This window comes from Girardinichthys multiradiatus, chromosome 4 (genome assembly GCF_021462225.1).
Source record: "Girardinichthys multiradiatus isolate DD_20200921_A chromosome 4, DD_fGirMul_XY1, whole genome shotgun sequence".
NCBI classification, from domain to species: Eukaryota; Metazoa; Chordata; class Actinopteri; order Cyprinodontiformes; family Goodeidae; genus Girardinichthys; species Girardinichthys multiradiatus.
This window is the reverse complement of record NC_061797.1, coordinates 18,695,465-18,983,822: the sequence shown is the minus strand read 5'-3', so window position 1 is coordinate 18,983,822 and position 288,358 is coordinate 18,695,465. Positions and strand designations below refer to the sequence as shown.

Below are 288,358 nucleotides of genomic sequence, written 5' to 3'. Positions count from 1 at the left end.
TGTCGGTGTTGAGAGGGTGATAGTTTAATGTTACCTTTTAGGATATTCAGTGCAATCTCGCACAGAGCCTGAATAAAGTCGGGAGAGCAGTGTGCGAGAATATCTTTACGTTTCTGTGTACAGGCCTGGTACAAAGCTCTGAATAATGGTAAATTCCTTTTTATACGCGCAGACATGATGACTTACTTTGTTCTGGGCACGTACACAGCAGGCCACTGCTGAAGAAGTATCCCCGTTCTCAGTCTGAAATGTTCTGGGCAGGTAGGCGTAAAATCGATGATTAAATATCCATGAGCTTCTCTCGTTGCGTCTTCAAAACTCTCCAAGAAGAGACCCTTTTGAGATGGAAACATTTGGCGGGCCAGTATATTCAGCTGGAGTTTATCTCTCAGGTTCTTAAACAACACCATATAATTACAGTTCAAACTAATAGTGCGACTGAACTTCCCCTGATGAAAAACATTCTGAGTCAACATCATAACACTCATATTACGATGGTGACGAAACTGGGTAAAGACCTTCATCACGTTTTCATCATCTGAGGCTTGAGTTATAACATCGTCTAGAATAATCAGATGATTCTGATCAGGAGGAAACAGGTTTTCATCTTCAAAAGAATGAGGCAATCCTTCCACAAAGGTAATATTTTTATTCATCTTCTGCAATTCAGCATACATGGGTTGAAAAAATGTGTAAATCCATACAATATTTTCTGGAACAATATCCATGACATGATTACAGTTTTGTAAAATACTTTTTACAAAGAAAGTTTTCCCGCAGCCGCTGGGTCCAACTATCATACATTGCTAGTCAATTTGTAACTTGGAAACAGTATACTGAAGTTCTTTTTTTTTTTCTTTCTGTTAATCTCATTTCGTCTTACCTCTTTCAGCTGCTTTTCCAGTTCAAAGGTGATATGGTTATCTAAGGAACAGACCTAACTGCCCTTCCTGACATCGCCCTAACTGTAAACCGCCCCCCCCCCCCCCCCCCCCCCGAATAACCTTTTACTCTAAGATGAAAAAGTAAATGTTTTAGAAAAGCTACAGGTAACTAAAATTATCATTCCTTTTTCCTAAAATGGAGTCTCTCATGATTCAAGAAGCTGAAGGTTTTTCTCGTTCCATCGATGTAGTGAAGCACAATCTTTTAATTTACTTTTTAGGTCTTTTCTATTTTGAACTGATTTAGACTGGCTCATATATTCAACAAATAGGTCCTGCTGTAAAGCAAAATGAACTTACAATTCTGTCAGGTTACACAGTTCATATATTAGGATTTCATGTGATAGGTCAACATTAAGTTGATTATACCTTTAAAATATAAAAGGATGCATGTCTTATTTGTTTTTTAGATGTATTAACGCCTGAAAAAACATACAGATTATTAATAACACCCTTAAACACACCCCTGTGTTTTAACTGACTCATTTAAGGTATCGCCCCTAATGACGACAAGCAATCAGCATCCACGGTTACGCCCCCTTGGACACACCCCGGCTTGACCACGTGACCTCCTGCCCACATGGCACCCACACGGCGCCAACCGGAAGTCCCGCCCTCACCGGAAGTCCCACCACCTGTCAAAAAGTTTGATGAAAGGGTGTACTTAAATTCTCTCTCATCCATGCACCCGATGGAGATGTTTCTTCGAGTTTTTGCACCTGTTTCTGCTACAATTTTTCCTTACCCCTCAACATTTCCTATACATTTCATAATGCTTTTTCACACAATGAGGATGAGAAGCTGCTTTCAAAGCTATAGAGTAAAAAAAAAGCCTCAAAATTTAAAGAGAATAGGTAAAATAACCCAACATTGACTTAAGACTTAATGACTAAATCCAGATCTGTTTTTTGTAACATAATTTATTAACATGTTCATTCATGTAAAATCGACAATTTGTGGTTTTATCTTCACATGCCCTTTGACTGTTTTTTTTCTTGCACTTTTGTTTCCATTTCCTGATTAACTGGCAGTGACATCAGCACTTGAAATTTTTACAGAAGCTGATAGTCTGTTATCTTTTTTTTTTAGTAGGCCTATTCTTCGTAATGGGAAACAGAACCGTCTTGTTTAACTCTCTGTAAGAACCTCAGGACCTCAGCTGTATTTTAATGTGACAGATACATCTCAACTAATCAGAATATCATCAAACAATTCTCAATAATTCAGTTAAAAAATTTATAGATAAAATAGATTAATTGCACAAAAAGTAGTATTATTTAAGTTTTCATTTCTGATCAATTTTATGTTTTCATATAATTTTCAAAATACGGTTTCCCAGAACATTTAAACATTACATCAGACCAATAAAAATGTATTTCAATACAAAAATGTGTGGGCTGCACGGTGGCGCAGTTCCTGGGTTTGATTCCCAGCCAGGGATCTTTCTGCATGGAGTTTGCATATTCTCCCAGTGCATGCGTGGGTTCTCACTGGGTACTCCGGCTTCGTCCCACAGTCCAAAGACATGCCTGTTAAGTTAATTGGTCTCTCTAAATTGCCCTTAGGTGTGTGAATGAGTGTGTGCATGGTTGTTCGTGTTTTGCCCTGCGATGGACTGGCGACCTGTCCAGGGTGTATCCCGCCTCTCGCCCATAGACTGCTGGAGATAGGCACCAGCTCCCCCGTGACCCACTATGGAATAAGCGGTAGAAAATGACTGACTGACTGACGCATGTAAAGTAATTAGAACCAGAATGACCTTTAGCCCTTTTGTAGGCAAAAACATTTGCAGCTGAAGATCATGTGAGCTCTGCGAGAGAAGTGAAACACTATGGATTTACACCTAAACGACCACTTGTTGATCATGTGATCGGTGGTGTACACTCACACTATGGAAGAAGTGGTATAGAAAATGACTGACTGACTGACAAAAATGTCTATTAAAAAGTATGTTACTGTACTGTAAAATATGCACTCTGTACTTGATCAGGGCCATAAGGTACTGCATATCAGTTGCATAAAGGTGATCTGTCTGCCTCACTACTCATGTGTTAAGGAAGTACAGGTTGGTTTGATAGCGGCCTTCATCTCTATTGTTGAGTTTGGTGTCACTCATCCTCGTCTTAATATTACTCCATAGATTCTCTGTGGCATTTAGGTCAGTGGAGTTTCTACAGTATTTGTACTTTTCACAGTGTGGGGAGGTGCCAAATCCTATTGGCAATCAAAATCGGTATCCCATAGAACCTGTCAATGGAAGGAAACATAAGGTGCTAAAATTTCTTGGTAGATGGCTGTGCTGATTTTGGATTTAATAAAACACAGTTGCTCCCCAAATCACCAAAAGTGGTTAGAACTTTTAACCAGTGGTTAAACAGGAAGTTTGCGATCCGGAGGGGTCACAAGGGGCCTGGTTCGTATCCCACAGATTGCCACTCTCGGTCCCTAAGCAAGACCCTTAGCCCCAGAATGCTGATCCGGTGCCGCACAATGGCAGCCCACTGTTCCCTATAAGGGATGGGTTAAATGCAGAGGACAAATTTCGTTGTAATGTACATGTGTAATGACCAATAAAGATGGTTTAATTAATTTAATTTAAAAACTTCACTCTGGACCTTAAGCAACCTATATTCTGTACCTCTTCTCTCTTCTTTAAAAATTGGGACTTTGATTTCCAAATGCAATGCAAAATTTATTTTTATCAGAAACAACAATGTTGGACAGTTGAACAGTCCAGTCCAGTAAAGTTATTTTCTCATAGAGAAATGAATAGGTCTAGTCAATATTTAAAATACTAAGATGTTTTAGAGCTTATTGACCCAAGGCAGCTTTAGGTTGGCTTCTTTTTTAATTAAAAACAAACTGATTAGAAACTGAGATGCACTGAAAACAAATAACATGTTAATTTAGAATGGCATAGATAATAACAGCCTTCATCATGAAGCTGAGGTAGCAGAATCTTAAGGCAGAATCTACTCAGAGGATTGTTTATCACTGCAGAGGTTCCCCAACAGAGAGTCTAAACCTAATCAGTCACTGCAGATGAAAGCTGATGGCCTGACTGAGGAACTGAATCCAATCCCCCCTGTGGAGGCAACAAGCAGGTAGTCAACACACACAGATAGAAACACACAGAGACTTCATGGTGGGTCAGTTTTCAGTGCACTAAGCAGGCGAGTTAATCAGAGAGAGCTGAGAGCTCAGTGGGGGTCTCACATTATTGTCACTGCCTTTTTAACAGCTTTAAAGTCTGTCAATGATGTAGAATGGACAGATTCTCCTCTGTCCCCACCTACTTCAATCTTCCACTCAAACCAACACACATCTGTGTATTATGTAAATGGTTCTACACAGCAGTTGTTTTATAAATGTCAGCACAAGAGCAGTGAATTCATAAGTTTGGTTAAAAATACCCTGGAAATTCTCTGAGTCATTCTGAGTCAGTGTCCAATTTAAAAGTCACGTATTAGTATAAGCAACCATTGAGGATGTGACACCTCTCCACTGGTTATCTGACAAAACTGGAAACAGTTTCAAATACAGTCTTCTACACTTACTGACATGCCCCAATAGAGTTTTGTGTAAAAAGCCTTAAAATAAATTATTCTTCTGTTGCAATAGCAATTTCTCACTGAAGAATACAAACATAATAGTTGATATTTGACAGCATTTTCTTTTTTTACTGGTGCCACAGTTATACAACCCACTTTGACAACGGGGCATCACTTGTCTTCTATAACATTTCCAACCTTTGGAACATACAAGGGTTGGGATTTTTGAACATTCCTCACTGCATAATCTCTGTATTTCATTAAGAGTCCAGGGTCTTTTCTTATGCTCTCTTTTCTTCATCTTACCCCACAGGCTTTCTAACAGATTTGTCTCTGGGTATTCAAAGGGCCATGGGAGAATGTGGATTTTGTGTCTTGTGAACCATTTCTGTGTTGATTGGTTATATGTTTTTTTTTTCATGTTGAAGGACCCAAAGATGACAATTTTTTTTGTTTTCTGGAAGAGACTTTTATTTTAGAGTATTTTAAAGAGTGTATCATGCTGTACATAGATTCTAAGTCTTTTGTAATCGAAACAGATCCACAATATTGATTTGGAGGATCCACCTAGTGGCTACCTCAGTCAAAGTGAGTATAGGGTGCTTCTCGACATATTAATTCCTTAATTAATATTAATTAATTAATATTAATTAATTCCTTGTTTTTCACCAAACTCACCCATAGTCTATGAAAGTCTTAGTCTTATTTGTCCAAAGAATATGACTTCATTTAGGGTGTTCCACAGGAACGTTTTTCCAGGAATCTGGGTATTTTTCAGTGACTCTAAATCAACTTACCAGGATAGAAATTTACCCAGGAAAATGGCCCTGGTAGAAATGTGACACTTTGTGGGGGCAAGGTGTAAACAATTCTTACTGGTTTATTATTTACTTCAATCAGTTTCCAGCTTAAACTCCTCTACAGTTAATTTTTCTGTTGATACTTGATATTAGACAAGAAGACTAATTATCATCAATGTTTTTTAGCAAATAGTCAAACCCAGGCACCCAAATTGAATATTATGGACACAGTGTTCAATATGTATACATTGGTAAAATGTATTAGTAATAATCACATGAAATAAATAGACATCTACTTTCAGTGTCATATTAAATGTTGGGATTCTTTGGATTTTGGTGATGATGTATTTGGAGTTGTGTTCTGAATAATGGTCCCCCATGATCGGCTCTGAGGAGAACACGTTGTCTGTTTCGTTATTTTATTTAAGACTATTTTGGGCCCCTGGCCTTCTTCAAGACTACAAAAGTGAATAAATGTGAATATCTGCTTCGGCGAAACCCATTTGCTATTTGTTAAAGTCACACTTTCCTTTATGTTTTGAGTGATTGTCCATAACTCTTTAGGTTTTATCACTGTGACAAAACAATTATTTACAGTTCATTGCTGAAAATTCCAGACTTTTCAATTTCTCAATTGGAATTCCAATTTCCAATCTGCCAGACGCTTCGACCGATAAAGAGATCCTGAGTGACACAGTAAAAAAAAAAAAAAATCATTACAGTTAGAAATTTACACCATGTGTGGTGGGGGGGAGGATGCAGCTGGGGTGCTTGGAACGGGGCTGTGTGTGGAGCTTGCGCTGAGTGGGTCTATATTCGTCTGCTTTTCAAAGATGGAGCTCATCTGTGGGGATGTGCGCCTGTGAGGAGGGAAATCAATGGCTTTTTGATTACGGGGCATGTGTTTGATATGTGTGTCTTGGTTGGGGTTGGCCCTGTGGGGAGATTCATGTTGGGGTTCAATGGGGTGGGGGGCCCATGGTGTTGAGATCGGAATTCATTGGGGGGATTGGGACTGTTTCATCCTGTGGTGGCCCTGGTTGGCGGGCTTGTTTGGACCATATAGATCCCTCTTTTGTACACGGCCCCCTCTCCAGATGGGGATAGGGGTAGTTGGGGACTGTGGTCGGGGCGGGAGTCAGGGCCGCGGTTGCTCAGTTTCGGCTGGTGCCGACACTAGTCTGGGCTGGTGCTGGGGCGGTCTGCCTGTCACCTCCCAGGAGGGAAGGGGACCCTTTGTAATAAAAATATATATAATTATATTATAGCTTCAGTGTTTCTTTAAAGTATAAAGGTTTTTGGCATTTTGCAAATTTGATGAGAACCAGCCAAATACTTCATAATACAAAATATCTAAGAAGATTTACCTAGCAATACGTAATGTTAACAGTCGAAATTTGTAGATGTTGAACAACAATTTTTCCTTTAAGACAGCATTATAAAATAAAGCAATTAAGTCACTCCTTCTGATGTGGAGCAACTCCCAAACTGGACCACTATCTCAAATATCCCAGCTGCCCTGGTCAGAGCCATGCTGGACGGATGAGTTTGTGCAGTTCTTTCTGCATTACCATTGATCAATCATTGATACCATTGATTAATCCAATGATTTAATTGGTAATTGAGCACTACATACTCATTATTTAAGTATCCATGTTACCATTTTTAAAATGTACAAGTGTGAGTGTACACCACCGATCACATGATCAACAAGTGGTCGTTTAGGTGTAAATCCATAGTGTTTTACTTCTCTCACAGAGCTCACATGATCTTCAGCTGCAAATGTTTTTGCCTACAAAAGGGCTAAAGGTCATTCTGGTTCTAATTACTTTACATGCGTCAGTCAGTCAGTCATTTTCTACCGCTTATTCCATGGTGGGTCACGGGGGAGCTGGTGCCTATCTCCAGCAGTCTATGGGCGAGAGGCGGGGTACACCCTGGACAGGTCGCCAGTCCATCGCAGGGCAACACACAAACAACCATACACACACTCATTCATACACCTAAGGGCAATTTAGAGAGACCAATTAACCTAACAGGCATGTCTTTGGACTGTGGGAGGAAGCCGGAGTACCCGGTGAGAACCCACGCATGCACGGGGAGAACATGCAAACTCCATGCAGAAAGACCCCTGGCCGGGAATTGAACCCAGGACCTTCTTGCTGCAAGACAACAGTGCTACCAACTGCACCACCGTGCAGCCACTTTACATGCGTTTTATTTATAATTTAATGAAGTTCAGTTCAGATTATAATTCTCCTTGGTGAGAAGCAAATATTTAAGAGAGATCATAGACAATGATTTGAATTGATTTATGGAAAAATGAAAGGCAACAGTTATTAACACTGCAGCTAAAATAATACAACATATCAAGCATTACAATTATTTAGTAATTTATGCCTTATATTCTTAAAGTCTTAAAATCATGCCTAATGCAAAGCAAAAATCTTTGGTTTTGAGAATGAACCAATGGTCTGTGGTCATTCAGAGTGACATGTACACCCACCACCAATTTAGCACTGTTACAGCTAAAGAAGATCTATGCAAAATCAAGCAGTGTCTAAAACCATGCACTGCTGCTGCAACTTTCGTCTGATTATTGTCCTCTTTTTCTAAGTTATGAACTGTCCAATAATACCAAGAGCAATGACATGTGTAACTTACTTTTTATTTGTTGTCAGACCGATAACGTTGTTAGAACATTCTGACAAGATTCTGCTGCAGCAACAAACTGTTCACACTGGTATTTTCCATTATTGCACAGTTTGATAGTATAAGTTACAGTCGGTATCATGTATGCTGATTGTGAGAGATTCAAGTCATGTTGGGTTTTTTGAAACCACACTGTGTTTGCCAGGCTACGAATAGAGCTAATGTTACCCTGTGCTTCCCAGAAATATAACATTCCAAATCTCTCTGTAGAAGCTTTGCTACTTGTGCATGCAGCGGTCTCTGAGGAATGTTACAGACTACCAAAGGAAACAACAGGTGGCAGAGGAGAAAGCTCAAGGATGTACAATGTATTTTGAGTTTATTTGTGAAAGAAAGGCTTACATGTGAGGACAAATATGTGCTCTGCAAGTCTTAAAAAAGTAAAAGTGACTCTACATTTTCTAAATTTTCTTGCTTTAAATGGTTACTGGAACACAAGTGGGCCATTACTGTCATACTTATCATCCATCTTGATAACCACATTCTTTGTTCTGTTTTTGAATTGTTGGGACCTCAGCCATGGGGACAACATAAGAACTTTTCTGGAACTTTCAAAATAAATCGCATTAACCTACTTCCAGCACAGACAGAAACGGGGTAACAGCAGACTTCCAGTGACGTATTGTCCAAATAAAAACCTCGCTTTTGCAACAAATTGACCTCTTCCACGCAGGTCCCCAGCGGAACTGGACGGAGGGACATACCGCGCTGATGTCTCTTTGTTGGCAAATAGACATAACTCTTCAAACTGGATCCAAGAGTGTCATATGATTCCGCGATCATATGCACTAAATTAAATAGGAATGAATTGCTGATTGTGGATCCGGTATTCATTCTTGAACGGGGGTAATTAAGGTACAAGCGTTGCTTGACTTTCTCTCTGAGGTCTACAGAATCAAACTGTGTTCCAGAGAGTTCCCAGCAGAGACCCTGTCTCTACGACGCCGAGTGCAGCACTTTTCCCGGTCTGAAGGAAGGACAACGGGACCCCATCACTGTGGCTACAGCAGTAACGTGCAGCTGTAGTTAACCCTTTGTTCACGGTGGATGCTTTCTTCAACTTCTTCCCCGGACAACCTTTCCTCAGCAAGTTTCACGTAAGAGGTTGTGTTTTGGGCAGAGAGAAGTAGTTTAGAATGAAATAATCAAAACATTTTCCGTTTTATGACGTTTGGTTTTGTTTATGTTGAAAACTCAGCCATCTTAGTGCTAGCAGATTATCTGCTCAGCACATGTGCTCAGTTTGTGTTCTGTGTTTGTGTTTTTACAAACTTTATTTAAAGGGTGATTTTAAACACAGAAGATCGGCCATAACGCGCCGTCCACGCTTATGCATTTTAACCCTTTTATTAATGGTATGTGTTTGATTCTGATGATAAGTTATAAACTTCTTTTGATAGCTTCTACCACTAACAGCTAAGAACAGGTGCTTGCCTGCTAAAGATTTACCCAAAAAGGTTGTTAGTTTTCAATCTAGTAAAATAATATTTTTAAGGATTTTGTTGAAAATTCCTTTCCACAAACCATGGAGACTTTTTCCAAGGAGGAGCCAACTATAGGGACAATGTTAGGTTTTTCCTGTTTGATGACGGCAGTTCTTAGACAATAAGCAGAGTCAATAAACAGAAAAGAAATGAACGGGAAACAGATATCTGGTTTGTTTGGAAAGAACACAGGGAACAGGAAACTGCTGGTTCCTGTGGTGGCGACTGATCAGAAAATGTTCCTGCAAAGTGAAACTTTCTGAATGCGCACCTCAAATAATTCCCAAGAAAGAACTTCAACTTGCAAATGTCAAAGAGGGAGAAGAGTGCCTGTTCTGACTGACCTGTGAGTAGAAGTGAACATAAAACCAGTAACCTTTACAGATCCTTTCCTTTGTTCAGTTTGATGACAAATGTAGTTACTGCGGTAGCAACACATAGCTGAGTGGTTTGCATGAGTGTGCAGGTTTGTGAGAATTCCAAAGGAAGTTGCTTGCTATTTGCAATACAAGATAGGATCATTGTGGCTGCTCCTGGTCACATACAGTACACACAGCTTCATATTTCCCACGAGTTGTTAACCATAGAAAGCTGATTTGTTTCACCAGAAACAGCATATTTGGTTTACTTTAACAGGAATTTTGTACACTTCTGAAAGGACTGTTGGAAAATGGTCAGAAACCATGACATTAGTTTGCAGATTTTCTCTTTAAGCCTATAGTTCTTAAAAATCCAAAGAGCTTTTAATGTTTCTGGTTCAAGTCACATTTGTCTGAGTGATTAATTCTCTTCACATGGGATAGTTTTGGAGTTCCTCATGGTTCTGTGCTTGAAACAATGCTGTTTACTATGTACGTGCTTCCTCTAGAGATGTTGACAAGTCAAATTTAGGTCAAACATAAAGTCTAGAAGGGATCAGCCCAAGTCAAGTCTCGAGTCATTTTTGTACAACTGAAGTGCACCTCAAGTGCAAGTCTCAGCCTGTCCCAGACTGCTTGGCAAAATTTCTAGTAACATTATTTGACAGCATGGGATGAATTTCTATGGTTATGCTGTATTTAGTACGGTGGCCGGGGGGTGCAAAACACTTTTACAAGTACCAAAACAAATTTACATTTCAGAAAACAAATTTACATTTCAGAAAACACTTTTACATTTCAGAAAACAAATTTACATTTCAGAAAACACTTTTACATTTCAGAAAATCAACCGGAAAGGGAATGTACCAACGCCGAGACTGACCCGGAAGTCAGCCTCAGGGCTGCATCCTTCGAAGGCCGTATTCGTAGGCCGATTACGTTACAGCGCGGCGACGAAGGCTGTCCCAATTCATGAATCATTCCGAGCAAATGCTGCCGACAAATGTGTCCTTATTTTGCCCGATTTGAAGGATGGGTCGTGAGTATCCTTCGCGGCCCATCATTTCCCATCATTCATTGCGGGTCGAAGCGGATTGGTCAAGCAGGGGAAGCCATGGCGGACCATAGCAACAAAAGCTGTGAGTAAATTGTGGAAAATTACACTTTCTGTGACACAAATTAACTTCTACAATGTTTTTAGTGCAGGAATATAACTATGTAGACGTAAAATATCTGCTTGATTTATCTAGACATCGCTTAATTTCAAACGTGATCCGACGTGTTCGGAGTTTTCCGTTCCCGGCGTAGTAACCGGCTCGCCTCGCCAGCCCTACCGGCGGTGAGGCGAGCTAGCCCGGTAGAGATCTGACCGGACTATCGGCACTAAGCTCCCACTGGCAGTCATCACAGTGAACGTTTAACACAAGTGATTTCTTACAGTTTATGTTATTATTTTAATTGTTACTGAAAATCGATTTAATATTTTAGGTGATATTAAGGTTAACCAGAATAAATGGACAGTTTTATGTAATCCAACTGTATCGCTGGAGAGTGTGATTGAGAATAAATAAGCTTTTCAATATTAAATTTTAATGAAGAAATGTGCTATATGTTTTAAAAGTTTATTTATAATTCAGTTAGCATTATAATTTCTGATTCCAGGTAAACCCGACGAGGAATACACCTCCAAATGTAAGTGAATCTCAGTAAAGAAGTGAAAAGTTTGAAAGAGCTTGTTTTAGACATTTGCTTAGAAATATTTTCTTCAAATTAAGACAAATGTGAAATTAAAAAAGGCTTTATTTTTGCTCTGATATTAAGCAAGATGGGTTTTTTTATTGTTTAGGGTCAAAGGAGCAGACGGGCCAGTTTATTAAGCTCAGGGGTGAGAACCACCACCTTTTTACTGGAGCTAAAAACTCAGCCACCGTGGCTTGGAGGTACAATAACAACATTCTTTGCAGTCGGTTTCTGTCCAGTTTCAATAACTCCTATCTTTCTAACTTTCATAAATATCCATCCAGTGATTAACATACTTCTTTTGGTTTAGGACAATTCTGGAGAAGATGGACCAACAGGGGAAGGTCACCCCCTTTGCAGGAAAAAAACAATGTGGGACAATTTGAAAAAAAAAAAAAGAATTTAGAGTTTGTTCAGAAGTTCTCATGTCACACACAAATAAAAAAATATTTCTAAAAGTCTTATTGGTTTCTCTGTTTAGTCAACTCTTCTTTTATTCCATCTAACTTTAGGATTGTAAGTATTCAGGGTCAGGAGAGGGAGTCAGTGAAAAGCCCAATGCTGCTACTTGGCCCTGGTTTGTCTTTATGGATGAGGTGTTGGGACAGAGGCCTTCCACAAACCTCCTGTCCTGATTGCCTCCATCCCTGAGGAAACTCCAGGGCCAAGCTGAGCGGTGGGCAACCAGACGGAGAAGGAAGACAGTGAGCCAGCAGGAAGGGGTCAGAAAAGAAAGAGGGACAGAGATGATGGATTTGATCAGGGAGGACATGAGGACACAGAGAATGGACAGACTGTTTTCCAAAGAATGGCACCAAAATAAGGTGCTACATAAGAAATATTAAGTTTTGTTCAGATTGTTTCTTAAAGTTTTAAGGTGTTCTAATACATTTCAAAATTGTTTTGTCACTAATGTTATTTACATTTGATCTAACAATACATCAACTTCATTTAAAGTTATAAACAGAATTTATTATGAAAAATACAAACAGCATTTTAAACATAATGGGGGAAGAAAACATTCAAACAGATCAAGATTACAAGACAAAAGGCATAAAATAAAACTATACAAGTATTTACAATAGCGACAGCAGGATCAACCTGAGTGACTGATTCCTGGAAAAACCTCTTCAACAGAACAAAGAGGCAGATGTCTTTCTGAACAGAAAGTCTGGTGGTGTGGCTAAATCTTTCACAAGGTCAGAGACTTGGATGGGAAGCTGCAACTGAGATCTGTGGTTTGTCTTTCTGGATGGTGAGCGAAGCATCACAGGTGGTCTGCAGATGTTTGTGATGCCTCTCTCCACTGTCCACGTCATCGTCCATCAAGTGGGTTTAAAGGGCTGGCTGAATTGACGGCTGCCACATCACTAAGAGGTAATCGGAAAAATGCAGAATTAGAAGATGGTGCTCACAAAATATTACAATTAGTTATACCCCTCAAACATTAATCACATCTATAATATTATACTTGCCTGCATACAGTAGTCATGTTCTGGTGGTACCTCCTCCAGGGCAGACACCTCAGCTGAAAGCTGGTCCTGCCAGAGAGCAACGCTGACTGCCTCAGTCCAAACCTCACCCTCATCCTCTTTTACAGCATCCTCTGGGTCATCCTCTGGGGCCATGACATCCCCAGCACCAAGGCAGATGTTGTGGAGGATGGCGCATGCTGTTATGACCTGAAAACAATTTAAAAGAGGGTGCATATATGTGTATGTGTATATATTATGTATAATGTATATATAAAATGTATCTAGGTCAAAACTTAGGTGAGGTACAAAGGTGTCGTGCACCTCCAGCGCTTGCAGGAAGATGGCCCTGAATCTGGATTTCATCATTCCAAAAACATGCTCTATTATAGAGCGTGTTTTTGGAATGATGGCTGTTAAAGCGCTGGGCTCCCACACCTTGTCTTGTCCTCTTGTAGGGAGTGATGAAGGGGAGTGGATATTGGAGGCATGGGCACCCTCCATCAGCAAGGATAAAATGCCCTGGAGGAGGATAAACTGTACAGTGGGCTGTGGCGGAGCACCGTAGAGTCATGCACTGACCCAGGCCAGCCCACATACGTGTCAATAAAATGGCTCTCAGAAACTGCTTGCAGGATTATGGAAGGGAAGAGTTTCCTGTTCCTGTAGCACTGACCATCAGGGCTGCTTGGACACCTGATGCGGATATGGCAGCCGTCAATTGCACCCACAGCTTTAAGAAAAGCTCTGTGGCGTGCCAGCCCTGCAAACTCACGGGACACTGCCTTAAGTCCTCAGGGGTCTTTAGAAGGTAGATGACCTGGTGACGAATAGCCACCATCTCCTCTGTAACTCTGTGGACGATGCGATGGACAGTAGAGCGACGCATCCCAAACACTCTGCAGACCACTCTGTAGGATGTGCCACTTGCCAGCCAGAAAAGAAAAACCAAGGTCTCAATAGTAGCACCCATCCATGTCGCCTATCCTGGTGCAAAAGATTAAGTAGCACTGCCAGAGACTCCCTGCTCAGCCGAAAATCAGGCCTGGTGTCCTCCTGGTTGAAGAAGCGTTTCAGGACTGGGACACTCAGGTTGATCCTGCAGTAAAGGGGTCTGGTCTAGAAAAGGGAAGAATGGAGATGGAAAAACACATTATTTTTAAGGCATGCTTCTGGATATTTTAAGTGATCAAAGCAAGTAGATACTAATACACCAAAAACACTGCATTATTATATAATTATCTAAGAACAACCAGAGGGGATCAAATACTTTATAATTCCCATCTATCTTAAAATTTAAAGTTGTTGTTTATATATATATATATATATATATAAAAATAAAATATGTCGACATACATTAGCCATAAAGTTGCTATCTCTTTGTTTATTGGCTAGTTAAATCAAACATCTTTTTTACCTGAACATGATTGTCTCTGGATTGTACCTGGAATCAGAAATTATAATGCTAGCTGAATTATAAATACACTTTTAAAACATATAGCACATTTCTTCATTAAAATTTAATATTGAAAAGCTTATTTATTCTCAATCACACTCTCCAGCGATACAGTTGGATTACATAAAACTGTCCATTTATTCTGGTTAACCTTAATATCACCTGAAATATTAAATCGATTTTCAGTAACAATTAAAATAATAACATAAACTGTTAGAAATCACTTGTGTTAAACATTCACTGTGATGACTGCCAGCGGGAGCTTAGTGCCGATAGTCCGGTCAGATCTCTACCGGGCTAGCTCACCTCACCGCCGGTAGGGCTGGCGAGGCGAGCCAGTTACTACGCCGGGAACGGAAAACTCCGAACACGTCGGATCACGTTTGAAATTAAGCGATGTCTAGATAAATCAAGGAGATATTTTACGTCTACATAGTTATATTCCTGCACTAAAAACATTGTAGAAGTTAATTTGTGTCACAGAAAGTGTAATTTTCCACAATTTACTCACAGCTTTTGTTGCTTTGGTCCGCCATGGCTTCCCCTGCTTGACCAATCCGCTTCGACCCGCAATGAATGATGGGAAATGATGGGCCGCGAAGGATACTCACGACCCATCCTTCAAATCGGGCAAAATAAGGACACATTTGTCGGCAGCATTTGCTCGGAATGATTCATGAATTGGGACAGCCTTCGTCGCCGCGCTGTAACGTAATCGGCCTACAAATACGGCCTTCGAAGGATGCAGCCCCTGAGGCTGACTTCCGGGTCAGTCTCGGCGTTGGTACATTCCCTTTTCGGTTGATTTTCTGAAATGTAAAAGTCAGTCATTTTCTACCGCTTATTCCATAGTGGGTCACAGGGGAGCTGGTGCCTATCTCCAGCAGTCTATGGGCGAGAGGCGGGATACACCCTGGACAGGTTGCCAGTCCATCGCAGGGCAACACACTAACAACCATGAACACATTCATTCACACACCTAAGGGCAATTTAGAGTCACCAGTTAACCTAACAGGCATGTCTTTGGGAGGAAGCTGGAGTACCCGGTGAGAACCCACACATGCACGGGGAGAACATGCAAACTCCATGCAGAAAGACCCCTGGCTGGGAATTGAACCCAGGACCTTCTTACTGCAAGGCAACAGTGCTACCAACTGCGCCAAAGCTGGGGAACAATCGTCTGTATAAGATGGGGAAGATGTGAGGGGGAGGGGGAGAAGGGGGGGGGGAGAGAGCCGGGTTCGATCCCACCAAAAGGACATGCGTTCTAAAGCACCTTTTTTTTGTTAACTTTTCTGGCCACAAATAAAGCATAATATGGTTGCTTATTGTGCATTGTAGACCGTTTTAAAGTATTTTAAGCTACAATTTAGTGCTTCATAAGTGCTATCATAGAGCTGTAAACTGCTAAAACAATGTAATCTAAATGTGATTTCTATTTTACACTCAATTAGTTAACCTGGCAGGAGACAGATTGTTCTGTAAATAACATTAACTCTTGCGTGTATATCAAAAAGAGTAACTAAAGCCCACTTGGGCACAATGATCTTGGCTTTATAAAAAATTCTGCATTGAGGACCCAGTATTATCAAATGGGAAATTTGAGCATAAAGCACAATAAATCTTATGCCAGGTTAATTTAAGTTGTCAAAGTAGTTTTGACACCAGAACAGCAGGTGCATGACCTTCAGATAAACCCTTTGTTCTAAGTTTTATGACCAGTCCACTTAAGGTTGTTGACACTTCATTACTGTTTGAAGTACAAGACTTTCAAGGTGTAATGGGCCCCAATGAATGTGCATTTATTGCACATGGATATCTCAATTTATTCATGATGTAGAGTATACTGCAACCTATTAGCATGTATGGACCTACTGAATATATAGTTGTTTTCCCTTTAATATGGTTACCTTCACATAAGCATGCTAGAGCACATTACAGTCACTATCAGCAAATATCTAAACAAAGAGGTCAATAAGCTGAGTAATTTTCATTTGTTATTATTTATTTAAAAACGTGTTATGTATACACACACACACATCCTTTATATAAATGAACATATATACACACACTAACATCATATATTTAAATGAACATATATACACACACTAACATCATATATTTAAATGAACATATATACACACACTAACATCATATATTTAAATGAACATATATACACACATTAACATCGTATATATAAATGAACATATATACACACACTAACATCATATATTTAAATGAACATATATACACACACTAACATCATATATATAAATTAACATATACACACACACAATAAAATTAGTGTGAAAAAGTACCCAATTGTACTCCCTTATTTTCTCATTCTTCTGAGCCACTGCTCTTTGGTCAGTGTCTCCCTGTTTGGGCAGTAAATCCTGCCTTTGTATTGGCTATGGCCAGTTTCTGTGGTGCGTGGCTCACCGCATTTAGTGCATCTGTTGGATGTGACTGTCCTTGTGTATTTGCGCTTTTCTTTTTGGGTTGTCTCTTGGGTTTGGGTAAGGCCTGTAGGTGTTGTTTTAGAATATGGTGGGCATATGATGTTTGGTGTAGTGGGGGGTGGCAGCAGAAGCCGTGGCAAATTGTTGCCTGCTGCAGTGGTAGATGGCATGTGGAGTGGCATATAAAAAACTGTTGGCTGAGATGCAGGGGGTTTTGGCTGAATGGTTTTCAGCTCAGCTCTGTCTCTGACAGTGAGTTTTGTTTTTTGCCTGGCCAGTGGTGTCAGGTGGCAGGTTGTAAGTGTGTTCATGTTTGTGTGGTGTGAGTTGAGTGGGCCTAGCATTTACTGGGAGCAGTGGTTCACTGGCAATGGGCCGTTCCTGAGGCAGTACCAGCCCTTGCATCAGAATGGCAACATCTTGTGCTTTAAATCTTTTGTTATGCCACTGTATTAAGGTGGTCTGGTTTACAGTGACAAGTTGCAGGGTTGTGTCTTTCATAATAATGCCATTGTTCAAAATTAGCTGTCGAATGTTTTTGTAATCATTTAGAATTTGTGACCACCTAGAAAAAGTTTGGTGTCCAATTTTTTTGGGGCTACTATGAATGTTGCACAACCTGATAAAGATCATTTCAATAAGTCGGCTGCAATCTGGCCATTGAGCAGCAGAACCAGAAGAACCAAGTACACACCTTTTTGTGCTTTCAACTCCTGCATAAACAGCCTTCTTTTTGGGTGACCTAAATCGACCAGTGAGCAGTCGTTCCTGATGTCGTGCAGCATACCAAATCCGGTCTTTATCATTTTGCTCCAATTTATGCCAAAGACCCACAATGGTGTTGGCCTGCTGGTTGGTAAGAGTTAGGCCTTTTTCCTTTCGTAGTTCCACCAAGTACTCCGCAAGCACATCAACACGATCCATTCCTGCCCTACTGTGTTCATCCACGGCCTATGGAGAAATATTGCATTAAGTTTTAAATATCTCAAAAAGCTGAAACATCCTTAATTTTTAAAGCACACTGATATTTAACTTACAACTTGCTCTGAAGATGTAGTTTGCCCAGGTAACCCCGACGAAACAGTGGACTGGACCACAGCAGAGGACGCAGGCTGGAGCCCCGGCAGGTGAGGGGACTGGACCACAGCAGTGTTCTCAGGCTGGAATGGGTTCTTCAGACAGAGAAAAGGCCAAATCAAATGTAGAATAAAATTATGATTCAAACATAGAGACAATATTAAAGAAAAATGTTTAACTGCATTTACTCCTGAACTCTGCTCTTCCACTGGCCGTTGTCGTTTGGGAGCCGGTAATGGAGGAGCAAGAAAAAAGGTATCTGCACTTTGAGGCTGTGGTGGAGAGATGTTGTGAAGCGAACCACCTGCTGGCACTGGATCCGCACAAGAATGGGCTGCTGTACTTGTACAAGCACGTGTTGCATTCGTCTGAAAATACAAGGTCAAAAGAACACTTTGATAAAATTGGAATTTCTTAGGATTTAGAATAGTAATAATAATGATAATAATAATAAATATATTTCAGTACTCACATGAGTTTTTCGTGCAACATTTATATTTGGCTTTGCATTCTCCACATGCCTGCCACCAAATCTGGACCTTTCAAACTTTAGAAAGGTATAAATATAACAATTGTGACTCACCGCCACCGTGCAGCCGAAATGTTAAAGTGTTTTCTGAAATGTAAAAGTGTTTCCTGAAATGTAAATTTGTTTTCTGAAATGTAAATTTGTTTCGGAACTTGTAAAAGTGTTTTGCACCCCCCGGCCACCGTAATTTAGGCATATGAACTGAAGGTAGTCCAAAAGCCTACTGAAATTTAAGCGTTTATTGTTATTCCACGTCTTCTGCTTTTAATATCAAGTTAATTACCTTTTTTGAGGCCTCAACATTTGCCCACAACAAAATCACCACCATCGATTCTTGCCTCATAATCATTGATAATAATCCAAAAGCCTACTGAAATTTAAGCATTTATTGTTATTCGGGGGGGGGGGGGGGGGGGGGGCAGGAGACACTCAGTCAAGAAAACACTCAACTACTTCTTACAGTTATTATTTTTCAGATACTCATCTTTGTGTACCGCCTCTTTTTTGGATTTTTCATTCAGTGATGATGACAAATAAAATATGTTTAGTGTTGATATTAAGTCACCCTAATGGTGTTCTACTTGGTCGTCTCCCATTACGTCCACTTTGCCTCAAACAACATCAGATGGTACGATCTGACACTGATGTTCTTTGAGCTTGAAGTTCACCTTTAATCTTTAGAAGTTTTTCTGGGCTCTTTTGTTACCGTTCGTATTATCCGTCTCTTTGTTTTGTCATCAATTTTCCTCCTGCGGCCACATCCAGGGAGGTTGGCTACAGTCCCATGGATCTTAAATTTCTGAATAATATCTGCAACTGTAGTCACAGGAACATGAAGCTGCTTGGAGATGGTCTTACAACCTTTACCTTTATCATGGTTGTTTATCATTTTCTTTCTAACCTCCTGAGACAACTCTTTCCTTCGCTTCCTCTGGTCCATGTTGAGTGTGGTACACTCCATGTCACCAAACAGCACAGTGACTACCTGTAGCCCTATAAATAGGCCAGTGGCGGATGCTGGTCTTTCAAGGAGGGGAAGCTCAATTTCAAGATCGCTGATTCGCTCATTTTGTTGTCAATCAAAAAGGAATTCAGCCTCAGACAGATCATCCAATCATCATGCAGAAGCTGAGCGTCCGGGCCAGTTGAGGCCAGCCCATTGCCCCATATACCCCTAGAGACTCTGAGTGTCCGATTGGCGGGACAAAGCCCAGCATTTATGCTTTGCTATTAAACTCACTGTTTAAAGCACTGTGAAGCTGTGGGAATGAGTGAGAGGAAAGCTGCGTCGTTACTAGTGATAAGAAGCTGACTTTGAACAAAAGTTGAGCGTGTGGTAGCGCATATTTAGTCAATTACATGTACACACAACACTATATATTTGATTACTTATTTTTTGACATTTTAGGGAAAGCTGAGCTTCCCTTGCAGTCTTAGGGTGTATTCACACCAGGAAAGTCCTTTGGTCCGCTTGTTTGATCCGGACCAAAAGTGAACTTTATTTTTTTTTCATTTGTTGCGATTTATTTTCACATTGTACTTTTTGCAAGTGAACTATTACTTGTAAACAAAGCCACGCGGATGACGATCATTGTTCCCATTGGACAGAAATGAAGGGGGCGGGACAGAGCACAGACCCGGAAATTGAGGAAAACATCTGTAGACGTGCTGCGTGCAGCACCTCTGTTCTGCAATATTAGTATGAGGGTGAAGAGCAGCTCATTCAACACAGACTTTGAGATGTTCCATTTATAATGTTGGAACCCGTCGGAGAATGCGTGCTGAACGGCGACGTTTTCTACGTGCAACAAGCCAGTAGCGTTGCTAAGCAACACACAGCTTATCAGGTATGATTACCTTACAACACACACCTTTGCTACCGGCTACGGTGGCTTTTATGTCCAAAGAGACGTACGCTTTTTGTAGTTGGTTCAGATCGGGGCCGGTTTGTATTCAGACCATAAGCGAACCGCACCAGAGTCCGTTTGGAAGCGGACCGAGACCACCTCAAAAAATGGGTCTCGGTCCGGTCGTTTGGTCCGGACCAGGGTTCGCTTGAGTGTATTCACACCTGCACAAAAGGTCCGGATCAAGGGGGGAAACGAACTCTGGTCCATTTAAAGCGGACCAAAAGTGGAAAGTGTGAATACACCCTTAGACCAATCGCCCCTGATATAGGTCAGTTTCGGTGTGGTGTTCAGAATGAGGAAGGGTGTAGACCAGAAGAAGAGTGAAGTGTGAAACTGCCACCTTTCTGGTCTTTACAGGACAGGCAGAATGCCTAGACAAATGCCTGTTTTCAGTTGTTCTAATATGGTGAGCTGTGGATATGAATCTGGTATCCTCATTTCCTATCTTTTTATTGAAATTTGTGGAAATAAAACAATGAACATGATTGATTTTGAACAGAACACAGGACAGATGCATTTCACTGGGTTTTCACAAGCAATGCTGTTTTCCACATGTGGACAGGTGATTCCTAACCTTAGATCTCACATGTTTTCCCTGTAAAGATTGCGAATCACCTTTCCACTACTTTTCAAAATCACTCCTGTAATAATTCATTTCCAAACATCTTCCCTTGCTCTGTCATTCATGCCTCTTTGATTACAGATCTGCATGGTGTCTGCTGGTAGATAGGGTTGAAAAGTGCAGGCACTGCTGCCGCTGTAAAAGAAGAACCACCATCTGCCTTACCTGATCTTGATCGCTCATTCACAGTAAGAATGACCTACTTTTGTTCTGTGATTTTTCATTAGGTTTTACACTTTTGTCAGAAATGTAGATCATACTAAGTGTTGATGCAGAATAGCTTTGAAATAGGATTTGATGATTGTGAGGTTCATTTTAGTGCAGTGCATTTATAGTTTTAAAGTTTAATAAGTAAATCTGGGATAATGTCAAAATATTTCTTAGAATCTGTTAAAAATGTGGAAATTTTGCCTAGAAGAAAGTTAAACTGGTAGGCAAAAACCCCTTACGTACACTGCAGAGTTTAACGGAAACTTAATTAGTACTTAGAGCCTCCCAGGGTTGAAAGAAAATATCTCTCACACCTTTGTTTAACCTGCTGCAGCCTGAATGGTTGAATTAGGCTTTTACTGTAAATGTGTGCAAAACTCCTTGCTTTTCAGTAATACCTGCTTTCAACAGGACTACTTTATGCTACTTGAAAGTGTTCCAGAAAAATGCCCTTAAATGTTATGTGACCACCTTTGAGTCTCAGAAACTACAACAAAGATAAGCCTCCAGAAACCCTATGCTGAAGATCACTTTACATCTTACAAAGCATGGGAACTGTTTGAATTATAAAGGGCGACCAAAAAAAGAAACAGCTGCTTTGCACTTATCCCCCTTGTACACGACAGTGAATAACCTGTGATAAAATATCAGACATCAGCAATAACAGCAGCAAACAAGACATTTTTTTTTTTCAAATAAAGGTTCCTTTATTATTTGACAGCCTTTATTGTAATTCTGTTAAATTTATTAATGTGCAGTAAATGTATTTCATCCCCACAGAATACTCATATTATTATTATTTTTTATGAACAGATACAAACATTACTCTGCGGGACATGTAGAAACTGTATAAGAAAAACAGATTTAGGAGAGGCTAATCTCAGTAAGTTGGTAACACGCTCTAGTTGCCTTGAAATTAAATGTTGAGTTCATACCAGTTGAATATTTTTCATCTGTAAAGTGTACCTAACTTTAAAAAAAGAAGAAATTCTGATTACATCAAAAACTAAAAAGATAAGCATGAAAGAAAAAACTGTTTGTCTTTGTCATGAGAGGATGGGTTTATACAGCCGGGAGGTCCGTGGTAAATGTGGCGTTGCAGGATTAGGACATTCTTCTGGGTCTAATACCAGTTCTCTATAAATCAGAACTTCCTTAATGGATGCATTGTGAGTTTGAACAAATTAGATAAACTCAAAACCTACTAAGACTTCTGTCTATTAAACAAGACCCACATATTTAATGTTTCGAAAACTGCTGTACACATTTATTCTTCCCAAAGAGATAGCCCTCTGCAACGAAATGGGTAAAATTCTTGCTGTTGTAATTTTGCTTCCTCTCTTTTTATGTATTTTTTGGGTTCGCATTATGTCAGAGGCCCATACACTACTCTGAATATTTTTGGGGAACCCTTTTTGCAAACAATCTACATAGTCCCTGGGATTACAATTCAAAACTCAGAAATATCCAGAGCCTAACCATGCCGCTCAAAGTTGAACCTTCACTACCTTACTAACGACAGAAAACCCAATACCAGCCCTTTATTCCACAACATATTCTGTAATCAGTGTGGAGCAGACCAGTTGAAAAGTCGTGAACTGAGAAGTCAACACAAAAACAGTTTCAAGTCAAGCTTTGAGGAGGAGAACTTGGTTCAACAAGACAGACTGTACATGCTGGTAAAATTGCTGCAACGAAATCAATTTTTGAAATTTGCCTTTCTCCAGGTCCACATGTGTTTTGTGGACCTGGAAAAAGCATTTAACTGTGTCCCTCGTGATGCCCTGTGGGGGGTGCTCCAGGAGTATGGAGTCGGGGGCCCTTTACTAGGGGCCATCTGGTCTCTGTACAAGCGGAGCAGGAGTTTGGTTCGCATTGCCGGCACTAAGTCGGACCTGTTCCCGGTGCACGTTGGACTCCAGCAGGGCAGCCCTTTGTCACTGGTCCTGTTCATAACTTTTATGGACAGGATTTCTAGGCGCAGCCAAGGTCCGGAGGGGTTCTGGTTTGGGGACCAGTGGATTTCGTCTCTTCTTTTTGCAGATGACGTGGTCCGGCTGGCCCCCTCTAGCCAAGACCTACAGCATGCGCTGGGGCAGTTCGCAGCCGTGTGTGAAGCAGCTGGGATGAGGATCAGCTCCTCCAAGTCTGAGGCCATGGTTCTCGACCGGAAAAGGGTGGCTTGTCCTCTTCAGGTTGGAGGGGAGTTCCTGCCTCAAGTGGAGGAGTTTAAGTATCTCGGGGTCTTGTTCACGAGTGAAGGAAGAATGGAGCGGGAGATCGACAGACGGATCGGTGCGGCTGCCGCAGTAATGGGGGCGCTGTGCCGGTTCGTTGTGGTGAAGAGAGAGCTGAGCCGAAAAGCGAAGCTCTCGATTTACAGGTCGGTCTACGTTCCTACCCTCACCTATGGCCATGAACTTTGGGTCATGACCGAAAGAACGAGATCCCGGATAAAAGCGGCTGAAATGAGTTTCCTCCGTAGGGTGGCCGGGCGCTCCCTTAGAGATAGGGTGAGGAGCTCGGCCATCCGGGAGGGTCTCGGAGTAGAGCCGCTGCTCCTCCACATCGAGAGGAGCCAGTTGAGGTGGCTCGGGCATCTATACCGGATGCCTCCTGGACGCCTTCCTCGGGAGGTGTTCCAGGCACGTCCCACCGGGAGGAGGCCCGGGGGACGACCCAGGACACGCTGGAGGGACTATGTCGCTTGGTTGGCCTGGGAACGCCTTGGGAGCTGGAGGAGGTGTCTGGGGAGAGGGACATCTGGGCGTCTCTGCTGAGTCTGCTGCCTCTGCGACCCGGTCCCGGATAAAGCAGAAGACGACAAGTACGAAATCAATTTTGCTAACCATAGATTCTCTGTTGTACTTTGTACATTTAGTTGAATCGGTCAATAATATACAGTTATACTTATGTATTAATGTATTAACTTATAGTTCCAAAAATGTCATTATGATCATTAACTAAAGACAACCTCCTGTATTTTAGCGTTTGGTGCAGGTTTAATTTAAGACATTTCCAGCTGTCCACATATTTCTTCCAGCACCAGAAACTTCTGATCTAAATTTTATGTAAATCTGTGAGAAGAATTGTTGTTTCCTAGCTGATAACCCGGAAATAGCTAACAAATCCAGAGCTCAGAAATAATTTATAATATGCAAACGTTTTTTAGCAATGCACATCTTAAAACAGATCTTGGCCAGTAAACCCAAAGTCAAGCTAATTTTACATTGTTATATTACAAAGAATCACAACTCTGATTGTGTTTTCTTTAACAATGTGGTATCTTTCCAGTGGAAAAACCCATAAAAGTTGTATTCAGTTTCATTTTGTTAGCCCCAAATTACAACAAATGTTATCTCAAAACAAAACACGTTCATTTTTATACCTGCTTGGTGCTTGCAGAGATGCAGAGGGTGATGGTTCCTGTGCATGTTTATGTAATCTAGCATGTATGTTTCAGACTATGCAAGGAGGCTTTTCTAACCAGTTAGAACATTAAAATCAGTGCGGAAAACCTAAATACCCTGTTGCAAGGCAACATTGCTAACAAATGTTCCACCACTTCACAACACAGATGGATCAAATCATATGTTGCAAAGGTTCGGTGCAAATTCGGTTCAAATTAAACCAGGTAATTCCAATTCAATAATTCGCTCGTTCATATTCAAGTAAGTTGTTGTGGTCTCTAGCACAGAAAGCACAAGTAAGTAAGATAACTTTGTTTATATAGCTCCTTTCAAGATTTAAAATCAAAAAGTGCTTCACAAGAGCCAACAATGCATTCAAAAGAGAGATTATTAAAAAGCAGATTTAAAAATGTTTTTAAGTTGCCTTTTAAAAGAGACCATAGAGTCCACCGCTGTCCAGAAGTCCAAAGAAAGAGGGTTCCAGAGTCTCGGGGGCCACAGAACAAAAAGTCATCAGCAGGCCCTGGTCATGGGATCTCAGGGACCTGCCATGGACATATGGGTGCAGAAGCCCTCTGATATAACCTGGTACCTGCCTGTGAAGAGCTCTCCAAATCAGTAAAATATTCTTAAATCGCACTTTAAAGTAAACTGGAAGTCAGTGTACAGGTATAAAGGGTGCCTCTACATAGTTTCCAGTAACAACAATATATCCAGTCCACATTGTTACGCTACAATTAGACTTTTTAAAAACATCTCCACTGTGGAAAGCATGTGTATTTTTGCTTTTACCCTTATTGAGTTTGCATGTGGACAGATTGCTAAGATTTTCCAGCAGAAATAGTGTCTTTTGCAAAATATAGAATGGGCCTTAAATTTACGTTGCTGAGTATCACCTCTGCATAAATTCTCTGTGCCCTCTCAACATTGTTTGTTTCTTTGTGCAGACCCACCATGAAGGATGGGTGATTGGGAGGGACCAGACCAACATTTTCTAGATTTAATAGATTCATATCATTGATTACACAACTGGGTGAAAACACATTTTTCTTTGTTTGTAGCTACATATGTATTTTCATTTGCTTTTCAACGCTGATATGTAAGGATTAATTATGTTTTGCGAGCCAGGTATCTGTCTAGGTGAGCTTGCAACTTAGATTCTGAATGTTTTTCATGTTTGTTCAGGGGAGACTATGTGGATGAATGTACTTTTCTTATAATGCTGAAGGTTAGGTGTGTTATAAGGATAGGTTGAAGATGGAAAAATGCTTTTTTCTTACTTGAGAATTCACTGTAAAATGAAGAAGAAATAAAAGTCCACATCAAGAAATTGAAAATGTATGCTAAAGCTGCATACCCTTAATCTTTCTCAGCACCTATGCTACATTACTCCTCTCCCACTGATTACATCTGAAAACTATAGCATAACTAATTGTTTTCTATAAGGAGACGTCCAAAAATGAATCACATCTGACTACTACATATGAACGAATATATGCAGGGTACGTTTCACAAAACACATGTTCAACCTCAGGGTGTCGAAAATGTAATTTCCTGAAAAACATACACATCCTCTGTTCTCCTGTAGCCTTTTCTTATCTTGAATTTGATTAATATCCTTGACAATCTGAGTTTTCCTCCACCAAGTCTCTATAGATTTGTGCTCCCTTAATTGTTTTTTGCCTAAATGCAGTCCTTTGTTCAAGCATGAAAACGAATTAAAACACAGTTGCCTGAACGAGGCTCAACTGGCAGCAAACACTGGGTGGACTAGATGGATATGTCAAAGCGTGTGTACTTTTTTAGTTTGTGACAATATAAGTTTTATTTTCAAAGCAGAATTTGTTTCTCAAGCTGATAGTTGCTCAACAGCAGCTCAACAGTAAATTCAAACTAACTGAGCAGTTCACATCTAAAGTGAAATTGTAAATATTTGTGTAAAGTTGTGTGTTGCTCCTAACTCTGCATTCTTTCTCTCTCTCATGCCTGGTTTTGGTCAAAATATGCTTGCATGTTCTCCCACAACACAGCCAGTGGGCAATAGAAGTAAAGGAGGACTGAGTGACTGAAGAAAAGGGCACAAAGAAAAACGTCCCCGAAGACATCTGTCACATAACTTATTTGATTTGTTGATATTTCACCATATGTGTTGCAAACCACCCAACACTATCCTGTGGTGATTCAATTACTTTTTGGAATTTAAATTACTATAAATTTAAAGAAAAGGCATTCACCATTCTACAAAATACAGCACAAAACATTTGCTGTAAATGCTTTGCTTATTTGAAATGGTTGAACCTGACTTTAAGGACAAAGTAAAATATATGGACTGCTTTTTACTGCCTACACTGTGCCTTTGGTTTTACATTGTGCTTATATTGTAGTAATAAGGAAGTTAAACAGTCTAGAATGTGCAATTAAACATGAGGCATGAGGCATGCTGCCTCATGCCTCATGTTTAAATTCCATTCGAGCCTACCAAGAGCTTATCCACCCCTAAGAGGATCCACCTACCTCCTGGCACTGACTCTGTGGTGACTGTCAGGTCGTCCATGAAGGCTCTGATAGGTAGTTGGCTGACACCGTATCTGCTCCAGGGCCCTCGACACTCTGGCTCTGCTGATTTGACAATCATGTTCATTGCCAGTGCAAACAAACACACAGATAAGGTGCAGCCTGTAATTATTCCCACCTCCAGTTTGTGCTATTCTGACATTACACCTCCTGCTGACACCGGCATCTTAAAGTGGTCGTAGTAGTCCAAAATCAGATCCGCAACATGGTTTGGCACATGGTACTTTGTAATGGTGGTCTGGACTAGCTTGTGGGGCATGGAACCATAAGCATTGGCCAGGTCCAACCATAGCACAGTGAGGTCCCCCTTGTGTTTGCGTGCTTCCTGGATGAGCTAAGTCACCACTCTGGTGCGCTTTAAATACCCCGGGACAGCAGCTATCCCTCTCTTCTGCACAGACGTGTCTATGTAGTTGTTACTCAGAAGGAAGTCGGTCAGACGCCTTGCCACTATACTGAAGAATATCTTCTTCGCCATATGACTAAGCATCTTGCAGAGTCTCTTAAGTATCAAAGGGCAGTTCTTATAGACGTTGTAAGGGACTTTGCTTGGCCCAGTGGCACAGCTAGATTGAGCCTTGCGAACAACCTCCTGGACTTCCTTAAGCAGAGGCTCACAAGTGTCAAACACATTGTTGGGGAAGGTTGATTCTAGCTGCAATGGCCCAGTTCTTCCTGTTGCGAATCGCTGTACGTATTGAGTAGATGCTGATCTATCTCCTCCTTCAAGCAAGCCAACTTCCCTTCCCACTTCTGCCCTAGCAACTGTTTGACAAAGTCAAATGGTTGGCTATGGGTTGGCTATGAAGCTTGCTGCCTGAATCTCTCTTTCCTTTGCCTTTTGCGCCATTATGCTCTGCACAAGGTTTTCAACCTTTTCCTCAAGACAGCCCTCAACTCTGCAAAAGCAGGACATTGCTTCTCATTGGCTTCCTTGTGTTGCTTTTTAAGGGACTTCAACTCCTGCTGGATTCTGTGAATTGTTGCTACTCTGCTATTCATGGTGTAGGTGGTTTGAACTGGTTTCTCCTCCTCTGCACCGAACCTGTCCTGGGCCCGGCCAGTGATGATAGTTGTCATTGCATGTATTATTCAATCCACAGCACCCTTGGCTGTTGCTTCAAGCACCTTATCAGCGCCCTCGTCAGACTGCTTCCACACTGTCATTTCACAGACCTGTGGCCACTTGATTGGCACTTTTGCCACGGGCAGATATGGGGAAACGGTCAGTGGCACATAGAGGCTCTGAGCACTATGGGGTGCTTCCTGGCTCAGCTCCTCCAGCTCCTTCTCCAAACACTTCATCCAGGCTTGGTGGATCTTGAGGCTATGGCTGTTTTTGCAGGTTTTCCCACACCTATACACTACGGTCATTGTCGTTACTTCATAGTCGTTACCTTTGGGTCGGTCAGATTGGGGCTCTCATTCTCCCCCTCTCTTGGGCTGCCAACCCTTCCCACCCCTGGTGCTGTCTTCCCAAGCTGCCAACTATCCCTACAGTAGTCACCAGCCTCTTCCTGGCTGTCAATCAGTCTGTTCCTGGGAGTCACTGGTCTCACCAGAGATGGTAGTTTATATATATATATTTATATATATATATATATATACACACATATATATATTAACATCTTCCGATGCACCTGAACGCATCAGTGATGTAACCTGGGATCATCGGTTATTTTGGGTTAGAGCTAACCTTTCCCTTTGTCAACTTCAACCCCCCCATTCCGTGTAAGGTTTCTTCTGTTCAAATAGACTGAGTTTATCAAGAGGAGTAAAGAACACTTATATCATAGAATGGATGGATGTTCTGTGGTGAAGGAAAATTCGATAATATTTACTTACTAGTTATTGTAAGTGACTTGCCAAATTCAATCAGGCTTTTTAATCACTTGAGTCACAGTGACCCTGAGTGTCACACAAATTTCACACATTGTCTGTCTCTCTTATTAATACTGCTAAAACTGTTATGATACTCTTGTGTTAGGTGTTAGGAGTTTCCTGCTTATGATCTTTACTTTCTGTTATTGTAGTTCATACAGTGTTAAATTATTTCTAAGTCATTCTAGTGTCTTGTTACATTTAGATATTTGGCTACATTTCCTCCCTGTGTTTTCCTCTGTCTGCTGTCAGGGGACTCACGCTGCCATGCTTCTTGTGCCAGAGCTCCAAGTCCTTCGCTGCCACCTGTCTTAGTTCTTCCACCTCCTTCCCTACTCGCGACAGGGGACGCTGTTAGCCGCCTCGGCTCCTGATTCCGAGGGTCTGGCCATTGCATCAATTCCTGCTACTGACGTTCTGGCTGGTTCCGTCTCGGCCGTCCTCCTGAACTCTGTGCCTCCTCAAGATGACCTTCCAGTGGCCTTTCTGAACTGTGCCTACTTGGGATGATCCCCTGGTGGCCCGCCTGAACTCTGTACCTCCTTGGAAAGACCTCATGGTCACTCGCCTAGACTCTGTTTTGTGTTTTGTTTTTGTTTCTTGCCCTCCTTCCGAGGCTCCCTCCTCCTGCCCTTTTTGGGTTGTTTTGTATTATCTCTTGTCTCCTTCACACTGTTCGCACCAGCTCCATGCCTGTTATTATGCCCATGTTCAATGTTCCATGTCTTTCATTGTCAGTTACCAGTTCAGTCTTCTAATCATTTTAGTTTTCTACTCACCATGCCACTTCCAAGCTTCCATTGGCATTTTGGTCCAACAAACAATCCACTCAATGTGGCAGAAACCACTGATTTAAAACAGGAGATATTTTTTTTGTGAAGAAAGTTATCAGCATCTCCTAAAGTGAAAACCTTTAGTTTTTTTTCTTTCTGAATGACACAAAAAATAAAATTTGTGAAAACATTAGTGCATATCTCTAGTAATAAAGTTTTTCATACATCTGGCAAAAAACAAATAATATGGTTAATAAGGCAAATGAAAGGGCAAAACGCAGATGGGATTAGTAAGGACACTGCAGCAGCAGGAAGAATAATTCTTTTATTAACAGCTCGTTGGAAGGAGGCAATGATGAGTTGTTTTGCAAAGAGGGCTAATACAGCGGTTAAGTTGAAATATCGTATAAATACACTTACAAAAGCAGTTGTGTAGTGACATATTGTGTAAGTTCTCTTGTTTGTAGTTGGCTAGCTAGTAATAGCAGAAAAGAGTCAGGGAATGAGTTAATAGAGATGATGAATTATGATTCCTGAGTCAGTCATTTAAATCACGAGTTTTGAATGATTTATTTGTTCAGGACTCGCAGATCACTTGAACGGGACTGCTCACTGCAGTCAGCTGGGATTCCTTAGATTACTTTTTTCACCAATTGGCATAAAATCTAATGTTACATCAAGTTAGCCTTAGATCTGCTGAATGTGACTGTTTTGCATTATTATTTTCATTGAATTAAGATGTATGTAGTTCAATCTGAATCTGACTGTATGACTGAATTATTTTGGAATCAAATTAGACTAAGGTGTATTGTTTTTCCTGAAATGAATTGGACCGGTGTGTTTTGTGAAGGGCCTTAAAATGGCAACCGGTATAAATCGCACAAATTACTTGACTTGACTTGAATGTTCCACTGTGGCACAGTTGCTAGTGTTGTTATCTCAGAACCAGGGCCTTTGTATATTGGATGTTTACCCTATGTATGCGTGTGTTCTTTGTTGTGAAATAGGTATTTGACATTTAGTTTAAAGGTTGTGTTTACCTGAAACCTGACTCATTTCAAACTAATTACTTTAGTCATACTTTTATGTAACATGAGTAAAATGTTTATTCTCCTCCCCTGAGTCAAGGTACAGTACACCCACTATACAACACTCAGCAGTACTTAGTTTTTGTAGTTTAGTTGTTTTTTTTAAAGAGCATGCAGTTCAGACTTGTCTGCTGCTTAGAACAGACATGTGTTTTGCTACATAGTGAAATCTAAAAAGGAGCTTGACCGTCATTGCCTGAAGGTATTTTAACAAACTAATCTTTTACAGTGTAGTATTAGTTATTTACACAAATAAAGAATGAATATGAATAATTTATTCTGGACAAAGTAAAATAACCTTTTCTAATCCTTACATTTTGTTGTAGTATTTCAAATATTTGCAGTATATCAGCTGATCCAGGCTTTTAGTGGATGCATTTAATACTCAACTGAGACCTTTCAGATTTCCAACAATGAATAAACCATTATTTTTATCATAAATGTGTGCCACTACATTATAGCTGAGACTACAGCACACAGCACTTTGGGTTACAGATACATTGGCATGTACAAACATCCTGCAGGCTATAATTTAGGATTTTACTTTTAGTTTTGACTTAATTTTGGTCTGAGGTTTTGCAGCTCTATTACTACACCTAGTGGTCTCTTGAGGATGTGTGCACAAATTTAATAGTCCTTTGGGTTCAAACAAAGACTTTACTTATCACCCCCTACTGGTAAGATAAGACAATGTAAAATAGCAAGATGGTGTAAGCTGTTATCCTTCACATTTCTTATCACAGCAGAAAATATTCACTTAACAGTACTTTTTGCAAAACAATGGGAACAATTTCACTGTGCCTAATCTCCCCTTCACACTAACTTACACAGCTCCATTTCAGGTCACACCCCATGTCATCACCTGTTAATCAAATGCAGTGCATGTTCTCCGATCTCTCTGCATGTGTTATGTATGCTTTGATAGCTGACTGTTTGCTATATTGTGAAAGAATAGATTAAAGTCAGTCTGGTAGATAATGCTAAGAGGAGTCTTACAGGATTTCAGCAAATTCGCTGTAAACATATTGCAGCAACATTACTAATTTCGTTTGATGCCAGTTTGTGTATGATTCCAATAGTGATTAGTAAAAAATGTGACCCTGTTAATTGTCAGCTGTTAATGAGTGCTGAACTGATGGATATGAGCAGCTGGGAACAGATAAAAGAAAAACAGACAGATAAAACCCTGAGAACCTTCCAAAACCAGGAGGTGCTGGGATACTTTCCAGAACTTAGACTTAAAACCCAGATGAAAACACTTAGATTTCTGGGAACAATTTTCACAGCATGAAAAAGCTACATTTGGATTAAATGAATAAGATCATTTGGCTGAGTATAAGAGATGATAAGGCCTCTATGATGTAAGCCATCAGTTTTAAAATCATCATGTTAAAACTTTGAATTGAGACCCATCTGAGCACCCATCAGCAATATTTATGTGCATTTTAACCAAAGAAATCATTGCAACAATTCAAAATGTTTACATATTCATAGAAATGTGTTTGGTTTGCTAAATTTTCTTTAACACGAAGCACAGTTTATGTTCATTCATGCTGTGAAGTGGCACATTTAAAGATAAAGATCTTTGATATGTTGGGACAGTCTATTATTAAGATATCGTACTTCAGTCTGTGCTTATGATTTGCACATATTGTTACACTCTGAGCTATGCACAGGTTTGTGTGGTGTTTCTTTGTTGTCTTCCGACTATTCTCCAGCAGCTTTTTACCTCCTTGCTCCCAGGATCCTGTCCCAATGGCCAACGTCGGGTTCCTACCTTGGTGGCTAGTGCTCCTCCAGTTTGAGGACTTCCTACAAGACACTTCCTCAGGCCGATGCTCCTAGTCTCCTCAACGCACCTGTCCTCTAGCTACACTGTGGCTCAGCAACCCATCGCTCACCTGCCTGTCCACCCTCAGCCTGATGTAGTGCTCCCATCAGTCTCACGCTGGAGAAAGGCAAAACAGATGCTCAGCCAGCACAAGCCTCTCAAATGCCCCAAACCTGTCAACCTCAGACTCAGAGAGTTACTCACCTTCCCCGGACTTTCACCTTCATCCACAAACAGTAAGCGGCACCTCAAATCCTTTATCATTTTCCACTTTCAACAATAAATTACCACCTATTAATACTCTCCTTCTCCCTTCAGTGTTCGTCCTGATCAGGTGCAGAAATCTTGAAGTCCTCCACTTGTTTTTCTTAATAAACCATTCTAACTGCAGGCTATGGAAGACCAGGAGAGTCACTGGAAAATAAAAACAACCATTTCAAATTTAACATTTAAATGATACAATTAGAAATCCAATTTGAAAAGTTTTTTGTAATTGCACATATTAAATTAAATTACTAAAGAGGAATTGTAAATTGTATTTATTAATCCATAATTAAATACTGCAATGTTTTTCAAATCCTGTTTCTTAATGGAGATTTAAAAAACACAGTTCAAAAATCTGATAATAAATAGCTTTCCTTATCAAACATTTAAAAAGGTAATTTCTTTTCACCTTACATTTTCAAATCCTTTTTGTAATTGTATTTTCTTTTTACTTTACCATTTCTACTTAGCATTTCTGTGACCTTTCTGGTCCTGAGGACACTGAAAACCAAATTAAACCAATCACAGTTGCTCCTCAGATGTAACCAGCTCTCTCATTGGTTAGATAGCTAACAGTGTTGCAATCCAAGTGTAACCCGTATAGTTCTTTAATATGTTCTAGGTTTTAACTGGTTAGACCTTATTTGTTTCAGAACTTAGTTAACAGCTTCAGAGAATCATATTCATGGAAAACTACCAGGTATACTTAGAAACCTTGCTTCTCATCTACAGGCTATCAATCACTTGGTTCTGGTAAGGAGATTGGTAGTAGCTGCTCTTGGCAAGAGCTTAGAAACCTCCAACCCACAAGAAACACACCTTACACCTTTTAGGAAAAAAACATTAATGTATTAAAAATATTTGCAAAGGTACTTCAATATACTGACAAATTACAAGAAAAATAAGACATTCTCTGTAAAGACAAATTGCATTTCAGCCTTCACAGTTTAGATTTAGTTTTTACAGTATTCATTGAAAAGGGGTTAAACAAACGAACTTGCACTCTTCAGTTTTTTTTTCTTCCCAGTTCCATGAGTGGTGGAGTTTCTCCACAAAAAAAAAAAAAAATATGCAAAAGATAAAAAATAAGGCAGTTCTCAAAACCTGGAAAACTAAGGTCCTTATAACGATCGTAATTCCTTGAATCTGTTCCTACCACATCCCTTGGTAGAACACATCTCGTAGAACCCGTATCCAGATATGGAAGAACCAATCTATGGTGTCAGTCCAGGGCATGGTAGGTCCCAGATGTCCATGGATGAAAACACTTCTATGGAGCAATAACCCAAAAGGAAAAAGCCTGCACACAAATGTGTGGTACAGTTACACTCATTTTTCTTTAGCAATTACGTTCTCTAACATCCCTTTTTCATATATTTATAAAATAAACGGTACACTGACTGCAAATCATTTTAAAATAACATGGCTATTCTCTAAACTAAAACATGAAAATACAATTACATGGCCCATTTTGTTCAAACTAACTCAATCCAATGTAAGATTTGAATGTAAGGTGAAAAAGGAATTACCTTTTTAAATGTTTGATAAAAAAAAAGGCATTTAAAATCAGATTTATAAATTTTGTTTTTAAAACTCCATTTAGAAATAGGATTTGAAAATACATTTTCAAATTGCAGTATTTAATAATGGATTAATAAATACAATTTACAATTCCGCTTTAATAATTGCATTTAAAATGTGCAATTACAAAACGCTTCTCAAAATGGATTTCTAATTGAATCATTTAAATGTTAAATTTGAAATGGTTGTATTTCTTTTTCAGTGACTCCTGGTCCTCCATACCAAACAAGCGCATGTAAATGCCTGCATCAGAGCCGTAAAACAAAGTAACAATGACACATTTCCCCTAATAAGCAGTATGCAAGTAAAGTATTGTAAAACTTGTGCATCTGTAGAAAATTTGCGCAATGTTCAAGCATGATTTCAGAACAAATAATCTCTAAATATAAGTAACCAAAGATATAGATATATATGTGCCTTTTACCTAAGTAGGAACTACTGCAATAATGCTGTCTTAATTTAGACACTTACTCTTATACACGTCAAATTAATCTGACTACATTTGTTAATTTGCAGATAAAATCATCGCACGAAAAGAAATTCTGATTGAGGGATTTCTGTGTCCAAGCAGTAAGTCCCAACAAGGAATCACCCGACAAATAGTCCGTTTTTTAACATTTGGAGTAGGCTACACAACTAAAGCTTACAGTTAAAACATGTAAATACAACCTTGGATGAACAATAGCTTATTGTATGCTTCATCGTGTTAGTATTAATTTACCATAAACTGAGCCAGAATCCTACACCATGAGTAAAAACTAAAAACATGAGAATATTTGCCCTCTGTAAAAGAATAATTTTCTCATCTATGCAGTGCTGCTCTAGTTTCTGAAAGTTTCAGACATTTATTCAGCCACTGCTCTGAGGGTCCTACATCAACCTTCCACTAAGGTTTAGTTCTGGATTTTATCTGGATGATTGTAACACGAGTCGTTTTTGTTTTTCAGCCTTTCAGTGTTGTGTTACGTTTTAACCGACTTTAAGCCCAAGTCTTGATAAACATCTACAATGCAAACCGAAGCCTGTAGAGCATAGGGCTACTTTGCCATGTTTCTAAGCATTAAGGTCCCTGAACTCAGAATGGACTTAATAGTTCCTCCATTACTTGAAAGGCTGGCCGTATCTTGACTTCTTTCCACCTGTGAATAATCTTTCCCACAGTAGAGATATGGACCCCAAACAGTTTGGAAATATCTCTTCATGTTGAGAACAATTGAGAGGCAGCAACAATTGCTTCGTGAGGAATCATTTCTCACCACTTTCCTTCTTGGCATTGTGGTAACACTGATAAGACCATTGCCAGAACATAAGTCCACCAACCTGCTGATAATAGGCTGTCCATTTGCATTTGATCAGCAGTACCTATCTGTCACCTACATTCCATAATCTACAAAAATAGTAATAATAGTAAGAACTTTGGATTTGCCCTTCTTTTCTTGTCTTTTGGAGACATAAAGGCTTTTTATGCAAGGTCACATGAGTCCACCTATGAATTGATAAGGTTGTCATGACCTATGAGGTGCTTCTCACAGCTCACAGGATAGAGGGATGTGTCAGTCATTTATATGACTTTAACGACCCCATCAACATAATGTTCTTGTAATAATACTGAAACTCCTAATCCATGATCAGAACTGTAGAAGCTTTTCAGATGAGGGAAAAGACACCTCTAGTTGCTCTAAATGAAAACATTTAGGAACACCAGTCCTTGCTTACAAAAAACCTTTCTGAAATTAATAAATGTGCTTCAAAATTGTGTTGAAATGAAACATATTTAACCAGGCCATAAGACAGGGAGCAGATTCAATCATTTGTCCTCACAACTATAGCGCAAACAGTCTGCATAAGTGTGTTTATATGTGTACTTGGGGACTGAAGTCCAAAATCAACACATAACAACAAAATTACTCACAGACCTGAAGCGGAGCCAAGCTGGACCCAGGCCATTTCCTGCCACAGCCCCTTGGTTCAAGCTGCATGAACTGAATGTTACAACATTCCAAACTCTGTTTGACGGACTGCGGTGGGAAGCAGCCTAAACTACAACCAGCGTGCTTTCAGAAACAATTTACCTATCTAATTCAGGGGCAAGAATTGTCTGAATGTACCCCACTGAGAAACTAAATGTATTACATGTTTAGATAAAAACCCCTGCCCTTAGATTTTGTTTTTAAAATAACTATTATGAATATGAGAAGAGAGGAAAAGGTTTAGCTGTAAAAGACTGTGAAATATACTAGGATGATGATATGGACCCTAAGCAGCCTAGAATATACAGGAGTTGGACAATTAAACTGAAACACCTGTCATTTAATGTGGGAGGTTTCATGGCTAAATTGGACCAGCCTGGTAGCCAGTCTTCATTGATTGCACATTGCACCAGTAAGAGCAGAGTGTGAAGGTTCAATTAGCAGGGTAAGAGCACAGTTTTGATCAAAATATTGAAATGCACACAACATTATGGGTGACATACCAGAGTTCAAGAGGACAAATCGTTGGTGCACGTTTTGCTGCCGCATTTGTGACCAAGACAGCAAGTCTTTGTGATGTATCAAGAGCCACGGTATCCAGGGTAATGTCAGCATACCACCAAGAAGGACGAACCACATCCAACAGGATTAACTGTGGACGCAAGAGGAAGCTGTCTGAAAGGGATGTTCAGTGCTAACCTGGATTGTATCCAAAAAACATAAAACCACGGCTGCCCAAATCACGGCAGAATTAAATATGCACCTCAACTCTCTTGTTTCCACCAGAACTGTCCGTCAGGAGCTCCACAGGGTCAATATACACGGCCGGGCTGCTATAGCCAAACCTTTGGTCACTCATGCCAATGCCAAACGTCGGTTTCAATGGTACAAGAAGCGCAAATCTTGGGCTGTGGACAATGTGAAACATGTATTGTTCTCTGATGAGTCCACCTTTACTATTTTCCCCACATCCAGGAGAGTTACGGTGTGGAGAAGCCCCAAAGAAGCGTACCACCCAGACTGTTGCATGCCCAGAGTGAAGCATGGGGGTGGATCAGTGATGGTTTGGGCTGCCATATCATGGCATTCCCTTGGCCCAATACTTGTGCTAGATGGGCGCGTCACTGCCAAGGACTACCGAACCATACTTGAGGACCGTGTGCATCCAATGGTTCAAACATTGTATCCTGAAGGCGGTGCCGTGTATCAGGATGACAATGCACCAATACACACAGCAAGACTGTTGAAAGATTGGTTTGATGAACATGAAAGTGAAGTTGAACATCTCCCATGGCCTGCACAGTCACCAGATCTAAATATTATTGAGTCACTTTGGGGTGTTTTGGAGGAGCGAGTCATGAAACATTTTCCTCCACCAGTATCACGTAGTGACCTGGCCACTATCCTGCAAGAAGAATGACTTAAAATCCCTCTTACCACTGTGCAGGACTTGTATATGTCATTCCCAAGACGAATTGATGCTGTATTGGCCACAAAAGGAGGCCCTACACCATACTAATAAATTATTGTGGTCTAAAACCAGGTGTTTCAGTTTCATTGTCCAACCCCTGTATGATTCAATTCTATAATCTTTGGAAACATATTCTAAGTTAATTACCGTGTTTAAGCAATCAGGGTGGGGCAGAAATAGTTTACACCTATTGTACACAATAGTCAGAATCCATGTATAGGACCCCTGAGAGGAAAAATAAAAATACCTTGAACAAAAGCTGTCTGGGTGGCATGATGTTACTTAAACTATCCCAATGCAAGGATGCTTTGAAACACAATTCCCACATAAAAACATGGAAAAACTCTTTGTCTGTATGATGCAGAGGTCTGCCTCCTGCTGTGGACGCACTCCTTCCCACAGGGAAGCTCTCATTAACCCAAAACCCTCTACTTCTCCTGCTGGTCAGTCACCATGGCCTGGTTATGGTGTTACAATGGGAACTGTGGTTTTGTGGGAGTTTGAAGGAGGGGTCAGATAAATGGGTACACAAACATCCACTAGGAGGAAGATGCACACCATGCAGTCAGAGGTGTGGAGTTTATTATCTTGTGCAAAATTGCAGTGGATTTAATGAAGACTAAAACTTTTGCATGAAAAGCTACACACAATTGTAAAATTAGTTCGGCATACTCACACTCAGACACATAACAGGAAATTCTGTCTGAACAAAAGCTGCTTTCCTGAGGTGTTATTGGGTTATCTGACTCATGTAGGTAATTCCCTAAAAAAAACAGATCCTGCCTTTGTTATGGTAAACCATCAGTATCCTCGTGTCAGCTTGGCGTGTCCACCTGACATGTTCTGATTCATAAGATAAACATCTTCCCCCTTCAGCATTATTTTCTGGACGCAATACAGCACATCTGCTTCTTCTCACCACGGATTACTCTAAACAGACCATTAAAATAAAATGCCGTGACTATGAGCAGCCTAAAACACTGGACTGTTATATGCCTGCTTGAATAAGAAATGTAAGAATCCAGCCACAGGAACAGTCCCATCTCGTGGCTCATTGTAAAGTGAGCAGAAAAAGAGAAATATTTTATTTAAACAGATGGAAGCAGAGGTCAAAACACTCTATTTAAGCTAGAGGGTCTTATCTTGCATTTCATCACAGTTGTGGTTTTTGCCAATCGTGTGGAAATTGATGGGATGTCAGCATTAGAATCTGTCTGTTTAAAGTCTGTTAAAAGCAAATATGGAGTTTTGACCAAAATTCAAACTGAAAGACTCAGACTAAGATGCATTTTATCCCCCACAGCCTATGGCCCCCATGTGGGGGCCATGATCTGGAGCTTCTTGCAGGATCTTGCCTTGTACCAAGATCATAATTAGAAAGAATCAGCCCCCAAGTGAAGGCAGTTGGAACACCTCTGGTAAAACACTACAGTGCAACAGACTGAAATCTTGGTGCTCTGCTGTAGAAAGCACATGTACAGGCCTGTCTTAGGTTTGCAAGTTACCATCTAAACTATTAAGAAAAGGCTTGGGAGTGATTGCTGTGGTTAGACGAGACCAAACCTAAGCTCTTTGGCATTTGCTTGTCTGGTTTAAGGAAAGAGAAATGCTAAGAATAGCCCAAAAAACACACTCCCTTCTTTTAAGCACAGAGGTGGTAACATTATTCTTTGGGCCTGTATAGCCTGATCTATGTTGTATTATTATTGTGGGTTAGTAAATGTATGTTGCCACATGGATAATTCTTCCTTTTTTAATCTGATTTGGTAAAGGAAAATTTGTGTGACAAGTTCTTTAGAAGTAAAGATACTAAATTTGATATCAACAGGATGTCTGTAACAATGATAAAGGCCTCACAAGTCCAAAGTCCATTATGAAGACACCCCTGCACCTCCTACAGACACAGACACGCACACACACACACACACACACACACACAGAGGCTCCTAAAACACCCAGCAGAACAATGCCGCCAATCAACTGAACTTGGTTGAAAGAAATGGTTATTATGACATCACCTAAAGTCCTCAGAGATGTAATTATGTTCTGCTGTCTTTTATGGTCAGAGATGATCTGACTGCTCTAGTGATAGACTCTAAGCTTGTGTCACGTTGACAGTCCGTTTCTGCATGGCGAAAAGATTTTAAGCTTAAAGCTTTAAACTGGGATGAGACCAAAATAGGACATTTTTACCCGCAGAAACTGTTTTTGGATATCTGAATCTCAACGTAAATCCGTTGTTTCTGCAAAAGTAATTTCCTGCATTGCAGATTCTCTTCTCTCTCCTCACATTTTTAATACATATTGTATCTCTTGTTCCCCCTTCAGAAAGCCAAATGCGGGCTCACGCACTTAGATAGCTGTGGGATAAACTTTCTTAACTGTTCTAACTGTGAGACCCAGTGTCTCATTTCCATACTGCTGGTGCAGATGAAAGAACAACTGTCTTTATATCCGAGAATGAGTCTCTGGATGGCAGCCCTGGAAAAGCATTAGAAAATAGTCAGAAGGTCTGAGATAAATTGGATTCAGAAGGATTTCTGGGATTTGTGGCTTATCAGTGGCTGACGGCTGCATGTTCTGCAGTTTGGAGTTGCTCTCTCAGGGATGGGTGGACACACTGAGACACAACTTGGATCAGACAGCAAGCAACCAAAATCACATGAGGTCTGAGTCCCTATCTCTTTAAGTTAGCTGATGGTTTGATTTATAAAAGCATGTTGCTGATATATTATGAGGAGTCATGTGAATGGTATGATGACAAATTGGACTATAAAATTTATCGTGTTTTGTTGGGATTCATGTTGGGGTTGTGTTTGGTAGTGTTTTCATCTGATAAACAGGTATTTAGATGACTTATTTTCAAGAAACAGATGGAGTTTGGAATCAGATTCATGTTGCTGTGATAAAGCAGTAACTTCTGGAGCCAGAGCAAGACGGTAAACTGCAAGTGGGCTTATCTGAATTTTGCTTTTAAGCAAAACAGGTTTATGTCACAGATTCAATTTTGAGATATACTGTATAAAAAAATGTGTAACATTATATTAACAGAAGGAAAGTAACTGACCTTTTATATCTGTTACAAGATAACAGAGTAGACAACTGTTTGAGATGAGGTATTATAAATAGAACCTGAAAGCAACAGTGGAAGATGGTTACAGAATAGTTAAAGTTGCTATTGCTGGCAACGGTGGGTCTTCTTTGGTAATATAGTGTATATTGATGCTTTTGTTAAGGTAATGTCTTGTGTTCATTTTCATTTAAGAAATAAATAACACTTTGCTCAAATCTTTTACTTTTTCTAGCTCTATTAGAGTTTTAAATCCAGAGAACCATGGCCATGCTTAGGGTACTTTTACGCTGGATAAAGATAAAACACTTGCCAGAACAAAGTTGGTCTTTGCTGGGGTCTTCTGCAGCATATTAGGAATACAGGGAGCTCCACTTTATGGAGAACACTGCAAAAGGTAGTGGTGATGTTGTTATGGTCCCAGGATATTGGTGTCCTCAATGGGGCATTGATGGGCATGGTGGCAGCGTATCAGTGACACAGTTCCTGCATGCACTGATATGACTGGGTCATTGGAATCTATAGCAGGGTGGGCCATGCTGGCCTCATGCCTACCCTGCAGTCACGACATGACTGGGGCATCATGCTGGGACTGATTCATCCCAGATTGCTCCAAAACAGTTGAACCAGGTTGTGGCCAGGAGCATGGTAAGGCCCCAGGAGAGCATCTCAGTAATGCAGAAAATAGCTGGGAATAACATGTCTGCTGAATCCTAAAAGCATAGAGGCATGATTTTTGCTTTTGCACGAAATAAGAGTTTTCCAACTTTACCTCAAGCAAGCACAGCTCTAATAGGTTGTGTAAATTGTCGGGGTCTTTATCCAGTGTGAACCCTCAGATACAGAAAAGTCAGTAGAGTGCCTTTGTATAATGTCATGTTCAGGTACACAGATCAAGTGGATCAGATTATGCGGGAGACCGTTAGTGGAGATAGTTAAGTTTTTTAATAAGTTTCAGGCCTACCAAAACTGTGGGGCCTTCTGTTTGCTCTATTATCCTGGATAGTGTGTCCTGTTACTACGAATTACCAAGCTGAAATGCTGGAGTGGCTGCTCTTAGTATTCATTCAGCAGCTTCTGTCTCTAGTTCAAAAAAGAAAACCTAAACTGAGCAAAAGGCACATTGTCAAAATTCCATTACCCTTTTGTATTTCTACTTTTATTTTTGCAGCTGAAAAGAGGAAGTCATCTCAGTCTTCAATCATACAACTGTACAATGTCAACTGTTGACAACAGCCATCGTTGCCCATGTGGAACAAAGGAGACAATGGCTTTGCCATTGAGGGAGGGCAAATCATTGTGGTATGAAACAACTCCAATACTATACTAGGGAGTTAGACATTGTTTTTTAAAAAGGTGTACACCATAAGACAATTTTCCAGGCAAAATAAAGTCATCAGACCAAATGGGGAAAGATGAAACGCAAAGAAGTGTATAGGAGACGGCTGAGACAGGGTCTCAATGTCAGTGTTCAACCAACTTTAATAGAAAAAGACACCTTTAGATCAGGTTTAAATGTAAGAACAAAGCAAATAGTATTCAAATAGATATGGCTACCTCTAACGTTCAACCGTTTTTTCAGTTTTTACCATGCAACATGAGACACACTATCGTGCATATCAGGTGTGCTTGAGACTCACTACTCAAGGTTGTGGTGTCCAATTGGAATGCTCAATGAAAACTCCAGGAGCTAACTGTTAACATCAATTCCCGATTCAATAGTTTTTGCTGTAATTCATATTCAGTTCTTTTGTATTTAGTTGCACTAGATTAGACCCTGATCAAAAGATCAAAATATTTAAGCAATGTCGGATTGTTTGATCATGCTGACATAAAGCAGACACTGCATCTGTAGACTTGTGAGCTTAAGGGTGGAGGACAAAATGTCAGGCCCATTTATGTTATTCAACCCAGTCTCACAGACTGGGCTGAATGCTGTTAAATAGACCAGCCAAGTTCAAGCTTCAAGCAACAATTGATTTAACAGCTTTGTTTTATTTCTGCTGCATCAGTTCTGTCAGATAACATCCTGTGGCTTACGATTAATTATCACAGAACCTTGCATTACAAATGACTCAGGGTTACACTATATTATGTTTTGATCTAATTACAAGCTCCGGCCTTGTGAGAGAAGAATGACCTCAGAGAAGAGCCAAGTTTGGAAACATCCTACCTGCCAATAAAACAAAATTTGTTTTTTGGGGACATCAAGTTACATCAAACAAAAAAAATTGAGAAAAGAAAACCATAAATCCCATAGGATGCCATTAATGCTTTGCCATGACCTTCACAAGACCATGAGTCATTTCTCCAATTTTGAACAGAACGTCATGCCAAGCTAGTACATTACCCTGGTCATGGTGCAAATCTCCTTCCTACAGGAGAAAATCCAATAATTCACTTCATTAAAGTTAGAGGACACAGAGGAAGAGAAGAAATGCTGTAAATGGAAAACAGTAAACCAGCTGATTATATGTGTGTGTGTGTGCCGGTTTACGTGTTATCCCTATGTAGAGGGGCATTCAGGAGCGGCGCGAGGCGGTGCAAAGGAGACGAAGGACGCGGTGCGAAACGCGCGCCAATCAAACCGGAAGCGAAGCGAGAGCAGTGGACGAGTTGAAAAATCTGAACTTTTTTCTAAATTTGCATCGCGTCAACCAATCAGGGACTGGATGTGGCTGTGACGTAGGGTGAAGGACCGCAACGGAGAAGAAGCGGTTGTCAGTGGTGATGGAGGACCAAATCATAGTGGCGGTGTGCGGCAAGCCAGAGATGTATGACTCAACTAATTATTTTTACCGAGACAAGTACAGAAAGGACCTGACCTGGAGAAGAGTCAGTGAGGAGACTGGAGTAGCAGGTAAAACTTTAAAATAGCACCATTGTACTACTGTCTTTGGCTAATTTATATCGGCACGTCACTTGCTATATATATCTTATATTCAGGAGATGTGGACATTAAAAATTGGCGGTTTTTGTTTTTTTATTGAGTTGAGATTTATTTACTCACCGAAGACAGATGGACAGGCGTTCAGCAGCAGGGATACAGCGCCGGTAGTTGGTGTCCCGGAGGCCAATTCGTCTCCCAACACGGGACAGCAGATCTTCGAACTGGGTCCTGGATAGATGGTAGTACCGCTGAAATCGACCATCATCCAGACGCAGCTCCTGGAGTAAGTGGTGGTACTCTCCGAACTGTTCCCGTCCCTGAAGAATCTCGTGAACCCAGGGACGTCGGTGGCATTTTTCGGCTCTCCACTGGTAAAACACCGTAATTAGGTCCGTGAAATCCATGTCCGCCATGTTCAGTTGAAACCAGCAAGCAGCAGATGGAAGTTCCTATTTGATGACGCGGCGAAGCGTTGCCGCTTGTTGCCATTTGGCAACGCGGAGTTCACGCGGAATGTCAAGCGAGCAAAAGAACACAAATGACGCGAAATATTCGCAGAATCCACGTTCAGTGTGAACGCACCATTAGTCTCTCTCTCTCTCGGAATCATTCTCCACTTTCAGAAGACCATAACGGAACTGCACAAACTGTACTCTGGCTGTTCTCGCTGCATCTCCTGACTGAGCCCGCCTGCCTGTCCGCTCTCCAACGATTCCTCCCACGGACAAGTGGTCTCAGCCGCCCCACTCGCTTACCATTTTCCCACGGAGTTTTGTCTCGGATCCTCGGAGAACCTCCACCGGAGCACGCCCCCACATCGCTGACATTCCCCGAGTGTACCTTCCAGCTCTGAACAGTAAGCCACCCTCTAATTCACTCTGCACTTTTGGCTGTTCAGTGCGGCGCACCACCTTCCAGTACTAACCTCGTCTGTCCTCCGCAGAATCCCAGACCCGGCCCTGGCTTACCGGCCTCTCTGTTCCTGAGCTGAATAAAACTTGTTACAAATGTTTTTGGTCTCCGCTTGTGGTTCTTCTGCATGTGGGTCAAGAAATTACAACCTAACATGTCATTTACATAGTGTACCTACAGTGGACTAAAAAAACATACCACTATTAAAATACCAAGATAAATCATTTAAAAAATGTTTCCCACCTTTTAAATAAAAAAGTTTAATATGTTTTTGTCAGACATTTCAAATAGTGAAGTTCATATTATATAGATTTATTACACATGGAGTGAAATATTTTAAGCATTTATTTCTTGTAATTTTGATGATTAAGATTTACAGATAATGAAACCTCAAAATTTAGTGTCTCAAAAAATTTGAATATTACAGAAAATAAAAAATTATATTTTAAACAGAAATGTCTATGAACTCAATACTTGGTTTGGGCTCCTTTTGCATTAATTACCCTATCAATGTGGCATAGGATTGAGGCGATCAGCCCTTAGTTCTGCTGAGGAGTAATGGAAGCCCAGGTTACTTTGATGGTTGCCTTCAGGTCTTCTGCGTTGTTGGGTCTGGTGTCTCTCATCTTCCTCTTGACAACAGCCCATAGATTTTCTATGGAGTTCAGGTTAGGAGAGTTTGCTGGCCAGTCAAGCACGGTCACACCATGGTCATTGAAGCAGCTTTGGTACCTTTGGCAGTCTGGGCAGGTTCCAAGTCCTGCTGGAAAATAAAATCAGCATCTCCACACAGCTCGTCAGCAGAGGGAAGCATGAAGTGCACAAAAATTTCCTGGTGGATTCTGCATTGACTGTGGACTTCAGAAAACACAGTAGACCAACACCAGCAGATGACATGGAACCCCAAACAATCACTGACTGTGGAAACTTCACACTGGACTTCATGCAAAGAGGGTTCTCTCCACCCTTCCTCCAGACTTTGGGACCTTGATATCTAAATGGAATACAAACTTTACTTTCATTTGAATGAGGACTTTTGGACCAACAGTCCAGTTCTCTTTCTCCTTAGCCCACATAAGACTGTTTTGATGTAGCCTCTGATTCAGAAGTGGCTTAATACATATGTAGTCCATATGGAGGATTCATCTGTGTGTAGTAGCTCTTGATGTGCTGACTCCAGGCTTTGCTCCAAGCTTCACAAGGAGCCCACATCAGTAATTTTAGAAAATATGGAACCACTGGGACATTATTAAAACTGAATATGTTCACAAACTGGAAAAACATTGAACAGAAAATGTTCAGAGAGGCTGACAGCACTGGGGAAGCTGTAGGATTCCTTGTTTAGTACTGGTTCTTTGCAGAACCTTTGCTTAGCAGAGTGGACAAATATGACCAAGTCAACCTGTGGGCCAGGCTCCTACCAAAGGGGACTAAATGCTGGAACTGAATTAAATGGTAGGTCAGCAAGTTTTGGTTCAAAAGTGTGAACAACGATACATGTTCAATGTTCTACAGGATAGGCATCACATTAAAGGTGTAAACATTTTTTAACTGATTCACTGTGATTCAATTTGTTTTTAATGGACGGTGGGCTTATTTCAACTGTATGTTCATTAATACACATTATCCCATTTTAATCAAGAAAGTTGAAACCTGTGGGGTGTTATGAAATTAGACATCACATAGGAAATATGCATAAAGCAAACTAACAAATGTTTGACTTTCAATGATTAACCCAAACCATGATCCAACAGGGCCATATTATCTCATCTCTCAGTGGAGAGTTAATTGTTACCATTCTGTTCTATGGAAACGTTGCATTGTCTGCATTCATTGTGTGGAGTGTTCGGCTTGAAGTGCAAATAGGGCTGCAACCAATTTAACTGCAACATTTCTCTATAGCTGTTGCTGTGCAGTCATCACTATCATAGTGGGAAATCAACAGTGCTTTCATGGCAACACAAGGATTGGCAAAATGACACAATGTACAGTACAACAGGATGGTGGCATACAAAAACTTAAAATGCATGAAAGGGCTAATTTCTTCATGCTTGTGATATCTTTACAACTGAATAGGAGAGTGTTTACAGCCTTTATAAGAGGAAATAAAAGTTAGACCTTGAAGAGCCTGCCAGCATTTTACTCTTTCTTTTGCCTTGCAGTGAGCGCTGAACTTGGCTAAAGTTCATCCTAAGATTTCACAGCGAATAATTTCTCTAAAGACCTCCTCGGTTATTTCATTTTGCCAAACAGCTGTTCTGCGACCTCAAGGGATGGGTGAGAGAAGAGTTCCAGGATGGGAGAGATTAATCAACCACGAGAGGCACAGAAACAAGATAACATAAAGACTGAAAGAGAACAGACAGAGGAGCACTAAGTGAGACAATTCAGACATGTGAATTTGTCCACACTCACTTGATTGTGTCTGTGACCAGCAGCAAGAGGAGGGTGGTGGGAGGAAGAAAACAATTAACATGAACAGCACTCTAGGGAATGTTGGTTACCTTGACAACAGTGGGCAAGGCCAAACAAACGGATCCTTTCAGAACATTTCACAGCCAACAGACAAGTCTCTCCTACTAGCACTCTGGCTTTTGGAAAAATAATTTCTTCCCTTATATATCATTTAGCTCCAATACTTCCTATTTCAAACACTTCTTTAATGTGTTTATATCTTAAAAATGGATCACATCAACTTGTCTAAAGTGATTGCGGAGTTGATTAGACACAGAAGAATAATTAAAAAGGTTAAAAAAGGTAATTTTATTCAGCCCACTCCTCAGAGAAGGTTGAAGTGTGTATATGAATGCATGCCAATTTGTAGATTTGTGCAGTAGGATGGGTGTGGATCTTTCTTTTTATTTATTCTCAGCAGTGTTTGATGAGCCAGCAGGTCCGCCCTGCGTCCTGGCAAAGGTACTGATCCATAATCAGTTACAGAAGTTGCAGAACAATAGTTTTCAATTTCATGTGCTTACTTGCCAAAAAGCCATAAAGGGGTAACAAAACTTTATTTTCTGCACAGTTATAATAAGAGCAGCATTACTTTTGGCTTGTTCAAAGTCCACAATATATGTATATCACTGTCCCCAAATTAAACAAAATCTACCTGAAAAAAAATCCAAGATTTGATATCTTAAGTAAAAGGTAGAGAACAAGAAATGTATATCCAATATCGTACTAAAAGGATTCTGTAAAGAAATCTCATCATAAAAAGCACAAGGCAAAAAAGTGAAGAACTACATTTTCCTTACTCTCTGGCAGTGCTGCATAAAAAACAGATGAGTTTCTGTAGCTGAAATCACTCCAAGCAGCTTAAAAGCTCCTCTAAACATTGTTCACAGAGTTTGTTGCTGCATCCCAAATAAAACTCCACCATGCAAAGAAAGAAATATGCAAACAGGATCCAGAATGCCTTGCTCTTGTTCGGACATAAGCTTTGTTACAGTGGATTAAAGTGACTTTGAAAACAAGTGGACTGATGATTAAAGACATCAGCATTCCCCTGCTTTGTTGCAGTGCACACGAAGATTTGTGGATTCATTAGAACACATTTTATGGCTAACATGTAAAACTTTAAAGGCACCATGGAGCTAAACGGCATACAGCTCTCTCCACAATTATTGACAATCCTTATTTAGATGCAGAGAAAGATTTAAAATAAATTTATTTCTTGCATTGCAATAGCATTATCTCACACTGGAAAAGTTTGAACAATCTAACTTTTAATTTGTTTTCCAAAATCATGACAGCCAAGAAATAAATGTGACTATAACCTTTTTAAATTAATTATTTTTTTCAATTAATCAAAAAACTTTAAATTATTAACTTACAGCTTCCTGTTTTGTGGACCTGGAGAAAGCATTCGACTGTGTCCCTCGTGATGCCCGGTGGGGGGTGGTCCAGGAGTATGGAATAGGGGGCCCTTTACTAGGGGCCATCCGATCTCTGTACAAGCGGAGCAGGAGTTTGGTTCGCATTGCCGGCACTAAGTCGGACCTGTTCTCGGTGCATGTTGGACTCCGGCAGGGCTGCCCTTTGTCACCGGTCCTGTTCACAACTTTTATGGACAGGATTTCTAGACGCAGCCAAGGGCCGGAGGGGGTCTGGTTTGGGGACCAGTGGATTTCGTCTCTTCTTTTTGCAGATGACGTGGTCCTGCTGGCCCCCTCTAGCCAAGACCTACAGCATGCACTGGGGTGGTTCGCAGCCGAGTGTGAAGCGGCTGGGATGAAGATCAGCTCCTCCAAGTCCGAGGCCATGGTTCTCGACCGGAAAAGGGTGGCTTGTCCTCTTCAGGTTGGAGGGGAGTTCCTGCCTCAAGTGGAGGAGTTTAAGTATCTCAGGGTCTTGTTCATGAGTGAGGGAAGAATGGAGCGGGAGATCGACAGACGGATCGGTGTGGCTGCCCCAGTAATAGGGGCACTGTGCAGGTCCGTTGTGGTGAAGAGAGAGCTGAGCCGAAAAGCGAAGCTCTCGATTTACCGGTCGGTTTACGGTCCTACCCTCACCTATGGCCATGAACTTTGGGTCATGACCGAAAGAATGAGATCCTGGATACAAGCAGCTGAAATGAGCTTCCTCCGTAGGGTGGCCGGGCACTCCCTTAGAGATAGGGTGAGGAGCTCGGCCATCCGGGAGGGGCTCGGAGTAGAGCCGCTGCTCCTCCACATCGATAGGAGCCAGTTGAGGTGGCTCGGGCATCTATACCGGATGCCTCTTGGAGAAGTGCTCCAGGCATGTCCCACCGGAAGGAGGCCCAGGGAACGGCCCAGGACACGCTGGAGGGACTATGTCTCTTGGCTGGCCTGGGAGCACCTTGGGCTCCCCCCGGAGGAGCTGGAGGAGGTGTCTGGGGAGAGGGACGTCTGGGTGTCTCTGCTGAGTCTGCTGCCCCCGGGACCCGGTCCCCGATAAGCGGAAGACGACGAGTACGAGTACGAGCTTCCTGTTTCCCTGGTGTGTAACTATGACATGACCCATAGGCCAGGTTCTTTTAGCCAGCGTTTAAATAGGAAAGACAAGAGAACATAATATTCAATCAATGTATGTTGACCTTCATTCATCAGAAAATGGCCACTCACCTAAAATTGTTCACATTTGCAGTCAGAGAAATACCTGAAAAGTTTAAAACAGCTGTGAAGAACAAGGCAGAATAAGCATGACGCGAATTACAAAAGGCGTGGGGCATAATTTAACCCCCCCCCCCCCCCCCCCCCCCCCTACAATTAAGGCTTGGACGCCCCTAAAAGAAGTTACAATAACAGGTTGCAGGCTATAAACATTCCATGATAGTTGTATTTATACATTCACATTAAGTGTATAAAATATAAGTGTGGAAGAATGTTATGTGAAAATTTCAGACCCTGCCTAAATTAGACTGTACTCACTCTGAACCTGCTGATCCTTTCAGCTACCACTGCTGTCAATCTTGAGCCTTCCTACTGATGTCCGTCCATCAGTTGATCCAAGGGAAATGTTTGAACCGATTCTTGCTTGGTGTTTTCTTCAGTTACTCAATTATATTCTGCCTGAGGTTAAATGTTTATTTCCTTTATGTAGAAGCCAAGGAGGACACCTGCCAAGCAAAAAAATGATTTTCAAAAAGGTCATAACCATCTTTTTACTCCAGACCACACCCTTTACTGTCTGTATTGTGTGGCCACCAGGTGTCAAAAAAATCAAAAGATGCTAATGTTTGTATTTGTAAATTTCTACATAGTTTTTTTTATGTCAATTAGTGTTACTTCCCGTCATTTGCTCCTTTTATAGAGAAAAACATTAGTTATTAATACACTGCTATTGGAAAATTAAAAGGATTTTACCCAGAATAAGTTATTATTTTATTTATTGTTATTACTTAAACAGACATTGGTCTGTTGGTGACTTTAGACAACAAACAGTGTGGTGAATATGATGGACTATATAATTCCTTGTGCTTTAAATAGGTGACAAACATAATGTTAAAACAAGGAAACGTTTGGAAGATTATAGGACTTAAGTAAACTAAACTACATGCCTGCATTATATGGATCTGCTTTCACATATGTAAAAACCAATCTAAAAAATAATGCTCGTCCCCCATTGTCACAGTATTTGTACCCTCATGGGAAGGAAGGTTACACTGAACAAATGCTATTTCCTGTAAAAAACAAATTTATCTTTGCTTTACACAATTAAATCATGTTTAATCAATGTTTTCTACTTTCTAGAAGAATGCAAAACCAAATTTTCAAACCTATCTTTAAACACCATGCTGCAGTGTTAGGATGGGTGGAGGCTCGGCCATCCATAAGTGTCTGGCTCACTTCCAGCAACCCTCTTGTTATTTCCTCCACTCTGCCTGTCTTTCCGCTGGCAGTTGTTCTTAATGAAATCATTAGATAGAATAATATCCCCTGATGGCTTGCATATCTTCAGCATGGGTGGTTCACGTGGAAATACTTCCAACGCTGGAATATGAATCCCTCTCTGCCCACATCCAGCATTCCCAACAGCAAAGAGGCTGCTGTGACATTTATGATACAATTTATATCACTTACTATTCAGGACATTTGGAGAAATCTATACTTGCAAGACACATGCTAGTTTAAATGAGGTGAAACCTTAATTATGCATTAAGCAAAATGATAAACACCAGGATATATGATTGACCAGTGATTAACAACATGAAAGTCTGTTTGCAAACTGCTCATGTTTTTGCATTGCTTTTAGAGAATGTTACCAACTGCTGATGTATTTGTGACATGGAGTTAGAGTTTGCATGATGACTCACTTACAGATAATGTGCAGCATCTCAAATTTTCCTTCAAACACTAAAAAATAAACGTAGTTTCACAAGCTTGGATTTCCTTTTCCATAATCCTCTGTGCACTCTTACAGTTCCTCCCTTCCTTTTTAGCTCTGGCAGAGGACTTGGTCCAGCTGTTAGGTTAGTGGCTCTCAAATTTAACAGAAATGCCTTTTAATCCACAACTTGAAAACCAGTGCAGAGACCCTGATAAAAAGGAATTTATCAGCATTACTAAAATAATATTAAAAAGAGATGTACTGATCAATCAGCCAGAGAATGGATAATTTTTTTCTTGATTGGCTCTGATCAGGGGTCAGCAGGTCAAATACTGAAAACTCAGATATTTCTTACTATCCATTAAATGCATCAAAACCAGTAACTTGCCACTAACTGGGAAACAGTGGAAACATAAGTTGAGACCTGAAAGTTGATTTTACTCATAGTTTAAAGGCAGCTTTTGAACTTTCATTTTTAAGTGAAGAGACAAAATGTATTACAGTGTAGACAAAAGTGAAGATATGGCCAACATGGTTGCTTCCCTAATAATTGTGCACATAATGTATAAATAAATCCAGCTAAGAGCTATTTCTTCAGGAAAAGAAAATAGCTTAATATTTGGTAAAGGAAATTGTCTTTGCTAGTAAGACTAGATGTTAAACTATTAAAAGTGTATCTCAGTACATTAATATAATACAAATGTTAATTTTTTCAGTAATTCCTTCAAAAAGAAAAAAATCACGTTATACAGATTCATTAATTTTGATGAACATGGCTTACAGCTAAAAGAAAAACCTCAAAATTGTGTCTAGAATTTTTTTTTTATATTACACAGGACCAACAAAACAGGATTTTGGTACAAAAATGTTATGCATGTTATGAATCATGGAGAAGACTGCTGAAAGTTGTGCAGCAAACAGCCACTGACACTGTCCACAAGGAGAGTGAATTACAAAAGACAATTTTTCAGACTGCTGTACCAAAGCTTATTAATGGAAAGTTGAGTGGAAAGAAAAAGTGTGATTGGAAAAAAAAATGTGCAAGCAACAGAAATGGCTCCAGCCTTCAGAGGATTGTGGCGCAAGGTGTGGACTGCAGCTGGAGTTTACACAGTAAGTGATAATTTGGGGAACCATGTCATCTGCTTCTTTTCGTCCACTTTAATGTATTGCAAAGTCACTGCAGCCATATAACAAGAAATTGCAGAGCACTTTATGCTAACCCCTGTCAGGTCAATTACATGTTGTCCCTGACCTATAAACCTACAAAAAATCTGTGGGGGTTTGTCAACAGGAAGATAAGAGACAGCAGAGCCAAACAAGCAGAACAGCTATTTTATTGGTCGTATGTAATATTAAAATTTTCTGCAAGACAAAACTTACTGTTTTATGGGCTGTAAGCGATAATCATCAAATAGCAGAACTAAAAATGTGAAATATATCCCTTTCTATGTAATAAATTAATTTCACGTTTTGAAATGATGTAGTAAAATAAAATGAAAATGACGATTAGGTATTCTAATTTATTAAATATGTACTTGTATACTATTTGCAGGGCGTGTATTGTCCAAATCAATAAAAAGAGCAAAGCGCTGGATTTGATCTGGGATCAAACCAGGAAGCCTCGCCTGCGCCCTGCAGCAATCAGCTGCGGTGATGTGATATCACATGACTGCGCTGGGCTTGGTGCTCTGCGTCCTCGTTGGCGGATGTGACACTGGAGATCAAGCAGACGGCAGATCCTTCTCCAGAAGCGCACAATGATCCAGCTCATTCGTCCTGGACGGAGTTGCAGGTTGTGGACCGGACCAAACCGTCTCGGCTCGACGTAAAGCCTTAAGTTTCCAGACATACAAGGCAACTGGTACCTTTTTAAAGTCGGAGACACAGCCGGTTCTTTTGGTGGGTGTCTCTGCGGCGGATTGAGGGGTTTTCCCTCAGCGTTCAGCCATAGGCTCACCTGCAGAGGCAGGACCATGCGCTCCAGAGCTGCGCTTCCCCGGTGAGTTACATGGAGATACTGTATGTGCGTCAAGGAAGGGTGGAATTAAACTCGTCTGTTGAGAGAAAATATGTACACGAATGGTTTGTTTACTAAAACATTATTGTAAGCTATATTCCTTAAGTTTTTTCCTTAAGGAGAAGAACAGAAGGAGAAGATGAGTTTGAGTTTGAAACAAAGAACCATGAGTTGTATCACACTAATCCATTTACAAAAACCCACCCTGTTCTGTTCTCACTGCAACATGCTTTTCAGCTGCTCCATAAAGTTCGGGGTCAGTCCCTCAGGCCTCTTCAAACATTTTCCATCAGAGGCCTGATCTTGTCCTTGTTTGTCATTTTTAAAGCATTAAAACAGTGGAAAGTTACAGCAGCAAATTTTCATCTGAGATCGAAATTCCTCAGGATAGAAATTCTCCCTCAGCTCTAATGCATATAATAAAAAATGCATGATGCAGGCATCAGGAATGAGGATGTATGATTAGGGGGTCCTGGCAATTACTTGTGTTTTGCGGAAATATTTGGTGTGATATTGCACATTTAATCTTTTTTTTTTACAGAGTGGTTCTCATGCTCTTTACTTCTCATCCACAGGTTTGCCTCCCTTTTGTGTCTCCTTTTCCTCCCTTCTGTTTTGTCCTCCCCTCCTCAGCGTCAATGGATTCTCCAGCGTATCCCTGTGGTCCTGCCCCAGCAGACAAAGGCTCGACCAACCCCACAGTTTCTGAATGAGGCACGCCTGGATGTTGCCTCCCCCTGTGACCCAGAATGCCACAAGAAAGCCCCTCTTCCCAGCTACTGGGATTTGCGCAGCCTTCTGGCCTACGAGACTCTCCACTCCGATGGTCAACTCACTGAGACTGCCATTGGGATTTATGGCTACAACCCCTACTCCAGTACCAGTCCAGCTTACTCCTCTGGGTCTTTTGGTAAGGCTGAGAGGTCACATGTCAGAAACAAACGACAGATATTTGGACACGATGGGCGTTTTAGTATTGCTGGGCAGAGCTTCCTTCTTAAGTACCCATTCTCGGTGGCTGTGAAACTGTCCACTGGATGTTCTGGTACACTGGTGGGAGACCGTCATGTTCTCACAGCTGCTCATTGTGTTCACGATGGCAAAAACTATGTGAAAGGAGCCCAGAGGCTTCGAGTTGGCTTTTTAAAACTAAAGCAACGAGATGCACAACATTCATCAATGTACCTTCCCTCTAACTTTTCCAACCACATAGAGGGAGGCCCTGCTCAATACTCCCCACCTGCCAATGACAAAATGAAGTTCCAGTGGATCAGAGCCAAGCGCACCCACGTTCCCAAAGGTTGGATTAAAGGGAATGCCAATGACATCGGGATGGACTATGACTATGCATTGCTAGAACTGAAAAAACCTCACAAACGCCGCCACATGAAGTTGGGTGTCAGCCCCCCAGCTCAGAGACTTCCCAGTCGTCGTGTCCACTTTTCAGGATTTGACAATGACCGCCTTGGACAGCTAGTGTATCGGTTCTGTCGGGCCGGTGAGGAGACGTCAGACTTGTTGTACCAGCACTGTGATGCTCAGCCTGGGGCCAGCGGCTCTGGAGTCTATGCCCGGATGTGGGATGGGAGGCGCCGGCGTTGGGAGCGCAAGGTGATAGGTGTTTTTTCCGGGCACCAGTGGGTGGAGAAGAAAGAGACATCTCAGGAATTTAATGTGGCAGTCAGAATCACACCTCTTAAATATGCACAGATCTGCTACTGGATTAAAGGAAACTTTGTGGATTGCAGAGAGGGGTAAAGAAGACTACTCAGAGGTGTAGCAACAAAAATAACTGTCGTGCTCCAGGAACTGTTTCACATTTTGTCACAACTTTCAACATTTTTTAAGATAGTAGACAACTGAATCTTTACCTGCTTTGCGCATCTAGACACCAAAATCGTTGCCTCCTTTTCTTTTCTAAAATGGCTCAAGCTCAGTCATGTTGGAGCTGAACTTTGACTGGATCTAACACATTACATTGTAGCTCGGGCTGTATGTTTATTCTCATCCTCTAGTGTGTTTTGATATCAGCTCTGTGGCTCTCTGAACAAGGCGGCATGCCATGGGGATGTCTTTAGCATTCAAAAAAATGTCAGTTACAAAGTTGCACCCCAAAAAGTTTTGTTTCCATAATTGCATGTCCAGTCAATGTGGAGCTACTTTGGCCAGTCCCAACTCTAGGGGTTTTGCCTTTTTTAAGCACTCATAAGAAAATATGTTTATGCACCAGTGGCTGGCTAAAGATTCTGAAGTTGGTTAAGAAATTAAAAATTCACAACTTTTTTAAAAGAGCATGGGTATGATTACAAAATACCTAGTTAAAAATCCAAAGTACTTACAGGTATAGATGAGTCATCTATAAAATTATTTTAGTAAAGAACAATACTAGAACCGAACTGACCAAGATTTTTTTATTTCTTGGTGTTTTTGATGAGTTACATCATAAAAAGTTTTTTTTTTTTTTTCAAAATGGTGTTTATCTAGGGAGTGGGTACGTGTTTTTTTCTGTGGAAGGGGGCCTGGGTACAGAAGGAATGTGTAGCCCAGGAAGGTATTTATGCAAGAATCACCACTGGTTGTCCCTCTTGCAGGTGAAACTCCTTCCCAGTCTCAACACTTTTTGTAATTTTGCCTGGCATTTAGCTCCTTCTATTTTGCCAACAACTCTGTCCACCTTCCCTGTCCTGCAAAAAAGAGCATCCCCGTAGCATGATGCTGCCACCTCCATGTTTCACCATGGGGTTCTGTTTTCAGGGTGATTTACAGAGATAGTTTACAACCACCGATTTTGCATATTTGACAGAAAGTTACATTTTGGTCTTATCTAACAAACGTTTGATTTAACTTTTGAATCAACTTTAGAGAAAGCTTGGTATATGGTTTTATAAGGTAACCCTGTTTTAAACACCTGGATAACTTTTTCACTGCATTAATCACTGATGTGGCCTTTACTGAACAGCTGTATGTATTCTAAGCTTATATTTCACACAGCTTGACTTTATTTTGAAATTATGTGATTTCTAAGGACAATTTTTTTTGCAGTTTATTGTCTTTTGGGGTATCAAAGTACAGGGGACTATACCCCACTTTACTGATTTTTTTTGTTTTAAAAACTATGCATGTTTTTCCTTACACATCACAATTATGTGCTACTTTGTGTAGGAAATCCCAGTAAAATACATTTAATTTGGGACTAATGTGACAAGGGGAACAATTCAAGGCCCATGAACACTTTTGTGAGGCATTGATTGCATCTTCCTCTGGAATGCTGGAAGCCAGAAGGTTCCACATTTATCATCCCTTTGTTTAGCACTGGTATATTAAAACAAAGTGGGTCAGAAAAACTCTCGTTAATGACATATTGATTGAAACTGCTATGCTCATCATTGCACCTTTATTCAAATATCTAAAAATATATATATTTTAAAGAAGAGATCTGCTTTTTAAAAGATTATTGTGAACAGTTGAAGTCTGTTAGCTTTTATTATGTGGAACACAAACTGATGGAGTGGATACGATTCCTTTTATTACAATTATCTTTGTCAATACTTTACCTAAAAATGCACTGTCAAGACTTCCTTTGACTGAAAATACCTGTGGATGAATGTACACATCAGCAAAGCCAAAGTTGCAATCTGTGTGTTTTTCAAACTATCTTGCACTTCTTCTTGTAGACATAAAAGTTATCAACAAGCATACTGAATTTTTTATGTTGATGGAGTCTAATAGATCTTTATTATGCAGGACGGGGTATGAGTTGTTGGATTTTGTTGTATGGCGCCATCTGGAGGCGTGATAAAGCACGGCATGTGTCCACAAACTACCACCCCAACTTGGCTTAGATTCAGATGAGCCTGAGTGCAGAAAATGTAATAAAATATATTCTTTCAAATAAGGAGATTTTTTTTTTTTACTTTCTTACAGAAAAAAACTCAACTGGACTGGACACCATTTACTTTATTTTTAGGTGTCAGAATATCCAGAGAATTGGTGGAAGGTGAATACTGCCGAGATACGAGGATCAGGTCCTATTAACTTCACCTGCGGTGACAAGCTGAATAACCCACGGTCTTAACCTGGATCCTGGGATTTAGCAAAATGAAACCAAAAAAACAACAAATCTCTTTTCAATTAGAAACAATTGGGCCACATAATCATTTCATAAAATTTTATGTAAACTCAAATAAGATCAAATACATTTCACAGCAGTGGGATCAAAAGGCGAACACGAGATCTTTCTGTCAACATATAGACTGATTGTGTCTTTTTAGGACCTATTTTGAAGTCACCAATTGAAGAGGGAGAAAAAAAATACATTTAAGTAACAGATCCAGCTTCTGAAACCTTGAAGCAATTTTACTCAGTTAAGGGCGAGTGAAAGACAGGAGAACCACAACATTCAAAACTTATATTTTTATCGCCATGCTCTTAAGGCTGGTTGGAATCAGCCAAACAAACATGCAACCTCAACAGAATTATTAAGTTGCTGATATTTACTATATTTGTGTGAAAAATGAGAAACATCAGCACCAAAAAGCAAACTGGTGCTTTTATTTTGCATCGAGGTTCATTGAAGATTCAGTATTTTCTTTTCTCTTAACTAAAGTAGGTGGTAGTGACAAAGCTCAAATGGAAAAGCAATGACAGAGTTCGAGAGACAAGAAAGAAAGTGAGCTCTGTTTGGTAACTGCACATAGGAACTGGAAATGTTACGAGTGTTTCCTGCCAGATTTCACTTTGGCATTCGTCCCTTTAAAACAGTAACTCCTAGTAAATTTAAATCAGAGTGTGATAAAGACAGCTTTTCTTTTTCTTTTTTAGAGTGGAAAAAGACAACTGGAATATCCAATAAGACCTCTTTTTATCCACCACATTCCCTTTTTTCTGCATCCTAACCCAACAAAAGCTAAACTGGACATGTTACAGTGATAGGTTGCATTGTCCTCCCGTTCAGAAGTTAAAGCATCACAGAATTAACCTATAAAACAGAAACCTACAGCGTAACAGAAAGTTGAATTTAGCATGTCAAATTGAGGTCAAACATCTGTCATTATGAACTGCATAAAACACCTGTTGACGGTACCGTATTCTCAAACATATGGAGTTGTGAGAACAAAGTCAAGAATAAGTGTTTATTCTTGTTTTTAATGTGCTCTGGGTTTAGAAACGCCAACAGTTTCTTGAGCACCTCCACATCTTGCAGACATATTTACGTTTGGTAACAGCCACAGTTATAACTGATGTAAAGCAAGGCGAAACAAACATTCAGCGCAGTTCAATCAAGTCAAACTTTACAACCGACTCCTTTTGGATCAGTTTGCCTCAACTTTTCCTCTTTTTGATGGTATTGACAACATAAAACCAAAAAAACCTTGTAAGATTCTGTTTTTGAAAATAGCTTGTCATTTTGTTTTGTGGTTTAGTCAGATAAGAAGACAACCATGGTCCTATAGCTAGAATCACCAGTGCTCCGAAATCAACTGAGTCAATAAACATAAAACACGAAAACACCAATATGGCCCACATTACATCCATATACTAATTAAAAAAAACAAAAAGGACAAATTTGTCATATTTTGTTTGTCTACTTCAGTTTTATTTTGAATAAACTAAGGAAATTAGTTATTGTCCAGAAAAGAAATGTGGCCTTGCCCATCTAACTCTGTCATTGAGAACATTTGGGCAAAATGACAAACTTCTTTAAGAGCAGAATCTAAGAGTTGGCATAAATTGCTGAAATGATCAAACCCATCGCCTTCCAAAACAATGGCTGCTTGCAGAGAAAACATTCTAGGATGACGCAGATAAAAAAACTAAAAAAACAATCTGGATCTCAGGCACAAATCCTTCCCCTCGTCTCGAGTTACTCATTTTATTAACTGACAATTTAGGGCCACGTCCCATCTGCGATTGGCTGCTTGCACTTAAAGTATCTTTGGTGAAAGTCACCCCAAGGCATTCCCTGACGTCTTGCAACAACATGCTAATGTCATCAGAGCTGTAATGCCCGGTGTAACACGAAATAGTATACAAAATAAAAATATTCTTTTAAATAGGCATATACAAACATCGCATTAAAAATAGAACCGTATCAAAAACACAGTTATGAGTTCACAGTCTGTACCCCTCGCTCCACATCCAGAGTTTGTAGGTGAGGTCCCGTTGTCCTTTACTGCGACTTGAGCCCCGAACTGCTGGAGGAAAGAGGGTAGGAATAGGCTTTGCCCAACACAATACGATCTCGGAGAAGTTTAAAAAGCACATAGTAGTTGCAGAGGAGGATAAGGCCCAGGGACAAGGTGTGGTTCCAGCGCTCAGAGCGCAGCAGGGAGTATAGCTGGTATAAAACCACACTGGACTCGATCCCAATCAGCAGGTTCAAGATCCGCAATGGCTTATGAAACAGGAACTGCAAGAACAAGGAGGAGAATTGAAAATAAAAATTACTTAGGTTAACTGGGTCAGAGTTACTGAAGCTTTCAGTACATTTTCCATTTAAAATTCCCTCGTTTTGCAGTCAGGCCGGTTGAACATTAAGGGTATCTGACAGAACTGACGTTTTGTGCTGCCTCTGCACCTCTCGTCTTTTAACAAAACAAGTAAGTGGTAAGAAAAAAAAACCCTCATTTTTTAAAAAGGCTTTCTATAGTAGAAATTTGTATAAACTGGAGTATTCATGCAGACCGGGCAAAGACTCTTAAAAGCAATAAGTGGTGTAAGGATTATGATTATTGATTAATTAATATTCATAAAGAATTATAATTTAAAATCATAATTTGAAAAAAAAAAAATGTCTTAACCAAAAATCATTACTTACGAATAGAAATCAGAAATGTCCTCTGGAGTTGTGATTATGGGCTCAAAGCTCTTTAATAATTATTAACCAAACCACAAACTGTCACTGTTTATTCAACTACTTCACCGAAGGTGAGGGAACTTCGACCTTGTTTTGACAGATAAATCATGTTTGCACGAAATAAACACAAACGCTTCTCTTAATTATATACATGAAGATTTATTGAAGCCAAATAATCCTGATATACCATTATTCTGGTCCAAAAACCTTCACCTAACTAACAAGCACTATTCTACACAAAGTGAATAAAAATGACTACCTAACAATAATAATAAAAGAAATATATATATGCGCATTTAGTGTCTATGAAGATCAAACTAGTAGTTTTATCGACAAAATGTGTGATTTGGGTTAAATGGAAAGAGAAGTCCTCCTGGTGTTGATGTCTCGATTGCAGCGATTAGCTGATAAAACGGTGAGGCCACGCCCCTTTAGCCACTATCAGCTGACCGCCCCAAATCTTGATAAAGGGTCATAAACTCTGAGGCGGGAACTTGGTGAAAAAACTCCAGTAATAAAACTGGAACAAACAGTGGTCTGGCGAGGCCCAGACCGTAGTTGCTTTGAATTAAAAACTTTTAAAAGTCCAACTTCTAACTCCTGACTGATTTGGGATCCGCCGGTCAAACATCAAAACACAGCTGAGCATAAAACCCTTCAATCAGTATTGCATGCAACACGTTAATACCTGAGATTAACTACTGGTGATTCTAAATCACCTTAACTGCCTCATCCTGCCCAGACCCCTAAATGCACCTATCCGGTTTAATATGAAAAGAACGAAATTACTTTGAAGTTGATTTCTTCTCTCCACAGGTTGAGGATGGATCAGGTCTGGAGAAAAATGGGGGGGGAGACCACGCTTTGGTGATAAAATAAAAAACAACAACAAAAAAAACCCCGGTAATTTCTCATCTGTCCAGGAGGGTTAAAAGATGAAGAACCATTTAGTCGACTGAATCAACAAGGAGGAATCTTGTCTCCTTGGAAATAAAACCTCTGTAGGTTTTCACCTGCGCCGTGTGTCGGTGTGGTCTTCGATCGGCGAATAAATCTGCTGATCTTCTTGTATCAGACAGACTTCCAGCTTTCAAGCTCTTCCGGGAATGGCCTTGTGGAGCAAAAGTTTGCCTGCGAGCTTTTGTCTCTCCGGATATGCGCCTCCGATGCGCTGTCCTGTGAGACACGCAGGAAATGGCCACGAATCTCTCCATCTCAGCCGGTTTATACTCCCAGTGACGTCAGAGCTGCGACGTCTGTTGAGCTGCGCATGTCAAAAGGTGCGACCAAAATGGATGACCCCCAACAGTGGCGACATGCTTCATGTATGCTAGCTAGCTCTTTCTGCCCTAAAACTACAAGATCAGAGAGCTGAGTGTTTCCATATCTGTCTTGGTTTGTCCCAACTATGATGAAACTGAACTTCATATTCCTGCAGAAAATGAGTTGACTCACAGGGAATAATAAAGACCCCTCCAAAACAGCTTACATAAAGCACTGCACTGCTTCAATATGGTCTAAATGTTGTTTCTTTGAATTATGATGTTGTACATTTAGACTTTATTGCTACCTGCTGGAGGACCATGGGTATTTTTAGTATTTTGTTCAGAGCCTGGGCAGATGGTATTTTTAGAAATAGATAAAAAATTTCACCTTGTGAAGCCAGTAAATCATATTTTGTAATTCTTACTTAATTTTCCGTCTGTTTTAGAAATCCAAGTTAAATATTTTCTAAATTTATTTTGAAGTTTTAACAATGTTTTATGTTTTATCAATGTGTCTTCCAAAGACCATAAAACCTTACATAAAATCCAATCCACCAGCTGACCATGTTTCCTGTGGGTTTCCAGTATATCAGAACCATATAAGCTAAAAATTTCAACTCAAGATTTGAGATTAGAAGTTTACAATTATTGTGAAGACACTTAATTTTCATCTGTAATTTTTTACAACATGCAAATTTCCCTTTTAAAAAAGGAATGGAACTTGGAAAAAAGCCTGGAAATGCAAATATTTTTCCAATAATCTGATTTTTTTCTGCAGATTCATCTGGATAAAACACCAGAACCCAGGTGGGAAGCTTCGAGCTACAACAGCGCTCCATGTCAATCCTTCCGTAATTTAGCAGCTTATGTCCCGTTTAGTGGGAGAATTACCATGCTAAGCAGACTGCTCACAATTCTTAACACACGTGTTTTTCCCATTTAGATTTATTTTTAAATAATTTACTCTTATGTCCTAAAACGATTTATTTTGATCACTTCCTTTATATAAAATTCAAGCGTTTTACTCGACCCAGCTAGAAAACATGTTATTAGTCCTTGATTTTGTAGCGTTTACCCAAAATTTACCCAGGTAAGATTAGATTAGGTTAGATTTGTAGGTTGCAGAACTCACCAAGTATAAATACATGAATCTGAACAAAATAAATCCTGTTGAGTACAAGCACTACAGGGTTCCTGACCTAAAAGAGCCAGCTTTTGTTTTTTATGTCTGCTCTATTAAAGGATGAGGCCCTCAGTGTGTATATATAAAAGCAGTATGTGTATGTGTGGCGTTGAATTAATGGGGAAGTAGACACAAACATGCGAGGTTAGCACTGCGATGCAGCTTGAGGCATCAGCTTGCCAGGACTACACTGTAAAAGGCCAAGGAGGTAACTGTAAGGGGCAGTGAGGCATCCAGCTCAACAGAGACAGGAAGTGAATGTTATAGGTTATTTTTTTATTTGCCAAATCGGCTTTCATTTCTGTTTTGACTTGCTACTTCTCTGGCTTCCTCACTACACTGTCTTTCAATTAGTAAAAGTTGCTGTGGTTTCTATTTGGTTGTCATATAAATATACACAGACATTCTGTCAGAAAATCCTAGGGCATTAAGTCATAATCATTGTTTCTAAAAACAAACTGAGTCCTTTTAGATGACTTATTTTTTCTAATACTCCTCTCTTTGATGTTAAGCAGGCTGTGGTCCATCATGTGGGTGCCGATTTATTTTTGTTTTATAATCTCTTCATTGTTAAAACGTCTTGTACTGGACTTCAGGCACTGTGAGAAAGCATGTTTCCCTTTGCAGGTTTCTTCTATTTTTGCTTTTTCTTGCTACACCTAAAACTTTCAGACCATTACACAGATTTGAATGTCAGACAGAGATCAGCAAAGTAAACACAAAATGCTAATATTAAATGGTGATTTCATTCATTAGGGGAAAACAGCTAGCTTAAGTTAAAAGTAATTGCTCCCTAAAACTAGTACCTGCCATAAAGCATTTATAATAACTGGCAATGAATCTTTTACATTTCTGTGGAGGACTTTAGGCCCAATGTTGAGAATTTCTTCAATGTAACCACTTTGAAAGATTTTTGAGCATGATGAAATGTTTAAGGTCATGACACAGCATCTCAACTGAATTGTGCAAGTCCCCCGCAGAGATGAACTCGCTAAAGCAAAAACCCTTCACAAGTTAACCTGCAGTAGATAAACCTATAGCACAACCACAGCCTTTTCTATCCACTTCCATCAGTTACCAGAACAACGTGTAAAACTGTAGCATCATTATGCAGAATAAATTGTGGAAAACTACTGAACACAAATAAAATGTGCGTATTAGTCCATCCAAATTTTCTCACTTGGAGCACTCTGTCAAAACTTTATCCTTATGTCCTAAAACATTTACTGCTGGCTTAATATAAAATGCTTGTGTTTTACTGTAGCTTCAAGCCACGAACTCTCAAAGCCTTTTTTTTTTTATTTCACAGAGACTTCTTTGTCTAAATCACATCAGTGCCACTCGCAGAACCTTCTGATCCGAACTCAGCTGAGTGTGTTAACCCTTTGTGGCCCAGTCATTTTGTGCCCCATGTGAGTCCTTTAGACGCAACAATTTTAGCAATATTTCCATAGAAATTATTCTTCCTGACTCCCATCATCACTTCAGCCCTCATCACATAACAAAAACAATTTCAATAATTTTTACCCCTTTAATGCTGGTTTAAGTTTAAGCTGGAATTTCTAGAGGATATTATGGGACGAGTCGGGTTTTTTCTGCAAGGAGTTCATATGTTTTCTCTGCACATATATAGGGTCTCTTCAATTAGTGTAATAGAAAACTGCATTTTGAATAGAGGTGAATAGAACAGAAAATGGTATAGGGGTACAGATTCCTCTATTTATTTTAAAATGTATATTAATGGCTTGGAGCAAACATGGAAAGTCCTCCCACAAGAACAGAACCTGGCCAAATTGTGTACAATCAGTAGAAACATAGCAATGGTGAGCAAAAATAAATTTAAATAACCAAACAATGTCAAAGGACACCATAGGGTTATAACAAGACTCCCTATTAATTGCCCAAGAATCTTTGATTGGATGATTTTGGGTTTTTTTCCTCCAAATGTGCAGCATTTAAAAATGAAAATATGCAATTAAGCTGGTCTTACATATTTAAATTATGGAAAGCATCTGCCTAAACAAATTACGGAAATAAACTATTTAAAATCTTTAATTAATCCGTCTCTGAATACATAATATGGTTTACAACTTGTGGGGGAAAAAAAAGACAGAAGAGTCCAAAAATGCGTGCGTTAAATCGTTTGATAAGTGAATGAAAACAACAATGTGGTGATGTACAAATAAGCTTAAGGCAACAGGATCAAACGTTGGTGGAATACAAGTCTAACCAACTTCCTTAAAGTATTAAAGATCACTTTTTACTGATGTTTGGAAAACTGGTCCTCGTTTCAGGTTTTTTTTTTCAACAACACATGAATATGTAACTGCTTCCTAGTTAAAAAATGAAATACTCACATAAAACCTTGCATGGGAAACATCAGAGGGCAGAGCAACATTATAGGTTCCAACAGCCTTATATAGACACCGACTGTGTCGTACCAACACCCCCTGAGGCCACACAGTGCTTTCCGACCACCTGAAAGACAGATACCACACAAACCATCAACATCAGCTTTATTTCTCTCTGTCAGAAGATAGATGTGTGTTCACAGGCCACCTACACATGTTGAGGTGTGTTGCTGTATGAACCATGCTCCAGTTTCTGCCAGCGACCCAGGTGAGCCGCTGAGCGATGAAGCAAGTCGCAGTAGCTGGGTGGCAGCAGTTGGCTCATCAGCATCACAAAGGCGTTGATCCACACCATTATCAGATGCTCACAAGACCAGCGCATGTCATAGTACTGTGTACTCTGTTGGATTCAAGTGAATGAGCTTAGTTTTTATTGCATAACTGGAAGGCTGGCATTAAAAAAAATGCAAAGACGCAAACCTTAACAAAGCAGAGAGGCAGGAAGGCTACATAGTAAGCACTGAACAGTGAGTTGAACAGCACTTCTTTAATGCGCCGGTTAAAATCACTTTTCAGCTCCTCCACTTCTCCCCGAATCAGCTCGGGTGTGTCCGAGTGTATATGCTGTGGGCAGGCGTGAGAGGGCATGTGTGGGGGACTGGAGAACTGTTCTCTGATGTTCTCTCGTAAAAGGAAGAGGAAGTCGCGTGGCCGCAAGAACGGGGACTCTGTGAGGTTGGCCTGCTGGGGGTCAGCAGGGTATTCGCAGTCGGATCCTGACGTCGGGCTTTTCCCGCCCTCCTGATGGAAACAGCACAGTGGGACGTACACGCCAAATCTGAAGATGGACAGTGAGTGAAACAAGAGGAGAATGCAAAGACGACTGAGATTCACATGATGTTTAAAGTGGACACATCATACATATTTAAAATGCTGGGACACACCAAGAGAGAGCAAACTGCATTTCCTGGTCCCATTAGCGCATGAACTGAAAGAGTTCACAGCATTACTGAACAATTGTGGATAAAAAGATCAATTAGCAGCTTTGTAAATCTTTGGTTGTAAAGACTTCTGATGCAGACACAGTTTACTAGCAATGGCCCTTAAAGCTGAAAACAGAAGTTTACATGAACTGCATAATGAAGGCAGAAGCACTCTTCTCATTATTCAACATCAGATCAGAGAAAACTTGTCCTGTTTTAACTCAGTCAGGATCACTAAATTATTTCTATGTGTTAGATCCCAGAATAACGAGTGAGAGATATTTGCTTCTTTCAACTTCAGAAGTGTACATACACTAAGACTACTATGCCTTTAAGCAATTTGGAAATGACGTCATTACAACTATGGATGCATTTTAAGGCAACACCTCAAAACACAACGGAAAGAAAATCTAAGTAAATTAGCCAAGATATCAGGAAGAGAATTGTGGACCTCCACAAGTCTGGAATGTCTGGAACAAGACAAAACAGGAACAAGGCTGTGGAAAAAGATCTGTTTTGAGGACTCACGGGTATCCCAGGAACAGGAGGTTAAGGACAGAGTGGTTCCTGCACAGGTTGACCAGCGTCCAGCAGAGCACCCAGCCACACATGGTCAGCAAGCTGAGCCGACCTGCAATAAGTACTATATAGCGGAGCAGAGATCCTCCACTGCTCTGAGACACCTGAAAGATAATAAAATAAGCCAACGATTCAACCGTCATCAAGGTACACCTTCCAATTCTTGGAATCGAGTGCCAGCTGGCTGAACACCATTCAGAACATTTACCTTGGATACAATGGTCCAAACGAGCCTCCTGGCCAACATAACAGTGATGAAGATAGCCAGGTGGTAATCCATCAGATGAAAGTTCTACAAGAAAAGAGTTTATTTTATGACTTCTCCAGATTTCTGCTCCTCTGCATTGCTCTATGTTAACTGAGCTAGTGTCTGTGTGATCTCACCAGCGAGGTAGAGGCAGCAGGGTGACTGTAGGGGTACCACCACACCGCCCTGTAGATGTTGATGTATTGAACAAATAAAGCAACCGACAGGTAAAGAAAGAGAAGGAACTCAAACAAGAAGCTGCTGTCCAACGGCAGCTCGGGGATCCTCGAGTGACGGACCGGCTCCGGAGTGATGAGAGCAGAAATGGGTGGAGCAGACAGACCCACAGAGTTACTGCTTCTGAAAGAAATCAAAGCAAACGGTGCATTTCGGTACATTTAGTCAAACGTCACTTCTTCTCTAACAGCGACAGCAACAATGAATGAAAACTGAGGAAATACTAGAAACATATGCATGTGATTTATGAATCCTCACAGCTTCATTTAGACATGTCTGAAAACATGATGAAATACTCCCCAACTGCAGAGGAGTGGTGGCCTAGTGGTTACAGAGCAGGACATTATCATGCCAGAGAAGCCACAAGTACCCTGGTTCAAATCCCACAGCCTGCCACTCTGGCTCCCTGAGCAAGACCCTTAGCCCCTGAATGCCCCCCAGGTGCCACACAATGGCAGGCCACAGCTCCCCAAGAGATGGGTTACATGCAGAGGGTATTTTCTCCATTGTGAGATCAATAAAGTCTGCATTATATTATAATATTTACCATATGCACAACATTTAATTTATTAAATGGAAAATCCATATGACCTTATGGAGTTAAAAGTTTTCTTTAAATGCTTCATAATCATAACAATTAGATTAGCATGACAAGATTTGTATGGTGGATAAGCAGAAGTGAAAATTACCATGTATATTTATCAGGGTTCCTAAATATTTTTTATCACAAAAACCCACAGACTGAAATTTCTAGACTTCTTCCAGGATTTTATTTTTTTTTACCTTGAACCAGCCACAGTAGCAGTGTGGGGTCCACCAACAATGAAAAAAAAGCTATGCTAGGTTTTGTTTATGATTTTTGAAGTGGAGGGCTATTTACTGCTTCCGTGATTTAGATCCCCTTTATTTGAAAACCTGTAACTATCCTAGACTGAATGCAGTTTTTCTAAAGCACAATTTGTGTACTTGCTTTTATTTTGTTTGTAAAAATTCCATAAATGAGCAGTTTTGCATATTAGAGTTTAAGAATCAGACGTCCAGTTCAGCCTGCATTTAAAGTTGTTACGAGACCAAAGAGGTAGAAAAATTGTCTGACAAAACATCTTTCCATACTCAAGTTTATTTTTTCTAGACTGATCCAGACCTGGCAAATTATGAAAAGCAAATTCCATATTTTTTATGACAGAATAGGAACCTTGCATTTTGTACGAAAATTCAATGGTGAGATCTTGGTGGCACCATATCCAATGCCGGGGTGCTGTATGGAGGAACCTGGTAGCAACAGGGGTGTTTATGCATGACAAGTGGTCCTTCAGCATGGAATGGTCATTAGATCATTAAACACACCATGATCAGCCAGGAAATTGCACACCGGGCTAGCGGCAGTCCAAGTAATTTATTGTAATGTCCTTGGCAGCGTGGCTGTTATATGCAACCCATCCCAGTTCATAGGCAAAATGTATTGGTGTGGTCAGCTCACAGTGATTGGTAAATAACTGATTGGGTGTGAACTCCTCATGACTGCAATGCCCAGATTTGCACACAGAAAACACCCCCTCACCTACAATTTATTTAAGATAACAGCAGCATGTTTTAAAGGTGAGTAAAGCTCAAATATCTGGTAATAGATTTTATTTTCATACAAGCAGATGCATTAGGACCACAGCACATTTGATGTGCTACTGCACCAAAGAAGATGCGAAAAACCAAATATTAACATTTAATGTATAAAACGCTCCAAGATGCACCTGTGGACACAGTGCAGGCCAGGGCCATTGGACTTTATTCCACAGTTCCTCTGCATTTCTTGGTTTTGCCACAGAAACAGTATGTTTGATGTCACCTCACAAGCTTTCTATCGTGATGAAGGCCTGGCGATTGGCCACCATGCTTCACTGTGTACTGAGGCTTGGATTCAGTATTTGGACGTCGTGTGGCAAACTGCCCGAGGCCTTAGACCCAAAAACAACATTGTTGCTTCCATTGGTTACAGTTTCTCTTTAGGCCAGTCAATGTGTCCGTAGACCAAATATAAACTATTCAGCACATATATTTTCTAAACAATTGGACTTTTTAGGGGGTTATTTACTTTGGCTTCACATAGGCATCTTCTGATGGTTAGAATACAGACCTTCGTTGATCACTCTGGAGCTGATTATTGTGCTGAGGTGTTTGCCATTTCGGCTACTCTTGAAGCCATTTGAATGGTACTTTCCCGTATTTTTAGATGTCTTTCTGGTTTTGGCATCCATTTTGAAGCATTTGATGCCTGCCCTCTCCATTACGCTGTTCTTCTGAATAGGGATGTATGATGTATCGGCAATAACATCGGTATCAGATAAGTAAAACTGGGCCGATGTTGACAACTAATGTTTATTTCCATCTTGTTGTTTGTGTCTCAGGAGGGGGAGGGCAGTTGGTCATGTGGTGTTTGTTTGGACATGTGACAGCGATGCTGCACAGGATTGTAAGGTGTTTAACTGAAGCAGACAGCAATGTCAGCAGTGTGGTTGTTTTTTTCCTGTGTCGAAAGGGTAGGAAAACAAAATATAAGTGTTATGGTTAAATATTGATTATCAGCCAAAACAACAGTGTAAATATATATTTTGATCTCGGTCCAAATTTTCATATTGTTGGATCACTACTTCTGGATTATGTCTGGACCGACCCTTTTTCCTAGATGGTGAGAGAGAGATATGCACTATTACCTCCATGTACAACATTTAAACACATTGCCATTAAATCAGACCAACCTGCTTGACATCTGTGTTTCCCCAACAAATGACCTCACTGATTGAACTCCACATTGTTATTATTTTCATGCGCCCCTTTCCATTACACGCATCAGCTGGGTGCATGTCATAACTGATATGATACCTGTAGCGCTAGTATTGTGGTAGGATGACAGCTTAATCTCATTCTGGTGTGAAGAAGACCTTAGAAGTTTAGTTGTCATCAACTTAAAAAAAATAGCACTCTGTTGACAGAAACAAAAGCTGGACTTCATTTATTTATCCAACTGATTAGAAAACACCACAGGAGTGTGGCTAATTATTGTAGGAGAACCACTGAACTAGGATAAATTAGACAATCTCATCATCTATTTTTATCTTTAAAACCACCGGCACCGGTTCAAACAGCTCAGACTGAAAGTGATTTGTACATTTCCCTAAAATAATGTTAGCTAGTCAAAAAAGCCCAGCTGCAACCTGTGTAAAGTGTGTTCTCTAAACTGATTGTCTGAAGCCACACGAGACAGTTACATCTTTCAAAAGCAACAATATAATCTGCAAAACCAATGATTTATATCCCAAGTTATACGTTGTAAGACTAAACTCCAGAATGACAGAATGGTCTTCATTTGCATAATGCTGAACCTATTTTTGGTGGCCGACCGGTACTGGTGACTGCACAAAGGTTCTTTAGAACGGAGAAAGACCTGGGAAGGAACATCCACCAAGATGTCCTTTATTAGGACAAATGATGCAGCAAGCCTTCTAGAACATCTGTGGTTGCTGAAACACCATCAACCTATGTGAAGCTTAAAATGTGGAAGTCGCCACGGTGACGAGAAAAGGGATTATTTGAAACTTTGACCCAACCCATCCTCCGATCTGTTTCTTTAAAATAAAAAAATTGTCTAGCTGTTGCTCAAAGGTATGTTGATGTGTATCATTTCTGAATTGTAGAAATATTAACAGCCAAGAAAACCTTAAAATATCAAGCAATTTATACATTTTAACATTTATGTTAACTAAAACCAATAAACCTGTCCTGTTACAGCAGCTCTGAGTGTCCTCGAAGATGCATGTGTTCATACCTGCTCCTGAGGCCCGTGCCATTGCTGACGTTGCCTCCGACCAGAGTCTGCAGGGACGGCAGAGAGGAGCGACTTAGCTGCTGTCTGCTGGGACCCCTGCGGCCTCCTGGCATGGTCGCCAGTTACCGTTCCTCTCAAAAACCCACCATGTACTGCAAGGACACTGCAGGATGCAAAGAAAACAAAGGGTTCAATAAAAAAAATGTGGGGGGTAAATGGATCATAAAAAGAAGCAACTGAACAACAAACCTGAAAGTTAAACAGTATCTGACAACCAAACCAGATGCAATTAGAGTACAGGCGTGATGTGAGGCTTTCAGTTTACAACCTGGATGTAACAAGTACCCAGTTGAGAAGTTACCTGAGAGAACTGCACAGATGCTCCCATTTACCAGTGGGTAGGCTCTTAGTTGTTCATGCATTTATACGTTATAAGGAATTATATTGCTGTAAAATCCAAATATCTTGTTATTAGTAGCTATGACAACTTAATGATTAAATATGATGGATTTCTAAATGACAAATTACCTAACAAATATGTGTTTGTAGTTTAGGGATTGCCTGTAAATGTTCCTAAGCAAAAGTTTTAACATACTGTTTTTTATTCTTTGTTCAAACCAGGGTTGTATTTCTGTCTTTGAAAAACGACTGCAACGCCCGATTCATACATAAAATAAATCGGCCACACCATATCCAAAGAGAGATGCATAGTAAAAAGGTCATCTTTACCTTTTGAATATTCTGGAGTTTTTGACTGCTGAGAGCAGTCGACCACTAAACCTTCAATTCCTCTTCACTAAAACATCCACATCATTGCCACCATGAAATGAAAAGATTCACACCAGGACAGCATGACTGAGTTTTAACTGTGTTTACCAACAGACTGCTGGAGACCTTATAGACCCAACGGAACGGCTTTCCGCAGACGGATCTTCGTAGGAATTGAGGTTGTTTCTCATACAGCTACTGACACCACCTCACCCAAAGCCTCCCTTGTTGCAACATCCCTGGCTTCTCTCAAACAACAGCTCAACAACACAAACAGTGTGATTCTCAGCGGCCAGGAATACCAAAAAGCAGCCCAGCCTGGCTCAGCTCATCTCTGAAAGCAACTGCCTTGTTTGCAAGATTAAACTTTAAGAAAAGCTATAAGTAATAAAAAAAAACAACTGACAAAATACACGAGGAAGATATTACTAGAGCTGCCAAATCCAATTTTTTTTTATAACTGACACTGTCAGGTGTCACAATACACCTTCAATGTCCCAATATTACTTTACTGAAAAACATCCAAGCCGATCATCCAAAATTAAGGAAATCAAGGCCGATCGATGGGTGCCCTCCTAGATATTACTCATCTCATCTGAAACTGTCAGGAAAAACAACAAAGCTCTAAAATTTAAGTGACTTTGTCACAGTAAAAAAATTACAGGTACAATTATAAAAATGAACAAATAATCTCCTCTATGTGTAGTGCAAGCAGAGCAACACTGTAAAACAGCTGACTGGAACAAAGACAATAATTAAGTTGTTGTTTACACTTTGCTGTCTCCATTTAGAAAAAACAAAACAAAGGTACTTTAGATCTTTTTGGAAAGTCAGCAGGTTATAAAAACACAGCAAAGATGTAAACCTGCCTACATATTTTTCTACAATTTGACACCAAACATGACACTTCATGATGGCAATGAACTGCATAGCCCTGCACCACAACTCTTGACGACTTCCTACTTATTTTAATTAACTTTTAATTAAAAATGTTTCCTTTAAACAAAATCAAAAGCCCAACCAGAGGCAAATCACTTCGTGTTATTAGAAGAAACCGACAGTCACCACCGTTGGTTACAAGTTTTATATTGATTAAAAAGAGCAGAACAATAAAGCAGCTTTGTTTTCCTACAGTACATCTGTTAAACAAAACTCTTATTTAATTGTGAGCTCATTTAAATTGAAGCTTAAGATATGTATAGTTGCTGCATTTCCAATAAATGTTTAAATTACAACAGGTAAGTCTTTGATAGCTTGTTTCTTTCAGTATTTTATCTGTACTCCCAGCAAGTAAACGTGCCTGTATAAATTAACCGTGATCGAACTTGTGACAAAAAACCAGCACAAATTTACGCCCACCCTAATGGATGAGAAACAACCAAGACAAGATGCTGACAATGCATCTACTACATGTAAATGTTAGGAGGCGTATGAGACAGCAGCAATTAGGTTTGTTGTCCTGCTGTAAAGATTATTTTTGGCATAAAATATAAGAGCAAAGGGAGAAAAGTAATATATTAAAATGAATTTAAGTGTGAAATACATGTTTTAATGAAATTAAATCTATTTTTTTACATTTCCACACCACTATCTTGACTACTAGGAAAACCAACAAGTATAAATCAGTGATTTTAAAACTGTGGTACACACACCCCTGGTGATGTGAGGATGGCCTGTAGCAGCACTAAAAAGGAACTTTTGTTGGTGTTCGATATCAGTGTATTAACTGCGCTATAGTGGACAACTGCGAATCAGGAACAAATACTGGCAGCTATCTATGATGAGTCCAGTTTGAGTCTAAAACGTGAAAACCAGTAGGTTGTTAATTGTTTTCCTCAGTTCCCAGGCTAACTGCTGCTGAGCAATGCAAGCTAACAATGTATAGCAGCGTTAATCAATATTATCACATATTTTCCTAATACAGTGCATCCCTAATCACCACGTTCTACTTGCAAAGCGGCCATATTGGATTTTGAGGTCGAGACTGGTGAAAAATCTCTAACTCTCACTCGGATTTACGACTTTCAGGAACTTTCTGTAAAACATGGAGGACAAAAATAAACTTCAACCAATCATGCAATTTGCTGTTTTTATAACATTACAAAACAAACTGAAGCAAACTGCTTAAAATATCTGTACTTTGAAAAGGTTGTACGTATTGAGATGGTACTTCTTTAAAAAAGGTTTGAGATCCATGTTTCCATTCTGGTTTATGACCATATGTGAATGCCTGAAACAACAGATTTCTGTCAATTTCTACATTAAAGCTAATTGAATAGAAGCCCAATCAGAAGGAAATCTGTCTAAACGTCACACACAATGTGTATTTTTTTTTCTTCTCTCTTTCATCAAGGTTTTCCTGTCATATTTTTAACATGAATTAGTCCCGCCCTTTGCAACACAAAGCAGAGTCTGACAGCATCCGCGTAAACCAACATTTCCTTTATGCTGATGTGCTTTATGAAAAGTGATGGAGATGAAGATAATGGAGCACGCTGGGCGGGTAGCTGCAATATTAAACGCTGTTTGAGCTGCATTTTACAAACAGGAAACAGACGTTGACACGCACGCAAACACACCACAAGGGACCTGAATTACAGCTGTAAATCAAAAGTGAAAACAGGAACTGTTGTCTACAAACACGAACTACAACGAGTCGGACTTTTATGTGCAACAGCGAGTCTTTTACGCGTTTAAGTCACTTGTAGAAATGAACAAGTCCTAGACTGATGCACTTGTTGGACTCTGCTGGGTTGTTGTTTTGTTTTTTTCTCTCTGAGGAACATTTTGCTATGAGGTGTTTTATGGCCACTGACTTGCTAAGACATGAACTGAAGCTGCCCCGTGTGAAGCATGCCATAAGGCAGCGTTGGCATTTTTTCACCACACGAAAACTTGCGAGAACAGTTTAAAAAGCTCGCTTAAAAAAGCACCAAAATTGCTACTAGCTTTCTGGTTAGCCTGTAGAAATAAATAAGCGGAATTTAAACGCGGAGTCTACTTACACAGCATCGACAACATGCGGGGGGGCTGAACTGAGCCGAGCGAGGATGCATCAGTCAGTTGTGTGACGAGTCCAGACAGCAACGGGCATTTCTCCACCTTCCAGCTTCAATGTCCAACACTACACGGGCGTGGCGATGACTTACGACGGCAACGGGGACGATGGAGGGTCGCTTTCTCCTCGTCTGAGAATATAAAACGGGTCTAAAAGTTAGTACTGAGCTGGAGGAGCAACAGTGTAAGTGCGCTGCACAGAGACCGACGTGGCAAACCAGCACCTCCTCTGCTCGCGTCGTCATCCAAACGCGACTCCGACGAGCTGCCCGCTGCACGGTGACTGTGATCGGCGTTCCGGCCGGTTCTTTTCTGAGATTCGAATCATTTGGCTCAGCTCACCAGCTACAACCAATTCTATCGACACTAATGGGACCTTTCCTGATACAATCGCCTACCTTTTGAAGACCTATATGTTTAATGAGGACCAAAGCCTGGTTGACAGACCTCCTTTTTAGGTTTAGGAGTTAGTTTTATGGTGTGAATTAAGCTTAGATAGGTTAGGTTTTTTAATATACGTGTAATGGACACAAATACAGTTAGTAAACTGAACAGAAGTCAATACAGAGTTGTGGTTTGCTCCTCTGGCCAGATTCATTAAACCAGTGTGCTGTGCAACATCTGTCTGGAAGCATGTTCCTTTAGTGTTTGTATTCCACGTTTTTGATTGTAGGTGCTCCTGTTACTAATTAACACACTAGGCAAAACACTCACCCTAATGCATAGCCTGACCCCTAACCCTAACTGTTAAAGCAAACTACATGTAAATATTGTTAAATATCAGTGGTCATTTTTTCCTCACAAAAACATTAGCAGGAAAAGAAGTGGAACTGTTTTTGTCTTTGTATGTGTGTCAGTCAGAAGTGACTGCATGTGTGAATCAAAGGGGAAAGCTGTGTTAAGAGTTTGCAGTCAAATATTATTAGAAGTACAATGTCATTGACATGCATTGCTAATAAGTTAGCCTGGTCACAGGCAACAGTAAACCCTGTTGCTTGCAACCAAAACCCAGACAAGTTCATTGTGAAATCATCCATAGGTCTGATGTATGACTTCCAAAGTAAGAGGAACACATTGCTCATAGTTTATTTGCGAGGCACAAATACAGTCTGCGGAAGCCTTAAGCCATATAAGACAGTCTACCTAAAATGCTAGCATGTGCAAAACACACAAACTTTAATAGCAGAAAAACAAAATGAAAGAAAAGAAAGAAGAGGCTAAAAGTTGTTTAATGAGTGGGCACATTGAACTGGCTGGTAACAGCTGTCACATCACTATTCCTGAAAGCTACGTCTGCACAGCCACAGTTCAGTCACAGTTTGAAAGATATGAGTTATGACCTGGCGATCAAACTAAAGTGCCAACAGCAGAGGAGGTTTATTGCTTGTATGCTTATTGACAAAATGTTGTACTGGTTAACCTTGTTCAGGAACATTTGGAGTTAAAGACTTTTTCCCCATATCCATGAAGGCAAAGAGATAGAAAACACTAAACAGTGGCTGAAAAAAGAGAACACAGACAATAATCCACCCTAAATTGAAACACACTAAGGTCAGCTACACAGTAGCACACATTGCACAATACCAATGAAAATAATAAGGGAAGGTGGTATTGCACCAACCCTATTGTCGAGTCGATTATTTTTCAAAAAATAAATGGTAATAAAATGGAGAATTACATTTGCATATACTGTTTTTCAGAGATTTCAGGCAATCATAAACTCATATTTCATCCAGAGTACATGTTACTTCTTTGTGTGTGGCTGTGTATTGTATTGAAGGGTCAAGTAAGAAAACATTTTGTTACAGCTTGCTTTAAATTTCATTTCCCTTGTTTAAATTTTTTTCTAACATTTTCTAAATGGGTGAAGCTCACAGAAAACAATATGACCAAGCTTAAAGTGTTTACTGCTTGATTTAATTGTATGTATGAGTGGTCAGAGAGAAAGATTTGTTTCATGTATCCATAACGGGAAACATTCCCATGTGAGTATTTGTTGCAGGAGTGTTTACTTTTGCAAACAGAATTTACGGCCATGATGTGGTGCAAGCTGAATATTCCTTTTCCATTGTCACAAATGGCAAGTTTGGACAATGTTGTGGTCTTTAAGCGAGGGACATTTTAAGAACTAGCACTTTAAATTATAGACAGTAGCAACAGTTTTTAGAATACAAGATAGATTTACACCTCTGCACCTTTTTGCAAATTATGTACTACTATGTTGGAACAACTTTACATTATTCTAGGAAGGGTAATGCGATATATGCTAAATTGATTTGAAATACTACAAAACATTTATAGAATCCATTCCTCACCGTCAAGCACACTAATAAAAAAAAGCAGATGTGCTTTTACTGCAGTGAGAGCCTCTTCTGATTACTTATATTAGCATGCAGAGGGCGAACACATGACCCTTGTTACAAACAGCCATTTCAAAATGTCAGTATTGCACACAATGATATCATGACAGTATGTTTTTGTTTAACTGCACAGCCTTAATTCTAAGTCAATATTCAAACAATAAAAACAGTTAAACCTAAAAAGGTACAAAGTTTTTTATTAATAAATCTAAACCAACTGTACATCATTTAAACAAGAGAAATCAATGGGGGAACCATCTCTTCAGAATGTGTCAGCATCTCTAAACAGGTAAAAAGGTTTTAAGTGTCCTACATCATTTATTTACACACGTTTAAAAGGTTTTTTTTTGTGAGCATTAAGCGCAAACATGTAATTTATTGCCTCCACAAAGCTTTACAAACACCCAGAATAATCCTGTCTCTTGTGGTCCACACCTTCACAACCTGAGAGATTATTTATTGCACTCATTTTAAGATATTCAGATGTAAAAATAAGCTTATTTACAAAAGTGACACAATTAAGCAGAAAAAGCAAGGGTCTTTCATATTATTAAGGGTTCAAATAGGTCTTAATGTAACAGCTGTAGTCAGTTTCCTAGCCCTGATTGCAAATGCATAAGCATGTCATGTTTTAATGTGACTAGGGTACCTGTGCTGCACAATACGCGTCCCTCCCGTGTTCCACATAGTAATCTAAAAGCAAGCTTTGACTTCAATGTCCTCTCAGAATATTTTAAATATACAAACAAACCAGCAGAGGGGAGTGAGATTCAGAAAGCAAAAAAAAAAAACATCACAGAAATTAGCTGTTTTTTGCAATTTACAGGCTTCATTGAGTCTTTCAGATTTCCAACTGGCTTTTCGCAATTTAAGTAATAATAAAAAAAGTTGGTGCATCGTTCTTTTTAAAGGTTTACCCACAGCCAGACAACAGGGCGGATGAGTTGTGCACATTTGCTGAGAAGTTTGAATTTGTTTCACTGCTGGACAGCTTAGATGACAACACTGGTGGCGCTGCGGGAACTTTTGTCCTGCGAAAGACACAAACCAACTTTAGATCCACTTCTGAGGTAATGAGGATAACCCAAATATTTTATCATGTCTATTCTAATTATTTCTATGTTTACTTAAACGAGTGTCTTACAGAGTAGGGATCATTCCTCCGTGGTCCTGGTTTCTGTCCTGGCTCGTACTCTGTGTACTTGGGAGGTCTGTCAGGCAAGCCTCCTCCTCCTCTCCTACCCCTTGTTGCTCCTCTCCTGCTGCTGGCCTCATCATCAGAGATCCAAGATCCTCTGGAGTGTCTTGTTGCTGGAGGAGAGTAGTTTCCTCTTGACCTGCTGTCAAACACATCATCCCTGGAATGGGAGCGAGGAAGATCCATGCCCGGCCTTGTTCTGCTACGACCTCTCCCGTCCAGAGACTCCTCGCTGTAGCTCCGGGGAATTCCTCTAGATCTGGCTGGTGAGGGGTAGCGCCTTCCACCGGATGCTCCACGATCATCGTGGTGACCAAAGCCGCTGCGGCTGCTCTCGCTGGAGCTCGGAGGGCGGCTCTTGGGTGCTAGGGGTGGAATTCTTCCTGACTGCTTCTGCCTGATTGGTGGAAGTGTAATGATGCGGCGGTCCCCCGGACCATCGAGGGCGGAGATCATACTGGGAGGCCCAGGAGAAAATGGGATATTAACAGGCATGTGCTGGTGAGGAGGTGGCATCTGCTGCATGTGGGAAGGTGGCGTGGACTGAAAAGGGAAAACATTTTTTAAATCATTTTAATTTGTAAAAAGCTTTTCTGTTACCTACAAGAACATTAAATAATGTAGACTGTGACCAAGATCTTCAACCCAAGAGAAGGTTGAATCAGCCATTTTGTATCAGTAGCAAAGCTTACAGATAATATTATACAAGGTAACTTCATGCAAGTATGCATGTACCATTGAAAGCATACCATCTCCTACTTCCTATGAATGCAACTGCAAAAAGACAAGACTTCAGCTGAAAGATTGCATAACTATTTAATATCTCGAAACGGGTTGAGCCCCACCACATCCTACCAGGGACCAAAGCCCTGGACAACATAGACCTCAGATCATAGAGGTACTTAAAGCCTTCCACCACCCCAAGTCTGTATGTTGTATAAATTGTAATAATTTAAATTAGCTTCTAAGTAAAAAGCGAACAGATGCAAAGAAGTTGAACTAATGTCCACAGGACTAGTGTCAAACAGGATTCACCACTATCCAAACATTTGAATGCTCTAGAGTTTAAACATTAGGATGGGAAATATACCTGTAAAAGAGGACTTGTGACATCGATTCCCCGCACCTGCCTCTCCAGGTAGTCGAGCATATGATTGGTGTTGGCTGAAATGTGGGTGCCTTGGACACTGTAAGCAGTAGACTGAGGGGGAGGCAGGGGCATTGGCTTTAACGGGATGCTCCTCCCAGAGACAGATCCTAAAGAGAAAAAAAACATGAATACAGTCCAGTTAAGTGAGATTCATAGATCTGTCAAACTACCACACCCTCCACACTTTTCTGTGCCTAAAAAAAAAGAAAAGGGAAAAAGAAATAAACTTTTGCACCAACTCTTTATTAGGCCAAAGACAAAAACCCCTTTAGTCAGAGACTAGTGATATGCTTATGGAAATCAGCAACTAACTAAAGTGGTTGTGTACAGTGGCAGTCCTCAGCAGCTACTGTCTGGCATGTTTTAGATGTTCCCCTGGTTCAACTCCCCTAAAACAAATGAACAGTTCATTACCAGGCCTCTGGAGAACTTCATGACATGTTAAGTGGTTTATTCAAGCATTTTAAAAAGCTTTGATAGATCACAGCAATATGAGAAACATGAAGAACAATGCTGCCCCAAATACCTGAACCATAACTGAACAAAACTGAACTGTTTACATCTCTCAGTTTAGTTTGGTTTTCAGCGTGCTTGAAAATGCAGTCAAACATTTAATTCATGTTGAACAAGAATAAGTAGAAAAATTAGCATCCGAACAACATGAGCCTATTGTCTTGGTTCTTCCTGATTTTGATTTAGCATGTTGTTTAGTGCTTGTCAGTTCACCGTAAGGAGCTGCATTCACAATCGCAGTTTCCCGCTAAATTTTTCAAATGCAACTTGTAACTCTAAGCAATGTTTGGTCTTATAATAGGACTGTCAAAAAAAAATCCATCTCGAAACAGTGGCTGAAACTACCGTTCACAGCACTAAAAATAAACCCCTATCACATGCCGATCAGCACCCCCAACAAGCATTCAAAAACACAGCAGTTGTTTAAAATGGTGTTTTTAAGTTGTATGGGTGATAGGACACTTGTTTGCAAGAATAATAAGACAGAGACTGAAGAAAAGCAGTCTTCCTATGTTACAATTTTCTACTGGAATTTAGATGCAGCATACGTAAGAGCAAAAGTTACTGGAAGTGATGCTTTAACACAGTAGCATATGTGAATAAGCTGTTTGTATACCTGCATAGAGGGCCGGGTTATTCATTGGTGCATATACTGGCTGTCCACCCATCCAATGAGGCATGGCCATCTGAGCCTCCTTCATGAAGCGATGCTGCATGACAGCTGAAAGGCAACAAAGGTATTGTTCATCAAAACAGCGAGAAGAAAGGATAAATAACTACCATGAAAAAGGTATAAATCCAATTAATTTGTTATGTGGCATGTGTTTTGATACTTTATTACAGACCATCTGATACAACATCATCACTGAGCTCTACCTTTCAGGACCAAGGTTATTATCGTTAACAAATCGAAAACTAGAAGTAAAAAAACATTGTCGTTAACTGAAATAAAAAATAAAAACGAGACTTTGAAAAACAAATAAATAAAGGAAACTGTAATGAGTGTTCATAAAACTAACTAAAATTAAATGAATTTATAGAGATAATGTTTTTAGTTTTAATTTGTGTGTCATGCGTAAGTGTGAAGTCTAGTCTCGGGTTGTTGTTTTTTCTTTCTTGCTGTGCCGCATGACGCCAGCAGATGGCGGGTACGTCAGTCAAGTCATATGACCAGTTCGTCCACATCTAGAGTCATGTCAACAAAACTTGGGATAAAGCACCAGAGTCCAAATTGGGATTACTTTGAACGTTTTAGATAAAACCAAGCGTCTTGTAGTGTAGGGTGACCAGACATCCCCGATTTAGACGACCTGTCCCCGGAAATGTTCTGATTTTAGCATTTGTGAATGAGAAATGTTATGTGTAGACTTAATACAGTAAATGGGGGTAGAAAGCGCGAATGAACAACAACTGCTGTTACGGTAGCTGGTCGTGCTGCTGTTAACGTTACAGACAGATTAGAAGAAGAGCTGAGTTCGCCGCCTTGGACTAGGGTTGATCCTGGCTGTGAGGAAGGTTTGTTTTGAGGTAGAAAACGTTACAAGTGTTGTTAACATAAAAAAAATAAATAAAAAAAAAGGTAAACAAAAATGGCTTGGATGTGTTTTGTTTTACTAAAGGTGAGGACACAAATGCTAAACCAAGTTTTTATGAACGAACAAAACAACAAATAGGAAAACAAGAGCACAACTCCCCGATTTAGGAAACTGGAGCTACATTGTCAACAAGGATTCATCCAAAGTAAGATGTTTTAGAACTGATTGGTGACACTTAGTGTATATTTCCTGAGTTAGTTATTAGTTGTTTTGCTTATTTATTATAGTGATTTGTGAACTCAGGCTGAAGAGTGTTTTCCACTCAGTATGGACATATACTGAAAGGACTCAGTAACATGGAGAGTGAATGAGGCAAGAACTGCATGAACTGAGAATGATGAGAAGGGAGAGAGACTCGCCTGGTTAAATATGCATTTCTTCTGTTGTATGAGCCTGTACAACTAAAAATAGTTTTTTTTTGCTTTTTGCTAAATATGGCAATTTTGGTATTTCATCAACCGAGGAAAGTAGTTAAATAATTAAAGAAAAGTTAATATTTAAAGGACTATCCCAATTTCCTAGTATCCAAACATATCCAACTACTAAAGGGTATCTGACTCAAAAATCCTATTTTATTTGTTAAATTGTAATTTTTCAGCATATTATACTCTAATGTTTTTGGAGAGGATTGTGATTATATTATGTCTCTTTTACAATAGTGAACGTCTAATAGAAGAGGAGAGAAAAGGAAATTAGAAAGACTGATATAAAGATGAGTAAAGCTAAGAGCGGGGAAAGAGCAGAGTGTTAGAAAAAGGAGGAGAGTAAAGAAGACAGACATTACTACTGCTATTTGTTTTACTAATCTGCTAACAACAGTGTGGATAGAGTTTCCTGCTATTACACCTGATTTTTATAGTTTCATTATGAATAAATATTTTAAACTAAATGAAACTGTAACTGTACCAATGTTTTCATTATATCTTGATAACATTTATTTCTTTTAATCTCTGAGCTGGAAATGTCCCCGGATTTTCAGAAAAAAAAGACTATTACTGAAGCTAATAAAAACTGAAACTAAGCATTTTCAAAAATATAAAAACTAAACTAAACTAGCAAACAAATGCTTAAAAACTGATCAAAACTAAAATAGAATTGAAAATGTGAAGCCAAAAAAAAAAGAAACTAATGAAAATTGCAAAACTATTAAAACCTTGTTCAGGACAGCAGCATTTCTGTGGGCAGCAGGGACAGCGGACATAGCAGCAGCAGACCTGCGGGCAACACTGGCAGCAGCAAATACACATGAGGAGGAGTAGGAGGAGGGCACCGATGATGATAAACAACACTGTTAGCCAATCTAGGAGAGAGGAAGAAAAGAAACCGTGGTGTGTAGTTGGACTGTGCTACAGAAGAGAACATCCCACAGAGAAGACGACTTTCTCCATTTCTTACGGTAGACGATGAGCTTGACTTCTTTGTCTGAGTCACCAGTGGTGTCTCCAGGAGCATCAACTGCACAGAAATAAACGCCGTTGTCCCACCACATCACCTCACTTATCACCAGGTCTGCCTCTGTGCAAACACACAAATGTATCCACAGTTAAAATGCAGTTTTCAGGATAAAAAGGCTTTTCTAATTTTAAAGATGTTTTTTCTAAATTTGTTGTATTGACCAGTATGGTATAAAGCAGGGCTTTAAAATTCCCTGAAGGAAATCCAAGACCTTACTAGTTTAATTATAACATATATAGAATTAGGAAGATTCAGCTAAAGATTTGACCAATTAGCTCCACAGCTATCTGTACCTTTTAAGTTAAAAAAAAAAAAAAAAACAGTTGCGGTAAATATTTTTTAGACTGAGCAAAATAATAAAATGCCGGGATGATGAAGTGATCTCCAACTTAAAGTAAAACAAGATTTTATGCAAACTTGAATGGACATACTGTTTTGGATGGTGATCTTTCGCTCCCGATATTCGGCTCCCAGAGTCGGCTCGTTGGTTCCTCTCTTCTGGATTACGACTCGCACCGTCCGCTGACCGTCTTGACAATCATTCGCCGGGTCCTGTCCCAGCTGCAGCGCAGACTGGTAAGCTGTATATAAAAAAATTAAAATAAAATAAAAAAGAACCCGTTTAAATCATAACTTTGTTACTTAACCAACCAAAATTTCAGGCTTAAATTTCACATTTGTTTGATGCATTTTTTCAAATGTTTATAGTGATTTTGTGACCAACTTTCAGTAAAGTTATAGAATTGAGGAGAAATTTATTGAATCGATATACAACAGTGAGAAGAGTCTCAAATACAAATAGTTTCCAAAAATCAAAACGTTTTGTTTACATATTGATCAAGATGTGAGAAACAATAAAAGCCCACACTTTTCAAGACTGCATGGAAAACCTGTATTCTAAGGGTCAATTTGAATAGACCATGTTCTGCAGGATTAGTTGTTGACTTTAAAATTTCTTACAAACCCAGAATGATGACGGGATAATTGCAATATTTGCAACATTTCCAGTAACATCAATTCATTTTAGGAGCAGATGATTAATGAACACATGCACCACTTTCTACGCAAATGCAAAATAATTTCTAAACAAATCATTTAACAGCTTAAGAACGCGCCTCTATTCTTATATGATTAACGTATTTAATTAGTAGTTTGTTGTTTATTTGAAATTAAATTACTTTTGGTGAATCAGTCAGCTTAGTACATAATGATGACAGCCTTCCCGAGGAAGGAAGAGTTTTTATCCCCACTGTGTTACACCTTTACCTTCTATATGAGACTGCAAACATGATAAACAATTTCAGCTTCCCAACATTAGACTTTAAGGCAGATGAGACATATGTATGTCTATTGTAAGGAATAACCTTTATTAATATGACTCATAGCTGTTTTTCCCTTTTATACAATAGTGAAGTAAAGTATAAGTTTTAATGTTTGCCTTTTGTTACAATAGGATATGAAGCTCAGACATACAGTACAAGGATAAATGGCCCAAGGATTGTCATAAATGACCTGAAGCTGGGGCACTGGGGTTGATAGTGGAGCAGCTGGTATAACTGGTTTGATTAAAAACCTACAGCACACTTAGATTAAGGATGGACACCCGCTACTACACAATCTAACAGATAGACACCACAATGGTGACACAGTCTACTGATAATCACTGAGGGAGGGAACATCCATTGCATTGGAGTGCCAGATATAAAACTACATGTGACCTTTCGAGGCTCTTCGTCATCCTCTAACAGACAGCGACGGTCCGAGACGGAAGCCTCAGCGCCGATCTCTGTAATCATTCCTTTGCCTTAATTTAGATTAAAGGAGCTAAAAGTTAGAAACTGTTTGAGAGTCGTTCCTTTAAGAGTCAGTGTAAGATAAAGTGTGTGATCGCTTCTGGGGTTCAAGTACCGGAGGAGCTCTGAGGCGTCCGACTGCCAACAGGGTGCGGTAGCACGGACAAATTTTTGGATAGGGTTGCCACGGAAGGACAACGCATCACAGCAGCGGCCGCAAAAGGTAGGGAGATTCCTATTAAAAATCTTCAGTGTTTTTCCTGTTAAAACACTCTGGCTATGTTGTCAGTTCTGAGTGAGCTGTTTTTGTAATTCTTGGAGGCAGAGAAATGGTTCAGAATAATTGTTGCGTACGCATTAATAAGTGATAAGACGTGTTAATAAGCGGTGCAATTTTAACGGTGACAGCCCAGGAAGAACGGTGCAATCTTCCAAACTTAGGCTAAAATCTAAGGGCGTAGGTTTTGAGTTCCTTTATTGTATGCAAGGGAAGATCGGTTTTCTTCGTACACAATATAAAAGCTACCTCCCTGAATGAGGCACGCTAATACTTGGCTAAGGTTTGAACGGGTCCTGAGTTCCGCTTAACGGAATTCGAAAGCGCCGCCAAGGGGGAAGTATTAGGTTTCGATAGCTCCTTGAACTTCTTAAAAAGATTCAAAAAGCCGCTTACTTCCTTCTGAGTAAAACACGCAGAGATAAATGCGCATCCTCGGTTTTGATGGTTCCTGTTTCTCGTAAAGAGCACGAAAGCCACCACCGAAAGGGGGTCTTGAGTTTCGATAGCTCTCTAATTTTTCCATAAGAAAAATTTAAAAGCCGCTGGCTCCTTTTTGAATAAACAGCTGTATTAATATAGAAATGTAACATCAACTGGCCAGTGGGAGTGTGGATATATGCGAGTCTATAACAGTGAGCGAAAAGAAGTGACGGGGGACACATTAAGACTGACGGACTTTGACTGCTACATGCTAATCTAACATGCTAAGCTAAAATGCTAATCTAACATGCTAAGCTAACAGACCCTTTAATTTAAATTGTTTTCTGATATGAAACTAATTGGAATTTTGAGTTTTTAGGTCTGGAGAAGCAGTCCTGACCATGGACCGCCTGGTTGAAAGGTAAAAACATTTTAAATTATCTGACGCTCTGATCCTCAGCAGTACTATAATAATATTAGGTCAGCTCTTTATGATAGCATGAAAGGAAGTGCCAGAAAGGGACAATATTTCCCCTCAAAACATGATTTTAACAGATGGTTTGACTTTTTCCAGTCAGGTTCAGAATGATCAAATTAGAATCAAATTTAACACAAGATGAAATTAACCTTAACAGAATTACTGGACTGGACTGAAATGGAGAAAATCTGAGTTAACTGAAACAACCTTTAGTTACTTGAAATAAATACAAAGTGTAATTTATAGCTGACTGAAACTATACAGTTTGTTTATAAAACTGGGTAAGACAAACTAAGATTATAAGACGTAACATGCCCTTCATTTTTGTGTTCATCAATTTCATTAAGCCTTCTAAACGGATGAGAAGTTAGTTTTTTCCACAGGACACAGTTACAGTTGAATGTAATTGAACCAGATTTAAAAAAAATTGTATCTATCGTTCAGATTTAATACTTACATTCACGATTAAATGAACACAATACTGACCCTTTTTGATGCCTACACTACACATAAAGAGACCAATTGAGGTATGGAAAGAGATTAAAATAAGCATTAGAACTAATGAAATTAGCACTTCACATTACTAGAATAATAGCAACTAATAAAAACTAGTGTCCCCATTCTTAAATATAATAAGGACTTACTGCATTAGAAAATATAGATAGATCTAAATAAAGCTAGATTAGAATAGAACATTCAGAGCCGTTATAATCTTGCTGACGAATACCACAAACATTGTTATGGAACCAGATGATTACAAGAGAGCAGTTTTATCATGGCCAAACAGAAACATTTGCAGGGAGATCCAATGTCCTTCGACCAGATTTTGACTTTATTTAAGCCTAACTATCATGACACAATACCAGTAGTGACAGGTCTTATTAAAATATTGGGTGACACATATTATGTATGGAAAGAAATAAAAGGTATAATTGGCAGCACTGACAACTGATTATTTCAAGGGTAACACCTTGAGATGTACCATCTCCTTTTTGAGAGGGTCCTTGCAGAACAGAAGATAAACAGTAATACAACATTCTCAAGGACCCACAAACACACACTCACAACCACCAGCATAGCAACTGCATGGCACATACACTTAACATCAAGACACAAAATAAGACAACACATACAGATGCAGAGTTCCTGTGCATATCTCTGTGAGAATTAAGTCCAGAATAAATGAACCTTTATTCTTACTGAAAGCAAGAAAAATATGTTTTAAAATAAAGTAAGTAAAGACAGCTTAGATCTATGAATAACAGTAATACGTAAGTGAGCCAAAGTATCCCAAGCTGATGAAGCTTTAAACTGAAATGCAAAATGTCAAATTTTTCCTTATTCTTGTTGTAAAACACAAAAAGATAATTTATCAGTATTTCTCAGGCCATATAGTGAATTAAATTGGATTAAGTATTTCTAAATATGGAGTATTTCAAAGTTTGAGGGGGTGAAGATTAGTTTCTGTGCCATGGCCATAAATAACATCAGCGTGTTCTAGGACTGGCAGCACTAGCTGTGGAAAACTCTTTTACGAGCTGGAAGGGAAAACATTCTCAGAACGATAATGTGACAAACTGTTTATTTTCAGGCATTGCCGGTCACAATACTCATGATTTCTCTGGAAAGGTTGATGAAGAGTCGTTCTATTATATTGCCTGATGATGTGAGCGATAACCCTAAACATATTTTTCTCCTAGGTGAAGAAGGCCTGAAGAGGTGGCTGGGACCAGCCTGACAAATGGGTCCATTGACACATTGTTAGTTAGAACATAAGATCTCTGGGGTTCAGGAACAATAGGAATCCAAAGATTGTGTTTGAGGGTTGAAAGCGTGTGGCTGAGAAGGGTGTGACAGGAATGAATGAAGGCCCAAGGTATGAATGATTGATGTGGGCCACATGAGTGAAAGGTTCATGAATCGAATGGTATGTTTTAGGTTCTGTGAGCTCATTTTTTGTTTTGGGTTTTGATTCATAGTTGTGTTCGGACAACTACTGAACGTTTTGGAGTGCACCAAGTTTTGTTTTTCATTTGTTTTTCTCTAATGTCGGTATTCTCTATATGTGTTCAGATGCTTGCAATTTGAAACAATTTTCTGGATTTTAGTTTCAGAGGGTGAAAACTTACAATTTCTTAAGGTGAAATTGGATCTAAATTCACTTTGGGATGGGAACAGAACCAAATAGAACCTGTCATTCTGCCATAGGGTTCTGGTTGAATAATTTGATGGTAAAAGATTTGGCCGTCCAAACTTCCTTAAGAGGGAAGGCTGAAGAAGGCATGTGTTGTGTGTCTTAAGTGTTTGTCTAAATTTCTGTTTCAATGTTTGTCTGACTAACCTTTAGACTTCAGAGAAAACAAAAAGAAATAATAATAATCATAGGATCGAAAAAATGGAAATGAAGTTATTGGGAGAAAATAACTGTTTATAGTGATCAAGTTTAACAGGAATGAATAACTAAACAATGGTATGATTAAGGGTGTACAGAATATGCAAATTACTTTTATCTGGTATTGGGGGTAGAGGTTACGGGGAAGGACCCTAAAGATCTAATCTAGGTAGATAAAATCAAATTATCAACACGCTTGAAAAGTAGGTTGTCCAAAACACTGGACACCTTCATGGTAAATGATATAAATACTTTGTTCTGATTTTATGGGTTCTGACAACAGAGTGAAAGGATGTAGAGATCTGCTTGACACTTTCACCAGGTCGGCTGAGAGAGCTAATCACACAATCAAAAAACGATTGGCTAAAGTTTGTGCTAATACAAAAATGAAGTGGCTGGATGTGCTGCCCTTGGTGATGTTTTACATCAGATCATCACCCACTGAGCTCATGGGTTTAACTCTCCATGAGCTGCTGACAGGAAGAACCATGCCCTGACCTTTCATCTCCTCTCTTCAGTCGGGGTGTGAACCCAGTCTGGATTCACAGAGAGCAACTGACACACTATGCTCAACAATTTTAATCTTCTGTGAAGTTTTTGTCTCATAACACACAGGAGGCTCTAACCAAAGAACCAACGGGAGAAACAAATGGAACTCTGGATGAGGGCAAAACTAAGCTAATACATCAAAAATGTCCTTGTGGAATTAAATTAATTTATTCCAGTAACCATAACGTCAAACAGTAAGATTAACTCATCTTTTTGCTTTCAACTAACAAAATGCAATTATGTGGAACCTGTTTCATAAATGTTTGAGTGGGCTGGGTTGCTTCAACAGAGGGAACGTGATAAAGAAATAAACAATAAAATTCTATTTGTTGGGTTAAAGCTTGAAAGAGTATGTCCCGGTAAATTTCACCAAATCAAAAATCACAGAGAGGAGAAGGATTTCTAAAGTAAAACTGTGTGAATAATCAACAACAAATGTTTATTTTTGTGAATGTGGGAAATTATGGAATAAATTGCATGAAGGGTTAAATGAATGTCCAACTATTTAATCAATCTCTGTAATCACTCCTCTGCCTTAATTTAGATTAAAGGAGCTAAAAGTTAGAAACTGTTTGAGAGTCGTTCCTTTAAGAGTCAGTGTTAGATAAAGTGTGTGATCACTTCTGGGGTTCAAGTACTGGAGGAGCTCCGAGGTGTCTGACCGCCAACAGGGTGTGGTAGCTCGGACACTTTGCTGCAGCACATAATCTTTCGCCCACCTGATTCGTCTTAGTTGAAGAGCACAACTTGGTGACCGTTAGCTCACCCTGTTGCCAGTTTTGTACTCGACTCTTTTAGGTACTAAAAGAAGCCGACAACCATAGAAGGTTGCTTCGATTTTTACACTCTAAGATCATTTAAAATCACTTCCAAGTAATTTACCACCATCAATTTATAGTCTACTGTAAGGAAATGTGGGTATGTGACTCAAACAAATATAAGCTACCAGCAGGATGTGGCTCAGAGTTATTCTAGTTTAAACAGGGGTCATGATCTCTAATGTTTCATGTAAATAAACTGGCTAAAACAAGTGTAAGAATAGCAACCAATTAAAAATAGCACGCAATATAAAAATTTCCAGCAAATACAGCATAAATATGAGATTTGTTCATTTCAGCTCTATGATTTATCAAAATATTGATGAAGTACATGGATACAAAATGGTTTGATCATGGGTACAAACTGGAAGTAGAGTGGGACGAAATGCCAGCACCTCCATCAAATACACCAGCCTCTTTATCTAGCCTGTAAGACATCTATTTTACCTGTGGAGTAGTACTCCAGCACAGGATCCTTGCAGAAGGACTTGAACCTCCAGGTGACGAGAACATCTTGGAGGTTTGCAGAGGTGGAGTAATCACAGCGGATGATCACTGAGGCAAACAAAGCTGTGGTGCGCTCTGTCAGGGGTACCGTCACTGTGATACAAGCAGACTCTGTGGAGAAACAGATGAAACCAGTGTGAAAGATAAAGCTGGTTCAGAGGTCTGGGTTGTGTGTGTGAAGGCCTCCATCAAACAAGGAGTTTATTTCAGACTGGCAAAACCAGAAAGACAGGTAGCACAGACAAAGTACAGGAAACAACTTGTAGTGAAACTGTAAACCTAGCATTTAAGAAGGAGGAATAAAAACTCTTTTCACTTAGAAAAAATGACGTAAAACTGAATGGGGTCAGGAAGCAGTGACTTGTAAACATTTTTATTTACAAAAACAGTTTTTCTTTAGCCAAATTCCTTTTGACCTGTAGCCTGTGAAGCAACGAGGTGGCCAGATAATTAAAATCTTAACAGTAACAACGAAACACATTTATGTAGATAAAAAATAAACCGTTAAATGTCAATTTCGGTCCAAGATAAGCGATTCAACAGGATAGTTTCTTTTTTATCAAATAAACAAACACGGTCACGTGACCGATACCGCCACCTCGGTTGGTTAACCTCGAAATAAATGAATTTAGATACACATTTAAGTTTTAACATAACATGAAGACACAAAGCAAAGAGGCGGCATTTACCTTTTAGAAGCGACAGGAGCAGGACTGCGGCGAGTAGTCTCCGCATGGCGATAAAAGACACAAAAACCCAGTCCTGCGGCTCCGCAATGACGACGCAGACTTTGACCGAGCCACAAAATTTAAAAGCAGAAAAACAATATAACTGGGAAAAAAACAAACCTGTGACCTATATTTCCACCTTCACTTAGAACCAAGTAATCGTTGTTCCACTGTGAATGTTTAGCAGTAGACCTCTTACGGCTGCGGCTGATACTGAGCTCCTCTCTGGCCACACCCCGAAACAGGTGAGCTCAACCGGGCTGTGACGTATACAGGTGTACTGAATTCCCCCTATCAACTGATACGAAGTGAGACAAAAATACATACAGGTCCTTCTCAAAATATTAGCATATTGTGATAAAGTTCATTATTTTCCATGATGTCATGATGAAAATTTAACATTCATATATTTTAGATTCATTGCACACTAACTGAAATATTTTAGGTCTTTTATTGTCCTAATACGGATGATTGTGGCATACAGCTCATGAAAACCCAAAATTCCTATCTCACAAAATTAGCATATTTCATCCGACCAATAAAAGAAAAGTGTTTTTAATACAAAAAACGTCAACCTTCAAATAATCATGTACAGTTATGCACTCAATACTTGGTCGGGAATCCTTTGGCAGAAATGACTGCTTCAATGCGGCGTGGCATGGAGGCAATCAGCCTGTGGCACTGCTGAGGTCTTATGGAGGCCCAGGATGCTTCGATAGCGGCCTTTAGCTCATCCAGAGTGTTGGGTCTTGAGTCTCTCAACGTTCTCTTCACAATATCCCACAGATTCTCTATGGGGTTCAGGTAAGGAGAGTTGGCAGGCCAATTGAGCACAGTGATACCATGGTCAGTAAACCATTTACCAGTGGTTTTGGCACTGTTAGCAGGTGCCAGGTCGTGCTGAAAAATGAAATCTTCATCTCCATAAAGCTTTTCAGCAGATGGAAGCATGAAGTGCTCCAAAATCTCCTGATAGCTAGCTGCATTGACCCTGCCCTTGATAAAACACAGTGGACCAACACCAGCAGCTGACACGGCACCCCAGACCATCACTGACTGTTGGTACTTGACACTGGACTTCTGGCATTTTGGCATTTCCTTCTCCCCAGTCTTCCTCCAGACTCTGGCACCTTGATTTCCAAATGACATGCAGAATTTGCTTTCATCTGAAAAAAGTACTTTGGACCACTGAGCAACAGTCCAGTGCTGCTTCTCTGTAGCCCAGGTCTGGGGAATGCGGCACCTGTAGCCCATTTCCTGCACACGCCTGTGCACGGTGGCTCTGGATGTTTCTACTCCAGACTCAGTCCACTGCTTCCGCAGGTCCCCCAAGGTCTGGAATCGGCCCTTCTCCACAATCTTCCTCAGGGTCCGGTCACCCTCTTCTCGTTGTGCAGCGTTTTCTGCCACACTTTTTCCTTCCCACAGACTTCCCACTGAGGTGCCTTGATACAGCACTCTGGGAACAGCCTATTCGTTCAGAAATTTCTTTCTGTGTCTTACCCTCTTGCTTGAGGGTGTCAATAGTGGCCGTCTGGACAGCAGTCAGGTTGACAGTCTTACCCATGATTGGGGTTTTGAGTGATGAACCAGGCTGGGAGTTTTAAAGGCTTCAGGAATCTTTTGCAGGTGTTTAGAGTTAACTCGTTGATTCAGATGATTAGGTTCATAGCTCATTTAGAGACCCTTTTAATGATATGCTAATTTTGTGAGATAGGAATTTTGGGTTTTCATGAGCTGTATGCCAAAATCATCCGTATTAAGACAATAAAAGACCTGAAATATTTCAGTTAGTGTGCAATGAATCTAAAATATATGAATGTTAAATTTTCATCATGACATTATGGAAAATAATGAACTTTATCACAATATGCTAATATTTTGAGAAGGACCTGTATATTTGTATGAAATATATGTTTGACATTAATAAAATACGTTTGTTATTGTTTGCTTAAAATGTAGATATATTTTTTAAGTATTTGTGTAGTTTTCGACTGAAGACTAAGTTTAGTAGCCGCTAGATGACCTGTACTAGTCGTTTGTAGATATGAATTTTGTAAGAAACCCTATGCACAACTAACATCAGCTGGTTTCTGTTAGCATAAATTTTTCTGAAAATTAAACCAATTTTTTAAAATCCAGGAAGTATCATTCTCACACAAATTACCATCTCCAAACAATTTCCAATGGCCAAATAGATATTTATTTATATGGTAAATAGTTGAAATAAAGCTGTAATAAAAGTACACTGAATGAACGAAACAATTATTGACATTTATAGAAACGTGTCACTGAATGTGGGTACTATTAACACATGACACGATGAAATCAAGTATATATATTTTTTAGTATTTATTTAATTATTTGTCAGTCCATCAGGAAATAATTTAAATGTCTACTGCTCGTCAAATTCACTCTTACATTTGATTAGTTAACCTGCACAGCAGTTTAACTGCAGACCAATCACATTCTTTATAATGATAGCCACGCCCACTATTCTGATGGGAAAGACTGACAATAAAATTAAACACGTGTTTTATATTTCTGTCCTTTGCAATGGTCTGTAAAAATACCTTAATCTGAAAACTAGAGTTTATGCTATCCAAAGTGAAACAAAATCCAGCCAATGTTTGCAAAAATTTAAGGTTTCATTAATAAATAAGCATTTTTAATTATGCCCACTGGTGTCTCTTTGAGGGCAGATGTAGATCCCACTATCCCACAAATTTTGTAATCACCATGTCTGTAATTATTCTAAAAACGCCTGAAATAGCCCAACAGTGCATATTAATTGTTTCTACTTCTAAAGAAGGTGTGATGCTATGGGGAGAGTTAGTTTTACTTTGTGGGCTAAGGTCTTTAAAGCGCATGCACATTGTTTTCAAAGCTACATAGTTCACACCCTGAAGAGGTATTTTCTGTCTCATAAATGTCTGACTTTCAGTCATGTATCTCCCAGCACAAAAAAGAAGTGCCGTACTTCCTGACTGAAGATTTTATCTCTCACTCAATGCATTTATATGTGCATCCTCTTTACAATCCCCAATATGTTTTGTAATTTTGCTACTTAAACAGTAGCTTACAGGAAATTTGTCGAGGTTTGGGGAAATTAACTGGGTCAAGAACAAACAAGTTCCATTCACACAGACACTGCCGGTATGACTGGGTCACAGTAAATGTAACATGTTAGAATGCTACAATAGTACATTATACAGTTGCAATGTTAAGTGTTACAAATTTACAGTGTTACATCTTACAATGCTAAAGTGTTACAACCGATCAATCAACCAATGAATGAATTAACCAATTAATATTTACAAATCACTTTTCATACAGCCATATGACTGTACTAATCAAGATTACGCAATAATTTAATTAGCAATAAGGTATACATCAACAATATAATAGTTGCTAAAATTAGTATCCTTGGTAAAAAAAAAAAGATAAACTTTCACATGCAACAAATAGCTATAAACGTAATGTAAAAGCTAGACTGAATAGATTCTTACTTACTTTTTTTTTTTTCAAACTCATCTAAACTCTCTGTTGCTCTCATGTCCTCAGGAAGGGTGTTCCTCAGATGAGGGCCATAATGGGCAAAAGACACCAAACCTTATGTTTTAGCCATAACTTTAGGTATGAACAGAATACCCTTTCCAGAGGACCTGTGTGGCCTGAAGAACAAAATCAGATCCTATAAATAGGGTGGGCGAAGTCAATTAAGAGAACATCAGCAAAAGCACCTTACAATCAGTTCTAAATTGGATGAAAAGCCAGGGCAATGTTACAGTGTTAGATGTTGCAATATTACATGTTAAGGTGTTGAAATGTTAGATGTTATAATGGTATAGTGTTATAATTTTAGATTGTACAAAAAAACTTTACAAATTAAGATTTGTAAAGTTTTGCAAATTAACATATTTAAAATAAATATTTTACTCTATTAGCAATTGTTACTACATTCTATCAAATGCCCACTTCCATAGTAAGACAACACATTCTGATTTAATACCCCAAACATGAGGTGGTCTCAAATTTAATTTAAAACAATAAAATGTAAACATATCCATCCATTTTCTATACCCGCTTCTTCTGTGCAGGGTCGCGGGGAGAGCTGGTGCCTATCTCCAGCGGTCTACAGGTGAGAGGCAGGGTACACCCTGGACAGGTGGCCAGTCCATCACAGGGCAACACAGAGACACACATGACAAACAACCATACACACACTGATTTACACCTAAGGGCAATTGAGAGAGACAACCGTCTAATTAACCTGTGGGAAGAAACCAGAGAACCTGGAGAGAACCTACACATGCATGGGGAGAACATGCAAACTCCATGCAGAAAGAGATTCAAACCCAGAACCTGCTTGCTGCAAGGCAGCAGTGCTAACTACTGCTTCACCATGCAGCCCCACTTTATGGTATATTTCAGGAAGAAATCATGTTGCTTTGCTTAATAACATTTGCTGGGTTGTAATTGTTAGTGTGCCTCTTTTTCAGCAGTCTTAAAGCAAAAAGGTTTAAAATACAAAAGTTTTTACAATAAAAAAGCAGAACTTAAAATATATCAGTAATAGGTTACCTATTTTTTCGTTTTTGTGAAGATGTAACGTCGAAGTTAAGTCACTAGGTGTCAGTAAAAACTTTACATTCTCACTTGCTTACTCACACATAGGAATGTGCTTGTTTACTTGAAACAACAAAAGTAATCATCCTGTTATTGCTTCACCAAACTTGTCTTTTACATTAAAAAGAAACCTTTTACACACATTCTCTCCCCAAAGAGTCTGGATTGGTCTGCATATACAATGGACCTCGTGTGTTTCTCTCTGAAATGTTTTTTGCGTCCGTCCAATCCTTAGAGACTGTTTTGCTTCTGTGCACAACCTCTCTGCACCTGGAGCTCCTTAAACAATTTTTCTAGGAAATGTCTGCCATGATCCATTCCTGGTTTCCTGCCTGCCCTCAGGCTCAATCCAGAGCATCTGTTGAGGCTTTAAAGCAAAAACAATGTGTTCACTCACAGATTATTGCATTTTGTTATTGAGCATTTAATTAATAGTCATTATACTAAATATAACTTGTCTTCATGTTAAAGATTTTGACAGCTTTTAATATTTTTTAAGCCCTAGAATTAAAAAAAGTGATAAGGTTACATGCAGCACATGTATTTCATTGAAGGCTTGTAGTAAACCAAATGTCCCTTTACTATAGTGTGTATCTAGCATAAGTCTTATTAGTTGCTTATTCTGCTGCTTATTTAAAACACAATATAACCAGAAGGGTTTATTATCCTGTATTAATATGCATAAAGCTAAGCATTTTGACAGTCAACAATGAAGTTATGCAATCAGTCTTTCTGATTAGGTGTTCAAACTATTTAAGCTGTGTCAAACCCTTTTAAATCAAACGAGTGACAAGAGCACAAAAAAAAAAAGAAAACATGGTTTACTCGAAAATGATGTCATGCTGAGCTTCTGTGGAACTGCGAGCTACTCACTAACATTCCTGTAATATTATCAAGCTGTGAGTGGCCACTCCACTGTTGTAACTCTTCCCTATTGTCTCAGACATGCAATGAATGAAAACTAAACTCATAAAAAGAAACTAATCTTGCCTTATTTTTGTTATTCGTGTAACTGGTGGAGTTAAAACTTTCAAATCTTTGAGTTTGGTGAAAATTTGGTGCAAAATTTCTTTATGTATCAGACTTAAACATGTTACTTTAGATGGGTTTATCTCATGTTTGTCTATTTCTACATATAAAACAAGACTTTGTAACTCATCAAAGATGGGTTCAAAACGTGTGCTGGTGTTCTACAGGGTGCTGGACTTGGAGGACTTTTGTTCTCCCCAAATAGAAAACACAGTCAGAAAACACATACATTTCCACCCTTATGCTGATCAAACCCATACTCAGTTAATAAAAATAATCAAAAATAGGTCATTTAGCTTTAATGTCTAACCAATATTTAGATTGTTAATATTGTACAGCTAATGGAAACTTTAAAAACGTTTTTGTAGGTTTATGTATAAAAGTAGAATAATCCCATATAGGTGTAAACAAACAAAAACAAAAGTACTGAAAAAACAACCTTTAATTTAAGTACATGTACTTAGTATGGAAAATCATCAGTCCAACAATCACTGGCAACTATTCTGGTAATATTTTATACAACCTACATTTGCCAATAAGACAACACTTTCTTTTGTCTTACAACATTTCAGAAGGTTGGAATATTTTACCATTCTGCTTTGCAGAATCGCTTTAGATTTTAGAGTTCTGGGTTGTCTCTGATGGTCTCCTCTCTTGAACTCATTTCACGGGTTTTATTGGGATTAAAGGTCTGGGCAATGAAATTCCCATGAACAGAGGTTGATTTTGTGTTTGGTGAGTGATTTCTGTGTTGATTTTGCCATATGTTTATGAGTTTCTGAGGTCAATAATATTTTCTTAATAAGCTTATGGTACTTCAAAGAAATCATGACACCATTCACTTTAACATGGTTAGGTGTTATGGAACCTGTCAACTGCCTCAGGAACCTCACAAGCCAACCAGAACTGATAGAACTCCTTCAGCTTGATGGCATCTCTTCGACCGGTGTCCACCATCGAGTCCGGGAATTGCCACTGCAACAGGAACCACAGACCTTACTGCCACAGCTTTGGGTAGCAACATCTACAATAGAGGTGGAGGACAGAGTCCATTTGGACTCTATGTCTCCAACCTCCCTGGTATCAGATAAAAGTTCTCCCGGAGGTGGAGATTTTAATACATCCCTGGGCGAGGGCTCTGCCAGATGTTCACGGCAGACCCTCAGTATACGCCTGGGCCTGCCAAGTGTGTCTGCTTCCTCCTCTTCCAGCAGATTTAACTTACCACTAGGTGGTAAGTTAGATCAGCCCCTTTCTTCACCTCGTCACTCTTCACAGAGTACGAGAGGTGGAACGTCCAGAACCCCTGTCAGGGATGGCAAGAAGGCTGGTTTTGCCACACCACTGCTTGGCCCAAAGGAAAAACAAGTCAGAGACCTCTCCCCGACCCAAAGGCACTCGGATGCAACCTTCTCATCCACTGGGGTAAACCCCAACATGAGACGACTGAGCTAGGGGGTGACAAGCAAACCCACCCCAGCCCGTCGCCTCTCCCCGCAGGCCACTCCAGAGTAGAACAGAGTCCAGCCTCTCTCAAGGAGCTGGGTTCCAGTGCACACGCTGTGCGTGGAGGTTATCCCGTCCATTTCTAGCCAATATCTCTCAACCTCTCACAATCTCAGGCTCCTTCCACCCCAGTGAGGTGACATTGCACATCCCTAGAGCCAGTTTAAGCATCCTGATATTGGGTCATGGAGGTCTCCGCCTTCAACCGCTGGCAGATCCTCTTTGCACAGAAACCATCAGAAGATAGGTCCACTGTGGTCAAAGAGGGATAGACATGGTCAGCAACAATACTCAGGTATAGGCTAGGGCATTGACACGATGCTCAATTGGTACAAAGGGGCCCAAATGTGCCAAGAAAAAATATCCCCGGTGGCATCCGGTGTGGTTTTCTGCTGCTGTAGCCCATCCGCCTCAAGGTTCGACGTGTTGTGTGTTCAGAGATGCTCTTCTGCAGGGCTTGGTTGTAACAAGTGGTTATTTGAGTTACTGTTGCCTTTCAGCTCAAACCAGTCTGGCCATTCTCCTCTGACCTCTGTCATCAACAAGGCATTTGCGCCCACAGAACTGCCGCTCACTGGATATTTTCTCTTTTTTGGACCATTCTCTCTAAACCCTAGAGATGGTAGTGCGTGAAAGTCCCAGTAGATCAGCAGTTTCTGAAATACTCAGTCCAGCCCATCTGGCACCAACAACCATGCCACGTTCAAAGTCACTTAAATCACCTTTCTTCCCCATTCTGATGCTCGGTTTGAACTGCAGCAGATCGTCTTGACCATGTCTGCATGCCTAAATGCATTGAGTTGCTGCCATGTGATTGGCTGATTAGAAATTTGCGTTAAGCAGTTGGACAGGTGTACCTAATAAAGTGGGCAGTGAGTGTATGACTAATTATCACTATGGTGAATTTGAAGTTAATGGCTTAGTGTTGCATTCCCCCCCCCCTCTGAATAAATGTACTCAAAATAAAGAAGTTTTTCAGTGAGAATTTCATATTACAATAAAATATGATTTATTTTAATGCATTTTGCACACCTTTACCAGAGGTACAAGCATTTTTTACAGCTGCTTTAGAGCTAGAGATTTATATATCTTTTTATTTGCCAAAATGTTTTTAAAACATTCCCATATGTTAAATACATAATTGAAAGAAAGCAAAAATATGATAAATTAGTAATGAAAAGCAGGGCAGATATTTGTTCTTGAGCTGGCAAATGTATGTTTAACTTTACACTCAGCTGTGTAGTCACAACAGGCACTCCGTGATAATAACAATGGACAAAGGACATGATTCACACTCAATCACCCACTGTTTCTGTTTCAGAAATGTAAAGAGTCCTCTCTCTCTCCCTCTCCTATGCACAAACACACACACACATATAAGTCAGTACCAAACAGAATATAAAAAACAAAGTTATTCCACTGGCCTGAAGATTTGGCCTAATGGGAATGGAGGGAAAATGTGTTCCAGTGTTAAAAACAAATGTGAAAAGGAAAGCAAAAAACAACAAACTTTCATGCACATGGATTAACTAGCATCAAGTGATATGCAAAGAAAGGATTACAGTGATCCAAATAAAGATCGAATGTCAACAACAGACTCATACTTAAGGACTTAGACAAACTTTCCCTTTTAAAAATTGAGCAACCTTATAAAAAAAAAAAAAAAAAAAAATGAAAAAAGATTTACACATAACAATGTCTTTATTCTTCACAAAAAACATTTAAATAAAATTGCTGTTTAAAAATCAGTGATTGTTATGAGAAATACAAAACTCATTAGATTTTTGTCCCCCATTGCATGGTTACTTTAGCATAACTGAACATGTTTCAAAAGACAGACAATAGCATGGAGGCAAAACAATATTACAAAATTTAAACTTTAATCTCTTCAATTCCCACAATAACTATGGATCACTGGGTCAGACATCAGTCAGCAAAGTTAGGCCAAACCTTCATTTGTAAAACAATTAGCTAGTCCTTCTGTCTGTGTGATATGATCAAAAACAACCCCCCTAATATACATAAGGGTCTGTGATGAAAGTATTTGCCTCTGTATAGATTTCTCCAGTTTTACCATTTTTCACACTTAAAGTTTCTGTCATAATGCTTTCTTTTGTGGTGGACCAGAGGCACACAAGCACGGAGAAAAGCAGAGTGGGATCAAAACTCCAACTTTAATTTAAAGAGTTCACTCACATGAAGGCGAGGTGCAGGGTGACAAGATAATCCAGTTGACAGGGTATTTGAAAACAGAACCTAACAGAATCCAGTGCAAGGACAAAAATCCAAAAGAGACATCTCACAAGGACATGGAAGAGACATAACGACACCGCATGGAACAAAGGACGAAGGCAAACTTAAATACAGACAAAGGTGGACATGAAACAATAGGGCAGGTAATCAGAGGAACAGGGAACAGGTGACACAAGGAGGTCTGGAGGCAGAGGGAACAGGTGAACCCAATAAAACCAAAGCATGAAAGGGACTAAAGACAAGACAGTAAGCAGACCTAAATAAAACTATAAACCAAGATAAAAATAAAGCATAAGAATCAAGGATAAATTTGAATTGAAGGAAACTGAGAAACTGAAGGGAACACAACAACCTAAGCACTTAGCAAAACAGAAACGATAAGGAAACCCTGACTACAAAAGTAAGCAATAACTAAAGCTAACCTATAAAGGAGAGGGTGGAAAACAAAGATGAACAAAACTAAGAAGAACTGGAGAATAAAGGGAACTTAAACTGAGTAATAACTAAAAGGGGAAAACAAATGATGAGAGGAGTAACAGAAAATAAACTAATAAATGAGAGTGCAAGGGAACCAGAGAACTAAGAGAAATAATAATAATAATCATAAGGAAACCATTCTGAGAAAATAAACAGGAAAGCAACGCCAAGGGAACTGGGAGAGCAAACTGGGGGGCAGAAGATAAACCAAAACAGAAAACCACAACTAACATGAATACAAAACACAAGTAAGAAACATCTAAAAAGGTAAACAAAAAACACAACACCACAAACAAAGTCCAAAATGTCACATCTTGACAGTTTCAGATCATAAAGCAAATTTCAATACCAGACCCTTGGTAAGTACAAAAGGCAGTTTCATTTTATTTTTAAGATACCCAAACCAACTTGGCCTTTTGAGTGAACTAATCATCCCCACACCCACTTTGATGAAGGATGAAATATCTCAAGGATGAAATATCTCAACAAGCAACACATCATGCCATCAATCAAAAAATAAATTTTGGGAGTAATGAGAAACAAAGTCTTTGACATCTATCAGTCTGTAAATGTTTACAAAGCCTTTTTTTAATGTGTTGGGACTCCAGCTAACCACAGTAAGAGCCATTATCAACAAATGGAGAAAACATACAATGGTGAGCCTCTCCAGACGTGGCTGGCCTGCACAAATTACTCCAAGAATGCATCAATGAATCATCCTGGAGGTCACAAAATATCCCAGAACAACATCTAAAGCACTTCAGAACTCAGTTGTGTCAGTTTAAGTGGAGTGTTTGTGATTCATTATTCAAAATGGCATCCATGGAAGATTTCCAAGGGCAAAACCTTATCTGACTGCTGGAAGATGTGCCTCCAGTTACATCTGACAAAAAACAAACACAGCATTTCAGAACCAGACAACCATACTAGCAGTGATTTGATGCTTCAGGACCTGGACGACTTGCAGCCAAGTGACTTTTAACAGGCCATTCTTAATCACAAACCATGCAGTACGGCTGAGTTAAAATAATTATGTGAGGAAGAGTGAGCCAAAATATAGACGTATTGCCAGATATTGCAACCACTTGATGACTGTTGTTGCTGGAAAAGGTGGCACAACCAGTTGTAGAGGGTGATTACTTTTTCCCATTGGGCCCGGTTGGTCTGAACATCTATTTTTCTTAATTAACAGAACATTTTACCTTTTGAGCTGTTTTTGTTTCATGAGGCCATTAAGAATGTTTGAAATGCACAAAAAATATCCACTTATAAAAAAATTGGGAGCACTGTAAAAAGCACAAGAAAACAGAGGCACAGAAATCCTAGGAGAACAGTCAACATTTAAGGTCTTAACCATAACTTGAAACATTTTATGCTGTTCTGTAATGTTACTGCCGCTGTGACAGAACAACCTTACACATCCATCGCTTCTTAAGTGTTTTATTTACACTTGAATGTAAGGAGTGTGGAAATGCTCTAAATCTTTGATATTTTATCTGTATCAAAGCTGAGGATATGCGTTAGTAGATAAGCTGCAGCACAATGCAAACCTCTTATTTTCTTCTTTATGTTTTGCTTCCCAGGAAAATGATTTTTCTTTTCTTAAGTAAAGACCTTTCTCTGGACATTAGCCGCTTAAGCATCACTTGCACCTGATAAGTAATGACAAACTGGATCTTTAGCAATTTCATAATATGCTTTGACACAAAAATTGTATTATTACAATAAATAATAAATAGTATAAAAAAAACTGGACTGCAGCAGATAGAGAAACATTAATATGATGTACTATCTTGAGATGATTTTGGTTCATTGGAAGGAAACTACAAAGAAATAAGAGATTTGCCCAGTGCAGTAAATGAATTTATTAATTTCAGTGTTCATTAATAAAACTTTTAAAATTGTGCTCATATTTTTCAGCTTTATGTAAAATGAAGTATCTCACAAAGATCTCTCTCTAACCTAAGTGCCTTAGTTGTTAATAAATGACATCATGCACATTGATTTCAGATGAAGTGACAGGGTGGTGTTTTTCTTGTTTACAATGACAGTGTTGTCATTTTCAACTATTCTACTAGTGGACTCTTTAAGTCCCATATCTCATTAGATGGTCATGAACGCTTTCATTGTAGTGAAAGAGTTAACAAGTATCTGCTGCAGAGCTTTTCTAACGGAACAAAGAGAAGACAAACTGCATCCCACAGAGAGGAACAGTCCACGCCATACATTAGTTTAAGTGTTAGTCCAGCAAAGATATACATGACGCAGCCAGTGACTTCATCACTCAGTGATATCACAGGCAGAAAGCCCCAGTGTTACTGTCATCATTTAGCTTTACTGATTCAGCTGTCTTTACGTTTCTCCCTGGCAGCTGTTCTTTCCATATAGATTTAAAAACCCAGACACGTAATCCTCTCCGTCATTATCTTCAAGCTGACGTGTGGTTCCTGTGGCGTTTTCAAGGTTGCACTCTCAGTCTGCTCGATTCTTTCACTGTCTTTGGGTTCAAATCGGTCAGACGATAAGAGAGTCTCGGCTGAGAAGAGTGTTCTGTTGAGGACAACAGTAAAGCACAAAAGTGAGTGTGAGCAGAGAAAAAGTGAGAGCAAATATTAAAGCAGATCTCGCTCAGTAGAGTGCTGTGAGGTTAATATGGTGAAGTAGAACCTGGGAAAAACTGCTCTTCAACTGTTCGGCATATTCTTTTTATTAATAGGGATTTATTTTAAGGCCAGAAACCAGATGTTTTTGACGTTGAAGACCACTCTGCCCCAGGTTTGTCTGTGAGTAAACAACCAGTTATAAATGTTATAGAAGTTGGATACAGAGCAGAGTATTCTACCTAGTTTTCATTGTGGTAGCATCTGAACCTGACCTGCCAAAGGTACAATAACAACACTTACTGCAGGCTTCGAGAACATTTAACTCCCCACCCAACACGCAGAATCACAGGACAGATAAAAGAGAAAACACTTTAACAGATTGCTCAACTTTTAGCATCAGTGATTTGTGTCAGCTTACAGGTGACTACAGGAAATTATGCAATCTAAAACCAAAGTGAAAAAGTACAAAAAAAAAATCTGGCTCTAGGTGTCAAAGTAGGGTTCTGTTAATATGGCCCACTAGCCCAGAGCTTGCAGCAAAAACAATGCCCTTACTTGGGGAAGTAGGTGATTTTGTGAGCTCATGTCTTTGATGCAATGAGAAAGCTGCCAACTCACAGAATTTTGATCAGACTTTTTCAGCCTTTTTAATAATATTTAATGAGTTTAATGACTCATATGAGCAGAACTCAACACAGGAGGGAATTTATTGAATGTAAATTTATCTTAGTTTCTCAGACATGAAATCGCAGCTTAAAGGGATAGTTTGGATTTTTTTTAAGTGGGGTTCTGTGAGGTAGTTATCAGTAGCTGGTATCTTAACTAGAATAGATGGAAGGACTAATAAAGTGAGTTTGCAAACAAAGAAACTTACTCACAATCATGCATAAATGTCACACCAGTGCAATCCATCCCTTTATTAGTATAATGTAAACCGTTACACTTTTCCACTGTTGTTTAGTTTGATGTGGATTTCTAAATGGAACAAAGTCATAACTTCAAGGATACTACTTCAAAATAACAGAGACCATGAGCTGCTTTTTTTCTGGTGAGATAGAAGGACCTCTGTTTAAGCAAGGTCATACGAGAACAACCGTCGGTTAGATCGAAAAACAAAAAGACAACTCAGATATAAACAAAGACATGACCAGTGTTGAAACCGCAGAAAGAGCAACAATTTACCTCAAGGTACAGATTTGATATTAAACTTCTCAGCTTTTTCTGCTGCCAGTAGCAGAACATAAGAAACTTGTGTTAAGAGAGGGCGCCCAGAACATCACAGTCAGTTAGAATCCCTTCTCCACCAGAGTTTTCAGCCTTACTAAATCCTGCTGTTTAATTGCTATCTTTCATGTTTTCATGTCATGGCATGAGATAAATTAGAACAGAAAAACATCTCCCATATCCCAACTGCATATCCCAACTGACCTCACTGCAAGATGCTCCAAAACACATCAGTTAAACTTCTGTCTGCAGCACATACAGTGCCTTGCGAAAGAACTCGGCCCCCTTGAACTTTTCAACCTCTTGCCACATTTCAGGCTTCAAACATAAAGATATAAAATTCTAATTTTTTGTGAAGAATCAACAACAAGTGGGACACTATCGTGAAGTGGAATGAAATTTATTGGATGTGTCAAACGTTTTTAACAAATAAAAAACTGAAAAGTGGGGCGTGCGATATTATTCAGCCCCCTTGCATTAATACTTTGTAGCTCCACCCTTTGCTACAATTACAGCTGCAAGTCTCTTGGGGTATGTCTCTATCAGTTTTGCACATCGAGAGACTGAATTTCTTGCCCATTCTTCCTTGCAAAACAGATCGAGCTCAGTGAGGTTTTATGGAGAGCGTTCGTGAACAGCAGTCTTCAGCTCTTTCCACAGATTCTCGATTGGATTCAGGTTTGGACTTTGACTTGGCCATTCCAACACCTGGATGCGTTTATTTGTGAACCATTCCATTGTAGATTTGGCTTTATGTTTTGGATCATTGTCTTGTTGGAAGATAAATCTTCATCTCAGTCTCAGGTCTCTTGCAGACTCCAACAGGTTTTCTTCCAGAATGGTCCTGTATTTGGCCCCATCCATCTTCCCATCAATTTTGACCATCTTCCCTGTCCCTGCTGACAAAAAGCAGGCCCAAACCATGATGCTGCCACCACCATGTTTAACAGTGGGGATGGTGTGTTCAGGATGATGAGCTGTGTTACTTTTACGCCAAACATATCGTTTTGCGTTGTGGCCAAACAGTTGGATTTTGGTTTCATCTGACCAGAGCACCTTCTTCCACATGTTTGGTGTGTCTCCCGGGTTAAACGAGACTTTTTATGGATATCTTTGAGAAATGGCTTTCTTCTTGCCACTCTTCCATAAAGTCCAGATTTGTGCAGTGTACGACTGATTGTTGTCCTATGGACAGACTCTCCCACCTCAGTTGTAGATCTCTGCAGTTCATCCAGAGTGATCATGGGCCTCTTGGCTGCATCTCTGATCAGTCTTCTCCTTGTTCGAGATGAAAGTTTAGAGGGACGGCCGGGTCTTGGTAGATTTGCAGTGGTCTGATACTCCTTCCATTTCAATATGATTGCTTGCACAGTCCTCCTTTGGATGTTTAAAGCTTGGGAAATCTTTTTGTATCCAAATCCGGCTTTAAACTTCTCCACAACAGTATCTCGGACCTGCCTGGTGTGTTCCTTGGTCTTCATGATGCTCTCTGTGCTTTGAACAGAACCCTGAGACTATCACAGAGCAGGTGCATTTATACGGAAACTTGATTACACACAGGTGGATTCTATTTATCATCATCAGTCATTTGGGACAACATTGGATCATTCAGAGATCCTCACTGAACTTCTGGAGTAATTTTGCTGCACTGAAAGTAAAGGGGCCGCATAAAATTGCACGACCCACTTTTCAGTTTTTTATTTGTTAAAAAAGTTTGACACATCCAATAAATTTCATTCCACTTCATGATTGTGTCCAACTTGTTGGATTTTGAACCAAGTATTCATACCTCTTGAACTTTTCCATATTTGGCCATATTGCAACCACAAATTTAATGTTTTTTTTATTGGGGTTTGATGGACCAACACAAATTTGCAAATAATTGTGATGTGGAAGAAAATAAATACATAGATTTTTTTTTTTCATTAACGGAAATGAAAAAAGCAGCGCCTATTCTTGTTTGCAAAATTGCCCAATCTCAGTCAGATCGAATGGTGTCTGTGAGCATCCATTTTCAGGTCTTACCGCACATTCATATCTCCATCTATCTATCTATCCCAGGTGATGGCAGCATAATGCCTGATAGGTGGAGATGGTGTGTTCAGGGTGATTTGTAAAGTTTTTGTTTTTTTTCCAGACCTGCCATTTTTTTCTAGGAGAAAATATAATTTCTGTCCATCTGATCAGAGCCATACAGAGGCACTACTTCGTCATAAACATGGTGGCATATGAGATACATACAATATTCCAAAGGTACCAAGCATAGATGTAACATCAGCTGGTTATAAAATCTTGATGCATGAAAAACTGATTGTAGCACTGAAAATTAAGCAGTTTATCAGTTTGCTGAGTCCTCTGTATAGCTTGTGGCAAACATTCATAAACGGATTCCTCCTTAGCACTCCTACATAAAAGCTAGATCTGTGGAGTGAACAACTAATTGTTGCCTAGTCGACTCACACCTGATTCTCACACCTGAGCTATGGATCTCTGCAGCTCCCCCACAGTTACCATGGGCTGCTTGGCAGTGTCTCTGATTAATGCTCTCCTTGCCCAACCAGTAGGTAGGCAGCTGTGCCATATGCTCTCCATATTCAGATAATGGATTGAAAAGTATTCTGCAACATGTTTTTGGGACATTGTTTTATTAACTAAACCTGTTTTAAACTTTTTCACAACTTCCTCCCTGATGTATCTGTTGGGTTCCTTGGTCTTCATAATGCTGTATGTTCTCTATCAAACTTCCTAGGCCTTCACAGAGCAGCTGGATTTATACTGGTGGACTTTACTTGCTTTTCAAATTTTTATTTGCTAAATATTGTAAAGACAATGTATTATTTTTTTCTTTTCCTCCACAATGATGTGCTGCTTTGTATATTTAAAAAAATAAAACACAAACAAAGGCTTATGGCTGAGGGGTATGAATACATTTGCAATGCATTGTTTTAAGAGTAGCCTTGGCTGTAACTAATTTCAATCATCTGAAAGAGTGACTCAGTAGGGCTGTATTCTGTCTCACATGACAAAAATATCATATGTGTAAACTGAATGTCCATAAGGGAGATTAACTGTGGAATGCCGTTACTTTAACAGATGGATGAAGGAATAAATGTTTTGAAAGTTGCAACAATAATAACATTTCATTTAAACACTAACCATTATGCCTTAAATATGTTTTACTTAATATTTTTTATGTTCCTCACCACTTTGCGGGACTTGTCTCCATGCTCGTCTCTATGAGCAGGCATGGAATGAACAGGTGGAGAGGAGCGGGCGTTTGCTGGGAGTGATCGTGGAGATGGTCTTTCAGTTCTGGTTCTCTCTGAGTCAGATGCAGGCAGCGAGTCTGCCTCAGGCCTGTTACTGGGAGAGCGACTATAGTGCCGACTAGAATCCCAGCTGTTTTTTTTTGTGCTCGCCCTTGAGGGAGAATCTAAATCTTCCTCACCCCGGGCCCGACTTTTTCCCTGGGAAACACCTCGCAGCTTTTCCTTACGCTCCAACAGGCTGTTCAGGAAAGTGGCATCATAGTCCCTATCCTGAGAAGAATTTGATTTTGGATCCATTTTTGGGGGACGTGGCTCGGCCCTTTCCCTTTCCTGTGTGCTTCCCCTCTTTTTTGGAGAAGGTAGTGGGCTTATGTTGTGTCTGCTTTTATTGCTTGGTCTGTCATATCCTTCATGTTCACTGTTGTCATCAAACTCATCCTCATTGCTATAATAATGCTGAGGAGGACCCTGGCGATGGGAGGGATATCCACTGAACTCCAGCACCTCCATCTCATACTCCACCCTTTCTTCCTCTCTCCTTTCTGATCCTCTGCATCCTTTCTGCTTGTAGGAAGCAGCAAACTCCTCCAGCTCATCCAGTGAGCCAGTCTGTCCAAAAGAGCGATACGTCTTTCTTTGCAGATGTTCCGAACAAGGATTCCACCTATAAAATATCACAGAAGGTTATTGCATTCTTGTTTTAAATAATAAATCTACTCATGCACTCACAAACACCTGTTCCTGTTGTGTTTGTCCTCATCAATAGAGTTCTGTTGTCGGTGATTTCGACCAATCCTGTGCGACTGAGAGGAAGATGGAGGGTCATCGCTGTATCGTCGTGGAAGCAGAGGCTCATCCTGGCTGTTGTGGCGGTCAGAGTCAGGGTTGTGACGGTAACGATGAGGCGATGAGGGGTTCCTACGGTGCCGCTGCAGCTCAGGACTGCGTTCTTCACGGTAGCTGTGTGGTTCCAGGCAAGAGTCTTGATCAGGGATGGCAGGCATAGCTTTCTTCTGGACATTCCTGTAAGTTTGGAGGAAGTTGGTGTCTCCTTCATGGAGGGAGCTCAGCTCCGACTGATTGCAGGCTGGATAGATTAAAAAAAAAGATTAAAGGTTATTAAATAAAAATGAATCACTGAAAATCATCTTTTAGAAGGAAGACACAGGAGTCTAATAAAGTCATGAGCTCAGAGAAAATGACCAGAGGTTGTGAAGGAGGTTTGTTAAAATCCAATCAATCAAATAAGCCAGCATGCACATCTGCTACATTTTCACATGTGAACCACAGGAAACCCAGCAGGCAGAAAGATTGTGAGCAGGGAGGCATGCTGAGACAAGCTCAAGAAATTAGGAATCCTAAATGAAACCATGCAACCAGCAGATAGCATCAGCAGGCTTTAATAGCAAGGCTGCAGTGAGTGGGTTTATCAAGCTTACACTGTTTGCTGTTGGACCCGGAAGGGTTGAAGTTAGCCAGCTGCTTCTCTACATACTGTAGCACCCTGAGAGAGTTTTGATCCTGTGGTGAAGGTACACGGTAGGGAACCCCTACAGCATGCATGGGCACCGGAGTTACTGTAACAGTCAATTGTAAAAGGCTACTTTCAGACAGCAGTACTTAACAAGTATCAGTGGAGTCAGAGGGGTCTTCTGTGTATTTACAACAAGTTAGTACTAGTACCAGAAACGCCTGTTTCCACAAACTATCTGCAATAAAAAGGCAGACACTCTGGAAATACCAGTTCCAGCTACGATGTCAATCTCTTATTGCATTATTTCACAGGAACAACCTAAACTGCTTCACTGATTGTCTGGAGGTGACCAGAATCAGACCATTTTCAGCTTGTTTGATGATCAGCAGATCCAGCTCTCAGAATGAACCGTGGATAAAGTGATAATTTGCATCAAGTATGTGTGTTACATGTAAGGTCAGAATAAACATAGACAGAACAAATCTGGGATTTCCAAAGTTAATATCAGAATCAGTCAAGCCAACTACAACTGGTGCAACTCTAATTATAAAACTTGATTCAGCAACGTGGGAATATTAACTTCATATTCTGTGGGACATTTTTGTGTGTCAGCATACTTTCAATTTTACAATAGTCATTGATATTTGGCAGTATAATATAAATAGAAACATATTCTAAAATAATGAAGTACTCTGCTGTTTTCAAATGGCATGCGTTTTTGTTTGTATTACATTTTTATCCAGCATCAGATTTAAGGCCAATAATGTGTGTTTTATAGGAAGAAAAGAAACAAGACTTCACCTGCTGCAACTAGGGTGCCATCTGAGGGAGGGACAGAAGACACTTTGTCCACTAGTGATGGTGGGGCGATGGGAACCATGGCTGGCAGTCCAGACACGAAGAATGGAGGGTAGGCTGGCGTTTGAAGGGTGGAGGCGCCAGTCTTTATGCTTTTACCTGCCTCATACACTAAAAAAGAGAAACAATTCCTTTAGTCACCATTGATAATCTTAGCATGGCTTATTACCCACTCTGAGTGTGTGTTTATCCTCACAATGTCGGGGGCAGCAGCACGTGTCAGGGCAGCACCAGCAGCTGACGTAGCAGCAGCAGGAGTGGGGACAGCACTGACACCAGCAAACTCCGACCAGCAGCAGGAATAAAACACTGCCGAGCACCACAGCCACCACAAACACCCACTCTGCAAGGACACACAGCAAAAAAAAAAAAGACATACAGGTTTTTCATAACAACTGTTGTAAGGACCTGATTTTTCCTTTATTTCTAATGAATGTCATGTTGTTATCTAATAGAGTGGTTCACAAACTTGTCAAGTCCGCATGTGCACACACAGTGACGTGTGCACAGATATAATGCATGAACATGCGAATGCTGAAAAGAAAGTCTCACTAATTTATCAGTACTATATCAGAAAAACAGCCCAGACTTTTTATTTTGCTACCAGCTTCATCTTTCACACTTCTCTGCAGGGATCGGACGTCAGAATCCAGCAGCTGTTAAAGGCTTGCTTTTCTGTGAGCAGCTTAATTCTCTGACATGAAAGTAGAACTGAATGAGAGAATTACCTGAGAACTGAGCTTCTAACAACTGGTCCTTCGACAATCTGAAACCTTTTTCTCCTTATCTTCTTAAAAAACAGGTCAGTTTATCACAGCAGAATTTTTTACTGCACGTCCTCAGTGCAGCAATTCTTTTGATAGCCAGACTGTGTATAAATTTCTCAATTTATGATGCAAATCTGACCAATGAGCTGCCAAGGCTGCTCCCCACCTCTCACTCATTTGACCCCGATTGATAGATGTTGCAAATGTGTGCGGCAAGACGCGCCTATAAACCTCAGCACCACACACACAGCACACCACAGCCCTGGCTTTGCTATACACCATGTTGTTACAGATATGATGCTTTTCTGGCTTTTTACTCCAATTTATAAATAATGTTCATAATGGTTCATAGGATATGAGTCAGCAAGGAACACCATTTTAATAATGAATGTGACTAAAATAGGTATTTCCAAGGTGACAAAATGGTATCACTCTTGATAGGGCAAGTAAAGAGTGAAAATCACTTTCAAAAACCTCAGCATCAAATCATTTAAGTGTTTATTTAACACAGGGAGCCAGAAATGTCCAAGAAAAACCTGATAGATTTAAAATGTACTCGCACTCGTCGTCTTCTGCTTTATCCAGGACCGAGTTGCGGGGGCAGCAGACTCAGTAGAGACCCCCTGACGTCCCTCTCCCCAGACACCTCCTCCGGGGGGAGCCCAAGGCGTTCCCAGGCCAGCCGAGAGACATATATTCCCTCCAGCGTGTCCTGGGCCTCCTCCCGGTGGGACGTGCCTGGAACACCTCCCGAGGAAGGCGTCCAGGAGGCATCCGGTATAGATGTCCGAGCCACCTCAACTGGCTCCTCTCGATGTGGAGGAGCAGCAGATTTAAAATGTGACCAAACAAAGGACTATTATAACATTCTGTGACAGATACTGGAGGTTACAATTTGACAAAAAATATAGAGATAATCCATTGACTTTTAAGGAATGACAAAAATATAGAAATGTAACCTTTTTTATTCTTAAAGATCTGAGCAAATGACAAAAGCCAAAAAAAGAGTTATTTTGCACAACATTTCTGAAGTATAGTAGTGCAGAAGTGAAGGGTGCAATCAGTGCAGCTGATAGAACATATCCACAGCCTCCGTCTATAGAGACTACACAAAAAAGAGGAAGGAGAGGGAAGATAAGGAAACCTTCAACAATGTTATATTCAGCCCAGCATTCTCTCTGTCTCATAAACACAGCCCTGCACACACTGATACAAAACATACACTGACAGGAAACTTGCCACTGCTGCAGGAAGGAAAAGGACAGTTTATGCTGCTCTCAACAACACTGAAGATCTGGCTTTTACAGCTAAATAACTTGTAATGTGATCTGATTTGACTCATACACAAACACACAATCTCACTTGGGTATTTTAGCTCCCACAGAACCTGTAGCAATGTGTGTGAGTCAATGCCAGCAACACTCACCAAAACAATGCTTGCAGCTGAAATAAGTAACTCCTAACCACCCAGCGTTATTGTCATATCACGTCATGTTGGGAGTATTTCAACACAGTTTCTTCATTTTGTCCTTAAACTCTGATTATAAGCATGTGTGACACAGAACTAACCCCCTCCCTTTTAACTGCTGCCTTTCTACAGGCCTTAAACCGAATGCTGTGGAATGACATGTTAACCAGAGCCATAAATAACTATAATGACCATAATGACTGTTTTCCAGCACAGCTCATCTTGGTGGAAGCAATGGCCAGCTCATTATTTGATGGGTGTGGATGGGCCTATTATCAAAGAAATTGTCTTTATTATAACGTCCTTAGAGCTAATTCACAAATATCTGTTGTATTATCTACATTGGTTTTAAAATATATAAAAAAAATTGAATAAATCCCACCCCATGATAATAAATAAACATGAAAAATTATGTAAAAAGTAAATTTTTTCTGTCAAGGAAGTGTACGTTGAGGTTTGATTATTTTTGTTGGCCCATTTATACGTCCAATTACAAGATATTTAGGGAAATTAAGATAACAGTCAAGGATGTGATATGGCCCATATAAAAATAACCTTTGATTTTAATTTGAATGTTGCTGATGATCCAGGAATTTTCTTTTGTCTGTTCTCATATGTCTGTCAGAGAAAGCCCAGAGGTAGCTTAAAGACAGAAAGGTTAGGATGAACGAAAGAAGGCAGATAAAGAGTAGAAGACTTTATGCCCCAACTGTACCTGGCATAATCTTCAAATCAAAGTCAGGCAGGAGATCTTCAGGCACGCCTGAGAAACCTGGAGAGAGACAGAGCAAAGGTGACCAGAGCAGAGGAGAGTGGATGGAGTTGATCAAGTCAAGTGATTGATATAATTTGGTGAAAGTGTGCATGCATGCTTTAAAGCAAAAAACACAGCAAAACAGGGAAAAGCAGAGAGAGCTGGCAGGTTAAAGCATGGAAAATAGGACAAGTCATCATATCAGAGCTGCTAATGAGAACAATGTTTATGTGATTTCTGATTTTAAATGTTTTAAAATGTTATCTGCTAAATATTAGCACAGACTATATCTTAAAATTATCCCCATGAAGATAAATAGCCAAGGGCCATGAGAAAGGAAGAACTGTAAATATCCCAGATAATGTTTTTATGCTCTGAAGAGACAGTGAAAACATCAAGATTTCCCCAAATCTGCCCAACAGACTCACCTATCTAATCAGGATTCAATGCACTTTGCATTTGACCTTAATATTTTGTAAGTTGTCTGTAGTCTGTTTTTAATGCAACATTTTGAAGAAGAGGATCTGAGAAGGTCAATCAAAGGATGATTACTTTAATCTGCTGCTGCTAAATGTGGTTCTAAAAGATATTCAACCATACAGTGTCCTTCTGTTGTCCAGACTGCATTCTTAGAAATAGTAATGGTGTTATACAGTATGGTATTTATCTCACATCACTCTAACAAGTTTTTTTTTGTCAAAGTTTTTCCTAATTTATAACACCTGGTACAGAGTACAAGCTCTTTAGTTTTACTGATTTAAAAAAAGGGGTATACTGAACAAACAATGTGTTTATTTTCTGGTAAGTCAATCCATCTTTTGATGCTCGTGGATAGATGGATTTAAAACTTGTACATGTCACTAGCTGTCTTACAAGTTATTACTTTGAAATGTTATTTTACCACATCCTTAAAGGCATCAACTGAGGTCTGATTGAACCATTAATGTGGAATATTACAGGCAATTTTTCAAACTCTGGTTAAAAAGATGCATATCATGTGCCCAAGTAAGCAAACAACAGGTTTGTGAGAGGTGAAAAACCCCAGCATATGCCCGTGATAAAAACAGAACCGTGTATTTAACAGTTGAGGTGTGATTATTGCCAGAAAGGAGGAAAGGAGAGTTTTCTGTGCCAAAAAAGGAGGGCTACAGAAACAGTGTGCAAGCTGAACTATTTTGGCCTGACTCCAGCTGACAGCGCACATACCTTACTTAATATCTCTGTGGAGGGCTAAAGCTGGCCTTTGCTGGATTTGAAGACAAAAAGTATTTGTTTTTTCCAGTAGATGCAGAAAGAGTTCAATCATTACAACAATTTAAACAACTAAGTTTTTACAGTTTTGTGTATTTCAGAGAATTTATTTTTTTAACCTGTTGCTTTGTGTTGTACTTATTTTCTTGCTAAAGCTTGCTTGGACTGGCTCTTAAGGTTGCCTGAAGTCTGACGATTCCCTAAAATGTACTTATATTGTTTTTTGTACCACATACTGGGTGATGTTTATAAAATGCTTTACTTCCTTTTTCCGTTTCAAGGAAAGGTGAAGAAAAGAAGTGAGCATGAATAGAAATAAAGAGTCCATAATGAAAGGAACAGCATCGTTTTGAAGTGGTTAAATCTGGTATCCTTCACCTTGATGCAATTGTAAAACAGTTTTCAACTGGTTTAACAAAAAAACACCACAGCTAATCTTATGGATCAAAATACAGTATTAAAAAAGCAACAGTTTAGTCAGAATGCTTGGGTATAGGACTCGCATCATTCTGTAAAGTATCACTTGAGTATCTCACATCACTCTGCACCTATTGTATCAATGTGCTCTGCTGTGCCTCCTCCCCATCATTAAATCTTCCCTGCCTTCTTTTCTGTGAGGCAATTTTCAGAAAAGACAAACGACACCCTGAGTGTGGCCTCAGCTGTTGTTATGGGAACACAACAAGTGCCTCACATTGTGCATTAGATCAGGAAATACACACATTTTGGGGCGATGGTGGATTTAGCCTCAATACTCAACAGCATTGCAGGATTGCGTTTTGTTTTTCTAGTATTTTTAGTGTTAGAAAGCTGTACCCTATAGGGCTGCTGAATGCCAACCAAACAAAAGTTCAGCCTCTGGAAGTTGAAGGCACCCAAGGGGCCAAAAAAGATTCCCAGCAGTCTCTTTGGTAACGTTTACAACTGAACACACACACAAACACACACTCATCAGTGGCATATTAGTTTAAGTGTTAAAGCCTGCTCTGCACAAACTGCATTTCCAAGCCCAGTCACAGAATGCACTGCTAAACGCAGTTGCTAAAGTTTCAAATGAAGGAAGGATGTCCAGGAAGAACAATTGGTTGTAAATTAGCCCCACAATGAGCCTGGGCTGCTTATTTTAAAAGTTCTGTCATACAGAAATATCCTGTTTAAAAGTTTGTTTTACAGTAAAAATTGAGCCACTTACAAAACAGCATGAAGGTATCTAAGAAAATGTGTCTATGAAAGTGACCACAGAGAATAATATCACCTAATGAGGATAAAAGCATCAATTGAATAAGTGACTCAACAACTGTTTCAGCTGGTCAGGTTATTTTATTTAAAGCTTAATGAAACAGTTATGAATTTTTTTTAGATTAATTACAATGAATATTTTAAAGATCACAAGCTCTGTTTTTAGTTAAAATACTTGTAATAACCAAAATGTTATAAAAGAAGATATAGGAAAGTAGAAACTGCTTACCAAGAACCAGCAGCTCCACCGAAGCTTCATTCTGTCCTTCAATGTCATCAGCTATTGTCACTTGGCAGAAATATACACCACTGTCTCCCCACTGGACCTCTCCTATACGCAGATCTGCCGCTGCAAGAAAAATCAAGACAATATTTTAAAGCAGCAATTCCTTCTATAACAAACACCCCCTAAAATAAGTGACTGTTTATGCTTACAATTATTAAAGACCAATCCCTCACTTCCTTTGCACCCTAAAGGATTCATTCTAAAATCAACAGCAGCGAAGGAAGGATCAGCATGTAAAAATAGGGATGTTTTTCATACCAATTTATTTTTAAGAAACAAGTACAAAATAAATGTTGGTCAATAATATTTAGTCAAAAAAGCTGTGTTGGTAATGTGACATAACATTGCTAAGTTGCTCATCTCTATTTGCTCTGTAACACTGGAAGTTTGTAACACCAAACTGAATCGCTGCCTAGTTGCAAGAATTGTCTGGGTAACACTATTATTACACAGTCACCAAAACCAGTGTGGACGACTTTCCTTATATGGAGTGAAATTGATTAGGGAAGAGTGAGAAATATGAGAAACATTTGAGTCTCACTCCAAAAGAGTAAGAGTTGGCAAGCCTGATGCCATGCAATAGATGTACAATTGTAAGTTGAGGCATCCCTCAGCTCCTTTATCTGGTCTTTGCTGGATTTATACACTTTTTTCTCCTTCTTAGAAATCTGACTTTCAGATACTGTTCATCTAATGCAGATTGTTTGTTTTTTTTTACTCCTGATACTTCTTCTTTTGCCCCTCTTTGGTCTGCTTTCCTCATCTGAAAGCAGACTATGCATGGTGTGTTCTCATGGGCATGTACAAAGACTGGATGGAAGCGAAAAATCTGCCAAAATCCACAGGAAACTTCCAAAAATTGATGTCAGGAAGCCTGAAGTATTACTGACAAAGACCACGGTACAGGATTTCAATGGGAGTGTGGCTCATTGGATACAATGTCTAAGTGGATTAAAATGTTTGCACAGAATCCCAGTTGGCTGGTGGAAGAAATGTTGCAATTAAAATAAAAAAATATTTCTGCATAGAGGTCTGTTCTTGAGAACTCAATATAATACATAAACCTACAATCCAACAAGTATTTTCCAGTAATAGAGGCACACTTAGATTTAATTTGTGTGATTAAAACACAACTCAAAGGATTCAAATATGGCTGGCTTGCTGACAATCCTGGGTCTCTAACTCTATTGTAAGAGGGTCACATGCATAAATACATCAGACAGGAAACACTTTGTAGATTTCCTTCCTTTTCCTGTTAGCCACGGGCTAGAGACCAGCTGGGACCAGTCTCGGATACTCTTATAAAAGCTGTGCAGCTACATCTCCTTTGGGTTTTCTTGGATTATCCTTTTGTATGACTGTATCTTCTAAGGTGTGTGTGTGAACTGTGAAGCGTTGAGCTTGTTAGCCATGTGATCACCAGTGCACCCCCCTGCCCAGAGCCCACTCAGAGAGACTCCAACCTTACTACAACCCTGAATAGGATTACATGGGTATGGATGACTGGGCATCTCCAAAGGCAACGAAGGTTTTATGTTCTTTTTTTTCTATCAGTTACAACATCACTACTCTGAAAAGTTTCAAAAGAGTAGATGGAGTGGGACAAAGAAAAGAAAAGAGTGTGATGCTGAGGGGGAAAAAATTAAAAACTGGACACTGAAATACATCAGAGGGAACAAACCCTGTGTCAAGATGAATGGGTGGTGTGGAAGCTATGTCTTTTGACCAAAATCTTGGCTCAAGAAGAGGGTTAGTGCTCCATAAATCTGAGGCCAGCAAACAAGACGACCTCTCTGTGCTCAATGAGCCTTTTCAGACACACATGCACGTAAGAACAGTCTGTCCCCGAGTTGGTCTTTGATGATGATGACATGATGGCAACACAGCGACAGAAAGGGAGATCTAAGGGCACGAAGTGGTCTATTTACATGGATGCAGCGGAGTTTGTATCCAAAGCTGGGAACACAGCTGCAAAGTGCTCACAGTATGTGAGGAGGATTTTGATAACAGACATCTGCAGATGGAACGTCTTACTATTGATGATGGTAACGTCTCTGTTCTTGTAAAACTCTGAGAGTGTGACCGAGGACCCAGAGATGGAGGCCACGTTCCTGACAGTCCTCCTGCTGTCGGAGCAGTCGAGGTGGCTCACAGTCGTACCCGTCTCGTAGCCTCCCCTGACCCCTCCGCTTCCACTCTGCAGCCCGCCACCACCCAGGCCTCCGCTCAAGCTGTCAGTGAAGCTGAATGAGTCCCTCGTGCGGTCCCTGCAGTAAGACTTGTAGATCCACTTCACCATGGCGGGCTGCGTGGAAACACTCGTGTACTGGCAAGGCAGAACCACTGACTGGAACAGAATGGCATACCTCTTCTCATCTCTCACCATCACATGAAGGCCTGAGCATGATGGAGGGAAGACACCTGTGGAAGACGAAAACAGAAGAATTAGAGGAGTGAGGAAGATGGGATGGTTGAAAAATAAAATTACTGTATATTTATTGAATTTAATCTATAATTACAAGCAGACTAGTGAGTATAAAAATATACTGGGATATGGAACAAGCCAGTTCCGAGGATTTTCATAACACTTGACACAGGATCCTCTGAAATTAACTATTGTGCCAAAACAGAAAATCAACCCTTATTTTTTCATTTTACAATTCTAAGAACCCAGACCGTCCAGTAATTTGTTATGTGGTCTTAATATTTCTTCAGGTTCTTTGATGGTCTTTCAAATATATAATGTGCAGACTCAGCAATGTTACATTCTTTGAGTTTATTACCCACAATGATCTTTAGGTCAGAGTTCAGAACAATAAAAAACATTTTCCCTGACATATCATAACTAAGAAATGAGTAAAAATGCACCAAAAGCCTGAAGAAAGACTTCCAGAAAGCATAGAGAATTATTAATCAATGTTTTTTATGGAGAATACAGGAAAATCTTGTTCATTGAAAAAATAAATGTATAAAGATAGAATGAAATAAATCAGTGCACTATCTGACAAGACTAATAAAGGACAGCTGCAACTGTTTGAGCTGCTTGTGCTCACAGAAACCCAGCAGGGCTTTGTTGTCCCACCGGTTGTTTTGGAGCTTCTGAAGCTGTGGGGGCTCTAACTCAGAGGATAACATGGAGGCTGTGCTAAAAACATTAGCAACTGCCGTGAAGCAACAATCTGAGGGGAAGAAGAACAAAACCAACACATACACACCCTGAAACATCTGTGCATGCAGTTCTTTGCATATTTCTATTTGTGAGGCCAAGCTCTAGGAGGTGAAATGATCACCCATAAAAAAAATAAATGTGGAGTGAAATGAGAAGAAGGGATTTGTTTTTTGGTTATGTGAAAACTGATCTGTAATGTATGAGGTCTTCTTTCATATTATCATGATTTAAAGACGAATCAGCTAAATTTACTTTCATACCATACTCATCAATGATTTCCCTTTTTCCTTGGCTATAAATATGATAAAACATAGAGGACTGTTTCTCTTCAAAATTGGAAACACAAGAACCACACCAGTAGAGACAATGTGTTTTGATCTTCATACCTCAGGAAATGGTTTTAAGAAAAATGCAACTCCCTAAACCTTGCCAATATCTACAGTCAAATGGATAATTAACACACAGTAATATAAATGGTGCAATGATGCAGGTTTATTGTTCCCTACTGAACAATGAAGAGGATGTAAGTGGTGCAACTATAGTCTCTACAAGTTCACTGGAGGAGCTGGGTCTTGGTGTCTCCATACCAACGATCAGACAGTCAGTCTGTCATTTTCTACCAGTTCTTCCATAGTGGGTCACAAGGAAGCTGGTGCCTATCTCCAGCAGCCTATGGGCGAGAGGCGGGGTACACTCCGTCACAGGGCAACACACAAACAACCATGCACACACTCATTCATACAATTTAGAGAGACCAATTAACCTAACAGGCATGTCTTTGGACTGTGGGAGGAAGCCAGAGTACCTGGCTGGGAATTGAACCCAAGACCTTCTTGCTGCAAGGCAACAGTGCTACCAACTGCACCGCCGTGCAGCCCCAATCAGATACTATTTACATATTAGCTGGTTGTTTGGGAAGCATGCCAAGAAGAAGCATTATTAGTTCTACCATTACAATTGTAAATATGTTGGGTTTGCTAAACTGTATTGTGACTTTGTTTAAAACTATGAGCTTTGATTGGATGAGACAGAAATTGAGCTTTTCTGCAACAAACACCCTAGGTGGGTTTAGTGAGGAAAACAACGGAGGAACATGTGGAAAAGCGCCTCATATCCGCTACAAGGTATGGTGGCAGATCTGAGATGCTGTGGGCCTATTTTTCAGAAGGATTATGATTGTAAAACATATGACCAAATCAATATAAAATGGTTAATCAGTCACAAAATCAACCTACATTATTTACGTGATTACAACTGTACATCATGCACACCCTGTTCTCAACATGACAACTAACCTGATGAAGCTGATAAAACAGAAACAACACTGGTTTTGTCATCAAGTCGTTCACACGTTGACATTATACACATTAGATGTCTACAAACTGTAGCTTACAGAGCTGTGGGGCTCTGTTAGTTTTCAGCAAAGTCCTGACAATGAAAGTAGGGGGGGTTACAGGGAGAGCTTTGGATGGTTGCATTTAGGACATGTGAAGAAACGCTGAATGTTTTTGCTGTCTTGAATCAAACCTGTCTAACTTATGAATATATATATATATTTGAACACTTTTGACAAATATGCTGTTAGGATAATTATTACACTTTGTGTGTTGTAGAGCCAACCAGTTCAAGAAATGATTTATGTCATTTATTGGTTTTGGATGTTTTTGTACTACTGTTGGCTTTAACTTTATTTGCCCCCACATCTAACAGGAAAAATTCAGTGCTGTGTTATATAATGGCAGATAAGGGCTCTTAAAGTACAGTTTATTTACATCTTAATCAAAATATAAACTAAAAGAATGGCTCAGAGGCAGCTACAGTATACTCTTTTCTATAGTCAGTTTTAGATTGTACACTTGTTTCAAGAGTGCATACTCAAAGATTACATTACAAGTTCAAACGACATGTACCTTTCTAATTTATTTATTTCTGTGTATTGATAACAAATAATTTGAGTGTGATCCCTTTCATTTTGTTTTGCTCACATTTGGTCACATTTTAAGGATCTTTTCAAAGTGTTTTCATGGGTAATTTTTCTCCAAACGAAATAAGGAGGTCAGCTTCATTCACTGAAAGACCGAGTTAATATTTGTCTGAAGTTGAATCCCCTGATCCCCAACCCCCAAAGCTTCAAGGCGGATCATTCACACATGACTCAATCCAACGAAACAAACACTCTTAGCATAGAAAACATAGAGACTGGCCCCAAACCTCACTACTCCAAACTTCAAACATGCCTTTAACAATTTGTTGCCTGTTTCCGCAGGTTGGATCGCTTCTCTTACCTGCCACAAAAACGATGAAAATCCACCACATTTTGTTTAAAATCAGCTTCCAAATCCCGCAGGTAAATTTTGTGAACATTTCAGGTCTCATCCCTGGGTGATGTTTCAGGATCGCAGACTGTTTATAACGGGACAGCAGCGCCCAAGAAACGGGACAAGCGTCAAACTTATTAAAATTTAACACTTTCCGGCTTTGACCCCTTCATAATAAACGTATCTCTGATGTAGACAGAAAAATGAGCATTTGTCAAAAGCATAACACCCTAATCATTTGTTAAGGAAGATTTCAACTATTCCTTATTTGAACAATAAAAATTAGGGTCAAACTGAAGCATTTCTCATTTTTCCATAGATGGACATAAATAGTGTAGGACTAGCCAGCAGGCCACTCAGTTTCCCCATTTCTACTGTGTAATCAGTTAATTTACTTTAAAGCAAAAAACCTAACAGCCTGCCGTCAAACGATGCCCATAAGATAGATGGGACAATAGTTCAGAAAGGGGACTTATTAAAAGACTCGTTATTTTATTTTGAAATTCTGGTATCCTCTTCCTCAGTAGATAATGAGCAGCTTGATGCAGCAGGGCGTGATGGGTCGAGGCGCTCCATCCGTCCAGTGTTTTCCCGTACAATAGACCGTGGGGGAGATGGAGGGATGTAAAAAATGTCTAGACTGGACCCTGGAAACGTAGGTAAATGAATAATTATATAAATAAATAGATATAGGAGAGTTTTGTCGGTCTAAAAAACAAACAAAAAAAAGTTTTTAAAAATCAAAAAGTCTGCAAAATGAACTTGAAATCATGAAAGACTTCTTTACGTTAACGTAAATAAAAAAAACGTAGGTTTAAAAACTAAATGAACACTAGTTTAACTTTCCCACTATTTTAATTTTTTTTATTATTCATGTTTGATTTTTTCTTAATATTTATCTAAATTTGGTCTGTGCCTGTTTTTATTTTAAAGGCACTTCTCTAGTAAATAATGCTATCTGGGAAAATAAATATTTTGCGACGTTTTATACACATAGGGAGCCTTTGGTTGTTTTCAGGGCACTTCTTCATAACACACATGAACATTTATTTTAGACAGAACTTTTCATCAACTTCGAATTTAGAAAGCATATATGGAAAATAATATGAGTTTAGAAGGATCAAGCAGCTTCTAAATAATCAGCTCACTCAGCTGCCAAAATAAATGTTGGAAAAGTATGAATCTGCTATTTTAGAACGCTTTAGGGTCATCTAGTGTGATTAAAACAGCTCATATTTATTTTATCAAGCATTCACGCAACTAAGGGTATCCCCCCCCCCCCCCCCAAGAGAAATCTTTAATAAATGCCATTTTAAACTATACAGGACTTTCCTGGCATAGAGTAGGAGGTGCAATTACCAATTAAAAATTACACTGAAGGAAATTAATTTTGCAGTTTTATTTGCAAAACCAAAGTTTACTGTAAAATAAAGAAAACATGAAAAAATTAATAGCATCATCAGCTCAACAGTAAGCATAAGATATAGTTCCCTTTTTTTTATAATCTTGTGGTTAAAAAAGGAAACTGGAAACAATGCTAAGAACATTAAAAGTTGAAAGATGACATTTTCATGCAATGATGCAGTGTGTATTGGCTTCGTCCAACGTAAACAAATAAAGGCACAAAGCTAAAGACTTTCTGTCTGCTGGGGGGGTAGCCTGGTAAATAATTACAACGTTAAAACTACCATTATTTATACCCAGCAGCAGCAGAAGTTAAGAGCCAATACAAAAGAAAAAAAACATGTTATTAAAAAATGTTTTAAACTAAAATACCAACTAATTTACAGAGATCACTACCTCACATCTGGCAACGTTTTTGTAACAGGCTTCATATTTGTACAAAACCTCTCAGACTGGAATGTGAGCAATCAAAGTAACATTAAATTGACCTATAATTCAAAGAGAAACACAGTCCTTATAAAAAAAAAAAAGAAAACATATTCTGTTTATCACGATAAGCATTGAAGCATATTTACACTTAAATTTCCGGGGAGAAGGATTTTTCAACGTACACTTAAAATTTGAATATCTTGAGAAAACTAGTATAGGGCACTTTAAAGAATATACAAGTTAAGTACGAAGATAAAATTCTTAGCTTTGGCATAATTTAAAACTACAGCTTGGACAACACTTGTCTGTGTCCTGCAACTATTTGTTCTGCTCTTTTCCCTCCCAGATGCTCTTCTTGTATTGTTACTGATAGCTGATCATCAAACCAGTTTGTGTCAAATTTTTAATCTCAGGAAAAAGTTCCACCGGAAATAATTTTAAACCCAAATGCAAAAATGTATTAAACTTTTGATGGTGATTTAAAGCGCATCAGCTGGATGGTCCTGGTCATCGTAGTCCAGTTCCCCTATGGTCTGTTGCGGTCATTGTAGCGGTCGTCATCATAGCGAGGATCTCTGCGATCGTTGTTGCGTCGCTCGTCATCATAACGCTCATGGCGGTCACTGTTTTTGCTGCGTCGGTCATCACGGTCATTGCGTCGGTCATCATAGTCACTGCGTCGGTCATCATAGTCACTGCGTCGGTCATCATAGTCACTGCGTCGGTCATCATAGTCACTGCGACGGTCATCACGGTCATTGCGGCGGTCGTAATCTTTGCGGTGGTCGACATAGTTGCTGCGCCGGTCATCGTAGTCGCTTTGGCCGTCGTAGCTGCGTTCACTCCTCTCCTCGTAGTTATCACGTTGATTGGCCGGTTTGCTGACACTGGAGTCATCATGACCCTGTGTGCTCCCCTCCACATCAGTAGGGCCACTCTCGTCTTTTCGAAGAGGCTCTATGTTTTCATGCTCTCCATCATGAACTCTGGAAAGTAGACAACAGTCAGACATTTAGGGTGAGGAAATAAGCTTCTTCAAAATAGTCCACAAAAAGATGAGCTTGGTAGAACTGGTTGTATTTTTTAAGCTAAAACGAACAAATCTGTTCTTGCATCCTCCCAAAACCTAAAACTTATACAGAAAAACAAAACAATAGTAAACACACCATCTGGTTATGATGGCAAATGGGTTTCTAATAATGACCAGGAATTGAAAATGTTCTATACATAATATGAAGCTATAATTGAAGTTAATGTACTCTTCCTGTGAAACCACAGGTATCAAAATGTACAAAATGTCCTGTAAAAATATCTTTGTCTATGTTTTAGTCAGATTTTCTCCTTGTAAACCTGAATACCCTGATGGGTTTCTAAGATAGCATGCTTCATTGAGGTTTGAGGGATGGGTGTAAAAATAAATAAATAAATAATTACCCCATGGCATATTCCTCCTTGTCCTCCTTCTTCTTTCGGCAGCAACAGCAATAGATGATAATGATGAATAGGATCAAAATGGCAATGGCAATGACTATTGCAATAATTGCAGTTGAACCGATTTTCAGGGACGCTGCAGAAATAAAAGATGAGTTGAGGCAATAACGTTCAACATACCTGCTGTGATAATCAGATCTGTTAAGAAGAGTCTACGTTACGTGGCATGACTGATAGCGTGATGTTGCATGAAGCGGAGCGAATTTTGTTGCTTGATGTGCAGGTATAGTATCCAGAGGTGTCTTTGGAGATATTATATAGGGACAGGATGCCTCCCTCTGAAAGACAATTACAGATGCAGGAAATTATATTCTTGTATAGTGATATTACTTATTTGTAAGGCTGAACGATATCAGGGAAACATCCCGTATTATTTAAATACTGGGATGAGAATATCTATTGCAATTAACATACAATCTCCTCAGTCATGTTTTTCCATTATGATCAAACTTCTTCCCATGAACTGTATAAATTCACTTACCAAATGTCAGGTCTTTGCATAAAGGAAGGGAAGTAAAAAGTCCATCCAACTGGCCAAATATATTTGCATGCAATGTATGAGTGCACAGAACTGAAATTATTATACTGATTACTGCATTTAAGTAATTTGTTGTGATGACCAGTGCGACTTAATATACTGTGCCGCTATATATGCACAGCATGCTGGGGAAAGCTTTAGTGAACTTATGCAGAGGAGTAAAGCGGTTTTTCAGAGCTACTCATTATAAAATCTTTATATGCCATTTCTGCTCTCCATGCAGATAACATATAAGTTGGTCTAAAACACATTAACCTAGAGACAAATCTGATTTTATTCCAACATTGCATATTGAAGTATTGGCTCACCAGTAAAGATCATTATGAACGTGTTGTGTTACAAAGTTGTCATAATATACTGTTAACATTTTTCCACCAGGTCTTAGTTTTGATTACTAAAACACAAAGTGTTCAGTATAGTATCCTGTAATTTTAGAGCACTGCATGCTGCTTTAAAATATCATCATTGCCTAACGCAAATCAAAATGATCTGAGGATACATCTGCTTCTTCTTTGATGGTTTGAGGTTGTAAGCCCCCCTTAGCCTAATCTTTAGCACCCATTAGATTCAAGTCGGTACTCTGCCTGGGCCTCTCCTAAACATTAATGTTACATGCAATCATAAGAAACATGTTGGTGAAATTAATAGTTAATTTTAAACTTAAATCTGTCTGGGTACGAATAATTTCGGACTTAACTGTAACTGGTCACTAGTTTGCAAGACAAACAAATTAAAGAACAACTTCAACTGGCTTGACCTTGATTGTTTAAATTTTTATTTAATTGTTTGTTTACAGTTATAATTTCACAAGAAAAACCCATTTGACAAAAGTTAACATCAAAACCAATTTGGGCAGATGTCCCGTTTCTTACGTTAAAGAAGTCCAGAATTGTCTTGCACAGGTTTATGCTTAATGCTTTATTTTGTGTGGCATCAGTCACAAAAACTTACTGTCAGTGGTTCTTGGGTCTGCAACACGAGGCATGTTGGTCACATCACGACTGTCCCACTTGTAAGTGGGAGTAGGAGACCCTTCCTTAGAATAACAGGTGATGTTGATGTTTTGGCCGTACTCTGCCGTACCTTGAATCTCACAGATGGGTGTTGACGGAGCCACTTGAAAAAAATGGGAAAGAAAATAAATGAAAGAGCATGGTGTGATTTATATTCTTTTGAGAGATTATTTTTAATTATAACAAATAAAATTCAAGTGTAGTATCTCATAATACCCAGACCCTGAAACTCTAAAAATACCAATCAAACATAAACATTTGCAGACAGACCATGTCCCAGATACCAAATGAAACGTTACCTAGAACAGTCAAACGTGCCGTGTCAGCCTGTTTGCCCGTATTATCGTTGGGGATCTTGACACGACACTCAAACTTTTTGTTGTCTTCAGTTGTGACGGAGGAAAGCTTAAGGTCAACTTTTCCAGAAGCACCGTTTATATTTGCATCCACAGACGCCCGATTTTTGTACTCTGTTGTGATGTCTATGGATGTGTCCGGATGAAAGTAGGTGAGAATGAGGGGCTGTTGAGAATGACAGCATTAGAGAAATATTTAAATTCATTCAACTGAAAAACTGTCATGCAGATACTGACATCATCCTCTTCACTGGTGTTTGGACCCGTGGCAGACCATGAGATAACGATAATTTTCGGACTGCTTAGTCCACTTGTAAACGTGCAGGGCAGTGTGATGTCGTCTCCTCTGGCAAACTCATATTGATCATTTGGGATGTTAACCTGGAGGGCTGCAACAGCTGACCACACTGTTAAAAATTAAGAAAGATGGTCATTACTATGATCATTTGATTATTTATTATTGAATAGCAAAAATGGTTAACACTAACTAGTCTACATTTAGGACTCAGCAGCACTTCACAGCTTTTCACAACCATTTTCTGTTCAGTGGCACCATCAGTGGGGCAACCGAATCACATCTTCCACCCCAATGCGAACAACCCCCTCCCAGACGTCTAAAGCTATTGTCTCTTAAATTATTGGACTTTGAGCTGTCGGAAACCGATGCAAATCAACTATATGCATATTTATACTTTGCATACATGTCTTTTAACTCATTTTGACTCCAGCTAGCTTCATTCCACCTGTGTGAGACCCAGTGTTTTCATGTTTGTAGAAGTTTTACACGCTTGGAAAGCAAAACAAGGTGTATAATGTTATAAATTTATATTGTATAATTATTTCCATTATTTTCCATTAATTTGTTTCATGGCTCCCATGCGGCAGTGTCATCGTGAAATTAACAATACTGTCAATTTAAGCCATCAAACTCAGTGGGTGGGGCTAACTCTGATCCTCTGAAATCCAATGCTTTAATCTGATGTTTAAACATAGCAGCTTCTTCCATGCAGGACCTCAATGAGCTCTCGCATGAACTGGTTAGAGATATTTTAGACAAAGCTATAGCAAACCTGGAAGAAGCTGTCTTGACTTGCTGAATGAAGCAGCCAATCAGACGTCAGGGTCTGTTTTGAAACCGCCCTAATCCCACCCACTGAGTTCATGGGTTAAGTTGATGGTTTAAATTATTATATGATGACACTGATTCACGGGAGGAGCCATAAAATAAAAAAATATATCGTGAAAAAATTATATGTATTTTTAAATAAATTAATTTAAAATAATTACATTTAAACATTTCATAATTTAAAAATATATATAATTATTTTATGGGGCATTAATTATGCTTTTCCTAATGTAATAGCATAAATAGTAAACTCAATTATTTAACAGTACATTTATTTATTTCATGGGACATTCACATTTATTTATTTAATGATATATTTATTTATTTGATTTACACTCTTGTAGTCCTCGCTGTAGGCTGTGAAACGTGAAACACACATTTCAAGTCAGTCTGAAATATAAAATTTGTAAAAAAACAAAAACAAAAAAACAAAGGTCTATAATAGGTGTTTTTTGTAGTTCCTGTTATAAATTAATAGTACAACATCACAGCATTTTTCAAAATCATTGAGATTTTTAATGACCCCCTCTGCCCGAACAATTTCTTGGGGCACCACTGTTTTGCTATAATGACCCTGTTTTACAAAGTAATTGTTCGATTAACCGTCGGTCTTAGGTAAAGCCCACATTTTTAACAAGACCAAACGCTTTAAATTTGGTCTGTGAGGCCTTGCGTTTGAATACGTACACTGTTGATTCTAAGAGCTGCTGAATATTTTAACAATTTTAGTAATGCTGTTGGGACACAAATACGTCGAAGTAAAATAAATAAATAAAAATACATATATTCTGTTAAATATGACATCAAGGCCCATGTTCTTTTTTGCCCCTCAGAAAGGTGTTCCCGAAGGCGCGCAAACAGGTGTGGTCATCCCTCAGCTAACACAAAGAAACAGGTAAATTCCAATTTACAACACTCACCCACACAAAGCAGGACCAAGGTAGAAATCCTGCTCTCCATGGCAAACGTGATAATTTAATCAAACTTAAACTCAAAGTTCTTCTTTTTATCGAATATAAAAATGGGGGAAGCTAAGTGACCAGACTTTCATTTACATCGAAACCTGAAGACTGTCAACAGTGATGACCCCGCAGGGTGCGCCTGCCGCCCCGCCTTGATTGACGGCCCTCTCAGCCAATCACTGCACGACCTGCTCTGAAGGTGACGCTTTTGTTCCGCCCATCTTGCAGGTTTGTGTTTGTCCTGACATGCAATAGGATAGTTTGTCAGGACTATTCGTTAACAGAAAGCAGGTTTCCACGAACTTGTAAACAGGGGAAAAATCAGTTCTTTCCCCATTTCTTACTCACTTTGTTTATAAAGGTGTTTAATTGTAAAGATTTTGAGCAGGGACTTAAGAGCATTTTTTTTTTTTACTGTCTTTTTGTAAGAATCACCATGCTGTAAGACAGGAAGATAATGATCTTTAGAGGGTTGATTAACAAACTGCAGCTTACTGCCATAACTAATGTGTGTGACTGAGACAACAGTCAAACTGGTTTGACAGGAGCATTTTATATAGAATTAAATGAGTCAGAGGTGCCAGCAGAAACAGACACAGCAAAACAGGAAGGACGTTTTAAAAATAATGTGCTTTTTGGCTATTGTATCCTTCCAGAAGATCACAAAGTTATCATAGTTTGTGGTTGGCACAGGCTTGAACATGTGTTGCTATAGGTTCGGCAAGGCAAGGCAAGTTTATTTATATGGCACATTTCAGCAACAAGACAATTTAAAGTGTTTTACATGATAAAACATAAGAAAAGGAACAAGGAAAACAAAGAAAAGAAAAGTTCTACAACAGACTGAAATTATAATGTTTTGGTTAGTAGTTTAAATAAAACAGCCAAAGGCAACCCTAAACAAATTAATTACCTTAATTAGGTGTGATTTGTTCTGTTTAATTTTATTTTATTGTTAATGAAAAGAAGTCAAGTTACTACCGAATCATCAGACAGTGTTTTTCTGATGGCTTGGTTGTAAGTAAGTATATTTATTGTGTTCTGGTTCCTTCAGCTTGGCTGGAAGTCTGTGCTGACTTACAGGGTCCCTGCTTGGATAACCGAAACACATTACTGAATGTACAACTGTATGTTGATTTCGCTTTACATAATGGCTTCAATAATCTTAATAACCAAAACGCTGAACTGTGGAGGACCAATCCTGCCATAAACATGAATATATACAGAAATAAATAAAATCTCAATAAATAAATAAGCATGATATGATTGAATACACAAAAAAGTAAAATGATAAATGTAGGCTGTGATTAAATTATTCAATGAGACATAAGAGTATATCTAATTTAATTAGCTTCTGTGTCGTTCGGTGCCGACCTCTTAACATCGTTCTAATTCCTCCAGTCTATTAGCAGCCACTGAGGTCGGACACCAGGAAGCTGAGGTTGTTGCCTTGCCGTCATGGCGCGCTGTGTGGTGAGGGACAGGATGCGGCGCTGGGGCTTGGAGCTGGGCTGTGTGCTTGGTTACTATATGGAACTTCAGAGCACTTAAGGGAAGCTGCTAATAGACTAGAGGAATTAGAACACTGTTAAGAGGTCAGACACCAAGGGCCTGCCTGCTGAGTTCGCCATTGCTAAATGCTTTTTGGCAAGGAAAAGCCATGCAGATTCGACCTATGCAGGCTAAAGCTAACCAGCCAATAGGCAGAAGTTGACACCTTAAGACACAGTCCCTCGTCATTTTCATAATGAGGCAGAAATGCATACAGAAATATTAAAAGCACAGGCATAAATAAATGGCATTGAGAAAATAAATAACTTAAAAAAAATACAAAGGAAAAAATAAAACAGACAGACAATATTAAAACATACACATAAATAAATACATTTTAAAATAAGCCATTAATAAATAAAGTTGAAAATTGTAATGGATAATAAATAAATAAGGTAATTATTACAAAGGTGAATATATAAAGAAGGTAATTAAATTAAATATATACATTTATGTCTGTTTGAATAATTTAACCACTGCCTACATTTATTTGTTTACTGCATTTGCTGTGTATTTAATCATATGCTTGTTTATTTATTGAGCATTTATTTATTTCAGTATATATTCTTAATTATGGCAGAACTGGTCCTCCACAGAAACAGCTATGGTCAATGAAAAGTCTTGAATGAGGGCTGTATAGGACACTGCACCACCCCCTGGTGGAGGGCAATAGACATGCAGCTCCAAAGTTTGAAAAATAAATAAATGCTAATCAATTTGTGTTGTGAGAAGTAGTTAACGGGTGATAGAAGGGTCCTCAGTACCAGTTTTTACATTTTATTACAAATCTATAACAAAAAGAAATCAGAATCATGAGCCAACCACGAACTGGAGAGGGAGTCCTTACCACAGGCCTAAACTGGTTATCTGTATATGAATCAATTACTGTATGGAACATTTATTTAGTTTTTAGTTTCAAAAGATATGCATTTAAATTAGCATTAAATGAAAAACACATTGATGCAATAGTAATGCATATGATTGAGATTCTGTAATTTGACATAAGATATAAGCAAATATTTTACCCAGATGAACACATCAAAATTTATATATTTCCAAAGCATCCCCCAGGGAAAACATTTTCCTCTGGCTTTGGCTCCCGCTGTTATAAAATCCAACCAGTGATTCCATATAAAGCCTTCAAAGCTTCGACGTCCCCACTGCCTTAAGTAAAAACATTTCACCTAAGACGCAATAATCTTTTTAGATGAGATTGTACTTGTTAAATGACTCACATTTACATTTATTGTATAATAATGTGAAATTAAAGAAAATCGTTGGAGGTTGATCACATTAGACTAATACTCCTCGTTCTCTAATTGAGTAGGAATATCAAATATACTGTTGGGACCCACAACCATGAGTTACAACGGGAAATACGGTACGGACTTCTCTGGTACTTTCAAAATAGATTGCATTAACCTACTTCCGGCACAATTTAGGAATTGGGGGTAACAGCGGACTTCCCATGATGCCACTGGGTGTATAAAAGCACACCCTTTCCAATGGCCCGATCTCTACCACCCGGGACTCCGCCGAGAGACTGGCCGGAGAGGACAAAGTGCGCTGATGTCTCTTTGCTGGCAAAAAGACATAACTCTTCAACTGGATCCAAGAGTGTCATAAGATCATGCGATCATATGCACCAGTTAAGCCTGAAGAAGCAAACGGTGTTCCAGAGAAGCCCCTGCAGAGATGTGGTCTCCCAGTCTGGAAGGAAGACAGCAGAGACCGCATCACCGTGGTTACGGTAACGTGCAGTGTGGTTGGCGGACAGAACGAGCCGTCTTTCATCCACAGCTAAGGAAGTTAGCTGGAAGCTAACCCTTTGTTCACACAGCAGCCGCACCTTCAACCCCCCCCCAAATGAACTCTATCTCTTGCCTCACAGGTAATTGATATCTTCTCAGAAAGAAATCCCCTTTTGCATTACATAATAATGCAATATTGTTATAGCACAAGTTGGTAAATATATTTTAATCATTGTACAATATACAGTTGTTAATTTATGAGCTGTCACTTCTGGTGCTAACTTATACTAATCCATTTACCCAGCAAATTAGTCTGACTTTTTAAACTATTTGTAGTACATGTAGAAAATATCCTTCATAAATCTATTATTAATTCTATTCTGATTTTGCAGATATGGTTCAAGAGACTGTGGGTTTTCTGTTCAGGAAAGGGAACTGGATGTGTTCCCTGAGGCAAGGCAAGCGATTGAATTGTGTGGTGATCAAAACATTGAGGAATACCGACAACAGGCTGTACAACAAAATGAACAACAACAGCCACAAGACTGGGAATCGGCCACAGAACTGTATTTATTGCTCAAAGACATAGCCAGGTTTTAGACAAACTACCTGAACCTATATTTTTAATCTTTTGTTTTCTGTTCCTTCTACTAAAATGAAAAGTGATACATTATTCAAAACATACAAAACAAGTGGATTCAGACATTTAAAATGAACCGTGTATTCAGTCTAAACCCTGAAGTCAGACATAACACTTCACATGGTGAATAAAACTCTGTAGCAACATGTCCAGCATTTGTTTCTACTTGCCAATACTGTTAATTTTTTAGCTGTGAGAACCAAAAACAGCAAAAATGTTTAGCGAAACAGTAAATTGGCTTTTTGTGTCAATGTATTACAATAGTATCTTAGTGGTAGTATGCCAACAGCATCTGAACTAGACTGGACAGGAAGCAGTCACTGACATGTGACCTTTGAGATTTAATAACAGCCGAATTCTGGAGCATTCTGGATCCCAAAGTCCATGTTTGCCTTAAAAACACTGTATGATTCCAAAAGTGGCAGTTTCAGTGTATTTGCACAGGTGTTTGCAACTGGAAAAGGGGAATTACTTAAAAACTCGAAGCATGGAGGTGGCATTATGCCTGCTGGTGGAAGTGCTGCCAGACCTGTAGCAAACATCAACAGCTCTTCCAGAGATACAGCCGTCATTTTTTTCTGAAAGAAGGTAAACATTGTAGTTGTTGGATTTTGCATTTAGGACAATTAATTTTCTTATTTCTGCATTCCTTTCATTATAACTAAAAAAACAAATTCTAAACATAACACATTTTTTAATGATAACACAATCCGTCCATGCAAACCTTCAGAATGAAGGAGATAATCTGCCCAAAAGCCTAGTGTTTTGGCCTCCTTCTGCCGCCTGTTGTTTCCTGCTGGGCTGAGATGTGGTCTGAACATGGTCTCCAAGTCTGAAGCAATCAGGGCCTTAGCAGAGAAGCATAAGAGTGGGGACAAAACACTGGAATGCTGCTGCAATGCATGGACGAAACCAAGACTTGCCAGTCCATCTTTGAATCTGTTAAGGATAAATGCATAAACAGTGTTGTATTTGATTTATACCATAGATATGAACTATTCCATATCCGTCAACGTCTGTAAATGCCAATGAGAGTTTTAGTTTAATATATTTGGACAAATTTTAAATGAATAGTGTCACACAACAAGTAAAGCTCAGGTGTTTATGTAGGACCACTCATATGCAAACCATTCACAGTGCTCAGAAATCTTTAGTAAAAGCAAAAAACAGAAAAAGATAATTATGATTTAAGCATTTCTTGAAATAATATTTTCACATTTCAATGTTTTCTGAACAGAGCAGCTTCCTCCATACATTTGGGGAGTCGCCCACATGGCAAACTCAAAACGTGCCTTCTTATTTTTAACACTAAGTGTTAGGTATTAATTAGTCAACTCAGAGGCAAGGAACGACACAGAGTCAGTTTTACTTGTAGCAAGGGTAGCTCACTTCTGCAGTGCAGACTACAAAGTGTTGGCACCCCTCTCTCTTTATTTATACATGCTGGTTCACACACAGTTCAACAAACATTCAGGGTGTGTGTGTGTGTGTGTGTGTGTGGGATCAGAAAGGTTAGGGTTCATGATTGATTGATCTTAAACAGAGAGGGAAAGTGGGGACCTGGTATGAACAGCCCCTAAATGCTGCTGATAAAAGCATAACTCACTCTTCACCCCCATCTCCCTTCCTGTGGCATGTAGGAGGGAAAGGCACTTAAGAGCAGACCGGAGTGATAAACAATACAAAAGTTTTCAAACCCTAACACTAAGTAATGCCGTTTTTTTCTTGCCGTTATTTCATAAAGCCAAGCTCTGTGGAGTGTGCAGCTGTTTGTGGTCCTATGGACAGATACTCCAGTCTCTGCTGTGGAACTCTGCAACTCCTTCAAGAGTACCTTTGGTCTCTGTACTGCCTCTCTGATTAATGCCCTCTTTGCCTGGTCTGTGAGTTTGGTGGGCAGCCCTCTCTTGGCAGGTTTGTTGTGGTACCATGTGCTTTCCATTTGAAGATGATGGATCTGATGGTACTCCATGGGAACATCAAAGATTTGGATATTATTTTAAAAACCCATTGTTGGGACCTACAGCCATGGATTTCAACATTAAACTCCGGTACGGACATTTCTGGAACTTTCAAAATAAATTGCATTTAACAAGACTTTCAGCACAACTTCAGAAAGGGGAAGGGGGGGTAGCAGAGGACTTCCCATGATGCCACTGCCTGCATAAGACCCCCACCCTTCCCACAAGTCTTTCTCTTCCACACCGATGACCATCGGGATAGGAGGGAAACAAAGCGCGCTGATGTCTTTTGCTGGCAGAAGACATAAATTCAACTGGATCCAAGGAAGCCATATGATCATCGATCATATGCAAAGTTAAGTAGAATGAAATACTGTCTGTGTATCCGGTATTTTCATTCATGAACGGGGATAATTAAGGTACAAGCATTGCTGACTGTCTCTCCGAGGCCCAGCAGACGCAAACGGTGTTCGAGAGAAGCCCCGGCAAAGACGCAGTCTCCCAGCCTGAAGGAAGACGGCAGAGACCGCAGCGGACAGGACGAGCCGCCAGCTCTCCGGAGCTAACCCTTTTGTTCACAGAGCGAACGTAGAGGTTAGCTGAAAGCTAACCGCTTGTTGACTGTGGACGTTTCTTCAAGCTTCGCCCCTTGGACAACATTCCTCACCACAATTCACGAGGTTAAGTGTTTGGGCCGAATAATATAGAGATTAACAGTTAGGATGAAATAATCTGAACATTTTCATTCTATGAAGTTTTGTTTTTGTGAAACCAGGCTATCTTAGTGCTAGTAGGCTAGCTACAGCACGCGCCGGTTTGTGTTCTTTGTATGTTTTAAAGTTAAGATAAACTTTATTTAAAGGGTGATTTTAAACAGAACATTGCTCATAACGCGCTCTCCGCGCTTTTGCATTTTAACCCTTTTATTAACCCTGGTATTTTAAAGGTATGTGTTGATTCTGGTGCTAAGCTATCTGCTTCTTTGTTAGCTTAACGGCTAACCGGTAGAGAACATGTGCTACTAAAGAGTATTCAACAGAAAGGTTGTTGGTTTTCAAGCTAGTGAATAATAGTCCCTGAACATCATTTACTAGATTTGATAATGAAGTAAACACCATTAAGCCCCATTTCTCCAGAAAGATTTGGCTCTTTTCCAAAATACTCTCTTAATAATATTTCTTCAAATATTATTTTAATAAATAAAGGCAGCTAATGAGACACTGTTGAGAATTAGTCATCCAGGAGGTTGGTTTTATTCAGCAGATCATTATTTTAAACATTATTTTATTAAAATAATATTTGATCTTATCTTGCATTGTGAATGGTTGTCTAGATGTTGCTGATTATTGCCTAAGTTAGTTCCAAGACTAACTTAACTTAATTTCCAGATTCTTCAAGATAATCCTTGGTTCTCAAACATAAACATTGGATGGTAATGTTGCATCACTCTTTTTGGTCATGATTTCCAATCATCTTTAATCAACTTGTTTATATTGTACATAGTCCATTAGTCTTCGTTATTCTTTAATTCTGCTTGGTAGTTTAGTTGGATTGTTTTAGCATAGTAAAGAGTTTGTTGATTGAAATATGTTTGACTTTGAGTTGACTTAATTTTGTTAATAAATTCTTGTATTTTAAGAAATTGTGTGAATTCATTCCATATATGTGCAGAGTTTATGCTGTTCAATAATGTCAGAGCTCGTCTCACACCTTTCTATTTTGTCCTAATACCATCGCCTTACTGGGCTGGTATTCACAGGACAACCCTTAAGAGAACAAAATATTATTTGATAAAATATTAAAATATTAATATTAATTATTAAATAATATTCTCAGATTCATAATTACAACACCCATCATGACTTGTACTTCTCAAAAAAGTCTCTGTTTTTTGGAAAAGGTGCTTGTATGGTTCCTGTCTATGCTTTACTTGCAGCTGTTCTTGTCTTGTTTTTATTCTTTTATGTTCTATTCTTCATCCTTGTTTTAAGCATCCTTTAGATTATATTGTCATGTCGTTTTGGATTCGCTCTGCACAGCTGCTTTTTTTTCTTAACAGACATTAAATCAGTTCTGGGGTCTTCAGTATAAAACAAATTCATTGCAGTGACCAAAAGGGATTGTTAGTCATTATATTCAGGTTTACAGACCCATATTCAAGATTTTTATAATAATTTCCTGTGTTTTATATGTTTTCACTCAGTTTTTTCTTCTCATTTGGACAAATTAGATTTTTTTCTTACCCTCTGACATTTAGATGTTCTGAACACTTCCAAGGTCTAAAGGCATTCATTTTTATTTCTGCACTCAGTCAGAGTTTTTGCCTGGGAAGGATTCAACTGATTACCCACTTTCATTGCTCTCATTGGATTTTCTGTGACTCTTGCTGCCTCAGATGTGTGCTAATTTCCATCAAGTTGTCCAATTTTGTGCAGATCCATTATCAAGTTGACATTGCTTTATATTCTGCATCAGGGGATGTGATAAAGGTTAAATGAGCGGTGTTTCAAATTGTCTGATCATGTTGAAAGCCTCACAGCGTATTTGCTTGGTATTTACATGACATTTCGTACTTGAAGATAAACATTTTCCTGGTAAAAATTATTAATTCCTTTCATTTTATTTGCAGAGCTAGAGTCATTTTATCAAGGGCGTTAAATAATCATATTACAGTTTTTATTCTTTCTCCTGTCTACAAGTGTAAAATTTTCCATTTAAATTGCCTCTGCTTAGCGGACAGAGAAGTCTCTTGCTCTTCTGGCTTCATTATCTCACCCCAACCTGACTGCAAACCCCATTTTATCTTTAATTTGCTTTTTTAAGTACTTTCAGCAAACACAAATTTTCTTCCAGCTCTTTCCAGCAAGTACGAGTACCATTTTCTTCCTGCTCTTTGTAAACCATAGCAATAATCCTGGATTATAGATGTTCTTTCTCCAAGTGGCATTACCATCCTGCTGCTCTGAGTCATTGCTGTTTTGTGTTTATGTCCAACCATTTTCTATTACATTGATGTTTTGCTGCAAACATAAGAGGTGTTTCATGGATTATTTTTCTCATTCACTACCTGCTGCTGGTCCATTTCCATCTCTTACACCTGTGGAGAGCCATTTTTCTTCAGCAACCACAACTCTGTACAGATGTAACACGCTCTTGAAACCAGCTGAGCATTTGTCAGATATGAATTCAACTATTTGGTCTGTAAAAGCATGACATCTTCATTCACATAAAGACGAAAAACAGCACTTACTGTGTTGGGAATATCTCAAATGCCTTTGTAACACAGTGTTCAAAGTTTCAAATGATGCACTCTCCTGTGAGTACAGATATTCAACTAGTTTATAAAACTGGCTGAAAAATTACTTAAATACATAAAAAATCCGTAAAATCTAAGATAGTTACTGAAAATAATTTAAACATTTACTGAATAATGTTTAACCGCCTTGAACCACCACCTTAACGTGGTGGAGCGGTTTGAGTGCTCGAATGATCCTAGAGGCTATGTTGTCTGGGGCTTAAATGCCCCTGGTAGGGTCTCTCATGGTGAACAGGCTCTAGGTGACGGGTCAGACAAAGAGCGGTTCAAGAACCCCTCATGACGACTACAAAATCGAGGCACGTGACGTCGCCCGGTACGGCAGAGCTGGGGTCCAACCCTGGAGCCAGGCCTGGGGATGGGACTCGTCAGAGAGTGCCTGGTGGCTGGGTTGCTCCTCGCGGGACCCGGCCGGGCCAAGCGAGACCATCCCCCAGTGGGCCCACCACCTGCAGGAGGGACCTGTGCAAAGAGGATTGGGGGGCGGACGAAGGTGGAGACCTCGCCGGCCCGATCCCCAGATGCTTAGGCTGGCTCTAGGGACGTGGATTGTCACCTCGCTGGGGGGGGGGAGGAGCCTGAGCTTGTGCGGGAGGTCGAGAGATATCAACTAGAAATAGTCTGGCTCGCCTCCACGCACAGCGTGGGCTCTGGAACCCATCTCCTCGAGAGGGGCTGGACTCTCTTCTACTCTGGAGTGGCCCATGGGGAGAGGCGGCGGGCTGGGGTGGGTTTTTCTTGTTGCCCCCCAGCTCAGCCGTCTAGTGTTGGGGTTTACCCCAGTGGATGAGAGGGTCGCATCCCTGCGCCTTAGGGTTGGGGAGAGGTCTCTGACTATCATTTCAGCCTACGGGCCGAGTGGTAGTGCGGAGTACCCGGCCTTCTTGGCGTCCCTGTCGGGGGTGCTGGATAGTGCCCCTCCCAGGGACTCCATTATTCTGCTGGTGGACTTCAACGCTCACATGGAAAACAACAGTGACACCTGGAGAGGCGTGATTGGGAGGAATGGCCTCCCCGATCTGAATCCGAGCGGTGTTTTGTTATTGGACTTCTGTGCTAGTCACGGATTGACCATAATGAACACCATGTTCATACCTAAGGGTGTCCATCAGTGCATTTGGCACCAGGACACCCTAGGCAGGAGGTCAATGATAGACTTTGTTGTCGTATCATCAGACCTTCGGCCGCATGTTTAGGACACTCGGGTGAAGAGAGGGGCTGAGCTGTCCACTGATCCCCACCTGGTGGTGAGTTGGATCCGCTGGGGGAGGAGAAAGCCGGACAGACTTGGCAGGCCCAAGTGCATAGTGAGGGTCTGCTGGGAACGTCTGGCCAGGGATGTATTCAACTCTCACCTCCAGGAGAGCTTTGACCAGATTCCGAGGGATGTAGGCGATATGGAGTCCGAGTGGACCATGTTCTCCGCATCTATTGTCAATGCTTATTGTAGATGCGGCCGTAAGGTCTGCGGTGCCTGTCGCAGCGGCAATCCCCAAACCCGGTGGTGGACACCGGCAGTATGGGACGCTGTCAAGCTGAAGAAGGAGTCCTATCGGCTGTGGTTGGCTTGTGGGACTCCTGAGGCGGCTGACGGGTACCGTGGGGCCGAGCGTGCCGCGGCCCGGGCGGTGGCAGAGGCAAAAACTCTGGGAGGAGTTCAGTGAGGCCATGGAGAAGGACTACCGGTTGGCCTCGAAGCGATTCTGGCAAACCGTCCGGCGCCTCAGGAGGGGGAAGCAGTGCTTCGCCAACACTGTTTACAGTGGGGGTGGGGAGCTGCTGACCTCGACTTGGGACATTATCGGGCGGTGGAAGGAGTACTTCGAGGATCTCCTCAATCCTGCCATCACGCATTCCCTGGTGGAAACAGAGGCTGGGGACTCGGGGTTGAACTCTTTCATCACCCAGGCTGAAGTCACCGAGGTGGTTAAAAAGCTCCGCAGTGGCAGGGCTTCGGGGTTGGATGAGGTCCGCCCTGAGTACCTCAAGTCTTTGGATGTAGTGGGGCTGTCATGGTTGACAAGCCTCTTCCACCAATCCTGAACAGAGTCGTCTCCTGGCCAACCGTCTGAATGGCTTCTACTGCAGACATGACAAGAAGCCATTCACACCTCAAATCATCCCCTCTACATCCCATTCAGGAACAAATTCCTTCCATAAAGCAACCAACCCCCCATCATCAGATCGTCTGCCTGCACTAAAGATCTCAGAGGAAGAGGTAAACGGGGTCTTTCAGCGCATGAAAACAAAGAAAGCTGGAGGTCCTGATAACGTCTCCCCATCATGTCTGAAAGCCTGCGCACATCAACTTGCTCCGATCCTCACAAGGATCTTCAACAAGTCACTGGAGAAATGTGAGGTTCCCTCCTGCCTCAAACGATCCACCATCATCCCGGTTCCCAAGAAACCCACCATCGTAGGATTAAATGACTACAGGCCTGTAGCCCTGACATCTGTGGTCATGAAATCCTTTGAGCGGCTGGTGTTGAAGCACCTGAAAGACATCACAGGCCCCCTGCTGGACCCCCTGCAATTTGCTTACCGAGCAAACAGGTCAGCAGATGATGCTGTTAACTTAGGTCTACACTTCATCCTGCGACACCTCGACCACCCAGGGAGGTACGCCAGGATCCTGTTTGTAGACTTCAGCTCAGCCTTCAACACCATCATACCAGACATCCTCCACCAGAAGCTCACACAGCTCAACGTCCCAGCCTCCACCTGTCAGTGAATCACAGCTTCCTGACGGACCGACAGCAGCAGGTGAGACTGGGGAGCATCTTCCCCCGATCCGGATCAATAAGTACTGGTGCCCCCCAGGGGTGTGTTCTATCCCCACTCCTCTTCTCTCTGTACACAAATGACTGCACCTCATCGGACTCGTCCGTGAAACTCCTTAAGTTTGCAGACGACACCACTGTCATTGGACTGATCCAGGACGGTGATGAGTCTGCATACAGACAGCAGGTGGATCGGCTGGTACACTGGTGCGGTCAGAACTACCTTGAACTGAACCCACTCAAGACTGTGGAAATGGTGGTGGACGTTCGGAGAACACCACCCCCATACATCTCCCTCACCATCCTCAACAACACTGTATCGGCCGTGGACCACTTCAGGTTCTTAAGAACCACCATCTCTGAGGACCTGAGATGGTCTTTGCACATAGACACTGTTCGAAAGAAGGCCCAGCAGAGACTGTACTTCCTGAGGCAACTCAAGAAGTTCAACTTTCCACAGGAGCTGTTGGTCATCTTCTACACTGCCATCATTCAGTCTGTCCTGTCTTCATCCATCTCAGTGTGGTTTGGCTCATCCACAAAACAGGACCGGTCCAGACTGCAACGAATAATCAGGTCTGCAGAGAGAATAATCAGAGCTGACCTTCCCTCCATCCAGGACTTATACAGGTCTAGAGTCAAGAAAAGATCTGCCAAAATCTCTGCAGACCCCACACACCCTGCACATAAACTGTTTAGAGTTTTACCTTCAGGCCGCCGCTACAGAGCACTGTTCACTAAAACCAGCCGCCACAAAGACAGTTTCTTCCCCCAGGCTGTTTCTCTGTTGAACATTCAATAGAGTACAGAACAACAGCATACAGATGTTACAAATGCACCTTTTCTATTAGATATGTGTATATTGTACATTGTAAATTGTAAATTTGTATATTCTGTAATGCAAAAACAGAACAAAAGAGCAAAGTGTACCGGAGTCAAATTCCTTGTTTGTATGCACAAACTTGGCAATAAAGCTGATTCTGATTCTGATTCAGATTCAACATTGCGTGGCGGACGGGGACACTGCCTTTGGATCGGCAGACTGGGGTGGTGGTCCCCCTACATAAGAAGGGTGACCGGAGGGTGTGTTCCAACTACAGGGGGATCACACTTCTCAGCCTCCCTGGTAAGGCCTACTCCAGGATATTGGAGAGGAGAGTCCGACCGATAGTCAAATGCCGACTTCAGGAGGAGCAGTGTGGTTTTCGTCCCGGCCGTGGAACACTGGACCAGCTCTATACCCTCTACAGGGTACTCGAGGGTTCATGGGTCCACATGTGTTTTGTGGACCTGGAGAAAGCATTCGACTGTGTCCCTCGTGATGCCCTGTGGGGGGTGCTCCAGGAGTATGGAATCGGGGGCCCTTTACTAGGGGCCATCCGGTCTCTGTACAAGTGGAGCAGGAGTTTGGTTCGCATTGCCGGCACTAAGTCGGACCTGTTCCCCGTGCATGTTGGACTCCAGCAGGGCTGCCCTTTGTCACTTGTCCTGTTCATAACTTTTATGGACAGGATTTCTAGGCGTAGCCAATGGCCGGAGGGGTTCTGGTTTGGGGACCAGAGGATTTCGTCTCTTCTTTTTTCAGATGACGTGGTCCTGCTGGTCCCCTCTAGCCAAGACCTACAGCATGCAATGGGGTGGTTCGCAGCCGAGTGTGAAGCGGCTGGGATGAAGATCAGCTCCTCCAAGTCCAAGGCCATGGTTCTTGACCGGAAAAGGGTGGCTTGTCCTCTTCAGGTTGGAGGGGAGTTCCTGCCTCAAGTGGAGGAGTTTAAGTATCTCGGCGTCTTGTTCACGAGTGAGGGAAGAATGGAGCGGGAGATCGACAGACAGATCGGTGCGGCTGCCACAGTAATGGGGGCGCTGTGCCGGTCCGTTGTGGTGAAGAGAGAGCTGAGCCGAAAAGCGAAGCTCTCGATTTACCGGTCGGTCTACATTCCTACCTTCACCTATGGCCATGAACTTTGGGTCATGACCGAAAGAACGAGATCCCGGATACAAGCGGCTGAAATGAGCTTCCTCTGTAGGGTGGCCGGGCACTCCCTTAGAGATAGGGTGAGGAGCTCGGCCATCCGGGAGGGGCTCGGAGTAGAGCCGCTGCTCCTCCACATCGAGAGGAGCCAGTTGAGGTGGCTTGGGCATCTATACCGGATGCCTCCTGGACGCCTTCCTCGGGAGGTGTTCCAGGCACGTCCCACCGGGAGGAAGCCCAGGGGACGACCCAGGACACGCTGGAGGGACTATGTCGCTTGACTGGTCTGGGAACGCCTTGGGTTCCCCCCGGAGGAGCTGGAGGAGGTGTCTGGGGAGAGGGACGTCTGGGCGTCTCAGCTGAGTCTGCTGCCTCCGTGACTCGGTCCCGAATAAAGCGGAAGACGACGACGACATTTACTGAATAATTTAGAGCAGCACAGTGTAGCAGAAGATTCGAGTCCTTGCCCAGGGTTTCTTCTTCATTGAGTTTGTATGTTCTCCCCATGTACTCTCCGGGTACTCTGGCTTCCTCCCACGGGAATTTATTATTTAATAAATTGCCCTTAGTGTACGCTGCCTGTAGCCCAACAATGGCTGGAGAGACTCCCCCTGCACAACCTTGCAAGGAGAAGTGGGTATAGGCAATGGATGGATGGATGGATGGATAGATGGATGGGAAATGTTTGAGATTTAGCATATTTTTCTGTCTGTCTTAAGACCTTTACAAAATGACAATAGTATATTAAAGTATTAACTCTGATTTAATTGTCAACCATTTAGCTGTGTTTACATCCACTGGATTATAGGAATGTCTTATACTTTTTTTATTATAATACATCATGCAATTTAAATTTGCATTTATTTATATATTAATACAGCACGTCATTTTCAGTTACAACGAAGTGCTTTACTGATAAGTCATACATACATTAATTTATCTAAATAAATAAAGAAAAATTTGACATTTTATCTTTTCAAATCTTTTCTTCATCCACAATTAAATTTAACCCACTTTAAATTTCATTTGTCTGGCTTTGAGCGCACCGAGTGGTTGAGCGCCTAGACGCTTAAAGTAAGTCATGCGTACACCTCCAAAGTTAGGCACTGAGCCTCATTGCCTTCTTTTCCCCATTTCCAGGGTCATATAACCATAACTACGACATATTTCCATTCTTTTCTTGTGCGTGATGTTGCTTTCACTGTGGGAGAGATGGAGCGCATTTACCCCAACGGGTCGCGCAGCATCACTTCTTCGCACATTTTCGCACGGATGATGTGGTTCACCGGCGTGGCTATCGCCTCCGTTTACGGGGCCATCAGCGTTTTGGGACTAATTGGCAACATCACGCTCATCAAGACGTTTTGCTCGGCCAAATCCATCCGCAATGTTCCAAATCTGCTCATGTCGAGCCTTGCGCTGGGGGACGTTTTGCTGCTGGTGACCTGCGCTCCGGTGGATGCCAGCCGGTACCTTTCAGAGGAGTGGTTGTTCGGTAGAGTGGGCTGTAAGGTCATCCCTTTTATTCAGCTCACCTCTGTTGGGGTGTCTGTGTTCACCCTCACAGCCCTCTCTGCTGACAGGTAGGCTGTTGTTTTTTTACTTTTAATTTATTGTTCATAATACCAAAGATTTATGTATGTCGCATACCAAGAAAATACCTGATTTTCTTGTTCTCCATTTACTGTCTAAGCAAATATTCAGTATTGATCAGTATGCTATTGTTTTCATCCCACGGACACAAAGTTAAAAGTGACTTATTTTTAGTTACTTAGTGATGTTGTTACCTAATTGTCATCTTTACTCCTCCAGTAGCCTAAAGCAGAAATGACCCTATAACCTAGATGTTTAATGGCACATTTTAAACAAGGATCAGTGTGAAAAAAAGGCAAATTTTTATAAACAGTAGCACAAATGTTTGCAAATTATAAATTGCTTACAGTTTTTTTTTACTATTGTAAAATATAAATGTTTAAAAATAGCCATAGTTTCCTGATGATCATAAAAATAACCCTGGGATGAGAATGGGCAGAGCATCTCATTCTTTGAATCATGCCTGCACCTTTTCTCCCATTTCTTTCATCGGCTTAGAGCCTTGGAGATTAAAACAAAGTTAACAGACTGATTAGATTTAGTTCTGAATGTTCAAGTTGATTCTAATTTAGCTTCATGTCTGATCCAAAAAGTGCCTTCATGAAATTTATGTTTAGTGTGGAGTTATTGTTTTTGAAGAGATTTTATTTGCACTATATCAGCTCCAAAACCATTCATTTTCCAGCCTACAACTTTATGCACAAAAACAACTCAGAACTTTGTATTGACTTTCATTCCTTTCAGTAACTGCATTTATGCCTAACCCTGTCACCATCCCTAACGATTACCAGTAAATACCTAACCTAAAAAAGGCTCATAAGGCCCATCAGTCTTAAAAAGGTTGGTGAAAATACCATAAAAAGTCCTAAATAAGAAACACAAAGAAGTACATGGACAGACACACCTACTGTATACACACACGTTCACATGGCACTCGTACAAATAAACCATAAATAGTCCTGAATTGTAGCGACAGGACACGTGACAAAAAAAGAAGAGTACAAACGAGAGAGAGAGAGACTGATGAAACTCTGCATCATCGTCATATGAAAGATGGTTCCTTAAAGAATCATCAGACAGGACTGTTGTGCTCTTTGGACACAGACGTCATACAATGATTGTAGGAGTGTTGAGACAATCCTCTCTGCAGTGGTGACCACATCTAGGAGATGATTGCGGTCTTCGTTGGTTCTGTCTCCATACTGCCCAGTAATGCAGTCATATAAATATTCTGAATAACAAAGCTGTTGAAGTTGGTTCAGATATATTTTTTGCTCATCTCAAGTCATGTGTTTAACTGACCAAGGTGATTATGCAACTGCAGCACAGATACAGACACTGAGCTGCATAAATGTCAGCCAATTAAGTAGTTGCACTCATGACATTGTCAGGACCACGAGTTGTCTAGAAATACCCTGGATCCATTCCTCTTATTATAGCCAGATGGTAATGACAGAAGTCTATGCAAGTTATTTATTATTGCAGTCAGTTACAAATAACAACTTAGCATAAAACCTGCAATTTGGTGGAAAATCTGAGTCTCTCTTTAGGCTGCCTTTCACATATCACACAGTTGTGCTGAGATAAATGAAGAATCGTGGAACCAAAGAGTGACAGCTGAGCTATTGATTGCAGAAAGGAGTCTTTCTTGGTATAGAAGTGTCCCACATTTATACCTATGTCCCTACATGGCTGTATCACTACATCCCTGGGTGGCTTAGAGGCATGACAGCAATACGTTGACTTCAATCTTCCATGCCACCTTTCTCCTTACATACAGTATACCCCACAGAGAAAGGAATAATGAGTCCCAGACCCTGTATAAAAGGCTTTATATGTGCTTCAGAAATTCTAAATTCATATTTTCCAACTTGAAAACCCTGTCACTTTAAGGCTTTTCGATTTGAATGACTAATTTAGTCACAAATTATGAGGTATGAGTTCTTCTACACATATCTGAAAAAGAGGGATACATTTCTCCTGCAAATTCAAACCAATTACTGAGTGAAATTGGGCCCAAATAAAATTTCAGACAAGCCTTAACATCTAACATCTATTTGTCAAGCACATACAGTTGTTTGTACATGTTCTCTTAAATTTCTCTGAAATCAGTTTTTCTAATCATTAAACTTATTCAGTATCTTTTTTTAAATCAGATACAGGGCCATTGTGAAACCTCTAGATCTCCAAAAATCGACCACCACTACCAGCATTGTCCTGCGGGCGGCATTCATCTGGGTCTTCTCCCTTATCTTGGCAATCCCCGAGGCTGTGTACTCAGACCTCCACACCTTCAATGTGACCTCTACCAACGAGAGCTTTGTTACCTGTGCCCCTTATCCTCACGCAGGGAAACTACACCCTCAGATCCACTCCATGGCTTCCTTCCTCATTTTCTACGTCATCCCCCTGTTGGTGATAAGCATGTACTACACCTTCATCGCCCGCAGCCTTTTCAAGAGTGCATCTAACCTTCCTGTGGAGGGGAATGTCCATGCAAGACGACAGGCCAGTGTTGAGCAATTAAGTTACTTTGATAATACTATTAATTTCCTTAAAACAACTGAAAATGTTAATGTTAATTTTTAAAGCAAATGTCTGACATGTCATTTATTCCCCAACAACATTTTTGAAATGGTTTTGTGCAACCAACAGGTTGAATCAAGAAAACGCTTGGCCAAGACAGTTCTGGTGTTTGTTGGTCTCTTTGCAGTGTGCTGGCTGCCCAGTCACATCATCTACTTGTACCGCTCCTACCACTATTCCCAGGTAGCTCAAAAGAACAATTCATTATTTTTTAACTAGTAACATTTAAAATCTTCTGTTGATGTGTTGTTTTCTACTGTTTTTGTGGATTAGTAGTTTAACACAACTCTTTCATTTCTTGATAAATACAAGCACAATTCATGTTTTTTGTTGTTGTTTTTTTTAAGGGCAACTGATCTTCCTTACTTAGTTTTCTCTACTTATTTATTTGCTTTTTTGAAAATATTTTCTGCAAGTTTATCAACTGTGCAAGAAGCGTCTGGTTTGATTTTCCTTCTGATGTTCTGTACAATTTCATTTCACTCACGTTTTAATTTTAGTTTCTGTCTGCCTCCATATTCTCTTTTCTTATGTCTGTTCAGTTTTAGAAAGTCTGTTTTTTTAGTTCAGTCCAATTTTGGGTGATGTCAAAAACTGTTTTCTGTTGACAATCCTGCTTGAGTGAAAAGTTTAGTCAGTATCTAAGTAGTTGTCAAATTCTTCAAAAAGAGGGCTCATTGCCTACTATGTTTCTCTTGACATCTCTCCTGTACCTCCATGAAGTTCTCAAACAAAGTCAAGAAAAAAACTTCAGAAAAGTTTCATATTCTACTAGATCATTATTGTTGTTCCTGGTTTCCCTGGAGACCTGGCTTTGTTTCCCAGACCCTACAAATGCACCAGTGACCCCCTTCATAGTGTATTTTTATGTCATTCCACACAGTGTGATACTTTCCTTCGGTGAGTTCAAGCTCACCGTTATTGTTAGTCAGAAATTGTTACTTACAAAGTTTGATTTAGCCTGTAGTGACTTTAGATTGAGGATTACTAACACTTTCATTTGTCTTTAAATAAAAGTCTGAAAGTAGTCCAGTTGGTTCAACATGTTGGGCCTTTTTAGCAGTGAAACATGACAACACAAATACATCATTATTTTTCTAGTTAGAAAATTTCATAGAAGGCATAATACATAATTTTAACAATGGACATTTTGTTATATATATATATTGTGTATGATAGTTATAAAGTATATGCATAATATAATGTTACTATATTCCTGATACCATACAATGCTGTTAAAGTACCCCTTCTTTCACATAAAGCCAGAATAGTTTGGTTAGCCTTTTTTCCTTAACAAATAAAATCAAAACATTTTGGACATGTTAAGTTTATTTCATTGTTGTTTCATTTGTGTCTTATTGTACATGTTCGAAATAAACATTGTTCATCCATTAAAACATGCTTTTACAGTTAGTCTGATTGTCTTTGAGTGATATATAAATTTGAATGATTATATGAAACATTCAAGTGACAAAAACAAAACAAAAAAACAGAAGATATTTGTAAGGGGCACAAATACTTTTTCACACCACTGCACACATTTCTAATCAGTTTTTTTTCCATCCTCCCCCAGGTGGACACATCTCTGGGTCATTTCATTTGCAGCGTTGTTGCTCGGATTCTGGCCTTCACCAACTCCTGCATCAACCCCTTCGCCCTTTACCTGCTGAGCAAGACCTTCAAGAAGCAGTTCAACCAGCAGCTGTGTTGCTGCTGTCGCTTCATGCTCAAACAATCCCAGCAGAGCCCAACACATTATAACACACGCATGACCTCAGTCCACAGCACTCACCACTCTGTGGCAAGTCTGACCATGAACAACGGTAGGCAGCTCTATCAGGGAGACTATGTGTAAGAGTGTTTGTGAGTGAGAGATGTAAATGTGTGATCTTTTTCTCTACATACAATAGTAAAACGAAAAAATCAAGACATTAGAAATACAATGCAGAGTTCTGTGGTGATATCTTTGTGTGAAATGTTCAGTATATACTTGTCAGTATTTGCATTTTTCTTTTTTTCAGATTTTCAATGCTCTAAACGTTTTATGGTACATTTCTGAGTTTGTGTAGATTGTCTGCTGAGTCCTTTGACCTTTTAATGATCAGAGTCATGTACAGTTTTGCAAGTTATCTGATTTAGGATCAGTTTGTGCTTGTATTTATGGCTTTACTAGTTTGTTTTTAAGTTTCTTGTCTATTCCAAATTTAATATAAAACATAAAAAAAAGAAACACTTTTGTTCTGGTTCATCAGTTGGCTGCAGAAGGAATACATAAGGGAAAGTCTCAAGCTAAGGGCCAAAAATAAAATAAAAAAAGCCTAAATCAGCATATGTGTTCCTTCTTAGAACCTTTCTGCATTATGCACATGATCCAGATAGCACAATAGACAAACTTAGTCTTTGACGAGGATGGGACAATACAGAAACTAGATAATTTACTACAGTTTTGTTGTAGATTTTATTCACAACATGTTTTTCTGCTTTAGTACCATATGTTAAATTGAGCTTAGTAAAAGCCAAACCTTCTTTACTTTGCATAATGAAGCTGATATGAAAGGCTGATCTGTGCAGAACATACTGAGGGTTCTTCTAGGCATATAAAGCCTAAATGAATAAGCATGATGCACAAAGAAAACTTAATAAAATCTGCCTTCTATAAATAGCATTGTCTTTTGTGCACACACTGGCTTTTTGTGATCTGTCACCTTTAACAAATCCAATAACAAACAGATTCTAAAACTGTAATATAATATAATATTGAGGCCATGAACTTCTGTGTGTACTGAAAGCGATTCACAGTCTGAAGCAGCTGGCATGAGTCTGAGGCCATAGTTCCCAACCTGCAGTTGAGGGGTCAGTCTCTGTCTTTAGCAGAGAGTATCTTGGTATCTTGTTCATGAGTGAACGGGATGCGGACAGATGGATTGGACCATCATCTGCAGAAATACAGACATCGATCCAGTTTGTTGTAGTGAAAAAAAATCAAAGCTTTTGAGTTGCAGCCCCACTACATTCCAACTCTCATCTATGGTTATAAGATATAATAGAAAGAATGAGATCCCGGATACAAGCAGCTAAAACAAGCTGGGAACACCTTGCGAGTTATGCTGGGGAGAGGGGTGTCTGGGTTTCTCTGGACCTGCCAGCCCAACGAACCTGACTCGAATAAGCAGAGAAAATGGATGGCTGAAGGGATGGATAAAATAACTTTGCAAATATAATTAACATAGTGATTGTTCCTTTTCTTTATCTGCCATTTAATATTCTAAATGTTTTTATATTGGATATTAAAAGTGGAACTTTGCTTTAATATTTCTAAATATTTGAGTATATGACGAAGTATGATGTCTTGTGTGTACCTTGAGAAATCTGTCAGTCACTCTGGTTTTATACAAAACTGTTTGTCGGCTTTCCCTCACTCTTTGAGTTAAAAAAACTGTAATTACTTTTAAGTTATAAAAAATACTTGGTGAGGGTTGGACATATTCAAGCTCCCTCATAGTATGAGACCATAGAAGTAAACAACTTTCAGAAGCCTGACATTTCTGTTTAAAATATGATTTTTTTTATTGATCTTATATTTCAATTTTCTGAGACACTGTAATTTAAGGTTTTCTATATCTGAAAGCTGTAATCATCAATATCAGAAGAGAGAAAGGTTTGACATATTGCACTCTCTGTGCAATGAATCTAAATATTGAACTTTTTCACGATATTGTAATTTTTTGAAGCTCTACCTGTATCTTTGTTTTATTATGTTGGGTCCCGGCTGAAAAAAAAAATCAGTAGGAAATAGACATTAGCGTGATTATAATAAACGATTATGTGTAAAAATTTGCTTGATGAAATAAATCTTAACTTTGACAAATATCCAGAACCTCCTCTCTTCTTTAAACCTGTGATGGAAACATTTACCAGGGATGGTAAATAATTCATAATTCAGAAGCGATTTTTGTTTGGTTCATGAGGCTGATTAAAACTTAGTCTATTTATGTAAATTAAATAGTTCACCATAGTATATCAAATCCTATTAATATTTAACACGCAAGATGCAGATAATATATTCTTGGTGACTGTGCCACATCACAGGGTTTTATCTCAGTGTTTCAGAGCTGGAGAGGATCATCCTTAAGTTGTCTAGCATTAGTGGTTAAATGTCACTTCATGTTCTTGTGTTTATTTTTCTAGATTACCTGCTCTGTGTTTGCATTAATTTGCACTGATTTTTGAGCGGTTTTCATCCTACCTGCACTAGATCATGCTCTTAGTGTCTTCACTTTGTAGAAATCCAGGTACAAGGTTATACAAGGAGGATACTGCAGATATGCTGAGATTGACTTGGCTCTGGGTCAGTACACCAATTCTTGTCCCAATTTTACACCCAGAGATCACAGTTTTATCTAAACCTTCCTCTGTTTCGTACCCATAAAAGTAAAACATTTCATACTTAGTGTATGTGCTTCACAATAACATATCAGTTTCTTTTCTGTTGGTAATGAAGTATTTTTAATGAATTCTTGAGAAAAATAATCAGAAAACTAATCATATATTTCAGAATTCAGTTTAGCTGTTATATTTTGAATATTTAATATTTTCCGCAATTTTCATTGATTGCTTGTTCTTATCAGCACTTGGGCCAGCAGATTCCTTTTAAGTGTGAGAGTAAAGTAACTTTGTGTGAAGTATTTTGAGTTACCTGGTAGCAGATATGGTTTAGTAGTCTTACAACTTTTCCTTGCAAAAGAGTATTTTGTGGAAAATTATTTTTAAATCATTGGTTATCATGGTTGGTATGACATTCAAAACAGATGACTTATTTTCATACCCCAAAGAATGTTGGCCACAAAATGACCAAAACTAGAAAAGTGGTGAAGGGTTGTTATCACCAAGCACAGGGAAATGATCTGCTGCAACCTCTTAACAGGAGCTGCTAAAAGATGAAGAAAATATGACTCTGACCCAAGTGGACTGCAGATGAGATACCCATGGATCTAACCATTAATATAGTCCAGTACCACTGGACCAACAATGAATCTAATGATAGTTATGGGAGATACAGTTTTAGTCCATTTCTGATGTGTATGGCTGGGCAGAGGATGCATCTTATGTTAGGGAAAGAGGAAATAAATGAAAAATGAAATATCTCAAAACAGCAGTAAATAAATCTGAAAAATAAATAACACAATATGGCTTAGTTCATGGGATGATTCTTTTACATGTATAGACCTGGAGGTTATTCATTGCATTTTACAGATATAGAAAGCAACTGTCAGATAATTGTTTTATTACTGTTCAACACTGAAATAAAGACAATAATGCTACATCCTCCAAAAATGGCATGAATACTGGTTGGGACATCTCTCACAGGAAGGTATTAGGAAACTGCACCCAAAAACAATGTAACAAAACCAAAACAAATGAAATTCAGAAATTCAGAATTAACAGATATTCCTGTCTTAATTCGTACATGTTGCACATTGCAGTAGCTGGTGCTCAAACCTGTTGTTTCAGCTCTCTAAAAGACCCACTTCTAACAACACATGCTGCCAGCTGACTCGTTATTAATGCTGATAAATGGTGTTTAACGTGATGATCTTCATCCAGTAGGACAAGGTTTCAGTGCTACATTAACATATTTTTAGTTATTTAAAAAAAATAGGAGAGCTAGCTTGCTCCCCGCCAGCAACTGCTACAATTCCTAACAAATGTCCCCAATGTGGGATTTAAAAACACTGCAGCTACATAGATTCTGGTTTTATTGGAAACATGTAAGAAATGAAACATTTATTCACACCATAAATGTGTGCAAATTTAATATTGTCATAAATATATTTATACATCCTTCTGACCACCACCTCCACCATCATCAACCACATTAGAGGGGTCCTGCAGCAACCGTGTGTGATTTTTGCACATTTGGTTACAGCTGCCCTAAGGATCAGTCTTTCGCTGATTCACAATTTCTTCATGGCTTTATTGCCTTTTGTCATTTCACATTTTGGTCTTCTGACTTTTTTTTTTTTAGAAATGCTCCAGTTAATGCAGGCACCAAGGCCTTCAGGGTCATTATGCATGGGACTGACCAAGCAGACTGTCTTTTTAGGGGAAAACCAGAACCTTTCTGACTGGTTTATTACAAAATATTCACAGTATTGTCACTTAAGAAGGCTCAAAGGGGAAACTGTGTGCCAGAGGACAAAATTTGTTATGGATCAACCCTGTGTGAGTATCACTACTAGATCTATAACTGAAACATCAAGTTATGCCTGGTTATCGTCTTCAATGTGATATTCTACTTTGTATTTTGCTTTGGATTTCATATAAATCTATCATCTTTTTGCTGCTATTTATATCACCAGACAGGTTTAAGTTTGTGGGTCTTGATACTTTCTCACCGCCATATTTGAGTTTATGCGCAGATTGTCTTTGTGATGCAAGCAAAATATATTGTTGAAGTGATTGAGTTATTTCAACATCTTTCAGAGAGATCCAGTTAGGAAGACTTAAGAGTTAAAAAACACTAAACAGTCCTAAAACCCATATTTATTGGATTCAATTTCCTTTTCTCTAAGAGCTTGTAATCATTACAGGTTTGGAAACTGGAAAAAAATAAAATGCCTTGAACATATGCACATATACACAACACTGCTTCTGTTTAAAAATAACTTTATTATATATAAAGAAGTGCTTTTGAAACTGTGTACAGCTCTTTTCTTTTTTCTTCTTTAAGGTCAGAGCATGATTGAAAAAGTTACAACTGCATGGATCCATGCTTTACTGTTTTTTTTTTTAACTGCTAGTTGTCACAGCTAGTAACAGCAGACTAGTTTTAGTTTGGCTGTTTCATTCTGCCTTTATGGCACCAAAATGCAGAGTGAGGATGTTATGAAAGGAACAATAAAGGAGGATCAAATTTGTTCCACAAGTTTATAGAAATCTTCCATAACTCAACAAAGATGACTGCATTCAGACACTGTGATGTCTAACCTTTTATTGACTGTTGTCGATGTACTAACATCACACTTTCCTTTTTAAATTTTATTGACTAGAAGCGTTGTTGTGGAAAGACATTTAATAAACCCACCTGAAAATCAATACTTTCATCCCGCTTCAACAACAAAATAAGCACAAAAAGAAATGTCGGCCATGTCTTCTGGTAAGCTATGTGCTTATTACTACCTTTGCTTTATTATGGCTCTGATGCTTCTGATGGAGACCTTTAGATTTGATCAGAGATAATACTATTTATTTTTATTAATCAGAGCAAGTCTTTATCTATATATTTTCTAGATACTGCACGGCTGGTGTGGAAAAGCTAGAAACTGAAAAACAATTTAAAGGAATTAAAACTATAAATGAATAATTTTGCAATGTTTATTTTCTCTAGCAGCAGTTATGGTCTTGAGTTTATGTGAACAGCTGTCCAATAGTACAAATAAAGAGAAATGCGCATCACTCATTACTTTATATGTTTCTTCCAATAAGCCAGTTCTCAAAGCTTTGTCAAAAGATGCATTTCTTCTAGCTTTCAATTCATCCATCCATCCATCCGTCTGTCCGTCCATCCATCCAACCAACCATCCATCTATCTTTTTTAATGGCATGTTCTATTGTCTTTCCTATTTTGAAGCCCTTTAAGTGAAATGGCCCTATGTTAGTGTTACACCCAGGGGTGAAAGTGAGCCGGTATAGTCCGGTACTGCGTACCACTAAAAGAGTTTGCGCCGGTACCGGGAAGAGGGAAGAACAGCTGTCTGCTATGAAGCCGTCATCCAGAACCAGTTATGGCTACAAAAATTCACGAGCACACAAAGAAGATCAGATCCGCTATCAATAGGCAGTCTAAAACACGACTTAATCTGTTTATAAATATAGCTTTTTTCCCGTCATTCCAAATAGTTTCTGAACTGTTCTGCTATGCTGGAGCCTCAATGCTCTTGCTTTGCTTCTCTCCCCTCGGGGCTCGAGGATTTTGTGAACGGCCAGCCTTTAAAACGAGCACCGCTACGTTTAATGTCTGTCTGCTCGCTGCTAAATACTCCAGTTAAAAGCAAAGGGAGAGAAACTAGTTGTGTTTCATGTTATTTTGCTGAATTAAAACAAGCTCGAAAACACCGCTTATGACCTGAGATTTCACATACGCTACACAAGAGCGCATGCGCGCTTACCTCCAAAACAGAGCGGTTGCCAAGGAGATTGGTGCGTTCGATTTAATGGACTGGGAGATTTTACACAGGTGGTGCAAAGACATAAAAAAACACCATTAAGACAGGACGAACAATAAATCACTTACCATCTACAGACTTTTAAGTAAAAACCGCTAAAACAACCGAACTGTCAAATGTTTAATTTAAATGAAATCAAAACTTGATCACAATGCAGAGAACAATTACTTCTTTGTTCACATTGTCAAGTTGTACCGGCAAGAATTTAAAAGTACTTTCACCCCTGGTTACACCCCAGGGAAACTAATACTCCTACTACATCACTACTATACATTACAAAATACTCCATTAATCAGTAATTTGGAATTGTAGGGGTACCACTAAATGTGGCTCTGGCGATTTTGATAAAAACAAAATGATATTTACTTACATTGATTTTTGTTCTACATTTATGTTCCCATAAATTAATTAATACAGTAAAACTAATAGGCAGATTTTCTTTCTAAATATTCAGTGTGAGATTGTTTTACATCAGTGAAATATTTATATATTTTAATTATTTTGTTCCATTTTTATATAAGTACCAATGAATGTGGAGGGTGCTGTTTGTTTTTTTATTTTCCAACACAGATTGGATCAACCTTGGTTGCAAAGAATGAAAGGATAATTACAACTTTATTTCTGCAGTTGCTGTGTTTGATGGGGAGTTCAGGGCAATCTTAACATAACTATGAATATATTTATGTTTATCAAATTGGAATATCTAAGCAAAAAACAAGATTATGACAGCTGTTTTGAATTATAAAAATAATCTTTATTGTAAATACTAAAAATTCAGTGCACAAAGAAAGAAGGTAAAATTGTACACTTTGATTAAAACCTAATCCATTCTTGTTAAACCAATCAATTAACATGGTCAAATTAGTTAATATAAGTAAAGTAATCTGCATAAATAGGACTGTAAATAAATTATAGGACATTTTATATTTGTCATTGCTCTTTGTTGAGCAGCTTGTCGTAATGTATATCTCCAGTGAAGCTCTACTTGAGGAGTTTGCATCTGTAAAACAAAAGGCAAGGTTTGGTTTATATTTCTCTAATATCTAGCTAGTGCTATTTCACCACAACATGAGTGCAAAGTATTTTATACAATTAAAAAGATGTATTTCAGGGTGCTTAAATTAAGCAAAAACATATTTTATACATTTAATCATTTTGTAATGTCCAGATGTGAAGTTTAATACAAAGGATTCTAAACAAATGTACACTGTACCAAAAAATAAAGGGAACACTCAAATAACACATCCTAGATCTGAATGAATGAAATATTCTCATTAAATACTTTGTTCTGTACAAAGTTGAATCTGCTGACAACAACATCACACAAAAATCATCAATGGAAATCAAATTTATTAACCAATGGAGGCCTGGATTTGGAGTCACATACAAAATTAGTGGAAAAACACACTACAGGCTGATCCAACCTTGATGTAATGTCCTTAAAACAAGTCAAAATGAGGCTCAGTATTGTGTGTGACCTCCACGTGCCTGTATGACCTCCCTACAACACATGGGCATGCTTCTGATGAGACGGCGGATGGTCTCCTGAGAGATCGCCTCCCAGACCTGGACTAAAGCATCCACCAGCTCCTGGACAGTCTGTGGTGCAACGTAACGTTGCTCCTTGTCTGTGTTGCCCTCCTATGGCCTCCTCCACGTCTCCTGGTGTACTGGCCTGTCTCCTGGTAGCGCCTCCAGGCTCTGGACACTACGCTGACAGACACAGCAAACCTTCTTGCCACAGCTCGCATTGATGTGCCATCCTGGATGAGCTGCACTACCTGAGCCACTTGTGTGGGTTGTAGAGTCCGTCTCATGCTACCACGAGTGTGAAAGCACCACCAACATTCAAAAGTGACCAAAACATCAGCCAGAAAGCATAGGTACTGAGAAGTGGTCTGTGGTCCCCACCTGCAGAACCACTCCTTTATTGAGTGTGTCTTGCTAATCACCAAAGATTTCCCCCTGTTGTCTTTTCCATTTGGACAACAGCAGTGAAATTGATCGTCAATCAGTGTTGCTTCCTAAGTGGACAGTTTGATTTCACAGAAGTTTGATTTACTTGGAGTTATATTGTGTTGTTTAAGGGTTCCCTTTATTTTTTTGAGCATTGTATTTTAGTTCAACTTCAAAAACTTATTTTTCTTCTTCTGTAATGATTTTTTGTTTTACTTCCAAAATAATTACAAATATTATAAAGTATATATTTGAAAAGCAGGGCAGGTTCAGATAAAATTCAGTATTACCTCTACCTGCATGAGGCTTTATCAAAACATTGGGGTCTCATGGAAGAGTTTGGATTACAGCGGTCTCGGCTGGAGAATTGGCTCCGGTCTGGGCAGACATTCACAGCGCTCCACGTCTATCTCACAGTCCGACAACCAGGAACTGAGGGGAAGCTCTACACAAAGGATAATATTAATGCAAATTTAAGATGAAAAAAGACAATAGTGGCGGTGGGACATTTTAAAACTCAGTTTATGCCAAGATGAGAATTGATTTTTTCCAGCATGTCTCAGCTTTGCTTTGAAAAAAATGGAAGTTAAATAAAGAAATATATCGTAAGGCTCATAAATACTTCCTCAAAAACTAACCTGGTGTACTGGAAGGGTAAGGTATGCATCTTTCACTTGAACAATCCCAAATCCACCCACTGGCACAAAGTCTCCTGGAGTCCCGAGCTTCCAACATCTGTCCCATCAGAGGGCAGCTGATAATAAACCACATGGAGAAAACATGAACTCCAACACTGGTGACAGTAAACGGATTTGGGACTTTCCATACTCACCCACTGGTCCTGTGTTGCTGAGCGTTACGTCGAATTATTGCAGGCTCCATGCATCTGCAAGTAGTATGGTTTGCTACTTTTATCAGCATGGGTTCCGGTACAAATTTAAAAGGTATTATACTGAGGACCTAAAAGACACAATTATAGACAGTTGTTTAAATGCTGAAAACTATTCCTGCTCCTCAAAAATGTATAATCATATCGATAAGGGGGAATTACTCACCGTTTTATTCACATATACAGTAGACGTATTTCTGCAAGTGATGCCCTCCTGGTTGCAGCAGCCACCACACCTGTCAGCAAGAAAAAGATTAGTGATTTTTCCAGCTTTAATAATACGAACGATGCAGCACAGCTTTAAACGTGATTAAAAAGTAGATTTCTGTAACTTGTATAGGCTGAAAGCACCTGTAGACAGATACACAGGGTGGCTTGAAGAAAATCGAGGGGTCGGTCCCCAGCTCGTTGGCCACATCGACGCATGTCTCTCTGGGCATACACTGAGTACTCTGCCACTCCTCATCTATGGCTAAAGAGGAAAAGCAATGATGAAATTGATTTTAAACCCACATCCAGGGATTTGCACATGATCCAACCTTTGAGTATCTCCAGGCTGTAAGACTCAGCAGCGTAGCGTGTGGAGCGGTGCGATCCAACCAGAGGCGGAAAGGAGAAGGGCTCTGCATTGACTTGTGGTGGCTGCAGCCTTAAACGACACTTCCACAGCTTCCAGTCAGGGAAATGTGCGAGTCGCAGTAGCTCGTCCAAACTGGAGGATGTGCGGACCTGCCTCTCCCACTGTCTCCTAACCCGCTGGGTTCAACCAAAGAAAAAAAAAATAAAAAATAAAACTAACTGTTCATGGGTATAATCATGATTGTTAATGAAAACTGGAACATTTTAGGGATAAGTATAATTGCACATCTCATGGTGTAAGTAAATACAGACATCTCCGTCAAGGGTGGCTGTGGATGGATTCAGAATTTATATTTTACACAAAATAAATACAGCTATTTTCTATGAATAATATAATTTCTGAGTGCTAATGATTTTGTTTTTGTTAGTCTTTCCAGCCTATATAAACAGGGAACATATGAGTCATCATTGGAGAAACCTTTAAATATGATGGCTATTAATATTTATTATTAAAGAAACACCAGAAGGTTGACATTTGAAACATTGCTGAGCTGAAAGTTAGTGGATAGTATATAATGAAGGTGGATCTCTTTGAACCCATCTACATCACCATAGTAACAGAGGCTGAACTCATAACCTGCTCTGGAGTGGGTTAAATTTCCCGGGAAAATCCATCTGTGCATTTCTGCACAAAAATCTTTAAAAGGAAAACCAGAAGCTGGTAACAAAATACTCAGTAACAGCTGATATATAAGTAGTTTTATTTTAACTCTGTTCTGCTATTGTTAACACAAAGAATGAAGAACATTTGATAAACCTACTGTTTCATATAAGAACCTGCAGTCATGGATTAAAGAGAAAAAAAGGTGCGAAGTGCACCACATCAGAATCAGAAGCATAAATTAGAAAAACAATGTAACTAGCGGTTTCCTCAGCTAACTGTTCTCCGCAGCGTTGCTCTTTCGTCCTGTTGTAAGAAACGAATCTATCCTCTGTGCATTCTGCGGTTCTGTAAGAGGAGAGCCTGAATCTAAAAATGTCTTGATTAAAAAAAGTACAGCCTGGTTGGTGCAGTTTTTAAATGACATTTTAATTCTCAAGAAAAACAAGCTATTCAAACCTAAAAACATTGTTTGCACTTTAAACCCAGTAACTGGATGTGCCACTCTTAGCAGCCACAACTACCTTTAAGTAATTGTGATAGGTAACAATGAGTCACTGGACCAGAATAGATTAGCTTCTGTTAATACAAAGTAAGCACCAATCAACTTCTAAACACAACTTATATATCTTTAGCACCTGTTCCAAATTGAGCTATTTTCCTTCATAGTAAGCGAAAAAAAATCCTTCATATTTATCCTTACACTCAGGCACTTCAATAAAGTTTTAGTTTTATGAGCATGTATTCCTCTTTAAAATTCCAGATTATAAGTCAACTGAGATCATAAAAATATGATTAAAGGAAGCAATAACTATGCCTCTTCCCTTCAAAAGAAAACAATCTAAGACTCAAACAAAAGGCTTAAATTATGTTCTTTGTGTTTGAAGCTAGGTGTAAGATTATTTGGTGGCACTCCTCCAAAGGGACTTTAAGAGATGGGGTTCAAGGGTGTGAGAAGTCCATAAAACCCCATGTCATGGTACCGCAGGAAGGCAGAGTTCCCATGCTGACATAAACCAGAACAAAATGAAACCAGAGCGAATCAGAACCCCCACTGTGCAGTGCAATCTAAGGTAGCTTAAATCTAACTTTTGTCTCCCGAGCATCAAATCGTAAATTGTCTTTTGAGAAAGAAATGTTGTGTTTGTTTTAACTAGTTTACATGTTAAATGGTCAACGATCTGAACTACATAAGGAAGAAACTGGATGGCAGTGAAAATTAAATTTAAAGATTCCCACACTGGTTTCTGAGGTTATTAAGCCAAAATATGATCCCATATGGCACGTCTACACACAGGGGTGAAGGCACAGCAAAGAGATCATGAAGAACATCATGTGTCAGTGTGGGCTTTGACTATGACCAAGTGTCAGTGTGAACCATAACAGATGGTCCAGCAAGCTTCTGCCTAAACAACTGAAACTGAAAAAGTTTTTCCTGAATATATGCCAGTCATGGCCTCTAATCAGAACCAGAGAAGCCAAGACCCTGAATGTGAAATGAGATACACCTTCTTAACATGAATTCTTGTTTAAGTCCTACAGATATGCATGATTACTGTCTGTTAGGACTAAACATGTGTCCTGCCCTGGCAGCAACTGGTCAAGTGTGAAATTTATCATAAAGGGCTGAGCAAACTGCAGCCTCAGAATTAAACATGAGCCTTCCTTACTGATCTACTACAAAATTTGCAGAAAGGTTTTATCATATTGCTATGTTTGTACATTGTATAAAAACTAGAAAGTTTCATGAATCAACTTACCTTGTTGTATCCCTCCCTGTGCATGCTATATCCTATGTTTATCCAGCCGAGCTCCAACAAAAAAGTCACCAAGAAAATGATCCTGCACAGACTCCATTGCATCCTCATCATTAACAGCCGACGCTCCTTGTTTTCTCTCAACAGTGCTGTAAAAGCTCTGAGAGTTGGCTGCCTCTCCAAATGCTGGACCAGTTGAGTCCCTCAGACCACACACTCTGTCCTCTCAGAATACATTTGTGCTTAAAAAAAACTCTTGATCGTCCAGCTGCATGCAGAGCGTGTGAGTGTGTGTATTTGAGACCGAGCAACCCGTTGCAACAACCTAGTCAGCCATGAGCCAAATGGAGAGGTGGGCTTTAAACCAGGAATGTCCTGCTAAAGCTTTGATGCAGAAGCTGAGGTGTTCAGTCACATTATAGGGTTGCGAAAACTGCAGGACAAAGATGCTTACAGTTCAGTGTGTCAAACTTTATGTATTCCCTTAATGTCTATCATTACTTATTACAATATTTTCATATCTGCTTACCTAATTTGAGCATCTGGTACCTTAGAGTGCTTTGACTTTCATGGTTAAACAAACCAAAATTATAGCAACAACAAAATCTATCTAGTTTTAAAAAATCTCAAAAGCTGTTTGTCCTTCAGCATCAAGTTATGCCTTTTAACTTCTGATTCTCATTTCTATTGAAATGTTTGTCGAGTAGACAAATCATCTGCCTTTTAAATCTCTTACCAGTGTTCGTTTCTTCTAGACTTACTGAACCACTTATAGCCGAGAGCAGGAACATGCGTTTTAATGTGATCCAGAACTCCGTAACGGGAAATAAGATGCCAACACCACACCCGTCTCCCAGACATCCTATCCACTTACCCTTCCAGACCCTTTCTGTTTAGTATTCAATCAGCTAGAAATACACCAAAAAATCTGTGACATCCATAAACTTTGTAGCTTCTAATAATAATGGAACATGCAAAAATATGATCAATGTGATACTTGTGCAGACAAAAAAGAATTCAAAATATTTACATTTTAAAATTTATTTCAAATTCATTAGTACACTAACACCACCCAAAATTGTGATAAAATATATTTAAACTTCTACTAAATGTTTTTTACTTGTATGCATGAGGTAATACATCTGGTTGAAAGAGAAGGTGGGAGAAAGATAGAGCAAACATGTAGTGTCATTCAAACAAATTAGTGCAAACAAAGTGCTTAGTATTTATAGAAAATCTGTTTTTTTTGTAATGTCTTGAGTTTAAAGTGTCTCCAGGGAAATATTCCTCAGTGGTTGCTTTGGTAACTTCAATGAAGATAAACTAATAAAAAGGAATGACATGATGTTTCCAGTGCATATCAGCTACTAAAAACACTCCTTTAGGGAGGCATGGCTTAATTTGCACCAATCTCTTGCTTTTTCATTCGCAGAATTAACATGTTATCCACAAATTCTTCAATGAGCATTTAAAATTCTTTTATAAACTGAGCCTCTGAAGGCATCCGATAACAGCACAAGAGACACTTTGTCTCAACAAATCTGAAAAACCCAATTTATAAAGTGCTGATTAGGAGCAGATTACCAAGACATCTGTTGTGTTGCTTGGTTTTTAGCTACATAATAAGAGAATTCCGTCTATTATACCAAACCCTGTTTGTTTGCACAAACAGCTGGGGGAGGACAGACGGAGTTTATCATAGTAAACAAGAATTAAAAACAAGAACTCGACAGCTTACAACTAATCGACAAATCTAACAGATCAGTTAAACCTAGCTTACAATTATTTTTGTAACTTATTTAGTACTCTTTAGCATATTCCAAGTGACTCTGTTCCTTCAAACAGCATAAGGAAAATATCTTTGGAAAGAACCACGAGTATTGTTGGTGCAAGTATATCCTATATGCTCTAAATCATAAATATATATATATATATATATATATATATATATATATATATAGATAGATAGAAATATAGACATACATAGATATATAGACATGTAACAAACCATCTAACAGAAAAAAAGCTGCATAACGAGCTGTACTGCTTAAGAAGAATCTCGGATTTTAGATCTCCAGTGTTTGGCTCTTTCAAAGCCATTTCTGCCATTTTGATAGTCCATGATGGTCTGGTCGATCTCCTCTGCAGTGGTCATTACAAATGGACCTGAAGGCCAAACAACCTACATTAATACACAGGTGTAGAAATCTGTGCTTCCAATTTTCTTAAAGCACAGAGTCACCTCATTGTTTAGTGACTTGTTAACAGTAAAATAATAGAAGGTGATGTACCATGTTGTACCACAGGCTCGTTGATTGGTTCTCCAGCAATCAGCACAAAATGAGAAACTTCAGAGCCCTGCAGATAGAAAGAATATGATATAATTTTTATTGGAAAAGGGTTAAAAACCTCAAGTAATAAATAAACACTAAAAACTGAGGAATATGTATTTTAATTGTTCAGGAAAATGTAGGAGAAATGTGATGTCTCAAGAGGAATAAATTAAAATGGCTCAAATTACACAGACATACCACAACCGGTACGAATAATTCAAACACCACTCCTCAGAGGAGGTTTCTGCTGTTCAAACCTCAGACATTCATTTTGGTGCTCCTGACTTTTGAAGTGAGAGTGAAAACAATGGTAAAGTTTTAAGAGCTGCCTGAGGAAGAAGGCTGTAGTGGCTTATGAGTATAGTAAAGGATTTAAAGATGTCTCAAAAGAACTTGAAATCAGCCGCTCTACTGTAAGGAAAATATTCTACAATTGAAGGAGTTTTAAATGAAAAAAGGAAAAAAAAAAAAAAAAAATACCAGCATGTACAGGTTTGGCGGTCCAAGCAAGTATACCTTGAAAAGAAAGACGCTAAAAGAGGCTTCAAAAACCTTAAAATGTCATCAACCGGCCTACACCAGGCTCTTTCTACTGTTGATGTGAAAATATGTTATTGTACAATCAGAAAGAGACCACCCAAGTGTGCTGAGGTTTGCAATGGGGAAACACACTAAGAAAAACATCAAGGTCGGAATAAAGTTTGGAAGAAAGAATGTAGACACAGAGCAGGAACTCTGGAATAATGTTCTTTGTAAAGATGAGTCTAAAACGTAATTATTTAGAAACCAGAACAGAGGACATATTTAGTGTAAACCAAATACATCATTCCAAGAAAAGAAACTCGCAGCAAATTAAAAGCATAGAGGTGGAAGTGTCATGGTTTGGCGACGCTTTGCTGCATAAATTCTAATGTGTATCAGAGGGTATTTGAGGAAAATAATAGATGATCTGTAAAAAAATAAATACATCTGAAGCAGAACTGGACCCTGCACCATGACAATGACCTAAAACATGGCAGTAAATGCACCACGGACTGTCTGAAAATTAAGGGATGGGAAGTTCCGGGGCCATGTCAAAATCCAGATATTGATCCCATTGAGATGCAATGGGGTGACTTAAAACAGGGTGTACATGTAGGAAAACCTTCAAACATCTTACAGCTACAAGTGAGGGGTGGGGGAAACCTTCCTCAGATCGATGTCAGAGATGGTTTGGGCAATCTTCTGGTAGGAGTCATTGTGCCTTGCCATTCATGCAGATGTTATTTTGACATGTAGTCCAAATGTAAATCCATCTGAGTGGATATTGCATGCACCGGGCAAAAAAGTCTGGTAAGTGACAGTTTCCGGTCCAATGGAAATATTTGTTACTGGTATCTCTGTGCCAAATACCAACCTAATAAAAGATCCATGATTCTACAGGGCAAGACTGTTTTTAAGACTGTTTCGAGCAAGTGGTCATAAAGTTGTAGCATACAACTTTATGACTAGTGAATTAGTGAGACAAAAATCAGTGACACGCTTTGGCAACTTTGTTGTGACAGCCTTAATGGCAATAAGAATTAAACTGTTGACCTGAATATTATTTTTCCTAAAAAAAGTTGATCATTTTTGGCAACAAAGCGCTTTAGACAAAGACTAAGTGGACAAGGTCCTTAACAATTTAGGTTCTTATACCTTGTTTTTAAATCTGACACAATCACCATCTCCAAACACCACAGTGTGATGGGGCTCAACCTGCTGCTGATCCTGATCTGGGCCTTAAAAAGAAAAGCAAATGGATATATAAACAAACATTCTTGTCATTCACCTTTTATCATCACAATATTTATATCAAGTAAACCTACACTTCAATTTACCTTTATAAAGGTCAAACATTTACCAGTTCGTACTCTCTCCCCGGCTACTTCATTTAGTCCACTATGCTACTACTGGGTTGGACACCTTTTGCCCTATCTTCATGGTACAGATTCAACAAAGTGTTGGAAAAAAGTTCATAGAATTCAAGTAGTTGCCATGGCTTTGTCATCTGCATATCCATGATGTAGAAGTCCTCTATTTAAAAATCTGGTGACTGTGGAGGCCAAAAGAGTACTGTAACAAACCAGTTTGAGGTAATTTGAGCATTGTGACATGGTGAATTATTCTGCTGGAAGTGGCCATGAAAAGATACAAACACTGTGGTCCTGAAAGGGGCAAAAAACTGTCAGCAAAAATACTCAGATAAGCTGTAGCGTTTAAACAATGATAAAAAAAGGACTAAGGGGTCCAAAGTGTGCCCACACCAATACAGTACCACCAGCAAGGCAATGTGAGGCAAGGCAAGTTTATTTATTTAGCACATTTCATGTACAGGACAACTTAAAGTGTATTAAATAAAAGAGATTTAGAGGCATAAAAATAAAAATGTTTAAAATCAGAACATAAAAACACATACAAAAAGTCAAAGTGCAAACTGGTAGTTTACTGTAATGCAACAGAAAATAAAAAGGTTTTCAATCTTGACTTAAATGAATTGAGATTTATAGCAGCCCTGATGCCTTCAGAGAGTTTGTTCCACAGGTGAGGATCATTAAAGCTGAATGCTTCCTGTTTGGTTCTAACTCTGGGTACAGAAAGTAGGCATAACCCTGATTAGGGTTCTAGTTGGTTCATTATGGACCAGGAGATCAGAGATGTATTTTGGCCCAAGACCATTCAGAGAACAGCAGCGTTTTAAAATCTATTTTGTGACAGAGAGGAGTCGGAAATCTTCACAGAAGGGCATGATTGATATATCCTTTCATGATGCTTAAACCAAATTCTGACCCAAGCATTCAAATGTTGCAGCTGAAATATTGACTGGTTGGGCCAGGAGACATTTTCTCATCTGTTATGCTTCAATTTTGGTGAGCCTTTGTGAACTGAAGCTTCAGTTTTCTGTTTCCTGTTCTGTGACAGGAGTCGCACACTGTGTGGTGTTGGGACCCACAGCCATGATTACAACGTGAAAGGCCAGTACAGACTTTCCTGGAATTTTCAAAATAAATTGCATTAACCTACTTCCGGCACAGCCAGGAAACGGGGTAACTGCGGACTTTCTGTGACGTCACTGTCCAAATAAAAGCACCGCTCTTGCTACATCCTGTCTCTTCCACACCGGTGATCATCGGGACAGGGGAGGCAAGCGCACTAATGTCTCTTTGCTAGCAAACAGACATAACTCTTCAACTGGATCCGAGAGTGTCATACGATCATCGATCATATGCACTAAGATAAGTACAAATGAATCACTGTCTGTGTATCCGGTAGATTCACTCATGAACGGGAATTAAGGTACAAGCCTGGCTTTACTTTCTCTCTGAGGCCTGCAGAAACAAACAATGTTCCAGAGAGTCCTCTGCAGAGACGCTGTCTCTACGAAGCAGAGTGGAGCAGTTTCCCAGTCTGAAAGGAGGATAACAGGCACCTCATCCTGTGGTAACGTGCAGTGTGGTCAGCGGACAGAACCGGCCGCCCAGCCAATGCTCCGGAGGTCAGCTGGAAGCTAACCCTTTGTTCACAGAGCTTTCTTCAAACTTCGTTGTCGCCCGGACAACTCCTCAACATGTTCATACGAGGTTTGGTGTTTGGGCAGAGTAATCGAGAAAGATTTAGATTTAAATCATCTAAACGTTTTTCATTTTATGAAGTTTGGTTTTGTTTGTGTGAAACTCAGCTATTTTGTTGCTAGCAGGCTATCCGCAGCACATGTGCTCAGGTTGTGTTCTGTGTTTGTGTGTTCTTAAAGTTAAGACAAACTTTATTTAAAGGGTGATTTTAAACACAGAAGATTGGCCATAACACGCCGTCCGCGCTCATGCATTTTAACCCTTTTATTAACGGTATTTTAAAGGTGTGTGTTTGATTCTGTTGCTAAGCTATCAGCTTCCTTTGTTAACTTTCACTGCTAACAAGCTAAGAACACGTGCTTGCCTGCTAGGGAACATTTAACAGAAAGGTTGTTAGTTTTCAAGCTAGTAAATAATAGTCCCTAATCATTATTTTACTAAATCTGATAACTAAGTAAACACCATTAAGCCTCATTTCTCCAGAAAGATTTGGCTCTTTCCCAAAATATTCCCATGATAATATTTCTTTAAATATTATTTTAATAAATAAAGGCAGCTAATTAGACACCGTTGGGAATTAGTCAGAAGGTTGGTTTTATTCAGCAAATCATTCTTAAAACATTATTTTATTAAAATAATACTTTACCTGATCTTGCATTGTGAATGGTTGTCTAAACGTTTGCTGATTATTTTCTAAGTTAGTTCCAAGACTAACTTAACTTCATTTCCAGATTCTTCAAGATAATCCTTGGTTCTCAAACATAAACATTGCATGGTAATGTTGCATCACTCTTTTGGTCATGATTTTCAACCATCTTTAATCAACTTGTTTATATTGTACATAGCCCATTAGTCTTCCCTGTTCTTTAATTCTGCTTGGTAGTTTAGTTGGATTGTTTTAGCATAGTAAAGAGTTTGTTGATTGAAATATGTTTGACTTTTAGTTGACTTATTTTTGTTAATAAATTCTTGTATTTTAAGAAATTGTGTGAGTTTATTCCATGTGTGTGCAGAGTTTTGCTGTTCAATAATGTCAGAGCTCGTCTCACATCTTTCTATTTTGTCCTAATACCATCGCCTTACTGGGCTGGTATTCACAGGACAACCCTTAACAGACCGAAATATTATTTGATAAAATATTAATATTAAATAATACTCTCAGATTCATAAACACAACGGTGGTCTCATGCTGCTGTAAGTCATTTTCTTCAAAATTCAACATGATGTGTGTTCAAATACAAAGCTAGTAATCAGGCAACCTAAGTGGCTGATGAGCGAAGTTTCTGTATTGCTGTCTCAACTGCCATAAAATCCTTCTGGTCCACAACTCGTCACCCACTGCAGTGTCTTAGCTATTTCTAGATTCTGTTTTAGATTCCTAGATTGGCAGACGTAACAAAACTAAAATACATCCTGCTTTTAAAAATAGTGGAAGATGATTTCACTAGATGGAAATCTCTACCTATATCACTCATGGCAGGGTTGCTTCAATAAAAATGATTGTCTTGCCTAAAATCAATTACTTATTCTTAATGATACCAAATAAACCGTCATCTGACTGGTTTAGATCTCCAGACTCCTCCATAACTAAATTTCTTTGGAAAGATAAACCCCCCCACATATTGGCTTAAAAACGGTACAGGAGACCAAAGATGAAGGAGGACTAGATTTTTTTCCACCTTTCACCATTACTTCTATGCTAATAGACTACAATACATCTCAAAATGGTTTAAACACAGCCCTCTAGATGAACTCTGGCTAGATGTAGAACAGACATTATGCAATAATATTAAGATTTCAGACCTTCCACATATTAGCTACACAAAACAACATGTGTGCTTTAAAACCATCAATATCAGCTCCTCTCTGACAGCATGGTGGGAGTATTTAAAAATGACAGGGTCTTCACTAATCCCATGCAGACGTACACCCATCTGGAACAACCCTTTCATCCATTCCAGACTGGAAAAGTAAAGGAGTTGAATACCTGAACATTGATTTGAAGGAATTCAGTTCAACCCATTTAACATAATTATACAATATGGGATAGACAAGAATACATTTTTAGAATATCAACAAATTAAAGCTATAAATAAAAAATAAATTTAGGCTCCATAACGTTGTGTTACAAACACCGTCAGGTGTATTAGAGTTCCCTAAACTCAACCCTCCAAAACCATTTCATCACACCACCACTTATGTAGGGCCATGGGGCGCGAGTGCGTCATTGGAATGCCTTGTCCATCTCCGCGGTCCTATGGCAGCCTGGCCCCCAATTTGTATGTACAACTTAGACACTTTTACTTATAACATCTTCATGACACGCACATATAGGGCGTTGGGGGTGGACATGCTTAATGGGATCCAGAGGGGAGGGTGTTTTATTAACTTCACCTTTAGTGCCTGCACCTACCTCTAAGGGTTAAGTGGCATGTAGACATTGAGGAATCTAGGAGGGAGGGTAGCGTGGCAGACTCTCTTCCCCACCTGATTTTCCTTTTAGATAAACTCAGCAACAACACACATCAACACTGCATTTGAGCGAACAAAGGTAGGTGTGTGGGGTAGGGGGGTTGTGTCCTCTTTTTTGGATGTGTGGTCACTGACATTTGGATTGGCTAAGCGGTGACGGCAGAGCTGAGCTAGTTGGTGTTTCTCCCTGGGCTATCATTGCAGTGGAGGCGATGTGATGTGTTTGTGTGGTTGTGGGGGTAGGGCCGTTGGCCCCGGTTCCGTGAAGCCGGCCTGGGAAATCTTGCCGGATGGGTTTGTCCCGTCTAGGTGTGGGATCGTGGCATCCATTGTTACTATGGTGCTTGGTGTTGTCTGCTCTGTTATGCTTGGGTGGTGTTGCATAGGGCCCTTGCCTTGCTGTTGCGGCGCGCTGTGTGGTGGATGGCAGGGTGTGGCGGGGAGGTTGGAGCAGGGCTGGGTGTGGAGCTCGTGCAGTGTGGATGTGTCTTCATCGGCTTTTCGGGGTTGGAGCTCATCTGTAGGGTTGTCCCCCTGTGGGGAGGGGATTCATGCCATTTGGGCTCAGGGGCATGTGATCAATGTCTGTATCCTGGTTGGGGATGGCTCTGTGGGGAAATTAATGTTGGGGTTTGTTGTGGGTGGGGGGCTCAATGGGGTTGAGATCGGAATTCATGGGGGGGCGGAATGCTTTGTCCTGAGGTGGTTCTGGTTGGCGGGATCATATGGACTAGGTATGCTCATGACCCACTCTCCAGATAGGGACGGGAGGTAGTTGGGGGCTGGGGTCGGGGCGGGGTGTGCGGAGTCTGGGCTGGGGTCATTCAGGTTCCGGCGGTGCCAGCACTAGTCTGGGTGGGTGCTGGGGCGGCCTGCCTGTCTCCATCCCGGAATGAAGGGACCACCTTCTGGGTTTGGGGGCTGGTTGCCCCTCTGGGGTTATCGGTAAATGGACCTGGGAGTATAGTGTATTTATGGAGAGTGTGATTGAGTGCATGTAAGTGTTTTTATGTGTATGCATGAAAGTGGAAATGTGTGATCGTGACTGTGTGGGGCAATTTTTTCTGTCAAGTTGGGTCTTGGCCTGCTCCCACTTCTGGATCGGCTAAGGCCATGTAATGTGGGAAAGATTTTCTCTCCACCACACTCCTTGCCTGTAGCTGGTTTTTCTGCTCGCTGGTGTATTGGTGGTTTTTGGTGTCCGGGGCTGCGTGCTTTGGTGTGTGCCGGCTCACTCCCGGTGGCTGCTTGCCGGGGACTTTTTGGTAACCGTGCACTTTTTGGTAACATTGCTGTTGTTATATATGTTTCTGCAGGTGTATAACATAGTCTTCTAGGGTGTTATCTTGTATTCTCTTCACCCTTCTTTCTCTCCTTTATTCTTTTCTCCTTCTCTTCCTTTTTCCTTTTTGCCTGACCTCTCTTTCTTCCTTGTTTCCATGCCCACTGCAATTGAAATAATCCTTAGCCTCAATGCTCAGCTTGTGGAAGTAAATCTGCTGGGCTTCTTCTTGGCACTGCCGAACAGCATACATTAAAGAAAAGCCAACTGGTCATTTCTTTTACTAAAATTAAGCCACACATTTGAGCACCACCCACAATGTCCATGGTTGTGAACACACTTAATGCAGATTCTTCTTTGTTGGTGTTTAGTGGCTTCTTCTTCCGGTCGGCGGAAGAAGAAGCCACTAAGCCATCAGAACTAGGAACCAAAATGTTTTAATTTGAAAGATTCCGGAAGGATCAGAATTTTAGTCCAATTTTCAATCGATTCTTGAGACTTGATGCCAAACACTATGCAGCAAGTATAGAGCAAGCATTCTGATTTTCCGTTTGAACTTCAGCAACTCATCTTCATCACATCTAGATGCCTAAATGCATTTCCTTGCTGCCTTGTTATTGGCTTGTCAACTATTTGTGTTAGCAAGCATTTAAACAGATCCACCATAAAAAGTGGTCTGTGAGTGTTTCCAGACAATTATGACATACATATTTTATTCGTAATGTTGCTGTACTATGATCAAGCAACTTTGGTAACTTGTGAATTCAACTAATCACGATTCTTTGGCCAATCTGAAAAATATAATTTTCATTCTAACAACTGAAAAACAAAACAAACACACTGTGTCTAGGAACATTGGTTCTTGTTATGTTAGAAAAGTACAATAAAATATAACAGCTATGAACTAAGATAGGTTTTGTTTTCAATGTAATTACCAACTAGAATAACAAATTAATTAACTCTTTGATTGCTGTTAATTGTTTACAAACCATTTATGGACCATTATAACATGTATGAATAGTATTGTATTTTATGACCACAGTGAGCAAAATAAAAATGGTAACAATATGAATGCTGAGAGACAAACAATGGCAGCTTTTCTGGATATATTCATCAAAGACAGCTGGTTCTGATTTAGGCCAGACAACACGCAGAGTTAGACTTGAAATTCAAATAACTACTTTATTCTCAGCATCCCCTTATCCTCTTATGTCATAAAAACATCTGGTAGTGATTATATTCAAGTCTAGTGATTCCCCAGTATAACAAAAGAGAGTAATTAAATATAATAAGGTTTTATGGGAGAATATTAAATAGGTTCAAACAAACCAACAAAGCCTGTGAAAAAAGGTCCAGTATCTGAAAGGGTTTGCTCTCATGCAAAGACTGTTCCGTGAACCTACAATGTCTACCCAACGAAAAGGATCAGGAATTGGTTATGATTATATAACAGCTACATTATACGTTCCTGATATGAGGCCAGGGATTACTAGGGTCACAGATTTTAGATATGTAATTCGGTGAATGGTGATTGAAGAAAAAAACATATCACCACTACTGATTGATAGTAAGAAGTGACTAGGCATTAAAGTGGAACATATTGAACCTTTTGGCTGAATTTAAAAGGGAAGCTGTTCCTGGCATCAGAGAACTCACTTATTTGCTACATAGATATTTTAGCAGGAAGGAAGGGTGTCTACATTACCAACCAAAGCAGATCACAACCACTTAACTTACCAGACATAATGTTACTTGTAAAACAATTTAAATCAAATAAAAAAGGTGAGGCTGTGAGTAAGGAAAGACGAAAACAACTCACCAACATGAACAGTTCCTGAGAGAGTATAAATGAAGGAAGTCCATCCTGTCGAACAAAGAAATCTTATTTGTAAGTATTGAAAAAACAGGCAAAGCATTTAAAACTACACCGTCTATTAACTAAAATAAACATTTTAGAATTTCAAATAGTAAAAACACAAACTGTATTGATACTATTGATGGTTTTAAATGTAGGCCTATCTACTGCCAAAATCTTATATTCTCATGAATAAATCAAATGTATTTTTCCCATCACAAGCATCAGTGCAGCCTGATATAAAATGGGTCATTTCACAGCATAGATACTTCTAAACGTGTACAGTACAGACCAAAGGTTTGGACACACCTTCTCATTCAAAGAGTTGTCTTTATTTTCATGACTATGAATATTGTAGCTTCACACTGAAGGCATCCAAAATATGAATTAACACATGTGGAATTATATACTGAACAAAAAAGTGTGAAACAACTGAAAATATGTCTTATATTCTAGGTTCTTCAAAGTAGCCACTCTTTGCTTTGATTACTGCTCCGCACACTCTTGGCATTCTGTTGATGAGCTTCAAGAGGTAGTCGCTTGAAATGGTTTTCACTTCACAAGTGTGCCCTGTCAGGTTTAATAAGTGGGATTTCAAGCCTAAATGGGGTTGGGACCATCAGTTGTGTTGTGCAGGAGGTGGATACAGTACACAGCTGATAGTCCTACTGAATAGACTGTTAGAATTTGTATTATGGCAAGAAAAAAGCAACTAAGCAAAAAAAAACGAGTGGCCATCATTACTTTAAGAAATTAAGTTCAGTCAGTCCGAACAATTGGGAAAACTTTGAAAGTGTCCCCAAGTGCAGTCGCAAAAACCATCAAGCGCTACAAAGAAACAGGCTGTCACCTCTGCTGCGGACGATAAGTTAATCCGAGTCACCAGCCTCAGGAATCGCAGGTTAACAGCAGCTCAGATTAGAGAACAGGTCAATGCCACACAGAGTTCTAGCAGCAGACACATCTCTAGAACAACTGTTAAGAAGAGACTGTGTGAATCAGGCCTTCATGGTAAAATAGCGGCTAGGAAACCACTGCTGAGGACAGGCAACAAGCAGAAGAGACTTGTTTGGGCTAAAGAACACAAGGAATGGACATTAGACCAGTGGAAATCTGTGCTTTGGTCTGATGAGTCCAAGTTTGAGATCTTTGGTTCTAACCACCGTGTCTTTGTGCAACGCAGAAGAGGTGAATGGATGGACTCTACATGCCTGGTTCCCACCGTGAAGCATGGAGGAGGTGTGATCGTGTGGGGGTGCTTTGCTGGTAACACTGTTGGGGATTTATTCAAAATTGAAGGCATACTGAACCAGTATGGCTACCACAGCATCTTGCAGCGCCATGCTATTCCATCCGGTTTGTGTTTAGTTGGACCATCATTTATTTTTCAACAGGACAATGACCCCAAACACACCTCCAGACTGTGTAAGGGCTATTTGACCAAGAAGGAGAGTGATGGGGAGCTGCGCCAGATGACCTGTCCTCCACGGTCACCGGACCTGAACCAAATCGAGATGGTTTGGGGTGAGCTGGATCACAGAGTGAAGGCAAAAGGGCCAACAAGTGCTAAGCATCTCTGGGAACTCCTTCAAGACTGTTGGAAAACCATTTCAGATGACTACCTCTTGAAGCTCATCAACAGAATGCCAAGAGTGTGCGGAGCAGTAATCAAAGCAAAACGTGGCTACTTTGAAGAACCTAGAATATAAGATATATTTTCAGTTGTTTCACACTGTTTTTTTCAGTATACAATTCCACATGTGTTAATTCATAGTTTTGATGCCTTCAGTGTGAAGCTACAATATTCATAGTCATGAAAATAAAGAAAACTCTTTGAATAACAAGGTGTGTCCAAACGTTTGGTTTGTACTGTACATTTCCAATTATATAGAGCAACAAGAAAAAAAAGGACAAAACCTCTGCATATCAAGGCAACAATTACATATTTTTAAGTAAGACTTTGTTGCTTTAGTTACTACCAGTCTATACCTAGGTTGTACAACAATGCTTTTACAACTATTATCTTACCAGATGGTACTGGCTGCACATGCATGGACCCAGCCTGCAGCTTGAAGTCCAAGTACAAGGTTGGTGTTCTTGTGTAGACCTTAGACTGTATATAAAAAAAAAAGCACATGGTTAAGAGTACACATCTTCACCAATACATTTTTTATTTGATAACCAAAATAAAATACTGATATATTTTACCTGACCGCACATAACTCTTGTGCATTTAAGGTTGAAAAGATATCTAAACAATCTAAAGAGATACAGACTAATATCAGGCAGAAGCTGGATTAAAGACAATGTTTAAAAACCATTTTGAAAAATCAACTTGATGTCTGTGTTTGACCAAAATTAATGATTAATATACTCTGCCATGAAAATGAGTCTATTACACAAAGCAGAACAAAGACCCTTAGCATCCAAAAGATCCGGAAATATACTCAGATGGCATGGGAAACACGTGCTCGCCCGACCAAGGGATCAGAGGGTGAGGCTAGGGTTTTACAGGTACAGACAGAAAAAAACAGCCTTGCGTTGGAAGGTCAGGAAAGCCTTCAACCAGAACCCATGTTAAGAACAGGTTCAGGGAACAACATAGGTCCGTCAGCAGAACCGGGGGGTTGGTAATGAACGGCAACCGAAGTCTGGTAAACTGGATAACTTCCGGTAGAGCAGACGCCCTGACCATCAAGGCCTAAAGGTAAAATTGATGGAAAAGGGTGGAACCGACACACAGAAGGGATTATGGGGAAAGAGATGGAGGATGCCTTTCGCAAGATGGCGACAGAAGCAGTGCCCCAGGCCACCACACCACCAAAACCCTTGAAACAGGAAGCCGACCCTCCATTTAAACCAGACCCGAAATCCCCGTCAGCAAGACTAGGCGTGCACTTCGTCTCCATGGCCACCAGAGTCTACCTGGTCGGGTGGGGAGACAAACCTGAGAAACCTGCTTTCGGCAGACTGGGCACGTCGCCTTCTGAAGGCAACCAGAGTCTGCACCCTCAATGTGCAGGTTGGCAAGAGGCAGCTCTCTCATGCTTTTAGTATTGTTCAACACCTGCACCCTCCATTTTTCGTCGGCGCAGACCTGCTGGTTCGGCTGGGTGCCCAGTTAGACACCTTCAACCAGTTTGTTTGGGCCCGAGCCAACGCTCGCTCAAGTCCTTTCTTGGGAACCCCTGAGGTCATGCTGTCAGGACAAAGCATTCCTCAGGCCTGCCAGGTCATAAGTGAGACCAATTCACTAATACCGCAGCGAGCAGCAGGTGTACCGATCTACCTGACAGTCAAAAAGGGACAGAAGCTTCGGAGCACCCGTGTTTTCTTAAAACCTGTTCCCTACTTCGGCAAACTGAACCTGGTAGTATGTGGCACACCCATGCTTGACCTGAGCAACTGCTCAACTTTTCTTTTTGGTGGAGAATCCAACCCAAGTGCCTATTCAGGTAACCCCAAGAAAACCCCTGGGGATACTCATAGACAGCTCTTTTCATGACTTCAAGCTAACCATCCCCGTCATTGGAGACCTGCCCTTATTCGTGTCCGATAGACAGGACTCTCCAGACATTTTGTTCACGTTTCCATCGGACATGATCACAGTTGAGAGACATGATGTTTAATAACCAAATCCACCTGTGGTTCTACCATGGGGGCTGAAGGAAACCTTGTGGTGTATGTACTGGCAACACACCCAGGGAAACCAGGTCAAGAAGAGCCAGGGACCCAGGACTCATCCAGCGAGCCATACCCCGGTTTTGAGACCGAGGTCAACGAGCAGTTGGAGAAAGCCAATCCGCTAAGCACCGAGTTTTATGAATATCAGTCAGTCCTCTCGAAGGACTCCCATGATTGTGGGGTCACCGACCTCCACACGGTTCATATCCCAACAAACCCAAATGCACCTCCTACGTCGTGCGTCAGTATAAGATCCCTCTGGCCGCTTATGAGTCGATTCAGGAGTTCCTCAATAAGCTGTTGGAGAAACAGATCATTTATGAAAGACCCCTCACAGAACTCCTGTGCAAAGACACGCCTTTCACTTGGGGAGAACCCCAAGAGCATGCTTTCCAGCTCTTGAAGCAGAAACTTGGTTCTGCACCTTGCCTGGCCTACGCAGATAAGGACAAGGAGTTTCACCTTGAAGCGAGTTTCTCTTTCCGGTGTCTGAGTGCTGCATTGAAGCAGAAATATGACCAAGACAGGCGAGTTGTCCAATACTCAAGCCGACCTTTGAGTAACATAGAGGTTAAGTTCTCAGACTGGGAGAGGGCTCTGCTTTCTACAGTCTGGGCAGTTGAACATTTCAATAATCATAATTCTTACAGCTGTTTCTTTTTCAAAGAATCCGGTCCAAACACAACAACTTCTGTCTTGTCTGAATTTAGAAGCAGAAAATGCAAGTGATTGTAACTTGTTACTTGGTGTCATCCAAGTTTTTATGTCGCAGCTGAATTAAACCAGGGAGCCTGCCTCCTATAAATAATTACCTTCTTTTTCTAGAAGGCTGCATTGTCTAATGCACCACGCAATGAGGAAGTAACAGTTTGAACAAGAGAATCAATTTGTGAAGGGGAAGAAACAAAATTATTGCCATCCACTGTGTTTTTCTGTGATGAGGAAATTAGAAGAGGAACACATTCTTTAAATGTTGTTACAGCATTGTCGGATAATGATCTACTATAATGAAATTTTCTTTCAGGGATGGAGTACTCAGTTAAATTAAACTCAAAGGTTATTAAAAAATGGTCAGGCAGGACAGGGTTATGAGAAAATATCGTTATTTATTCTCACTCAGTGCTATATGTCAACACAAGGTCCAGAGAATGAAGACAAAGGTGGGTAGGTTTGTTAATGTTTTGAGAAAAGCCAATTGAGTCTAAGATAGCATTAAAGGCTATATTTAGGCTATCACTTTCAATATCGACATGAATGTTAAAGTCCCCCACTATAATAACCTATCTGTATTTAACACTAAATCAGATAAATAGTCTGAAAACTGATCTAAAATGGCCTGGTGGATGGTTCAAAACAATAAACAGAAGTGGTTTTAGTGCTTTGAATTTTGGATGAGGAAAACTAAGGATTAAATATTTAAAAGAGTAGTAGCTATTAATTGGTCTGGGACTAATCAATAAATCGGACTCAAAGATGGTTGCTAGTCTGAAGAACTCTGAACTTTGAGCACATTTCTTTTTGAGTTTGTTTGTCATCATGTTTAACATAAAAAAATGCAATATTTATTTCCCCAGGGTGTCTGTCTGTGTTGTTGGCTCACACCCTGTGAAGTTCCATGTCCTGTGTATAACAGTAAATGGAGTGGAGTAATGTTGTATGTTTTCTTCTCATGAAATTATTCACAAATAAACATCTTCCTATTGTGTTTCAACCTAGCAAATAGATTGTGCTTTTAGATGATTTTTGTTATGAGCACAATATTGGCCAATAACAAGAAATACGTTCTCATTGCAAAACAACCTATTACAATCTCCTACAATTTGTGTTAAAGGGGACATATCATGCAAAATCCACTTTTTTAACTCTTAAACACATGTTTGTGTGTTGGGAGTCTCTGAAAGTCTAGAAAGTTTGAATGTAGTCACTCCAGATCCTGCAATGATATATTTACATGCCTTTTGGGTCATATCTGGTCAGTCTGTTCAGATTTTTCCATTTTCTATTACGTTTTGTTCTCTATTACGTCACAGTATTTTCTGTGGAACTTCTAAAGATGGTCACGGACTTCCGGCTAACCAATCCAGCGAATCCGCCATTCTTTTCTCTCGCGTAATTCTTGTAGTTGAAGTTGAAGGATGCTGAAGCAGCAAGCGGAAAAATCGAAATGTTCGTTGTCGGATGTACTGACCCACACCAGTCATTACACCGTACCCTGGGAAAAGAACCTCTTTGGAGTGCCTAGTTAAATTTTATTTTTCATGCCTCTTGCTAATGTTAGCCCTGTGCGCTCGCTTTTACCTCCTTAGGGACATCACCTTATTGTGTGTTTTGAATAACAATATTAAACAAACAGTTTTGCTATCTGGTTGCCCTTTTTGCTTTGGGAAACACATGAGCCTAATGTATTCAGTGATGTCTTGATGATAGGGTTAGCTAACTCGTTAACTATGTTGGGGTCTTGTTTAAAAGTTGTGTTCATTCAATTTGTGGTAGCATTAACATTTTAAAAGGTATCTTACATGTAGATTGTGTAAAGAGATGTTCAAAGTCAGTTGTTGCGAGGTTCTGTTGTTCCCTACTTTAACACACCTGATTTAGATGATTGCAGCTTAGCAAAAGCCTGTTCAACCAATCAACCATCACTGTTGTTTGTTGGATTTGATAGCTTACAGCTACAATATTAGTTTTATTGCTGTTATTCTCATGCATTAGTAAACGTAGCACATGGCTGATGGAATGATTTTGTATATACCTCTTGTTTTTTAGTCATTTGTTGATATTTATCATGGGCAAGTAGAGTAATGGAATCTTGTATGGCTCCGTAGCCTGGAGGGGGCCGGGTGTGAATCGCCTAATTTCCATTTAAAGAGGCCACAGCAAAACGAGACGGTCAAAAAGTAGGCTTAAAAAATTAGTAAAATGAACGCCTGAGCAGCTACATTAATGACAAATTCAAACCAAAGCATTGCCGTTCCACTTTATACAGACCACATCTGAATGATTTAAATAGGAAAAGGAATGATTTAAAGCATGATATGTCCCCTTTAAAACAGTCAAGTGCTCGCTGGGTATTTTGCACCAATTATACACACTTGGGGTGGGTGCCATTAAAATGTTCTGCCATTTTTAACAGTAACTGTACACATCAAATCACAAAGAATAATCAATTTGAGATAAATACATTCTATATTCAGCCAAAATATAGAATACTCCACTTTTTAGGTTGCCAAAACTGTTTTAGAAAGTGATAAAGAATGCTCTTTCTCACAGGAAAATAACAAATTAGCAGGCTGCCAAATTAAATGAGAGAGACTGTGCTTATAGTGGCACATCTAGCAATTAATCTGAAACAGTAAGAAAATTATGCTGAACAATGGAAATTCTGAATAGTTATTAGTTTATCACAGTGGTGGACTAAACCATTTCCTACTCCATCATTTGTGTCACATTTTTCCTATTTATATCACATGATCAAACATCCTTGATCCAGCAGCTCTGTCCTATACTTTCTGATTCATGGTCTGAAATTACACCAAACCAACATTCTTCCCTAATAGTTTTAGACAAGCTGAGCTTTCTATTGTACAAATATATCCTGTTCTGTATCAATTGAAATGAACACCTGGTTTTGAAAAGAGGGGGAAACTCACTGTCTTTTATGCTTTTGTCTATAGGCACATATTGTAACGATGTGGATGCATGTGTCTGTATGAGTGGTGGGCGTGGTGTGCAGCTGAATGCACACCAATCCAGGTTGGAGCGTTTAAAAGGAGTTGCGGGATGAGCATTCTTCACCTGATAATCCCACACTAGTGGTAATTCAAGCCTCCGAACCTCAGTCCCATTTCTTGTGATTACCTGTGTAACTCTGAAAACTTTTATCTCTGCCTGCCCGGATTTCTCCTGCCAATGCTCAGATGGCCGAGATTATACCGGACGAACAATCCCCAGCAGTCCTTCACAGCACCTGGCTGCTCCAACCGAAACACCTGTGGACACATTGAGTCGAACACCCCCGACCAAACCCCTCGTTCAAGGCTCACTACCTATATCGCTGCCACGCCTCAAAGCTGTTTTCCACGCTCCTGCACCGTAAGCTACCAAACCCTCCTGACAATCATACAGTACACACCAAAAGTTTGGACACACCTTCTCATACAAAGAGTTGTCTTTATTTTCATGACTATGAATATTGTAGCCAATATTGTGTCCCCAAGTGCAGTCGCAAAAACCATCAAGCGCTACAAAGAAACAGGCTGTCATGAGGACCGCCCCAGGAAAGGAAGACCAAGAGTCACCTCTGCTGCGGACGATAAGTTCATCCGAGTCACCAGCCTCAGAAATCGCAGGTTAACAGCAGCTCAGATTAGAGAACAGGTCAATGCCACACAGAGTTCTAGCAGCAGACACATCTCTAGAACAACTGTTAAGAGGAGACTGTGTGAATCAGGCCTTCATGGTAAAATAGCTGCTAGGAAACCACTGCTGAGGACAGGCAACAAGCAGAAGAGACTTGTTTGGGCTAAAGAACACAAGGAATGGACATTAGACCAGTGGAAATCTATGCTTTGGTCTAATGAGTCCAAGTTTGAGATCTTTGGTTCCAACCACCGTGTCTTTGTGCGGCGCAGAAGAAGTGAACGGATGGACTCTACATGCCTGGTTCCCACCGTGAAGCATGGACGAGGAGGTGTGATGGTGTTTTGCTGGTGACACTGTTGGGGATTTATTCAAAATTGAAGGCATACTGAACCACAGCATCTTGCAGCGGCATGCTATTCCATTCGGTTTGTGTTTAGTTGGACCATCAATTATTTTTCAACAGGACAATGACCCCAAACACACCTCCAGGCTGTGTAAGGGCTATTTGACCAAGGAGAGTGATGGGGTGCTGCGCCAGATGACCTGGCCTCCACAGTCACCGGACCTGAACCCAATCGAGATGGTTTGGGGTGAGCTGGACCACAGAGTGAAGGCAAAAGGGCCAACAAGTGCTAAGCATCTCTGGGAACTCCCTCAAGACTGTTGGAAAACCATTTTAGGTGACCACCTCTTGAAGCTCATCAACAGAATGCCAAGAGTGTGCAGAGCAGTGATGAAAGCAAAAGGTGGCTACTTTGAAGAACCTAGAATATAAGACATATTTTCAGTTGTTTCACACTTTTTTGTTCAGTATATAATTCCACATGTGTTAATTCAGTTTTGATGCCTTCAGGGTGAAGCTACAATATTCATAGTCATGAAAATAAAGACAACTCTTTGAATGAGAAGGTGTGTCCAAACTTTTGGTCTGTACTGTACATCTGACAAATTCTTCTGAGAATTCCCCTAACTTCGTCCGTCTTTCACAGAGCACCTGATTCTCGCTTCCAGTTTTCCCCAGTGACTTCACCCTTGTACATAATAATTATTTTGCAAACTTTAATGGTTTCAAAGTGTGGTTCTGTATGTAGGTCAGAAAGATTCAAGCCAATATGTCACATATTTATGCACCTGTAGTTTTCTAATGCACTGACTTTGCCGTGATTTTCTTCAATCACCAAAACTGCTACTCTTAAATTACAGCACATAGGAGCCAAGCCCTAATCACTTAGCTGAATCTGAAGACTAATAGTTGGTAATGAATCAAATTGAGCCAATGTGTTCCTATTATCTTCAAGTCAAATGATTCACAATATGGACACATAAATCTAGCCATCACTCATTATTCTTTCCTCTTAGCCTCACAGTCAGCCACAGTTTGTCATCTGTCCAGACTTTCTCAAGCAGACCTCAGAATTGATGTTGAAAACAACTGGAGACACCACAAAACTACCAAGTCATTTCTTGCATGCCAAAAGAATCTGTTCCCCATTTCCAGCTTCCTTTTTTCAAACATTTCTTCCAGCCACTGCGGTCAAACATTGCAGTAAACAGGCAGTCCTATTCAGTAACACACAGACAATAAAGCATGCACATTTAGGTCTTTGCTTATTGGATCAAAAGAGAATTCTAATTAATTAACCACTATTTTAAAAATTCTGCTCTGTCTTTAGGTTTATTGATGACGAACATGCAATTGAAACATGAATATTCGCACACAAACCAACAAACACACCTTCGCTCCCAAGGCTTCTCCAGATATTACAGCAACCGTAACTCCACCCTGGGTGGGTTTGGGGATCTCCGAGCTTTTAAGCTCCTGGTATGCTGGTTCGATCATCTTTTCTTGTTTTCGGAGGTTAACCCACAGCTGCAGTCCCACCACTGGCTCCTCTGACACAGGCATCTCGGCATGGACCACTCCCCGTCCTGCTGTCATCCACTGGCAGACAATGACACAATTTCTGACATTATCTCAATCAAAAGAAATCATGCATGTACCCTAATTTTGAGGATGTTCAAAAATGTTGAAGCTATACTATTAAATGTATTTTGAAGATGTCTTGGAGTTTAAATTGAATTACCAGATAAGTTAAGTATTGCTGTTTATGTTACATTAATTAAATATTTACATCTGCAACATGTGCAGCACATTCTGCACTTATTAGCATGCCTTGTAAAGACTCTACTTAACTCTTAGTCTTGAATATATAACACATCAATAGGTTCTAACATACAGATAGAGGGTTATTTCCTCATTGCACAATCCCCCTAGACCAGGTTGTCAAACTCAAATACACAGAGTGCCAAAATTAAAAAAAATGGCACAATTCGAGGGCCAGGCCTGTTCAATGTTTATTGAAAACATATTGAAATAACCTGATTGCACATGCTGAACCTGGAACTAACAAAGCACATTGTGGTGATATACAATAACAAAGACTCAAAAGCCTGGTGTATTATTTCAAAACCTGTTAGGTAAAAAAAGAATGTCGATGATCTCTGAAAGATCCTCATCAATCACTGCTTTTAAATAGTAACATGTCAAAATAAATAAAAACACGTATATTTATTTCTTATGGCTCTATTTGCAACTTTTTCAGAGTAAATTCAAGTGAACATCTTTTTCTACAGACAAAGAGCCAAAAAATATTTTTTCTTCAAAGAAAAATCAACTGTCCTGTTGTAGCAAAAGAAAGCAAAAACCCAAAATGAAACTGAATTAAAAACTGAAAATGCCCAAAAGCTCAATTTGCCACTCTGGGATGCTCACTTGCCGGAACCAGATAATGGGTTTGTCATCTTGGATAAAAGTTCCTCAATGTTTGGTGTTAGGTTCTGAGGTGAGGAAATCCTCAGGATTGAGTGAAGGTGGTCATCTGTTAGATGACTCGTCCTTACCAAAGGGTGTCAAAAAGCATGGAGAGTGCTGAACTAACAAACTGTTTTCATAAACCTAAAGTTGCTGAATACTTTATTCTATACATGATAGTGATTTACTGAGCTTTCAGTTACTCTCTTTATGTGCTGATACAGTCTTATGCAGAATTTAGTATTTAATTATGCAATTCACAAGTCTAAATCTGCCACAAGGAGACATATACAACTGATAGGTATCCTTTATTAAAAGAATGTTTGAATGCATGTGTGTGTGTGTTTTATCTTACGGCTTTAAAACAACTTTAAAACCTAGTCCTGAGAGCATAATATCTAATTAGCATGATTATAAACTATATGTGTTAAGATCAAGGGTATATACCACATGTAGCTTCATTCACAACTACATCAGTGAAACGCACTCTGTATTTAAAGTCTAGAAGAGCAGAGAATATCATTTAATGTGGCAAATTTACTGATGACAGAAAATAGTTTTATAACAAAGCTTATCAGCTATATATATACACACATATATATATATGTATATACATATATATGTATATATATATGTATATACATATATATACATATATAGTCAGTCAGTCAGTCAGTCATTTTCTACCGCTTATTCCATAGTGGGTCACGGGGGAGCTGGTGCCTATCTCCAGCAGTCTATGGGCGAGAGGCGGGGTACACCCTGGACAGGTCGCCAGTCCATTGCAGGGCAACACACAAACAACCATGCACACACTCATTCATACACCTAAGGGCAATTTAGAGAGACCAATTAACCTAACAGTCATGTCTTTGGACTGTGGGAGGAAGCCGGAGTACCCGGTGAGAACCCACGCATGCACAGGGAGAACATGCAAACTCCATGCAGAAAGACCCCCGGCCGGGAATCAAACCCAGGACCTTCTTGCTGCAAGGCAACAGTGCTACCAACTGCGCCACCGTGCAGCCCTATATATATATATATATACATATATACATATATATATTGTATATATATAATAGACAAACAGTTACAAACAACTTTGTATTTGTGTTGCCTATAATAACCTGCAGCTTTATATTTACGGAAATATGGATCATTTTTTGTCTAATTCTTGTCAGTGAGGTCTAATGCATCCATATAAGTTCAGTACTTGCAAATCTCCAGGTTTCAGATGTCCAGAATGACCACAGAAGTCCTCATGGGCTGTGATTCCCCCCAAAACATATGTGACCTGAAAAACACACACGCGCACACACAGTGAAAACCGATAAACTGAAGCTGTGTCTAAACGCCGAAATGATCACAGAAAATCATTACACATGAAATAAAAAAATCTATTTAAATTTGACAATCTACTTTCTGGTTGATAAAATATTTCCAGTGTTAAATTTTTGTTTTTCAATCATATCAAATCAGTATTGGCGTATATTTCAGTAAAGTTTGTTTCTTCCCTTGTTCAATAAGTCTTTTAACTCTGACTTATTAGTCATCCAGACATAAAAGCCTCCTAAGTTCAAGGCATGGATAAGTGCTGAGTTAAAACATAACAGATAACTTAAGTTAGAAACCATTTTTATTTGGGTCTTCAGGCATTTTGTTATGAACAGGTTGTCAGAGAATTTGTTCCCATTTAGATCCAACAAGGTGATTTGCAAAAACTAAAAAACATGGCATATGATCTGCCAAAGGATGATGCATCTCCCAAAATGTTTTCCATCTTTCGTACAAGCAACATATAAAGAAACTAGGGTAATTTAAAACTATTGCACGGTGTTGTATTATCTTAAAATGTTTTACAATACTGTTTTTGCATTACATAACACACAGTGTTGCAGGTTTTATTTTTTCTGGTCACTGATCCCCAAAAAAGTGCTTTCTTAACACTAATATAACACTAATACTTGCATTCATGCATTCAGTTTACAGGTGCAGTGGTCGGACGGGACAGGAGGAGAAATCCTAAGCTTAAGGTTGCGGGTTAAAAGGTGAACATCTGTGTAAGGGAGGAAAGCTCGGGCCCATGCAGTGAACCGCGTATGATCTATCTCCACAGCTGTGTGATTTCAAAAGCTGTGTAAGGGTCAGCAGACATGCTTGCAGAAAGGCATGCTGGGAGTGAAGCCCAGCTCTGTTCATGCACTCAACGAGACAGAGGTTGCATCTGCAAAACCTAAGACTCTAGGGGAGATGGCTGGGTTTCTAATGACAATGCGTGAGTTTTTACAGATTAACTTCAAAGAAAATAAAATTACAAACAGGACTGAAGGGACAGGAAAATCATGATGTCATATTTGCTGATAATTTGCCCATAGAATAAGTCTTCTATTTAGACGTAAAGTTTTTTTTTTTCCAGCTGCCATAATGACATACTTAGCTCATTAATATGTTGACTTCAGTTAAGGCTATGAATAATTCAAAATGCCAGAACAAGTTAATACCTTTGCCCCAATGTATGATTTTTGAAAATTTGTAAACACTGAATCTAATGAACGGATAGGGTACTGTTGCTTATTGTCGCCATCTAGTGTTGCTTTGCACCAAATCAACTCCATCACATTAAAATAACCAAATTATTAAATTAATCCAAATTTGCAGATGTTTTATAAACACTGTTCCATCTTCTTACTGTCTCAAATCCTCTGTGAGGATGGTCTGGAAAACCTGCTGGCTTGCACACTTTAAACTCATCCAACATCAGGAAAGGATCCAAGTTCCTCAGCTGTAAAGTCAAATACACAAGGAACAAGCGTTAACAAGCGTTAGATTCAAGTACAGTTTATATCCAACAGCAATACCTAAACTAAATGCAACCAGAATGTAAAGAAGATGCAATAATGGGAATGTGCAATTAGTATGAATGTGTTATTTTCTGTTTTTGACAAACTGTTTCTATTTTTTTTATTTTACATAAATTAATTGCTCATGCACTGACCAGATAGCTTTTTTCTGAAATTCATTGTATGTGTGACAATGACAGTGAAGGAGGTTCTGATTTTGATTCTGTGATAAAGCTAATGTGTTCACTTGTACCCAGAACTCTGACAGCTGATCTATTTTTGCTTGAGGAACTTACTTCTTTCCTTCCGATGCTCCTACGGACCCGAGCGCCTACTCCCTCTGCTTGTTCCACGCTAAGAACTGTCTGCACCACCTTCCTCACATTCATCTTCTCTGTGCAGGATTTCACACTGCAAAACATATAATACACTTTACCTGACTCAGGTGATTTTATGTTGCTGGTATGTTGCTGGTAGAACATCTGTTAAATATGTGACAGAATAACAAGTTAAAAGGGTCATCTAATGACTTAAAGCCATGGCTCTCAAACCGTGATAGTACCAGGCGACCAGGTGTCACTGGTGGCTGTCTTTAGTTGAATTTAGAAGAAATGTAGGCATCAAATAATTGCAAGGCACATAAAAACTAATCAACTGGGATGTAGCACTTATAACCCCTCAACAGCCAAAAAGATGAGCTGTTCAGGCACGTTGACCTTTGCTTCCTCCTAAACTTCTCAAAAAAGAAGTCCCATGCTGAGAAAATGTCAAGAATGTCTAGTAAGAACTGAAGAGAAGGTGAGTGAACATGTGACCTTGGCTACCTATACTTTGTTCTATTACCTCCAAGTTTGAAAACGCGTGGGATTTCCCAATTGATATTCTAAGTGACCAGGCTAACTATGGTTAGCAACACAAGTTAATAATGTCTTTCTCAGTATTTTGTACTTTGAAACACTGTAGTAATATGTTCACTGATGGAGGTTGTATAATACCATGCATTAAACTTTATTATTTTCGATTTAAGGAAGCCATATTGGATTTTGAGGTTGGGGTTCATGAGAAATCTGACTTTCCTGTTCGGAATTATAACTTCACCTTCCTGTTTATATTTGTGGTGAGTGCTTTTGTCTTTTTTTGTGTCTTTTTTTCTGTTTAAACCTTCAAAATTTTATCTTCTAATTAAAAATAGAACATTTACACCATTTACTTCAAACAATTGAGCAAAATCAATTTGTTCTTTATTTTTTATTTTATTTGTTTTTTATGTTTCTTAAAAACGTATCATAACAACAAAAATCCTAATGCTGTTGTACATTGTTTTTTAATGTTGGGTGGTACGGGGAAAACTTACAGTTTACAAAGGGGAAACTTGTTCTTAAAAGTTTGACAACCACAGACTTAAATAATAATTAAATATAAATTGATTTCGCTCTAAATTACCATGTGTCACACGTGTTGTAATAGATACATATGCAAAGGAAAAGGCAGAAAAATAAAAAAAGGGCAAAACATCCAGTAAGAAGCTTCAATTCAGATTGTATTGATATAGCTTTCAGATGGATGCCCCCAAATGAAATTAAAAGTAATCAATGAAAAATTCGACCCAGCATTGACCGAATAGGTGGTATACATAAATTTAGAAATAGTGGATAAACCGGTGTTACATCAGTGCTCTGTTTCCTGTGGATCAGCTTATCTGTCAGTTGATCACACCAGCTGCTGGTCAGCTGCTCCAGTTTCTATTGACGTTTGGGCAAACAGTTTGTACTTATTTAAAAACAGAGACGCATAAATTATCCAATCCTCTCTGTTCGGTGCCACTTCCCCGTTCGCGGCTAAGTTGCACTGCGTAACAATTAAGCGTTTCCTGAATCAGCGGCTGTTTTTCGACACGTAGTTTAACACCTGCTGCCACTAACATCCCACTCAGAAATGCCTCATACATTTTCCTCAATACAAAAACAATGTTAAGTCTTCACGGTGTCAGTTTTCCGTGGTCAGCAGCTAAATTAAACCGAGCCATCTGCTTGCATTGCAAATCCACTCACCTGCTTGAATATAAAACCTGTCCGTTTTTGTTGGCTATTATTGTTTAAAAATCACATTGACCGAATATTTTTAGCCAGTTTAATTTCCTCAGGTAAAATTAAAAGGCGGAAGTAGGAATGGGGCGGGGCTTAAGACATGACGCTCAAGGGTAAAGTGAAAAACAAGAAATACCTCTGAAAAGCTGAATTGTAAATAATAATTTTATGTAATAATATAATACTACTCATAATAATCGTAATAAAGGCAAATGCTTACACAACCAAAAAGACTCAGTATTGTGGTATGCAAAATGCACTTGGTTGAAAGCAAACTTATAACAAATAATTACGAGTTTTAGAATTAAAAAAACACACAGAACAGATTCCTCGGTCATGGTATAACTAGTATACAAAGCTGAGGACCAAATACAAATAATCGCACCCCCAGAGTCACATATGTACAAAATATATGAACCCACAAATGTAACAGTGATGTAATTACTTTTTTACCAACTGCATTTCAAGGAGATGAATAAAATGACAATTTGTTCTATCTCCATTTAGTGTTTGCATGACCAATACCAATAATACAAAAGGAAACAAACAAAAAACATAAACAAAACTGAAACAAAGAACCACAAGAAAATTAAAATAACACACGAGTTACAATAATACTGTACGGTACGGTACCCGAGAGGGGACATGCGGGATTCTTTTTCCTTTTGCGTCCCACGCAATACTTTTGCGTTCGCTCGCAAAAGTTGCTAATCACCTAGAGAAAGCTGTGCATTTTGAAACAGCAGCACATTTGACAAACTGCTCACAAAACAAACAGCACTGATATGGCATTGATACAGTTTATTTGTCATATTCGGGTTAACACGCAGTCAACAATGCGATTAAATGCTTAGGATAAGACGAACCGTTCAAATCACTATCAAAACAAAGGTGGCGTGCAAAAAAAGTACACATCACGCAGCAGTAATTAGCAAAAAAGTGTTAGATGTGGTTTCGTGCAGTATTATTGTCCAGAGTTCAGCAATTTGACAGCATGTGTATAATAACTGTTTTTAAGTCTGATTGAAGATCCTTTTATTTAAGACCGATTTCAAAATAAAATTCAATAAATCTCAAAAACGGGTCTCCCACAAAGTATTACGAGATAACGCAAAGACTATTGCGTGAGAACGCAAAATGTATAGCGTGGGAACGCAAAAGTATTGCGGGCTCCGTAGTAAATAACATACCCGAAAGGGCCTTTCGATATACTTTTTTTATTTGTTTTATGCAAAAAGACAAGAGCAGGTCAAGCTTGGTGATCAGATATCATACATAGTAAGTTCATAGTCTTTTACATCTGAAGGTTGAAAGGTAACATTAAAGCCAGAAAAGTCCTTGCATCTGCTGAATATATTCTTCAGTTCTTGATTTGCCTCTTCCCATTTCAGAATCCTGTTCTCTGTCCTGCATATGATGGTGAATGACGTCCTTCGCAATTCTCATACCAGCAGCCTGTCCACCAGCTAGATTTACAGCATGAGGTCCTACCTGTGTAGAAATATAGGAAACTGAAGACTCCTGAACTCTGTAGCAAAACTGCAGCTTGTTTCTGGAACCAAGATTTGCAGTAAAACATGAAACACTTTGCCTACCTGAAGAGCAGAGTACTGTCCCATCAGATAGAGTGGGCATCCTTCTGTCCACTGTAAGCTCTCCAATATACAAGGCCATCCATCAACCACCTTCAAAGTGAACAAGCCAGATGCATGTCAATAAACTTTAGGTTGGACAAATAAAGGTTAAATTCCACGATTATAGCAGAAGAGTTAGTTTTGAAAAAAAAAAAGATCATCAACTAGAAAATGTTTTACTTATATTTGTTTTTCATCTTTTGCTTTGGTTTACCTAACCCACCTGGATTGGGAAATTCTTCATCACCTCAGCAAGCAACGGGTCCTGTTTGACATCAAGTTTGCAGCCGGTGGCGAGCCAGATCATGTCCCCTGTCCAGTGATCCCCGGTGCTGAGAGACAGATTCCATGTTTGAGACCTGTAGCACCAGCTGGCTTCGTTCACCTGTACAGTTACCCCATTCAAGTTTTTTTTTTAACAGTGACATGAAGAGCACAACAAAGAGTCAATGAGGTTTACCGACAGGAAATTATATGAAATAGGCTCTTTTTCATCTTTATGTTATTCAAAATATGAAGTGAATGGTAAACAAATCTTTTCACTGAAAATGAGCTGAAAAATCACAGCTTTTCCTAATCATATTATCACCAATAACAAAATGCTCTCCTGTTCTTCTGTACATTATCTGATTCTCCAGCATCAGTTTTATTCAAAGTCGTCACAGTGATGTATTTACAGGCTGCAATACCTGGCAAAATGTCTTCAGCTGCACCTGTCCGCTCTGTATGAATGGCCGCAGGTAGATGTATGCCTCTGGAGTGATGGCGCCCCCTTTCCTTGCCTGGCGAATCATAGCCAGACGTTTGTGTAGGCTGTGCTCATTGTAGAACTGCCGTAGGTAGGCCTGGCCATCCATCTTAATGCCATGCTCCACATGGGAGTAACGGCCTACCAGGCTCTCCATATCACCAACATCAAATTGTTTCAACTACAGAAGAAAGGTTGAACATGGCTATGTTTAGAGATCAAATGTGTCATCACAGTGCTGTTGTTATTGGTTGATCCACATGCTGTTTCACACAGCCACTAGACCTGCAGGTGTTTTCTCATGACCCATGTCACATGGCCGGCCCCCTGCTGCAGGGCAATAGAGACGACATGAGCGCTGGTCAGACCTCCACCAACTACCATTACCCTCTGCCCTGCCTCACACACTACATGTAATAGACACACATAAGCATACAGTGCTTGTGAATGAATTTGAGGGCTGAGGTCTGTGTTAGACTGAGGATAAAATCTGAAGGTTTCATTTAAAAGCATGGCATAACATACACAAATCTTACACATTAAGATTTAGAGTAAAAATGATCACCTCCTCGAAGATTGCACAATCCAAAGGTGAAATTTTCCTTACCTTGAGAAGTCTCCTTCTGTCCCTGACAATCTGTTTGTCGGAGTCTTTGCTTAGAGTTTGGCAGCTTGTGCATTAGATGAACTGTGTGTTGCAACCGCCCCTCCGGGTAACTTTCCCCAATGCTTTTTACCCATTCAGGGATGTTTGACATTTGAGCACGGGTCGGACCTGTTGCCAAAACAACCTGCCGAGCTTTTAAGATGTTGCCGTCTTGAAGTTCAACACAAAAATGTTGAACTTTCTGCTTCGCTTCATCTTTCACTTTTTCAGTCTCACTGACAGCCATAGTTTGGGCTTCCTGCTCTTCTTCGATCCCTTTTGTGTCCCCAGTCACAGGAATGATGCGTTCGACTGTTCCCTTGACCAGAATTTTGTCCAATTTGTATTTCCTCACCTGCATGTCAACAGATGATACATTTATTTGTGGCTCTTGAAATCCCTTAGTACTTAGGATATTGATGTCTGAAGTTCACAGGATAAATAATCATCCGATAAATTAATGTCTTACACTGTATCATTCCTCAAAATCAACAGTACTGCAGCATTTTATGCAGTGAAATGACTTCATCAATAGAGATGTTATTAAGAGGAAATCAATCCTTATTATACTAACTTTAAGAGACATCTTTGTTCAGAAAATAACTTTCTGACCTGTTCTTTAAAAAAATCCACACTGAGTTTTGTTCCTGGCAGACTGAAGGATAAACTCTTCTTTAGCGCTGAGGTGATGTTCAGACGTCTCCTCTCCTTTTTGCCCAGCCGCATATCATTGAAGAACGCATTTTCATCCACAATGTGAACATGGTCTGGAAGGCTATGAAGCTCTGCTAAACGATTGTACTTGAGAACAAACTCCTGAAGCGCATTCTGTCAAAAAAAACAAAACAAACGTATTTGTATGTGTAATGCTAATGAAAGTGCTTTCCTCATTTCTACTTTAGGGGAAGTCACAGTATGTTCATACCTTATTGAGAGCGTCTGTGTGCACCAGTGTGTGTGAGCGCAGGTGAGGGATGTTCAGAGCTGTGAACTGGCTCTCCCACAACGCGACCCATTCTCCGTAGGTATCTACCACCAGGACACTGAGTGGGAGGCAAACAGTGCTTTCTGATACTGTTGGCTTTGCTTTATGCTTCCTCGTCATCTGTCCTGCAGAGATTAATGATGTACACATTTAAATTGAACAATTACTAGCAACATTTTCAGAAAAGCATGGATCGTAAGCTGATCTCCATAGTTGAACCAATTCAAAATGAGAGGGAGTGCAACTCGAATGCAATTTATGTAGTTATTTGAAGTATCTTTATCATGTAAACAAAGACATTTAAATGAAAATAATTTTTTTTATCTATCTATCTATCTATCTATCTATCTATCTATCTATCTATCTATCTATCTATCTATCTATCTATCTATCTATCTATCTATCTATCTATCTATCTATCTATCTATCTATCTATCTATCTATCTATCTATCTATCTATCTATCTATCTATCTATCTATCTATCTATCTATCTATCTATCTATCTATCTATCTATCTATCTATCTATCTATCTATCTATCTATCTATCTATCTATCTATCTATCTATCTATCTATCTATCTATCTATCTATCATGCCTGGTTCCCACCGTGAAGCATGGAGGAGGAGGTGTGATGGTGTGGGGATTTATTTAAAACTGAAGGCATACTGAACCAGCATGGCTACCACAGCATCTTGCAGCGGCATGCTATTCCATCCGGTTTGCATTTAGTTGGACCATCATTTATTTTTCAACAGGACAATGACCCCAAACACACCTCCAGGCTGTGTAAGGGCTATTTGACCAAGAAGGAGAGTGATGGGGTGCTGCGCCAGATGACCTGGCCTCCACAGTCACCTGACCTGAACCCAAACGAGATGGTTTGGGGTGAGCTGGACTGCAGAGTGAAGGCAAAAGGGCCAACAAGTGCTAAGCATCTCTGGGAACTCCTTCAAGACTGTTTAGAAAACCATTTCAGGTGACTACCTCTTGAAGCTCATCAACAGAATGCCAAGAATGTGCGGAGCAGTAATCAAAGCAAAAGGTGGCTACTTTGAAGAACCTAGAATATAAGACATATTTTCAGTTGTTTCACTCTTTTCTGTTCAGTATATAATTCCACATGTGATAATTTGATGCCTTCAGTGTGAAGCTACAATATTCATAGTCATGAAAATAAAGAAAACTCTTTGAATGAGAAGGTGTGTCCAAACCTTTGGTCTGTAATGTATATATATAAAACTATGTTAAATTAGGAACTAATTTGGTGGTGGTTGGGTACATTGTGTTTTGTACTTTAAATGTTATGTGTTAGTTAAGGTTCATTTTAGTTTTAGTCTTTCGTTACTTCTTATCTTTGTAGACCAGTTCCTATTTGATTTTTATAATTGGGTTCCTTTCCATTGTGTCCAGTTCACTTCCTAATTTTTTTTTCAGTCTTGTTTCTGAGTTTTACTTTCACTTTGTGGTTTGTAATTTGATTTATTTCTATGCTAGGTTATGTTCTGGTGAGGGATTTAAAAAGAAATCAGGTTTCTGTATTTTCTCATCAGCTATTTCTCCCATTGGTTTTTCTCAGTGTGTTTAGTCCTGTGGTTCCGATTCATTTGCTTCATGTAAACATAAACATATCACTCCTATCCTTTTAACTCTGCACTGGATTCCAGTTCAGTTTAGGATACAGTTCAAACTGCTGCTGTTTGTTTTTAAAGCACTAAATGGCCTTGCACCCCCCTTCCTAGCTGAACTTTTGAAAACTCACCAGCCCAGCAGAGCCTATAGTCTACTGGTCAACATCTGCTGGAGGTGCCTCACTCTAGGTGTAAGCAATGGAGGGACCGATCTTTTTCATTGGCTGGCATTGGTTGCGCACCATCTCTGACCTGTTTTTATTCAGCTAAACCTTAGACCTATTTATTTCAAAAGGCTTTTGACATTTGATTTTTAATGTTTTAAATTTTCTTTTACTGTGTTTTATTTCAAATTTTTACTTGACACTATTTTTTTGTTTTATTGGTTCTGTATTCATTTGTTTTATTTTGTAAAGCACCCTGGTCAATGCAAGGCCTTGTTGAAAAGTGCTATATAAATACAGTTTTATTTATCGATTGATTCAATTTGGTTATTTGGACTATCCATAGAAATGAGTCAGCCCAGAATATATTCCACTGTCGTGGTGGGAAAATGATCAAAGCTTTCAATTTACCAGTCCATCTACAGTCCAGCCATCAACTATGATCATGAGATATCGATCATAACCGAAAAAAGGAGATCCCGGATACAAGCAGCTTAAATGAGCTTTCTCTGTAGGGTAGTTGGGCTCACCCTTAGAGATATGGTGAAGAGCTCTGTCATTTGGAGAGAGACTTGGATCAGACTCTCAGGACTTCCACATCGAAAGAAACCCTTTTAGGTGCTGACATGCCTCCTAACTGCCTGACTGCATTAGAGCACTGTTTTGACAAGTTTTGACAGTTAAAATCATTCAAATAAAAGTATTTTACTCTAAGAAAGGCAAGGGTCAAACCACATGGTAACTCTATAAAATTAACTGAGGGAATTGTTCAACGTGACAGTTAAGGATTTTACAGCCGAGTTACAGGTTCTGTGAGGAACCAATGAAATGAAAACCTTCCAGGCTAAAAAAAAGAGTATTTCCTGTTATTTCTGTTACAATTTTTATTGTTGCTATAATTAATTTTCCATTCATACTTAAAAACGGTTGCTGTAACTAAAAACGTTTTGGCCATTCAAAACCAGCAACAACATAAAAAGTGCATTCAAGTGAGGACATGAAAGAGTTTGGTAAGGCGTATTGCATCACTTCCTGTTTTCACTGTTGCACATGGTGGATTGTGTGGTGTGTGAAGACTCTCGATTTTAGCGTCCAATCATTGGTTCCCTGTTAAATTCATAAACAAAAATATAAAATTCTCCGTCTCACATATAAACCCCTAATGATTTTTAGTCATCAGGCCCCTCTCCTGTGGAACCAACTCCCAGTTTTAGTCCATGAAGCAGACTCCATGTCTACCTTTGATAAAGCTTATAGTTAGAGCGGGTTAGATTATCCTGAGCTATCTCTGAAGTTATTCTGCTATAGGCATAGGCTGCCGTGGGACATAATGCCCACTTTCACTCTCTCTGCTACATTCTCATACTACTCTCAAATGTTGGGTTAGCTGCTGATATTTCAGTTTTTAACTTTATGTTTTCTCTCTGTTTTTCCTCTTCCTAGAAGCTACATCTGGCCTGGCTCTGTGTTCAGCTGTGGCACCTTCCTGGTGGGGGTAACTGACTGCGTTACTGCTGCCAACAACTTAATGTTCTCTTTCTACACATGATACACTTGCCCCTGTCTTTTGTTGTTTAACCCTGTTTCCCTCCTAGACATAGATATTGACTGAGCTTTTACTGCCCTCTGTCTTATTCTAGGCCTGAAAACTGGCTCAGAGCTTATCTGCTAATCTGTGTTTCTCTCCTAGATAAAGCCACTAAAGCAGATACTACTGCCTTTAACTTTTTTTTTTTTTTTCTTTCCCATAGAAAATATTCCTCCTCAGTGCTTCTGTGTTCTTTTTGTGTCTCTGCTCTGTTCTCTCAAACCCCCAGTCGGTCGTGGCAGATGGCCGCTCACACTGAGCCTGATTCTGGTTCTGCTGGAGGTTTCTTCCTGTTAAAAGGGAGTTTTTCCTCTCCACTGTCACTACATGCATGCTCAGTATGAGGGATTGCTGCAAAGTCAACGACAGTGACTGTCCACTGTCGTTACATGCTCATCCAGGAGGAGTGAATGCTGCAAGTCACTGACTGGATGCAATCTGCTGGGTTTCCTTAGATAGAAAACATTTTAACCAATTTGAATAATAAACTGAATCTGACTGTTCTGTTTGATAGTTAGGATTAATTGGAATGTATGTACCTGACTTGAAATCTGTATGATTTGATTGAATTAACTTTGTAAAGTGCCTTGAGATGACATGTTGTGAATAGGCGCTATGTGAATAAAACTGAATTTAATTGATTATTCAACAGTTGCTGTTTTAAGAATAAGTTCATTATTGTGGTTAATGCTATTGTGGATGCTATGTCTTTGAGTTGCATTATTTGCAGGAGAATTAATGTTGATTTTCTTTAACATCTCCTGAACTTCCTTCATTTATCCACACTTGTGACACAGTTTATCGTTTACTGAACAAATGTCCTTGGAGATTAGAGAAATAAGTTAAAAGTTCTAAAAATTATCTTCCAGATTATTACATATTAAATTAAAGCAAACATGTTATACCTGCTGTTGTCCTCCTCTTCCTTCCTTCATTACATTGTGTGTGTTTAAATGTGTCAGAGTTTGAGTGAGTAGACATGGAGATGAGACGATCATCTTCACAGTCAGAGTCTTGTCCAGGGTCAGGGCTGGAGAGCAAGCTCGCCAAAGTCAAGGCATGAGGGCCACCTCCTATTATTAACACATCGAGCATGACCATCTGAAACAGAGACATAAACAGACAACAGGATATTAAGACATGGCTCTTTATTGCTAAACACCACAGAGGGAGGGAAAGTTGCATATTTAAAGATTGTTTATAAAGTGAGTCACATAAAATCCCTAAGCTGAAGCCCAATCAGTTAATGATGGTTTATTTTGATTGATTGGTGAAATCTCAGGTATGTGTTTAAAATTAAAGTATATATTTGTTTTCAAATAATGATCGACAATGTGTACACTTATTCACACTGATGATATTTCAGCAAAAGACATAAAAGAATCGATTATGAAATAAACTAACATCACCATGCAGAATCTCTTTACATTCAGAGCATTTCAGTACCTGATAAACATGTCACTTTTCAACAGCTTGGAGGAAACTTTTAAGCTTCTTCAAGACAGGCAGCGGACAGTGGTAGACTTGAAGTTTTGCAGCATGTGTCCCTCATGTAACTCAATCCTCTCCCATTTGGACTTCCCTGGCTCAGCAGGGAAACCCCAAATTAACTTCTGTGTATGTGTGCTTGTATAAATTTAGTAACACATGCAACCTCTCGAGTATCAACACTTCAAAACCTTTTAGAAACATTGACAGTCTAATTCATCACCTTCACATACAACATTACCAAATTCACACTGATTTAAAGAACTCCATCAAATAGCATCATTCATCCAATGCCTCAGAGTTTCTGTGATGCACATTTCCTTTGATCAAATGCAAAGCTGTAGGGTTTTTTAACTCCTCCCTTTTACTTTAGGAAAACAGTGCATGAGAAGATGGGTGTGGTGCAAAAACAGGCGGTATATGAATGCATGTGTATCATTGCAGTCCTGACGGATTACACAGAAGAAAAAACACATGTCAAGCCCTCATTGAGTTCTGTAAAAAGTTTCTTGGTAAAAATCAGATTTGAAAAAGACTGAGAAACATTACTTTAAACTTAGTTTTTCCATTGTTTTCCATTTTATAGTATTACAAATCTGTTTCCTCAAACCTTTACAAGAAAAATATTACAAGAACATCACATTTGCATTTTTTAAATAAGCGAAATCTGTGTAATTCCTGTATGTCAGATACTTAAACACTTTTATCTATTCATCTCATCTACAGTGTAAAAAAACACAAATAAAGCTAAATTCAAAAGTAAAAGTAAACATCACAAAACTCTTACCTTTTATGTTGATGCTCCCATCCTGGTATGTCCTTAAAAGAGACTCGTTGCATGACTTGCAAACAATCAGAGTTGATAACTTTATTTGAGTTTAGTTTTCTGTTGGATAATCAAAGAATGCTTACATTGTTAAAAGTGAAAAGGGTGACTATCATCCAAAATGTAAATGGACATCAAGGTATCTTAGCTGCGAACTATATTCTCTTAATACAAACTAATTGCTCCAAACATCTGTGATGGACTGGCGACCTGTCCAGGGTGTATCCTGCCTCTCTCCCATAGACTGCTGGCGATAGGAGATATGGAAGAAGTGGTTATAGAAAATGGATGGATGGATGTTTCAAACATAAACACACCCAAAATGTATTATTATTATATGCTCTTTTCCACCAATATATACTGTGATTCGGTGAAACAAGTTTTGCATTCAAGTGTATTAAATTAACTTGTTCTGAAAATATTCAGCCAGCTTTTTTGAATGTGTCAGAAAAATTAAAAGAGGCCTGTTTAGAGAAGCAATGAGCATGTAATTAAATAAGTTTTGCTGTGTAAACTACATGATTTTTAGAGAAAAGATTGCAACAAAGGTAGGTAAGTGCAACTTGTGAAAAACAGCAGTTGCACAAGTTGCAGCTTTGCTCAACATTCAGAGACAGTTTTCCCACATTAATTTTTAACCCCAACAAATAGTTTCAATGGTATGGTCATTCACACTATGTGGTTTCTATATAGCACATCTTAATGTCGATTCTAACTGGGTTCTTATAACTTATATCTTCACTCCTCATGCACTGTATGTTTTGAAAAGGCAAAAAAGTTGATCTTCAAAGTGTTTTTTAGCAGTGTTTAACAGTTTTTTACAATCAGCAATCTGTTTTTTTCACATAATTAGAATTTACCACTGCTTTGCTGAAAATGAAGAATTAATGCTTTGGAATCACAGGGTGGAAAAGAAACACAATGAGAGGAACACAATGATGGACTGACACACAGAACCAAGAAGCTGTTCCTAATCGAGCCAAGAAACAGAAACAAGTTTGATCCACTTGTTTAAAATTTGGTTGCATTGATTTCCTTCACCTTATAATTCTTTTATCTTCCAACAAGATAGTTTTGCAAATTGCTTCCAATTCAGTTTAAAATCCAAGTGGGGCGACTTGTGAGACATTCAGAGGCCAATGTTGGAAGATAGACCTTCGACCACTCTGAGGGAGACTTTACACCTGCTGAGGTCCAAACTTCCCTTCCAAAGAGAGGTGAAACCACAGTCTGATACTGAACCACACAAGGCCCTTCTTAGCAGTGGATCAAGACGGCCAGAGTTTATGGAGGGGTAATTCTCCTAGTTTTCTTTTCCGAACTTTCTCTAAAGGCAAGACAGATGTTTAGAGAATCCAAATTATGCATAAGAACCTTGATCACCTTATAGTTAGAGACACATTGAGATACATTTTGTTCAGCCAAAGATGATCTCAGTGTTTAATCTATATTCCTATTGAAATTTCCCTTTAAATAGTCAGATTTTGGGTTTGCTGATGTCTGGACCCGTTATTTAAACAAAAATTGATTAGGGAGATTAAAGTTCAATTAATGATTCCTTTAGTGACTAGATACCATAAAACAATTTAATTTACAATTGAAGCGTGAATATTGTAATTCTGCTGATAAATGCATTTTCAGTATATATCCATCTCATTCTAGTTTATGATCTATGCCAAACAGAATTTACCATTCTGACAGATAGATTTGAAACTGAAAAAATAGTATACTTTATTTAAGGAGACCAATATGATGTTTGATATTCACATATAATGAGATTATCATTCAATAGCTCTAGTTAATGATCCACTTTTCAGGAGACAGATGCTTCCCTGTACTGTATACTGATGCTACTCATACATCGTGTGTAACCTTTAATGAGACTTTGTCAATCTCCGTTCACTAAAGTACTAAATAGTACCAGATGGTATCAGTGTAGTGATACTTTTATTTCACTGATTTTGACAGTTGTACCTTCCTAAGTACTGCCTGCCACTTTTGTCTTGATTCACAATCAATCATAGAACAAAAAAGAGTACTATTATTTTGTTTATTCTCAGTGACTAAAGTGAAGCTGCATTAAAGAGGAAGTACAGTAATATTTGTCCACTAGTTCCCATGTAATATGTGACATTGCAAGAACTGTTTTCATTTCTTATTTAAAATTATCTTACTGTTACAATATTTTTAGTGGTTGCAATAAAAACACCAAAGCAATAGGATAAAGGGTGATTTCATTTAAAATATTTTCTGTTCTATTTGTTACCAGCACAGTCCAGTATGGTGTTGTAGAGTATGCTAAGATCACTTCTTTAGGAACGTTTTCTGCTTTTCAACCCCTGTTCTTCCAAGTATTCAACGAGTTCTGTTTTCTAAGCAATTACACACTGCACCTCCTCTTCAGTGAATGTTTACTGGACTTGCTTCCTCTTTACATATCAGTTCCTCATCTCTAACTGTGCTGGTGGCTCCTCGTTCCTGCTTCTCTTTGTCCTCAGCAAACGTATAAATTTCACAGCTTTGACAAGCGGCTGCCGCCACCAGTTTCTTCGATCTTTTATTGACACAACCTGCAACATGGACATGGAGGTGGGTTAACTTGACACAGAACACAACTGTATGTGAGATTATGCTGTATTTGTTCACAAGTTCAGATTTGTGTTTGTGTATTTCAGGATTCCCTTGTTAATGGAGGTGTGCTGATTGTGCACGAAATCCACGAGGGGAAGCACCACTATGAAGTGGGAAAAGTGGTCAAGCACAAAAAAGAGATGGGAAAGAAAATGTTTGTCAGGTCAGATTTATAATTGTTTTCATCAATGACTCAGGAAACTCTCAGACAAAGGGAAAGTGTGAGATTTTTTTGTTTTTTGTAATTTATTGCTGTGCATCATATTTATCAAAGCACAGGACTTAATATCATAAGTTTTATTGATGAATGAGCTAAAATAAGGTTTCAGTTGTGACATCAATATGTTCTTCACTTTCATGTAAAATAAAAAGTAAACCTTAAAAATAACTTAAAATCTTTTCAGGGTGTATTGAATAAAAATTCGTTCATATTTTTAATACATGAATGCTACTTACTAGTACAAGTCACCCTTATTATTATGATTAAAATAATAATCAGAATTTTCAAGAATTTTACATATTTTACAAAACATTTCTTGGTGTTATGAAGGCTAGCAATCTGATGAATAAATATTCTTAATTCACTTTGGCCAGAAACAACTGATGAAAATTTAAGCCATACTAGTGTTTATCTACAGCTCTCTTTTCTCTTATATATAAGTATAATACGGATTAATTGAATATTTTGTTTCAAAGATTTGTATCAAGGGTTTTTCATAACAGTTTTCTAAATATTCTCCTCCAGAAAAGGAGACAAGCTGATGGAGATAAATGGGGTTGACCTGCAGGATCTAGAACCCGAGGAACTGGCCCAAAGAATGTCTGAAGGGAATCCAATGCTGGTAAACTCATTGGCTCACATACAGTGTACAAAAGTATTCATATGCCTTCAACTTTTTAGCATTTTGTCATCTTAAAGCCACACCTTTTAATTTATTTAGTTGGTTTTTATTTGATAGACTAACAGACAGTATTACATAACTGTGAAGGGGAAGGAAAAGGTACAAACTTTTCAGATTTTCATTTTAACAAATAAAATTTGTTGAAAAAAATTTATTATGCAGAAGTTCATTTGTATTACAAACTCCTCACTCCCTTCTTTCACATAACGCCCTAAAAACACCATCTGCAAAGTGGAACATGATGGTGGCACTATCATGCTGTGGGGATGCATTATTTCAGCAGGGAAAGGGAAGTAAGTCAGTTTCGATGAAAGAATATATGGAGCTAAATACAGGGCGAATCTGAAGCAAAACCCCATAAAAGCTGGAGAGTGGAGCAGACAATACACCAAAGATACAGCCAGAGTTACTGTTTAAAATAAGGTCTCCCAAGTCCACTCCTCGAGATGTTTCATCTAACAGCTTTTAGACGCATCCCTTCTTCAACACAGCTAAATCAAATGAATGACTGCAGAGCTGAATGACATGCTGATGAGAGAACTCAGCTATATAACGTTGGAGAAGGAATTCATCTAAAGGTTTTATTTGTCAAAACCTTTTTTAGCCATGTCTTGTTTCCTTTCACTCCACTGTTATGCTCTGCTTTGCTCTGGTGTATTAAAAAACGGTTGAAAGACAATTTTAAGGGGAGAGAATGAGCTAACAAATTGTTCTGAAAATAAAATTCTGTGCGTAACTGAAGGACATCAGTGACATGCAGTCATTGTAAATGTATGCTGAAGGTGGCTGTAGTTTATGTGGGTGTTTGCACTGAAATACATAAATTCCTTTTTGTTTCTTCAGTCAGTTCACAAGCCAGGAAAAACAAGTGAAAAAAATGAGCAGCTGAGCCTCGATGAAGACACCTTGCAACCCTACAACAAGGAGGTCACTGTTCTGAGTTTTTCCTGGGAGATGAAAAAGGAGGAAGATAATGGAGAAGAAGATGGAAATGAGACAATAGATTCAGAGGGAGATGCGTGCCAAGATAAGAACAAGGAGAATATGGAGGGTGACCTCCTTCTAATTCACATGACAAACACCAGCATCTCTGTGGTGAGAGGCAGGGGCTGCGATGTCGGCAGTCCCTGTGATGGGTGTCATGGGACAGGATGCACCCTCAATGACATTGTGGTGGTGGCAGAATCCAGCACAGTGACACTTGGTAGGTTTCACATCTTGCTTTATTGTTGTGTCCAATTCTAAGATATCTGTAAGTGTAATCAAGGTTTAATTTTAAAAGAAAAGTAATGAAATACTAGAGCAGTGTGTCAGCACATAGATTTAGTCCTCATGGGATCTTGGGGCCGAATTTATTGATATTAATTAATGTAAATATATTCACATTCACATTGGGGATTGGTCACTTTTGCACATTCCAACAGAACAAAAAATAAAAAAACACAAATGAGGCAATAATTGGTAAGGTAAGGCAAGTTTATTTCTATAGCACATTTCAGCAAGACAATTCAAAGTGCTTTACATTATGAAAAAAGTATATTGTAGTGACAAAAAAAACATAATAAAGGCCAATATATTCTTAAAATAATATCAAATGTTTCTCCCTGGGGAGGAGGCAACTCTTTAGAACTGTTCTGATCCATAATGCGTCTCAATAATGAAAATACGAAAGCCCAGCTCAGCCACGGTCTGTCAGGGAGGGGTCTTTTACAATGAACTGCTTTTTACTGTGAACGAGGTCCTTTAATAGGTCAATACTCTCTGTTTGGTGCCTTGGTCACTTTCAGTTCCCCGAGGAGATGTCAGTTTCAGACAGGAAAAGCTGTCAGATGTCTTGATAAGACATGTGCCGACTCATCGCTATCTCAGATGTCTCTGCTCTGAGAAGACTGTCTACTCTTCACCAAATCCAGGTTGGTCATTCCAAGCAACACATGTTTCCAGGAGGCTATCTATTTTGCACTAATACTAGCTGCAGTAGTTTATGTTGGTATCTGTGATGTATCTTTGTCCTTCTTTTGTCTTCAGTGAAGATCACAATCTACTACTACAAGTCAAATGCCATGGATAAGTTGTTCAGAGGAATTGCAGTGGTTCTAAACCTCACTGGTTCCAACTGCTTTCTCAGGTGCTGCAAGGAAGGGGATAGGGTGCTCCTACAAACAGAGGTAAAACTATGGCCTATTACATTATTTGGTTTGGAGTTGTTTGTTCCCATTGGGGTTTTTCAAGCTAGGTGCAATGCTAGAGCATTAAAGTTTTCAACTTGAAATCTAGAAAAGGAGCCAGGTCTTAACTATTTAACCCTGGACTAAACTGGGGAATGCACTGAATATGCATACAAACACCTGGGCACATCTCTGAAATGTATTTTTTTAAACTGAACATACTGAGTGTCAGCTGTTTTTTGTGCTAAAATGCTACAGTAAATCTGACAAATATGAAAATATGATGTGATTATGAATACGAATATCGTATTTAATATTTAATATTAATACTTTAATATGTTATTAAATAATATTTCTCTCTGTTAAAGGTTGTCCTGTGAATACCAGCCCATTAAGGCGGTGGTGTTAGGACAAAATTGAAAGGGATGAGCCAAGCTCTGGCATTATTGAACAGCAAAACTCTGCACACACAGAATTAATTCATACAATGTCTTAAAATACAAGAATTTATTAACAAAAATAAGTCAACTCAAAGTCAAACATATTTCAATCAACAAACTCTTTACTAAAACAACCCAACTAAACTACCAAACAAAATGAAAGAATGAGGAAGACTAATGGACTATGTACAATATAAACAAGTAAATCAAAGATGGTTGAAAACCACGACTGAAGGAGTGTTCCAACATTACCATGCAATGTTATTTATATCTGAGGACCAAGGATTATCTTGAAGAATCTGGAAATGGAGTTAAGTTAGTCTTGGAACTAACTTAGGCAATAATCAGCATACCTTTAAACAACCATTTACAATGCAAGATCAGATAAAACATTTTAATAAAATAACATTTTAAAGAATGATTTTCTGAATAAAGCTAACCTTCTGAATGACTAATTCTCAAGGATGTTTAATTAGCTGCCTTTATTTATTAAAATACTATTTAAAGACATATTATTAAGTAAATATTACAATAATATTTAAGGAAATATTATTTGAATAAGAACCAAATCCTTCTGGATGAATGGGTCTTGATGGTGTTTAATTAGTTATCACGTTTAGTAAAATAATATTTAGGGAAATATTATTTTCTGGAAACTAACAATCTTTCCGGGTAAATGGTCTTCAGCTGACTCATAATGTGGGCGAGCACATGTTAGCCATTATCGGTTGGAGCTAACAAAAGAATCTTATATTTGGTTACCAGAATGAAACACATACCTTTAGTACCATTAATAAAAGGGTTGAAATGCATCAGTGTGGACGGCGAGTTATGGCCGATCTTCTGTGTTTAAAAACCACCCTTTAAATAAAGTTTGTCTTAACTTTAAAAACACAACACAGAACACAGAGCTGAGTTTCTCAACACAAACAAAAACAAATGATTTAACTCCAAAACAGATCTTCTCTGCCCAAACACTACTTCTTACGTTAAGGAGGAGAAGTTGTTCTGGGTGTTGAGGAAAAACATCCATGTGTGGGTAAACAAAGGGTTAACTTGCAGATAACCTTCGTAGCTTTGGGGAAGGGCTTTTAGCTGGCCCGGCTGAACCGTACAACAAAGTCTCGTTCGGCTCCTTCAGTGGCCGCAATGCGGCCTTGTAGCTCTCACTACCCGGACATGCTCGCAGGAAAGCGTGTGATGCAGTCCCGGCCTTCTTTTCCAGGCGGTTGGGGAAATCCTCTTCAGTTAGGGCTGCTTCTGGAGGCCTCAGAAGAAAAGCCAAGTCAAGTTTGTCTTATTACACCTTTTATATGAATGAATACCGGATACTCGAACAGAAAATCATTACTTAACTTTGTTGCATATGATCGCGTGATCGTATGACACTCTCGGATCCAGTTTGAAGAGTTATGTCTGCTTGCCAGCAAAAGACATTAGCATGCTGTCTTTCCTTCCAACTCCACAGGGGACCTGTGTGGAAGAGGTCTGTTTGTTGGAATGCGGGGATTTTATTCAAACGGTGACGTCATGGGAAGTCTGCTGTCCTTCTGTTCCTGGGCTTCTGTTCCTGGGCTGAGTTAGGAGCAGATTACTGTGATAGAAAATTCCAGAAAAGTTCTTACTGGCCTTTAATGTTGTTACCCATGGCTGGGGTCCCAACAATGTGAACAAGGATATAGGTGCACTAGCATGGCATGGCAAACACAAGCGCAGAGTTAAACACAATCGCTTTATGGATTCCACCAAGGAGGATAGCGAAGAGTACTAAAGTATATGCAATTCAGAAAACCACAAAGATTTATATGGTTTGACAGAGGGGCGATGAAAAGAACGTTAATACTGTTGTCAGGACAAATTCCAAGGTGCAGCAGTACAACAGGTGGATGATCCTCCGCCTGAGGAGTCATTACTTGCAGAGGGATAAAGCTAGGGCTACTGAAATTGATATGTTGTGGGCCATTTCCTGTAATTCTGTTCATTATGTGAGATGGGATTGCCATTTTTTCAGTGTTGAGCAATAAAATTTATGTTCTGTGCTGGCTTTTTGTTTGATGGATTTAATTGTAATTTCAATTCATCATTTACATTTATCGATGCATGTTCATCTAAACAAACTGCATGGGGTGGACTGTAGGAGTGTGTATCACAGTGGAATAGTCCTATTATTAATACATTAGGACAGCATATCTGATGATATTGTGCTGGGAAAGATTATCGTCAACAGGAGCTGATTAATAAAACTGAAAGTGGTTTGAATACATTTACTAGCGAACATGTAGCCCGCTAGTAAATTTTTAGATTGCACAGCTTAGAGCACAGAACATTCACAACACTGCTTTTCCCTGCTATTTTTGCTTCAGGTCAGTTTGCCCCTTAATATGTGTTCCAAGGCCACCAGGATGGATTGTTTAGATCTGCAACAATGCTCAAAGCATGTCAATCTTTGTTACATTTTAGAACCGGAATCAACACTGAAAACTAAAGTGTGCTGCTTTGGAGTTAAGATATGTGACAGATACTGCTTGGTTTGTGTATATGTATGCAAAAACTGGGCAGCACAACATTTTGGCATACAGTAATTAAAAATATGGTTATAGTAGATGCTAATAAACAATACAACCTCTCCACACAATACCTTGTGCTAGAAAATTATGATTTTTCATCTTGTAATATAATTTTCCACATATGGTAGGGGTGAGCATTCTTACCATAAACCTCAAAATTGGATGTAAAAAAATGTACATGTCTTTGTCCAAACTCATCTAAATCTTCAATGTGCGTTCATTTTACTTATTCCTGCTTAATTCTTGCTGTGGTGAAAATATAGGTTGTAGAAGACCTTTGAGTAAAATATTACTCCTCTGTAGATGAACAAGAACTGAAAAGTGTTAGAGGTGAGTTCTGGATTTAGGATGAATCTTTTTTATTCTGCATTCTGCCTTCTTGTAAGGTACCCCGCAGTTTGAGGAAAATTAAGCAAGTGGTGTTATATTTTTTAATTTAACCCACACGACAAAAAACTTTGTCTTCTATTGAACTGTGAAGTTAGGACTGGGTTTGCAGCAGGTTATGCAGGTATGAATAAATTGGTTACTATCTCCTAAGGATGTTTTATGCAACTGTACATGCCAAATATTATCAAAGGGGAGCAATCCTGTCCCATAAAGTGATTTCTGAGACTTGTTCCTGTGGGAATAGGAACTATTTTTCAGACCACAGTTTAACTCTGCTCAGTATGTTATTTTACAGTTGAATGCTTTTGTCAGACCATATCACCCATTTTGGCATCTTTAATTCTCCTTGTGTTTGAAACTGGTTTTTCTATTTGCCTTGGCATTTCAAAAGTACTCCTGGATCAGTGCTTCTCTCTTCTTTCTGTGTGAATGCTCTGTCCTCTTAAAGTTCCTTTGACAAGCTTTTCCGACAAATGCAGAAATTGAAAGAAAACATCTTAATATTGAAGAAATTTGGCAGTTTAGTTGACATGATATTAGGATTAAAGACATGATAAAATACAATTGTGACACAAAATTGGCATATTTAATAGTTAAATTTTGCAAATTCAAAGTCACCCGGTAATGATGTTAAAGAGTGTAGATCATTTGAGAAATGATCATTTGAGAAATGATCATTTTGTCCTATGGCAGTTGCTGTATAAATTGGTAGTGCATGTAATGTCTCTCAATAATGCTCTCGGTTCATTTACAGTACAGACCAAAAGTTTGGACACACCTTCTCATTCAAAGAGTTTTCTTTATTTTCATGACTATGAATATTGTAGCTTCATACGGAAGGCATCAAAACTGTGAATTAACACATGTGGAATTATATACTGAACAGAAAAGAGTGAAACAACTGAAAATATGTCTTATATTCTAGGTTCTTCAAAGTAGCCACCTTTTGCTTTGATTACTGCTCCGCACACTCTTGGTATTCTGTTGATGAGCTTCAAGAGGTAGTCACCTGAAATGGTTTTCCAACAGTCTTGAAGGAGTTCCCAGAGATGCTTAGCACTTGTTGGCCCTTTTGCCTTCACTCTGCGGTCCAGCTCACCCCAAACCATCTCGATTGGGTTCAGGTCCAGTGATTGTGGAGGCCAGGTCATCTGGCGCAGCACCCCATCACTCTCCTTCTTGGTCAAATAGCCCTTACACAGCCTGGAGGTGTGTTTGGGGTCATTGTCCTGTTGAAAAATAAATGATGGTCCAACTAAACACAAACCGGATGGAATAGCATACCGCTGCAAGATGCTGTGGTAGCCATTATGGTTCAGTATGCCTTCAATTTTGAATAAATCCCCAACAGTGTCACCAGCAAAGCACCCCCGCACCTCACCCTCCATGCTTCACGGTGGGAACCAGGCATGTAGAGTCCATCCATTCACCTTTTCTGCGCCGCAGCTATTTTACCATGAAGGCCTGATTCACACAGTCTCCTCTTAACAGTTGTTCTAGAGATGTATCTGCTGCTAGAACTCTGTGTGGCATTGACCTGTTCTCTAATCTGAGCTGCTGTTAACCTGCGATTTCTGAGGCTGGTGACTCGGATAAACTTATCGTCCGCAGCAGAGGTGACTCTTGGTCTTCCTTTCCTGGGGCGATCCTCATTTGAGCCAGTTTCTTTGTAGCGCTTGATGGTTTTTGCGACTGCACTTGGAGACACTTTCAAAGTTTTCCCAATTGTTCGGACTGACTGAACTTAATTTCTTAAAGTAATGATGGCCACTCGTTTTTCTTTACTTAGTTGTTTTTTCTTTCAATAATACAAATTCTAACAGTCTATTCAGTAGGACTATCAGCTGTGTACTGTATCCACCTCCTGCACAACACAACTGATGGTCCCAACCCCATTTATAAGGCTTGAAATCCCACTTATTAAACCTGACAGGGCACACCTGTGAAGTGAAAACCATTTCAGGTGACTACTTCTTGAAGCTCATCAACTGAATGCCAAGAGTGTGTGGAGCAGTAATCAAAGCAAAAGGTGGCTACTTTGAAGAACCTAGAATATAAGACATATTTTCAGTTGTTTCACACTTTTTGGTTCAGTATATAATTCCACATGTATTAATTCATAGTTTTGATGCCTTCAGTGTGAAGCTACAATATTCATAGTCATGAAAATAAAGAAAACTCTGTGAATGAGAAGGTGTCCAAACCTTTGGTCTGTACTGTATGTTCTTGACTTGGAATCTGTCTCTATGATTTGATTGTATTGACTTTGTAAAGTGCCTTCAGATGACGTGTTGTGAATTGCGCTATATAAATACACTGACTTAAATTTTATATGTATTTGTTCTGTATGCCACAGGTAAGTTAGAGTTTACACAGCGTTACTAATATAGTCAGTTTGGAATCAGCACAACCTAGCGTGCATATTTTTGAGCTATGTGAGGAAACTGATGAACCTGGAGAAAACTTCACCTGAGAACCAAACTATAGATGTTTTTTTCCTGTGATGCAACTCAGCAGATTTACTGACAGTCCAATATGTGGCAGTGATGTTGTGTTTTTCCATTGCATGTGAAAATTTTTTAAAAATTTCTCCACAAAGTTTGTTGACTAATGACCTGTGAAGGCACTGATGGCAAGAAAAGAAAACACCTTCAAACACAGTCCTAGTAAAAACAGACATCCAGCTGAAGGATGCTTTTTATCTGTTGATTGAGAGTGTTTCTGCATATGGTGGTTTTGCTTTCTGAACAGTGGTGCAATTGGTTGGTTGTTATACTGTTTATTTAATCATTTTATTCAGTTTTATATTATATCACATGTATAGCATATGTGAATGTTTGCTGTTCTCCAGCAATTTATTGTCAAGAAACCCTCTGGTGATGGTTTTTGTGTCAGTGTGGCTGTGGTTCTGGAACCATTAGAACAAAGTGATGTTAAATAGATAAATGTAGCATGGCATCAAAGCAAAATAATTGTAATTCTAAACTGAATCCAGTAAACTGATTATACTTTTTTTGTTTTGCATTTGTAGACATGTGAAAAGCAGAAGCTGAGACAGATCTCCAAGAAGGATAAGTGCACCCTCTCCTTTGTCTTCTACATGAAAGCTGACCGCACAAAACAGCGAAAATTTGAATCTGCGCTCCACAAAGGCTGGTTCATCCATTTAGCCAACACAGACTTGGTGGAAATGGCTGAGATGGATGGAGGATGTGGAGATTCATCATTCCTCTTTATTATTCAGAAGTGAAAGAGGGTTGTTTTCTACAGACTTGTACTCACTGCTAAGCCATCACATAATTTGGAAATAACAGAAAGCACAGTCATGACCCATCTAAGTTAGTGACGAATAATTAAGTCAGGGTGTGAAGCTCTGGTTTGATGGATGTGTAGAGATGTGTCATACAGTTTTTTTTTTTACCATTGTTACACTTCAGGCTTCTTTGTTGTTGTTGTGTATCATTAAAATTTCAAAGTATTTGCAAAAAAGAAACTGTGACTTTACTCAGACAATATACTTCATGATAAATTCGTTTATTTAACTTTCTAAATATACATTATGAAGCTTCTTGAGCAAAATAAACATGATGTGAAGCATAAAATCAGACCAATGAGACACACATAACATGTTAATTCACACTTAGAAAAACACTTTTCTTATAATGTTACATTTAAGGCTTGCTGAATGACTGATTGTCTGATCAATCATTGTTGCATTAATAAATAATATTATGTTCCAAAATTGAAAAGAAAAATAATTTCTGGCATACTGCATTTTATCGCAACACTTATTCAATTTTTCCAAGTTTTTATTTATTGTAGCAGCAACAATATTTGATTAAACTTTTTTTAAGCGTTATAGTGTTAATTGCAGGTCTGCAGCAGCAGCAATATGTGACTTGATATTTTACAACCGAATAAACGATCAAATTTGTTGAAATAAAATTAAATCCCATTATACAACTGAAATGATATGCACAAAGAAATGCGCTTATTAGCTAATAATTTAGATCAAGACTGAAAGGAGAACAATAGAGGTGTTTTACTTTTATATTGTAATTACAAAACCGTTTTAGTGGAAGGGTGAGAAGTACATAAAAAGAAGACATGTAAGATTTAAAGCTTGTAGCTATTGCAACTGAATCATAATAGGTTGAGGTTTAATTAGTTTAACCCTTTTGAATGGAAACTGGCAATCCTCAAATAAAAATTTTATTTTCCTAATGAACTCTTTCAAAAAATGTTTGCAGCTTAAAAGTACATTAAAATAATATTCACACCTTCATTATGTTAATATTATATTAAAAGTCCTTGTGCCAGAAATGGCTTAAAAAACTAAAATTAACTAAGTATATATTATATCACACCATTTAGCTACACTGTTATTATTGAAACTAATATTCAAGTATCTGGCAATTAAGCCTGCTGTCTTGTTTTCATCTTTGTTTTTTCACTAAGGATATTAACAATACTGAAACTTTCACAGATATTCACATTTATCAAATACAAGAATGCTTGTGAAATTACACATAGAACTGGACAAAGAACTGTGAGATCAGGCTCCCTGAGCCACAACCTTTTATTTGACCTCTTAAAGCCCAGTTTGTTCATTGTTACTGTCCTCATAGGCGGCGTTACTAATTCCATCAGAATCTGTGCTGTAAGGATTCTCCGCAGCTCTCTTTGAAAGTTTCCTACAAACACAAAAAACAGAGAATGTTTCACCTCTATGAAAGTGATGAGTAACCATGATAGAGATTTTCTAAAGACAACACTCACTTCTTGCGCTCCTTGATACCAGATATGAAGAGGTACACACCCAGCAACACTACAATGCCCATGACAACGCCGAATACCACCAGCCACACCTCCACTGTCTGATTTACAGGTGGGGCTAGCGTTGGCTGGATACCTACAAACTCAAGTGTCAGGTCATTTAATTGGAAGGCTTCGTTGATTCGACCTCGACTTAACCTGGGATAGATAGTGTAATGAACATGTTATATAAGGTCCCTGCAAATGTTTCATGCATAATTAAACAAACAAATATATACTACATACACTGCATAAAAAGACACAAAACATTTTTTCCTCAGGATTTTAGAATAATCTTTTAGTACTTTACTGAAAATCAGATGTTTATTAGTAAGATTAATAGACCTCTAAAGAACTTGGGAAAGCCCAATTAATGATGCCCTAACTTTGTATGCTTCTGAAAGGTTAATTCACAACATTCTAGTTAAATAAATGCTTTTTGAGGCAACACACTGCTTCTTTGTGTGACATCATGGAAAAGACAAAGGAAATCACCCAAGATATCATGAAGGAAATTTTGAACCTCCAGAAGTCTGGTTGATTCTTTTCAGGTGCCTCAAGGTGCCACATTCGTCTGTCAAAATCTATATGCAAGCATAAAAGACATGACGATGTCCAGCCATCATATAGTTCATGAAAGAGATAGGGGCTATGTCCCACAGATTAATATGCTTTGATGCAAAATGTACAAATCAACTTCAGAACAAAAGCAAAATATTTTGTGAAGATAAGATGGTAAGAGGATGTCATTATCAACATTGAAACAAATCCTATATTATTATGGCCTAAAAGCCATTTGGTTGGGAAAAAGCCATTATTCCAAAACCAACATAAAAAGGTAGATTACAGTTTGCAAATACAGTCAGAGATAAAGACCCTAATTTTGAAACATGTCCTTGGATGTCCAAAATACAGCAAACTATTGTTGTGGAAGGATATGCAAGACGTCATACATATCAAAATGCAATTCCAAATACCAAGGAAAATGTGTGAAAACTTCTCAAACTAAAGATATTTAAAAGTAACTTATCCTTCTGACATTTAGCAAATAGAAATTATTTGGGTAATAATAACTGACACTAAGTCTGAAAAATATTTGTGTTATTTGATGTCAGAAAGTGTGTGTGTGTGCGTGGGTGGGGGGTTATAGATCTCTTTTTATAGAGTGTAAGAGTATGTCAATACCTGGTTTCAGCTTCATGTAAACTAGATGACATATTTGTGAGAAAATACATCTGTGTGTTTTAAAATGCGTGTCTTACTTGATGGCTGCCTCCATGTCGGACTTGGGAATGTATGCAGAGGGGTTTCCCGGGTGGGTGGCCACCATGTAGAAGGAGATCCTGGGCGTTTCTTCAGAAGTGACAATGTGCTCTGTCCTGGTGGTGAAAGAATAGAAAAGCTCTCAGGGTAAACAGCAGGAAGCATAGAGTCCATGTTTTCAAAGAAGCATGAATAATCTTTAATGAACACCAGGATGGAAGAGTGTACTGACGTGAAAAGAAGGTTCTGGTTCTTTTGACTGTAGTACTGCCTCAGGGCGTAAGCAATGCTGGCCTTGAAGAGGAACATCTCGTTGGCATTCCAGGGATACTGAAACAGATTTTTGTGTCATAATATTAATAAAGAGAAAAAAACACAGAGTGGATTTTCTGTTCACTGCAGCCCAACATGCTAGTACTCACAGCATTGTCACCCATGGCAGCTGACAAACTTATTCTTACTTTAATGGCATGTTGTGCATCTGTAGGAAACATGATCATTTCTAATAAAGCTTTGATTTTTTTTAAACATGTATTTATTTATTTTTTACCGTCATAGTAATATTTTCAAAGACCCACAATAAAATGTGAAATACCTCCTGCCTCTCTATGAATCAACCACATGAAACTTCTCTAAGTAAAGTTCTTTCTAGTAACTAATGTGTTTTAATTTATTTATTTTAGTCATCAAAACAACTTCACATCCAGTGTTTCATTCCTCTCCCCATCTGTTTTATATCCCTGCACCTTCAAACATATTTGTTGTCCCAAAATATAAAATAAAAACTAGTTCATTTCCACATTTTTATTTGCCTAAAAGCAATACTTTAAATTTACAAGGAACTTAAGTGTAACACACCAAGGAGCAGATGGGTGTTGAAAATCAAGTGACTAATTATGAGGAGGATGGGAAAGGAATCATTTCCTTTTTGTTGTTCCAACAAATAAGCACAGAGTCAGAGTAATGATCCTCAGGGTCATTTTGATTTTACTCACTTGGATCCACTGTTGTCTTCCAGCCCACAGTTCTCTTGTTTTTCAAATTATCTTCCTTCAACCAGTCATAAAGCTTTTGGAAGTAGTCCATTAAGGCACGAGCATCCATTCTTACATCTCCAGATATCGTTTGCAAAGCCCTGGTCCAGGACTGAGATCTCCCCAGCTCTAACATGTTCCTATAGAAAAGAAACATTATTAAAATTAGCATTCCTGTGTTTAAACATGTGCAACACATACATGCATTATTTAGGACACAAAGACCAACGGTAAAGACAACCAGGAAGGAGATACCTCAGCTTGGTTCCTGCTGTCTTGGAACCAGTGATGTCACATGAGGACAAATCCCCTGTGTGACCTGCTGCGTCACACAGGGCTTTCTGGAACTGAAACTGGTAGATGGTTCTTGTAAAATACCTGTAAAAGAACAAGCAACACACACACTTGCATTAATGAATAGATCAGGTACTTGTGTTTTCAACTGAGATGTAATATTTCGCTGACAGACTGAGTCTGTCTGACACTTTTATCTTGAATGAAAACATGTTCTTTTCTCTTTTTGTGTTATGAAGCCAAAACAGATTAAGAGCAAGACTTTTTTGAAAGAAGCTCAAAAGAATGTCTGGTTTGTGTAAAGATTACAGCAATTTCTGTTAGAACGTGACAAACAAACAACTTTTCAGTCAAAAGGTTAAAAAAATGTGAATCAACAATCTCTCTGCCAACAAAGTGGATAGAAAAAAAATCCAGAAAACTTTTGTTTGCTTTATGTGGAGCTTTGAAGCAAATCTTTTACCTGATAAAGGAGAAGTCTCCAGATACATGGAACAGAGCAGGTGGGTCGCAGTAAGTTTCATCTCTTGGTACAGGCTCAGCAACTCCCACCAGCTCCCTCCTGTTAGAACAATGCTGAATCAGCACTAATGCATACTGAGACCTGCATTTAGGCAGATGTTTAACTGCAAAAAACCAAGCATTTTTCTTATTTCTAACACATTTTATCGGGCTATAATCAGTAGATTATCTGTGCCACTTTCAGAAAATAGAGAAAACGTAAAGCATCACTGACAAATTCCCCATTAAAGCCCTCTTACTTCATCTCCCACCAGCGCTTCATCCATTCGTCTTTGGAAATATTCCCTGCAAACACCTGCCAACGCCATTCCTCCAGCATGTAAGTGAAGGGCAGCGTGGCCACAATGGTGAGGGCCTGTTTCAGCAGGAAGTTGATCTCAGTTTCTACAAAACAGAACAGAAAATGACACAAGGGGAGAAAACATCATTTGAGCTGTAATTTTGTTTTAATACGTCCAGGGCTGTGTGAGGGGGCTTCTGCCAGTCTAAAAGGGTAAGTGGGGGAGAGGCGGGGCCATGGCCTTTCGGTGAACCCAAGATCTTTCTGCTAAGGGCCTGGGGTCGTGTTATTCTGACACCTCTTGTATTGCTGGAGCTATTTTTCACCTGCAAACTCTTCAGAGGCAATAAAAAGGAGTAATTTAATATGAAATCGTGGTTTCATTGGTTCATGGTTTCATTATAAAAAAAAAATCAATTTATCTTTTGTTTTGAAGTTTCCACCAACTTGAATTTTCAATCATCTAAATGTACATGTGCATCAATGCTTGGATGAAATTTCATTTTGGGTTTCGTTTTACACTGTCAAATAATTAATGTTGTTGAATTTATGTTGGTTTTGTGTTTGGGACAACATACAGCACTCACCACTGTCATATATGAAGTCAGCCGGCAGAAGTCCCAGACTCTGCAGGTGTTTGGGTGTGGCAGCAGAGAGAGACATGATTTCTCCGACGGCCTCATGAAAACCCTCGTTACCTCCGTCCCTCAAAAGGTAGGACAGGTTGCGGTAAGCCATCTGGTACTGGTTGTGACCCATCTCATGGTGTGCTGTGAGGAAGTCGTCCATGTTGACCTTGGTACACATTTTTATCCTGGAGACATTGCAGAAGAACTGTTGATATCAGCAGTCTGACAGGACTTTCTATCAAGTGAACAGCAGCAATAAAACAATATGAGCAATAATATGTTCCTAAACGGTTCGGTATAATAAACATTGAGTCAAGAAGCTACATTTTATGGTGAGATTTATTTCCATAATATTTACCCAGACTGATACAAGGTGAGTGATAAAATATAATTTTTATCAGTGTCTGTTGCTGGGTAATCATATGAACTGATATTTTGCAATTCAGACTATGATTGCCTTTATCAACAGGAAAGCATGAGTCAACTATTAATCAACAACACTTTTACAACAACTTTTATTTTTACCATGCTAGTAAAAACAGGACAATGGATTGTTACCTTTAAATCCAGGTAAGACTGGCACCTAAATCTGTATAAATGTGTGATGATATGTTTGTGTTTTTGACCTCATCCCACCTGAAGTCTTCTCTGTTTCCCAGGTCCCAGGCTGTGGGGTGGCAGACCACCTGCCGTCCATCGTTGGGCTTCACGAACATGGAGTTAGTCCAGAAGTTGTCAAACATCTTGTATAGCCCCACAGACATAAAGAACTTCTCTGCTTCTTGAAAAAAACGTATTTCATCCCAGCCCTGAAATTCAAGTAGAAATTTACTACATGAAGAGATTTTTTTTTTTTTTTTAGAAGTGAATGTTCTACACCAGAGAGTTTATTTTATTTTACATATAACGGTGCTACACCTTCTCCACCATAGTGCTGCTGACATCAATGTCTGGTTTGTCAGGGTAAGGGACTGACAGAGGATACAGGTTGGTCCAGAATCTTCCCCACATGTCCCCTGAAGAACCAACACAAATTGTCAGTCAGTCATTTTCTACCGCTTATTCCATAGAGGGTTGCGGGGAAGCTGTTGCCTATGTCCAGCAGTCTATGGGCGAGAGGCAGGGTAAACCCTGGACAGGTCGCCAGTCCATCACAGGGTAAAACACAAACAACCAAGCACACACTCATTCATACAATTAAGGGCAATTTAGAGAGACCAATTAACCTAACATGCATGTCTTTGTGGGAGGAAGCCAGAGTACCCGGTGAGAACCCACACATGCATGGGGAGAACATGCAAACTCCATGGCAGAAAGACCCCCGCCGGGAATTGAACCCAGGACCCTTCTTGCTGTAAGGCAACAGTGCTACCAACTGCACCACCGTGCAGCCCCCAACACCAGATACTTGAAGTAGATCCTGATGTGTTCTTTCAACAGTGAAATACAATCACATCAAATTTAAACGGAGATTACTTTTAAAAAGTTCAATCTGTTTCATGTGTGTACAGTAAACTCGTAGTGATAAACCCTGACCAACAGAGGGAGACAAACTTCAATTCTGTACTACAGTTTGAAGGATTAATTGGGTCCAAAAACTACATTTAATTTGGGGGCCTTCTAAATAACAACATACACCACAGTTTAACAGTCCCCTTCTTTAAATCATCCATGTCTGAATGTTTGTGAATTACACTTATAATAGTTTAGAACTGAAAAGTAATACATAAAATCAGCACACTGAATACTGTTAATAATTGACAGAAAATAGAACGCGTGATGTTTGAGGAACATTATTAACTTGGTTATTGTGGATGCCATAAGCAGCTGATTAAATCGATTTATCCTGAGGCAGGCTCATCTCTTGTATATAAATGTATACTGTACTATTTGTGCATAAAACATTTTTTGTTTTGTTTTGTTTTGTTTTGTGTAGATAGTAAATATGTTTCTTTGGACAGCAACTGCTATTTGTATTTGATGGTAAAGACATAATGCCTGAGTGTAAAGAATTTAAATAAAAGGTTATTCATCTGGGATATTTACAGTTTTCTGTTTTCATAACTAAAACTTTAACGTACCAAGGAGGTGGGCGGGCAGGTGTCCCTCTGGGTCAATATGTCCTGGGTAGACCTCCATAAGCCTGGCTCTCACATAGGCATGCAGCTCCTTGTATAAAGGCATGATCTACAAGAAAATATGACAATTACAACCACAAATTTGTTAATGTCACATAATAAACAGGACTTCATTCTCATTGTTATTGCTGCAGATGCCTACCTCTTTGTATATTGAACGAACGTCTTCCATCAGTTGATGTCTGGTGTACTTTAACTGAACGTCTTCCTCAAGGGTCTCATAATTGTATCTCCAGTAAGCTCCATAGTCTTCAAAACCTGCAGATGTGTGATTGAGAGGGTCACGGTAGCAGATCAAGTTACAACCCAGGCTGGTTGTTTGTGTAATTAATGTGGGAGAACTTACGCAGACTTTATTTGCGAAGGGATGTAACCAAGATAACCACAGAGGCAGACATTATACATTAGACCTCAGTGAGGACCAACTTGTCATAACCTTGTCATAACATTACAAGTTCACTAACCCACAGTAAGTTCGGTTCACTGTCAGTTTAATTCCCCGATGGATGCTTTAAATTGCATTTTCAGCTCAAACCCTGAAGCTGTTCCAACATCAAGACATTCAAGGCATCCCCGCTCATTATTTACCATTAAGTTTGGCAGCTTCATTCTTCAGGTCCACATAGTCTTCGTACAATGGCCTCATTCTCTTCCCCACCTCTTTCCTCCAGCCCTCCCACACGTGAAGACGCTCTGAGTAGTTTCGACTGTTGGCCATCAAATGCTCAAGGCCTGTAAACAGTGAAAGACACAAATCAGAGACATAACAAAATCAGCTTTTATCTCTAGTCTTTATAGCAAATCTTTAAAATAAAAAGTACTAAAGAAGCATTATATGCCTTTTGTTCAATAAAATTTGAATTGTTGTATTTCTACTGATACTTCTGAGCCCTCAGTAGCTTTCATTTTGTGCTCTTTTAAAGACTGGAACACAAATATTATGCACTAGTATGTTTATTTTCTGTGTCAGAAACTGTAGGGGGTTGCTTGGGTGCGAGTAAAATAGATATAGAAATAGTTTTGCAGTAACAAGGAAATAAAAAATGCATTTTCAATGGGGGTAATTGGGACACAAATGGACACAGATTGTTCCATTTGTTTTTAAAAACATACTAAAATTGAAAAGAAAACCAGAAAAAATTTAGTTCAACCTGAAACAACCAACTTCAAACAAAGAATGGACAAATATGGCCAATTTAAGATGTGCCATACTGACTGACTCTGTGGTGTAACAAAATCAAAAGATGTTTTAACAAAGTACTAGTAAATAGATGTAGGCTCCAATCCAACTGCATAATTTTCTGTTGTTTATGCTCCCTGAAAAACAGCCTTTTCCCATTATGTTATGGGTCATGTTAAAGCTGAAAAAGGAAGACAACATTGGACCAAAAATGTACATTGAGAATGTGAAGAGAAAAGCAGAAAAACCAAAGAAAATCCTTTGAAACAACTATGGAAACACACACTGTTTTCACTGAGAGACTCGGGCTTCATGCCACTTGTTCTAAAATTATGTTTAGAAAGTGTTAGCTGTTTTACCTTTACAGCATATAATATATAGTGCATCAAAATGTATGTCTCACACCAAAAAACTCTTCACTATTATTTCAGACCTACAGTGAGAGTAAGTCACTATACTTTAAAAGACAGGAGAAAATAAATGCTTTATTATTTAAATAACTGTTATGATCCTTGTCTAAAGGAAATATCTGTTGGTGTTAAGATTGCACACGTGGATTACAGCTAAAGGTATCTTCCGACTCTGGGAAGTTTTATTAATTTGTGACTGCATTATCTCTCTTTGTCGGCTCTTGGAAGCTACGCAAGCTGTTTTTTGACAGATTGTACCTGGCTCCAAAGTCTGGCAGTCAAGAGGGTCGTCGAGCATACAAACTGTTGCAGTGCTGTAGATTGTGCTCATTTCGCTCATGACCTTACTGAGCTACAGGGAAGATAAAGATGAAAAACATGTTTTAAAAACCAGAAAATTTATCTTTTACCATATTCACAAATATGAAAGAAATCCTGGGGGTATCAGGAAAAAAGTCTTACGTGTGAATCTTTGTCCGGAGACAGAGCACCAGAGCCTTTGTCTTGTAACAAGATGAGTTGTAATTTAATCTGCGGGTCCTTTATTTGGTCGATGGGATAATTGCGGGATTCTTCTGAGATCTGGCTGTAGAACGCGCTCCAAATTTTTCCCTGTTCTGACTGCATGGAGCAACAACATATATTATTCAGCAGCTTCCAACCAAACAGTTTCGTAACAGCAAAATGAATTTGTCGAAGCATTCTAGGACATACCTCTTTGTCTGAGTTCTCCTGAGTGATGTCGGTGTTGTAGGCCCATGATGCCAGTGAGTACTGGTACATTATCTCACTGGCATTCTGGTCAAACCTCTCCAGGAACTGCCTCGCCTCAGACTCCAGATCTACCGCAACCACCAGAGAAACAGCCAAGGACATGGCCAGAAGTGTTACGAGAATCCCAGCAGACATCTTGGCTTCTTCTGCTACATCCACACACACAATGTGACTCTGGAGGAAGCTGACTGTACACTTATAAGGTTTTAATAACCTTCTGAGCGGCCTTGGCCTTTGAACAGCAGCACCATAAGAGAGGGTGTATCTGACTTTTCATTTACAATGTGTCAAAGGAACATTCAGTGTCACTGGGCTGTTCACGCATAACAAGGAGTCTGTGTCATAATTCGATTCATTATCAGCTCCTAAATAAACACATATCTCTTTCTGGAGGACTTTGCTGATTTAGCATGTAATTAAAAAGTGTCATGCCTAAGCTTTTCAACCTGTCAGCATATGATGAATCAAAATGTCTTGGTACAAAAAACAGTCATGCTGCTTTGAAATGGAAAGGAGAATAAACAAAATAATAAAGAATACCAAAATAAGGCAAGTTTAAATATGTTTCATGTAAGATTTTGAAATAGAGAAATCCATCTTAAATTCAGTCAGAATAAGGAAAAATAAGAGTAATATAAAATGCCTTTTAAAATCAAATGACTGACATTTAGATTAGGAAATTTGTTTCCAGGTTAGGTATTTAAATATTTTATAATGTATATCTCAGGTTTTTGGATTGTCTTTTATTTTTAATTTACTGAATTTGAAACATTTTGTCTTCATTAGATTTAGAATTGATTCTTGTATTAATTAAAAGACAATGAATAATATTAGTATATTAAATAAAAGAAATAAGATAATCACTCATTGTACATGTGCTGAGCGATTTGGGGAAAAAAAAATTCAAGATATCATCAAATCAATTACCTAAGATGATTTACAAACCTTATCTGGTGCTGGCGAGGATGAAACACAATCATGAACTGTTAGGTTCTAAATACTGGTAATAAATCAGTAATGAGGTCAAAGTGTAATCCAAACATGTTTAGAATGAGCCAGCTTTTTTCTAATCCTCCTTCAATTTCTCTGCTACAAAACATTCCTTAAACAGTGAAATAAGCAGAAAAATGACCAATATTCATCTATAACAGCAATATAACATCAGTCTACTCTGTCTTCCCTTTGAATGGCACTAATTGTGAGAATTTTACTTCTGCTGTTAGAAAAGAAATCTATACACAAACAGTAAAATAAACTATTTCCGATAAGAAAGACCAGAACAGCGTCTTCATGGAAAACGTAGGAGACATCAGCTGCATCCAACAGTGCCCTCCTGTGGACAGGGCTCGGGATTACAAGTAAATAAACTCCATTCAAATTAATGATGAACCTTTAAAGCAACTCAGCTACTACAACTAAAATTAATTTAGATTAATATAGTTTAAAAGAGGGAAGTTCTTTCAACATACTGAACATGGCTTAAATATTATTTTCTGCAGTACAAAGGAATATTAAAACGAAAAGGTTGTCTTAGAGAATAATATAATAAAAATGTAAGTTGTAGATTATTATCATTATTTTTAGTAGCAGTAATAGTAGTAGTTGTAGTAGTAGTAGTAATAGTATTGTGTGTATTACAGTTTAAAATTATGATTCTGGCAAAATGCAAAAACGCTTGTTTGAAAATACTGCAATCACTTTGTCATCAACTGTGGTTCAGATAGAACAACAATAAATATATTAATCAGCATAGGGGTTTTTAGTCCAATATTTATTTACGTTACCACTGGAAAAGTCTGTTTGCATGTTTTACCTATTCTGGGTGTTTTTTGTTATTTACAGTGGGGAGAACAAGTTTTTGATACACTGCCGACTTCCATTTTCTTATAATTGCACCAACAGTTGCTGTCTTCTCACCAAGCTGTTTGGCTGTTTTCCTGTAGCCCATCCCAGCCTTGTGCAGGTCTACTATTTTATCCCTGATGTCCTTCCACAGCTCTCTGGTCTAGGCCGTTGTGGAGAGGTTGGAGTTTGTTTGATTGAGTGTGTGGACAGGCATCTTTTATACAGATAACGAGTTCAAACAGGTGCAGTTAATACAGGTAATGAATGGAGAACAGGAGGGCTTCTTAAAGAAGAACCAACAGGCCTGTGAGAGCCGGGATTCTAACTGGTTGTTAGTTGATCAAATATTTTGTCATGCAATAAAATGCTAATTAATTGCTTAAAATCACACAATGTGATTTTCTGGATTTTTGCTTTAGATTCTGTCACTCACAGTTGAAGACTACCTATGATAAAAATTAAAGACTTCTACATGCTTTGCAAGTGGGAAAACCTGCAAAATCGGCAATGTATCTAATACTTGTTCTCCCCATCTATTAATATAGCACAATTTAGTTCAACTTGTATAAATTAGAATATATTTTTCTCATTGCAAAGTTGTTAATGTTTTTTATCTAATTATTTAATTTGCCTATTTATTTATTGTATTATGGTGTGCACGGTTTTGATGTCACTTTGCTGTACAATAAGCCAATTGTTCTCTAATCTTCTACACGTGATTTTTTGTGCAACATGCTTGGTTAGTTAGATACATATTACCACATTTAGAAAGACACTAAAGAAAATAATTATTCTAAGTGTAACAGTGCTCTGTAACTTTTGTCATTCCACTTTTATTCACATTATATGAGGAAAAACACCATCTTCAACTATAACAGTTTGTTAGGGTTGAAGACTAATGGTTGTTTGAGACATTCATTGATTCTACACATTCATGTCTCTAGGTGTGTTTGACAATTAATGAAAACTCATCTCCAGCTACAAGACGAATAAGAAAAAGTTTTATCACTTTGCATGTTTGTGTACTGGCGACTCGACTTGTTCTCAGAAGTCGAAGATTATTAGGATAGTTCAAAAACATCTCTTCGTGAAGATCTGACGCCTGGGGAACACGCAGCAATCTAAGGAAAAAGTCTGCTAATGTTAATCGATTAAACATCTTTATTAACTTAGCTAACCACCATGCCATGCAATTACGATGAATGTTTTCTGAATTGCTGAAGTAATGTGGGGGTCGTGAGAACTCCTCCAGGTAGGCTACTGAGCATTTTTGGGATACATCTGAATGATCTGTACCCCAACATTTGCCTTTTAGGCACAGCAGAGTTGGGCCGATGACCAAATCCTGTCAGTGTGCAGTGTCTCAAATGTGCTGCAACTGCAAGTTCACTGCAGAAATGTCTATGTACAGCCTGAGCCCAGAGGCTATAGTCTAATCAGTGCAAATGAATCAGACAATGACCAGGCTTAGTATCCTGGAAAACCCCATTCAGCAGAAAAAAACTCTGTTCAGTGAACTTCTCTTTGCGACAGCAAGCTCCATGTGAACGTTTCTGGCAAGTTTGCTATTTAAAACATTAGCAGCTAATCGGACAAAATGACACACTTTCGATTGTGTTACTTCAGAATTATGTTGTATTATGTTGCTCTTAAGCAATAGCTTAAGAGCATTGCATTAAATACTGTAGATGAGACATTGCTCAAAAAGAGTAACATGTTCTTAAGCTTTTCTTACAAATTTATTTTCAGTGACATTAGTCAGCTTCAGCTCTACTTTCTTTTTTATTTTAAACCTTTATCACTTATTCATCAGATGACTTATTATATAAAAAGAAAAAAAATCATTGCATTTTTAACTATATTTCTTCACTATTTCCTGATTGCACACTGCACTGTTTTTTTTTCTTCTTCTAATTAGCATATTTAGTAAGTTGTGTTTTTATGTTTAAGGTTGTTTGCGTCAAAGCACTTTGATATATTGGAATTTTTCAAAATTCTGTATTTATTCTGAGTTCGTGGCCCTTGAATTGTGTTTTATCTGACTTTGCTGTGTTTTTATGATTACCGTTATCTGCATGGTTAATGTTATCCTGGCAGAGTTATTTCACCCGATGTCTGTTTTTCTCTTTTCAGATATTTCTTCCATTAGCTTTTCTCAGTTGCTCCAGTGTCTTAGTGTCCCTCTCAGCTAATTCCAACCAGTAAATCAATCCCACCTTTTTCTTTTTCACTCATCACCCTAATAGTATTTATTTCCTTCAATTCTGTTGTTCTTAATCTTTTATCTTTGTTGTCTCCCTTCTTGTAATTTTGTACTTTTGCTTCTTTAGAGATTTTTACTTGACTCGACTTTGGCAGTTTGGGTCCACTTTAAATAAACTGAGTATGTAGGGTGGCTCTAAAATGTGTAGCATCACTGTTAAAATGCCAATTTTTTTGCTGTAAAACAAATAGGACCATGATGAATAATTTCCAAGCTTTTTCCACATGTTACATTTCATCAGAAAAGCAAACATATTTTTTCGAAGGAAAAATAAAAATATTAAATTGTTGCAATAAGCTAGCTTTATAAATGTGCACAACCTTAAACTAATACTTGGAATCATTATTCAGTTTTCTTTAGTTTACACCTGACATTAGTACCAGTGAATCTGAGGACCTAAAATAAAGTTCAGCTGCCCTAGTTGGGGTTTTTCCTCTTTTTTCCACATGTGCATCATTTAGTTAAAGTCATAATTTGCAGACATTTAACAAAAGAATCAAAATGATCTCATTGCACAATGGCTTCCCCAGCCTTATTTAAATACGATGGCAGGGTGAAGACACTCGTTAATAATTGAAGAAAATGTGGGACAATAGTGACATTACAAAAAGTGGATGTATCTACAAAATGATAAATAAAAAAAAAACAGAAGATAGAAACTGTTCAGGGAAGCCGACGAGTCTGACACTTTTTGTTAGACAGTCAAGTCTAACAAAGTCCTTCTAATTACCTAATTATTTGCTTCAGAAGCACTGAAGCAGAAATACATCTACAAGTTGCAGGCCAGCAGCCATCAAAGACTGGAGTGTGCGATCCCTGAGTAGGGTTCCAAGACAAAAACCTTTTTTTCTAAGAGAAGCATTAATGCCTGCATAACACCTTGAAGGCAGTTGATGTAAACTGGTCAGCCGCGTCATATCTTAATGCTGTTCTATTGGATTGAGATCAGGTGACTGTGGAGGCAAGTGGAGTACAGTGAACTCATTGTCATGTTTTAGAAACCATTATGAGATGATCTGAGCTTTGTGAGATGGTGCATTATCCTGCTGGAAGAAGCTATTAGAAGATGGGTAGTCTGGTCATAAAAAGGATTGACATGGTCAGCAACAATAAATACTCAGGTAGGTTGCAGCATTTAAACAATCCTCAATTGGTACCAAGGAACCCAAAGTGTCCCCAGAAAATGTCCCCCACACCATAATATTATGACCACCATCATTCTGAGAGCATGGATTCCTACTTTATTGTTATTTATAAAAGAAACATCTGACCTACCATCTGAACATGGCAGCTAAAATCAAACCAGACAAAGTTTTTCTCATCTGTTCTTGTCCAGTGTCAGCGAGCATGTGGGAATTATAGCCTCAGCTTTTTGTTCTTGACTCGAGGATCTCCTGGTGTAGTCTTCTGCTGCTGTAGCTCATTTGCTTCAAGTTTGGGTGTGTTGTGCCTTCAGAGATGCCGTTATTCATACCTTGGGTTTTGACAAGGGGTTATTTGATCTTCTGCTCCCTTACTCTCATCTCTATCCATTATCACCTAAATTCTGATTTCAACAAGATATTTGAGAGCTTTTGTTCACTGGGTACTTACTCTATTCAGAACACTCTCTGCAGACCTGCAGACTCTGCAGATAGCTGCGTCTGAAAATCCTACTAGATCAACCGTGCATGGTTTGAACTTCAGTAAATGCTCTTCATCATGTCTAGATGCACTGAGTTGCTGTCATGCGATTGGCTAAAATGTTAAAAATAATATCAATTGAACAGTTGTACCTAATAAAGGGGCCAGTGAGTGTATAGTCCTGCGTTGCTTGATACAAATGCTTGATATTCAGTCTAATTTCTTAACGTCATAAAAACATCTAAGACTAAGAGTTACTCTTGAGAATCAATTTATCTCTTACTGAGCATTTTTCTAACATCTTCAGTTGTTTTTATTATAAAACAGTCTATCCACACTAGCACGTAATCTCCCTGATCAGAGGTAATTAAGGCCATCTCCATCATTGTGTGCTTATGGGATTAAACTTTGTGAACATTCCTTGTCCACAGACATCCACATCTCCGTGTTTTACCTCAGTCAGCTCTCTCATCTTCACAGTCTGAACACGGTTCAGACCACTGGATACAAGCTGCGTCAATAACCTGAAAAACAACCTGAATGCCGTCGGAAAGGAGGAAAAACGCTTAAAAAATAAAGGTTAGGGGTTCACTGAAGGACCAAAATATAATTATTGTTTAGCATTATATAATTACGTAAGAAATCCTACTGATGCGACTGTTTTACATTGTACGGCGTTTACATTTTTAGCCGGCACATTTTTGGTTTCCTCCATTTGACCGTGAGTCTTGTTTTGAAATGCCTCACCGTCTCCTCCTTTGCGCTCGGGCCGAATTGACTCTGCACGGAGGCAACCCATGATCACAGACTCAACACGCATCCTCACACCACTGACCTGGGCTGTGCTGTGTCCTGCATGTGTGTGGATGTGTGTGCATGTGTGTGAGCGGGAGTGTGAGTGATCCCCACCAACGAGCAGCAGGATGGAGGATCTCAAGGAGAATCTGGGAACTTTGGATTGACGCCCGGGGATAACGCGCCGTCGGCCTGAACCTCATTGGGCTTCTCGTGGATTTTATACATTTGGATGTTGTCTTTACCCAGTTTTTACCTTTTTCTTGTACGCAGTGGGGATTTACACTTGGCTTGCAGTCTCTGCTATTTTTGGCGAACAAAATGCCATTCGCCAAAAGGATTGTGGAGCCGCAGCTTCTGTGCAGACACCAGATCCCCATCGATGAAGGTCTGCTGTTCGAGGACCTGTGTGCCATCAGCAATGTGGTCCTCTCCCGGACCCTGCGACAGCTGTCCGACCTGGCGCGGCACGCCTGCTCCTTATTCCAGGAGCTGGAAAACGACATCATGAGCACCAGCCAGCGTGTCTGGGTCCTCCAGAGCAAAATAGGCCAGATCCAGCAGACTGCCAGTGCCCTGGACCCCAAAAAGGAGGCAGTGCGTAAGTAGACCACCAAGTCTGCAGCTGCGTCCATCCAAAACAAAAAAAGAAGAAAAATCTTCTTTATGTTATTATTTTATTCATTAACATTACGTGTCCCTTCATGCTGCGAAGGTCGCCCACCTCTAAACAATTTTTACCCAGCTGCACGCACGCATACGCGGCAACCCCCCTCCCCTCCCACTCGCTCCCCCCAAAATTGAAATGTGGCACACGGCTGCTGTTCACATCCCACCATAAAGTAACATCGACAAGCATCTTCTCAGCGCAGGATGGGTTGACTGCTCGTTTATTTGGCGGTTCAGAGTCGTGTGTGTTTGTGTGTGTGCGCGCGCTCTCTGAGGCTGGCAGAGCGAAAGGAGCGGAGGGGCGTGTGTTGCCGCTGCATTGGCTCACCCTCACAGCGGGTAGCGCACACCTGAAGCGTGTTCTGACGTCGCTCTCCGCTACACGAAGACCCTGTCTCTGTCGTGCATTAGTTGCCTTTTAAAAAGATCAAAACAAGTTTTTTTTTTGTTGTTTTTTTTTGGCATGTTTCTCTGTGTATGTGATTGAGGGTGAGCGAAAAAAGATATTTTCTCAGGCGTCTCCCCGTGCGCCAAACCCACCCTTTCCACAAGCAGCGGCACCAACACCGCATCGGTAACAAACCCCAGTGTCCATGTTGCTGGGTAAATATAAACTGATTATTACCAGATCTCCTCAATAGCCTAATAGCAGTAGACATTTGCTGCTGTGGACCGACCAAAAAGCGGGATTGGCAGCGGTGAGAGACTCATTGCAATGCATTGTAACAGCGCGTTCTGCACGCCAGCTACATATTATTTATGTTCTCTGCAGTCCCTCCAGCCTTTCTCTATAGAGTTTAGACGATCGGCGTCCAATCCTGCGCAGCATGTCTCCTTTCTGCTGTAGCACATCATAATCTGGGACAAGACTGAACATTTTGGGCCTAAAGCGACCGCATGTTTCTGAGCAGCCCTCAATAGATGTAAAACCGTCACACACAGGAGCATATGTGGCAGTGAAGATGCCATGTCTTCATCACTGTTTGCTCTGTTTAGACTTTGCTTTAGACTCACTTCCAAATAAATTGCTCGACTTTTTGAAAAATCCCGTTACAGCAACACTTCAAAGATCTCTCAAAACAAATTAAAATTCAATCTTAAAAGCAAAGCTTAACTAAGAAATCTGTCTACAACACTTGTTGATTTTAGAAAGTCCTTTAATATTGATTTATGAAGTACATTTTATTTAATTGTCCATGTGGTCAAGCCATATGAAACAATTATCACTCAGCAGCTGCTTTGTACTGCCCCATTTTAAAAAAAAATCTTTCATTTCTGTACTATTTCTCACAGTAACAAACTTTATTAAAAGGCAACCTTGAAGACAGACGACTCTAATTTAAAAGTCATTTCAAATTAATCCAGTTCATTCTAAAATAATCCAGTCGTATAATTAGTTTTAGATCCAGTTGCATACAATCCAATTCAAACCTAATTATGAAACAGTACAATTAAATTTGGTTTGTCATTTGACGGTATAAAGCCATCTATGAAGTTCCTATTGATTGTATTGAGTTGTTGACTTTTGCAGCAATCCCTCATCCTGAGAAGGCACGTGGTGACAGGAGAGAGGAACCACTCCAGCAGAACTCAGCTCAGTATGATTGGTCATCCACCATGACCAGCTGGGGGTTGACAAGACAGAAGGAAGGCACAGAAACAAAACAAACAACAAAAAACACATGAACACAGAACTAGCCTAGTAGATTTGTGGGGAAGAGTGCATAGTTAATGCAATAAAAGCTCTATCAATGGCCTAGTACAAGATAGGGATGCAGCCAAAAACAGAAACTCCAGGCTTGGTGTATGTTCTTTTGAAAAAAGCCTTCCATTACAGTTAGCATCCCCAATCAGTCACATTTTGTCAACATTTTTCTGTAATTACAATATTACAAACGCTTGGTAACTTTAAAACACCAGAGATATTAGTCAGAAAGTCTGCTGTGTTATAGCAATAAAACAATTTAGTTGTAATTAAGAAGAGGTTTTTTTTATGCTGTATTAAACGACTAGTGCAACCTAATATATTACAGGCACACAGAGCCTGAATCAGAGTCCTTAAATAATTAGCTACCATTTATTGCCGTCCAAGCAGTCCATCTCGAGGTGCAAATTGTGCACAGTGATACTGCGAAAGTTGAACGATATTGTGCAGCTCTAATTAATATCATGTTAGTCAATACATTTCCTAGAATATGGTTTTGTAACAAGGAGTTTTATGTTTCTTGATAATTCTTCTCTTTAAGATTGTTAGAATGAGATTCACCAAATATCCACTCATTTTCTGAGTGAAATATAACTCCCACAGTGACCAGAAGTTCAGTTAAAAAAATTAGACATATAAACAGCTCCCCAGTAAAGAAATCTGTTCTTTAAAATATTAATCATGTGATCTATGCACTTTTACAAGAGTATAGGTTACTTTCTTTCTTTATTTCTTACTAACAAAAATTTAATTCTTGACCTAAAGTTGAATATATTTTGAAGCAAATTAATGGGAAGAAAATAATATAAACCAATTAAAACGTGTTTTGTGTGGACTGTTGTCAAATATGAAACAGAATAACCTAAAAATAAAACCTTAAGAAACATGATTTAATATGTATGTGTACAACAACGTTCTGAATTTATGTAATAACTCAAAATGCAGCATTTTGTTCTGGAATTACATCAAACTTAGTATTGGGACAAAATAGAAACTTGCTGCTGTATCATTACTTCCTTCATTTGGACTGCCTTTGTTGGTTAGAGTTATTTGGTTTTGTCAGGGAAGAATATTTTACCAAAGGAATAACAAAGACAACTATAGGTTTTTAATAATTTGAAATAGTAAATGTATCAATGCGATGCCTCATTGATAAGTAGTTTGGAGTTGGTTTAAACAGCAGAGCTTTTGAGCTGAGGTGCTCTGTTTAACACAACTTTTATTTGTTTTTATTTAATAGTGCCATGAGTTCATATAAGTTGTGTGTGAGTAATACCCATATGCTGTCAAGTAGCATCCGTAACCATGTAAACCTCAATTTTAGTGTGAGATTTAGTGTCAGTGACAGCAGAGTTTCTCCACCTGACTGTGAGGAGTATCAAGACTCAAGGCAGTCAATATGGTGCTAACTTGGATGAATCCCCCACAAGGCAGCAGGCAGTGTTCAGATGGTGCTCAAACTGTTTGTGTCGGTCGCATTCTTGGAAAAATGTGTTGTGTGGGACAATTATCTAAACAGTGTGCACTAGTAGTTGCCTGTCAGCAATATTAACATTGGTTTATTGGCGGATTAACAAGCTGATTTCTGTGTAATTCCTTTTGCTGTGTTCTGAGAGACACAAACGCTTATAGAAGTTACATGTTTACTGCTCATATGTGTATATCAGTTGTGTTGGCCTTTGGGGTCAGTCAGGGGTGAAAGTACTTTTAAATTCTTGCCGGTACTTAGAGGCGGAGCTAGAGCGGGGCTGGGGAGGCACTGGGGACATATATATATAGATCTATATACCGTATTTTCCGCACTATAAGGCGCACTTAAAAACCATTAATTTTCTAAAAAAATTACAGTGCGCCTTGTAATCCGGAGCGCCTTATATATGGATCAATTGGTTAATTGGTTGATCCATACTGGTTGTACACGGCGCTCTGTCAAAATGTTTCAGTACGACTGGTAAACTACAAAGCCGCACCGCTTGCAGCATTACGGCTACCGTAGTCAGGGGTGTCACCGAAGTAATAGCGGTAAACACCTGTACTGTGCTTACTCCTAGTCCAACACCACTTGTGTGTGTATAACGACCCCAAAATTGCACCTTTCAAGAGACACGCTTACGATGCTGAGTTCAAACTCAGGGCTGTCAGATGAACATGGGAATGTTCAGATGGTAAGTGATTTATTGTTTGTCCTGTCCTAATGGTGTTTTTTTATGTCTATGCACCACCTGTGTAAAATTTCCCAGTCCATTAAATCGAACACACCAATCTCCTTGGCAACCACTCTGTTTTGGAAGTAAGCGCGCATGCACTCTCGTGTAGTGTATGTGAAATCTCTGGTCATAAGCGGTGTTTTCGAGCTGTACTGTGTTGTTGTAATTCAGCAAAATAACATGAAATACAACTAGTTTCTCTCCCTTTGCTTTTAACTGGGGTATTTAGCAGCGAGCAGACAGACATTAAACGTAGCGGTGCTCGTTTTAAAGGCTGGCCGTTCACAAAAACCTCGAGCTCCGAGGGGAGAGAAGCAAAGCAGGAGCATTGAGGCTCCAGCATAGCAGAACAGTTCAGAAACTATTTGGAATGAGGGGAAAACAGTTATATTTATAAACAGATTAAGTCGTGTTTTAGACTCCCTATTGGTAGCGGGTCTGATCTTTCTGTGCTTGTGAATTTTTGCAGCCGTAACTGGTTCTGGATGAAGGCTTCATAGCAGACAGCCATTCTTCCCTCTTCCCGGTACTGCGCAAAATCTTTTAGTGGTATGCAGTACCGGACCGTACTGGCTCACTTTCACCCCTGGGGTTAGTTAAGAGGTAGGAAACCTAAAGCTTAGTACTTACATGGCACATATAATTTTCACAGCTTTTACTATCAGGCTTGTATAGCTCACAATAGTTATATTTATTCCCAGCTTTTTGACTTAGAAATCTGTAAAACAGCAGGAAAGAAAAATATTCGAGCACAAGGCAGCTGAGTACATAGGTGAACGTTTTAGAAAAGTGATGATTGCAATTTGATGATTGGGAATGCTGTCTGAGAGCAATAAAATGGATATCTAACATTCTGGTACCCTGTGGAGGCACTGAAAAGCTCTTTGTCACAAGGCAAGTCTGCCTGTAATTCACTACAGTGGCAAATGATCAAAAGTGATAAAAACTGTAATTTGAAACCCTAAAATTCTGGCAGTATTCAGGTGGTCACTTTAATTTCTGCTACGCCCTTTTGATATACAGGGGTTAGACAATGAAACTGAAACACTTGTCATTTTAGTGTGGGAGGTTTCATGGCTAAATTGGACCAGCCTGGTAGCCAGTCTTCATTGATTGAACATTGCACCAGTAAGAGCAGAGTGTGAAGGTTCAATTAGCAGGGTAAGAGCACAGTTTTGGTCAAAATATTGAAATGCACACAACATTATGGGTGACATACCAGAGTTCAAAAGAGGACAAATTGTTGATGCACGTCTTGCTGGCGCATCTGTGACCAAGACAGCAAGTCTTTGTGATGTATCAAGAGCCACGGTATCCAGGGTAATGTCAGCATACCACCAAGAAGGACGAACCACATCCAACAGGATTAACTGTGGACGCAAGAGGAAGCTGTCTGAAAGGGATGTTCAGGTGCTAACCCGGATTGTATCCAAAAAACATAAAACCACGGCTGCCCAAATCACGGCAGAATTAAATGTGCACCTCAACTCTCCTGTTTCCACCAGAACTGTCCGTCGGGAGCTCCACAGGGTCAATATACACGGCCGGGCTGCTATAGCCAAACCTTTGGTCACTCATGCCAATGCCAAACATCAGTTTCAATGATGCAAGGAGAGCAAATCTTGGGCTGTGGACAATGTGAAACATGTATTGTTCTCTGATGAGTCCACCTTTACTGTTTTCCCCACATCCGGGAGAGTTACGGTGTGGAGAAGCCCCAAAGAAGCGTACCACCCAGACTGTTGCATGCCCAGAGTGAAGCATGGGGGTGGATCAGTGATGGTTTGGGCTGCCATATCATGGCATTCCCTTGGCCCAATACTTGTGCTAGATGGGCGCGTCACTGCCAAGGACTACCGAACCATTCTTGAGGACCACGTGCATCGAATGGTTCTAACATTGTATCCTGAAGGCGGTGCCGTGTATCAGGATGACAATGCACCAATACACACAGCAAGACTGGTGAAAGATTGGTTTGATGAACATGAAAGTGAAGTTGAACATCTCCCATGGCCTGCACAGTCACCAGATCTAAATATTATTGAGCCACTTTGGGGTGTTTTGGAGGAGCGAGTCAGGAAATGTTTTCCTCCACCAGTATCACGTAGTGACCTGGCCACTATCCTGCAAGAAGAATGGCTTAAAATCCCTCTGACCACTGTGCAGGACTTGTATATGTCATTCCCAAGACGAATTGATGCTGTATTGGCCGCAAAAGGAGGCCCTACACCATACTAATAAATTATTGTGGTCTAAAACCAGGTGTTTCAGTTTCATTGTCCAACCCCTGTATATGATTTATACTATCAATATTTATAGGTTTTATGACTCCAAAATGTAGTGATATTGTCTTTTTAACGTATGAGAAATATCTGTTGCTGCTCTAAAAAATGTTCAATGGGATTTCTACTTAAAATATAGCAAAAACAAAAGATGGATATGAGCATAGATTTCAAGGTAAAACTTTGCCACTTGAAATTTGAATAAACTAATAAATAAAAACTACCCTCTCTGTAGAAACTGTTTGTTCATGCTTTTATTTCAACCTTTATGATAAAGTTTGAGTTGATTCTGCTATTCTGAAACTGTTTAATAATAAAAATGAAACCGCACCACGTACTTCTCCAAACCCTTACCAAGGATGTGTTTGGCCATAAGCATTTTTTGTTTATGGCTCTATCAAAACAGCGGCATGTTGTACAGAATGCTCATTTGTGTTTATTTATAAGGTTTCTTTCGCATTTCATTTATTATTGAATAAATAAGCTGTATGTGAGGGCTGTTCAACTTTATTCCTCAATATCTGGTGCCCTGCATGTTTTAGATGTTGCCCTGATTTATCAAACCTGAATCAAAGGAAAGGTCCATTATCAGGAATCTTCAGAACAGCCATTGATTCAGCTGTGTTGGAACAGGAACACGTCGAAACATGCTGGACAGTGTTTCCTGAGGATTGCATTTGGACATTTCTCCTGTTTTGTGTTTAAGAAAATAATATATAACACAAATACCCTGATGTATTAGTTAGTGCCTTGACAACCAGTTGCAGAAGCTGAAAAAGGCCTTTATAGCGCTTCTAAACTAATGCATATATGGCTTTTCCCTGTATTCATACAGTATAGGTTTAGAGGAGGGACCGGCACCAACACTTCTCATTCTTTGCATGCAGGACTCAAATTAAGCAGCAACTCACAATGGGCAACCCTACATGCATGAATTCAAATACTCAAATACTGCAACACTGTCATATTAATTTCAGGTAATTTAAGCTTAGACTGGCAGTCAGGTTAAAATAATGCATTAGATTCTTCATGTTCAGCAGTCAGACAGAATACAGAAATTTTACATAATTTAGGTTCTAGGTAATTATGTGAATTCAGGGGCTAAACCAGTGAAAATCAACTGCATACACTCTCCTGGCTCTGGATACACACAACCCCTACCATACAAGGTGGAAGGGGACTTTTGATGTAGACATATTGGTCTTTAGCAAATACTGCTCTGACAACACTAGTTTCTTCCCAGTACACCATTTAAGCAAATTTGACTTTGAATGTGATCTGTGAGAGGATGGCCAGTGGCAGCGCAGCAGACTGCTCTGTCTTGCAAGTCTGCATAGTAACAGGGCAGAGATGGAGGCCCACTTTAACCTTTCAGCTGAGTCAGTCTCTTTCTGTAGTCATGAATTTTTACGTGCTATCATTTAGATGAAAAATAGCATTAGTTCAGGAAGATAAAACATTTCTTGTCAAAATTAGCAGATAGACAGAATGAGAGTGTGGTCCCCAACGGTCTGGAAGTAATTGGGTATTTATTTTTTTTATCTGATTCTTGTAAATTCAAAAACTTACAAACGTATTTAGTTTGTAGGTTTATTTTGAGTAACTACCAAATGTACATGTTTTTAACTCTCACACACAACACAATCCAGTGCTAATGATAAATAACGAGCTTTTACATCTTAGTTTAGCTTCCTCTGTTTGCAGTACTACTCTATTCTTCATCTCTTCATTTCAATCTCCATTCTGCACCTTCTTCTCCTCCTCCTGTGCTTTCTCCCCTTAATCTACACCTCTTCCCTCACTGCCCTACTTTCCCCATCATCAGCAGCGCGGAGAGAGACTTCTGCTTCTTGACAGCATATTTAATGTTTAATGCACTTTGATTTCCACCCAGACACAAGCTAGAGAGGAGAGGAGATTTTTGATACCAGAACGAAAGGGATGAGAAAGACTCAGGTTATACAGTACAGCGCTGAAGTCAAATGAAGAATATATACTTTTTAGGTTCACTAGGAGTACCAAAAATATTTAGATTAATTTAGATTGTTTTTGAATTTTTAAATGTAGACGTTTACATAGATGTCCTTAATATTTTGTAGAATGGCAATTTAAACATATTGGGGATCCTTCCACATGCTTCTGACTATAGTTTGGAGGAGTTTTAGCCCTTCCTCTTTTGACAGATGTGGTGTTACTGAGTCAGGATTGTAAACCGTCCTGCTCATATATAACTTTTCACCTCTAGGACTAAGGTCAGGGCTTTGATGATAGTTTTTTGTTGTAACTAATTTGATGGAATCCATAAGGTAATGATCAATTTGGAAGACCCATCTGTAGCCAAGCTTTAACTTACTGATACTGTTGTCTTGAGATGTTGCTTCAATTGTTCAATTAAATGCTTTTTTCACCTTGAGGCACATATAAACTATACCCAAGAATAAAGCAGCCATGCCAGTTAGTGTTACTAAATAAAAACTATGAATTTGTGTGCATTTGATAAGTTGCTTTGATCGGCACAAGGCGACCTTTCATTAAATGTTTTCTACATGCATGTGAACACACAAGGGAAGATACTTTTCTGCTAAAGATCAGTGCGCACATTTAATGTAATTAGAACCCTGCAACAGTTTGGATTGTTGTATATGAGTAGAAATAATTTAGCGGATATCTTAACCACATACCTATATAGATAAAATAATGTCAGAATGAAAACACCTCTTGAACAAGGATTTTTTATGGCATTTTAGATAAAAAATACAGAAAATTGTTTGTCATGGTTTGTGGTTTTCAGCTCAGGTTTGATTATACACAACACTTTCCCAATAAAAGGAATCTAATGGCAACTGGTATTAAAAAAAAGAAAACTGAATAAATTTGTACACATTTGTAAGAGCATGTCCTCTCATGTTGTCGCAGACAGACCTGGGCACAACATGTGAGCAAGGCAAAAGAAAAGGCTGCGACAGCTTTGCTTGTTATTACTGTTTGTACAGGACAAACCAGCTGCAGCTTTGCTAGACTCACACTCAAACACACACATAAAGTACTGTATTGAGGTCTGCAGAGTCACTTATGTCATAGTGAGTAAAATCATAACTGCACATTGTTTGTTCCTATGCTCCAATTACCTCTTTGCCAATTTTGGGTAAAGTGATTCCACTGCATTGCATACACAACACATGCATATGGCCTGCACCCTTATAAATCAGCCCTTCAATGGTGTCATGTAATTTCATTCCCATCAAACAAACATAAACACACCCACACATGAAAATACACACGAAAACACATCAATCTGAGCTCTGCAGACCTAATCTTTGTTTCTCTCATCTTCTCATTAAGAAATCTCATTTATGTTCGCATGTTTGTGTTGTTACTGCGGCCTGCAGTAAAACAGGGCAGACGGAACTTCTTTAAAGATCTGGATCGTTGATACCAAAGCTTACTGAAGTTGGTTTGTTGTCTGTGCAGCCAGGACTCCAAAAAGTTTTTAATGTAAATGACTGCAAAGTTTAATTCAACCCATACAGTTTGCCACAGAGAGATATGAATGCTATAAGTTGCATAAAATCTCATATTTTCATATCTTCATCTTTTAGATTTGTTTATGCTCATATTACAATATTTACATATATAGTGGCTTGTAAAAGTATTCATACCGCTTGAAATTTTCCACATATTGTCACATCACAACCACAAACATTAATATATTTTATTGGACTTTTATGTGAAAGACCAACACAAAGTGGAATACAACTGTGAAGTGGAACAAAAATTATACATGATTTAAAAAATCTTTTACAAATAAAAAACTGAAAAGTGTGGTGTGCAAAAGTATTCAGCCCCTTTTACTCTGAGTGCAACCAATTGCCTTCAGAAGTTGCCTGATGACTAGATATAGTCCACCTGTGTGTAATCTAATCTCAGTACAAATACAGCTGCTCTGTGACAGCCTCAGAGGTTAGAGAATATTGTGGAGCCAACAACATCATGAAGTCCAAGGAACAAATCAGACAGGTCAGGGATAAAGTTGTAAAGAAGTTTAAAGCAGGCTTAGGCTATAAAATGATTTCCCAAGCTCTGAACATCTCACGGAGCTCTGTTCAATCCGTCATCTGGAAATGGAAAGAGTATGGCACAACTGTAAACTTACCAAGACAAGGCCGTCCACCTAAACTTACAGGCTGAACAAGGAGAGCACTGATCAGAGATGCAGCCAAGAGGCCTATGGTGACTCTTTATGAACTGCAGAGATCCACAGCTGAGTTGGGGGAATCTGTCCACAGGACAACTGCTAGTTGTGCACTGCACAAATGTGGTCTTCATGGAAGAGTGGCAGGAAAAGAGCCATTATTAAAAGAAAACCATAAGAAGTCCTGTTAGAAGTTTGCCAGAAGCCATGTTGGGGACACAGCAACCATGGGGAAGAAGGTGCTTTGGCCGGACGAGAGCAAAATTACACTTTTTGGCCAAAATGCAAAACACTATGTGTGGCGGAGAACTAACACAGCACATCACTCTGAACACACCATCCCCATTGTCAAATATGATGGTGGCAGCATCATGTTCTGGGGGTGCTTCTCTTCAGGAGGGACAGGGAAGGTGGTCAGAGTTGATGGGAAGATGGATGGAGCCAAAAACAGGGCAATCTTGGAAGAAAACCTGTTGGAGTCTGCAAAAGACTTGAGACTAGAGCGGAGGTTCACCTTCCAGCAGAACAACGACCCTAAACATAAAGCCAGGGCTACAGTGGAATGGTTTAAAACAAAACATATTCATGTGTTAGAATGGCCCAGTCAAAGTCCAGACCTAAACCCAATCGAAAATCTGTGGCAAGATCTGAAAACTGCTGTTCACAAACGCTATTCATCTAATCTGACTGAGCTGGAGCTGTTTTGCAAAGAAGAATGGGCAAAAATGTCAGTCACTAGATGTGAAAAGCTAGTAGAGACATACCCTAAAAGATTTGCAGCAGTAATTGCAGCAAAAGGTGGTTCCACAAAATAATGACTCAGGGTAGCTGATTACTTTTGCACAATACCCTTTTCAGTTTTTTATTTGTAAAAGAAAAAAGAAATTATGTATATTTTTCGTTCCACTTCACAATTGTAAACCACTTTGTGTTGGTCTTTCACATAAAATTCCAATAAAAATATATTTATGTTTGTGATTGTAATGTGGCAATATGTGGAAAAGTTCAAAGGGGTGTGAATACTTTTACAAGCCACTGTATTCATAACAGATTAACATTTTAGCATAAAAATCTTGAAATTTTATCTCTTTGAATTCATTCCACTGATCAAATACTTACTCTCTTAAAGAAAGCAGAGCTGCGTATTGTTTTTATTTTCTTTTGAGAAAAACTCATGGTGTGCAGACAGTGGCCATAAACATGCTCTTTGATAAACAGCTCTTGTTTAACTGACGTGCAGAGAGAAATCAAGCAGTGACAACCGTACTGCACCACAGTTCTGTTGTCAAGTAATACTTGATAGAATTTGACTGAGGCTGTGTTTGGAGCCAGGAGTGTTTGTCTATGCATAAATGCCTTGCTGGTGTGTGTATGTGTGCCATCCTCCAGTGACATGCTACTCTGAACCATCTGAACTGCTGTCATCTGTGTCAGAAGACCCCATCATCATCACCCAAAATGTTTGACAGATGGCTGGAGACCAAAAAGGAAGGCCCGTAGGAAGACCCGCAGTCAGCATTAGCATATGGTCTGAGAGGAGTTTCCTGCAGCTAATGTTTGAGAATATATTAAAGGTTCTTCTTCTTTAAAAATAAAATATAAGTCTGTGAGGGGAAGGCAGTTTTTAGCATGTTTATCCTGCAGTAACAGGGTCCTGGGTTATGGTCCTGATCAGGGACTTTGCTTGGAGTTTGCATGATCTCATGGTGGATGGTTTCTATTTAGGTTTGTTTATTTTTAACAAATCAAAGAAAAATGAAATGAAAGATGGATATTGAAAAACATAATGGTTACACTAGACATCTTCAAAAAAGAGTAGAAAGAAGTAAAAACCTATGAATTATATCCAAGTACTTTTTGTCTCAGATTAGCCTCACTGTTTTTTTTACATGTTCTTATAAATATTACTACACTCCTTTTTTCATTAAATACCTCATTGTGAAGCACACACAGAAAACCCCTCAAATCTACACATATTCAGAAATATATCCGTAATACGCAGGTGAATACAACTGACCAGCTTACTTTTATACATATTGTCTACAAATCATTCAGATTCCTTAAAGCTCACTTGCTTTGATGCTCTCCTGTTCTGATGTGCAACAATGCAGAGCTCATATAGGTGGGTGGTCAGCTGAATCTGGACTACATTACTTTTGCTGTAACATCACTGACTTGTTTTATTTATTTGTTTTGGGTTTCTTTGAAATTAAAAGATCAACTGACCACTTGGTAGTAAAATTTTAATGATCTATCGGCATCTCCTAGTGATCATATACTTGTTAGCGGAATTCATTAGAATTTATTAATAAAAATTGCGCCATAGGTTTCACGTTCATTTTCAAGCATTAGCCACTGGACAGTGTAGTGTTAGATTAGTGCATATGTGTGGTATGCATGTTGTATGAGAGGAGGGAGCACTATTGAGCAAAGTTTTGGCAACCTGTTCAGGGTGTACCATGCCTCTCGCACGTTAACAGCTGGAGACAGGCACCAGCCACCCCACAAATCCTGCAAGGATTAAGCAAGTATAGAAATGCATCAATGTAAAGAGATCAATGGAATTTCTAAAAGCAAAAATAAAACGTGAAGTCCATTCCTCCTAACTACCACAAAGGCCCCTAAAACACTTGTGATCTGAGTGTGTTTGAAGTGTAGATGGTTATTTGAACAAATTTAGACCTTTGGAAACTTGAAGCTATTTAGAAGCAAATTTATTGAAAAGAAATTTTTTGGATTAATGAAAAATAGCAATTTCTTTATCGCATGACTTTTAGCTGTGACAACAGTCAACAACATGATCGTGCTAAAATGATCAGATTGGTTCAAACTTTCTCATGATAGGGGAGTCTGCCTGATCCTTCATCCAATTACTTTCAAAGCATTTTTTCCAGATGTTCCTCTGTAACAAACCATCTGGTGGGTTGTTTCAAATGTCTTTGTGCTTTGGGCTGTTTACAAGTTTCATCTACTCATACTGGATAAAACATTTTAGTATAGGTAATTCTATCGTTTCATTTTAATGTGCATTAAACATGACCTCTATAATTTAAACTTTGGTCACATCAGTGTCACAGACACAGTAGACTCTGATTGCCATATAGAAGCTCTTAGGAATGTGAACTGTTGTCCTTAGTGCTGTTTGCAGCGTGTTTATCTCACAACTAGCAGAGAAGAAAATAATTGTGCAAATGGAGCCTGTGGAGGTACTACTTAGTCATTAGTGAGCTATCATAATTGTATTAAACTGTCGTTTTATTTATAGTGGAATTGCATGGGTTATGGCGGCTTGGTTTATTTTTCCTTAGTTTGGCTGAGCTGTGAATATTTCCTTATCGCTGAAATAGCTAGAGCTGCCAGTTTCTGGAGCCAATTATATCAATAATGTTTTAGATATATTGGACTATGGAAATTATTGTTATTTATGGGGAATTAATGGCCAAGCAAAAGAGATGAATCTCAATGGACTAGATAGTGTAGACTCTCAACGTAAGATGGAAACAGATGAAGTCAGAAAAAAGCTTAGTGGAGGCTGCTTGCTGCTTGTTTTGAGGACTGAGCTGCTCTTAAGGAGTTCCTTTGAAACAGATTGTCTTTGTTAAGAACCTTAGCAGGCCATAAAGACCAGCCAAACTAATTGGACTACAAGCAAACCCAGCTTTTAAGCCAACGGGATCACCATCCTATGCCAGAGGTGTATATGTGAGATTCAGAAAGCAAAACAGTTTTCGGCAGAAACAAAGTTTTGGAAAAGATATAGAAATTTTAATTGTGCTTTTCTTCAAACCACTTGAACAATTTGTTGGTTACTGAAACGTTTACCTTAGTATGAATTATACTGCTCATTGCGTGTATTAAGGCGAGTTAAATTAATCCAATTTCACAGCAGGCTTCTGAAAGGTGAGGACAGCTGACCCAAGGCTGCAGTAATTAGCCACATACCTGTCACAATCAATTGAATCTGAGAACCTACTAAAGCCCAGCTCTTTTTGTTGCATCACAAACACAAACATCCAGATACATTCACACATATGCTAGAAGGTATTTTCATTCAAAAAGAGAATAACGTTTGCTGTGAAACTCTGGTATCAAGAAGTAAAATTTCCTTCCATGGTTGACAAATACATGAAATTTCATGATGAAATGAAGATTGTGGCACTAGGTCAGTTTTCCATGCTTGGACTGTGTCCTCCATGATGCGAATCCGTATGCACTTATGGATGAAAGGCCAGATCTGCAGTGTAGTGTTAGATATGATGGCTGCAGGCATGCACAGCTGTTAAAGAGGAGAGAAGAGGATGGGAGAGGTCAGAAGTGTGTACTCGAGGATAAGAAGGAAGAGAAAAATAAATATTACGCTGTGTTGCTCAGTTTACGGGAATGACAACAGCTTTATAAGGCGTTAGCTGAACAGACAGTCCTCTAAAAAGCATTTAGCCCTCAGATTTTTTTCTGTTGTTAATTTTTTTCCTCACACGTAATTGAGATTAAACAAATTATAATATCAGAGAAAGATGAATACAGAAAGCTGTTTTCAAATGATTATTTCATTCATTGAGTGGAAATGCTATGCAAACCAACTTGGCTACATGTGAATTCCTCTTTAAACCTAAAGACCGGTTGTCTCAGCAAGTATTTGGTATCACTGGCAATGAGTCCTTCCCATCGCTTTGAAGTAAATTTGGCCCACTGTTTGCATAATTGTTTTTTTTTTTTTCAGCCATACTGGAGGCATTTTGAGCATGAACAGCCGTTTGAAAGTTATGCCACAGCATCTTAATTAGATTTAAGTCTGGACTTTGACTAGGTCACTTCCAAACAAACTTTGTTTTATTTGGACCATTCAGAGGTGGATTTGCTGTTGTCTGCTGTTTACTGTCTTGCTCGATAACCCAGGTAGGCTTGAGGTTAATGTCACAAACTGATGGCTAGACATTTCTCTTTAGGATTTTCTGCTGGAGAGCAGTGACCATAAATTTTTGCAAGTCACTGAGGTCCGGAAGGAGTAAAGAACCCCCAGACCATCACACACCATCACCACACTACCGCCATCGCCATGTTTGTTTGTTGGTATGATGTTTTTCTGAAATGCTTTGTTAGTTTTATGCCAGATTTAACAAGTCCAAAAAACATTTTCCCAAAAGGTCTTGGGCTGGTATGCTTGCAACCTTGTTGCGTTACCTACTTGATAAGGCCTGTATGTTTTTTTTCTTCTTTTTTTGCATTACTAGTGGCCTTTATTTTTCACATTTATCAGACAGCGCGCTGACAGGAAAGGGGTGGAGAGAGGGGGAAGCCTGAGCCGGGAGTCGAACCTGTTTTAACCTCTATGTGACCGCCACGCCACGTAAGGCTTTTATGTTGTTAGGCTGATTGCTGACAAAAATAACCTTCACATATGCCATGCATATTCTGTAAAGTCACTGTAGGGTGATGAAACTTTTGTTCGAGACCTTATCTGTTTATTAAATGTTTGGACCAACCCAGAAATCCTGCTTAATGACTATAGCAATAAAACATATTCTTTCACAAATAATCTAAACATAAATCTAAATCTAAAAATAAAATAGTGTTGGAAACGCTAGAACCCCTGTCCAAATTACATCACAAGCCTTCGTAGGCTGATGATAATACCTCATGCATGTGTAATCTGAGAAGGCTTACCTGTTTTACAGAGACCAACCCACCCAACTGTAGTTGAGATATTTCCATTTGGACCATGGTGGTTCTGTATGGTAGAAAACAGAAGAAATAAGGATTTGGAGTACTAACAATGTACTGTTAAGTCAATAAAATCTGGTAATAGTACTCTAGATACAACATGTAAAAAATAATTACAGTATCCTGCTAGATCCTGCTCTCATTCTGTGATCTAGTAATTATCACCGTACAGTCGAATAATTACAGCAGCAAGAAATTACAATTAACCAATCGTATCGCTTACAGAGGACTCCTCCGCTCTATTGTGTGTGCATGTGGGACTGAGCTTTACCCAGCAGAATACTCCACCGAGGCAAAGTCCCCACAGATGAAACCTGACATTCAAAAGTCCTATTTCCTGTTAAATGTGCTTCTATTAGTGCCTCATAAATTGATTTCTAAAAGCTAAACATTAAGTTACCATGCAGACTTATCTGGGTCAAATTTATATCATATTATGATCTTTTTCCATTTGGAGTTGATTTTCATTCAAGGAATTTACATCATGTAAATTTGCTGTTTAAAATCATCCTCTTTCTTATCTAATTATTAGGTCACTGTGCGGAGTGTAAGATAAATACCCACAAATTTCAGAAAAAAAGCATATAATAAAAAAATAGTATTGGACTTTAGCTCACCAGCAGCAATATGGGAAACAATGTGGCAGGAATAAGTCAACAAAACATTGATGCCTGAGTGATTATATTCTATATTGTAACATTGCTTACAGTATATGGATTTCTTTTGATGATAGAATAGCCATGGGCAGATTTTTCTAAAGCTTATAGATTGATTTTTAAATATGTAGTCAAAATTCATGTACCAAATTAAAATAAATTAAAATGTAACTTTGCTTTATCATGCACTAAATATACTCATTTATAAAGTCATGGCCATGAAATGGACTTAAAAAGCCTCTATCTAACAATATAAACGAATCCATCTATCCATTTTCAATACCAGGTTAATCCTTCAACGTGGAACTGGGGACAACATTTGCCAATAAATAGCTGAAAGAAAACACATGTGGCAATACATTTTCTGTAGTAATCATATGGCTTAATTAAAGGAAATAATAATCACAGATTAAGAGAGTTTTCTTCCTGATAATAACTGATGGAATGTGTGTAAGCCTAATTGTTAGATATGTGTTATTTTACAAAAGGTCCTAAGAATCTAATGCATTTCATGTCGAGGAGGTAGTTTCATTATTTGAATCAGTGGTGTTTGACTTATCTAAAACCTGTGAGGACCACCACTGAGAAACGCTGCTTTAAGCCATGCAAAAAAACACGTTTAATCCACGGCTGTGAAAGTGAAGCTGAGCCATATGGTTTGCCCTGGATCAGAAGCAGAGATCCTGAGGATGATACTGCCCCGGCTCAATCTTTGTCCAGCGCTTCTACACCATCTGATGTTTATCGCAGCAGAGTAGTCACAGTCATGATAGCTCTGATCTCACATGACTAGATCACTCATTAATCCCTTATGATAACCTGCTTATGCATTTTAAGGTAGATTTGGCATTTTGGTGCCTGTACTACTGAGAGTATAGGAAAGAGCAATTTATGAATAGGTAATGGAATTTATTAATTGTTTTCAATGATTAGGCTGAGTTTTGTGCTGTGGGCAGTTCCCTTTTCTCACAATGGGGGTTTCCTCTCCATCTAATCAAGCATTAAGGTTTTTCTTTGGTTTATTTGTTGGCATGCAAGCACATATAGTTCACACAAATATTTATATGCCGTAAAAGACAAAACACAGATGCATAAATCTATGACCAACACTTGGATGTCCCACAGAAACTGGCTCTCCTCTCATCTTCCAGATAAAAGGGGAGATTATGCATTATACATGTTCTCCTCTTTTTAGCTGCTCATTACAGTACAATCAGAGCCTTAGCATAAAAACAAGTCTTTTGTAATAAGACCAAGCTTGCTTTATAAAGCCACAAAGTAACAAAATAAATTGCTTTTTGGCTTCATCATATTGTTGTTGGGTAAGTCTGGATTTATGTCTATATGTTCTGCTTCTGTAATTTCAGATGAATATTAATAACTACACTGAACAGCATACTTATATTTTATATCACATCAAAGCCCGGTCTGTAGGCTGTCAGGATGATTTTTGTTCTATATAATGAATGCGCTGATGAGGTGAATCCAGGTGAGTGCTATTAATTCCAAAATAATTGGTTACATAATATAATGAACTGGATCCACTTTTGTATTTTGGGTGCACTACAATGTGTTTTATGGTTAATTGCATATGCTGTTTAAGTTAGTTCTTCTCCAACTTTCTTATTTCTAACAGTTACTCAGTGTTGAGTAAGTTTTTCATGAAACTAAACACAGGTTAACAGAAGCCTGGTTTAAATTTACACTGAGCCTATTATGAAATACTTCATGTTTCCTGCTGATGTGACAAAAATCTCTTCAGAGTTTGTGATTTTTAAAGTGGATCAAATCAAACTTCTGTGCACTGACTAGAGACAATCTGATCAGGCTTTTCTATCCCTGACTCCAATCTGAATTATTTTGATTAGGTATTTGCTGATATGGTGTCTCTATCCAAAACTGTTATTTGTTTTACAACACTCAACATACCATAAGTACAATAATTTTAGTGGAATTATTGCTATGTATGTGACTGACACCACAGTAGCTGTATGGAAGCACTTTGTTGTACAAAAAAACACCCCTCTTGTGAAAAAGGAAACTTTTATTATCTGTTAATATGTGGCTTATATCCCACTCATAAGATTATCACTTTCATTTGGAGTTGATTTAAATAGCTAAAATCAGCTAAAACAGACTGTGTATATCTGACCAGAGGTTGGCTTTCACCAGTCTGATAAATTAAATTAAATTTCCAAAAAGCTCACATGACATCTTTTTAACAAAAGTAGCAAAACTTTTACTGATAATAACTTTAGAGAACATCACATAAACATTTAAACTAACTCTTTTTGTTTTATTACTGTTTCTTTTAGACTAAATCCCTGTCTTTAGTTTCCTAAAACGTTTGATGCTTTAGCTTTACAGTAGTTTACAACTTCACCTCTAGTTCTAAGTTTAGTTCACACAGGATTTTGTCATCAGCGTATTTACATCTATTCAGTTCTTTCTTTCCTCATGAGCTGGAGAATAATGTGGTGAAATTTCAATACAACTGCTCACAGTAACATATATTCCTGTATTAGTTGTCAAAAAGTAAAATTAGTCTGACATTGTTACTGATGCGCAGCCTCTTAAGGCAACACTTACAATTGCAGCTCCTCACAAGGCACTGTGGGGTTTGTCTTCCTTTTTAATACAATCATGTTTTAGTTTAGGCCCCATGGCTGACTAAATAATCACTAACGGGAATAAACGACAATATTTTTGGTGTTATTTCAGCGATTGTTACGTCTACCATGGTCTGAAGGAAAAGTTTAAAGTGACGATGTATGAAGCAGTAGTTTCATTCTTCTGCTTATCTTGGTTGTAGGCTATCTGCAAACCCACTTGCAGACTCCCTGCCTGAAGCACAGTTACACAGTAACAACAAACTGGTAAGCATAAGAAACTCAATATAAGTTTGGATATTATTTACTTAAGCCCTCAGTTCATGTTTGTTGACAAAGGCATCAGAGTCATGTTTTAAGGGAAGAGGCATATACTGGATCCCCCAAAAAGACAGAGAAACATGTAGTGGGTACAAGGGTTTCGAAGCCTTTAAACAGATTTAGTGGAAATACTTTGCTTAACTTCACTTTAAACAGACTTGGTAAAACTGACACTTATCTCATTATTGTGCTTTTGTAGGAGAAGCAGGATCTGCAGCAGTTTCGAACTTAGAACGGCTGGTATTACAGCTGCTTAGAATGTTCATCATGAAGGATTCAAAATATTTCAAATTCAAAATAGTTTATATGTAATATTCTTTTCCAGTGAAAATTATGTCTAAGTTTGATCTCTCAGATGAAAATACAAGACATTTAGATGAGTTTGAATTCAGGCTTATACCAGGAAGATAAAAAAATTAGCAAACCCGTCATACCCCAACTTTGCTGCCACGCTTCTATTACACTGAAAAATAGATTCAGTATGGTAAAAAATTCCTGTGACCAAGTATTTGCTGACAGATTGTGATAGTGTTGGCACAACAGCTGTAACAGTAAGGTCAGCTAGTTTATCTTATAAATATTTTGCTGTCAACATTTATTTAAAAAAAGTCACAGTAAACCCTCACTTTCCTACTGATTGTAGATTCTGTATTTTTCTAGGCGTAAACATAGAAACCTTCAAGCAACTGATGGTGGATTAAAATTATTTTTATTGTTCAAAACAAGAACTTTCTATTGAGATAAGTAATTGGCAAATACTTGAAAGCTTCATTTGCATAACATTTTCTGTTCCATGCCCTGTCATTTTGAGAACAAGTCCATTTAAAAACATATGTGAAACACTCAAAAGAAAATGGCATGCTGAAGCAGCTTAGTACTTGAGATATCCTACAACCTGGTCGATCTCTAGAAATGGTTCTAAAACTTTACCTGCACGATCTGTTATTTCTCTTGAAAAAAAACCAACCTAAACAAATGTGGACTTCCGAGAAGGACAATAGTCCCAAACACACAGCCAACATTTGGAGACAATTTGTGTGAAATAATGGGTCGTAATGATACCTGAGCAACGCATGTGACTGGTTTCTCCATACAGGAGACATTTTAAATAGTCTAAACGTATTTAGCACCTTTCAGTCATACCAACCACTCAAAGTGCTTTACACTAAAGCCACATCCACCCAATTGCACTCAAAAATGACTAGGACATACACCGATATGCAGATCAGTAGGTAACCTGGTATTAACATCGATATGTGGCAGGAGGAAGCTGGAGTTGAACCCACAACTTTCAGATTGCAAGATGACTAGGCCTACTCATCCCACTGAGCCACAGTCACCACAAAAGTTTTGACTATGTTACCAAAAAAGTGATACATTTCTGTATTTGTGTTTAAAGCTGTTTCCCTGTGATACCTATTTCTTTTACTTCTTACAGAGTTTCCCTTATGTCTGGATTACTTGGTTTGTCAATATTTATTTTACTTCCCGTACTTCATAGTCACGTGTTCACTGACCATATAAATTTGTGTTTGGTGATCAGATACTGTTGTTTTTTTAGCTTGTGTTCACGATTTATAAATGTTGGATTGTGTACACCAGCTGAACAGAAATGCAACCATGCAAGAATGAGCAGTAATTTCTAAAATGCACCAATAGATGATGTAACTTGGGATCACTGGACTATTTGAATCTTCAGAGATCTCAAATGGTAATGTGGCTCTGTGACTGCTCAGTGTTTATGATGGCCGTAAGTGATGAAAAATAGTGTTGGGAGTATTATTCAAGAAAACTGTGAATATTAACCATTTGCAGTACTTGTCCCACATGCTCATGTTTTTCTCTTTATTGCCATACCTGAATGTTTCAGACCATCAAACAAATTTTAACATCCAACAAAGATAACCTAGGTTAATACAAAGAGCAGCTTTTCTTTGGCAGCAACAACTGTCATCATTCATTTTTGATAACTGACCATGATACTTTTACCTGGCTGTGCAAGACTTTTTGCCCATTCTTTTTGCAGAATCATTTTGATTCAACTATTAGAGGGTTTTTGAGCATAAACAAACACACAGCATCTCAATGGATTTCAGTCTAGACTTCGACTAGGCCGCTCCAAAACCTTCTTTTATTTGAGACAGATGTGTACTGTTTGGTGTGCAGTGGATCACTGTCCTGTTACATATTTGAAATGTGTTTGATCTTATGGGGACAAACTGATGGCCTGATAGTCTCCTTTAGGGTTTGCTGCTACAGAGCAGGATTCATGGTTACATTAATTACAGAAATTCATCCCATTCCTGATGCAGCAAAGCACCCCCCAGACCATGATACTACCATGTTTAACTGTGAATATAAAGTTATTTTTCTGAAATGTCGTGTTAGTTTTACGCCACTTGTAATGGGATGTAGACCTTGCATAAAAGTTCCACTTTTGTCTTGTCTGTCCAAAGAACATTTGTCCAAGTGTTGAGGACCATCAAGAATATTTTTGGCAAATGTGTGAAGGTCCTGTGTATTTGTTTTGTTCAGTGGTTTTGGTGTTGGAACTTTATCATAGATGACATTTTTGCCCAGTCTCTTTCTTATTGTTGAATCATGAACACTGACCTTACCTGAGGCAGTGCTTCAGATGTTGTTCTGTGTTCCTTTGTGACTTCCTGGGTGAATTGTTGTGCACCCTTGGGGTGATTTTGGTAGACCAGCCTCTCCTTGAACAAAAATGGTTTCTCCCTTTTTTGAAAAATGTCTCTCATTGTAATTCACGGTAGTGCCAAAGCCTTAGAAATTGCTTTGTGACCCTGTTTAGAATGATAGATGTCACCAAGTTTGTTTTTCATCTGTTGGGTTTCTTTAAATCAGATCTTGATGTGTTGCTTTTTTCTGTCTTTTAGGCTTTATGCTTCTACAGGTCAGGTAGTAATCAGGCCTGGTATAGCTTAGGGAAACTGAATAAAATAAATAGTTAATCATGGGTTATTCATGATTTAACAAGATATATAATTATTTTTAATCGCAGAAACAGGTTGGTTTGGATAGTTTTTCCCTTAATAAATTAAATCCCCGTTTGCTGTCTGTAACTCAGGTCACAGAACTGTGTTTGTCTCAGCCATAATCAAATTCTACCCTGTGGCCTTTTCCATTGCATGAAGGGTTTTGAGATGTCTGGTCACATAAAAAAAATAAGATTGCTGCACTTGCACTCTTTTACAATGATCTCTCTGTAGTTGACCAAAAACATCAGATAAATAGCCATAGTTTGAAATATTGAAATATTTCAGTACACTCATTTCAACATTGTTGTTACAATTTCTGTTTGCATTATTTCAGTAGATGTTATGTTTGTTGATGATTGTCTGAGAGCTACCAATACTTTCTCAGACAAAAACACAGAAAAGAGGATTAATGATGAATTTGTGTAATTTGGTCGTAGAAGCTACTGAGAAAAAACTGTACAGAGGGAATAAAGAACATTTAGGAAATAATAGTTTGAAAGGTGGAAGGGCAAGACTAGCAAAAGAAGGTAGAAGGTTGGGAAAGTGCCACCATTGCAGAGTGCTGTGTATATTTGTGTGTGAGCATGACACTGAGTGACAGAGTATGTCATGTACATGAAGGGGCAGATTGTAGGAGAAGAGCAATAAGGCCTGGATTCTTGGAGGAGACTCACTCTCTCTGTCACATTGATAAGACTAAAACATGACACACTCCTGCTCTGTTGGTGATTTCATCGTAGAAAATATTAAATAGAGGTGATCGGACAATGGAGGTGCCCCATATGGAAATAATATTGTTCAAAAGAAATAGTTTTGGAAGAAGCCATTGGCATCTGTGTCTTAATGTTTTCCTGTTAAAAGGGACATATCTTGCAAAATCCACATTTTTAGCCCTTAAATACATTTTGTTGTGTACTTGGAGTCTGTAGGAGTGCAGAAAAAGCTGAATTTAGTCTCTCCAGGTGTGGAGATATCTTTATATTCTGTTTGGGTCATATTTTTCTGTCCGTTCAGTTTTCTCTATCCTTTAACTGTTACGTCATAGTATTTACAGTGGAACAGCTAAGCAAGATTATTGACTTCCAGCTGTTTAATTTTGTGCATCCACTGTTTTTATTTCCCGCTCCGATTTTGCAGTCTAAGCTCAAGTATGCCTACCCTAAAAGAGAATAAGTTCGGTTCGGATGTTTGGTGTATTAACCCACACAATTCATTACACCGTCCCCCAGCATCAGAACCTCTGATGAAGAATCTAAAAGCATCATATGTCCTCTTTAAGCTACTCACTGCTGTTTTGTATCTTGCCATGCATGCTGGAATTTTGAAAAATATACAGGGGTTGGACAATGAAACTGAAACACTTGTCATTTTAGTGTGGGAGGTTTCATGGCTAAATTGGACCAGCCTGGTAGCCAGTCTTCATTGATTGCACATTGCACCAGTAAGAGCAGAGTGTGAAGGTTCAATTAGCAGGGTAAGAGCACAGTTTTGCTCAAAATATTGAAATGCACACGACATTATGGGTGACATACCAGAGTTCAAAAGAGGACAAATTGTTGGTGTACGTCTTGCTGGCGCATCTGTGACCAAGACAGCAAGTCTTTGTGATGTATCAAGAGCCACGGTATCCAGGGTAATGTCAGCATACCACCAAGAAGGACGAACCACATCCAACAGGATTAACTGTGGACGCAAGAGGAAGCTGTCTGAAAGGGATGTTCAGGTGCTAACCTGGATTGTATCCAAAAAACATAAAACCACGGCTGCCCAAATCACGGCAGAATTAAATGTGCACCTCAACTCTCCTGTTTCCACCAGAACTGTCCGTCTGGAGCTCCACAGGGTCAATATACACGGCCGGGCTGCTATAGCCAAACCTTTGGTCACTCATGCCAATGCCAAACGTCGGTTTCAATGGTGCAAGGAGCGCAAATCTTATGCTGTGTACAATGTGAAACATGTATTGTGCTCTGATGAGTCCACCTTTACTGTTTTCCCCACATCCAGGAGAGTTACGGTGTGTGGAGAAGCCCCAAAGAAGCGTACCACCCAGACTGTTGCATGCCCAGAGTGAAGCATGGGGGTGGATCAGTGATGGTTTGGGCTGCCATATCATGGCATTCCCTTGGCCCAATACTTGTGCTAGATGGGCGCGTCACTGCCAAGGACTACCGAACCATTCTTGAGGACCATGTGCATCCAATGGTTCAAACATTGTATCCTGAAGGCGGTGCCGTGTATCAGGATGACAATGCACCAATACACACAGCAAGACTGGTGAAAGATTGGTTTGATGAACATGAAAGTTAAGTTTAACATCTCCCATGGCCTGCACAGTCACCAGATCTAAATATTATTGAGCCACTTTGGGGTGTTTTGGAGGAGCGAGTCAGGAAACGATTTCCTCCACCAGTATCACATAGTGACCTGGCCACTATCCTGCAAGAATAATGGCTTACAATCCCTCTGACCACTGTGCAGGACTTGTATATGTCATTCCCAAGATGAATTGACGCTGTACTGGCCGCAAAAGGAGGCCCTACACCATACTAATAAATTATTGTGGTCTAAAACCAGGTGTTTCAGTTTCATTGTCCAACCCCTGTATATGTCACATGGGTTTAAACATGATAAGGTGAGGGTGTCGATGTTGAGTATGAGTTCCATTTGATACACCTCTGAAAAGTGCATGTATACAGGAATCAATAGGGTGGAATTCAGTGTTTTCAGGACATTGTGGCTGGAAACATTACGTTTCTATGATTTAACTCTTAATTATTATTATTATTATTATAAAAGGGTCAACTGACCATCTGAGAATTAAACTTCAATACTCAATGAGTGCCCTCAGGTAAATATTAGCCAAATTAGTCAGACAATAGAGGATGCCTTCACTTTTAGTTTAAAGCATCTTGAGGTAAGTGAACTATCTGGATAATTTAACATTATTGGGCCATTGCTGTGATATAGGGCTGCAATTAACTATTATTTTGCTAATTGATTAATTTGTTGACTATTTTTTCAATTAATTGATTAATAATAGCATAGTAATAGCAAAAGGTGCTAATTGGATATTTCTGCACAGAATTTGAACCAGGTGAAGCTAACACTATGCCCCCTGAGGAGTTCTGGATAGAGCACATTTACAGACAAATAAGGCTTTTCATCTTAAATTCTAAATGTATATATTTTTTGTACAGTATTAGCTTGATTACTGTCCTGCCCAATTACTAAATTAATTTAGCATATTTTCAATAATCGAAAAAAATCACAATTAATCCAATTAATTGTTTCAGCCTTACTGTGATGTTAAAGTCACATGGGCTGGTTGGAATTGTGTTTTTATTCCAAGCCTTGTTTTTGTTTATGCAGTGCTGCAGCCCACAGATCAAATTTTACCAAAGGTTGGTGTCTAGCTAAAGTAACAGCAGGTTGCAAGATGCCATAATAATATCAAGAAATATTGAACAACAACAGCAATTGATGGCCGGAACACTTTTTTACAGGTTTATGTCAGCCAAGACCAGTTACAAAACCAAGCAGCTGTGTCTACCTTAAAGTTGCACTCCTATACCATAAATATAATTTAATGGGGTTTCAGGGAAGTAGATTGTGACAGTCCATGTCCAAAGTTGAAATCTATAAAATAAATAAAGGTGGTAATGATGTCAGAAGGGGGGGTCATATTTAGGCAGCAACATCTAATTCAATAGCCACAACAGAAGTAGTGATAGCAAACTTTCCACTTTTTATGCTAACTCATGCAATGAAGATTTACATGGAGATTTGTTCACAATAAGCAGGAAGTCAGGGATTTACTAGATTGTAGATTAGTGCCAGGCATCCTACCCAGGAGTTTAAAAGTGCTCTGTGACGAGCCCCGCCTACCTGACAAAAATTCAGATCAGAAAATAATATTCAAAAAAACCTAATTTTCCATTACAAGCTATGTAAAACAGAGCTGCAGTGAGTGGAAGCAGCATAAAATCTCACATTTCAACACATAATCAGTTTGTATTTTCCCTGAAAGGGTTTTAGGTAATGTTGCAGTCAAAACATTACTCTGTTGGGCTTCTCAAACTCTGTAAGTGTTTCTGCAGTTAAATCTTCTCACACCAACATGTCATTTTGACATTAAAAGTCACTTCAAGGTAATGCCATGATATGCTGGGAGTAGATATCCTGACAGAAAAAAAAATTACTTCAGCTAATGATTGTTTTTGTTTTGAAAGATGCACATACATACAGATGTTACTTTGTATTCAACAGTACTAAACCTAACCATTAACCCAAATAACATCTTTCCCCATTGGACTGGGTATAATGTCTACACAATGTTGGTGTTCCGTCAGAGATTGACCCACACAAGGTTAGACAGACATGCAAACACACACACACACACACACACACACACACACACACACACACACACACACAGAGAGAATCAGCTTTATTGGCCAATTGAATGCACAAAGAAGGAATTTGACTTCTGTTTCAAGGGCTCATAGTGCACAGACATTAAGTGTAAATATATCAACTTCAGAGGCATTTTTTTATGTAAAGAAAAGAAAAAAAAGAGAGGCATGTTGTGGTAAAAGTAGAGCAGAGTACCAAGATGCTGTCTTGAATGGACACATAAGGCTACAGGGTGTGCCAGCATCAGCACCAGAATAATAACTGTGCCTGCTTTCCTGCTCCCGCTACCCTCATTGGTTTTTTCCCAATCCAGCCGTCCAATCACATTGGACTGTACTGCACTCTGCAGAGTTGCAAATAATCTCTGGTTTTACAACAACACCAAACAAATGGAAACATGTTTATTCCAGTGTTGGTCTCCTTTTGTTACCCCCTGAAAAGCGAAAAATATCATGTGGTGACAGTAAATTGATACGTTATATTATTGTCCCCTTGTTGTCTCTAACAATTATTTCCTTAAGCCTAAATGAGTCTGATAAAACTGTTGTTGTTTTTTCAAGTCCTTTGTTTAGCGAACAGAGGCTTATAAAGCTGTAGTGAATTATTAAGCAGGGTGAATTATGGGGCTGGAGCGAGTAAACCAAAGAGAAAGACTAAAAGAGAGGGAGACGTCTGGACAAAAATAGGTCAACCTTAGCTGTGGCAACCCAGGGATGTAGAAATGATGCTCTCTCTGAGGAGGGGCTCTCTCCCTGTGTGTGTGTGTGTGTGTGTGTGTGTGTGTGTGAGTGTGTGTGCTTTGTGGAGGCTTCATATTTGTTAAAAGCTCATGGTGCAATATTAATTCAGTTTGAAAGAGACTTGACTTGGAGACATTAGCAAATACCAAATATTTGAATTGTCACTTACAATAATAAACATATTAACTGTTTGCTCTTTTTTCAAATTGATGCTCCTAACGCATTTGAAATGTAAAATTGTACTTTTATCAAACAAATTACTCTACACCATGCATTTAAAATAACTATCCATCCATCTATCCATTCATCCATTGTTTATACCCACTTGTCCTTGCAGGGTTGCACGGGGGCTGGTGTCCATCTCCAGTCATTGGGTGAGATGCAGAGTACTCCCTGGACAGGTCACCAATCCATCACAGGGCAACACTGAGACACACAGAAGAAATAACCTTACACACACACACACACACACACATACTTGAGGGCAATTTAGACAGACAAATTAACCTAACAGTCATGTTTTTGGACTGTGGGAGGAAGTCAGAGTATCCGGAGAGAAACTCAATGCAGAAAGGCCAGGATTCAAACCCAATGCCTCCTTGCTACAAGGCAACAGTGCTACCAAATACGCTTCCGTGCAGCCCTTTCATGATATTATTTTTTTGTTTTTGATTTGTTAAGCATTTTAATAAAGCTAAGCCAGATTTACTTTTTTCAATGACTGCTATGCAAAATACCAAAGTTCTGGACAGAGACTACTGGACTCAGCCATTTGTTGCATTATTACAATGCTAAATACAGGTTTTTGAAACAGGAATTGATGAATAAACCACTGGTTGCTACTCATTTAACACTGTAGCATACGTTATTTGATCTCTGCCCGCCACACCTTTTCTTGGACAAGTTGAAAAACTCTGCCACATGAGTATGATTGCTAACAGGCGCAAACTTGCAGTAAATAGTTAAACGTGCTGCAAACACATAATTGATGCAAACTCCAAAACACAAAAACAAAGGCAACAGGAAAATGCTGCAATCACAGAAAAAACAAACAAAACAAATGTAAAGGAAATATGCTGCAAATACCAAAAACAGCAGCAAGTTACAGAAAGAACATCTGCAAACTCGCTCCACAAAACGGAAGTGCACCAGACCACTAGGGGGAGTCAACCACTAATATTATCAACATATATATGATGCTGTTCTTTAATATTGTAAAAAAAAAAATTTGACCACTTTTTAAAAAAAGTTATGAAGGAAACCTTATCTTTCTTCCCTCCAAGTTTTTTCAGGGCATCCTGTTAATGTCTTTACTAAGGGTCTGGTCTGATATGACATGGTAGTTGACTCCCCCTTGTGGTCTGGCACACTTTCGTTTTGTGGGAGGAGTTTGCAGCTTTTCTTAACTTGCTGTTGGTTTTGCTATTTGCAGCATATTTCCTATACATTTGTTTTGTTGTTTTTTACTGTTCTCTATTTACTGTGATTGCAGCATTTTTCTTTTGCAGGGTTCTTCTGTTGGATTTGTTTTTTGTGTTTGTGTGTTTTGGAGTATTCCTCACTTGTGTTTGCAGCAGGTTTAGCCATTTACAGTGCGTTGGCACCTGACGGCCACTGTGAATGAGCACCACAGCTCTCACACATCATGTATAATGCACATATGTACTACTGCTACAAAATCTATGTCACCGTCACATAGCATACCGACATCACTTAATCTCACAACACAGTATGCAAGCACATTACTCACTAGAATACAGTGATTGTTAAAAGTGAAAAAGGAAATTTATGCCACCCCTTACTGATTGATTTAGCTAATAATTATCTGACCACTTGGGGGCACTCATAGAGCATTGAAATTATATTCACAGGTGGTCATTTGAGACAGACAAGGTGTCTGTGACATTGACGTCACAAATAAATAATGTACTGGTCATGATGCAACAAAACACTGTGAATTCCACCCAACTGATCACAACACACGTGGCAACAACGTGACAGGACTTTTTTACATTTAGACCCACATAATGTGTTTTTCAAAAGGACAGCATACATGGCAAGATAGGAAACGGTGTTAACATAGCATAAAAAGAGAAAGCTTGAAATTCAGATGTGGTGTTTGTAGAGTCTTAAACCTGAGTGCCAAACATTTTTATCAACAGTCTTAGCAAATAAGCTGTTATTCTTTGATAACATTTCATTATTATTGAACCAGAGGCAATTCACTTTATGTTACTCTGAGAGTTGAAGAGAGAAGAAACTGTAGCAGCTGAGAGCAGAGGGAAATGTGTTGGTGAGAAATATGAGAAAAATAAAACTGGTGAATAATAAAACTTTCATTCAAAGTGGGGCTTTTTTCACATTCATCTGACTGATTGAATATTGATCTGAGTTTTGGTGAGATTAAGCTAGAAAAATTAGTTTGATACCCTCAGTCTATCTAAAACTATTGCTAATAATAAATCAAAGTTTATCCTTAGCTATTCTGCTGCACAGACCGAAGCGATTCAACAAGAGTTCAGGAAAAGGCATAACAAGTTTTTTCACTTCTCTGTGAGTTTCAATCTTTTTATGTAACAGATTTGTTTTTTTACTATATCATAGAAGTAACCCATCATTTTATTCATCATCCAATAGATGGACACGTCATTTGTTACCGAACAGGTGAGAGTGTTGTCACAGAGCAGTGTTACCGTGTTTGAGATTGAGGGAATTTTACATTTATTTCTGTTGTTAAGTACACATTTGGCTGTCTATAGCAAGCTTTGTGTGCTTATATGATGAAAATACATGCTTCTTTATCTAGTCCCTCTGTGTGGATGTGACAGTGTCTGTGTGTGTGTGCATGTGCATCAATGACAGGGTGAAGAGATTTGTGCTTGTGCATGTGTGTGAGTAAAAGTGAGAGTAAGAGAGCGAGAGTGAGAGGAGAAGCATGACCTACATTTGGCAAAGCTCATCGTATGAGCATGAAACTGCCTAACATCACCCCAGAGCTCTTCAGCGCAGAACCACACGATTGGCTGCTTTCAGCTCCAGCCTGACAATAGCACTAGCATCACCCAGGGGGAGGGGGAAGAAGGGACTGACTGAGTGAGTGGGGAAGACAAGAGAGCGTGGAGGACATGGGAAATACATACATTGAATCCAAAAAGAGAATACATGCAAATGAATCAAATGACACAGAGAATGGCAGGAGAGACCTTGGTGTAATTAAAGATTTGTGTGTCTATGTGTGCAAACATTTGAGACATTTTTTGATTCAAAATATTCATATGCATTGTACATATATTTAATCGCCACCCTTTGGAGAACAAAAACTTCTTTGCTCAGGTTAAGCAACCATGTCTTAGGATTCTAATTTGTCATAGCTATACTTGTTTGTTTAGGACAGTGCTAGCAATATATACAATGCATGTCTTTTTGACATATTTTTGTTCAAATTGTTCATGTAGCAATTCAATGCAAGAAGGGAATCAAGCCCACTGGACTTTTTTTATACTCACTTTACTTTACATTTAATCTTTTTTGGCAAGTTACATTTTTTTTCTTTTTTTTTAACGATTTTGTTTTCATATTCCATATTCAATATATTAACTGTAGTTGCCTGTAATTGCCTGACAGTTATTATTAGACAGTTGCAGTGATGTAGCTTTGTGTTTAGCTTGTTTTGCTTGAAAACACAGCATGTACTGACGTTTTTCATTGTATTGCATATTTACGGGATATGGACCGGTAAATCATAATCAAATACTTCTAGTTGATTGGGTTGCCCCACTTAATGCTTTTTGTATTTATATTTAATAGTTACTAATTTCGAGCAGGAGCAAAAAGCTGCAGATCACATCTGGGGCCTTTCAATTTGGAGACTGCATTCTCTCCCCATACGTGTGGATATTGATTTGGTGTCAAAGTTTTCTAACTTAGTCCTTAAATATGCATGGAAGGTTAATTTAGGCAATTAATATATATGAGTAGTGGCTTTTTCTCAATAGTGTCTCTACGTATGTCACTGTGATGGACTCGCAACCAGTACAGGTTTTTTTCTCTTCTTACTTTTTGATTGCTAATAGCTGGGAAATCCTTGAGTACCACTGCAGTCCTGAAAAAAAGAATGAATAAATGGATGGATGTATAAAAGAATGAAAGCAAAGAAAAGTTTTGCCAAAGGAGCCCCTGATTTCTAATGTGAGCCTCACAGTTTTAAAGTAATCTAAATTAAATACAACTAGAACAATAGGACTAGTAAGAAATCACATTGTTTTCTTAAGGTGAGGGTTATGGTTTAACTTATGTCAGAATTAGGGTATATGTATTTAATGGTTTCCAGTGAGGGAATTAGAGTCAATGCAACAACTCTTAAAGCAAGTAGAACTCTGTTGTGTTTCTGTCAGCGAAGGATCTGCCTCTCTACAAATCCCCACCATAAAGTGACCAAATACACCGAACTCAGCAAACAGACGAGATACACTCATCTTGTTCTGTGCCACACTCTGTCTGTTTCTCTTCTCTTTCTTCTCCTGACATCCCCGGGCAGAAGGCTTTATGGGAATCGCTCTGGCTCACTCTTCACAGCTTTAATCTTTAAGTTGTTTCCATAGAAACAACTATGCTCACTTAGTTCTGCTGGATGGCTTATAAAACGATAGAAGAATGTCCTCATCTAACACAAACCTAAGACACTTTAAACTCTTTGATCCAATGTAAACATACATAAAGTTTTGGTGACTGATGATGTCAGGTACCAAATGTTTAGCATTACTGTATCCCAAATAGTTATATTATTGCAGTTTTATAGACTACCATAGACCACATTTCGATGAAATTGTAATAACAGTTAATCTGTAAATAAAGTTGTGAAGAAATAGGGACCATGTGATGAATATTCTGAAATATATATTTCTGCCTTTTGAAAGGTAAGTTATTATTAATTATACAGAAATTATCAACAAAAATGCATTTTCTATCTGGGCAAAACGTTAGGACACCCTACACCCTCATAGCTAGTCTTACTCCCTTTAGCTGAAATAACTTTAATGAGATGCTTCTTGTAACCATTACCAATCTCTGACACTGATTTGATGAAAGTTTATCCCACTCCTCCCTATCAGCTGTGAGATGTTTACAAGGTGTCTCACAAGGACAGTTCATTTGAAGTCACCCCACTGCATCTCAATGAGATCAAGGACTGCCACAGTACTCGCCATTTCTTAATTCTCAGTCAGTCCTTGTTGGATTTACCAGTATTTTGGGGGTTATTGTGATGTTGAAGTTCTGCTTCAACCTCAGTTTTTGTTCAGATGCCCTCACAATTTCCCCAAATACCCTCTGATACAGAGTGGATTCTATGATGGTGAGCTGAGCAGGTTCTGCTCTAGCAAAGTATTCCCAATTCATGACGCTTCCACCTCCATGCTTCACTGCTGAGGCTCTTTTCCTGGAAGTTTGTTTGGTTTAGGTCATGTCCTCTCTTCTGGTGTCCAAATATTTCGGTTTCAGACTCATTTGTCCAAAGAACATTATTACAAAATATTTTGGAAATTTTTAGTCTGGCCTATTTGTTTTTCTTTAGACAGTAAAGGTTTCCTTCTGGAAATGAGAGTTAAGGCTGTGCGGTCTCTCAATTTCAGACAGAGCCTGTTGTTGGATGTCATTTTTGGGTTTTTGGAGACTTCTTCAAGCATCTTGCAGTCTGATTTAAGGGTGAACCTGCTTAGGTGACCAGATCTGGGCATGTTAATGGTTGTTTTGAATATCCTCTACTTGAAGACTGTTTACAGTGGTCTGGCTTTCAAATTTATTTTAAAGTCTCATTAACACACATACAACAACCTTCTTTCTGAAGGCCTCAGGCAATTCGTTTGATCTCACCAGGGTTTTCACTTTCACTTCAACATTCAGGAGCACCAGACTTAATGGCGGAGGTTTAAAGGAGGACACATCTTTAAAATGCTGAGTAACAATGTTCTGATCATGTGCACCTGATGGAATAAACCTTTAATTATAATGATTTAAAGTTTGCATAATTGTAGCGGTCTCATAATCTTTGAGAATTACATGTTTCATTGGATTTTACAGAACATGTCTTTTCTCCAGATTGCATGGTTTATTAATAATATAAAAATTTTTTAGTATTGATGAAATTTATATTAAATAGCGATGCACCCGAATATATTAAAAAACGCCACAGCGGACCCACTCTTTTTAGGTACATCATAAGGTGCTTTGCTCATTAGCTCAAGAAGTGGTGGCTCTGTGGGCTGCACCACCCCCTGGTGGTGGAAAAAGAATATAGTTATGTAATTTAAAGGTTACCTAACACAACAGCAACATTTATTTGTATTTCTTTTTTTTTTTTTTTTTTTTTTACCAGACATGTTAGGAAGCTATGGCTATGTGTAGAAAAGGAGCTAAATTAAAAAATGACCGAGCTAAATCTGTCCTCATTGTCCCCGATTACGTTTACGCTAGTTTGCACTGAAGCACAAGTAGCTACTGCACGAAGTCGGAAAATAACAGTCTTCGCATGAACCATTGCCTCAAAAGTTGCGTGGTTGTTTCTAAACTATTTATAAACCACTAATTCCAGTTTATGATCAATAACGACTATTATAAAAATATTTCCCCAGCGGTAAGTTATAACACACTTGTCACAAAACCGTAAAATTAAGCCTAAAATGTTGTCATGCCTTCCATTGGAAACCGGGATTATTTTTTCATGTAGATGTGTTTCTGTTAAACACATCTACATGACAACGATCTCCGCGCACACGACTCAAGAAGAAACGTGAGAAAGGGGTAAATCCCCTGCCCGCCAATAGTAGCCGGTTTGTTCTTTGAAACTTAACAGCCTGCGCGGGCGTACAGACACTACCTGCTTAAAAAAACGAGGTAGACAGTGAGCACTTTGTTGGAGAACCATTGTCATATTCATTAGAGTCAGTTGCAAAAACAGCACTATGCACTATGCATTGTAATTGTTGATAACTTGTACTTCTGTGGGTTTTAAACTGGTCGGCATCCATTATGCTGTGTGCATGCACATTCATTTCTACTGATTGCAGTCATATTGCACACGTGCCAGGGCTTCCCCATATAGCAAGATTCAGTTTTCTTGTTTAGAAGAAAACGTTGACCAGGATGTTTTCAGAGCATCTGTTTTCAATTTGCACTGTTTTCAGAGAAAACGTGAGCCGTTGTCATGTACACAGTAGAAATGCAACAAATATTTTCCATTTTCACTAAATGCCTTATAAACAGGGCCTGAGGTGGCTTTGGAAGGTAGAATTAATACACTGAGATAGTGACTGTAACAATCCACTTATGACAGGGTAAGACATTAAATGATTAATTATTGTCAATAATCATCATTTCTGAAGAAAAGAGGAAAAGGGCGAGACAATTGTTTCCACAAAACAAATAATGACTTATACTGTACATGAAAGAAAAAACAAGACAATTGCTTAAATGATCCACCATGATTGCAGAATATGCTAACATTCATAGCAAAATAAAAGTTTCAAACTTTCAACATTTTTGCCTCAGAAGCTCGTTTCTTCCCTCTTCTCCCTGTCTATATATTCAGCTGTCTTTGTCAGCAGACATACAGGCTCACGTGAAAGACTTGTAACATACTAGTAGAAATACCGATTATTTTGCATGACTTAATTAAGAAATAAGATCCCCACCTAAACAAGACACATACATCTGCGGACACACTTACAGTCACAGCATGACCAGCGGAGGGAGTCTTCCTCAACACACGCTCAGCAGGAGATCACCTCCCTCCCTGCATATGCACTGGTTTCCATGGAGACATGCAGTTAAAAATAATATGGGCGATGGCTTGTCTTGTGCCATTCCACCAACATGGCTAAACTTTCAGTTCAATTCAATTCAGTTTTATTTATGTAGCGCCAATTCTCAACACATGTAAACCTTTTACAAACACACATACTTTAACACACAGTAGGGAAATAAGGCTGGCTGAAGAAGGTTTGACGAGCACACCCAGAGATCAGTTTGAACCCCCCCCCCCTCCCCCTCACACACACACACACACACACAAAAGAAGAACACCTGCTGATGGTAAATGTTAGGTCGACTATACATTTTTAAACGTAGGAGCTTTTTATTTTTCTTTGATAAGAATTCACTGTGCTTTTAATTAGATTTTTGTCTAGAAAATGAACTTAAAACCTTTGTTCAAATTCATAACTTTACTGTACCACATCTGTTTTGCCTGATGGTGTTGATGGTAATCAGTGGCAGTTTTTGATATAGGCGGCAGGATTTACTGCCAAAGGCGGCACGCTATAGAGGATGACATACACACTTTTCGGGGGGTTGGGGTCTTAGTAGAAAAGCCTTTTTTTGTGATGACAACTTAAATATGTTTCCTGTATGGAGAGACTAGTTGCATTCATTGCTTAGGTGTGATTTTTTTGTTTCTGCCACTACCATCAGTGGCAGAAACAGCTTTTGTTTCTATATTTATTCTTTCTTTTCTGGTTAACTGGCTTTAATTCTCCAAACACAAACTGTCACATTGATATGTTTTAATTTATGAACCATTTATCAGCTCACTACCAGTGTATCTAACTTTCTACATGTCACCTAAGCAGAGTAACTACATCACCTGATTACATGCTTTTCTTACATTTAATGTTTTTTTCAGTACATAGAACTATATTTTATTAGCAGTTTTATTGTTTTAGTTAATTGTACTGACTATAGTTTAAGATACTGCTGTTTTGAATGTGTATTTAAAACAGGTCACACTGATAATGATAAATTGTGTCTCAGTTATATTTACTTGTATAAATATAAATAAAATATGAAGTCTGCACGCACTATTTCCTGAAAGACAGCCTTGAAACATGATGTTCCCACCACCAGTGATCACTGTTGGTATGATGTGTGGTGCTACTCCTTATCCCGGCCTCGTGTGAGCAAGGACAGCCAAAGAGCTGATTTCTGATTTCATCTGATCAGACTATATTCTCCTATTATTTCATCGGTTTGTCCAGCAAATGCAAAATAAGCTTCAACATGCTTTATCTTGAGCACTGGAGTCTAGTTGGCATGGAGAACACTGTTGGTGAGTGTGTTACTTGTTATTGTAATAGAAAAACTGTACTTGCTAATTCCAGGTCTCTCTAAAGGTTTCTACAATTGCTCTTTGACTCTTAAAAAACTTTTTCGAATAATTTTTGATTCGAGTATTAGAAATTCGCTGAGGATGTTGGAATGGTCTTGGGAGTTCTCTTTTTTTTTCATGAAATGCTTCTGGGCCGTCAGTTAGGACTAAATCAGCTTATATTAATTCCCACTTAAAGGGTGCAGGGATTGCTTTCTAAGTACTGACAGATTTGTGCTATTTTCTTGGCTTTCTATTTCTTTTTACAGCTTATTCTCTTCATGTGTGCAATACTTATTTCCTTATTTACACATCACCAAGTTTATGGAGATATTCCCTTTCTTTGTCTGTGTGGACTAATTAGGTTACTTGGGTTTCCGCCCACAAATGGTGTGAATTTCATGTCAGTAGCCATATCAGAAACCCATTTACTGAGAAATAAAAAGACATGTTCATTACCTGCTTCAACTGCTGTAAGTCTCTGTGTTTACAAATAAACTTAATTGCATACATGTTTCCAAACTGAAAAACTGCCCCAGTTTCTGTCAATCCACAAAAACAGCATTCTGTTTTTATGGATTCCGTAGTTGTCACTTTGCACCACCAAGGGGCAGTAGAGCAGGCTGTTTTTTTTTTTTTTAGAGTTTGTTAAGCGAACACCGAGAAGAGCTTCAGAAAATATTAAAATATTATTGTGTTGGTAATCTTTTTCTTTGACCCAGAGTCACTGTGACATAGAGGGCGCTATAAATAAACCGTTTTGTTTCACTGTCATACTCTGCAACTCGCATTGAAGAAAGCTCCCACAGCCAAGAAGAATAACCACAGAGTTTAATATGAATATAGTACAGGTTAGAGCGGATGGAGGAGCATAGGAAGAGGAAGGCAGAATAAAAAGGAGCCACTGTGGATTAGTGAGCAAGACTGATTCATTGATTTTATTATTGAGGAAATGTGTTGAGGGTATGAAAATTGAATGCACTTTGAAAACTGAACATTGCCCTTATAAGCAAGAATGAAATGTAACAGAAATAAAACCATCAAATTCCTGTCAAATCATCTCTTATGCGTGTTTGAAGTGTCTGTGGTCCAGCACTGATGTTTAATAGATAAACATAACCTGAAAAACAGCCCCAGGGAACTACAAGCTATTAAGAAGTCATCTGCAGTCCTGTTGAGGAAATCTGCTGTAAATAAATGAGACCAACCGCAAGGAGCATATGTACATTTAAAATTCACAGTGATCTTCTCTCATGCCTGCTGATGCTGAACACCGTAGTGAAGCGTACAGACCCACAACGCGTGTACAGACTTGGCTGGTCTGCGTCGTTTTAGGGCATGGCGGGAGGCTGAAAACTCCTCGAACAGACCGTCAGCTCTGGCAGCTCTACTCCAAAATCAGCGAGCAGCCAGAGCTCCAGATTACAGCAGATTACCAGGCAGGGTGCTCTTACACACTCTCTTCCTGTCTGTGTATGCTTCATGCTGTTTATCTCGCAACAACATGGGAATTTATACCTTCACTGAGCATCAACCGAAGTTTCTGTGATCGCGACAATCAACAATACTTATAGCTAATCGTCTTTGTGGTTTTTTTTCTTCTTCCTTTTTGTTTTAACGTTTATCAGCAGCAATTACAATGAATCATTTTACTCTTGCATAAACCCCTTCTAAGGTCATCATTCTCTGGTGGCAGCGTAGAAGGCTTGAGCATGTGATACATATTCCCAGCATGTGGTGGATTAATACATTAATACTTTGAGGCTGAATCTCCCCCTCCCATTGCTTATTACTGCATCATAAAGAGATTACAGTCAGTGACAGGGCATGCAAAGACAGGATTCTACCATCTGACCCACGCAGATGGGGGAGGGTGGACTAGAGGGACAAGTTAGATGAATAAGACTGAAATTTGAGATTGTTAGCCAGCATAGCTTCTCTTTCTCTTTCCCCTAAACTATGATGTGAACGAACATAGAGCAAGATCCTGTTGATGAATGAAAAACTAAAAACATTTAATTGGCAGACTTGATGAATGGGGAAATGGTGGGGAAATGATGAATGGTGGGTGTGTGAGGAGGTGGTGGGGGACGGTCTCTGTTTGCAGAAGCTATTAGTATGGATGCTGGACTTGCACAGGAATGCTTTACCAAGTTCTGCAGGAGTAAATGAGGCGATGCTACTGAGCAACAGGTGAAAAGGATTCTGCAGAAAGAAAGGAGAGGTTGCGTAGAAGACAAAAAACGTGGAAAAGAGAGAGCCGACAGCTTCTAATTATGGCGTTGGCTTGTCTTGGTCTGGGCTGTGCCCCCGTACTGTCCAAAGGTACTGTCTGTTACATCATTGTGGATCCTATAACCTTTTTTTCCGTCCTTAGGTCGTAGTATTGTCTCGGATGTCAAATACTTTTAGAGTGTGTGAGATGTTGCCTATTGTTTCTTTGTTATATAAGCATCAGGAAAACTGATTCTCTATGGATGATGTTATACAGGAGGTTTATCACCCCAGCTTATGTTTATTTGCAGATGCAATGTAATTTTGGTGACATTAACGTTTTGAGTTTAAACACAGTTTAATATATTTCGCAAAATATGATCCGCACTTTCTAAAGGTTTCGAGCAACCTCGTTCCTGCTCTTAAGACTAACAAAACTGCTAAATTACATAATTACTGCTCTTAAGATTCAAAAAGTGTAAAAGATTAAAGCTGATTGTTTTTTCATAAATATATGTTCAATAAACAGCTATATACAGCGCAATCCACAATTATTGACACTAAAATGTGTACAAAAGGATATGTTTTTGGAGATTTGCCTGTAGCCTTGTTTTTTTTATGTTCTTCTCTTTTCTCATTTATTTACTTCCCTCAAAGTCCTCCTGACTGTGATTGATGGCAGGATAAAGTGTATCAGTGTTGTCTGTTAATCTGCCCGTTATTTTAAATTTCTCAGTTATTGCTCTGACTGTAAATATGAGCAAGTTTAGATGAGGAACTTTTTCATGACTTATAGATCAACTCAAATCTGCCTTACTTGCTTGTCTCTTGTTTATTTACCTGGGTAAACAGGAAGCTATTAATTACTGATTAAACATGCCTAGACATGTTAACCGAGAAATAAAGTATGAATTCAAAAAACACTTAAGTTACAGTTATTTAATAAAACTTGTTGTGTTTGGCAGCGACTGGCACATTTATTAAACGCAATACCATTTTCACCTGAATAAATTTACTTGAATTGACTGTTGCGTCTTTCTATTTTTTTCAGTGAGATTGTGCTACCACGATATTATTTTATTGCTTTCATACATTTTACCAGAAATACTAATAATTGTTTAATGAAAGGTTTGGCATAAACAATAAATAAAGCTGATGACAATGACGCCAACAAAAAAAAAACTTTTTGTAGTTTTTACCCATAAAGTTTCTAGCAGTTTCAGTCAAGCACCCTTTTTAGTAGATTTCTGGATGTCTTTGTATTCTGTTTTTGTCTTACGATAAGAGAGAATATATGTTAAGTTATACACTATTGGTCAAAAGTTTTAGAAACACTTTCTCACTTAATGGGTCTCTTTATTTTTATGATTATTAACAATGTAGATTCTCACCAAACGCAACAAAACTATGAATGAACACACATGGAATTATGTAATAAACAAAAAGTGTGAAGTAACTCTAAACATTTTTTATATTTTAGATTCTTCAAAATAGCCACCCTTTGCACCCTTGGTATTCTCTCCACAGAGTCTTCCCAGACGTTCCAAAGGTTAATATTTCAGTCATCACAGCAAAGGGCGGCTTCTTTAAGGAATCTAGTTCTTTTTCAATGTTCTGTTTGCTACATAATTCCATATATGTTCATTCACTGTTTTGAGGCTTTCAGTGAGAATGAATGTAAATATCCTTAAACATAAAGAAAATCATTAAATGAGAAAGGGGTTCTAAAACTTTTGACTGGTAGTGTGTATTCTGGCCATAATGCCAGAATATAGCCCTTAACACTGCCTATTGGTGTCAACTACAATTAGTTCGAATGGAAACTAACTTTAGTTATTTTATTGCACTCCACTGCTATATGGACACTGTAGTATTATCACAATAAAAAGCTATTTTCCAAATCAGGAACATTGCCAAAATCAAAACATCTTTTCTGACATATGTACCCTTATTCATGCCTTGTGTCTTGCCATGTTGATTCTTTATTTGCTGGCCTCCCACAAAAAACTGTACAACTCACATATCTTTTAAATTCTTGCTTCCCTGTACTGGCTACCTGTGAAGTTTAGGAGTAACTTTAAAAATGTTATTGTTTGTCTTGAAATCTTTGAACGGTCTTGCCCCTGTGTATCTTTCTGAGCTCCTCTCTCTTCACACTCCTAGGACTTTAAGATCGTCAAACCAACTGTTGCTTTCTCTATCCAAGGCTTGCAACAGAAGGTTGCCTTCATTGTTAGGGCTCCTCTTTTCCTCTTTGCATTTTATGATGCATTTTTTATTTTTTGTGATTTTGTCTGTGTGAAACACTTTGTAACTTTGCTTTAAAAAAAGCTCTCTCTCCACATATATAAATAAATAAATATATATATATATGCACATTAAAGCAGCAAGTCACGTAATACATTTTTGCACGTGCTGTTGCAAAAGACACATGTACAGCATGTTGCAAATCAGTAACATTAGTGTTTTCCTGTATTCAGCCATTGAAAACTTAGTTATTTGCCAAATAAACCTTTTAGGTCATGTATTTTTGGTGATGCTAAAACTGCATTTTTAATTAAAGGTAACACTAAAGACAAAGCTTTGCTTTGAAAAAATAAAAATGTCCGTACACATGTGGTTGAAGCTTAGCACTGCAGAGTTTCCTTTGCAGCCAGCTAGTGTTTCTTATATAACAGCTGTCTGCTATGACAAGATTCTGCAGCTACTGTCATAGGGAGTGTGCTGCCTGACCCAGATACACCCTAATACATTCTCCACTAATGACTTACATTCACTCATATCTGTACTTGAGAGTGGGAAAATCATATAGCTGTGCCAGAAAGTGAAAAGGCAATGGTAAATCTGTGTTCTCATTGCAGTTGTCATGGAGGATGGTACACTGATCTTTTTATACTAGTTTGATGGCACAACTCGTTTTACACTACAGTGTATCTTCTAAATAAATCTAAGGAGCTGCATTGACTGACTTGCTGTGAGTTGAGCTGCTTTCCATGATTTCATTTGTATTACTGGGCTGTAAGAGCAAAACAAATTCTCAGTTTAACTCCTTCAATCTATGGGCTCTATGGGTTTTATTCTGTCTTTCTGAGCATGTTAAACATCATTCTTTAAGAACAATTGGTAAACAAGCATGAAAAAGGCATTACAAAATGAAAGGAAAAACAAAAATTTAAGGAAGATACATTTCTGTTAAATTTTAAAATTCTCCTTACTACTAATAGCTTCCAGTTTGTTACATATTGATATTAAACCATTATTTGATTTGAAAATGAACATTTTGCAGTAGTTCAATAATGATTTTGAAATGTTTTAAGCATCGATGTAATGTTATCTACATCTGCGACAATTTCATTGTCTTGGAGTGCAATGTGCTGTATGCACAGAATCATAACTCTTGACTCGTAGTTAGGTTTTATGAAAACTAATGTACACTTAACAATATGGTTCATTTAGGTAATTTTATTATAATTTTTGAATCACAGAAAATAATTATATTTGTTAGGAGAGATGCAAGCAACCTTTTGAAACTATCTCATAGCTCAGATGCTCACTATAAATTGTTTCTAGTCAGATCAGTTATGGGTATGAAGATAGATTGAATATCTAATTCTAATTTGTACATGTTTTAAGAAATCAGAGATATACAGTGATGAAAACATTTTTCATTATTAGGGTTTTTCTTGAGAAATGTTGAAATATTGATGCCTAATCAGTCTTTTATTAATCTATGGAGAAGAACACAATTTAATTACAGGTAAACACATCAAACTATTTCAGCTAAGAAAATTTTATTTTCTCCCTAAGGTAAAAGTTAGAATACACTACCCTGAAATAGCTAGCCTTACCCCCTTTGATTAAAATACTTTCAGTGAGACACTTCTTGTAGCCACCTACCTGTCTCGGACATCAGTCTGAAGAAATTTTGCTCCATTCTTTACTTTCAGCTTTGAGATGTTTGAAGGGTTGCTTATTCAGCCCATTCCAAGCCACCCCACCACACATCAGTGAGATCACATTTTGGGCTTTAAGTCTTTCCAGGACTTTCCATTTCTTAATTCTTAGCCACTCTTTGGCGGGTTTACATGCATGTTATGGGTCATTGTAATGTTGTGGGTCTAGTTCTGCTTTAGTTTTTGTTGTAGATCATCTCATATATTTCTTAAGCACCCTCTGGTACACAGTAGATTTCACGGTAGATTCTATAATGGGGAGCTGTCCAGATCTAGCTGAAGCCAAGCAATCCCAAATCATGACACTACCACCTCCATGCTTCACAGTTGGTATGTTCTTTTCCTGGAATGCTGTATTTTGTTGTGTACTCTGTTCTGATGTCCAAATAATTCAACTATTAGACACATCAAAAGAACATTTTTCCATAGATCTAGAAATATGTTAGAAAAAACACACAGGTCCTCAAAAGGTGTCTTCCTTTTTTTCCATGACTGTATAAGAATTTGAAAGTTGTTCCACCAGACCTTTCCCTGTGATGCCCATAAAAAAACTGCTTCAACAAGCTATAGCTCAAAGCTGCTGACTTCTCTGAGTGTTCAAGTCTGTTAGGCAACAATATTTTCCATAACCATTAGCTCTTCTTTTTGCTCAAACGTTGGCCCAAATAATGCATCGTTGTTGCTTCCAAGGTTGACACAAGTGTTTAACTTTTGTCTTTGTTTCTTTAAGAGATGTATTGATTTTAAAGACCAGCACCTTTATCAACAAACAGTTGTTGTTTCCATTGTCTGTATTAGGCTGTGTTCTGGCGATTGCCTGCTATTCATTACTTGAGCTGGTCAATTATTTCCCTGTTTGGTGGTAAGATAGGGCTCATTGTCCATTCACCTGGAAAAAAAAACTGTTTGCACAAATTATTTAATAGTTTCAGATGGAAATAACATATAAATGTAATTTATGCTTTCACCCACTGCTGATTCAAAGACATGAACAATTGAGCACATACAGATAAACAGCTGGCAGAAAAGATTTTCTGTTCAAGTTCAATCTTAGGACAAAGAAGAGGGTTATTTTCCCCGAGATAACATATTAAATTACTAGTGGTCAAAAAGAAATGAAGCAAGCCTTGTGACGGAGTCTGGAATAACAGGAGATCTGAAAGATCTCCTGGATCAGGATAAACACAAAATAATGGAAAAATTTGATACATCAAAGAAATGTAGGACAACAGAGAAAGTAGACAGGTTATAATTGAGGGAGGGCACTCAGAGTGCTTCAGAAATATCGTTACAACTTCCTGTGTGAGTTTTGTTTAATTGACCAGAAGCTTTAATTACTGGTCAAAGGATTTTTGTGGTGGCCACATATTGTAGTTTGTAGCTGCTACATTATACAACAAATATTTATATCCCCTTCTCTATATCTCCATTCCTCATCCCTTTTATGTAATTTAGCAGTTTTGTTAATATTTTTCTTTTCTATTGCTAAACTGGACATGGTGACGGTTTATTATACTAACTGCGTCTTTTCCTGCATAAATTTAAAAAATGCTGATCAGTTTTCTGTATCGAATGTTGCTCAAAATTACATTTCAAGTTCATACAAACTGTTACCATTAAACAGACACTTAACAGTGTAGCCCTACAATACTCTCTTTTCAGTTTTGCATTGCATACAGTATGGTTATTTCCTGCACTGTTTCTTTCTGTGTCTCACTGCTGGAGCTCACAGCAAGTGTTAATGATGACATTGTAAGCTGCTGGCACTGCACCTGCAGAGACAAAGATGGGAGGAACACAGCAATAAGGTGATAGGCAGAAAAGAGGGAATTAACTTGATTAAATCAACGTAGATCTGTGGTCAGTTTTTGAAGTGAAGGACTGATAGAACTAGGAATAGGCGAGCCGCTTTGTGCCATAGTTTTGTTAAAGATTTATTGTATGAATCTTAGTCTGACCTGTTTTTTAACCCCATGGGTTTGATATAAATGAAACTTATGAATTATTTAATAGCTATTGTATTGTATCTCCCACCACTAAAAATGGCTTCTTTGTTCTCACTACAGAGAGTGTACATTTAAAATTCAAAGTAATTTTTTTATCAAGCAGCTACTAAATCCACACATTACATTTCAGGATAAACGAGGTACAAAAATCCCCCAGCAATACAACAATTTGTAAAAATCATCTGTAAAGTAGATTAAAAATGTATAAATGTATGAATAGGAATAATTGTTTTTAAGGGGAAAAAATCTGTTATGGTCACTGACTCCTACTTTTCTATATATATATATATATATATATATATATATATATATATATATATATATATATATAGCTGAATGTAAAAGAACTGGAACTTGATGCTGTTTAGTGCAGGAGGCTGTGTAACTGTTTATGTTGTGTTAATGAATCCCTCTAATCTTGTAGTTTTAATCAACCAAAGCTGTTGATGTGAGCTCACTGATTTAATTGGCAGCAAACAAAAACCTTGATGAGCAATGAAAGGTTGCTTGGCTACTGATGTACAACATGGCTTTGAAGGACACAGCTACATGTTGAATATCAGAGTAAAAGAGGAGAAACAGGACTCATAAATAAAGGCAAAGGCGTTTTGAGAGCAGATAAGAGGGATGGATAATCACAGTCCTCCTCTTCTTCCTACCATGGATACGATTTATTATCTGCCATTCAAGATGGCAGGGGTGCTTTTGTTTTCTTAGAATAATATATTTTGCTAATAACCAAACATGAGGGATGGACATTCACAGTGATCTGCATACGTGGGTTTCATAGGTGGTTTAGCTGCCATCTGCTGGTACCTAACTTTTTTGCAACATTTATGTACACAATCAAAAAATATTGAAAAAAGAACATGTTTTGTGGCATTATATTACATTCTTAGAATAATTGCATATGCATAATAAGTGTAGTATGACTTTTACAAATGGAGGTGAATGCTAAACGAGGGCCGGATTTGAGCTTGTCGAATTTTCATTTCACTTTGGCACAAATGGCACCTATTGTATGAACGTGCAAATCTTCTATCTTTGAAGAGATGTGTTCATTAATAGCATACATTCTTAGCTTATAGTGGGAGCAACGACCAGCCAATGACAATACATAAAAGTTTGAATTATAGATACATTGAAGACACAGAGATTGTCCTGTTACTGTGTTGTTGCTAGACACTGGTTTTAGCTCTTTCTGGAGAATATGAGCTATCACATAGAATATAACAATCACTTCATTATTAGTGTGTTTTTAAAAGAGCAGTGTGTTATCTTTTGGAGCTGCCTATTATTCATTATCATTATTTTGGAGAAAGCTGATGTATGTGCCACAGCTGCAAAACAGTGAAATTTCATTTACTGAGAAGTATTTAATCAATAATATAATCTGATATAGGGCTGCAACTAAAGATAATTTTGCTAATCGATTTATCTGTTGACTATTTTTGTTTTGATTAATCGATTTGTTTCGATTAATAATCGTCTAGCAAAAGGTGCTTAGTAGAAAATGTTTTACAGAATTTCAGAGGGCAAAGCTTTGCCACTTGAGGAGTTCTGGATATAGCCTATTTACAGACTAAGAAGGTTTTTCATATTAAATGCAAAATATATATGTTTTTTGTACAATTTTGGCCTAATTACTGCTCTGAGTGGGTTTTCCTTTCGGCAAATGTCATGTTTTAGAGTCTGTATACTCCAGTTAACGATTATTCGATCACTACATTAGTTGGTGATTATTTCAACAATCAATTAATCATGTTTAAGCCGATGAACTGTTTTAGCCTGATGTAAAGAAAGAAAATTACTGGAAAAAACACCAAAGACAATTAGATCTTCTCTGTGATTTTTTCATCTTAGTCATCATATTACATATTAAGTATTCTGTTTCTAATCATTGAAAGAGTCAGTGGTCCCCTTTAATGTATGCTGTATTTTTTCTGTCCCTGTCCCTTCACCCTTTAGCGGTGTCGAACCTGGATATTGAGAGCAAACTGTCGGCTCACTATCAGGCTCCATGGCACCAGCAACATAACGTGTTTCACCCTTGTTCCCGGCCACCATGTCTGGAGGAGCTCCACAAAAATGCTCAACTGAGTCTCAGAGCTCTGCATCGAGGTGAGAGCAATATAGGCGCAAAGCAGCAACATATTTCATGCATTTGTATAGATGATCAGTTTTCATGTATGTGTTTGGATACACAGACGAACAACAGCATCAGCTGTCTTCAAGTCGGGAGAGAAACAGGGTGACCATCTCTATCTCAGTGGCACCCCCCATGCCCAGCTTCCCTTCACCCCACAGCATCCGACGGCAGCAGAGGAGTCGGCTTGCACGAGCGGTAGGACTTTTACAGACTAGTAACAGAACTTGACACCTATGGGTCTTATTACTCATAAGTAGGAAGGTTACACAGATCCCAACCTGGAGGTTTTTATTTTAGTTCAAGTCAGTTTATTTCTTTTTTATAAAGTGCAAATCTATTCAGGGAACTTTATAAGACAATCTGTTCCTATTAATTTTTCTCAGTCTCAGTTCAATTCTAGTCAATAATTTATTCAAATACAACCCAATCCAGATACAGTCCAGTGCAATCCAATTTACAATAAAATACAAAAATTTTAGTTATTCGTTTAACCCCGGTTGGTAATCTATGAGAAAAAACTCCTCCCCCTTTAACAGACAAAAATCTCCAGCAGAATCAGGTTTAGTATGGGCAGCCATCTGCCACAACCGACTGGGATTTAACAGGACTGCAGGGAGATAAAGAGAAAGTAAAGGAGTGTACCATCAGTATATTCTATGAGAAAGAAAAATAGTTTACAGGGTTACTGATAGCAATAGCTATATATGACAATCAATCATAGCAATATACAACAAATGATTTGTAATTATTATTTGACTTGTCTGATAAATGTGGTACTGAAAAATAAATCCAAATCCTTAGAGTGGAAAAATAATGTAATAGCTTCTGTTGACTTTCATGTCTATCTGCAAAATGAAAGTTAAAAAAATTTACTCTTGTAAAGTTAGTTGTATACAGATCATCTTGAGTGAGGCACAAAGTATTCTTAAAGCATAGCTTGCAGGTGTGTTTGGTGCCCAAATTGTACCTGAAGGGTCCCGCTCTAACTCCTTAGATCTGTTGTCCACCACCACCATAACAGCAGGAGCTCTTGCAGCTCTAGTGCTGCTCTAAAATCCACCCATAATTTCCCATCTATTCAAATTCATTAATTGACAATTTTATGCATTAGCTATATTCATATAACAACAAACATTTTCTTAATTTTAACGAGTAGTTACCTGGTTAATTAAAGGTTAAATAAAATAAAAGATTTAAATATTTATATATTTATATAATTTATTAGTGCAGTTTATGATGAGATTACTATAGCTGAATTCCTGGACATGCACATTAGCATTAACAAATATTTTTTCCATATCCTTTTTGTTGACCATATTTTAAGATCTGCAGTACTCTGAAATGTTTTGAACCTCTTGGTTCCTCCAAGTGGAACAACTCTCCTTAACTGTCTTTAACTTATCCAGCACTGCGTCAGACAGCCTGAGAAAAGATTGGTTGTGTCTGTCTTTATCTATCGCTACTGCAGTCTGTGGGAGTTTCTGCCAGGCAGATTCCTGAGTGAGCCACACAAACGGCATGGATTATTCTTTAAGCACGACCCGAAACCAAACCATTGGTCCCGCCCCTCGCAGAGCGGGCGAGGCCAGTGGCCAGGCCGCTGGGAAATGTCCCGGGGCTCCTGATGGCCAGTCCGCCCCTGGCCCCATCAAGGGATTCATCCAAGAAAGAGACACAGTTAAACACCAAAACACTGAGCCAAGGATACTTTCTATTGCAAGGGAAAACAAATACAGCTCACAAAGTTAATGACAACAATACCTCTCACTAAGAATCTATCCAGAAAAGAAACAGGGCAAAACATAGAATTTGCCATAGAAAACTTTAATTGCCTTAATGCACAATTATAGTTTTATTGCATTTTAATATGTTAAAGTTATTCTAATAAATTGACACTTTTATAATGTTGTCATGCAGCAAGAGCGAGCAGAGAGGGAACGAGAGCTGGAGTATCAACCAAAAAAGGTCTGTGTTTTTACATACTAGCATATGCTGAAAATGTTGGTGCTGTATACACCCACTTTGGCTTTTCTCCAGTCAAAATATGGCATTATCTTTGCAGCCCATTGAGTATTTTGGTAAATAAAATACATCTAAACAACATATAAATAAATGATCCACAGACAACTAGGCTAAAGTTTTTCAAAGTTCTTTCATTATATTTTTAGTTTACATTCAGTCTAAATGTAGACCTGTTTTAGAGATTAATAAGCACACTAAAAAGAGCACAACAAGCTGGGTTCCTATTAACTAACACATCATCTTTACTAGATGAGCTATACACTCACACACATCACAATGTGCAATTAATATATAAGTCCTGAACTAGTTATGTGCACAAGTCATGGTTTTAACGTTGTTGATATTGGGTTGATATTGGATTAAGGATGTTTTTCACAAACATTATTTAAACTCCATTCCTCATCTGATTTGGAAATATTCTGTCAGATCTGCATCATGAGTTACAAGCAATTCGGTCACAGAGTTGCTGCCACTGCATAAGAGTGATTGGGTGGAAATTATGATTCATGCTGACAGCCGATGTTTAACTGTTGTGGATTACATTTATTATGTTTGTATTTGAATTGGGTTTATTTTAAGCTGTGATGTTTAGGTTTTCTGTTTTGTAACATGATTTTTTTTTTTTTTCATTCTCAATCTCCTGAAGGAGAGAACTGTGAAAGAAAAAGAGATGCAGACCACAGAGAGAAAGGTAAGGAACACCATTAATGGTAATGTTAGAACATTGTCTTATTTTTCCTGTTTGCAAAGCACCAAATATAGTTTTTATTTTTTCTGTTTTGTTAAGCTACAAGTGAGGCCTGCTAGAGAGGAGTGTATGAAAACCATCGAAAGGAAGGTGAGAAAGATGTTTATTGAGTTAGCACTTACAACGCATATCTAAAAGTTTTAAAAGATTAAGATTTTTCTTGTCCATTTGTCACATTTTGATTTTATTTAAAATCATTTTATTTCCTAGTATTTATTTTTTCTTGTTTTTTATAACTCATGGTATTATGTTTTTATTTAATTTTGTTTGTCGTTATATTTTGTGTTCATAGTTTGAGTGCTTTTACTCACTTGACACTATTGAAGGTTGCATCTTCATTCCATGGAATAGAAAGGTATCAAGAATTTGTTTTGTTTAAACCTTTGTGTTTTTGTTCTTCTTCTTATTTGCCAACATACAAACGTGCCATAGTTTACTGCTTGCTTAATCTATCACACATGTAATGTTTTATGTCTCTCGTTCAGCCTACTCTGACAGATAAAAGTGAAAGTGATGAGGTCATTGAAGGCCAAACAGCCAAGGCCTTAACCCACAGTGGCCCCTCAGCCCAGGATAAACAGACAAACTGGTCAAAGGAAAACATCCCGCCATCAGATCAGAAGACAAATGGCGATTCTCAAGCGGTCTCCTCATGCATAATCCCCATTAATGTCACAGGTAAACCTCAAAAGAGAAAACAAGAATTTGATTGAATTTGATTCACACTCCTGAAAGTCATTTAAGGAATCCTCTTATAATTATGCAAAAGTGTCTTCAGGGATGTATAAAACAGCTGCTCCAAATTAGGAAATTAGGAAAGACCTTCCGTGGAAATATACCGGATCTTAACAACAAAACTAAACTTAGCACAAAATGTAAGTTGAGTTTGGTCAGTTATTTCTTTATTGTAACAAGGAGTTTTGACAAAAACATCTTATACCATTGGAAAGCCTCTATCTTTTTTAATTGGTGCCACATTTGTAAGGAAAATGCATTTGTGGGTTGAGCAGCAGAGATGAGAATGTGGGTTGTGCCCATGAAAGACTTGCTAAATCTTCTCTGCCAATCTCAAACAGTTTATTCTGCCATTGACACTTGTTAAAAATTGGAAGTAACAAGAAATTAAGCTTCAGTATCGAGTGGGAGAACTGTACACAACCACAACAGCCTGGCAACTCCTCCTCATTCTGGTCACCACCTTGGTCAAACACTGCTGTAGGATCTCATTAATCAGCCAGCATTTGCACCAAAGTTAGGCAATGTAGTTTTGTTGGTCACTGGCATGAACAGCACCCTCTCTAATAAACTCAGCTCTGTCGATGTGGGCATTTTTCTCAAAACAAAAAAATTTGTTCGGTTCATAAAAGTGGAAATATGTAATTGCCAGTCAATGTAGAATCTCATCTTGATACATTTCTGCATTGAGAGTGCCCCCAGTGATGATAAGTTTTCTTTTTCCAGTGATGGAGATACCGCCCCACACTATGACTCTGCCTTCACTAAAAATTATCTGGCAGGTTTTTCTTCTGCGCTACCCACATGCTCAACTCTACTACTCAACCCACAAATGGATTCTGCGTACAATTGAGGCACCTCTTAAAGCTACAGTAGGGAGTTCTGAGAAAACCTGGACTTAGCCTGAAAATTTGAACAAGCACAACTTACAAGTCCCTCCCCCTTGCTCTCTGCTGTGCTGCTGCCCTCCCTCCACAGCGGAGCCTGCTGTGAACGCGCAGCTTGCTTTTCGTCATCGGTCTTCTTCTGAGCAGGTGCCACTTGAGAAATTGGCAGTTTTCCTGTAATGTGAAGTTGTTTCTCCACCATTAGTACAGCTGCTGCACACCAGAAATCTTAAAAGCTTGAACGACGGTACGAGTTGTGTGGGAGAGGGGTGTGAGCAGCGCATACACGAGCGTGATTGACACTGCTAAGACAATCCTCCTGGCTCTGATTGGTGGTTTCTGAGCAGGAGCGGTGTATTTTTGCAAATGACAGTAGGACCACTGGGAAGATACTAGAGGAGCTTGATTTTTTCACAGATCATCTGTCTAATATTTTACTGTCAGGACATTGTGACAGTTTAATAAAAATGTATAAAATAATTTTTTACAAAAGTTATCTACTGCAGTTTTAAGCTAAAATAAACATGTGGTACTGTATATAAAATGGTATAAGATGTATTACCAAGAAGATTTGTTGTATCAAAGAAATATTCAAATAATCCTAAATTTCCTACATATATTTGGTAACGATAAAAAAATATATATATGTTTTTAAGCAAAATATCATTCAGATAAACATAATTTAGTAGATCATTTGAGCACATAATCATTAATAAAAATGTACAGCAAGGTTCAAATTTTCCTTTGCTGCAATCCGTGCTGCTCTGCTTCAGACTTTTAAATGTCTACTGGCTTCTCTGTTGTCAAAGCAGGAGTCGGGTTTGACAGAGAGGCCAGTGCCCGTTGCTCACTAGTTCACTCCCAGTCGGTTCTTCAGAGAAGAAGGAAGCTAAGGAGGAGAAAGACTATCACAGGAATACCCAAACGGGTACAACAGGACATGGGTATGTTAATGCAGATATGTGTAGGTTGACGTTAGGATCAAAATAAGTCACCTGCAGTTGCTACATTCTGAAGAAAATGTATATACACTTTATTTCATTTAATTTCAGACTCAGATGAATCACCTGTGGCAAGAGAGCGCACAGTGATCATCCATGCCAATTCGCATCAACTCTCTCTCTGTCAAGAGGACCTCTCAATTAGCGGGCGTCTCCATCACACTCGTGACTCCGGCTGCCAGACAGATGATTTCCTTATAGCATGTATGTTTCAGATCATGTAGTAGTATGGAGAATGTCACGGCAATTAAAAATTTGAATAAGGAAAAGATTTTTTAGCTGAGATTGGTAGGAAATTGTTTCATCTAGCCTTTTAGATCAATGCCATTGCTTTGCTAGAATAGGAGAACTACCTATTTACAATCATCTACAACCTATATCCATTAATTCAGATAGTAAAGAAAATCTCCCTGTGATTCTCTCTTCTCATTCTACCTTTTAGGTACAGCTGCTCCTTCCAGAAGGCGAATTAGAGCTCAGCGTAGCCATCAAGGTATCCCTGCCTCTCTGTCCCATTCTACTGGTAACATTTCCTCCCTGGGTGACCAGTCGGACTTTACATACACCACAACCTCCACGAGAGGTGGGCACTTGCGCTCGCGTAGCCTTCCAAGAGAGGGTGGGCGTCTAATGGACAGTGACGAGGACGACGATGACAACTATGATGATGATGATGAAGACGAAGAGTTGTCACCTTATGAAGCAGAGGATTTCATTCCATCAGGACCAAGTCCAAGAATGAAGATGATGATGATGAAGGATGAAGAAGAGAGCACAGATGATCAGGCAGCCCCTGAGCCACTGCAACTTGGAAGTCTAAAAAGATTACAGAGGTCTAGTGAAAGAGACAGGGGGGGTGGAGCAGGAGGGAGTCCAGAACATAGCTGGATGGAGAGGGGTCGTTCTCGCTTGCCCCGCAAGGCTGACATGGGTAGCTGTGAAATCTCATCAAGTTCTGATACTTTTAGCAGCCCTATTCACTCTGTGTCTACTACAGGAGTTCTAGGAAGCCATGTGGACCACAAGGAAGACCACCAGTCATCAAGTGGAAATTGGAGTGGTTCCAGCTCCACCTGCCCCTCACAAACATCTGAAACCATCCCCCCACCCTCTTCCCCACCCCTGACAGGCTCTTCCCACTGTGATTCAGAGCTCTCACTTAACACGGCGCCCAATGCTATTGATGAGGGATTTTCCCTCGATCCTTCCTACCACTCTGACCTCAGGCCACAGAGTCAAGGGCACAGATCAAGCTCTTTTACATCATCAGCCACAGACCAGCTTGATGATGCAGGGGTCAGTACAGCCAGTGAAGGGGAGTGGGCATACCCCCCAGACCAAGATCAGACTGATCCAGACCAAGACCTGGATCAGACCCAAAAGCTGAGTGAAAGCCACCAGTTTCTTCAAGGATACAGCTCAAAAGAAGTTCTTAATGACCAAACGTGTTTCATTAAACAGAAAATCAATGCTGAAAAAGAGCCTGACTCTCATTATCCATCTGATACAGAGGGCTTCTACTCGTCCTCTGTGAATTTTGGGGAGTATAATCAGACTTACAGAGAATACACATGTAACTATGCAGACCAAGGGCCTGATTGTCATCAGTCCAACACTGTGGCAACACGATTATCCTATGGAGATTATTCTCAGCCCTCACTTGAGTTCAAAACGAGCACTATGATTTTAGGTAGGACTTGCCGTCCTTTAAGAAAATCAAAAATCAAACCTCCACCACCCAAGCGAACATCCTCGCTGAAGGAGACCAGTGGTAGAGTTGATGTTGGAACAGACACACAAGCAGATAAGGATCATCCAAAGATGGTTAGTGAGCAAGAACTTACCTCGTCTTCCACAGATATGAAGCTGGAACTTGACCTGGAACTTGGAGGAGCTCCAGAACCATTACAGTCATCTTGTCTAGTTGCAGAGTCTTTGGGAACTTGGGGCATGGGACTTGGGGGAGCCGCAGACATGGTAGAGCCCATGTCCTTTAGCTCTGCAGATACACACTCATTTAAGGATGAAGGTGCTGTGCAATCTGACTATGCAGACCTGTGGCTTCACAACAGTGAATTGAAATCTAACAATGGTGAGTATGCATCAATGTCTAACTCGAGCACAGCCACAGGCACCACTGTTATGGATTGTATGAAGTCACCAGACAGCTCTTCCTCTTCCACAGAAACGCAAATCCAGACTGTTGCCCAGACTATAGAGTCCAAGGAAAGTAGTCCATCTCTCCCCTCTGGAGACTTTAAACTTGGGTCACCTGAGAAACTGGCCGGTCTAGCTTCACCATCAAGTGGTTATTCAAGCCAATCAGAAACCCCAACATCAACCTTACCTTCATCTTCAGCAGCATTTTTCCCAGGACCACTGTCCCCTTCAACTGGCAAGAGAAAGCCTAAAGTGCCAGAAAGAAAGTCATCTCTCTCTTCCTTGCAACAATTTCCAAGAGATGGAGTTTCCATTTCATTTTACAATAAGAGAGATCCAGACTTTCCACCTCCACCTTCTCAACTTGATCTCAATGTTCTACATGGAGGCTATGTTAGACACACGTTGTCCCACCGAGCATACCACATGCACACCCTTCACCATAGCAAACACAGAGTTGCAAATGTTTTATCTGCTGGACCAAAAATATTGGTCCCTGAAATAACTAATATCAATCCATCACAGAGTTCAAGCTCTGCTTTAACAAATCCAAGCTCAAACGTTTTGCCAGGAACTCCATCTACAATTCGTTCAGTGCAGCTTCATTCAGTTAGCCAATCTGCAGAGCCACAGAGTTCTTCCACAACGTACCAGGAGACGGCAAATGGAGCTGAGACTGTAACAAGGCCAAAAAACCCTGCTAGTGGTTCTACTCTGGCTCCTCCCCCTGTTAATACCAGGCCTCTCCCTCCCCGAAGGCCACCTCCCAGACCCCCATGTCATGATCACACCTCCTCTCCTGAACGTTCACAGCCACCTCCACCTGGTCGCCACCCAGATGGACCTCCATCCTACGAAAGTCTGCTTCTAAGGCAGGACCGCTATGGACCAGGAACATTCTGGGCTATGACTGCCTTCAGAACAAGAATGGACCCTTCTGCAGACCTCTCTGAAGACAGTTCACCCCTGCATAGACCAGTGCCACGTGCTCCACACCCTTCCCCAGTGGATCTCCACACACATATTCACTCACACACTGAGTTCAGAGGGCTCACCCACTTAACACATGCACGTTCCGAGTTTAGAGTTTTAGGGGAGCGCTCATTCTCCCAGGATGATGATGAAGATGAGGAGGAGGAGGAGGAGGAGGAGGAGGAAGAGCAGGTGAAAGAGCCGAAGAGGGCTGCATGTTCCAGAGGAGGAATGCGATCGGACCACCATCCTCCCCCAGCATATGAATTTGCTGGGGGATCCCACTTAAACTCAGGGCCATGGGCTAGTCCTGTTAAAGTGCCTGGTAACACAACAGAGACATCGCATCCTTACCTAATCAGCGATGCAAGGAAAGGAGGACAAGAGGTGCAGGAAGAAAAGAAGGAAGTGATATCAGGTGCTACCAGAAGTGCCCATCAGCACTATTTCCAGGAGAGCAAGGATGACTCCACCACTCCTGACACTGAGGATTACTTTAGCAAAGGTAAGCTTTTAAACTAAATAAAACTGATATTTCTTTATGTAGTTTCTTAGAGAAGCTGTGGTAGCATAAATGGTGCCCTGGGTGGGCCTCTAGCCTAAAATGGTTTGGAAGCAAACACACATTATTATGGTGAAACCGGATCTACCTTTTCCTAATAAAGCAGATTGTAAAAAGCGTAATCTTGTCCTTTGTAAAAGGCATTGTAAAAAGCATAGCAAAAGGCAAACATAAGTTACCTAATTACCCTCTGTCTGCTTTCATTAGATGTATATTCATGCAAATCCTTTATCTTTTAATTGTTTCTCAACTTTTACTTTTATTTTATTTTATTTTTTAAATTGCTTTCTAATCTGAACTTACTTTGGATCCAGTTTCAACATATCATACATGATCCAACATTGTCCACCCAGAGAATCAACCACTCCACCTTGGTAGTCTGAATTTAATTTTAAATAATTTTTAGCACCCACTCAAAACAAATATTGAGCCACAAACGACAGACATTATTTTTATTTTTATTGAACATTGGGGCTACCCCCTTGAAGATGCCACCCTGGTTGGTGAGCCACTTCCCCCATATTAAGAACTGTTATTGTGTTGTGATATATAAACTAGAAATATGTATTCAAAGTGTAAAGAGGAATAATGTTTGGTCATGTGTACCAACTGATCAGACAAGCAAATGACAAATCACAGGGATGTTGTGTTCTACAGATTCCACACCGAGTGACAATTCACTTTCCCCCCTGACGGATGATACCAAAGTGGATGACGACATCATTATTACATCACCTAACAAGAGTCGTACAACAGAAGATCTTTTTGCCATGATACACAGGTATTGTAAAGTTGGCAGTGTCAGTCTAAACTGTATCTGTTGCAATATAACTTTAGCATTTTCCAAGATCACAATATTTATTTGTATTCACTCTGTAAATTGTACTTTATACACTTTTGTGTTTTCTTCAATCAGATCCAAGAGAAAGGTCCTAGGCCGTAAAGATTCAGGAGACCTAAATGTAAAGTCTCGTCTTTGCCCCACAGCATCTGTAACCCCCAGCAATGTTCCCACTAACGTTGTCCCTCCAGCCCCTCCTCTTAACTTTCCAGCTACTTTAGCTAATGCTGTTGGGTCACAGAGAGCTCCTGTTCCAATCTATCGAAGTGCTAAGAAATCCAGCACATCCAACGAGGAGTTTAAACTTCTTTTGTTAAGAAAAGGGAGCAGGTCTGATTCTAGCTACCGCATGTCAGCCACAGAGATTCTGAAGAGCCCCATCACCCCCAAAACACCAGGGGAGTCCCTGCAGGAAGGTCCTATTAGACAGGCAGAGGAGCAAAGTTCTGTGCCTCAGGAGCCTCCAGTCTCTCCTCTGGACTCAATCCAGATACCAGGTCTTTTTCCTCGGGCCAACTCAGAGAGTTTTACTCCCAAAACCCTCCCCATGTCGGCTGCATCTCGACAGGGAAGGTCTCGGATCCCCCCGGTTGCCAACAGCAGCCGCTACAGTACACGCAGTCGCCTCTACACAGCCCCCATGCAAGCCATTTCTGAAGGGGAGACAGAGAACTCAGATGGGAGCCCCCATGATGATAGATCGTCATAAAATGACCCAATGAGAACTTTTGCCCATTGTTAACTGGTTTCTGGATTTTTAAACCCTCGCTCCTCCTTTTCACTAGTGGAGGGATTCCTGCACTGTTTCAAATCTGACTGTTGCTGAAATGCACTCAGCTGTAAACTGCTTAAAAGTGGCAGACAGAGAATCATTAAGGGATTATAATGAAATCCTGACAATATATCTAAATACTTTATTTAATGAAGAATAATCCCCTTCTTTAAAAGTGTAAGAAATATTTTGATTGAACAGGCTTTTGTTTAAAAAAAAAAAAAGATAAAAAATGTCCTAAATGTTTGGAAAATGATGAGAAATAATATTGTGACAAAGTGCATGTGCATATACAGGCACATGTAATCTTTAATAATATTTCTACTTTTTGTGTTTTGAATGGCGCGGGTGCAGGTGTGTCACTTAGGGACTGATTTATTACTTCATCTAAAAATTCTTTCCACATTTTGTATTATTTTAACCTATGGTGCTCACTGCATCAGCCAGACTTCCTAGAGTCTTTACTCAGTTTTCCTGCCAACAAGCAAAGTCGGCTTGATGTGGAAGTCACTAGCAAGAGTCTCAACTTAGCACCAAGTTTTCTATTACATTTACATCTGCAGACCTGCCATAAAGTATAGTACAAAGAGCCAGTGTTATATTTGTCAACAAAAATAATATCCAAATACTAACATGATGCATGTATTTTTGTAAAAATGCACTTCAGAACATGATAAGACTTCAACTTGTTGCATGACCTATGTGGAAAGAACCCCTGGATCCTGGTTTCTGTCAAGATTTTTGTACTTCTTTTGTATAACAGGAGAAAAGATTATTTCACTGCTAAAGATTTGAGTTGCATTTGGCCACATTGATTAAATCTAATTTTTTCTTTAATTTGTGTGTTAAAACAGAAGGAGCAAGGGCACCTACTTGTCTATCATACAGGCTAATTTTGGACAATCGCACAGTGGCCTTTCTCCTACAGAGGTGGTTGTGGCAGGGGATTTAAAAGTCTCCAGATGTATAAATTTACATAAAACTGTGTCAAGTTTCACTAGAATTAAAACACACTTCAAAAGCTGACCTTAAAATATCCTGCTCTTTCCAGCTGCTAACAAGAGTTACAGTGCCGAAAGCAGGAAAAGTTGCATGTCAATGCAGATTAAACCGAACCAGTGACCGCAGATGGTGAAAATGCTTTAGAAAGGCCTTCAGTCTGTTGGACTAGAGGTAAACTTGGTATGGTTTCACAGATCTAACCTCGTTTTGCACTTCCCAAGAAGATTCACAAGAATAGAAGAAAGAAAGATATATCTTATAATGAAATCCGTGTATATTTGTACTGAATAGAAAAGCTCTTATCTATATTAAAATGAAGAGAACTTCTATGGGGAACCAATCCACGTGTAGCAAAGAACAGGTCTCACTGACATTACACATGATTTTTTTTAGCAGTGTACTGTTCGCCTCTCCTTGTTGCCTCTCCTTCATTTGCACTGACCCAGTAGCATTAGACAGGTGAAAGCTCAACCCAAGTGGCCGATGTAAATCACTCTGAATTACACTTCAAACCTCACATATCACACCTTCTCAGAGAGAGTAGAGATGATAATAAAGGACAAGAGTACAACATAATGTTGATGGCCCATTATTCATTTTTGCTGCAAGGGTAAAAGAGATGTGTCCTTTGAATAAATATCTTTCATCAATGGAAAGCTTGAACTCTCAACTTGCCTACCAGAACAAACACAACACATATACTTCTTCTGTTTAGAGACCATGCTTCAAATGAAACTATTCACTGTATTCTGTGAATACCTCAGAAAGCATATCTAGATAGATAGATAGATAGATAGATAGAGAGAGAGAGAGAGAGAGAGATAGATAGATAGATAGATAGATAGATAGATAGATAGATAGATAGATAGATAGATAGATAGATAGATAGATAGATAGATAGATAGATAGATAGATAGATAGATAGATAGATAGATAGATAGATAGATAGATAGATAGATAGATAGATAGATAGATAGATAGATAGATAGATAGAGAGAGAGAGAGAGAGAGAGAGAGAGAGAGAGAGAGATAGATAGATAGATAGATAGATAGATAGATAGATAGATAGATAGATAGATAGATAGATAGATAGATAGATAGATAGATAGATAGATAGATAGATAGATAGATAGATAGATAGATAG

General features: G+C 39.1%; 12 protein-coding genes and 4 long non-coding RNA genes across 24 annotated transcripts; 5 read left to right on the top strand and 11 right to left on the bottom strand.

The window, feature by feature from the left end:
* The first annotated feature begins 21,196 nt into the window (after window positions 1–21,196).
* On the top strand, window positions 21,197–45,143 carry LOC124866747. 2 transcript variants are annotated; one of them, XR_007037902.1, is made up of 5 exons: window positions 21,197–21,306; window positions 29,446–31,256; window positions 32,798–33,121; window positions 44,755–44,987; window positions 45,075–45,143. It is a non-coding gene; the product is annotated as an uncharacterized LOC124866747 (long non-coding RNA). The 2 variants fall into 2 exon arrangements; XR_007037903.1 differs by lacking the exon at window positions 29,446–31,256 and having other exon boundaries at window positions 21,211–21,306.
* Window positions 33,178–37,368, bottom strand: LOC124866748. Its single transcript, XR_007037904.1, has 3 exons — window positions 36,647–37,368; window positions 34,306–34,449; window positions 33,178–33,299 (listed from the first exon to the last, which is right to left on the bottom strand). It is a non-coding gene; the product is annotated as an uncharacterized LOC124866748 (long non-coding RNA).
* Window positions 45,144–53,479: 8,336 nt separating the features above from the next.
* On the top strand, window positions 53,480–57,747 carry LOC124866910 (serine protease 23-like). Its single transcript, XM_047362955.1, has 2 exons — window positions 53,480–53,834; window positions 54,428–57,747. The coding sequence occupies exons 1-2, from the start codon at window positions 53,809–53,811 to the stop codon at window positions 55,608–55,610; spliced, it is 1,209 nt and encodes a 402-aa protein (XP_047218911.1). The 5' UTR covers window positions 53,480–53,808; the 3' UTR covers window positions 55,611–57,747.
* Window positions 57,748–58,005: 258 nt separating this feature from the next.
* On the bottom strand, window positions 58,006–75,547 carry tmem39a (transmembrane protein 39A). Of its 3 annotated transcripts, XM_047362953.1 has the most exons (10): window positions 75,423–75,547; window positions 75,147–75,329; window positions 71,374–71,536; window positions 67,454–67,676; window positions 67,278–67,361; window positions 67,019–67,173; window positions 65,988–66,345; window positions 65,720–65,907; window positions 65,514–65,634; window positions 58,006–60,261 (listed from the first exon to the last, which is right to left on the bottom strand). In XM_047362953.1, the coding sequence occupies exons 3-10, from the start codon at window positions 71,484–71,486 to the stop codon at window positions 60,022–60,024; spliced, it is 1,482 nt and encodes a 493-aa protein (XP_047218909.1). In that variant the 5' UTR covers window positions 71,487–71,536; window positions 75,147–75,329; window positions 75,423–75,547; the 3' UTR covers window positions 58,006–60,021. The 3 variants fall into 3 exon arrangements, with proteins under 3 accessions (XP_047218909.1, XP_047218908.1, XP_047218910.1); XM_047362952.1 differs by lacking the exon at window positions 75,423–75,547 and having other exon boundaries at window positions 75,147–75,415; XM_047362954.1 differs by lacking the exon at window positions 75,423–75,547 and having other exon boundaries at window positions 67,454–67,673; window positions 75,147–75,415.
* A 2,191-nt stretch (window positions 75,548–77,738) lies between these two features.
* Window positions 77,739–91,676, bottom strand: LOC124867474 (immunoglobulin-like domain-containing receptor 1). The gene is made up of 9 exons (XM_047363932.1): window positions 91,396–91,676; window positions 90,647–90,817; window positions 83,901–84,050; window positions 83,410–83,529; window positions 83,168–83,314; window positions 81,036–81,140; window positions 79,847–80,013; window positions 78,703–79,299; window positions 77,739–78,589 (listed from the first exon to the last, which is right to left on the bottom strand). The coding sequence occupies exons 1-9, from the start codon at window positions 91,439–91,441 to the stop codon at window positions 78,551–78,553; spliced, it is 1,542 nt and encodes a 513-aa protein (XP_047219888.1). The 5' UTR covers window positions 91,442–91,676; the 3' UTR covers window positions 77,739–78,550.
* A 2,086-nt stretch (window positions 91,677–93,762) lies between these two features.
* LOC124867475 lies at window positions 93,763–101,039 on the bottom strand. Its single transcript, XR_007038072.1, has 2 exons — window positions 100,795–101,039; window positions 93,763–96,430 (listed from the first exon to the last, which is right to left on the bottom strand). It is a non-coding gene; the product is annotated as an uncharacterized LOC124867475 (long non-coding RNA).
* Window positions 101,040–103,178: 2,139 nt separating this feature from the next.
* Window positions 103,179–122,113, bottom strand: LOC124867512 (immunoglobulin-like domain-containing receptor 2). 3 transcript variants are annotated; one of them, XM_047363986.1, is made up of 10 exons: window positions 121,976–122,113; window positions 118,556–118,942; window positions 116,465–116,584; window positions 113,707–113,763; window positions 110,953–111,099; window positions 110,700–110,867; window positions 109,864–110,001; window positions 109,160–109,511; window positions 108,359–109,088; window positions 103,179–103,878 (listed from the first exon to the last, which is right to left on the bottom strand). In XM_047363986.1, exons 1-10 carry the CDS (start codon window positions 122,064–122,066, stop codon window positions 103,843–103,845), a joined length of 2,226 nt encoding a protein of 741 aa, XP_047219942.1. In that variant the 5' UTR covers window positions 122,067–122,113; the 3' UTR covers window positions 103,179–103,842. The 3 variants fall into 3 exon arrangements, with proteins under 3 accessions (XP_047219942.1, XP_047219945.1, XP_047219943.1); XM_047363989.1 differs by lacking the exon at window positions 109,864–110,001; XM_047363987.1 differs by lacking the exon at window positions 113,707–113,763.
* Window positions 122,114–123,392: 1,279 nt separating this feature from the next.
* On the bottom strand, window positions 123,393–129,443 carry LOC124866592 (cell surface A33 antigen-like). Of its 2 annotated transcripts, XM_047362451.1 has the most exons (8): window positions 129,286–129,443; window positions 127,477–127,646; window positions 127,183–127,405; window positions 126,822–126,986; window positions 125,494–125,610; window positions 125,276–125,408; window positions 124,594–124,827; window positions 123,393–124,551 (listed from the first exon to the last, which is right to left on the bottom strand). In XM_047362451.1, the coding sequence occupies exons 1-8, from the start codon at window positions 129,323–129,325 to the stop codon at window positions 124,368–124,370; spliced, it is 1,266 nt and encodes a 421-aa protein (XP_047218407.1). In that variant the 5' UTR covers window positions 129,326–129,443; the 3' UTR covers window positions 123,393–124,367. The 2 variants fall into 2 exon arrangements, with proteins under 2 accessions (XP_047218407.1, XP_047218406.1); XM_047362450.1 differs by having other exon boundaries at window positions 123,393–124,827.
* Window positions 129,444–144,491: 15,048 nt separating this feature from the next.
* grpr (gastrin-releasing peptide receptor) lies at window positions 144,492–151,336 on the top strand. Its single transcript, XM_047363698.1, has 4 exons — window positions 144,492–144,881; window positions 147,048–147,399; window positions 147,547–147,660; window positions 149,051–151,336. Exons 1-4 carry the CDS (start codon window positions 144,511–144,513, stop codon window positions 149,330–149,332), a joined length of 1,119 nt encoding a protein of 372 aa, XP_047219654.1. The 5' UTR covers window positions 144,492–144,510; the 3' UTR covers window positions 149,333–151,336.
* A 5,098-nt stretch (window positions 151,337–156,434) lies between these two features.
* vegfd (vascular endothelial growth factor D) lies at window positions 156,435–161,853 on the bottom strand. 2 transcript variants are annotated; one of them, XR_007038057.1, is made up of 8 exons: window positions 161,548–161,853; window positions 159,087–159,303; window positions 158,899–159,019; window positions 158,714–158,783; window positions 158,491–158,618; window positions 158,297–158,412; window positions 157,949–158,103; window positions 156,435–156,702 (listed from the first exon to the last, which is right to left on the bottom strand). XR_007038057.1 is itself a non-coding variant. In XM_047363894.1 (8 exons), the coding sequence occupies exons 1-7, from the start codon at window positions 161,656–161,658 to the stop codon at window positions 158,003–158,005; spliced, it is 864 nt and encodes a 287-aa protein (XP_047219850.1). In that variant the 5' UTR covers window positions 161,659–161,853; the 3' UTR covers window positions 156,435–156,702; window positions 157,955–158,002. The 2 variants fall into 2 exon arrangements, 1 of the variants encoding a protein (XP_047219850.1); XM_047363894.1 differs by having other exon boundaries at window positions 157,955–158,103.
* A 716-nt stretch (window positions 161,854–162,569) lies between these two features.
* pir (pirin) lies at window positions 162,570–188,965 on the bottom strand. The gene is made up of 10 exons (XM_047363945.1): window positions 188,826–188,965; window positions 187,071–187,185; window positions 186,624–186,716; window positions 185,148–185,228; window positions 182,858–183,064; window positions 175,105–175,189; window positions 173,041–173,085; window positions 165,555–165,637; window positions 163,836–163,902; window positions 162,570–163,710 (listed from the first exon to the last, which is right to left on the bottom strand). Exons 2-10 carry the CDS (start codon window positions 187,161–187,163, stop codon window positions 163,592–163,594), a joined length of 873 nt encoding a protein of 290 aa, XP_047219901.1. The 5' UTR covers window positions 187,164–187,185; window positions 188,826–188,965; the 3' UTR covers window positions 162,570–163,591.
* Window positions 188,966–189,008: 43 nt separating this feature from the next.
* On the bottom strand, window positions 189,009–197,804 carry zgc:113276 (uncharacterized protein LOC553748 homolog). The gene is made up of 10 exons (XM_047363944.1): window positions 197,703–197,804; window positions 197,162–197,357; window positions 192,815–192,999; window positions 192,502–192,717; window positions 191,851–192,244; window positions 191,529–191,650; window positions 191,185–191,424; window positions 190,719–190,880; window positions 190,457–190,546; window positions 189,009–190,352 (listed from the first exon to the last, which is right to left on the bottom strand). The coding sequence occupies exons 2-10, from the start codon at window positions 197,355–197,357 to the stop codon at window positions 190,182–190,184; spliced, it is 1,776 nt and encodes a 591-aa protein (XP_047219900.1). The 5' UTR covers window positions 197,703–197,804; the 3' UTR covers window positions 189,009–190,181.
* A 3,213-nt stretch (window positions 197,805–201,017) lies between these two features.
* On the top strand, window positions 201,018–211,157 carry il1fma (interleukin-1 family member A). Its single transcript, XM_047363888.1, has 7 exons — window positions 201,018–201,159; window positions 201,246–201,364; window positions 201,947–202,043; window positions 202,947–203,307; window positions 203,891–204,016; window positions 204,132–204,271; window positions 210,700–211,157. The coding sequence occupies exons 1-7, from the start codon at window positions 201,148–201,150 to the stop codon at window positions 210,916–210,918; spliced, it is 1,074 nt and encodes a 357-aa protein (XP_047219844.1). The 5' UTR covers window positions 201,018–201,147; the 3' UTR covers window positions 210,919–211,157.
* A 26-nt stretch (window positions 211,158–211,183) lies between these two features.
* Window positions 211,184–221,196, bottom strand: ace2 (angiotensin I converting enzyme 2). 2 transcript variants are annotated; one of them, XM_047363887.1, is made up of 18 exons: window positions 220,948–221,188; window positions 220,696–220,854; window positions 220,492–220,585; window positions 219,232–219,375; window positions 218,786–218,901; window positions 218,587–218,692; window positions 217,424–217,521; window positions 217,142–217,314; window positions 216,464–216,690; window positions 215,836–215,980; window positions 215,538–215,636; window positions 215,036–215,158; window positions 214,742–214,920; window positions 214,169–214,227; window positions 213,979–214,076; window positions 213,746–213,862; window positions 212,448–212,642; window positions 211,184–212,362 (listed from the first exon to the last, which is right to left on the bottom strand). In XM_047363887.1, exons 1-18 carry the CDS (start codon window positions 221,140–221,142, stop codon window positions 212,260–212,262), a joined length of 2,430 nt encoding a protein of 809 aa, XP_047219843.1. In that variant the 5' UTR covers window positions 221,143–221,188; the 3' UTR covers window positions 211,184–212,259. The 2 variants fall into 2 exon arrangements, 1 of the variants encoding a protein (XP_047219843.1); XR_007038056.1 differs by lacking the exons at window positions 211,184–212,362; window positions 214,169–214,227 and having other exon boundaries at window positions 212,507–212,642; window positions 220,948–221,196.
* Window positions 221,197–227,234: 6,038 nt separating this feature from the next.
* On the top strand, window positions 227,235–288,067 carry nhsb (Nance-Horan syndrome b (congenital cataracts and dental anomalies)). Its single transcript, XM_047362493.1, has 14 exons — window positions 227,235–228,134; window positions 275,331–275,483; window positions 275,570–275,706; window positions 277,429–277,476; window positions 278,180–278,224; window positions 278,321–278,371; window positions 278,574–278,636; window positions 278,767–278,959; window positions 280,713–280,847; window positions 280,956–281,108; window positions 281,347–282,996; window positions 283,090–284,541; window positions 285,238–285,379; window positions 285,515–288,067. The coding sequence occupies exons 1-14, from the start codon at window positions 227,855–227,857 to the stop codon at window positions 286,146–286,148; spliced, it is 5,136 nt and encodes a 1,711-aa protein (XP_047218449.1). The 5' UTR covers window positions 227,235–227,854; the 3' UTR covers window positions 286,149–288,067.
* LOC124866613 lies at window positions 242,406–263,837 on the bottom strand. Its single transcript, XR_007037862.1, has 4 exons — window positions 263,774–263,837; window positions 256,376–256,476; window positions 244,253–244,316; window positions 242,406–242,864 (listed from the first exon to the last, which is right to left on the bottom strand). It is a non-coding gene; the product is annotated as an uncharacterized LOC124866613 (long non-coding RNA).
* Window positions 288,068–288,358: the final 291 nt, after the last annotated feature.

Excerpts from the sequence above, each read along its gene's own strand:
- grpr (XM_047363698.1), top strand. The coding sequence starts at position 144,511 with ATGGAGCGCATTTACCCCAACGGGTCGCGCAGCATCACTTCTTCGCAC. Across the intron at positions 144,882-147,047 it reads ACAGCCCTCTCTGCTGACAG|ATACAGGGCCATTGTGAAAC; the intron begins GTAGGCTGTTGT and ends TTTTTAAATCAG. Across the intron at positions 147,661-149,050 it reads GCTCCTACCACTATTCCCAG|GTGGACACATCTCTGGGTCA; the intron begins GTAGCTCAAAAG and ends ATCCTCCCCCAG.
- LOC124867474 (XM_047363932.1), bottom strand. The coding sequence starts at position 91,441 with ATGCGGAGACTACTCGCCGCAGTCCTGCTCCTGTCGCTTCTAAAAG. Across the intron at positions 83,530-83,900 it reads AAAGATCACCATCCAAAACA|AGGCAGACCTGGTGATAAGT; the intron begins GTATGTCCATTC and ends GTGTTTGCACAG. Across the intron at positions 83,315-83,409 it reads AGTCAAGCTCATCGTCTACC|ATTGGCTAACAGTGTTGTTT; the intron begins GTAAGAAATGGA and ends CCTCTCTCCTAG.
- pir (XM_047363945.1), bottom strand. The coding sequence starts at position 187,163 with ATGAATGTGAGGAAGGTGGTGCAGACAGTTCTTAGCGTGGAACAAGCA. Across the intron at positions 163,903-165,554 it reads GTGTCAGATTTAAAAACAAG|GGCTCTGAAGTTTCTCATTT; the intron begins GTATAAGAACCT and ends TTCTATCTGCAG. Across the intron at positions 163,711-163,835 it reads CGAGCCTGTGGTACAACATG|GTCCATTTGTAATGACCACT; the intron begins GTACATCACCTT and ends TTTGGCCTTCAG.
- tmem39a (XM_047362953.1), bottom strand. The coding sequence starts at position 71,486 with ATGCCAGGAGGCCGCAGGGGTCCCAGCAGACAGCAGCTAAGTCGCTCC. Across the intron at positions 67,677-71,373 it reads GGCACGGGCCTCAGGAGCAG|AAGCAGTAACTCTGTGGGTC; the intron begins GTATGAACACAT and ends GATTTCTTTCAG. Across the intron at positions 67,362-67,453 it reads CTGCTGCCTCTACCTCGCTG|AACTTTCATCTGATGGATTA; the intron begins GTGAGATCACAC and ends CTTTTCTTGTAG.
- il1fma (XM_047363888.1), top strand. Across the intron at positions 202,044-202,946 it reads CTGAAGGGAATCCAATGCTG|TCAGTTCACAAGCCAGGAAA; the intron begins GTAAACTCATTG and ends TTGTTTCTTCAG. Across the intron at positions 204,272-210,699 it reads GGGTGCTCCTACAAACAGAG|ACATGTGAAAAGCAGAAGCT; the intron begins GTAAAACTATGG and ends TTGCATTTGTAG.
- zgc:113276 (XM_047363944.1), bottom strand. The coding sequence starts at position 197,357 with ATGGTCATGCTCGATGTGTTAATAATAGGAGGTGGCCCTCATGCCTTG. Across the intron at positions 192,718-192,814 it reads ACACAGACGCTCTCAATAAG|AATGCGCTTCAGGAGTTTGT; the intron begins GTATGAACATAC and ends TTTTTTTGACAG. Across the intron at positions 190,547-190,718 it reads TGAAGAATTTCCCAATCCAG|GTGGTTGATGGATGGCCTTG; the intron begins GTGGGTTAGGTA and ends TTCACTTTGAAG.
- vegfd (XM_047363894.1), bottom strand. The coding sequence starts at position 161,658 with ATGATGAGGATGCAATGGAGTCTGTGCAGGATCATTTTCTTGGTGACT. Across the intron at positions 159,304-161,547 it reads ACAGGGAGGGATACAACAAG|CGGGTTAGGAGACAGTGGGA; the intron begins GTAAGTTGATTC and ends GGTTGAACCCAG. Across the intron at positions 158,104-158,296 it reads TTACCCTTCCAGTACACCAG|AGCTTCCCCTCAGTTCCTGG; the intron begins GTTAGTTTTTGA and ends TCCTTTGTGTAG.
- LOC124866910 (XM_047362955.1), top strand. The coding sequence starts at position 53,809 with ATGCGCTCCAGAGCTGCGCTTCCCCG. Across the intron at positions 53,835-54,427 it reads TCCAGAGCTGCGCTTCCCCG|GTTTGCCTCCCTTTTGTGTC; the intron begins GTGAGTTACATG and ends TCTCATCCACAG.
- LOC124867512 (XM_047363986.1), bottom strand. The coding sequence starts at position 122,066 with ATGAGACCTGAAATGTTCACAAAATTTACCTGCGGGATTTGGAAGCTG. Across the intron at positions 110,002-110,699 it reads TGGCACCCTAGTTGCAGCAG|TAACTCCGGTGCCCATGCAT; the intron begins GTGAAGTCTTGT and ends TGACTGTTACAG. Across the intron at positions 109,512-109,863 it reads CGGGTCCAACAGCAAACAGT|CCTGCAATCAGTCGGAGCTG; the intron begins GTAAGCTTGATA and ends TAATCTATCCAG.
- LOC124866592 (XM_047362450.1), bottom strand. The coding sequence starts at position 129,325 with ATGGAGAGCAGGATTTCTACCTTGGTCCTGCTTTGTGTGG. Across the intron at positions 127,406-127,476 it reads ACACCAGTGAAGAGGATGAT|CCCCTCATTCTCACCTACTT; the intron begins GTCAGTATCTGC and ends CATTCTCAACAG. Across the intron at positions 125,409-125,493 it reads CACGCTATCAGTCATGCCAC|CGTCCCTGAAAATCGGTTCA; the intron begins GTAACGTAGACT and ends TTATTTCTGCAG.
- nhsb (XM_047362493.1), top strand. The coding sequence starts at position 227,855 with ATGCCATTCGCCAAAAGGATTGTGGAGCCGCAGCTTCTGTGCAGACAC. Across the intron at positions 275,484-275,569 it reads TCTCAGAGCTCTGCATCGAG|ACGAACAACAGCATCAGCTG; the intron begins GTGAGAGCAATA and ends TTGGATACACAG. Across the intron at positions 275,707-277,428 it reads GGAGTCGGCTTGCACGAGCG|CAAGAGCGAGCAGAGAGGGA; the intron begins GTAGGACTTTTA and ends GTTGTCATGCAG.
- ace2 (XM_047363887.1), bottom strand. The coding sequence starts at position 221,142 with ATGTCTGCTGGGATTCTCGTAACACTTCTGGCCATGTCCTTGGCTGTT. Across the intron at positions 219,376-220,491 it reads CTGCCAGACTTTGGAGCCAG|GCCTTGAGCATTTGATGGCC; the intron begins GTACAATCTGTC and ends CACTGTTTACAG. Across the intron at positions 215,159-215,537 it reads GGAGACTTCTCCTTTATCAG|GTATTTTACAAGAACCATCT; the intron begins GTAAAAGATTTG and ends GTTCTTTTACAG.